Source organism: Motacilla alba, chromosome Z (assembly GCF_015832195.1).
Source record: "Motacilla alba alba isolate MOTALB_02 chromosome Z, Motacilla_alba_V1.0_pri, whole genome shotgun sequence".
NCBI lineage: Eukaryota > Metazoa > Chordata > Aves > Passeriformes > Motacillidae > Motacilla > Motacilla alba.
This window is the reverse complement of record NC_052046.1, coordinates 24,042,543-24,330,805: the sequence shown is the minus strand read 5'-3', so window position 1 is coordinate 24,330,805 and position 288,263 is coordinate 24,042,543. Positions and strand designations below refer to the sequence as shown.

General features: G+C 38.3%; 7 protein-coding genes and 1 long non-coding RNA gene across 37 annotated transcripts; 6 read left to right on the top strand and 2 right to left on the bottom strand.

The window, feature by feature from the left end:
• The first annotated feature begins 36,335 nt into the window (after positions 1–36,335).
• LOC119696108 lies at positions 36,336–38,636 on the top strand. Of its 2 annotated transcripts, none has more exons than XM_038125678.1 (3): positions 36,336–37,173; positions 37,503–37,631; positions 37,765–38,636. In XM_038125678.1, exons 2-3 carry the CDS (start codon positions 37,540–37,542, stop codon positions 38,255–38,257), a joined length of 585 nt encoding a protein of 194 aa, XP_037981606.1. In that variant the 5' UTR covers positions 36,336–37,173; positions 37,503–37,539; the 3' UTR covers positions 38,258–38,636. The 2 variants fall into 2 exon arrangements, with proteins under 2 accessions (XP_037981606.1, XP_037981605.1); XM_038125677.1 differs by having other exon boundaries at positions 37,486–37,631.
• Positions 38,637–39,986: 1,350 nt separating this feature from the next.
• HMGCR (3-hydroxy-3-methylglutaryl-CoA reductase) lies at positions 39,987–59,474 on the top strand. 3 transcript variants are annotated; one of them, XM_038124919.1, is made up of 20 exons: positions 39,987–40,050; positions 43,343–43,538; positions 43,886–43,997; positions 44,548–44,635; positions 44,728–44,812; positions 46,357–46,462; positions 47,394–47,500; positions 47,854–47,970; positions 48,445–48,596; positions 49,449–49,693; positions 49,837–50,009; positions 50,465–50,659; positions 51,740–51,898; positions 52,103–52,260; positions 53,419–53,524; positions 54,472–54,642; positions 56,658–56,798; positions 56,902–57,060; positions 57,366–57,520; positions 57,667–59,474. In XM_038124919.1, exons 2-20 carry the CDS (start codon positions 43,374–43,376, stop codon positions 57,719–57,721), a joined length of 2,649 nt encoding a protein of 882 aa, XP_037980847.1. In that variant the 5' UTR covers positions 39,987–40,050; positions 43,343–43,373; the 3' UTR covers positions 57,722–59,474. The 3 variants fall into 3 exon arrangements, with proteins under 3 accessions (XP_037980847.1, XP_037980848.1, XP_037980846.1); XM_038124920.1 differs by lacking the exon at positions 39,987–40,050 and adding an exon at positions 40,085–40,401; XM_038124918.1 differs by lacking the exon at positions 39,987–40,050 and adding an exon at positions 40,437–40,531.
• An 8,893-nt stretch (positions 59,475–68,367) lies between these two features.
• On the top strand, positions 68,368–69,374 carry MED18 (mediator complex subunit 18). The gene is made up of 2 exons (XM_038124405.1): positions 68,368–68,553; positions 68,691–69,374. Exons 1-2 carry the CDS (start codon positions 68,481–68,483, stop codon positions 69,242–69,244), a joined length of 627 nt encoding a protein of 208 aa, XP_037980333.1. The 5' UTR covers positions 68,368–68,480; the 3' UTR covers positions 69,245–69,374.
• Positions 69,375–72,040: 2,666 nt separating this feature from the next.
• CERT1 (ceramide transporter 1) lies at positions 72,041–154,514 on the bottom strand. 4 transcript variants are annotated; one of them, XR_005255252.1, is made up of 19 exons: positions 154,129–154,514; positions 150,672–150,806; positions 130,548–130,664; positions 103,120–103,227; positions 102,196–102,334; positions 101,147–101,230; positions 95,544–95,701; positions 89,590–89,682; positions 86,776–86,862; positions 85,735–85,827; positions 85,083–85,160; positions 80,816–80,911; positions 80,009–80,141; positions 79,814–79,884; positions 78,379–78,507; positions 77,488–77,617; positions 76,598–76,634; positions 76,100–76,236; positions 72,041–74,975 (listed from the first exon to the last, which is right to left on the bottom strand). XR_005255252.1 is itself a non-coding variant. In XM_038124391.1 (18 exons), the coding sequence occupies exons 1-17, from the start codon at positions 154,222–154,224 to the stop codon at positions 76,109–76,111; spliced, it is 1,875 nt and encodes a 624-aa protein (XP_037980319.1). In that variant the 5' UTR covers positions 154,225–154,514; the 3' UTR covers positions 72,041–74,975; positions 76,100–76,108. The 4 variants fall into 4 exon arrangements, 3 of the variants coding, with proteins under 3 accessions (XP_037980319.1, XP_037980320.1, XP_037980321.1); XM_038124391.1 differs by lacking the exon at positions 76,598–76,634; XM_038124392.1 differs by lacking the exons at positions 76,598–76,634; positions 85,083–85,160.
• Positions 154,515–154,676: 162 nt separating this feature from the next.
• POLK (DNA polymerase kappa) lies at positions 154,677–187,589 on the top strand. Of its 16 annotated transcripts, none has more exons than XM_038124382.1 (17): positions 154,677–154,814; positions 159,442–159,526; positions 160,435–160,595; positions 163,190–163,368; positions 165,767–165,886; positions 171,488–171,640; positions 172,026–172,157; positions 173,831–173,984; positions 175,845–176,060; positions 177,029–177,153; positions 177,319–177,485; positions 179,540–179,572; positions 181,309–181,405; positions 182,706–182,877; positions 183,736–184,668; positions 185,780–185,831; positions 185,966–187,589. In XM_038124382.1, the coding sequence occupies exons 4-17, from the start codon at positions 163,231–163,233 to the stop codon at positions 186,048–186,050; spliced, it is 2,577 nt and encodes an 858-aa protein (XP_037980310.1). In that variant the 5' UTR covers positions 154,677–154,814; positions 159,442–159,526; positions 160,435–160,595; positions 163,190–163,230; the 3' UTR covers positions 186,051–187,589. The 16 variants fall into 16 exon arrangements, with proteins under 16 accessions (XP_037980310.1, XP_037980309.1, XP_037980304.1 ...); XM_038124381.1 differs by having other exon boundaries at positions 160,421–160,595; XM_038124379.1 differs by lacking the exon at positions 160,435–160,595 and adding an exon at positions 155,186–155,320 and having other exon boundaries at positions 154,702–154,814.
• A 151-nt stretch (positions 187,590–187,740) lies between these two features.
• ANKDD1B (ankyrin repeat and death domain containing 1B) lies at positions 187,741–220,799 on the top strand. Of its 3 annotated transcripts, none has more exons than XM_038124397.1 (15): positions 187,741–188,473; positions 196,035–196,138; positions 198,138–198,236; positions 199,946–200,044; positions 200,135–200,239; positions 202,020–202,118; positions 203,671–203,769; positions 205,511–205,609; positions 206,521–206,619; positions 208,159–208,257; positions 212,840–212,938; positions 215,507–215,602; positions 218,278–218,476; positions 219,144–219,275; positions 219,596–220,799. In XM_038124397.1, the coding sequence occupies exons 2-15, from the start codon at positions 196,073–196,075 to the stop codon at positions 219,652–219,654; spliced, it is 1,449 nt and encodes a 482-aa protein (XP_037980325.1). In that variant the 5' UTR covers positions 187,741–188,473; positions 196,035–196,072; the 3' UTR covers positions 219,655–220,799. The 3 variants fall into 3 exon arrangements, with proteins under 3 accessions (XP_037980325.1, XP_037980324.1, XP_037980322.1); XM_038124396.1 differs by having other exon boundaries at positions 187,741–191,389; XM_038124394.1 differs by lacking the exon at positions 187,741–188,473 and adding an exon at positions 191,984–192,430.
• On the bottom strand, positions 208,301–249,476 carry POC5 (POC5 centriolar protein). Of its 7 annotated transcripts, none has more exons than XM_038124399.1 (13): positions 249,358–249,476; positions 244,051–244,150; positions 239,522–239,669; positions 232,050–232,222; positions 231,498–231,674; positions 229,192–229,296; positions 228,305–228,484; positions 227,039–227,201; positions 224,128–224,246; positions 223,224–223,337; positions 222,220–222,396; positions 221,168–221,355; positions 208,301–213,379 (listed from the first exon to the last, which is right to left on the bottom strand). In XM_038124399.1, exons 2-12 carry the CDS (start codon positions 244,141–244,143, stop codon positions 221,206–221,208), a joined length of 1,599 nt encoding a protein of 532 aa, XP_037980327.1. In that variant the 5' UTR covers positions 244,144–244,150; positions 249,358–249,476; the 3' UTR covers positions 208,301–213,379; positions 221,168–221,205. The 7 variants fall into 7 exon arrangements, with proteins under 7 accessions (XP_037980327.1, XP_037980329.1, XP_037980328.1 ...); XM_038124401.1 differs by lacking the exon at positions 208,301–213,379 and adding an exon at positions 213,394–214,563; XM_038124400.1 differs by lacking the exon at positions 208,301–213,379 and adding an exon at positions 219,288–219,421.
• A 12,831-nt stretch (positions 249,477–262,307) lies between these two features.
• On the top strand, positions 262,308–286,704 carry LOC119696125. The gene is made up of 3 exons (XR_005255496.1): positions 262,308–262,387; positions 280,741–280,778; positions 286,599–286,704. It is a non-coding gene; the product is annotated as an uncharacterized LOC119696125 (long non-coding RNA).
• The last annotated feature ends 1,559 nt before the right edge of the window (positions 286,705–288,263 follow it).

Below are 288,263 nucleotides of genomic sequence, written 5' to 3'. Positions count from 1 at the left end.
CCAAAACTAGCACACCTACATGTTTGGTTGTATTTTACTTAATAATCTTCTTGGCTTTTTCAGTTTTGTTAATTTTAGATTTGTTTAGTAGAGTTTCTCAGCTCTCAGCCTTGGAAATCCTTTTTGAAGGTATGTTTTCACAAATATTTAAATAACTGGAGTTAGAACTGCTGTGATACCAACCTCATCTGGTATGAGAGCCAAAATCTAGCCACTTAACTGTCTGAACTAGGTCACCATGCAGCTACACATGCAGTGATCCCCTATGCAGCGTGACAGTATCAGCAATTGTTACTTAGAGTGCTTAAAAATTGCCAAAACATTGTCTGGAGATCTTTCTCCACTTCCACGTGAGAGAAGAACTTTTCTTTCCCATAAGAACTTCTTCATATTGCATCTTTAACCAATTCCTTCTTTTCCAGATGTCATAGTAAAGTATAGATGACATTGCTATCTTTAGCAGCATATATCTATAGCAGCATTTTATACCATAAGTAAAACTGACTTCTGGTATGCACAGCTTTCAGTCTGCATCAAGAAAGAAATACACATAATGCACAACATTTTAAGGACAGATGGACAAAGCTTTTTCTCATTACAGAAAGCTACCACCTGTGGAAAAAATATAATTAAATATAAAATAAAGAATTAAATTGGGTTTTTTTTGTGAAGCTGTATTCCAAGTTTCTAGCACCTCACCAGGGTGTGGGCGAGAATATTTATTGTGCCTAAGGAGTCACTGATTTACCCCACACCAACAGTTTGTGAGTTGGATTTCTGCTAATAGACAAGAGATAATCAATGCACTGTACAAGACAGCTGCACTGTTATGCAGTGAACAGAATCACTTTCAATGTCTATGTTTTCAGGTTATTTATCTTTCTAACTCTGGTATAGGTTCATGTTTATCACAGTAACTTATGTTTAAGAAAGGACTTACCACTGTTCTATTCTTAACATTGAGAAGTTCTGGATAGAGAAGCTTTTCCTTTTTAAAGTACTGAAGCCTTCAATACTGCATCTAGCAGTTTTTAGTGAGGCAAGATAGATGCAAGAAAGAGCCTTAAGATTTAACTATGCACTAAGTTATGTTCTGGCTTCTTTGTTTTTTATTCTCTTCTTTCTAAACAACTTCTTCACCACATTTAGTACTTTGATTCTTCTGCTTCTGCCCTTCAGGTAGTTCTAAAACATGTCCTGAAGAACTCAAAGACCACAACCGGAGATATAATTTTGTAGCAAAGATTTTCTTTCTCTTGAGTAGCTGTTAAATGCAGCAGGTATAGTCTAGTTTGCTTCATTTCATTAATTTTGTATCCCTACTGTTATTCCATTTAATTTTACATTCTCTCTTCTACTAAGAAGCCATCAATAGCAATTTATGTAAGTAACACAGTCATTATCCTGTGACTTGAGACTTTCTTGCCTTCTTTCTTGCCTTCTTCACTTCTCACACCCATTTTATTTTTACCATACGCAGAATCCTGTCTTCACTTGGCCTAACCAATCAGCCAGCTACAAAGTGCTAAAGACTAGAGAGATAAGATTTAGAGAAAAACAACAGTGACAAAAACTCCGTTATTTTATAGAATTAGTTGAAAGAAAAATCAATTGATTCAGTGCATTCAGGTCTAGGGGAGGAAAAGCTAGTCTGAATTTTTTATCAGTTTAGTCTGTGGGCCACTTTCAGATTACTCTTGTTAGAAATCAGTTTCGTTTAGATCTGCCGCTTGCTTAGGTCTTCACAAACAGTTGATCAGAAGTGGTTGTTCCAAAAGAATTTTATGTAAGATACAACGTCTTGTTAGATTTAAATGTCAGTAATCTGCCAATACTTAAGTGCAGGTGGATTTGTCAACTGCAGTGCACAGAAATTGGAATTACAGAAGAAAAAAGAAAAAGTGAGTAGTTTAGATACACAGGTTAAGTTTGACCAACTAAGCATAGAGATTTTTTCATGATTTAATTATAAATTTCTTACATTATTTATGTGATTCCTTAAAAAATATGTCAGTACATCATTTAAATTATTTTCAAGTTAAAAATAACACCTTTGGCTGGTACAAATGTATGCATAAAATTTCTTAACTATATGAATTTAATTAAATTGAACAACAAACTGGTTGCTGGACAAGCATAACTAAGGCTTCACTTAAAACTGCGCATTACAATCAACTGAAGTTTTAACAGATTGCTACCTTGTCTGAACAGAGTATCTGTACACAATTGGACCGCTACAGAAACACTGTATCTCTGCATTGGATGAATATCTTGCTAAAAAGCTGAAACAAGTAATATAAACAGGGGCATTTATATGGTTATAATGAGCCTTTAAAGTCAATATGCATCAGTACAGCTGAGAAGAGCTCATACTTTTCTTTAAAGTACAGTTTTATTTGATCTAAGTTACCACACATTTGTTGGAAGCATTAATTCTCTCCAAAAGCAGCTGCAGGGTGTAGACCTTAGATGTCAAATAAGTGTTACGTCTGTTACTGTTTCCTTCTCAATGTTTAGCTAACAAAAGTATAAACTGAGTGTAAACCACACTTTTCTTTCTCTTCTTAGATATTAACCTGAACAATCAAAATACGTCAGCTTCTACATGTTAGTAGGTTTAATATGTCATAACTCTCTTTTAGAGAGCTGTTATATCATTTCTAGGGCAGACTGCCTTTTTCAGGGTTTGCAACAGTTATATCATCCAAGTCTTGTTCATCTGGCACCTTTCTTGCTTTCGTTGTTTGCTTGGTGGTGTATCATAAACTTCCAGAGATCTCATTCATGATTTGTCTTCCCAAATTCACATGGCTGGCCATCTGGCCTGGTTTGTAAAGCATTGATCAGGTACACTTGGCAGGTAGAATGTTACAGCAAAAGGCATTATATTGGGCAGGTCTGATGGAATATGCACCCTTGTTTAATGAGCTCCAATCATTAAGGCACTTCTTGTGCTGCAGGCCCTCCTCTGTGACCGTGTGTTAGCAGGAACCTGTTTTTCATTTGATAAGCCTTGTTATGCAGCCTTATGCATAAAATGCCAATTCTTTGTAATGCATCACTGTAGCTTTAGTTTTTCTAATTTACTGGAAGTTAAGAATCATAAAGTAGCATAACTATATGCTACTATATATAACATTATATTTACACCTGAAAATTTTATTTGCATGCCTATTTCAGTCACAAGCTTCCCCTGCTCATATTCCAATCTAAGAGAGCTAACACTACAAGTGTTTACAAATGCAGATGTTTGGAGCTTCCTCTGTGCTACAGGAAGGCCACTCTTAGGCATCAGTTCTAGCAAACCAACATGTTTTATATTGTACATTGCTAGTATATTGGTTACATTTGGCCAAAACCTTGAAAACTATGCCCTTTGTACTGGAGTAATGCAATTCTCTAATTGGACCAACTGAAAAAATGCATTACATTAGACTTGGTGCAAGTTGCATAAGACTGGTTTTTTCCCTCTGAGTTGTGGCAGTATAATGGGTAGGTCATGCTAGAAGTTATAGTAATGAGTAGTCTTTTGTTACTTCAGTACTTCTAGGTATAAATAAGTTTATAAAGAGTAACAGTTTTCAGTGTCTGAGTCTCTCTGTGAGAAGAGGTATTAGAGTGTGCAGAATTCAGCTCAAAGCTAAGGCTTGTTACTTAATCCTAATGCTGTTAGGAAAAATAGACTAAAGAATTTGAAGGAATAATATGTGAACAGTTTATTACAGTTACTAAATGGAGGATAAGCAGGAGTGCTGTCTGAAAGAGGAATCATGCTTCTGTACTTAACATGTAACATATAAAATATGAAGGGGTGTTTGGAAAAGACCTATACTATACTGGTGCATACAACAAAAACAATCAATTCTTTGCTAGAGAGAGTGATGGAAAGCAGTGATTTTGAAGCTGAGAAGAGTTGCAAAAATGCAGAATATATTTATTCCTCCAAAGTGTTTGTACTGTCATTCAGAATTTAATCCTCAAAATATTCCTGCAAGACACAATAAATAAGAATTAAAAGGATACAATAGCATTGGAAGAAAAAATGGCTATAAAGTGTTACCTGCATGTACTTTACTGAAGACATAACAGTGTCTCTGTATCTATTTTCTCAAGTTGATTTTTAAACTAATTACATATTTCATTTACTGCTAATGTAAATAAAAGAAGGGCAATGGGACCTCAGATTTCTGAGGTCTTGTCTAAGACAGATCATTCATGTATTAAAATATAGATCTCTGTCTCCAGGTCTTACCAACAAGATTGGATAAAAATTCTTTCTGAAATTATTGATACCAAGCCTTAATTCTTCCAAAAGACTATAGAAGTTAATGATTCCACTTAGAAGTAGAGCTGAGAACTCAGTTTAACAGGAAGAAACACCTTAGAGACAGGGATTTGTTACTTGAGAGCTAAGAGAAGAGAAGCTAAGAAGAGAGCTAAGTCAACCCTAAAACTTAAAGAAATGTAAGAGAAATACCATTGCTTTCAGACTAGCATGTAAGACTCCATTGTCCAATCATACAAGGCAAGGAAGTATAAGAGGGTTTATATAATGTGTTAGAAAATATGAAGCTGTATGTGAGGGCAGGAGCAAAAAAGAGAAAGTTCTATGAGTTCTTGGCAGTTGTGAACTGTAAATTTCTAACGTGTCATAGACTTTCTTAGAAGGTGTAATGAGTAACAAGAAATTCTAATGTGAGTTTTAACATTTTCTTTTTTGTTTCTGCTACAGTCTGTAATTTTAAGTGAGCAGGTTATTTTTGTCCTTATAGCTTGTCTGTCAATGAAACCAAATCCTTTTATCTGACTTTCCTGTTTCTTCTTTGTGACAAATTCCACTACCTGTGGTGGGCTGACTTTGGCTGCCTGCTAGCCACCCACAGAGCTGCTTTCTCATTCCTGAACATCAGCAGGATGGATAGAAATATAGATTAAATTCATGAGTCAAGATAAAGACAGAGAGAAAACCTACTAAGTAATATCACAGGGGAAACAGACCGAACATGGGAGAAATAATTTAATTTATTGCCAATTATAATAGAGCTGGATGGTGAGTGCCACGGTGGTGTTGATGGCAGGAGTGCCACGACCTTCCTGAAGAAGCGCCTTTATAAAGACGTCCCGGGGCACAGGCACAATTCCAGCAGCAGAGTGATTCTCAGCTCTCAGCGGCGGTGCCAGCAATGCTGAGAAAAGAGACTTGAGCATTAATGTGTCAGGTTCCACAGAGTGGAGGCCTTTAGTAGAGCAGGGCCCTTTGTGAAGGGAGCCAGGAACAGCAGCTCATGTTTCACAGTGAAAAACAGGGCTTTATATAGGGAACTGGAAGGGTGGGGAGAAACAAGTAAGGAATGGGATACATGTAACTGGGAAGAATGACAAGGGAAAAACCAATAGGGTACAACTCATTAACATAGAACTGCAAAGGATCATGGGTGGGAGGATTTCCTCACCATATGTGAGTGTGCCTGGTTCAAGGGTTGGCTCTCCAGGGGAGAGCAACCACTGCTTTGCACACGGATTCCTTGGCCCCTGCAGTGAGAAAGAAATACAAAATATCTATACTGCATTCCCTTCATCCTCCTTCTTTTTCTCAGGCTCAACTTCAGTCCTTCAATCCTGACTCCTCTCTCTGAGTGGTGCCAGGACACAGGAAATGATTGCTGGGATCAATACATAGCAGCTCCTCTCTGCCCCTTTTTCCTTATTGTAGCAGGCCCAGGCCCTGCAAACCTGCCTTGGCGTTCGGAGGCTTAAGACGGGTAAAATGCTGAGTCATGATGACTGGACATTAGGAGCCCCTCTCTCCCGCTCTCGAGCCCCTCTCTCCCGCTCTCGGACCCTTGCTTATCTTTCTGTAAGGCTACAGGTCACTTTCCTTTAACCCTTTCCATTGGACAATCCTCGATCCCCTCTTGCCCTATATAAACCCCTGTTTCTGCCTGGCTTATTAGAGTTGCTGTCCCTGAGACCCTTTGAGCCCCTTTGTGGAAGAGCTACAAAGAAGACCAATAAAGACATCTTCTCAGAACCTCACACAGCTTCTCTCCTCTCTTTTCCCATCTACCGAATGGCTGCTGCATGCCCCAGCTGAGCCTAGCAAGTCCAAGAGCTGAAATCACTAATGAGCTGAAAATCACTAAAGCTGAATATCACTAAAGGCTTGCTAAGGCACAGGCTGGAGGCACTGCTAGAGCTCAGGTGGACTAGCTCTTCTCAGAGCTGAGCTATCCGGCTTTAATGTAGCTACCTGGGAACACCCCATAGCCCAGCCAGCGGCATTACCTTATCACACTCTTCCAGTACTCCCAGGTGGGTCCTTTCTGTGGGATACAGTCCTTCCCAAACTGATTCAACATGGATTGTATGTGGGCCACAGTTCTATCAAGATAAACTTATTCCAGCGTGGGCTGTACGGAAATCGCTTGATCAGTGCCTGGAGCACCTTGTCCCCCTGTTCTCTGATGTTGGTTTCACATATTCGTCACTCCTCTCTCTCAGCTGCTGTGCAGCATTTTTTACCATTTCTTAAGTAAGTTTTCTGAAAGGTGCTACCACTTTGACTGCAGGGCTCAGCTGTGCCCTGTGTCCATTGGAGCTGGCTGGAACTATGTGGGACAGGCTCCTCAGGGAGGTTGTCTTTGCAGTCCACTGAAATGATCATAATCTTGTGTTATAGACCCAATGCAGTAAGATACCAAGTCACTTTCACCATAATGAGGTCTCCAGAACTTCCAAATGATTTTGTGTTCTACCTCCATTTGAGCTGCTTAGTTTTCTTGAAAGCTGGTACTCCATAATTCTGGGAGTAAGAAGTTTTTTTCTGGCGGCTGACATTAGCTGGTTATGCATCCTGGCATTCCTGAGCCTCACAGGACGTGTGCAATATTGTGCTGGAATTCAATAGTCCTTCCAAGTACAGGCTGGAAGACAGAATTCAAGACTGGTCTTTGTCCTGTGGAGGGCCATGAATTATGCTTTCACAAAGACATGAGTTATGCAGAGGAGATTTAGCAATTTTCTCTTCCTTTTGATCACTCTGACGAAGCAATTTGCTGAGATGCTTCTGTTTCCTGAGGAAGCCCTTACAAATTGCTAGTTGTGTGGCAAGACTGAGGGATGTGATGACTGGAAGTAAGAACACTGTATTGCATTGCCGGAAGTTGTGTTGCTGTATCCTTGCATTTTTATATGTGTAAAATGCAAAAGGTCTTGTAGCAGCAGAATACAGAAGTTATGGAGCTGACTGCAAATACAAGCTGTGCCTCTCCTACTGTAAGGCTGGACATATGCTTGCTTTTAACATGATATCCAAGATAATGTAAGTGAACTTATGTGTTGGGATACTGGCATATTAGATCCTGGACTTTTTAAATTAAACATGCAGAATAATAGGACCTCTCATTGAACTTTGAGTGGTGTGGCCCTTTAGGTGGAGATAGGAAGTAAAAGCACTGCTGTAACTCAGAGACATTTCATCAACTTAGTAACTTATTATGAAGCAGGAAGATGCAATAATATTGTTTATTAAAGAAAAGCATCACAGGAAATAATACTTGGCAGGACTGTATTTGGCCATTCTGTGTTTCTAAATTGAGAACATTCTGTGATATGTATACCAGACATACTTGGTAAAACAGCAGTATCATATAATTTGAATGTGGGATTGTGAAGTGACTGCTGCAACCTAGAATCTAGGGTTAGTTCTTAGAACTCCAGTGCCACGCCAGGAATGGGGAACTGCCTTGGTATGAGGATTTACCAGAAGCAGAACCTTTAGAACTACTTGCTCTAAGGTGCCAGACACAAGCCAAGACAGAGACCAGGCAGAGGAGAAAGGAGGAGGCTCTCCGTCTTGAGGGTCCACAAGGAATGGTTTGTTCCAAGTAAAGGGAGCCAGACAAAAAGCCCCTAGCTGTGTTGTCCAAGGGGGTGTTATACAGATACAAGTCAGGGAGTGAACACAAACAGCTAACCAATAGGAATCCTCAGGGGAGGAGGGAGGGGATTACATCAAGTATCTGGGGCCAGTTGGGGTTGGAGGGTGGAGAGGATGGGTTGTATGGGCTAATGGAGCTTCCAGGAGTAGGGGAATTCCAAAGGGGTGTTGCAAACAGACATTGGTGTGAGGTTTTAGTGGCAGAGAAGTTTCAGGATTCAAAGGCTGGGTTGCCTTGGCAGTCAGGGAAAGAGCTGGAGCAAGAGGTGGGGAAAGGCATGAGGGACAGCTTTGAGGGAGGGTAAAGCCTAGGGGTAAACCAACGTGGGGAGAACATGAGGACAAACCACTTAACAAGGAATCAATAAACTAAGTTTGAACTGTAAGAGGACTAACTTTAGGAGGCTCTTAGTCATTTAAAGAAACTGACAATTTAAAATTCAGAAAGTGTCCAATCGAGTGTGTCTTGGGTTGGAAATGGGTGTGTAATGCCGCTCGCTGAGTTATGGGGTGTCCCCAGACAGCTGCATTAGAAGCCAGATAGCTCAGCCCTGATAAGGGCTGCCCGTCCATGCTTCAAGCAGCGCCTTCCAGCCTTGGCCTCAGCAAGCTATTAGTGATATTCAGCTTTGTGATTTTCAGCTTGTTAGTGATTTCAGCTCTTGGGCTTGCTAGTCTTGGCTGGGGCAGGCAGCAGGCATTTGGCTAACGTGGGGAAAAAAGAGAGGAGGAGAGACGTATGAAGATTCCACAGAGATGTCTTTATTGGTCTTCTCTTGTAGCTCTTCTGTGAAGGGAATCAGGGACGGCTCTTCCTGATGAACCGGGCAGAAACAGGGGTTTATATAGGGCAAAGGGGGATTGAGAATTGTCCAATGGTAAGGGTTAGAAGAAAGTGACCTATAGCCTTATAGAGAGATAAGCAGGGATCCAAGAGCCGGAGAGAGGGGCTCCTAATGTCCAGTCATCATGACTCAGCATTTTGCCTATCTTAGGCCTCCGAACGCCAGGGGAGGCTTGCAGGGCCTGCACCTGCTACAGGTGTGTGTATTCTCTTCCTATCTGTGGAGCAGTTATCTTCTGTTAATTAGGCAGTTTTCTTTACCTCTTCCACAACCAATCCTCCCTCCAGGGAGATAACTTCTGTTAATGAGCCTTTGAGTCTCACTGCATGATTGATAAAATTACATCATCCCACTGGGAGAAGCTCTGCCCAGAAGGAGAAGCCAAGCATTCCTTACTGGATATAATCAGAGGTTTGGAAGACCACAGGCAGCCTTTTCCACTGGATTCCCAGGGGAAGACCAGCCCCATCTACACCACCACTGGATCTTCAGAGGAAGACTACACCCTTCTGCAGGATCACTGCTTCAACAGAACCCCATCTGTCATTCCAGGAAGACTGCAGCCTCCATTTCAATTGGACTGCTACCACCACCCTGACCCACAGGGTGTCAGGTTGTATTCTGACTCTGTCAGTGTTGTTTTGTATTACTGCATTGTTTTGTTTGGGTTTTTTTAAATTTTCTTTCCTAATAAAGAACTGTTATTCCTGCTCCCATATCTTTACCTGAGAGCACCCTTAATTTCAAAATTATAACAATTCAGAGGGAGGAAGTTTACATTTTCCATTTCAGGGGAGACTCCTGCTTTCCTTAGCAAACATCTGTCTTTTCAAACCAGAAAAAGTGTATCTGGAGAGTCTTAATTTAACTTTTTAGTTTGAAATACATTTCCAGATACATAAATTAGAAATCCTACTGCAAAAATACATCTATGTTTTAGAATACCCATTTAAAAAAGAAAAAAACTCTCAACCCCCAAAACTTCACTATTGATGTAACAGTTGGGTTGGGTTATTTTTTCATTGAAGGCATGGGGAATACAATAATGTGAGCAAATCAATGAACCATACCAGGTGTCTTCATTTCAAATAAATTTCTAGTGGTCAGTTAGTTAGTTCTCCTGATCAGCCCATGGAATCATGATGATTCTCTCTAGTATTGCAAATGTAATAGAAGTGTTCAAGTCAAATTATCACCTCAATTTAGTTGGTCACACAAAATGCTGCTTTCATTTTGTGTTGTTGTTGATTGAAGATACTTTCATTTGCCAGAAGTCCTACCACATCTTTCTATAAACACAGACTTAAAATACAGAGACTCTGCTTTCCCCTCCCTCCTTCTTTTCAATGTCAAAACTTAAAGAAAAAGTAAATTCAATTATTGAATTTGAAATAGACAAAGTTCTGAGTTTTAATTGAAGAAAGAAGAAGTCCTAGATCAGGATTAAATGACAATTTCTGTTTTAAAAGTCCTGGAAATATAAGTCCAATAGTGCTTTAAACTTTAACTTTGCTAAGAATACCAGACAGGAAAATATTTTCATAATTTCAATTATGAAGGGAATGTAGAATAGGAATGAGGGCTATCTTTAGTTTATTTTTATTTCATATTGTTTACCAAACAGTTTGATAAATCATTTAAAATCTATGTTGACATTAGGAAGTACATAGTCAAAGGGAGAAAGCTACTTACTTAGGCTGTATATTATTAAATTTTATTCCGTAGCTCCAAAAATAAGAGAAATGAAAAGACTAGTGAGAAAGGATGCTTCAAGATGTAGAATGCCTTTGGCGTAGAGTGCTTTGGTGCATACTATTTCATACTATGCTATGAAAATATTTCAGATCTGCATTTATGAAAGCGGGAAGATAAATAGTGTCACCATGATATTTTATGAAAATCCTTTTGCCAGGATTTTCTTCTCCTAAGAAGCTGAGGAGCCTCAGGAAAGAAATGTAAACAATAATGCAACAGGTGTATCTGTGCTTGGTCCATGTTAGGTGTTTCTACTTAATAGCCAATCAAAGATGCAGCTGGGTCAGACTCTCTGGTCAGTCACAAGCCTTTGTTAATCATTCCTTTCTATTCCTGTCTCGCCTTCTGATGAATCCTCTCTCTCTATTCTTTTAATATCATTTTGATATAGCATTTTTAATATAACTTATATCATAATATAATAAATCAGCCTTCTGAAAAATGGAGTCGAGATTCTCGTCTCTTCCCTCATCCTGGGACCCCTGCAAATCTCACAACAAAATAGTAATTGTGAATTGCTAGAGACCACAGAGCTGTGTGAGACTGTTCTGGCAATTAAGCAAAATTTTCCTAGAGACAGGAATGGATTATACTTGATAAGTGGACAATAGAGATATACCTTACAAATAATGTGATTGAGGATTTCTCATACTGATTTTTAGAAGAATATCTATTTTAAAACTTTTTCTTTGCTGTCACAATCATGAGGTAAGTCAAACCTGAAAACAGTTTCTTAAAATTCCAAGACATGATTTCTTCTGTTGGAAAATTAAGATATGGTTTTGTAACAAAGAATTGAATCAGTTTGTCGCTAAATAACTATGTCTTAAAGTCATTCTTCTACTAGCTAAGAAATATTTGCTGTTGCACTGCTGTGGTTTGGGGAGTTTTATTTGTTTGTTTGTTTGTATTTTAAACAGTTTTGAAAATCAGCCCTTCAAAAACAACTTTAGAGGCATGTACACCTTGTAAATGAGAGTAACAGTATGTATGTCTCTATCTTTGGTAGAAAAGCCTGGATTGTAATATTAATTGATGTTACTTTCTTTAATACACAGTGATTATTTCATATATTTAAGGGATCTAGGACTCGGAAGTAATTGTATTATCCAAAACTGAAGATTGGGAAAGCTGCTTGCAAATGATGATTTTAATAGTGTTTGTCCTTTGTATTTACAAAGCATATATCTACCAAAAAGGAAACAGCAGATTGTGTAATTCCTTTCTTACAAGAATGTAACCCTGGGAATCAGCCAGCAGAGGAGAAAAGGATACTTAAGGAAGGAAGAGTTAAAAGTAATCAGAAAAGGTAGTAAATCCATTGTTTGGCTCCTCCTCTGTCACTTAAAACATTGGTTTAATTTTTTTTTTTGTCTCTGACCCAGTAGTAGATTTTGCACATGCATTTTTCTTGTGTGAGAACCTAGTAATTAAACTGTTGAATCTAAGTTCTGGTAGAGTTTTCTTGTAAGATTTAACCTTTTTCATTCTGAAATCAGATTTTAACTTCATTTTGGATAAAGAAGGTATTCCCAAAAGGTTAGTTTTTTTCTTCCAAGAAAATTCAATGACTCAAAGTCAGCACATGCAAGGAAAACAGGACGGCTAGTGAATACTGCAGCCTATGGTTAAAGTGTTGAGGTAATATGGTATAAAAAACTGAGCAAACTGAAACTTACAAGACTTCAGCTTTCAGCTGGAGTGTATATTTGTGTAAGAAAGAGATGATCACTTTCATGTCATTGGGGATCATGTTAAAGAATGGAATTGAAAAGAATTGTCAACATTCTGTGACATGTTGAGAAAAGCAGTGCTGTAATTTGAAATCTTAGGAAATTGCCTATTTTATGCTTATGTGTAAGTGCTAAGTAAGTATGTGGTCATGACTTCTTGAAGTTTCATTTCCAAGTTAAGTTGCCTCCATCCGGGGGGATCCATAGCTGTATCATGTCTTTCTTTGTACTATAAATTATATTGAGTTCTAATGCTTGTACTGTCCTGTTGATCATTCTTAAGAAGAAAATGGAATTGTTATGGTGGCCAACATTACTCAACATTAAGAAAATAAAAAAGAAATATGCTGTGCAGTTGTTCCACTTTGGGAAGCTGTTAGTAAATTAAAAATAGTAGCTCTTCACTTAGAGATTCTGGGTTATTGTGTAGCTGTTGTGCAGAAGTGTGTATTCAGTATCTTCTAGTACTTGTGTGTGCCTGAAATCTGAGATGTAGTTGGTGTGAATTCCTTGCATAAGTAAAAATTAGTGATTTTTGAAATTAAATATTCTTTAGTACAGTAAATTTTCTTTTATTAATAGATGTCTCTTTTACTTCTTGAAGTAACTTATTCTTCATTGGAAATTCTACTTGGAAACTAATTTAATGTAAGTAGTTTGTCTGTGTTTTTAAACTTTTTTTTTCCGAATATGTAACTACAACCTTTCACATCAGTTTACAATTGGTAAGCAGTTTTAGTATTGGTAATTTTAATTTGTCTGAAATACTGTTTTTTCATAACACATACTAAAATTCAGGGGAAAAATCCCCCACATTATTAACTATTTTGTAATGAAACAAGCTCTAGAAAACCCTAAGGGGAACTATCAGCATTTGTAAAAACTAGAATTGTGGATGTTCTCCAGTGACAGTCTAACTTTTATTCATTATTAAATTGATCTAGTTCTGTAATGTTGGAACTGTTTATACTAGTAAAGTATCTGCCCTATTTTAGTTTATAATTCTTAATAATAATTTGAGTAGTTTTTGTAATAATTTTTACATCTGTGTTTTAACATTGATGAATTACAGTGTGGGATACTACTGGCATTTGAACTTTAATTCAGACTAAATGGAAAAAAAACATGTTGTAACATGTTCTTGTGTTTGTATTCTGAAACTTGGTGAAATTTGGTACAATTTGCCAGTGTGCGATAGAAGGAGCATCAGTAAGAATTCCAGCTAGACCCAACAAAATTATTCAATTGAATCTTCAGTATAGTTTTCAAATGTTAGTTAGTTTTACATAACTTTGTATTACTTTAATCAGAACTGATAGTCCTGAAGTAGTCATGGCTGAGTGGTAATAGCTCACATGATGATGTTCTACAGAAGGTATTTATTAAACTGCTATGTGGGTCCACTAATTCTAAACCACTGCTCTTGACTTGCCTTTAGATTTTACTGTGTTTGTTGTTTTGGGGTTGTTTTTTTTCCAAGATTGTTAAGGGTAGCGTACATTAACTCAAAAACTTGAAGATTTTATTCCTTTATAGAAGGATGAAGTCTACAGATAATTGAGAAATATTAAAGCAAAATGACTAAACTAAGAATTGAGACCTTCATCTTTCTTCTCTCATTGCTGATCTTTTGATACCTAATATGACAACATGGATAGTAGAAAGGGACAAAGAAATGGCTAGTCAGATCACTAACTAGAAAATTACTTGATTTTAAAAAAATGCCAATACCTTGTCACTGAGGACATAACGATGAGTCAATTTTGGAATAAGTATTTTACTAACCCTATCCTCCAGAGTGTTGTCATGCTCTTTCTTGATTGAATGAACAGCTCTGGCACATTACTGCTTAAGCAGGGTGAATTGATTATAGTAAAGAATGTTAAAATGCATTAGGACTGTACATTAATCAATCATTAGTTATCTATAGAGAATCTCATGCCTAATGTTCTTTACAAGGTCTGAAGTAGAGGAGGGAGTTTCATTATAATGTTTTGAAATATAATTTGTTATGGAAAAAAAGGATTTTGTTAGTAGTAGATATCAATTATTCTAATAGAATGTAAGCTATGTCACTGGTTTTTTTTGCATCCTAAATTTTCAATCAGTGATAGTGAAAGCTGTTAGTTATGGAGAAACATATGATCCAATAGTGGTAACCCAGTGGGAAAATCTTATAAAAAAGGTATTCTTGACAAATTAGAGGATTAGGCAGTCACCACCATTATGAAGTTTAACAAGGACAGATGCTGGATTCTGCTTCTGAGACAGGGCAGTCATGGCTGTGTGTATACACTGTGGAATGAGGTGCTGCACAGCAGTGCCATGGAAAGGGTCATGGGGGTCTTGGTTGATGGCAAGTTGAAGATGAGTCAGCAATGTCTTGGCAGCCCAAATGGCCAACCATAGCCTGCCCCAGCATTGCCAGCCGAGCAACAGAGGGGATTGTCCCACTCTGCTCTGCAGTAGGGCAGCCTCGCCTTGAGCGCTGGGGGTAGTTTTGGGCACTGCAGTATAAGAAAGACATTAAACTAGAGCATCCAGACGAGGGTCATGAGGATGATGAAGGATCTCGAGGGGAAGCCATATATGAGAAGCAGCTAAAGTCACTTGATCTGACTGACAAGACACCTCATCAGAGTCTACAACTTCCTTGTGCGGCAAAGAGGACAAACAGACTGATCTCTTCTCTGTGGTGACCAGACTCGAGTAAATGGCATGAAGTTGGGTCAGGGAAGGTTTTGGTTGGATATCAGGAAAATGTTTTTGACCCACAGGATAGTTGGGCACTGGAGCAGGATCCCCAGGGAAATTGTCACAACACAGAGCCTGAAATAGTTCAAAAAGTGTTTGGACAATGATGTCAGGCCCGTAGTGTGATTCTTGGTGTGTCCTGTGCAGGCCCCGGAGTTAGACTCAATGATCAATGATAGGTCCCTTTCAAGTCAGCACATCATGTGATTCTATGATTCTATTCCCTAAAATCTCTAAAATTAGGAGTCAAAACTTCAACTTAAGATTCTTGACATTCTTATACTGAAGTATAAAGACCTACAAAATTGCTGCTGGTCTTACCAAAACTGAATTTGTTAGTCAACAATTTTATTTTCTTTTTAATAGAATGAAAGATGGGGAAAATTATTTTCTGTATAATTAATTTATTCCTTCCAAGAAAATATGAAGAGGCTACATACTAATTTGACCTAAAAAATAAATACATTTTCTACATCAACCCCCACATTCTTCTTCCTCTTGTATGAAAATTCTGCAAGGTGATCCATGGACTGAATAGGCATGATGATTAAACAAATACATCTTGCTTTTTGTATTAAAAAAAAAAAAAGTTATAGGTTGAGATAAGAACAGTTAGATAATGAATAAGAGAGGGGAAAAAAGAGCAAGTATTGTCATGGCAGTGACTTGCTGTCTCCAAACAGCGCATCAGTGCCTGGCTTGTATCTAAAGGATTGGCTACTTTGGAAAGGCTACACCCCCACATCTGACTGCTGAGCATGTGATTGTATGTCATACGGCATTTGCATTTGTTCAGTTGGGGTCACCTGTCATGGCTGCTTCTCTTCCCAGGCTCTTGCTCACCCCTGGCCTGCTTGCTGTAGGGAGAGGGGGACAAACAGAGAGGGCTGTGCAAGCCCGGTTCAATAACCAAAACATTTTGGTCACAGAGGCAGAGTGCAGCACCATACAGGTTGCTATGAAGAAACATAATTATATCCCAGGCAGAGACAATACAGGTATACAGATGCTAATGCACAACTCTATTACTATGGTGCAAATTATTATTAGGCAGTCTTTATTTGCTTAGCTACTATTTCTTCCTTCTGTACTTAGAGAGCTTTATTAGATCTATAATGGGCTTTCAAGCACAGTTCTGTTATGCAAAGTAAGGTTTGAACCCTCTTAGGGTTAGCTGAGAGAGCTTCCTTAAAAAGTATCTCCAGGTGCATTGTGTTTGCACCCAGACTTCGACAGTGCAGAGGTGGATGGTGAAGGAGACAAGGCTGTCAGGCTTTGCAGAGATATTATGGACAAGGAAACTGTGTCATTAACAGAGACAGCTGTAAGTGCTCTTAAATTCACTAATGCAGTGGAAGGGCAGGAGTGACTGTCATGAGTCATTAGCACAGAGATCTGAAGCTGCAGTGGTCATTAATATGTAGACCCTAGATGTGCATTCACAATCTGACAGTGTCCAGATCTAAAGATCAAAGGGATTTTAGATTCTGAAGCCAATGTTATGTTCTTATCTTCTGGTTTTGTTCAGTTTGGTTTTTTTGATTAGACCTAGATGATGTTTTAAAATAAAAAATGTTACTTTCCCACATTCCTATCATGTGTAGAAATTTCTACTTTTATGTCCAAATTATTTATGTAATTTTTTTAAACAAGCCAATAATCTTATTAAACCTTTGCAGGTATATGTCTATAAGTTCAAAGCACAAATGCAGTGCAATAAAGATATCAAAATATGACTCTGCTGTCCTGCTATATTCGCAAATCTATGAGAGTTACTTTTCCCTCATAAAGGGTAATTATTTCCCCTACTCTCTTGCATGTTTTCCCCCTCTAAAACAGTGAGATTGGATAACAGATAAAACTTGTTTAGGTTAAAAAAAATTGAAATTGACTGGGATAAAAAAGAAAGGAACTCTATTAAGGATCCTCTAAAAGATGTTTTGATGTGGTCAATTAAAATTTCCCTGAAAAACAGCATGACAATTTCCTTCTCAATTACAAACTAAGACATGTTGCTTTCAAGATTAACCAGTGATCAGATGGCATCTTTATTATTATTATTATTATTATTATTATTATTATTATTATTATTATTATTATTATTATTATCTTTTTTTTCCCCAATGTCATAGATTCAGAGAATGGTATGGGTTGGTAGGGGTCTTTTTCCAATTGCATCAGCATTTTTCCCTTATATCCATTTCATACAGTAAATAATCTAAAGAAACAGCAATGTGTGATGGTGTATAAAATAGGGTTGATGTGAGCTGCTATTAGTCAATAAATTTTTGTAAACAGCTAAAACCATATATAAACCAAAAGAGAATAGTAATCTAGATAACAAATGGAAACTAAACTGTTTTGTGTAAATTTTTTTAGAGGCTCATAGAGGATTTGTAGCTAAGAAAATGTACATTTGATTTTCAGTAACTTAAGGTCATAGTATTCAGGAGTTATTAAGGAAGGGGGGGAAAAGAAAAAGAGGAAAAAAAAGGAAACCTGAAAGAAAACTTCAAACTTCGAAGTCCCCAAATACAATTCTTGCATTCTTTGTATGAAGCCTTTTGCCAAATAGAAATCCAGCATTGCAACATCAGTGGAATCAACAAAGATGTATATGAAAAAAATTGTCCTTTCTCACATTATCAAAATGATTGAAAAGATCAGTTTTTTAGCCAAAAACCCATTTAAGCATTCTCCTTGTTATACTCAAAATTAGCACTGTGTTCTCCAGCTGTGATCTTTTGGTTAAGCCATGTTTAGTTGTGTAATTCCCCCAAGTGCTTGCTTAGTGAATGCTGCCTTTGAGTTACTGCACAACATACATGTCATGAACCCAAGTTGCAGTAATGTTGCTGATCCTGTTCCACAGTTCCTTCTCAGCTCTGAGGTCTGGTACAAAATCTTCCTGTTAGAAGGACTGCCAAAATTGACTGGTGGTTTACTCTAGCTCTTTGCTGTCCCTCATATTTCTTGTTCTTCCATATAATCACTACCCCGGTTTTGCCTTGGCAAAACTGAGCCTCAGATATGCCTGTCCCGTAGCAATTATTAGCAATGCACTCTAAAGTTAGCATATCTTCTGGACTATCATCTGTCAGTGAAAACAGAGACACAGAGACAGCCCTGTTCTGAGCATGAATTAGTGTGAGATGATTAGCGGTAAAGTGACTTCCTTACTAGTATAAGAATGCAAAGTCAAAATTTGTTGCTATACCCAAGACTTTTAAGTTCAGCTGCCAAAATTCTGTAAACTTGTACCAGCAGGACCAAGCCTGTATCTTTTGAATTTGCTCCTTTTTCTGCTGCAATGACATATTCAAATTATTGATAATAAAAATAATATTCTGGGAGTAGCACATTTATCTTTTACACAGTAATTGCTAACACAAGGACTAGATAGAAAACTTGGAAACATGATACTTACAACTACACGCATAGAGGGATTTTGGCTCCCTCTAGTGAAAAAAGGCAACAATATTACCGTGGCAGATTGGCTCACCCGTACAGATATGGATGAGAAAAACATTGAAGGATTTTTGACTAATGCACTGCAGGGCCTCAATTCTGCTACACAAGGCAATCAATGCAGGACTTGACTGACATAAAGTGTCAGAATATTAAGCTAAAAGAACTCTCATTCTGCAATTTCCTTAGGAATTTTTTTTATTTATTACTGTACAAGTATATAGAAGGAAAAGCTGCTGTAAGATTGACAGCTGTTAGTGTGAGGGGTTTGGTTTTGGTTTTTTGTTTGTGCTTGTTTTGTTTTTTAAAAATTTTTAACAGCTATTCCTTTTACATTAAAATATTTGTGAATACCCACATTAACAAAAATAATCCAAAGAGATGGACAGTTAGATGGAGTGGCAGAAAGAAGGGAGAATTAAAAAAAAAAAAAAAATCAGATTCACTTCTGCAGTGAAGCGGACTCTGAGTGCCCCATTCTGTTTCTAGCTGCCTTTGACCAACTTTACTTTTCTTTTCTTCTTTTTTTTTTTTTAAGAGAAGGATAGAAAAGCCAAGTAAGAGAAGAAGATGAAGGGATATAGCAAAATAACATGTCTAAAAGAAAACAAAACATTGTGAAAGGAACAAAATAATGGCTATTGTTGAAAATATTAATCTGAAGAAGAGCTTGTCAAATCAATCTCAAGCTCTGTTGGTGTGGTTTAAACTATTTATTTCTCCTAAATGACATAGCACTGCTTAAAGTGATTATAACAAATGGCAGAGGCACAAGAAAGTACCATTAATGTTGTTTGAGCAGAAGGCTATCCTTTTCCATAATTTGTCAAGATATAAAAAAAAAATTCTGGTTTCCTTTATTTTCTTTTTTCCAAGGCAAGGCAGGAAAAGCAAAACTTCACTCCCAAGTTTTCTGCAAAGATCAAGAACAAACAAGCTGTTGGGTTTTCTGTTCTTTTTCATCCAACCTATTCAGAATTTAGTAAATGAAGACTTTAGGCAAGCTTCATTTTTCACAAGAAAGCTTTCTTTTCAAATACAATGATTAGCCATCTCTAATATATTTTTTGTTGTATTATTCAGAAACATAGAGTTTAAAGTAAACAGCAGGAGGGTGAGATGAAGGACTTAAATTATTGCCAGTCTGAATGTTCTTTTAAATTTCCTTCAATTGCATGTCAAGTAAATCCAGTTCCTTAATGTATTTTTACTTGTCCCAAAGGCGTATATCCATTCCAGCAGATAATTATTTGACTGGTAGGAAGGACATGGACATTTTCTTGGTAGGTGCTCTGTTTTTTCTTTAATGGTTGAAGTTATGGGAATTTATTTGTATTATCAAGGTAAATCGTTGTTTAATTTGAACTCCTTTGTAGCATACGTGTATTAGAGTGTAATAAACTACCTTGAATTTGAACACATGAATGTTTAGAGACGGGAGAAAGGAGGAGGAAGAAATGTTGGCCTAAAAGTCCACAAAAACATGTATCAAGGAGAAAAGCCCAGATCTTCCTAATGTGGCACCTTACTTACAGGCTTTTGCAGAACACGTGGAACTGCTTCCTGAAAGGTTTTTGTTTTTTTTTTTCACCTGCACCAAACAAGAGTAAGAGTGCATAAATAAATATGTCTAGGCAGGAATTTTTCTTGGGAGAGAGAAAAAAAATTAAGCCTGGGTTTATCAGAGAACTGATTATCTTGTCTTGGGAAACTGCCTGTGCACAAGAGAAGCTGTCAGTAAGAAGGAGTCCATGGCTGCTGTTTAACTGTAATTTTTTTTTTTTTTTTTTTAAGAAGAAAATTAATTCTTCTACTAGGAACTTGATAAGTGTCGGAACTCAGAATGTCCCACAGACATTCTCGGACGTTCCAGACCCAGGTCAAAAGCATCTGAGACCCTGGCATGCAGCCAGAGACCCCTGTGGCTTTGAATCTGACCCATGGAACAGTTTACCAACTTTGCAGGAAGAACAAGAAGTCACAAAAGTTTAGATATTGTAGTAGAAGTAGTCACGAAGTAAAGGGTAGGATTTCTGAGTGCTGTACAGGGGGGTTTTAAGCCTTGTACGCAGGGGTCCAAGTTTTGTACATGGGGGTCAGGGGTTCTAAGATGGAGGGATTTGGGTGTGCCCTGTCCTCCTTCTTTCTCCTTCCTAGCCTCCATGTCTTTGGTGATGTTGGCACTCACAGATTGGTTTAGAGTAGAAAGTCACCATTCAATATAGACAGTAGGCATTGGGGAAAAGGTATAAACATGTAACACGTAATGTGTGATATAAAAGATGGCACGAGCCCCTGGGAGGGCAGTGTGCCTTTGTCTGACCTGCTGAACGGGCCACAGCAGCTCAGGAGAAGAATCTTTTAGATAACCAACAATAAACTACCTTGAGAACAGACAACAGAAGACTACTGAGTCTTTCTTCGAAGGCACGGGTTGGAGGAGGGACTTTTCCATCTTTTGGGGTCATCCCAATCTGGGGGTGAAACCCCACAGATAAGTGCTTATAAGAATGGTGCAACATGTGGTAAACTCTCAGATGATGATCTGTTCACAACAAGTTGGCCCATTTAAGTAAAGGTGTGAGAGCAGATTTGGGAACTTGACCATGTCTTCTTCAGAGACAGAATCACAGGGCAAGGTTTTCCTGCTATGTGTCTACAAAAGAGTTCCATACAAGTAAATTAATTTTATGGGAAATGGAAAACTTTGAGAAGAATATTAATTTACATTTGCTGCTTAGCAGTGTGCAAATGTTGTTGATTGTAGTTTACAAAAGAAGAAAGTTGAAAACTAAAATCAAGTTGGAGTCTGATCATAAACTTGCAACAAAAGAAGCCTATTCTGACAGGTGAGATTTTCACAATAAATAGTATTCAGGGAAGATGATGAAATCATTGTGTAACATGTTGAAGCTAGGCTGTAAATCATCTAGTAAAAACTACAGTCAATTAAAAAACTACTTAAGCCTCATGTTCTATTGTAATAATTTGTAATTATATTTAAATTTTTAATAAAGCCATTTGCTCAAAATGCCTAATTGTCCGCTAAACATTACAGAAAAGTATTTTTTCTCTGTTGTTTCTAAGCTTTAGTGATGCAGTTGGATCACACTTTGTCCTCAATTAAGGGACTACGACCTTCTTATGGAAGCTAAAAGTAAACTTAGTAAGAGAAAAAGCAAAGGCAATATAGCTCAGGATAAAAAAAAAAAAAAGAAAGTTGTCAATGCAGATAACAAAAAATACAGTACTTGTGCACAGTGTAGATAATGCAGTACTTGTGCACAGTGTAACAATTCCAGATCTCTCTGGAATATTTTTAGTCACTGACCACATATATATATTCTCCATTCATTCAGAATATGAGCTGTATATTCTATTAACATCTGCTGTTTAATAAATAGGGAACAACATTGCAAATATTATTGATGGCAAAGTACGTATTTTGTAATGGCCAAGTAATTACCTGGGCAAAGATAACAACTCTGAATAGTTGTGACACATTTCTGTCCATAGAAATGACAGAACCCATGACTGTGGGCAGCTGATTGTCAGGACTACTCCCAGTGCTTCCCAGCATTTGTCAGCATGTATCTATTGGAAGGTAACATCATCAGGTTTTAGTGGCACTACTAGACTGTGAATTGGGATGGTGACAATGCAGGCAGGCATTTATGCTTTGTGTCTGGCAGAAAACTAGCATAAAGAGCACAAGATGTATTTTAAACCACTGCAGCAGTATTCCCACTTCTAAAATGCTAATAGAACCTGTAAAAAGACATTTATGAAAACTGGTCTGTAGAAGTGGCCTAAGGTGCATCCGTCATCTGAGTGGACAAACTTCTAAGAACATCTTTACAGTGCTGTCATGAATAGACTTTATGTAACACAGCAAGAATAAATTTGTTTAAACTATGATAAATAGCAGAGGGGATAATGTACATTTTGCTGCTGTCTTCTGTCAAATAAATACTAGCCAAATACCTCATCAAATCTTGCTGGGAAGACAGACTGCCAGAAAGGTAGAGAAACTTTGAACCTTTACAAGACCCTTGTACCATGTGTCTTGGTCAATTTGTATGCAGATCCTTTTTCCAGCAGGATTTTTTTGCACCATTAGTGCACATTGAACTTAATCCAGTATAAAAGCAGTGACCATAGGAACTGTTCTCTTTTAATTTGAATGGTGATAAAAATGCATATCAAATAAAAGCATTTTAGAGCAGCAGGAAGATTTTATATGTAGCTAGCAAATCATAAAGAGATGCATATTTACAGGTTTAGTTCCTTTTAAAATTTCCAAGAATTCCAGGCAAAAACCATAGTTTAGTAAACTGCAAATCTAAATCACAATATTTAGAAAGGTGACATGAAAAACAACCAGAGGAAGTAACAAGAAAAGAACACCAAAGGAAGTCAGAAATAAGGCACAACCTCTCCTTTTCTGCTGGTATCTTAGAAGGACCTTAGAGTGTCTTAACAGTCATGTAAGCAGAATACTGTGCCGAGAACAAATGTGGAAAACTGTGGAAAAGTGTGCTATCCAAACATAAAAATTGGGTTTGCTTTCACAACTATTAAAATCTGCAGGTAATGTGTAAGGTAGGGGTATGTTTTGTATACTCAAAACCAATTTTAAAATATTTTCAAATTGAAAACTTCTTATTTGTTTTGAATTACTTGGCTAAATGTGGCGCACATTAAAATACTGCAGACATGTCGTTCATTTTAGAGTTGCCAACTGCAAAGGAGGGAGAATTTTATGTGCTTAAAAAAGTAAAGTATTTTAGAGTGCTCTTGTTACTTGTTTAGAAGATTAGAATATGTGTAAAATATGCTAGCTGGGGACCTAAAATTGATGAAATATTTGCTGTAAGTAGATCAAATTGCATGAGCTTTCAAAAAGAAAAAGTAGTACTCCACGTGCCAATTCTGAAGTAGATTAAAACCCCTTAAGCAGGATATGGAAGAGGGATATGACCTTAAAGGGTTAAGCAGCACTGTGGATAGCAAAAAGCTCATCTCCTTCACACAAATACAGGAGATAAATTACTCTTTTTTCACAAACGTTGCTAATCAGAGCTTTCCTTGAAAAGTTTCCATGATGATCATGACAGTAAAATTCTGAGCAAGCGTGAGCTAAGTACCTTAAGCAATGGGTAGCTCAAGCATGACTTGTATTTTATGTAAAAAAAAGGTGACTTGGCCTGTGTTTATCACATCTACTCCATTAAAAAGCTCACTCTGTCTCAGATTCCTTTTCAGGGATAAGAACTCAAGCTGTGAAACTGCATGAAAATTGTGATTTAAAGAACGATATATTTGAAGAATGGAATAATGGTTAATTTTCTTTTCTTTTCAACTGCTTTGTTTGCCCTTTTTAATTTTTTAAGTCCTTTTTATTATCACCATGGTAGCACTGTTTTGCAAGTGTTCCATTCTAAGCTGTCCATATTGCCAGCTTCTGGACTACCTTCAGAAAACTTTCCACTGCTTTCATCACAAGCAGTAGAGATGACTAAGACTGCAAAAATCTTCTCATCTCCTTCCAGAGCAGGACCATGTCTTTGACCTAGTCTTAACTAGACAAGTCATGCATCAGTCATGAGGGAATCTCACATTCAAGAGCTAAGCAATGATAGCTGTAAATGACAAAAAGTACACTGAAATTCTCTTTGGACTCCAGCAGAGAGCAATGAAGGGCATTGAATTCACCTTCTTGGGAAGTTTTAAAATGCACATTAACTTTAGGACTGGAGCTAAGTTATTGTAACTTTTGTTGAGTATGTCTGTGTAGACAATCTCAGAGTTTCCATCACTGCAGAAGGAGTGTCATTTAACCTACATTATCATCACTAGTTGCTCAGCTGCAGTTACTACAGAGTAATACAGCAACATATTTTACAGGGTGGGCTTTTATGTGTAAATCCTGAGAAACATTTGAGAGAGAGGTATTATGTGGTGGGGAACCCCCAACTCTTAAATATTTCAAAGAATGGGTACATTTCAAAGTAAAAAAAGATCTAAAATCTTTCATTTCTAGATGTATTACCAGCACAAACTGTACCAGAATTTATGACACTTTTGATTATGACAGCATAACGTGGATGCTCTTGCTCTTGAATATGCCTTAAGAAACTAAGCCTTTTCACTAGGAAAAAAAAATTAGCCGAAATATTTGGCTTGATTTCAAAGGTTACGTACTAAAGATCAAACACTTATAATAGTAATTAGTGGACTAAAAGTTAAATCAATACAGCATAACATAGGTCAAAGATGTCTTGTGTGTTAATGTTCTCACATAAGACAGTTAAAACCCTCTATTTTTGTGGGTTGGTTTTATCCCTCTAGACATACCTTACACTTATTCCCACAGTATGAGAACGTTTATGACAGGGTTGGATGACCTCATGCAACCTTCTATGAGTGAAGAAAGAGAAGCCAGAAAAGAAAGGCAAAATTGTTAATTGGATGTGGAAAGACGGAGGCAGACAAAACTAAAAAAGAAAAATAATAATCAAACCCCTCCCTCCCCATTTTCTGTGAAAAGTAAAGGCACAGACAAGAAAGAGCAAGTGCAAAACTCTCACTAGAAAAATGTAATTTATCCAGCTCAAGTATTTTGTGCTACATTTCTTGCTGTTTTCTCATGCCAAACAGTTTAACCACTGAAGGTGTCCCTTTTCTCTTTCTCTACTACAGCTAGAAAGATCACTGTGTCATTGCCGACAAGCTGCTATTCTCAGAGGTGCCCTGGTGGAAGTCCTATATCAACTGATTTGCTCTGTCACTTTAATATGGCATGACTTCAACCACTTACAGTTTCAGCACCTGAAGTTGCCCAGCCCTACAATTCTTTGGCCCTTTGAACGGTTACGCTCTTTGGCAACCACCATTTGTAAGTACATGAAACTATGCAGAATTTGCACTTTGAGATGATACCAAATGAGTCACAACATTTAGGTAGATTAACTAAGGCACGCAAAGCAGAGAGGGAGGAATGAGAGCACAAGAAGAGAATACACAAGAAGAGAGTACAATCTACTTTTTTTCTGCAACAGGCCTAACACCATAGAAATCAAAATTAACACAAATCCTCCTAGAGGTAAGTTTTGCAAAAGACAAATATTTCCTTTGGTGTTCAAAGGCCTGGAATATTTAGATTTGGAGTGTCAACTCGGTTACAAATGCAACTGCAGGAGGGAGCCACTATTCTTATAATTAACCTGTATAACCTTTTGTGGCGATCCATCTTTGTCATGACATCACATTTTATAAAAGAGGCATTGTTGAGAAGCTTCAGTGAAAAAAAATCTTAAATGTACTCTGAATAGAATTAGGATCCAAAGGAGCAAGTATTTCAAGAAAGCCTGAGATACTACCTCTGATGAGATCCCTTCTAAGAGGTTTGCTTAAGGCACCAAATTCTCCATGCAAATACTGGCTGATTAGTCAGAGGAGAAAAACAATCTTTTTAAATGGTCCTTTGGGAAGATAGGGCTTGCAGGGAATTTAGTACTTGCTGGTCTATTGCCTACATTCCAGGAAAGAGTATTAAATACTGAAACGGCCTATGGAAGATGAAGTCTTTATGAGTGTGAAAGTCCAGTGCATGATGGTCTCAGAAAGGAACCCATCAAAGCCCTTGAAATCCCAACACACATGTTGTGAGTTGGCATTGTATGCCAGTTCTTACCAAACCACAGCAAAATGCTGATGACAAAAAGAGGCTATTAGGTCACGCACAGTAGAAGCAGTATGAAAGAGGAAAGCAGCTGAGAGCATCAACCCTCTTAAGTAGTGTCAGTATTCTTATTGACATTAGCAGAAATTTGCAATGAGTCTATGAAAAACCAGGCAAAAGAAAAGGGAGTGAATACTACTCTGGCATAACATTTCCTAAGAAGGAGCTTCAAAATGTAAAGATTGTATCATCCTTTAAACCAAAGGAAGGTATTAAAATGACAGAATAGAAATGGTATCAAATGCTAGAAAGACTCTGGGCAGTGGACTTCTATAGATAGAAGCACCACCGATGGAAAACTGACTAAACTGGCATCAGTGGAGCAGCATTGCACTAAACCCCAGAAATGTCCGCTGCTTCACTGTCTGCCATTCTGTTAATATGCACATAGCAGCTCTGCAACATTCCAACTGATCATCTCCTTGGCAAACTGTGAGTGAGGGGCCATAGTGAGGCAGAGTCACCAGGCAGGTGCAAAGGAGAGTTGCTTTATTGCAAAACCCAGGTTTTTTCAGCAGCCAGGCCTTTTTCATTTACATAGCTTTAAATCATAACAAACATAATTCAAACAACCATCATACACCACTATGTGAACACGCGATGGTTACACAACTTGTTTTGTTACTTCTAATTCAGCTGTGTCACTTTCACATAGTTCTTTTCTACTCAGCCAAAGTAACAGGCCTGAGCCATGGTTTTACAAGGCCTTCCTTTTGTCAGGTTTTACCTATTTGCAAGAACAAACCACTAGTTTCTTCAGTGCCAAGAGTCTAGGTAAATGATCTTATAGATGCAAATCCATGCCCATCAAGTGAAATGTATTGTGGAGAGAAAATCCTGCCTGAGATGTTCAGTCATTCCATTTTCCAGACAGACCAAATAAAAAGAAAAGCAAGCTATAGGACTGTGCACTTGCTATTACAAAACACCTGCTGCCATCTGAAAATGAACAAGCAGAAAATCAGCAAAAATGAGACTTGAGGCAAACACTCCTTTTAAGGGAATAATGATGTGATAAGCATACTACAACTACTCTGATAGAAAAAGGCTCTAAAAGTAAAAGCCAGTGCAGGGCTGCACCTTTCGTGTGCCACACGTAAGCCACAACACACTTACCGGTGCACTCTGTCCTTCTCTTCTCCACTACATCTACCATTGTGTTCTCTGGATTTCAGAGCCTGAAAGTAGGTGCAATTATTTCCACAGATGGATAGGAAGAGGCATAGGGAGCTGTGGCTGTCTTCACATTAATCAAAGGGACAGGACTACGATCAGACTAAGAACAATTTTTTGCTTAGATAACATTAGTCTCAAAGGCCATAAGACTTATAAGACAGCAAACAGTCAGTCACTGTCTAAGATGATCACAAGTTCTTTGTTGCAAGACAGTATACAACTTTCTAATCCAATGGATAGTCACCACAGAGTATGTTTTGCTTTTCTAACCTATCACCTTTACTTCTTTCTACTGCAATGTGGATACTTTAGTCCAATAAGGTCTTATTACATGTATACATATATGTCTCTATTATAACATCTAAACTCAGCTTATTCTATTACAATCACATTACTACATTACTATACTATAAAACCCTTCATCATCTTATCTAATAGTTTCTTACTTACTTAAGGCATATTCTTACTTATAACTATACAAACATAACTTCATGATTTCTGTGTTCAATGTCTGTGTACCTTGCTTTCACATCAAACTAGACTTCTTCTAAAAAATCAAACTGTAAATAAAACCTTCTTGAGTCTGTGAAGATTTCTATCTTTCTGATTCCCACACTTCTTCAAACTCTCTCAGGAAATTCCAACTTAACTGTTTTTCACTATCTTCATAAGCAGGCTTTTTCTGGGTAGATCATACAAACACTGCCTGTCTAAGGAAAAATCTAATGTCCCAGCTATGGAACATGTAGACAGAAGTTTGTGCATCATCAGTGAGATGGGTGCTCACGCACACATGCAGTGAGAACAGGATGGTGTTATGGTTGGGGGTGTGGGTTGGAGACAGAGATGGCACACACTCTAAAGGTCCTTGCGACAAACAGCCTATTTTATTGTTCAGAGCTTAGGGTGCAGTATTCACTGGAGAATACTCAGTGTTTGATGGGGTACTAGAATTCCTATGAGTCAGCATTAGCTGCTTCTCAGGAGACCAATAACCAGGAAATGAAGACCAGCACTTCCCTCAGTGTCAGCCATAATCATGGAGTGAGTGGTTTATGCCTGAAGGGTCCATGTGGTTCAACCTGGCTCTTGTGGGTTGATACTGGCCCAATGTCAGGCACCCTCAAGAGCCACTCACTCACTCCCATCCACAACTGGACAGAGGAGAGAAAATACAACAATGGGTTCCTGGGTGGAGGTAAGGAGCAGGAGAGATCATTCATCAAATACTGTCACAGGCAAACTTATGAAATTGTTTAATAAAATCAGAGCAAGATAATGAGAAATAAAATTAAACCCTTAAAAACACCTTCCCCCCACCCTTCCCTCCTTCCAACTCTACCTCCTATCCTAGCAGTGCAAGGAGACAGGGAATAGGAGTTTATGGTCAGTTCATCACCCATGGCTTCATGGGGTTCTCCACTGACATCTCCAATGTGAGTCAATCTCACAAACAACAGCTCTCTGTGAACTGCTGCTACATGTGGGTCATTCTTCCACAGGGTACAGTCCTTAAAGGACAGGCTACTGCAGAGACACCCCTCTCTCCACAGGTCTCCCACAGGGTCATAGCCTCCTCTTAGGCATCCACTTGCAGGGGCTCCTCTATGGGCTGTGGGTAGATCTCTGTGGATTATCCCTGTGGATTTCCATGGGCTGCAGGGGGACAGCTGTTTCACCATGGTCCTCACCACAGGCTGCAAGTATATGTGAGTTCTGGTGCCAGGCAGACCTCCTCCCCTTCGTTCTCCACTGACCTTGGTGTCTGTGCAATTGTTCTTCTCACATGTTGTTCCTCCACTCTTCTCTGGCTTAAATTACAGTACCACATCTTTTGTTTCCATTTCTTCTTTAATATGTTATCACAGAGGTTTTATCAGCATTTCTAATTGCCCCAGCCTTGGTTGGTGGTGCATTCATCTTTGGAGCCACCAGGGATTGGCTCTGCTGGACATGGAAGAAGCTTCTAGCAGCTTCTTACAGAAGCCACCCCTGTAAGCCATCCCCCTGCTACCAAAACCAGGCCATGCAAAAAACAATGCACTGGCTTTTGATAACTACGCTATACAAGACTGACAGGGAGAAAGCTTCCCACAGAATCCTGTACCTCCACAACTTCCCTGAATGCATTTCTATGTGAAACAATAGGACCTAAGTACACATAGGTTACAATGTAGTCCCACAGTCCTTTCATATAGATTGTAGCTGAAAAGTAGGGAGTACTTGGAAAGTCAGCCTAGAATTCCAAATCACTGGAGGTGGTAATGCAATGGTTGGCTCTCACAATTAAGGGATTAATATTATATATATGTTAAGAGAAGTTTTATTGATGTATAGTTATGTTATTGTGATATGCTGTCCCCATAGTCCTCTTTTCCCTCCCTCTTGTATTGTTGCCACTGGATGCCCTTGGTAGTCGAGGCATTTGGTAGGAGGGCAGGCTTGTTGCTAAGAGATGCGGCATGACAACACCTGACCTCCAATCAAATTGCAAGAAAGCAGTCTCCACCAGTGAACAGCAAAGAAGAGTTGACTGATGGACTTTGGGAGAGGTTAGGGTTACCTGATGCAACACCAGAGTGTAAAAGGTGGAGCAGCTATTTTGTGATTGAGCACATGGTGGTTTAGTTCTATGCTCCCAGTGCTGTTCTTTCTCCTTATTGTCATTTCTTGTATTTTGTTAAAGTTTAATAAACCTTTGAAATTTTGAAAGTGAGAGTCATTTCTCACAAATGGGGGCTCAGTTAAAGATAAACACCTTGTTTCTGTGGCCCTAGAAGATTTTGAAGGGGAGGCATGTGCCCTGTCGAATTCAGTGACTCGATCAACTTCTCTTTGGGTCACCTGTGATTGTCAGGTCAGCACCCCAGGGACAACTAAAGACTGAACAACAAAAAAGAAGAGGGGGAAGGTGAGTACCATCCTCATAATGTTTTGGCCAGATTAATAACCTATAATCCAGCTGCATTAACCCCAGCTCCAGGTGGTAGTGCACAGGACCCATACCTGGTCCATTGGAGCTTAAGGATACTGGATGGTTGGGCTGATAAAGGGTGGGACACAAAGTAAGAGGAAAGCGGGGAGCTGCAAAAAGCAGGACGTGAGTGAAAGAGGGCAGAGAAGCTGTGGGCAGGATGCAGAGTAAGAGAGAAGTGGGAGAACTGTGGACAGTGGGATGCAAAAAAAAGAGGGGTAGAAAAAGCACAGGCAGTGGCAGGAACCGCCAGGTGGCAGGGACCAGAGGTAGTGAGGGGCCACAGGTGGCAAGAAACTGCCACTAAGTGCTGCAGAGACTGGGAGGTGCTGACCATGGTAGCACCCGGCAGGGTTGACCCAGTTGCGTGGGGTTGACGTGGGTAGTGGGCAGTGGGCAGTGGGAACCCGGCATAGTAACTCCCAGTATTTGCTAACTCAACGGGGGTGGCAGGGGTGCTGAATGCAGCTCGCACTGCTGAGGGTCAGGGGCTAGCTCAGTTGTGTGGGGGGAGTCTTGGAAACTGCAGGCAGGAGCCCACATGGGTAGTGGCGAGCAGGAACCCAGCACAGTAACTCACGGCACTTGGCTAACCCAACTGAGGCAGCAGCGGTGCTGAAGGCAGTTTGCATGTGGTGCTGCTGAAGGTCAGGGGCTAGATTGGTTGTGTAGGAGGTCTCAGAAACCATGGCAGTTTCCCTGCAGTATCTGCTGGCATAAAGCCATGTGAGTGTGGGACCACCTGGGTGGCTTTCAGCAGCTGCCCTGCACTGTGCCAGAAAGCACCAGGGCACTGGACCATGCTGGCTTCCCTGTGGTATCTGCCGGCATAAAGCCATGCAATTATGAGACCACATGTGTGGCTTTTGGCAGCTGCCCTGCACTGCACCTAAAGGCACCAGGGCACAGAGCTGTGGCAGCAAGAGGAGCGGTGGAACTGACATGATGCTGCGGGGGTCCCTGGATTGCAGGCAGGTTGTTTATTTTTGTTTTCCAGGAATAAGGTAAGGTGCTTTTTTTTTTTCCTTTCCTTTCTCTCACTCTTTTTTCTTCTTTTATTTTTCTTTCTTTTTCCTTCTAGCTGATTGGGAAGGCGGGCCTTGTTGGGAGGGCCTATTGGGAAGGCAGACCTTGTTGGGAGGGCCTGTAGTTGGCTGCTGAAGATGGGACTAGGAGCAAGTAGGGAATCCCCAAGGGGAGAAGGAAGTGAAGAGCTATCAACAGGTATACCCATAAACAGCCCTCCAGGAAGTAAACTAACCCAGTGGAGATGTGACCTCAACACCAAGAGTGAAAACAAAGTTATGCAGTATTGTGTAATAGACTGGACTGAGAGGGAGATTGAGTCTAACCAGGTGTACTGGCTGTGATGTGAGTTGAAGGAAGAGTGGATGTGTCAAGATATCCATATAAAAATTAAAGAACAACCCCAGTAGAGATCAGGGAGAAGGAAGGGACTTCTCACTGAACAGCCCTTCTAGCTCTAACCTCTCAGTCCTAATTCTCAAAAGAAGGCTACTCTACACCCCACTCTGTCCAAACAAAAAAATCCTGGATTTGAGAAAACACTGGTTTTGGGTATGCTTTGTTTTCCTCCTTCCTCTTGCCACCTCCTACCTCCTTCTCTTTCTCTGTGAACACTAATTTTTTTAATTGTATTGTCTCTATAGGACACGAAATGAATGCCACACACCCTGCTGTTCTCAAGGTGAATAAAAAAGGGGACGTTTATTTTTGACTCCAAAATTTATAGTTTTCCAAAAGCGACGGTGGATTGGAGGGTGACAATGCCACCTCGCCAATGACACTGGACAAACCAACAGTCCATCAAATTTCTCCTCCTCCATAAAGGAATTCAAAACAATGAGTTATTTACAGAAAGTGTGTGAGAAAGTTCGTTCTAAGAATGTAAACATCAGAAGGCTTAGAAAATCTTAAAAATCAGGGTGACATCTCACCCTTTTCTGTTTAAAAAGAAGAAAGAAAATGAACAATGTGAAAAGAGAAAACATGAACAATGTTCAGTGTCCATTTGCGGCGGAATCATCGGAGTGATCGCTTGCATCATCTGCATCTGTGTCATCACTCAATGATTCACCCGCTTGATGACTTTCAGGTTGGTCATGGTTTCCATTTTGCCCATCGGCTGGATTCTGTCTCTGCAGTCGCAGGTCAGGACAAACACACTTCATAAGTACCCCAGTATCTGTGGATACACAAGCATACCTGTGCCCCGAAGTGATAAGTTCATAGGGACCTTCCCACAGTTTGGTGACTAAATTCCGCACCCAAACCTTCGCTCGAGGCTGATGTGCCTCGTCCGCAGCCTGCAACGAGAGATGATGATTCTAAATGACAGGATTATTTGAGTTCTGCGGCACAGTGAGATGACTGATTGTGCACAAAGCTTTTGCCAACCAAATGTGCGGGGTTTCACCCTGCATTCCCCGTTTTTGTTTTTGAAGAACCCGCTTCAGAGTACCATGAGCGTGTTACACAATAGCTTGACCAGTCGGAGAATGAGGTATACCAAACTTGTGCGAGACACCACACAACTGCAGGAACTGCTGTACCTTCTGCGATTCATAAGCAGGACCATTGTCAGTTTTCACAGTAGAAGGTATGCCCTGAACAGCAAAGGCCTGCCTCCACTGGGCAAGGATGTCGCGGGCCTTCTCCCCAGTGTGAGAAGAAGCCCACATCGCTGAGGAGAACGTGTCCACAGTGACATGCACATACTTTAACTGGCCAAACTCAGCAATTGGTCTCCCAAAGCTCCAAGGCGCTAAGGCCTCTGGGGTTAACGCCCTGCAGGCAAAGGCAAAGCAAGCACGTGGCAGTTGTCACATGACTCAACAATGTCACAAGCCTCAGTTGGCGTCAGCTGAAACTGCTTCTGCAGGGTATGTGTGTTTTGGTGGAAAAACCCATGTAATGCCTTGGCCTGCGTGAGTGTATCAGGCTGAGGTGCTACCCACGCTGGGTTAGCCAGCTTATCAGCCCTCACATTACCTTCCACTACAAAGCCTGTCGAAGAGGTGTGACTCCTCACATGCAGAACATAGAACAGATGAACCCAGGCCTGAATGGCACACCACAAGGTCTTCAGTAAATGAAACAAGGCAGGATTACTGACCTCCTTCAAAACCAAATGACCCAACCGCTGCGCAATGTTGGCCACATAGGCAGAATCCGTGACCAAGTGGACAGGTTCCTGGGAAAATTTCTCAAATGCCATGACAGCAGCCCTCAATTCAACCAATTGGGCTGACCCATCTTCATGACCTTCCAGAACCTGCCATTCAGATCCATCCCTCCAAGTAACAATGGCCTTTCTGGTCTTCCTGGAACCATCAGTGAAGATGGTGGGCCCTTGCACAGATTCTTGACTATTTTGGGGCCACAAAGAGATTTGTGTGAACTTTGCCATATGCAGCAGCCTATGCCTGGGCAGATGATAAGTGATCTGCCCTGAAAAGTTTTCCAGAGCACTCTGCAGGGACACACTGTTTGCAAAGCTCCAGTCAAAATCCTCCCGTTGCACCGGGAGTATGACCTCTGCGGGATCCACACCCATCAACTGCAAACACTGTTGCCGGTATTTGATTATCAAGCGAGCCATCAGCTCAAACAATGCAGTTGCCGTCTTCTGCGGCTGATGGGGCAGGAAAACCCACTCCAAGATGTGCAAGGAATTGGACCACTTGTCACTCCATTGGCCAATGATGCCTGTGGGATGCGAATCTGGAGTGGTGATGAACACAGTGACATTGACATCAACAGAGGGATCAATGCGATGAACTTGGCAAGCCAAAACAACCTGCTGAACCACCTCCAGCACCTTATGTGCCTCAGGTGTCAATGTGCAAGGCGACTTTAGATCAGAGTCTCCTTTCAACAAATCATACAGTGGAGACAGCTGCGTGTCGGTCAGTCCCAAATACGGACGTAACCAAGTGATGATACCTACCAATTTCTGAGCATCATTCAGTGTCTTCACTGAATGCACAAATTGCACCTCCTGGTGACGGATGTCCGTTCCAGAATTCTGACCCCCAAATACTTCCAAGGCAGTTGTTGCTGAACCTTTTCTGGAGCCACCTGCAGTCTATGAGCATCCAAGGCATCGAGCAACTGAGGCTATATCCTCAGCAGCTCATCCTGGGTGGACGCAGCCACCAAAATGTTGTCTATATAATGATACAGACGGGTATCAGGAAACTGCTCGCAAACTCCAGACAAGGCACGGGCCACATACCATTGGCATATGGCTGGGGAATTCCGCATGCCCTGGGGAAGAGTCCTCCATTGATATCTCTGTGTGGGCTCAGCGTTGTTAATTGCTGGCACCAAGAAGGCAAATTTCAGCCTGTCGTCAGGATGCAACGGAATCGTAAAGAAGCATTCCTTCAGATCCACAATGAGGACCGGCCAGTCTGTGGGAAGCATGGTACATGATGGCATGCCCGCCTGCAATGTTCTCATGCTTTCCATCACAGCATTGGCCTTTCGGAGGTCTTGCAACAACCTCCATTTCCCAGACTTCTTTTTGATGCAGAAGACAGGAGTGTTCCAGGGACTGGTAGAAGGCTCCAGATGACCCTGGTCCAACTGCTCCTGCACCAGATTCTGAAGGGTGACCAATTTATCTTGAGGGAGGGGCCACTGAGGGTTCACTCAGAGAGGCTTGTCCACCAGCCACAGTACAGGAGGCATAGGACACTCTGTGCCCTTCATTGCAGTGGCCCCCATCAAAAACCCGTCCTGATGCGCACCTCCCAGGCGGACAGAACATCCCTCCTCCAGAGGTTAGCAGGAGTAGAAGTAACATGAGGCCTAATCCAGGCCGTCTGTCCCTCCGGGTTCGCAACCAGCACGGGCCGCTGGATCACGTAGTACTGTGCTGTCCTTCCCAGTCCCACAACAGGCATCTCCACCAGATTCAGGGGCCACTCCGGCGGCCAGGCAGCAAGGGAGACAACTGTGACGTCAGCACTGCTGTCAAGAAGCCTGCGGAGGCGGATCTCCAATGGCATTGCAGCAGGGATGGACAGGGTACCCAGCATCTTGGGACGGTCTTTGGTCAGGACAGCGGTCCAATGAACTTGAGGCGGCCCAGTGGATCCAAAGCCACCCGCACCACGCGACTGGTCAGCCATCCTGTGAACAGAGAACTTAAAAGGCACAAGTTGAGCAATTCATGTCCCTTTCGGGATCATGATTGGGGGGGGTGGTGTGGAGACCATGGCACAAATCTGCCCTGTGAAATCTGCATCAATGAGCCCCAGGTGCACCATGATGCACTGAAGGGTGGCACTAGACCTCCCCATCAGGAGAGCAGTCATGCCTCCACCTGTTGTAGTGTGCTTTCAATTCCCATTTATATTGTTCAGCCCCATTTTGTTATTCAGTGTTCAATGGTTCAGTCCTGGTTTCCCCCTTCCCAGTTGGTCCCTTCCCTGTCTGGGAGCGTTGCCAATTACTTGTCTCCACCCCTGTTTCCTCGGTGATAAGTTTAAGTTGATACATTTTCCCCTCCTCCTGGGCCCTGTCCTTCACCCAAAACCCCTCTCCTTCTTCCAGAAGATTCTCCCTTCCCCGAAGTATGATTGGACAGGGACTCAGAGTCCCTCCCCATCTTGCTTGCCATTGATTGTTTATCGTGTCAATTATCCACAATTCCCCTCCTTGGTTTCCCCTCATTGGTTAATGTAATGTATCCGTGTGTGTGTGTGTGCCACCCCCTTTATATACCCTTGCATTTCGTTTCTCTTTGTCTTCCCCCTGTGGACTCCCCTAGAGACAAATAAAGGCTCTGGACTGCACCACTTGGAGAAGACCCTCTTTTCCTTAATACTTCGTCTCTTTCGCCGCCCCCAACCGCTGATCCTTCCTGACGAAGGCGCTGCCCGGACGTCCCAGACGCATCTGGGTAGTGCCCCCCGCTGCTAGCTGCTGAAGTGCCTCCGGCTAGCTGTTGCCGCCTCCTCCCCACGGCTGGGGGAGTAGAGGATTTTAGGACAGCAGCGCGGCACCCACCCAAGGGACCAAAGGCATCCAGGGGAACCTTGGGTATTTGATAAGATTCTAAAATAACTGTTGCTGCGGTGCAGACATCCACACCTGCTGATCCGCATCACAGACTTCCTTCTCCAGTTTATATGAAATAGGTTGATGGGCGTTATGAGTAACACCCCTTAGGGAAAGCCTAAGGACCCCCTGGCAAAGCTGCAGCACCTGCCGTGTCCTGTCCCGTGGGCCCCACAGGGACAAGAGCAGATGCCTGACTGGGAACCAGCTCAACACCACTTGCCCCTGAGCGCCCTGCGGCATCAGCAGAGCCAGAGGAGCCCCCTCTGCGATCCCCCGGACGCCGCAAAGAGGCAGGCTCACACATTGCCGCGCTGCTGTCCCAAAAACCCCTCTACTCCCCCTCAGGCGCGGGGGAGGAGGCGGCACTGGCTAGCCATAGGCACTTCAGCAGCTAGCAGCGGGGTGCACTACCCAGATGCGTCTGGGACGTCCAGGTAGCGCCTTCGTCAGGAAGGATCAGCGGTTGGGGGCGGCGAAAGAGACGAAGTATTAAGGAAAAGAGGGTCTTCTCCAAGTGGTGCAGTCCAGAGCCTTTATTTGTCTCTAGGGGAGTCCACAGGGGGAAGACAAAGAGAAACGAAATGCAAGGGTATATAAAGGGGGTGGCACACACACATGGATACATTACATTAACCAATGAGGAAAAACTAAGGAGGGGAATTGCTATTGACCGACATGACAAGCAACCAATGGTAAGCAAGATGGGGAGGGACTCTGAGTCCCTGTCCAATCACCCTTCGGGGAAAGGAGAATCTTCTGGAAGAAAGGGTGGGGTTTTGGGTGAAGGACAGGGCCCAGGAGGAGGGGAAAATGTATCAACTTAAACTTATCACCGGGGAAACAGGGGTGGAGACAAGTAATTGGCAACGCTCCCAGACAGGGAAGGAACTAACTGGGAAGGGGGAAACCAGGACTGAACCACCTAGTTTCAAACAACAAAATGGGGCTGAACAATACAAATTAAATTGAAAGCACACTACAACAACACATCTCGTCTGATTTAGCTTTCGCTTCCCACCAGAAATGCCCGGGTTCCTTCGGACGCACGTTCACCGGGAATGAGGGGAGCATCCACAAAGGTGATAAGGAGGGGCCACGGCTACGAGAAGCCACCGGCCTCCCGCCGGCCGTGTCAGCAGTCGCGCGAAAGGTAAACACTTCAGCGCCCTGTCGCGCGGCAGCCCCGGCAGAGGGCGCCGCGGCGGACGCAGGTTCCGGAACGGCTCGCAAGCCCTATGCGGACCGGAACGAGACTGGCACGGGGCTCCCCTCTCCCGACACAGGGGAGGGGCGCGGCGCCGAGAGAGGCACGGCCCGCCGAGCCACGTCATTGCGGGGCGGCACAAGGGAATCCGGCACAGCCCTGAGGAGCGTCTGACCCGGGACGCGAGACGCTCCAGCGGGCACCGCCCCTGCCGAGTGGAGCGGGGCAGGCTGCCCGCCCGGCGGAGCGGGGCCTGCCGGAGCACTGACCGATGCCCCGCCCCCAGCTGCTTCCACCGACTGCGCGTGCCCGCACGGCTGCGCAGGGCCAGCTCCCCCTCTCCCGCCGACGAGCCTGACCTGGAGGCGGGTGAGCCTGCCCCTGCCGCGCTCAGGGGGAACTTCGTGGAAACGCCGCATTTGGGACAAAAAGTTGTCACCGAACCAGACTCAAGCAGAGGTGGAGGCTGGCCCAGAGGCTCCCAAGCGCCGGGAAGGCGCAAAGGGAGAGCGGTACCCCCCCCCCGCCCCGCAGCCTGTGCAGGGCAGGACGGGGTGGGGACGCCCGGCTGACTCCCCGAGCCCCCAGAGGCCCGCGGCGCTCCGCCCCCTGGACTCGGGACCGGCTGGCCGGGAGCTGCCACTCCCGAGATGGATCCGTCTCCCAGCATACCATCCCGGGGCGGGGGGGGGAAGGCCCCATATCGTACAGAAACCCCAAGTCCCCCTTGTCCCCAGACGAGACGGAGAGGTCCCCCTGGGAACTCCGAGGGCTGCACAAACCAGACCCCCGCCAAACCACCTCACACTTTTTCCACAGCACCAGTGTGAGATACAAAGCTGTATTTCGTGTCAGGTACATACAGGCAGCGTGTGTGCTTGTGATTGTGATATGTATGGAAACTGATCATGGGACAATTAAAGGATGAATTCCAAAAAAATAACTGAGGGAGTAAAGCATGGAAGAAGGCCTTTGAACTTATCCTTTGTTTGCAATTAACTTTTATAGCATCTGAATTAAAGCTTTAAGGATGTTGCTATTTGACAGGAACTTTCTGCACATAGCTAAGCATTAAACAGCTTTACAATAATAACCTTTTGAAGTATAATTTTAGAATATTGCTTGTAGTAAGGAGCTTTCAAAATATAAGTTTAGAATCTATATAAAGGAAATATGCTTATCTCAACACCTTAGTGAAACAGTAAAAAGCAGCTTGAGAAAGGAAGATGAACATCAACCCAAGGATAGATAGTTTTGACCAAGGGAAGCTGGACATCACTGTTACGAGATTTATAGTCCTTGCAATTAAAAGGTGGGCCCATATCTGAAGTCTGGACCACACCAGCTGGAAGACCTCTTTTTTATTTTGAAGTCGGACCCCACCATCTGTGAATACTCCTTTCTGGAGTACATCCTGAGAAAAACTAACTCACAATAGCGTATAGAATTGTGACGTAAAAATCGGGAATAGAAACTGCTGAGAAAAGCTTATGTGCACCCCTATAAATATCTGTATGCCCCAACCATCGTTGTGCAGTTGGAGGGAAAACTTCCCCCACTGTACCCAGCACTGTTTTGCTCATACTTTACCACATTAATTAATAAATTGATTGCTGCTTGAATATTGGCCTAGTCAAGCTTCTTATTTATAACAAAGGGACCTCTGGAAACCATCTAAAGGTCACCTAGCACAGATTACACACGAACACGTCCTGGTGGGTCTCTCAGAGCTTCCTATGCTTCATGAACCAGAAACTCAACTTCCTCTCTGGCCGAAAGCCACAAATATATTACTTTGCCTTCCTCCCACCGCTTCCCCAGGGGGTCATGGGCACCCCTGCTTCCCACAAGCAGGAGCTGCGAATGTCCACGCTTTTAATGCCTCGGCAAAGCGCGGTATCACCGAGCGATATCACAGGCGCTCAGGGGAGCTGGCCCCGGCCCCAGCCCGAGCGGGGCGGCGGCGGGGCGCGCCCTGAGCGCCGCCCGGGGCGGGCCCGGGAGGTGGCTGCGGCGCACCCCAAGCCACCCAATCAGGGGGCGCGGGGCGGGGAGCGCGGCGCCCCATTGGCGGGCGGCCCATGGCGCGATGGCGTGTTCGCCGCTCCTGATGGCGCGTGGGGCCGCCCGGCGCTCGCCGGGCTGTTGCCGCGGCCGCTCGGCGGGTGACGCGCGCGGGCGGGGCGTGCCGCGCGCTCGCCATTGGCCGCGCGATCGGGCGATGGCGGCGCCAGCGTGTCCTTGCGCGGCGGGGCGGGGCGGGACGCGGCGCGGGGCTGGCGGGAGGGAGCAGGGCAGGCCGTGCAGTCCGGGGCGCGGCTGGACGGAGCGGGGAGCGCGGCTGGACGGAGCGGGGAGCGCGGCGGTGAGCGGGGACCGGCGACCGGCGGGGCTAAGTGGGGGGGGACACGTGGGGCTGGCAACACGCGTCCGCCGTGCCCGGCGGGCGGGCGCCGCCTCCGGGCCCCGAGTGCCTGTTCGGAAAGGCGGTGTCGCTATAGCCACACGTAGGGAGTGGCGGCCGCTACGCTTCAGCGCCGGCCTGGGTGGCGTGCGGGGGATGCCCGTGTCGCTGACCCGTTACGTCCCTGACGCCGTCGGGCTGCCCGCGTTTGGCGCAGGGGCTGCAGCGATGGGCCTGCGAGGGGCTGGCTCTCCCCTCTTCTAAAAAAAATGCTTCTCTAGCAGTGTCTCTGTGCTGTCGTGTTCGTTCCGGGTGAGCTCCGCACAGGTTTTCCCTCGGCTGTTACTGCCGTTTCATTCCTGTAGGTACTGCTGAGTCAGATAGCAGGAGATGGGAAATTAGTGCTGATCGAATAGATGGTATTGCAGAGGATTGCTCTGAGGTTAGTGAGAGCTGTGTAACAAACCTTAAAAATTTAGGAGGCAAGTCGTACTGTTACGTGGGTGGTAATTGCTCTAAACCATTACATACAACCGGTCTAGTTTGCTTTTTACACTCTGACTAATTTTTGACGGGGTCACATTTGGAGTTTGTTCATATTTTGCTTTCTGTTTTTATTCCCAAAATGGATTGCTTTATTTTCTAGTCTCGTAGAAATTTTTGATTGAAATTTTGATTGAATTTTTGATTGAAAACAAGGCAAACAGGATTTATAAAGCATCCCTATTGAACCACCATTTTGAAACTCAATAGAATTACATAGATGTTAAATTTTAGCTTTATATTTAATGTTATGTCTTGCTAATTCCAAGCTATCAGTGTGTGTGCATAAATATTTTAAACAGAAATATCAGCTGACGTTATGCACTGAACTTTTTTTACCACACTGTAATGCAGAATCAGTGTGTGAAATCATTAATATTTTCTAGAAAAGTCAATTGCATAGTAGAAAGCATCCTGCGCTTTGGGCAGGTTAAATCAATGTAAAAACTTTAAAGAATCCTTTTACCTTAGGACTTAGTATCACTTAGTTAACCCCAAGATAAGTGATGAGGCATCCTGTATTTCAGGATAGCAGCAGTTAATAATACAAGTAAGATACTCTGGATCATTATTTTAATTAATTAATTAATGCATTCCCCCCAATTAATTATGTGAAGCCATTTTACTTTTACCATTTTTGCTTAGAAATGGGAAAAACAATTTCTCAATAAAAGATTATGAAGTATTTCTAGCCATCCTAATTGTTTTTTGATTGTCAGATAGTCATTCCAACTTGTTGAAGTAATTGTATTAGCAGTATTACTAGGTTCAGGACTGGTAGAACTCTATAAAGTCATGTAGTAACTGCTAGTTAGGATTTTCCTGAAATAGAGTAGTCAAAATTATTTGTGTTTTCAGAGGATGTTGTGATGCCTTTTCTATGTTTTGTGTTGTTTCAACATCTTCAGCGCAGGTATTCTTCTGGCTGGGTTTTATTTTAGTATTCCGAATTAAAACATGCCTTCCATTGTGCTGAGGAAAAATGATAATACCAGAGTGGAACAGCTTTGCAATAACATAAATTTACAGAACAGAATGAAGAGTATATGATATAGGGATAAAGAAGGGATAATAATCAGCTTTAAAATGAGTGGGTTAGTTTTTAATTTTATTTTTAAGAAGCATTCAGTCAGGAAATGAAATAATTTTTTCTTAAAGAAGGCAGTCTTCTCAATTATTTTCCCAGTGTGGCTCCATGAGCCACAAACATCCTGCCACACCTTCACTGTGGAAGCATAAAGAAAAATGAATAATTGCTGTTGGTGCTCATGTGATTCAGATTGGTATTGGAAACAAAGTTGATTCTGGTATTTTCAGGAAAATACCTAACAAAAATACCTAAGTGCAGATAGATTTGCCTGTCTGTTATTTTCTCCATTCAATATTGGCTTCATTTTTGATGTCCAAGCAAAAGAAGCAATACAATTTTTTGTCCAGTATTTTGGACAAAATGTATTTTTGTATTTTATGTATTTTTATCCAATACAAAAAAAGTCCTGTGGATGGATTGTTGCATTTAGGACAGCACAAACAGATTTTTTTATCCACTTTGAGGTGATGGTATATATGTAGAGCCCTCAGGCCTCCATGGAAACCTTGCAGTACTAGATTGGTACATGTAAATTGCAGATTGTCCCTGTTAGCCAGTCTATTAAGCATTTTGTACTTTACAGTACACTTTTGTAAGCTGTTGTTTTTGTGCAGTGAGGAAAGTCCAGTTACTAATGTAATTTGAGAATTTTATGGCAGTTTATTTCTATGCCATAAGTCAAGATCTTTGGGAGACTTGCATAAAGAAATAACACTGAGCAGATAGACCAGGATGTGGTCTGAAGGACGTGTTGAACATTCATGTTGTTAGTTATGTGAAAGACAGCTGGTAAATGTTTGTTATCTGTTGGAAGCAGAGGGATGATGAAATGCACCCGTAACCAGAGAATAGTAAAGAGTGGAAGAGAACTGCCACAATACTGTTATATGAGGACTTGCATGCTTTAGATGAAGAAGGAATATTTTTGTATTGTAATTAATTTTTATCACAGAGTAATACTGAACAGAAAGTAGAGAAGACAGTCAGAAACGTAACATTGCAATTCCTGCTGTTGAGTATTACCAGAAATGGTTAATTGATAATGTTTATAGCTCATCAGTATTTTTGACAGGAAGAATGAGTACAGAGAAATAATGGAATTTGCTGAGTGCTTACCTAGATGGTAAAATCAAGAATTTTGGGTCAAGGCAATATCAAAATTGTATGATAGGAAGATTTTGAGAGATCTTGTGAGAGTAGTGAGGCCTTACTGTTAGAATCACAGAATCTTCCGATTTGAAAGGACCCACAAAAGTCGTTGAGTTCAGCTGTTAAATGAATGGCCTATATTGGGCTTGAATCCTCAACCTTGGTATTATTAGCACCATACTCTAATGGATGACCTAATCCCAGTGGCAGAGACTGTGAAGAAACCAGGAAGATGGCTAGTACAACAAAAAAGGTTGAAAAGACAGGAGCAGATCATACTGTATTTTGGAATATTAGAAATAGATGTGTTTTACATGGAAGATTGAAGGAAAGGTAAAGATTAGTTTCTTTGCTCATCTCTGCCTTAAATGGTTTTGCTTTTATTTCCTGAAGGATGTCATGAAGGAAAGTGTAGAGCTGTGTCTTTTTTCACTGAATCTTGTACTTATATGAAGTATTCCTTTGCTGCAGGTTTGCTAAGTATAGAAAAACAGCCTTGAAAATGCTGTCCAGACTCTTCCGAATGCATGGCCTTTTTGTAGCCTCTCATCCATGGGAAGTCATTGTGGGAACAGTGACTCTCACTATCTGCATGATGTCTATGAAGATGTTCACTGGGAATGATAAGATCTGTGGCTGGAATTATGAGTGCCCCAAACTTGAAGAAGTAAGGATTTAAAATAATTTTATAGTGTTTGGTGTTAATCAGTAGATCCACGGTTTTCTATAGAATATGTTCAAGCTGTGATGTATTAGGAGTAAAGTAGCCATGCAGAAGCTTCTTCATGGCCTTCTTTTCTTATTTTGGATATTGAAGCTATATGCGAACAGTGATGCACTAATGACCAAGCATTTTAGTATTTTAGTATTTTTTAGTTTTTAAGGCAAGACTAGCAGTGATACTTACTTTATTCTGGACCTTCACTTTTAATGCAGCTTCACAATGGACTTAACATTTCACAATGGACTTTGCATAGTGTAAAAGCTAACTAAATTGCTTTGTATTTCATACAGGATGTTCTGAGCAGTGATATCATCATCCTGACAATCACACGCTGCATAGCAATTCTTTATATATATTTCCAGTTTCAGAACCTAAGGCAGCTTGGATCAAAATACATTTTAGGTATTGTATCTGATTTTTGTATTTTCTGGATGCGTTTTAATTATAAAGGAAGTGGTTTACCTAAATTGGTAATAAATACTAATCTTTTAACCCTTATGTTCACAATAGCATTATTTAAATTATTTTCCGGATAGCAGAAAAAATGTTTTGCTTGTATCAAAGTACTGGGTTTTTTTTTTTTAGTGAAAGATAGTGTAGGATTATATAAACACTGAAAATGTCATTCTTGAAATAACTGTTTATTATGTGAAATACTTAAAATTGTAGAGCTGTTTAAGCCAGTTTTAATTTTACTTAAAATAAATTAAGATTTATGGCTTTTAATTTTGAGTCTTACTTTGATGCATTACAAATTTTAGATTTTGATATCTATAAAAATAGCGTCTACTTCAGTTTGTATCTCAACTGCTGTTAATGCACTGAGACAGGAATTATCATTCATTGTCATGATTCATTTAAAAGTGGGGGAATTTTGTTGGTCTTTTTTTTTTTTCTTTTCCTCTTTCAGTATATATAAACAAAAAATTTCCTATTCTCTTGGTTTTTTAAGGTATTGCTGGCCTCTTCACAATCTTCTCAAGTTTTGTTTTTAGTACAGTGGTAATTCACTTCTTGGATAAAGAACTGACAGGTTTAAAGTAAGTTATGAATTGTTATTCTGGATTTCATGCTTACATTTTTTTTCCTGTACCATAAACCTTGAATTTTAACATATGCCTCTTTTTTTCAGTGAAGCTTTACCATTCTTCCTGCTTCTGATTGATTTGTCAAGAGCAAGTGCATTAGCCAAATTTGCACTCAGTTCCAACTCACAGGTCAGGAGAGTTATTTTTGAGGATTTTTTGATTGGTTGGTGCTTTTACTTTGGGATTTTTGTTTGTTTGTCTTGCAGTGCAGATTTTGAATTTAATATTCAGAATAGAACATTGTCCCATGGCAGGTGATTAGAACCTAGGTGAGCTTTAAAGTCCATTTCAAGACAAGCCATTTTATAATTGTATGAGTAATCCAAGTGGAGAGATACAGAGGCAAATAATGTCTTGGGGATACATAAATAACAAACGGATCAGATTCTATGCAGATTCTGTGTTTTCTTGTCTTCAAGCCAGATCAGTGTTCAAGTGAAGAGTAATATAGTAAAACTAGTGTGCACAGCCATGTGCATTGTTAATTGTATGTATGAGCATGATTTCATTAAATTGGAACTTTAACCAGCAATGCTTACAGCTCTTCCAAGGAGGCTTGAGTTCCTAGACAAAGTCTTCCTTAAAATGGTTACTGACAGGAAAAAGTTAATTTCTAGGACTCAGGAAAGGTATCTAAAAACACATCCAATCCAATGTTACATTGTTACTACTTAAACCATATTTTTAGGCCAAATGTTAGCAGAACGAATGTAGCATGTGTGCAGACAAGAACACCCATGCTCTAATAGATTTCACACAACACAATAGGAGAGATTGACAGGACATCTTGCTTGTCGTACCTCATAATGTTTGTTTCCTAATAGTCCAAATTCTGAAATAAAAGTATATTTAGTGGGACTACTTTGTGCTTACAAAGCACTGTACGTGGCATTTGCACGTACTAATTGTGACAGAACATAACATGTTATGTTTTAATTTGGTGTGTATTACAATGTACAATTTCTATATATGCAATAAAATGTGTTCTATATTATTTTATAGATAATATAATATAGAACAGATAGATAATATCTAGTACAGAATTTTTTACTAATTTTTAAGACAATATTTTACAAATAGGTTTCTTCTACAGTTTTTTTTCCCTCTGCTGTCCCAAAAATACAATCACCAGGAAAACAGTAGCAAACTCTCTAGAGTTTATCATGCCTGCTTTCTGGAGGAAATCCTTTTTTCCCCAGCAGAAAGCTTTAGTGCCTTTTGTGACCTCTTTTCTGTCAGCTGAGTCTACAGAGTTAAATATAAAATACTAAAGTAATAGTAGTTGGAGTACAGATATGTGATTGTAAGAAATTTTGCAATGCCATGACACAAGTGCCTTGTGTTTCATGTCTTCAGATTTAGAAGTGGTGTTCTTTTGAATTTACTGTAATTAGTGTCTCTGCCCATCAGTGTTGTAGAGGCTTAGAATACTGATGAGGCAAAGGTAGAGAAATTAATCAAAATGAAATAATTTTGTGTCAATAGACTGTGAAAGTATAGTAACTTAGACGAAATAGAATAGATTCTCTGTATGCTTTCTCATAATAGTTCATTTTCAATAAATGTTTTGGAAGGCCTTACCACCATTATACTACTCTGTTTACTAGTCATGTTATGTCTAACTTAATTTGGTTTTTGTCTTCATGTTAATGGACAGAAATTTTTCTTTCTAGGATGAAGTAAGAGAAAATATTTCACGTGGGATGGCAATATTAGGCCCTACGTTTACCCTGGATGCACTTGTGGAGTGTCTTGTAATCGGTGTTGGTACCATGTCAGGTGAGCCATATAGTCTAAGGGTCTAAATATTTCCAGTTTAAAAAGGCTTTTTGAGAGACATTAGGATATGGAGAGTTTCAAATAATATGTGTTACCCGTGAGCATGGAGTGACTTAATCTATTTATTTATCTTAATAAATAATTAGCTTATTTTACTGGTTTCTTGCAAATATGAATAATATATACATGTTAAACCAAAGTTTGAAATACTAGTAATGGCTTTCCTTGAGCATTGTGTAGTAGGAATGAACTTCCATGCAGCTGCTTTCATAAGATTTGGTTTGGGTTTTTTTCAACTACATTGCATACCTTAACAGCATCTTCTTATTTGAAGAGCACTTGCTCGTCAAATAATTTTGGTTCTTTTAGGGTATTGTGTATTAATAAGCTGTTTTCTTCGTAATATCTTAGGGACAAAAGCTCATTTTGGTATGGTGTATAGTTTTTTTAAAGAATTTATACTGTTAGCTCTTTCATCCTTACTAAGGCAATTGTGTAATGCATGTGCTACATGGCTAGCATGGCTTTTTCTGGATACTTGTGAAGAAGTAAGCGGGGTGTATACTGTTACTTCTTGCCTGAACATCCCATATTTGAAAAGGGAGTTCAGTACATAATGTTGGCTAATTTTTTTGCTCAAATAAGTAAGGAATTTCAAGCTTTCATTATAAGTTAAAAATCTTGGTGAACTTCATTTGTATTCATTTAGAGTTACACCTTAAATACTTTTCTGCCAATGCATAAATACATATTGTGCTTAGAATAAGCCAGTGCACAATGAGTAGGTCTTAAGATGCTTGTTTTGAATTAATCTTGATACTTCCTTCTGTAATCTGCAATGTCAGTTTAATGATTTCTTTCTTAGTCCAGCAGCACTTCTTCAACTATAGCTAATTGCATATTCAAAGATAAAAACTGTGTTTTTATTTAGGTGTACGACAGCTTGAAATTATGTGCTGCTTTGGCTGTATGTCTGTTCTTGCCAACTACTTTGTCTTCATGACCTTCTTTCCAGCTTGTGTGTCCTTGGTGTTAGAGGTAAGACTAGCTTCAAGACGACATCAAGTTTAGTATTCAGTGCTATGCTTCTGTGGGCTATACTTTTCATCATGGAGTTGCATGCCAGCAAGTTCATCTTCCTTTCAAAGTAAATGGTGACAGTAACGTGTAAATATCACTGTAAATGAGTCACACTCAGTACTAGTTGTGATCTAAAGCAAACTAAACAGATGATACTGTAATTTATTGTCTGTCCAGGGTTTTTCACAATTGAAAGTCTAACTATAACTTGGTAATTTGTCAATAATCAAATAAAAATTTAATGTGGAATCTTATTTGTTGATTGTTCTAATAGGTACTATATATGACCTATTTTTGCCACTTTATTGCAGCTTTCAAGAGAGAGTCGTGAAGGGCGCCCTATATGGCAGCTTAGTCATTTCGCTCGTGTTCTGGAAGAAGAAGAGAATAAACCAAATCCTGTGACACAGAGGGTCAAAATGATTATGGTTTGTGGCTCTTTTTCAATCTGTGAAAAAAGGTGCAAAAATCAAGCTTTTGTTTCCTATAGACTTGTATTCTGCAGCCCATTAGTTGGACTTACAGTTGTAGTTTTTAATTAACTTCCCCTATATCTACACTTGTCATTTTCCTGCCTATACCATTTCTGTGCCAAGCACTCAGGGCTCTTTCATGTACTCCCTCTTACCCCTGCAGTACCCTCAGCTTCCTTTGCTTATTTCTTGAGTGAGAGAAAAAGTGTCGGTGGGACACATCCAAAGTTACTATACAGCAATGTCACAGTAGGCCAAAAAGGCTATTAATTAGAGGTGTAGAAAATCAGCTTTTGGATTTTAGAGGCATGGGAACCATGGGGGAAAAAAAAAACAAATAAAAATCCAAAGAAAAAGAGGACAATATTTATTCTTAGTAGGTTATATTACATTTGAAAAATTAATACTTGTTTTGTGTTTTTGATACAGTCACTGGGTTTGGTTCTCGTTCATGCCCACAGTCGTTGGATAGCGGAGCCAGCTGCTCAAAACAGTACTGTTGAAAATTCAGTGGGATTGGATGAGAATGCACCAAAGAGAATCGAACCTAATGTTTCACTGTGGCAGTTCTACCTTTCTCGGTGGGTGGCTTCATAGAAGTGTGATTGTGCTATATTTCTGCTGCTGCTAAGCTAGAAGCTTGTTGTCCTAGATCACAAGACTTGCAGACTTACAGGTCTGACCACTGTAGGACTTGGAACCAGAGGTGACATTTCAGAAGAAATGTCAATATTACATTATTTGTCCAAACCCTTGAAGTAGTCAAGAACATGATCAAGAGCTAGCTGTCCTGTATGCATCAAAACATTGTCTTTTCCCACTAGCATCTTTCACAGCGTACTGGGAAATATTTTTAAGACTGTGCTAGAGTAATTACTTACACAGAATTTCTGACTGTTCACACCTAAGTGCAAAAGGTGCAAAACCCATTTTATATTATGGCTTTTCCTTCAGCTCAATTCAAGTTAGTGTCACCTGTCGTTTCATGTTAGTTCTGAGAAGTCAGAACTTCCTGGTATAGGTATGGGGTTTTGGTCCCTTCTTAGCAGTTCATCTTGCATCATAGTAGTCCTAATTGGTAGAGGATGATAAATTAAACTTTGTCTTGTCGTTAAGGGACAGGTGTCAAATCAATTTGATGTAGCTATCAGTGAATCTTCTGTGGTCATTTTTCCTACTGGGGCTGCTTTCTAGCCAGATTTGTTTAACTCTTTCATGACATCTGAAGATTGTCATGTTGATAGTAATATGAAGAATGATTTTTCCACCCTAGCCTAGCATACTTCGATGTCCTGGTAGAAATATCTTCTCACTGGAATTTCTGTAACTATGTGATGATGGAATTATTACCCTTTCTGAAGCAAAAAATGTCAGAATGCTGTTACAAGCAACAAATTGTATATACTCTACATTTATTTTTTGATCATTTTTAGAATGGCCAGTATGGATATTGAGCAAGTAATCACGCTTGGATTAGCCCTTCTCCTTGCTGTCAAGTATATTTTCTTTGAGCAAGCGGAGACTGAATCTACCCTCTCACTGAAGAATCCCATAATGTCTCCTGTGATGGTACAGAAAAAGGTCCCTGAAAATTGTTGCAGGAAGCAGACCGGACTTCTGAAAAACAATCAGAAATCTAACTCAGGAGAAGAAGCTTTCATTCCCAAAGATGAAAGTGGTAAGTAATTTTTATAGTTCTAAAGTCTGGACCCATAAATGAGTGTTTGGAACAAATTGTGCAATCTTCGGTAGCATATTATATTTGGTATCAAAACTTCAGGATTTTGTAAACCAGAGTTCATTTTTATTATCTTTGTGCAGCTGAAGTCATAAAACCTGTATTAGCAGAGTCATCAACCAAGGCTACATTTGTGGTTGGCAATTCCAGCCCTGTGGAAACTTCTTCATATCTGAGTGGAAAAGAGGAAGAGATTGAGTTACCTCAAGAACCACGTTCTATTGAGGAATGTGTTCGTATACTTGGAAATGCACAGGTATGGAAAAATAATTTTTTTATTTAACCTCTATGGCAACATCTGATTTAATAATTGTTAGAGTTCTTTTCCCAGCTTTTAGATAATCCCATTGGTTGTAATATCATCCTTCAGGGAATTACATGGCTTTAATAACATGGGGGGGTGTGGAGGTCATGACTGAAACAAAAGCCTTTAATGAGTTACTTCTCAAGTCAGTTGAGAAGGGTGGGAGGAGGGATCAGCTTCGTCATTCATAACATACCAAGTCTTTGGAGCTTCATCATGTACATGTGTGAGTGGGTGTCTGATCATGAAAGTTTTTGATCATATGTTGGTCTGCTGTAAAACCTGATGTTGGCAGTTGACCCCTTTAGTAACAACAAAAAGTTGTTACTCTTTTTATTTTAGAAACATATAAAAAGATTTCCTCCAGGAAAGTTTCTATTTTCTCTCTCCACCCTTTATATTTACAGGAAGGAGCAAAATTTCTTACTGATGCTGAGGTTATCAGCTTAGTTAATGCTAAGCATATTCCTGCATACAAACTGGAAACACTGATGGAAACCCAGGAGCGAGGTGTATCCATCCGCAGACAGATGTTATCTAAGAAACTTCCTGAACCTTCATCTTTGCAGTATCTTCCTTATAGGAATTATAATTATTCTTTGGTAAGTACAAAGTAGTTAAGCAGAACTCACTGTAAAACTATTTTCTAAACACTTGAAGAAGAAAAACATGAACCTGTTGAAACGAGTCCAGAGGAGGACACTGAGTTGAGCAGGGGGTTGGAATATCTCGCCTGTGAAGACAGGCTAACAGAGTTGGGATTTTTTGTCCTGGAAGAGGAAGCTTTGGGAAGACCTTAAAGCACTTTCCAGTATCTGAAGGGGGCTTACAAGAGAGCTGAAGAGGGACTTATGGACAAGGATGTGTAATGAAAAGACAAGGGGAAACAAAAGGGGAAACAACCTTAAGCTGAAGAAGGGCAGATTTAGAAGTTAGGAAGAAATTCTTCACTGTGAGTGTGGTGAGACACTGGAACAGGTTGCCCAGAGAAGGAGTGGATGGCCCAAACCTGGCAGTGTTTAAGGCCAGGCTGGATGGGGCTCTGAGCAACCTGGTCTAGTGAAAGGTGTCCCTGTTTTTGGCAGGGGCGTTTTAACTAGATGGTCTTTATGGTCTCTTCCAATCCAAACAAGTCTGTGGTTCTATGAAATAAATACATAGTCATGTATGTGAGTTAACAATAAGCATGGTGAAAACTGATGTAGAAGGAAAAAGAAAAGGCAGACCTGAGGCACCACCTTTAATTGCTCTTGATGTTTTTAAACCTAGGGTGGTGCGTGAGTTTTGTAAGTTATCCAAAAAATATTTCCTATCAAAGTATGCAGCTGACTTATCTAAGAAATGCAGAGTTCTACTAATACCGAGCCACAGTTCAACTGAATGATCATTTTACCTTGAGCACAAGTTAAAATTGGAAATTATTTTTAAATAATTTTAAAACTTAAGGTTATTTAAATAACATTTATTATATCTGGATTCAATACATCTGTCTAGTGCTGAACAGCGTTAGCTGTTGATAGCTGTAGCTGTTTACTTTTTGAGGTGGCAATGAGTTGCTTTATGGGTAAATTTGTGGGTGTTTTACAAAGATGCCTTGGTGTAATCATAGGCATTGTATGTAGCATGCTGTACTGTACCACTGGAATGTAACCTGAGTGATTGTTTTGTATGGTTTCTGTAAGGTGATGGGAGCTTGCTGTGAAAACGTGATTGGATATATGCCTATTCCCGTAGGCGTAGCAGGACCACTGGTTTTGGATAAGAAAGAGTTTCAGGTGCCAATGGCAACAACAGAAGGGTGTCTTGTAGCAAGCACAAACAGAGGATGTAGAGCAATATGTGTAAGTATTGTATGACTTAAAAAGCTTAGAAAACTTCCTATATTATAAACATACTTAAATATAATGCATAAAAATATGCATTAAATAAAAATATGCATTATATAAACCTAAACATATTCAGGTTTATATAATGCGTATTTTTGACTTCTTGAAAACTAAAATTTCAGTAATCTTACTTTATCCCCCTTCTGCTTTGGTTTTTAGCTTGGTGGAGGAGCAAGTAGCCGCATTCTGGCAGATGGGATGACTCGAGGACCTGTTGTAAGGTTGCCCACTGCTTGCCAGGCTGCAGAGGTGAAAGTCTGGCTTGAAAGCCCTGAAGGTTTTAAAATAATGAAGGAAGCTTTTGACAGCACAAGTAGGTTAGTACGATGGCTGTTCCAGCTTCATTTCCAGACATAAAACTTCTGTGGATGGTAGAAAGATCTCAGTTGGTTTTTTTTGAGTACTGCAATAGAGGATATTACGTCTGTTTTGGCTGTCCCAATGTTGTGAGTATCTAAGAGGACAGAAGTCACTCTGGCTGTGTGCCAAGGCTACCAATAAACATTTTTCACTGATAATGGTAAACTACTGTGTATTAACAACAAATAGATGTACATTGCATAATAATGAATATAATATTAATTTGCCTAAGCATTTTTTAAAAATCCTATAAACTCATTTTGATTTTGACTAGGCAGAGTAACTGTAACTGTAGTTACTGTGCCAAAAAAAAACCCTCAAAGTTTGGTCTTAAGCCTTTCAGATGATATTATTAATATTAGTAATCTGTGAGGTTTCAGAGAATACAAGGTAAATGAATGCTAGAACTGAAATGCTAAAAAAATGTAAAACAGTGGTAAGAATAAGTCTGTTTCAAGCCCTAGAGTTTTTAGAGAAACTTATGATTACCTTCTTGCTTTAGGAAGATTCAGGGAGAGATTTTACCTGTTGTGTTTCTTAACAAGTGTCAGTCAAAGATACATCTGTATTTTGGCCAGAATCAGCTCATGCTGCTTTTTAAATGCAGTAATTTCTAAAGTTTTGAGTGACTTGTGCAGCTTGCACTGTTGAAGATAGCATGCTATTTGCCTTGCTATAAAACTTACATCAGAATTTCCAAAGGCCTCATTATTACTTTATATCTGGTAGTGAGATGTTTTAAGGAATACAAATGAATTAAATTTATGTTAGCAGTTCAGGATATTTTATTTCTTGAATTTCAGGGATAGAAAACATAAAAAGGCAGTAAACACTTTTACAGTGAATATTTTTATAGTACTTATTCAAGAGAGCACCATCTTGAAACTGGAAGGGTTCAAGAAATGACTGGATGTAGCACTTGTTGATGTGGTCCTTTTGAAAAGATGATTGTCAAAGACTGGACTTGTTGGTTTTACAGCTCTTTTCCAAATTATTTGTAAAGGAATCTGTGATTCTGTATTTAGCAGTGCAATTTGCAAAGATTTACTGTCTTTTTGCCACTTAAAGCTAATATTCCCATGAGGATTGTAAGTAATAGGTTTTTTTTTTTGCAGGTTTGCCCGCCTACAAAAACTTCTCATCAGTTTGGCTGGTCGTAACCTTTATATCCGTTTTCAGTCTGGAACAGGGGATGCAATGGGAATGAATATGATTTCAAAAGTAAGGACCAGTCCCCTTAAGTATTTTTTAAAAATGGGTATTCCTTTTTAAAAATAGCCTAATAACCTGTGACATCTGAAAGACAGAAAGACAAGACACAGTGATCTTTGCACAAAGTAATGAAAACGTTTGATTTTGTCAAGTGTAGACAAAACTAGGAAGAGAATGATGAAAGAAAAAAGTAATTTTTTATTTTATATTTTTAATAATTATTTAAAGAAAGTATTTTTGGTAATAGGAAATGCTAAGCTGGTAGCACTCTTGCTTTGAGCCAAAGTTTTTATCCAGCAATAATTATTCTGTTACTGAATTTATCACTTCCTAGTTAATAAAGAATTAAGAGTGGTGGCAGAGGGGTGTTCTCTAGTTTTGCTTGTTTGTCTTTATACTAACATGGGGAAGAACTTGAGATGTGATCCTTAGATTGCTGGGATGCCTTATGCTGTAGGAAATGAATAATGTTAGACTCAAACTTCATATAGAATAGGCAGTCAGAACCATTATAAAAGTGGATCTGATCATAGACAAGTCCAAATATAGCAGATTTTCTAGTCTGATTTTTATAGTCTGATTTCTGATTTAGTGTAGAGAAGCTCTTTCTACTACATCCAAAATTTATTCATTCCATGCCTGTAATGGAACAGTTACAACAGTTCCTGTTGTATCTTCAGTATGGTAACCAAATGTCATATACCTAGAATGGATCCAGGGAGTCTGTACATACTGGGAAAAATCAATTATTCCCCACTATAATTCCCAAAGTGATTAGAAAAAAGATAGTAATCATTTGGAGTTTTTTCTCTTCTGTTTCTTTTTCTTCATTATATTGTGTTCTTTTCTTCCACTGTAACTGATTATCTGATTGAATACTGTTCCACTGTCCTTGAATAGCTTGTTTTACACCCATAATGATAAACCTAGCCTATTCCCTGTCTCTCTCTAACAAGGGTACTGAAAAAGCACTGGCGAGGCTGAACGAAGAGTTTCCTGACCTTCAAGTTATAGCTATCAGTGGTAACTACTGTACAGACAAAAAACCTGCTGCTATAAACTGGTTAGAAGGAAGAGGAAAGTCTGTTGTCTGTGAAGCAGTCATTCCAGCTAAGGTTGTTAGAGAAGTAAGTGTCTGCTCTCTTGTTTATAAAAATACATTCATTTTGCAAAACTGCTTACTTTACATCCTAAATATGAACTGAAAGTTGTTTTCCAGGTAAGGATAGTTCTTATACGTGTTTTCAGGTACTTCTGTAGGATAAGCCATTTCTCTGAGTTAGTAGATTCTTCCCTTTTCATTGTGGCTAGTGTGAAATAGTGTGTATGTGTTTAATGATGCATATCTAGTTGAAGGCATTGGGATTTTCACGGTTAACCTCTGAATAATTATGCCACATTTTGACAGATGTTTACATGTGGTGTTTTGTCTGTCATTAAACCAGTCTTTTAATGCTTTCACTCATATTTTGTCTCACATGCACCTGGCTTTCTCTTCAGTATTTATGTACTTCCTACTGCAAGGGAAACAGATAATCAGGTGGTTTACTTACTCCAAAGCTGTCTTGGCATCTTGCATGACCAAGGGTATTGCTTTATAAGCAGTGCCAGTTGTATTCTCTGGCCAGCTTGTCCTCCATTACAACAGTGTCTTAGATTCTCTTCCAGCTGAGTTCAGAAGATGGCTTCTGTGTCAGATGAAATCCATTGCCTGTGACTTGGTTGTCAGCACTAGTCATGGGAGACAATATCCAGGGAAGAATTCATTACATTGCAGCACTTGTTTAAGATCTTATAAGTGGGTGATTGCATATTGGATAGGGTTTGGGGTTTTTTTGCTTCCTTTCCCTTAGTGATTTGACCAGTCCCTTCTGGGAAACTATATAAACTTCTTGAACTAGTATTCTGGGCAGTATTCTGCAGTCCAGCTTCGCCTTTTGTGAGAACTACCTTTGTCTTGATTTCATTTGATGATGCCCCAGTTATGTACTGGGAAAGATGCTTAATACTTGTTATCTTCACTCAGCTGCTCAAGATTTTACAGCTCTGCTACAGCCTGTCCACCTTCCTAGCTATTCTCATTTTCAGACTGAAAAGTACTAGTTTCTCTGTGAGAAATGAGTAAACAGACTTCTAGTATTCTTTGAACATCCTTACCTCTGTATCTTTTACAGTTCTACCATGTCTAAAATTCTGGGTACAGAGTTGGATGCAGGATTCTAACAATGTGTGCAGAATGGATTTATACATTGACATAGTTCATGTCTTCTGGGGTAGTTTACTGTTTTTCAAATTGTTGTCACTGGCAATATCTATTGTAACCTCGGGATTTCATTCCAGGGCACTGATAATTTTTAGCTAAATTTGGGAAGGTTTTCCTCAAACCTCAGCCCTGTATGTCACCACATTTACTTATATTGAACTCTTAATACATAAATGTAACGTTTTTGTCAGTGCTGCAGACTTGGTGCAGATGTCTGAAAATACTGTTCCCGCTGTGCAGGAATATCTTAAATTTTGCTCAACAACAGTATCTCTTTTGACCACCTTTGATAATTTTTATATTAAATTCAGTATGAATCTCTTATGAAAGTCAGGAGTTTCAAAAGTGATGAAAGTCAGGAGTTTCAAAATACAGTCACTATAGTATAAATGTGCCACTTAATTTTATGTTACTGTTCATAGTATTTATTTACCTGTGTAGAATGGTGGTTTGTGTTGGAACTTTTCAGTCTGGCTCCATATTTGAATGCAAAACAAATTTGGGAAGAGTTTAGTGTCTGGAACAACTTGACAGGAATGTTACAATCATGTCAAGGTAAATTAATGGGATATTCGAGATGATTTTGCTTGTTCCATTCTGAATATAAGGGAGACTTTGAAATTGAGTACCCAGCTGTGAGCTTTTCTTAAAGGCCTGTGCAAGTCCAAACTCTTTGCACTGACTTCTCCATTGTTACTTGGACATCCTACATTTGAAAGTCTCCTTTGGAACAAAAATAAAAGGTATCCAGGACAATGATTGAGTCAAATTCCATACTGAAGCAAACAAGGGGTGAGGGCCATGAATAACCATAAATAGAGTATTTCTACTCCTGCCTGAGGAAATGGGTAGTAAAAGTGTATCTATCACTTTGTCCAGGTGTTGAAAACAACTACAGAAGATCTAGTTGAAGTTAATATAAACAAAAATTTGGTGGGTTCTGCGATGGCTGGTAGCATAGGTGGCTACAACGCACATGCAGCAAACATTGTGACAGCAATCTACATTGCCTGTGGTCAGGTAGGTTTGTTTTACACCAGTTCACATTTTCTTTAGTTCAGTAATTTTTAATCAAACACTGATTTAAGTGTCTGGATTGTTGTTTCTCCTCCTTGATCTGAAGGATGCTGCGCAGAACGTGGGCAGCTCCAACTGCATCACTTTGATGGAGAGAACTGGTTCCACCAACGAAGACCTTTACATCAGCTGCACGATGCCTTCTATAGAAATCGGGACTGTTGGTGGAGGCACCAACTTGCTCCCACAGCAGGCCTGTTTGCAGGTATAGTTCTCAAAGTTGAAAGCAATTTATCTTCATAAATCAAAGGTCGCTTTTGTGTGGTATGCAAGCAATATTGAGGGAATGGGGTTGCGTGAAACTTGCTGTATTTTATATGAAAATGTTAGAAATGTCTAAAGAATTGTTTTCATATATCCAGTTTCTAAAGCTTAAGACATTTACTAAAGTCTTAATAATATTAATGAGATGCATTGAATATAATTTAGAAATACTTACTTAAATAACAACTATTTATAATAAATTGACTTAGATTTCATAGCATAATACTACCTTGTATTTTTTTCCAGATGTTAGGGGTTCAAGGTGCAAGCCAAGATAACCCTGGTGAAAATGCCCGTCAGCTTGCTAAAATTGTTTGTGCTACAGTGATGGCAGGGGAATTGTCACTAATGGCCGCTCTTGCAGCAGGCCATCTAGTCAAAAGCCACATGATTCACAACAGGTAAAAAATGGAAAAAATTGTATTTATCTGCTGTTTTGATCCTCTTACAAGTACAGGAGAGTCAGTAATGATTATGTGACTAACTGGAACATAGAAGCAGTGTAACATTTTAACTATCTAATGTAGTTACCTTGCTATTTTATTAGGTCAAAGATAAATCTACAGGATCTTCAAGGAACCTGCACTAAAAAGGCAGCTTGAATACTAAAATGGCTTTGAAATGAAGAATTGTTTTAGTAACTGACGAGGTGCACAAGGTAAAAGAACCAAAATCTATGAAGTTTAGAATAAAGACTGCCTTCAACTCAATGATGTCTGTGTAAGAGAAACTAAGAGATCAAGACTTGAGACCAGCTATGCTTGACCTTCTTCAGTGGTTAGAGACTGTGAAAGAAGTCCTGTCAAATGTCTTGAAGATGGTTTTCAAATTCTTACTCTTACATATCATTTTCTGAAGAGTCAGTCTTACGTTTTTACAGGTTGAGATTATTTTGCCTAATAAGGTCCTGGTAACTACTAAACTGAAAAGTAATGTAATGTACTTTGTACATGTAAAGTAACAAAACAAAAGAGGTTGGTATAAACTTGGATTGAATGCACTGGTCCTTGCCATCTTTATTTTCTGGTTAAACAAGCATGTTTTTTAAAGTGATGGCAAGCCTAATCACTTTCTATGAACCCCCAGTTTTAATTTGTTCACATGTAAAACAGCTCTTAGGCTATCGGACAGTTTAATTGAATATTAGTTTAACAGAAATCTCTGTCTATATATAGTACTTAATTTGCTGCTGCTTCAGCTAAGCAGTGTTCATTGTTTAACTCCACAATTTAGGTTATTCTTTTATGTAAAACTTGTGATCTGTAAAGTTCTGAACTGTTAAATATAATCTGTACTGCAGTAGGGAAGAACAGTGTCTTCAACTGTTCTGGTACTTCATAGAAAAAATGAAACGGTTACTTCAAAACAGTTATGTGTCAGACAGGTATTTAAGTAAATGTAGTTTTTCAAACGTTACTTGATAGGAGTGCATTCAAACAAACAAGAGTCAAGAACAGATGTTTACACTTACTTAACCAGAAGTCTCTTTAGGAACATACATACACATTATGTACTTTATGTTGGGGATTTTTATAAGGTGTTTAATGCTTATTCTCCGAGAATAGGTGTTTATCCACCGTTTCAGCTGAGATAAAACTAAGCCAGAAAACCACACTGTTCTTTAAAAAAAGGAGGGGATTTTTTTCTTTTAATTTCCTTTTGAACTTTCTATTGGAGGTGGGGAGTATTTATTTTAAGAAGAAATCTTAGCTTTTTTTTCAATGAAAAGTACTAATTAAGGGGATTCAATGAAATGACATGTTAATTTAAGAAGCAGTTTTTGTAATAAAATACTATACTTGGACCAGTGAAGCAGTCTCAGGTGTTCTTACTGTAATAAAGAAAACCCAGGTTTATTCTGGTTTGATTCACCTTTGGGAATACTGCAAAATGCATAACCCTGCCTAGTAAATCACAGGAGAAAAATTATTAATATGCTTGTTGATTTTTTTTTGGTTTGTTGGTGTAGGCTTTTCTTATTTGACTTTTTGTGGGGGGAATCAGTGGATTGGGCTGGGTTCACTGCAGCATCATTCCTAAAGGGGTGACTAGTAGAGGTGCTCTTCTAACGTACAGATTTGATATACATCATGGTGGCTTGCTTTGTAGTACATTTACACATTAATATCCATTGTAATGAGCTCATAAATGTAATGTGCAAGCATGAAGACATATTACATGCTAGACATGTTATGATGGCATGTAAATAGCAAATACCATGAATGTTTATCTTCCTGTAGTATTGTTGCTAATTGCTACTATTTTTATTTAAGGAAATTTGGAATTACTTTGTTTTTATGTTCATTCAATGATTTTATTTAACACTGGTCTGGCAATAAATGGTGGTTCAGTGTTCATTTTGGTGGATTTAAGTGACATTCTGTCTGGCAGAATTAACTTTTTGTATTATTACTAAATTGTGTACATTTTGGTACAGAACTACTTTTTCAGTTTCAGTAAAACCATGGAAAACACATTGGCTTAATTGTGATATTTTAAGCCTACTTTGACTTAGTGACATATTTGTAGACAGTCTAAATTAAGAGACACTGGCAAGCAGTGCTAAACACAGCCAAGGGCTGTGACACCAGAACTCCCCTTGTTTGCAGAAGCCAGTTGGCACTCATTTATTCTCCTCAAAGCTTAATTAGGCAATTTGCCCAAGGGGGAGAACTACGTCACTGCAGTATTAGAGATACCTTCTGCTGCGGGCCATTTGGCAAAGTCAAACCACTGGTCTAGAAACTAATTTCTAGAATTGCCTTAACTTTGGTGCTATACTTTTACTATGGATAATGGTTTCCCAAATATTTTAAAACCCTAGAAGAAAAAAAAAACCATTTAAAATAGTATGTTTGACTCTGGTACCACCTTGCTTCTCTCTTTACTTCCTTTCTCCTCTGTGTGCTGAATCTGTTTTATCCTGTAACACACCAGTCCCCTTCTGCTGCCTGGTGTGGAAGTTACAACACTGAGAGGCTTGCAAGCACTGCAGCCCCAGCTGCCTCTAACCACACAGTTGTTGCCACTTTGATTTCCCCAGCTGCTGCAAGGCCCTGTCAGTGAACTGAGCATTACTAAACCTGCCTGATGGAGGGAGCAGCTCCAGCAGAGGGATGCACACCAACACCACATGCACCCTGAGCAGAGCTGTGGTACTGGAAGCCTGGTATAGCAGGTGCTGACCTGGGCACATGTGGCTCTGCCAAGCTCCAGCACAGGCATTCCTAGGCAGATACACTGATTCCAGGAAAAGAGCACAGCTGGGAAACCACTTGCTTTCTCAGAGAAGTGTACAAGTACACTGGGTGTGTAAGTGCTCAGACACTGGACAATTTTCATCCTTGACATGAATGTTGCTCACGAGGTGAACACAGCCCTGGGAAAAGCTGTGGTAGAGGGTCTGTCTTAACCCTTCCAGCTGCCTTTTGGGGTGCAGTGAGAGCTCTGGCTACTACAGAGTGTTTTTCAGATATGTGATCCTCTCCATCTCCTTTAGGACATGGCTTACAATTTTCAAGGTCGTATCCTCTTTTTCTCTTTGGCTTTGGTTAGGGAAGGTTTATATTGTACAATGATACCTGCTGAAACAAGATGATAGTTTGGGGTCCTGTCTTGGCAAAGGGCAAGTTTATATTCCTGTCAGGTCCACCTTGTCCTGCACACAGAGTAGTGACACTGGTGGGCATCCACTGACACCCCTAGCACTGACAATTCCCTACCTTGTCCTCCTGCCTGGGGATGACTGCTGGCCCCAGGCTCACCTTGCTGACCAGCCTGTGGAAGTGGGGAGGCCTGCTTCCAAAGTTAATCTCACCTCTGCTCCAAGGCTTTTGCAGTCCATTACACAATGCAAAACTGTGGGGTTTCACCCCTGGATTGGGGTGACCCCAAAAGATGGAAAAGTCTCTGCTCCAACCCGTGCCTTCGAAGAAAGACTCAGTAGTCTTCTGTTGTCTGTTCTCAAGGTAGTTTATTGTTGGTTATCTAAAAGATTCTTTTCCCTGAACTGCTGTGGCCCGTTCAGCACGTCAGACAAAGGCACACTGACCTCCCAGGGGGCTGGTGCCATCTTTTATATCATATATTACGTACTACATGTTTATACTTTTTCCCCAATGCCTACTATCTATATTGAACAGTGACTTTCTACACTAAACCAATCTGTGAGTGCCAACATCACCAAAGACATGGAGGCTAGGAAGGAGAAAGAAAGAGGACAGGGCACACCCAAATCCCTCCATCTTAGACCCCCTGACCCCCATGTACAAAACCTGGACCCCTGCATACAAGGCTTAAAACCCCCCTGTACAGCACTCAAAAATCCTTCCTTTCACTTCGTGACTACTTCTACTACAATACCTAACTTGTGTGTGTGGCTTGTAGTTCTTCATACAGAGTTAGTAATTTGCTCCATGGGCTAAGATTGAAACCCCACGTGTGTCTTTGGCTGCATGCCAGGGTCTCAGAGCCCCCTGCCAGTGGCTCTGGCCATCCAGGGCACCCAGAGGGATGTCCTGGGTTCCCACACAAAACTACTTAGCATCCTATCTTAACCACCAGTTTTACTTCAGTCTGCTCTTAGGGGACTCCAAGAGCTTTAGCCCCAGCTTTCATAGGTTGCTCCCATTCCGTTCCCACTAGGACTCAGCCCTTCTAGGAGAATATGGTGGGTTGACCTTGTTGTTTGCCCCCACTCGAGCTGGACAGAAAAGAGAAATTGTAAAGGCAAAAATGAGAAGACATAGATTGAGGTAGAGACTACTTAGAAGATAAAGTGAAGCTATACATGGAAAGCAAAACTAAGAATTTATTCACAATTCCCTAGCAGCAAGCAGAGCTTTGGCACACTAAGTTACTTGGGAAAACAAATGCCATAACCACAAATGTCCCCACTTTCTCATCTTTTTCCCAGAGCTTTTGGTACTGGGCACAATGCCATCTGGTATGGAATATTGCTGTGGGCAGTTGGGATCAGATGTGACTCCCTTTGTTCCTTCAGAGCCTCCCACTCACCTCTAGCCTACTCACTGGCAGTGAATGCAGAAGAAAAAGAAGGACAAAAATAAAACCTCGATGCTGGCAACCCCTGCTCAGCAACAGCCAAAACACTGCTGTGTAACCAATGTTTTTAGTCACTAATCCAGAATACAGCCTCATACAGGCTGCTATGGAGACAACTAATTTAATCCCACCCACAGCCTGTATAAAAACAGAAAATCTGGATCTTGGCACCAATACCCACAAGTGAGATCCACAACAGCCAAGATCAGATCTTAGAATCACGGAAGGGTTTGGGTTGGAAGGGACTTAAAAGAGCATTAATTTCAACCCCCCCTACTGTTGGCAGGCACACCTTCACTAGACCAGAGAATCACAGAATTGTTTAGGTTGGAAGAGAATTTTAGAATCATTGAGTACAACTCTAAATCTAACATTGCCAAGTCCACAGGCTAGAAGGGCATCATCCTGATGCATGTTCCTTCCTGACATTCTTCCTTCCTGTTGTGTGGCCTGATGGCACACAGTGAAACAGACATGATGCAGTTAGTTCTCTTCCTCTCCCTGGATCCTCCTGGAGGCTTCTCCTGTGGACACAGTGCACCAGACAGAACCTGAGTGTCAACAGGACATGTTTCCTTTCTCTTCCTTGCACTGATTAACCTCCAGTGCATAGCAGGCAGCAGTAGCAGAATGGAAAGAATCACCTCTTCTTTATCCAACACCAGAAACATAAACTCAGGTTGCTCAAAGACCCATCCAACCTGACCTTGAACACTTCCAGTCATGGTCCAGCCATAACTTCCCAGTTCCAGCATCTCAGCACCCTCACAAGAAATTATTTCTTCCTTACCCAGTTTATCCTGCTGGAGAAGAATTCTACAAGGTTCTATACTTTCACAAGCTGGAACACCAGGATGAAAATAACCATGCCATAAAAATGATGCCAATTACCAATCTCTCTGTTGGCAGAGTTTCTGGACTAACAGAATTATACTTTTTGTAGGATAATCTTGGTTTTCCCTCACGAAAACTGAGATGATGTCCAGAGAAGAGCAATGGAGCTGATGGAGGACAACTGGAGCACAACTCCTGTGAGGAGTGGCTGAGGGAGCTGGGGGTGTCTGGTCTGGAAAAAAGGAAGCTCAAGGAAAACGTCATTGCTCTCTACAATTGCCTGGAAGGAGGCTGTAGCCACGTGGGGTTGGTCTTTTCTCCCAGGTAACAAGCACAAGTGGAAGAGGAAACAGTCTGAAGCTGCAGCAGGGGAGGGCTAGACTGGATATCAGGAGGAAGTTCTTCACTGAAAGGGGAGACCAGCATTGGAACAGGCTGCCCTGCTCTGGCAAGTGGTGGTATCAGTGACCCTGGCAGTGTTAAAAAAGGTGTAGATGTGGCAATCAGGGACATGGTTTACTGGTGGACCTAGAAGGGTTAGGTTAGCCATTGGACTTGATAAGGTTTGAAGTCTTTTCCCACCTTAATGATTTTATGATTCTAGGTAGAGAAGCCTACAGGGAAGGAATGAAGTTGAGCTCGGGAAAAGGGGCAAGACAATTTATTCTACTGTTTGTCCTTCTGTCTCCCATTAACTTCCCATTATTTTAAATCAGCAACAAATTGATTTTCCACATGTCAAGAATGTTCTGCGGTGACAAAAACCAGAAAGCAATCTTCCTGTCTTTCTCTTGACCCATGAGCTTTCTCATTCTACTTTTCTCTCTAATCCTGCTGAATAGGTGGTAAGCATTTCACTCTCTGCCAATGCTATCCCACCACAAGTCTAGTTATTTAATTCAAGAAAAAAATCTCCTCTTCCAAAAGGTGAGCAAAGACAGGAATGCAAAGTAATGACTTTATAAACTAATTAAGGTACTTTATACCACTACTGTCCTCTAAACCCCATGAAAATGTCATTGATAAATGGGCCTTTTTGAAAGTTGCAAGTCTGCCAAAGCAGAGCAAGTTGAAATCTCTCAGGTTTCAGGAGCTTTTGCCCTTTTAATTCCTGGGAAAAGAAGTCGAAAGGAGTTTGTGAGCACCTTTAAAATATACTTATGCTGTATGAGATATTAGTCCCATGAGACCCCAAGTGAAATTTAGGTTTGATTTTGTTAAGCACTTGCATCTTAAACAAGGGCTTTAAAGTTAGTTCACAGGCTCAGGAGAGACCTTATCATTCTCTACAACTGCCTGAAAGGAGTTTGTAGAAAGGTAGAGATGGGTCTCCTCTCACAGGCAACAAGTGACAGGACAAGAGGAAATGACCTCAACCTGTACCTGGGGAGATTCAGGCTGGACATTGGGAAGAATTTCTTCACTGAAAGGGTTGTCAAGCACTGGAAGGGGCTGCCTAGGATGGTGGTAGAGTCATCATCAACAGAGGTGTTTAAGGAAAAAATGGATGCAGCACTCACTGTCATGGTCCAATTGACAATGTGATGTTCAGTCACAGGTTGGACTTGATGACTTTTGAGATGTTTTCCAGCTTAAATAATTGTGTGATTCATTGCATTAATTTCAAAAAGCTAACACACAGATTTGTGGGGTGGAAGACTTTTTGCTGTTTATTTACCATGAGTGAATGTAGAGTGCTGTATTCTTCATCTGAAAGAATTTTTGATTGATGTAACAAAATTGGATTTGGACCTCAAGTCTGTGACATGAGTGAGAAAAAATTCTGAGTTTTAGTAACCTTGAATCCAGTTTACGCCTAGCTGATCCTCCCTTCTGCTGTTATTATTTCAATGTGATCACGGCTGGATCACTCATTTCACCTGAGGTTTCCCTGCAGAGCTCTGCTCTGAGCACTTGACATGTGACACAGAGCTGAGATAAAGGCCTGGTCCCACACGGGCAACCCACTTCCCTGACACAGAGAGCTGAGTGAGATGGATTTCCAGGGGAGCTGAACAGAATGTAGGTGGATGGCTGGGAATAACATGTTTACTATTAATTACTATCTTTGCTTCTCTATACCTCCTCCATCTGTCTGACCACCTATTGTTGGTGTCTGCTACATCTTATCTTCAACAGCTGCAGAAAAAGTTTCTTTGGGATACCTCTAAGGTATGTAGGTGTACCCCAGATCTTCCAAGTCCACAGTGACAAGCAGCTCAGCAGCTGCAGGACTATGCTGTCTTTTACTCTGCCAGTGAAGGTTCTTGGAGATGCTCTGGATGTGGGGCCACATTTGATCACCTATTTTTTCTAGACCTACAAGGGGATGGGATGACCACATTTATTTTCCATATTGTACTACTGCATAGTTTGTCAGACTGTGGTGCAAAACTACTCAGAGTAGCTACAGCTATGGAATTTGAAAGAATTTTTACTTTGAGACAGAAAATTGACATTCTTTTAGGTTTTATGAGGCATCTCTAGTAACACTATTATGTACCTCAGCTAGACAGAAAACTGTTATCACCACGGAGTGAAGAGAACATCATAAATTACCCCTCTTGAAATGCTAAAACACTTTTTTACTATTTTTTACTTTTCTTACCTATCTTTCTCAATATTTTTTCGATGCTAACTGTATGATGACCACATTAACTAAAGCTGATCCATATTTAAGAGGAAACCTATTTTTTGCTCCTTGAAGCTTAGGAATGCTTTAAAAACCATTACTCAAACCTTTTGTTGACTATTTTCTTACTTTATTTCAACATGGGCCTCTTGTGTGCAATCTGTGGAATATGTACAATGTGCGTCCACTTTGGCAGGTCCCTGGGTGTGGTTCCCTCCTATGTAAATATACATATTCCCCTCATGGATAGCATTGCACCCCTCAGGTCACCCTGCTTGTCAGTACTCCAAAATACCTCTGGTACATCAGGGGTGATACAAACCATTACTGCTCTGGGAGGGACAATTCTGCCATTTCTCATTTGCAGGTCTTCAGCTTGTACTAGTATTTATATAATTTTTCTGGGGGGTGGCAGGGGATACCACCGCTGTGTAGATACTGATAAAGGAAAGATGGACATTCTGTGTGGCCTTAAGGTTTGTTACACAAAAAACTGCTAAGAGAAAGGTCACATTTATAACTCTGTTTTGGGTATTGACAGGTGCAAATTCAGCTGGTACATACCAGGCATTTTCATCAGTTTTTGAAAACAGAGGCATTTCTGCCTAAAAATGGTGCACACCCTACCACGCCCAGATGAGATTTCTGCCTTTCCAAACCAATGAATCATACACATTGCACCTTTGGTAACAGTTTTTAACCCAAACTGCTGCAGGAGCTGAATCCTGGCCCCCAACACCTCAGAGCATCAACCCCTTTGCTGTTGCTGTAAGAGACAGACTGGAACACTTCTGGTGGAGATTTTAGATAGAATTAATTGCATGTGCCATCTCTCCCTGGGGAGGTGCGTGGGTGCAGCCAGGATGACCCCTGATGGTTGATCCTGCCTGCTGGCCTCCCACTCCCCTCCACTGTGCCCCCTGCGCTGGGGTGATGCCTTAAGGCAGCACTGAATCTGAAAAATATAAAAGTCAAAACCAGAGGTATCAGGGTGACGCTGGCAGTGAGCACTTTGAGATTTGGGCCCCTCAAGATATGAGGTCTCAAGAGTTGAACAAAACTTTGCAATGGTTTTTTTTTCAGTCGTTAATCAGAAGCTGTAGCTGAACAGTTATGATTAAACAATTGCACTGTGAATGTTGCATGCCTGGCTCATCTTTTGTTTTGAGCAAAAGAGAAGAAAATTCCAAGATGAATGGACTCCCTGGATGAGAGCTGCCAGGAGTGAAGTCAGCAAGACTGGGCAGTAAGTGAGGGAAGGTAATTCCAGCAGTGGATGACTGTGTCTACTGTCTCATTGACCACCAAACCCCAACCCAAAGGGAGGGAAGAACCATGCCTGCAGACTAAAAGGGCTCTTCTCTTGGAGAAGCAAGAGATACAGCTAGCAAATAGGGTTTGAGCACTATTTAGGAGAAAAGTTGTACAACTTACAGCCAAACAAATGCTGATGCCTTTGTTAAAAAATATAAATAGTGTAGAGGTTTGATGATCACAGAGCCAGCCTTTTGTGGGTTTCCTCCTGATTTCTGGCTTTGAGCAAACTAGAATAAAAGATAGAAATACAGCATCACAGAATCGTTAGGGTTGGAAGGGACTTTTGGAGATAATCCAGTCCAACACACCTGCTGAAGCAGGATCACCCAGAGCAGGTGACACAGGAACTTATTGTTATAAATAAAAGGCTTGACTAGGCCAATATTCAAGCAGCAATCAATTTATTAATTAATGTGGTAAAGTATGAGCAAAACAGTGCTGGGTACAGTGGGGGAAGTTTTCCCTCCAACTGCACAACGATGGTTGGGGCATACAGATATTTATAGGGGTGCACATAAGCTTTTCTCAGCAGTTTCTATTCCCGATTTTTACGTCACAATTCTATACGCTATTGTGAGTTAGTTTTTCTCAGGATGTACCCCAGAAAGGAGTATTCACAGATGGTGGGGTCCGACTTCCGAAAGAAGAAAGAGGTCTTCCAGCTGGTGCGGTCCAGACTCCAGATGTGGGCCCACCTTTTAATTGCAAGGACTATAAATCTCATAACAGTGATGTCCAGCTTCCCTTGGTCAAAACTATCTATCCTTGGGTTGATGTTCATCTTCCTTTCTCAAGCTGCTTTTTACTGTTTTGCTAAGGTGTTGAGATAAGCATATTTCCTTTATATAGATTCTAAACTTATATTTTGAAAGCTCCTTACTACAAGCAATATTCTAAAATTATACTTCAAAAGGTTATTATTGCAAAGCTGTTTTAGCTACGTGCAGAAAGTTCCTGTCAAATAGCAACATCCTTAAAGCTTTAATTCAGATGCTATAAAAGTTAATTGCAAACAAAGGATAAGTTCAAAGGCCTTCTTCCATGCTTTACTCCCTCAGTTTGGTTTTTTTTTAATTCATCCTTTAATTGTCCCATGATCAGTTTCCACACATATCACAATCACAAGTACACCTGCTGCCTGTATGTACCTGTCGCGAAACACAGCTTTGTATCTCACATTATCCAGGTGGGTTTTGAATGGCTCCAGAGAGGGGCACTCCACAACCTCCCCGGCAGCCTATTCCAGCGCTTTGCCGCCCTCAAGATAAGGAAATTGTCCCCCAGGACAAGCGGAAGTGGAAAAAGCCGTGTTCCGGTCTGTCCTGGGCCCGCGCTCCGCCTCCGAAACCCTCCCAGGGCGCGTGAGGCAGCGGGGGCGGGACGCGCCCAGACCCCGCCCCCAGCGCCGGCCCCACTCGCAGCCCCCCACCGGCCCCGCCGAGCCGCCAGGGGGAGCTGCTGCCGCCTTGCCCGCCGCTGCCGCCGAGGCCGCGGGGCCGGTGGGGGAGCGCACGATGGAGGCGCCGCCGGTGACCATGATGCCCGTCACGGGCGGCACCATCAACATGATGGAGTACCTGCTCCAAGGTAGGTGACCGCGGGACGGAGCAGCGCGGGCAGCCGCGGGTAGCGGCGCGGGGAGCTGGCGCCGCGCACGGGCGGGCGCGCTGCGGAGGGAGTGGGGGCCTGTGGGGGAGGCGATGGTCGTGGCGCTGTCTCCGCAGGGAGCGTGCTGGACCAGAGCCTGGAGAGCCTCCTGCACCGCCTGCGCGGGCTGTGCGACAACATGGAACCCGAGACCTTCCTGGACCACGAGATGGTGTTCCTGCTGAAGGGGCAGCAGGCCAGCCCCTTCGTGCTGCGCGCCCGGCGCTCCATGGACAAGAGCGGGATGCCCTGGCACCTGCGCTATCTTGGACAGCCCGAAATAGGCGACAAGAACCGCCACGCGCTGGTGCGCAACTGCGTGGACATCGCCACGTCCGACAACCTGACGGACTTCCTGGTAGAGATGGGCTTCCGCATGGACCATGAGTTCGTGGCCAAAGGGCACGTGTTCCGCAAGGGTATAATGAAGATCATGGTGTACAAGATCTTCCGCATACTGATGCCAGGAAACACGGAGAGCATTGAGCCGCTCTCCCTCTCCTACTTGGTGGAGCTCAACGTAGTTGCGCCAGCAGGGCAGGACATTGTTTCTGATGACATGAGGAACTTTGCTGAGCAACTGAAGCCTCTAGTACACCTGGAGAAAATTGACCCCAAAAGACTGATGTGATTGAAAATCTGGGCTATTAAGGCACTTGTTTTTGTGTTTCAGAAAAGGATGTTTTTCTAAAAAGCTTTTTGTGGGCAATCAAAACAGGGAGAAGGAATAAACTACTACATATCAGTTTTGGCAGTTGCAATTACTGAGTGGTTTTTTCCTTCACTTGTGAATATGAACAAAAGTGGGCACTTTAAATTAGCAGTGTTAAAAATCAGTAAATGTTAATACCGATAGTTTTCCTTCTCTTGCATGGGAGATAAAAGCCTATTGCCTAATACTCTAAAAATGTCAGACTTACTGGAGTTCATCCCTCTGTGTCCACCCAGATCCCACTACTGTCTTAAGTTCTTTTAGAGCACAATTTGTGTATCCTACCTAGTCATCCAAAATTTTTCTTTTCAGTAATAGATGAATTTAATACCATTTAATGCAGGAGGTGCTGTTTCACACAAGCATAAACACAGAAACTGCTGTGCAAAAGAGCAACTAACTGTACAGCTCTTCATCAAAGCTTATGTGACAGGAACAGGTACTTGTTAGGGAAACTGTTTCTTCTCATGTAACCTAAGTTAGAAGTTAACCTAAGTTAGAAGAAAATCTAGTAATATTAACATTTGCAAGTGGTTTTCACATCTTTTAACAGTATTCCATTATTTTCACTGGAATTGGTTAGGACAGTCTTAGTTAATAAGAAAGTAAATTGCCACGTAGTTTTTATTACTGAATTTCTCACAGCTGACAGCTATATTAAATATTGAAATGTTAAGTGCTTTATATTAAAAAAATTTATTCACAATTTTTCATTAAAAGTGTACTACAAACAAATTAGCAGCTGTTAGTTGAATTACTGATGATTTTGCTTAGCACCTCTCTTGATAGTAGGATGGTTAGTTACCCTAGTAGTGCCGTGATAATTCAGTGTTATTTGAATTAAGTTTGAGAGTTTTCAAATACAGTTCAGTTAAATAAAAGTCGGGAAATATAAAAGAGCTCATTTAAATTTCTCAGGTTCTTTACAGAGGACAACCCACTGTTAAAGTCTTCCAACCTCCATCAGAAACGTTGCCACCCTTCAGCACCCCAAGTGCTTTACAAAACAACTAAAGGCAGGGGCCACTCTCAGAAGTAGCTTTGAAAGGTTTTAAACAGCTGCATTTTCAACTGGATTAGCGCCGCAGGCTCCAGTGTGGGGTGTGGGGTGGTACTTGAACGCCCTCAGGCTGAAGACAGAGCAGTGATTTCCAGTAGGGCAGCACTGAGGCGTCACCAGCGTGACCGCTCATTACCTTGACTACAAGTATTTTCTGGAGGGTACAAACACACCTGCAGTTCTTCTCATACTTGGGCGTGACTTGCCCTCACCAAGACAGCACGCTATCCTGGGCCTCCGAGCTGGAATTCCCTCATATACAGGGCCTGACTTCCTAGAAGCTGCATGTGCCAGGCTGTTCCATGGTTGAGTGGCAGTCTTATCCCAGCAAGTGGGAATTGTTAGGGTTGTTGTCATATTTTGCCACTCTTAGCACAGGTTAAAAAGCACTGGCTACAGACTTGTACAATCTGTGGCTTATCTCCTGGCGCACAAAAATTTAGGAAGTCGTGTGGATGACAACAGGTCTAACTATTGATTGATCCAAATTAATAAATAATAAAAAATAATAAAAAAAGTTTTTATTTTTAAGGAGAATGAGTTTAAACTCTGAAAACTGCAGCAATTCTCAGTCCATGCAGAGAAGGAGCAGGTGTGCAGAGAGAAGAGCTTACTGCATCAATGGCTACAGCTGAGGACACTTCCAGGTTGCTAATGCTCAAAGTGTGTCCCTTTCTTCTAACAAAATGTATTTTTCTCTTCCTATAAACTTAGCTTGTCAGAGGTGGAGGCAGAAGATGATTACTGTTAGTAATACACACCAGTAAATTGCATGTCATAGCCCTAATTATCATTCATAATCCAGAGTTAAATGATACTGTAGTTACACAGAAATGCTCAACCTCTCTTTACTGGAAAGAATAATGTAAGTTTTAAAGTATGCACATAAGTTATGGTACCATGAATGTGAAATGTGACTTTTTTTGTAGGGGGGGGCAAGATTTCTTTTTGCCAGGTAACATAGCTGCATTCTCCAAGGTCAGAGGTTACCTCAAGACTCTATTTTTTGCAATATATTACAAGAGACCTGATACAGCTGAGCTTAAGTTTTGATTCTGTTCAAGTAATGCCTTCTGTTACTTCAAACTGTTCCTCCTCCAGTCCTGCATACCTGTAAGGTTTCTACAATTTTCCTGATTGCTATATAAACAAGTAGAAATCACTGTAACAAATAAAGGTAGGATTGTTATTGATCTATTAGGCACCACCTATTTCTACTATTAAGAAAAGTTGCTCATGGAAGCTTATCTCAGTTACTAAAAATTACTCTTACTTTGGAAAAGCCATAAGTTTATGCTTTGGCACATCTTAGTCCTGAGTTGCTGTTCTTCCCATGGAAGCTCCCAGAATCTTGTTATTCCATACAAATGAAGAGCTGACATACTCGAAGTGCTCTGTATGATGACTACACTCTACCAGGAACACCTTTTAACACCCCTCTGATTGCTTGCACAGAAAGAACTTCTCAATGTATAAACTAATGTGGCATTCAGGTTTTCATCTCGGTGATCTCAGTAACACAAGTAAACTGCTTCCCTGTTAAATGCTTTCCATGCATTAGAATATTGTATATAACTTCATTCATGATTTAAAAGTTGGTTAAAAGGTAAGGTTTCTTCAAACATTGGAAAGTTAAAAACAACAATAAGCCAACATTTTTCTTCATAATTTTTAATACTTTTAAATTTTAAATACTGGTTTTAAATTTATGATTGTAACATGTAAGAGCCAACTTCTTTTAATTTTTAAAATTATCATTAGGATCATAAAGCTATTATAGAACAGTTACAACTCTACACACTCAAGGTACTCAAAAATATGATTCATGTTTTAAGTCTGTAAATGAACAGTGGCAATTCAAATACAGCATTATCTGTACAACTTGACAAAAATACAGGTGGACAATCTGATTAAACAGAATCTGCACAACTTCAGATAAGCCAGCTCAGCCCAATTAAGTAAAAGGTAAGGTTTTTTTCAAAGTGCATCACATTTTTCACAGATGAATTTGTCAAAGATTTTCAGGTTCTCAGACAGAATAACGATGACCATCTCATCTTCATTCCCAGTACAAGTTCTATCAAGTCATGTCCTTCAGATCTAGTTTGGCAACATCCAAATTCTCCAAACAGATGCAGATATCCAGAAAACAGTATCTGATGATTGCTGCATTTTCAGCCTTTTGAACTGGTTCAGCTTACAAAACAACCATTCTAGAGTCAGAAGCTGCTTCTGCAAAGACCACCACAGCTGTGTTAACACTCTTGATCTGTTAAAAGGAGGAAATGAACTCAGAGCGCACACACCTGGCAGTGACTGACAAGAGAGATGGGCTCAAGAGACAGGGTAAAAACCATAAAAGCAACATCCCTTCCAGAAGAAAGGATCTAATGGCTACTCACACAAGGACAATAAGAGAGGCCTACTGCCTTTTGAGATTACTTTTTCAGAGGTGCATTAATAATGATTTCTCAGTCACATAACTCCTTCCATAGTCTTTAAAAAGCCTCTTACAAATCTGATTGGGCAGGGCTAGCTACAGTGAAGGACCAGTGCCTTTATCTAAAAGTAAAACATACTCTTTACAAATAGTATCTGTAGTGTCATTTTATTTACAGAATAAATCGCAAAAGTACATCACATTTAGTGCAAATGCAACTAATGATATAAGTTTATATACTGCTTTGTAAACTTTCCATACCTTTGTAAAATAAAGCTATCCTATTAAATTAATAAACTTGCCCGTGTTCCAACAATTACCAGAAATGGCAAATAAGGAGTTAAACTCTTTATATTTTGGACTTTTTTTTTACGTTCCCATCAGTGGCTATGGTGGAATGTACCACTGCTTGGTTGATTGTAAAAAGATGATGTACATTTTGAGGTATAGGATTTTGTTTTTTAATGTCGATATATTAAATGCTCACTGGTGATATAGTAAAGATGTACAAATTTTCATCTTATTTGCCTTGCTAACATTACCATATAGGCACTTTTCTACATATTCAAATAAACAGAATAACTCTGTAATAAGGCATATTCCATGCATACCATTAGAGAAAGGCAAATAAAAAGGGAAGAGTTATGGAGCTTGAAATCTGCATGCGTGTGTAATCATGTGTTAGGTATGGTTTATCTCTACAGAGAAGATGAACGGAAACATTTTTCAATCATATTTACTCATTTACCAAATCTTCACTAAGTTACTGTATTATATCTCTTTTCAGGCACCTAGCACACTATATCTAATAAATTTGACTTTCAGCTTTCTTTTAAAGAAAATATATCTGCAACTTCTTGCCTCAAGATCCCCAGTTTAGTGAAACACTGTGCAGTCTCTGAAAGAGTTTCCAACTATAGGACATGGATAAAAGACCTCACAGTCAGTACTAGCTCAACACAGTCCTCTCTTAACAATTATCTCCAGAATCAAAGGCAGGCAAACATCTGACATTTAAATTTTCACAGCAGCTAAAGGGAACTTTCCAGTAATAACTACACATTTTTATAGTTCTGATGGGTTTTTGATCAAGAGGCAAAATAATTTTCTACATGAACCTCATAGCACAGCTTTATTGAGATGAGGAAAACACATGCAGGATCTGAAAATAATGTACTCATCCTCAATCTAGACTGGGAATGTTGTTTTATGTAATCCAAATTACTTCAATAAATATTATAGTGTACCTTCTCACTGCTTTGGGAAAGCCCCAGATATCATCCAAGAAAGCAGTCCACAGATAGCATGGACAGATGTCTCCTAGGTTTTAGGCTGTCTCTTGCCCTCTCATACAGAATCTTTCTAGGTATTTCTGGATCATGTTTAATAACAAAAATTATGCAGCACATATTACATAACTAAAAAATACAATAGAAATATAAAGATATCTGGAAAAAATAAAGCTTTTCACACTCTTACTCCTTCAGAACTAAAGATCGTCATAAGAGTAAGACAATAGAAAAGGCAAAGTCATAAGGATATTGACAGCCCTCAGATATTACCTGGCATTTTATGTAACAAGATGATTTATTATAGAAACCAGCAGCAAAGAACTGTGATTATAGAAAGCAAAACAAAACCTGCCAACAAGTTACCTAGGTTTTACTGAAGCCACTCCTTTCAACAACCCCAAAATACCACACAGATTTTTGTGCATATAAAGCACATACAGTATGCTATATGTGCATTTGTCTCTTGTGCTTTTTACACATGCACAAAAACTGGACAAGTATCTTAGGAAGGTTGACAATGAAATTCTACAACTTGTTTAAAATTAACACAGTAGCCCATGTTGGTGATTCAAAGTCGTATGCGCTTTTCTTCTTCTAAAGCAAGCAAATAAAAATAGAGCCATATACATGTTATCAATACATGTATTTATAATTACACACTGATTCAGCAAGAAAGTTAGCAGTAGAGAGCTATTGTTAAATATTCAGCCCCATGGTGTTGCAACACTTCTTCACTTCAGTATACAAAGCCTAGAACCTGGGCCATAAAAAGACTGTAGATCCTTCGTTCCAGCATGGAGTGCTCTGTGCATGGTCACTTCTCCAATGTGGAATGCTCACCCAGTCTTGTTCTGATTGCTGCAGGTAAGCAAAGAAAAGAATACAGCACTGAAAAGTTATACTGCTAGTAAAATGAACATGTTAAACACCTTAAGTATCATCAGGACTGCTATGATAATGTGTTAACTGTTGGCTTGTGACGCCGTGTTTCTAATGCTTTACTTACACTACTTCTCTAACAATTTACATTTAAAATTGTGAATCATTACAGGGATACCTGTCACAGAAGAATGAAACAACTAAGACTTTTGGAGTCTGACACAGTAAACAGAACCCAAAAATAGAAGCAACCTATGTCACACATAGAAAAAGTGAAAGAGACTTATCCTCAGATGTGACTGAATGATGCTGTAACACCAGCGCAACTAAACAGAATTCTGTGGTTTGACATGACAGTTATAGAAAATGAAATATATAGCAGGAGTCGAAACTAGCAAAAATAAGTTAATCCTTATTTAGCACTAAGGGGCTCAGATATCCTCAAAGTGATCAAGAAATCCTCTTCTAAGGTCATATCATCATCTAACTGTTCAAACAACTTTAGATTAGCCAATAACCTATACCATTAAGAATATATCCATTGACTTCAGAAAGCACCTGGAAATCCCTTTTCTTTCCTAGGCTTATCAGAAAGGCTAAAAACTTGAGTTACAGTCTTCTAAATACTCTAGTAATTCATGTTGGTCTGTTAGTAAAGTTCCATTAATAAAAATCCTAGGTCAAAACTATTCTGTCAATATAAAAGAAAACTGAAATGTACTCATAGTCTATGAAATATGCAATTATAAGTAGAATTTAAGTTACAAAAACTTCATGAGGCTCTAGAGTAACTTCAGTATGTATTTTTTCAAAACAAGTGCAAAATGCCTGTGATAGTTAAAAAAACTAGTAATTCGTCCTATTTTACTTCTATATAAATTGGACATGTATGCAAAAACTTGCAAGATGAACCAATAAAAGTCTATGAAAACTAATGCTAGCTAACTTGTGCAGCCTGTACATACAAATTGCATGTTTTAAAGAAGTATACTGCATACTAAAGCAAGCACTGAAGCCATGCTAATCATGTAAGACATTCCTAGACTGCATACTTTCATTTGGCCTTTAAAATGGTGAATCAAGAATTTTAAAAGTATGTATACCTGCTAGTACTAGAATAAAATAGGTTTTCCTGCTGTCTTCTCTTGCACGTATGATGTAAAACGCTTTAAGAACTTTGGATATTCTCGTTTAGCCACTGCCCGTAACACTGATGCTGGTGCCCATCCTCCTGGGTTCACTAGAAGTAAACAGTAAGAAGGAGATTGAAATAAAGCAACTCCACTAAATGCTGATAAAGTAAATTTTAGTTAATTACTCCTGCAGCTCTTCCTGAAGTAACAAGGAAGAATAACTATCAGCAGATTTTTTATGCCCCTAGGCTTGTGTTGTAGCACTTTCTGTTTGTAATACCCAAGCTCAGTTCAGATCTATGATGCCATTATTTAGAAAACATTAAATATGCTGTATGGTGAGTCTTGGAAAAATGCCTGAATAGAAGAGGATATTCTCTATGGGCTTCCAAGAAACAAAGAGAAAGAGACTTGAGTGACTTCTTATTTCAAAGAAAGCAGAGTCAGTCTTAACTTTTCAATACTTACTGCCATTTGTCTGCAGAACTGCCACGTAGGCAACACCCTGCAAATTATTATAAAGCATTTAAACAAAATTTGAATTGATTTTTAATTACATTTTCATTCACAAGGAAAGTATGTTGATGAAAAAGCTATCACTTTCCATATAGTCACAGTTCAGAATTTAGCAGTGAAAATATACTTCTTAAGTAATTGGGAAACTTAAAAAAAAACCAGTAAAAAAGCAGAGTGAGCTACCCTTGAAGTGTTTTGTAGCTCCAGGAGAGAAGACAGTAAGCATGTATCTCCAATACTACAATACATTTCTAAATACTGGGTACAGCAACAGGTACCAATTGGCTTTGACAATTTTTCAGTCAATACCAAGGATTCTATCAACTAAAACAAAAACTAAGAAATGTAGACTAAATTATACAGCAAACATCTTCATACAAAATGTATTTACTCCTTCTTGGCATCAGGGGATAAGAACTGTATCTTTACTATCAGCAGCTTTTCAGCCTAATGAGATGAACTGGGAGAAAAAAAAATTACAGTAGTACATGAAAAAACCCAACATACCATTACTGAACCTAAAAACTATGCCAACTCATTCCAGTTGCAGACATTTCTGTCCACCTTCCTCCACCCCAAGGTTTTATACTTAGGACTGAGCTACACAGCTCTTCCATTTATTCCTCTCAGAGTACCACATAATGAATGATCCCATTCACCAGTTCATGTAGTGCCTTAATTTGAGACCTTTTGAACATGATGAACACAAAGGTGATGCTATATATAGATATAATAGAAAAAGGGAAAAGGCATCAAGCCTTTTTTTCTTTTTTTGTGCCAGTATTCAACTCCCCAAAATTAACATCTATCATGAATATCATACTGAAAAATTTTATACTTACCATTAGCTACATATGTAATCTTGCACAGAATGTTGTCCCTGCTTATTTCCTTGTTGCCCTCTGGTGGGCTTACTAACGTCTGACAAATCATTGCTATATTTATTTTGGCACGGACACAGCGATTGTTCAGCTGCCAAAAATATGAAACATTGTAAGCTTTAAACCAAATTTGTTTCAGCATACTTGAGCATGAACATCTTTTCATCATGAAGTCTAAGACAACCTAGAAGCTGTGTTTCTGAGAATTTACTTTCCAGCACTTATTTGAATGTAACATGAAAGTGAGTAAAATGAAAGATACATGGTGGATAGGGAAAGTATCTAAAATGTCTTAATCTTAGGTTTCTGCTTGCTTAACAAATTATAAGTGGATTACTTCAACTGTTGTGACAAATCAGTAAAGAAACATTTCAAGAATAATGTATCAGCATTTACAAATATCAGTTAAATTTTTCCCTTAAAGGCAGGCTATGGAATAGCAATTGAAGGAAAACAACCATTGCTATTTTCTCAGAGAACCAAGGCAAAACTGTGTAAAATGGAGACTTAACCCTATCTGTAATTATACAAACCTACTCTTATATTTGACAATGCTGAAGAGATACTGATTTGATTACATACAAAATAACCTCACTTCTTTAAAATGTTTTCACATCTCCAGGAATTTTGCTTCCATACTGCTGTAACATCTTAGATCATCCAACTGAGAGATAAGGCAAGAAAGCTTTTGGCTAGGAATGCCTGCATCAAATCATTTTACCACCTGGTTTAAATGAATTGTATTTTTGTAAAAATCCTCTGTTGCCCTCACACTAGCACTGCAAATGCATTATCACCAAAGAGAAAAACTACCTTAAAAGCAGGACTTCACAGAATCAAAATAATACTTACCGGAGCACTGTCATGTTCTACAGAGAAATTGCACACAATCCATGTTTCTGGATCATTTTCACTGAATGCTGGTATCTTTCTGATGGCAGACAAATACAGCACATCCCTTTGAGAGGCTGGCCACACTCTCTGCAGAGAAACACCAGAACATAAGCTTTTCCAGGTTTAACTACTATCCTTAGTTAAAATTAAAAACCAAGCAAGGCAAACCAGGTTAGTTATATTATTAAGTTAAAGTATCTTCAAGTTAGTAATTTGAAATTACTAACTAATAATTCGAATAACTGAAAGAGAACATAGTTGTTGTACATAGGAAACAAAAATTTCAGGTTGGCTACACTTCATATGAAAAAAAGTTAAGGCAAAACTTTAAGGCCTTTGAAATGCAGAACAGTAAACAGCAATGAATTTTTCAGTTAAAAAAATAGGATTAGGTAGTTACGCTTCTGTACCCTGAACCTCAGGTTTGTGTTTTAATTAATACTTGCAAGCTACAACCTGAACTAATAGTTAGGTGTATAGGGATGCATCTACAGTTACTTATGTCTCCAGAGAAGAGCAAGAAGGGATGTATTTGAAAAAAATATTACCTCAAAAAGCTACTACTTCAGTAAGACAGATATAGCAAACTAGTATTATCCAAGAGAAAGTTTTAGAAGTGAAATGTGTGACAAAATAAAATGTACAGAATTTATTTTCCTCACATTCAATAGGAGAAAAAAGTTCTGGCTTTTACCACAACCAATACAGATGACACAACTGTCTTACTCAAAATTATGAGTCTTCTATTAAGAAAGTTTTAATGTAGTTGCACTACTGGTAAAACTGTCAAAGAAAAACCTTTGTTTTAACATTTGAATATACTAATACTTAGAAACATGCAAGACTGAGTACGTAAATTTTATTCCTATAATTTTTTCAGATCTTTACATTTCAGTTGTTGGGTTGTAATTCAAATGAACATTTTAATAAATTGACACCAAAACCATTTTGGGGGAAAAAACAATTAAGGTACAAGAACAAATGCTGTACCAACAATTAAAAACACTTGCATTATGAGGTGGTATGTCAACTAATTGTGGTGAATGCTATCCTGCATTTTTGCAAAGAAACATCAGATCCAGTGGTTTCATCCTTGTAGTCAGTGGTGATTTATTGCTTCTGTTTGCTTTGGATGAATCTGGCCTTGCTAGCAGTGATATAATCATGACATTAAAAGCAGGCCTCACTTGCTGCTACAAGCTTTATCAGACACATGCATAACCAATTATGCTCTCAAGAAAAGTCTGAAGAATTGATGTAAGTTGCAGTTTAATAGAGAACTTTTTCTGGAATATTGTCCAGAACAGTATTTTAAGTTGTTAGGCCAGTAAAGAATATTGGAATACACATGCTTCAGATGTCTCAGTAAGGTATGCAAATGAAGTTTTATTACCTTATGTGTCTGGTAAATGATGATTGCGTTATCAGCTAAATTTTCCACAACATGGAAATTTTCAATTGTTGCTAAAAGGGAAGGGGGGTGGAGGGAAGGAAAAAAAAAATCAGTGAACAGTCACAGACAATAGGACAATGCTATAAATACTATTCTTGCTGATAAACCTTCAAAGCTGAAGAACCAATGCCTTACTTTCCCAGTCATTACGAACATCAACATTCCAGAAGTAGTGGCAAACTTCATGCCCTGTTACCCCTTTAACAGCATGGGTCGCTTTCAAAGGATCTAGAACTATTCCGTTCTCTTCCACTTCTCGTCTGTATACCTACAGTCAAACACAAAGAAAGAAATACAGAATAGAAGCTGTTTAAACTGTTTATGTTTTAATTATTTAAATTTAATCAGTCTAAAAAAAACCCTGAACTAATAAACTACTTACTAGAATCTTATCACATAAATAATTTGCCATGAAAGTGTTCTCTGGTAACATCCATTGAAGACATCCTCATGTGGTAATTCACATTAAAATACCAGTAACTTTAAGGTTTTTACTCCAAAAATGATTAAGCTAGCTTATTTATTACTATCCACATGGATTTTATAATCATGGCCAACACTGTAGCTTGTTACTCGTTATTTTTGTACATAAAATTTACACATAACTTTGATACCTTTAAGTAGGAGAGAGTGAGAAAGGAATTTGTAAAGATGAATCTATTGCAAGAGTTACATAGACTTTTGTATGAATAAATAGATTAAAAGCCACAGTTCTTATGGACGCCAGTCCCAACCTAAACAGTGCTATTCCCAGAGAGAAGTTACAACAGCATAACTTGCTGATTGATAATATTTTCAAAAATCATAGAATGCTTTAGGTTGGAAAAGACCCTTAAGATCATGGAGTCCAGCACTAAACATAACACTGCCAAATGTACACTGGAAGTATCTGTCTTCACAGCGTATCATCTTATATGAATTAACCAAACCTGAAACATTTACCTTCATTTCTCCTTCTTCTACCACTAGCTGCCAATTGGCATCTCCTCCTACATCTTGCAAGGAATATGTCATGTGGTTTTGTACCATCTCTTCCACCTGTAAAGGAAAAAAACAGGCATTTTTAACTCATTCCTTCCATGTTTTTGGGGAGATACTGTACAGCATTGGAAGTCACAAGTTAATACTTCAATTCCTGTGCAGGAGCTAAATTTGAATGAGAGAGTTCTCTGTTAGGTTAGGAACAAACAAATAATGCTGGCCTTCGGAAACAAAAGCCAAAATCTTGATTCAAATTCCAATTTCCTCCTTTGTGGGTACTTCCTAGCCTGCCTTTGTGCCTTTAAACTGTCAAACCTCATCACTTCTACCTAAACAATTCTTTATTTCAGCAGATAGGAACTGAAAGTATCTCTAAATGGAATTGCAATGCACTATAAGATACTCACTGAAGAGCATTTTAAAAGCTCAACAAAGGCAGGGGATTAGGGAAAACTGACAAGCTCTAAAAAACTAATGCATATGAAAGTCATATTGGAAGAGCAGTAAAGAAAACAGTCACAAGCAAAGCATGTCTCCTCTGTTTCAGAGGTATCTTTGCACAGTTGACAGCTAGGAAAAAAACAGAACTGTCTACACTCAAAGGATTATGATGGTACAGAGATTCTATAATTACAAAATGTTCATTTAAAACTTATTTTGCTAGAAGCTATGCCTTTTTTTACAGCCAAATATTTGCTATATTTTTAATCAAGCTATGTGAATATCTCATTTTTTATTCTATACAATATGCATGAAAATGGGTACTAGGACAGGAAGATGATGCTCATTTTAGATCTAATATGTTATTCTGTTTCTTTGGTTCCCCACCCTTTTCCTAATTCCCCAAATAAAAACAGAAGCAAAATCATAGGGTATCCATTGCTGTGTAATGCTTCAAGTACTTGAAACACTTCAATAACTTTTTTCCACCCAGAAGATAGATGACTACTAAAACTTGTCACAGAAAGCAAATCCACACGATTCACAGCATTTTCCTGAACTACTAGAAATACCTTTTTTTTTCCCAAAAGAAAAAGCACTACAACCAAAATTAGTTAAATGACCAACATAAAGATTAATTGAAGAAGTGCACAATCATACAATTAACAGTCTGAACAGGGTGCTTTTGCACATCTTACAAAAATATGAAGCCTAGTTTGCAGTAAAATATGTAAAACATGTTTGAGCAAGTATGAAAACAAGTAGAAAACAAAAGTAATATTAATTAATCTTTTTTATATGATACAGAATGAAAGATGTTATTTACCATTAATTTAAGGCAGCAATTTTGTTTGTACTATGTACTCAACAGGCAATATACTTAAGGACAGAAAGAAAGAAGGTAAATGAATCAAATAAAACTCTAGAATCACAACATGAAAAAATAAAATCCATTGGATGGAAATCCTACTTTGTCTTAGTTTAACAAGCATAGACTTATCTAGACAAGGCAAAGTTATCAATCCAGCTTTTCGGTGCTCTGCTTCTGAGTTTCAGTGAACAAAAAGCACCACAAAACTTATGTTTCAGCTTCTAGACAAGCCATCTCTTGCTACCAGTTACTAGCAGGTTTCCTACAAAAGTTTCTTCCCTTTTTTTTCCAGTGAAACAATGACAGTACAATATAAACTCGGTAAGAATGTGGGCTATTTAAATATTCAATGATTTAGCTGTATGTCACACTGCTTCAAGAAAGGAATCCTTGCTATGCTCTCAACACGTACTTGTCATACTTTCAGGCCCTTACATATTTTCTATCCCACCTCTTAATTTATTAAGGAAAAAGCTACGTTTATACATTTACTTTTGATACTTTTTGCATTATGTGTTAGATGTAAAGGGACAAAGGAAATACCAAGGAAAGACGAGAACAAGGCACCCACAGGAATGCAATCTGAACAGACTTCTGCTTCATCAGGAAATGCAATATTTACACAACCTGCCTGTGCACATTCCCTGTACAAACTGTATTTAGTCTATTCACAGGTCACCATCTGTCAATCTGCACCAATTTCAGAGGCACAGTTGAGATCCAAAGATTCTCTCCCACCTGACAGGCTTACATTTACCTCTGGGTTCCTATTGGCTACAAGAACGATCTCCAAAAATACTTGCAACCTGTATGCCATACAGCCTTGACCTGAACTTTGAGTGGCAAGTTTTTATCTTTAAAGGGTCAAAGAAAACTCAGAACCTATTATAAAGCTGAGACATCTTTAAAAGAAAGTGATCTGAACTCCCACTCAACTGGCAGAGACAACAATGCCTTTCTAGAGACACACTGAAGAAACAGCTTCCATCAGAATACCTTTATACTTCTCAGTCTTAAAAACAGGGTTTTAAGTTGCTACTTGACCTTTTACTGATACCAACATTCCCTTCATTCACATGAAGTCTAGGAAAAAAAATCACATTTATTAAGAACCAAGATATTAGTTTTCCTTCCTAAAGCCAAATTGTCAGCCTGGGAACAGAGGCCAATTATTTATAAATTTTTAATAAAGTCCATAGCAAGCAGAATGAACAGGTGTGCTATTCTCATCATGCTCTCTGTTGTCTTGTCCAGTAGAACTGAAACTCCAGAGCAGGTGGAATGACTTGTTAGTCTGGCAAAAAATTAGTTTTAGGGGAAATACTTCGGAAGGTGGAACTGCATGTGGGGATATTCATACTTTCTGTAGTGAGTCCATTAACCTGAAACTGGATTAGGAGGCACTCCATAGTAACTTTCATGTATATAATCCATGCAGCAGGCAAAAAGAGCAACTTTACTCCAGTCCATTTGATCCTGATACTTAACCACAATTTGCATTATTGTGATAATGATCTGGTCCACCTCAGGTGTGTTTGCAAGTGATCTGTTCTGCAGTCACAGTGATGCTCTACAACTCGGGTTTAACACATGAATACAGAAATGTTATCACAGGCATAAAACAGGTGAAAATAAAGACACCAGAGTATCTTGGAAAACAGGAGTTCCCCTTATGCTGAATTATCTCTGCAACCACAACCTGACAGAGTACTAGTTCCCGTCTTCGCAATCAAACTTGCTTTCTATTACTTATTACTCCCTTACTTTATTATTCCCTCACTTTATTAGCCCTCCTCCCAAAGAAAAAACAACTTAGAAAACTAACTCAGCTACTTGAGTACCAATAGATGAGCCTATCACTGTTGTGCAATAGGACTTGCATACTTTTTCCCTTGCAGTAAGTTCAGATTTCAGAAATAAATTGATTGCAAAAGGTCTTGGAATTTTAGTCCACTAGACAAGTCCTTAAATGCTGGTTCTGCTCATGGAGCTGGTAGTAAGGTCTGCAGGTAACAAAATTCCAGGCTCTGTTAAAAAAAAAAAAATTAAATCCATTCCTGTTAAGAAAAAAAAAAAAAAAAAAGATTGGTCGGAGCTTTTAAAAAACCTCCAAAAGAGCAGATCCCAGAAGGAAGCTCCATATTCACCACCACATATGGGCCACAGATGGAAAGAAATAGTATAGATAACATACCTGAACTACTGTTTTGGAGATTAAAAAGCAAATACTTATCTAATTCTACTCTAAACTACCATCTTCCTAGTAAGTACCTAAAGTAATTTTGTACATTACTGGAATATGTCATTATGGCAACACTGACATACTCAGGATGTCAGACTTAATTTCTGAAGGACAAGTGATAAATGAACACTTCAATATGATCTGTCATACCCACAGTCTTGTTGGTCAACATGTTTAATGGCCTTTTTGTAATCAAACTAGTCATTGAGGTAAAAAATGGTAATAGTGAACCACAAGACTCAATGTATTAATATCATTACAAATTAACACTTCAGGCAAAAATCAAACCTTTGATTTAAAAGCAAGAAAAACTGTTCAATCTGAAGCAAAGACCATCTCCAGCCTCTCTAAAACATGTTATTCTACTTTCATTATAAATAGAGATACAAAATTTTCCAACTATAGACATTTTTATTAAATCTACTGAAGTAAACCAAATAGTTTCAGAAGATTTGGGCCTCTGCACAAGTGGTATGCATGCAAGCTGGATGTAAAGAAAGACAACCATTTAGTACAGGAATAGAGAACTCCTTTGTTTGTCTCAATGTACTAGTTTAAAGCAAGCAGTGATTGACGTAACAAAAAAATCAAAAAACAAAAAAACCCAGGTCCTAGAGAAAAGGATGATACAAAGCAAATATATGCAACCCCCACTTGACACATCAATACAGTACCTGGGCGCTGAATCTGTGAACATCATCAGAGGCACTGACTAGATCAATGGAAGACATGGAGGAAGAGCGACTATAGGGCTACCAGAGACAGACAAAGAAAAAACCAAGTAATCAGAACAAAGGCACAACAGAGCGTTCAGTACCAACTTGCAAGCACAAGATAACGAAGAAAAGGGAAACAAAAGCACCATAAGCAGCAAGCTCAGCAGCAAATGCTGATTTCATGCACCTATTATATATTATGCTCCCAGTGTAGCCCTGACAGGAGCATAGTGTTTCCAGTAACATTCAAAAACAAGTCAACCACTCCTGATACAAACAACTGGATTATTATTTTTTTAAAATAAAATCAATTCAATGAATCTAGGTGAAGGTATCTTGAAAATACTGCAGTTAGCCAATTGGGATTTTTCCTTTTTTTCTGCCTGACAAGCCTGATACAAGTAAAGAAAATAGGTTCTCAAATCAGTATTTTTGACAACAAGACAAAAAGCAGTGCTTTTTCAGTTCCAGCTACTGTTTTTTTGAAAATGAGTAGGCCACTGGAAGTTACTAGAAACACCAAAAAAATCTCACCTACCCATACAAAACATTACATGGAAACAGCACAGACCAGCCCATTATTCTGAGAAGATCAGGATAAATATCTTACCGTTTGCACAAATCGATGAGTCCCCACAGCAGAATATGCATCTCCAGAAGGTAAGGATGTTGGCCAGTGTAATCTAACCTTTTCGCTTTGGGACTGCAACAACATAGGTTTAATTATTATTGGTCAGCTGCTACGGGGTGGACTATGAAACAAAGTGAGTCATGCTCAATCTACATAGTGACTACAGCAACTAATGCTGTCCATGACAGGCATGAAGCTGTCGTCCCATTGGAATTCTCAGTGAGTGGGCCTGAAGACTGAATTAATCTAAACTTCAAGGTGTATTTCTGAGTTAAGGAAAACACACTGGCAGCACTAAAGATCCATGTAGTACTATCATAGTCACTCAAAACCTTTACTTTTTGCAAAGAGATCCCAATATAGGGTAAACTCTGTTGGGTACTACAGGTCCACTAGAAAGTCTTTTAATTCTCAAGTCGTTATTCACTACATTCCTAAGCATAAAGTCTTTTACGACAAAGGATGCACGACTTTGTTATTCCCTCTCATTTTATATGCTGCTATACTTTCTCAAACTCTATTTTCTAGAATGCATCTTATCCCTTTTTGATACTTGTCCCTGAAGTGTAGCAAAAAAATGAGTTAGTGAAGTAGCCAGGAAGAACAATGTTTTTCTTATTCCATATATCACTGAAGTAAAAAGAAACTTCAGACCAATTATTAGATTTTGAAAGACAGCTGAGATTTTGAGAGACAGTAGTATTTGATATTTTTATCTTAACAGGGCAGCAGTCACATATAGATAATTTTCACACAGGACATTTATTTAGCAATTAGAAACTAGAGACATTCAATAAACTTAGCACTTATACTATTATTTTCTAGACAAGCTATGAAGTTACTGTCTCAAAATTAGCATTGAGCAACAATATTTTATTGTAAAAATAGTATGGGGAATTCCCTGATCAGTGTCAGAATAAATTAACTAGAGCTTCATGAGATACACCTCAGAACAGACTGTAAGACAGAGAAGTCTCTCAGGAAGTGCTCATCATTAAGATATGTTTCAAGTCTTAGTACCTGTTCTTCCATTTTATCCTGTCTGTCAAGAGCAGCTTCAACAGCATCAAAGAATTCTTCTTCATTAATCAGACTATTAGGACCCTCCTAGAGCATAAGAAAAAAACTAATTAAAAATTCTGGAGACATAAAAGTTCCACTTCAATTTAACATTAGAAATACATATTTATATTTTATATGTAACTTGATGGAAACAAATTTCTTCTACAGATCTCAAATATTTTCACCAATATTCTTAGATTACAAGTTCTCTGAAAACCTTTACTTGTTAAAGGAAGTGCCTTCCTCTAACAACAATTTAATGATAGTTACATAAAGAAGAAAAAAACCCCAGGGAAGTGAGTAATAATGTCAGTATGCTTTGACTTCAAGTTTAGGACTTAATTAGTAAATGCCTTCTCTTGAAAATGTTTACAGTGTCAGTGAAATACATCTATTAAAATAACTGTGTAGTTAGATTCCTTACAAGTATTTCAGTGCCTTAAGGCACTGATATTCATGTGCGTTCAAAAATACAACAAGGGAAGACATAATTTTGGGGCTCTCTATTGAAAATTCTCAGAAACAACAGTTTAACACTAAACAACAGGTAGAGTTAAGTCAAGGATTGAAAACTCTAGTCTACTAATTTAAATGGTAATTTAATAAATTTAGGTTTACTGCTTTTACTGTATTGTAAAACAACAATCTTTACTGTATTGTAAGTCAAGAAACTTAGTAAACTTAGGTTGTAAATCAATACAACCTAAGTTGTTTTACAATACAGTAGTATTGCAAGGTAAAACAACCCCCAAAACTGTGACAGTGACACGTGGAAGAAGCAGCTGGGTTCATAACCAAGCAGACAAAGTTCAACTTCCTATTTAATTCTTTTACAGTGAATGTCTCAGTGACAACAATTAATCTAACATCAAGTATCGTAAATAGCTGTACAGTACTATTACTATTTCTCAGGCTATGACTTGAAAGTAGAAACGTGTTTCATTAATGTACATGAAAGGGCCAAGCTTATTGTACTACAGGTGCACTAGATTAAATTAGTGTGGATCCCTCATCTGTGGAAGTGTTTAAGGCCAGGCTGGTTGGAGCATTAAGCAACCTGGTCTACTGGGAGTCCCTGCCCATGACATTGGGACTATATGGCAGGGATATTGGAACTATATGATCTTTAATGTCCCTTCCAACCTAAACCATACTACTATTACTCTTCAAAAGTTGGTTTATGCATCTTAGGATAGAACTAAATACCTCACTGAGGAGAATGCTGATGAAATGCAATTTAACAGAAGCAAGGAACTTAAAATCTGAATTTGAAAACATAGTATTTCAAGTGGCAGTGACAAATTAAAAACCAATTAAAGTTAAACGTCATCTAGGGCTGTCTCTGCTGTCAAGAGTTTTCATATTTTTGTAATACTTATCTCTACAGCTGAACAATTAAAAAGGTAAAGTACAATTACATATAAGCAGTATCAAATGTATGAGAAAGTAAGAAAAAACCAACAGAAATATCTGTAAGAAACATACTTCAGACAAAAGCAAAACATCAAAGGTTAAGATATACTTCCACTTAAGAAATTAATGACTGAGATTCTTCATACAGTTTAGGTTTCCAAGGTGAAAAAGTAAGTTTGGCATGAATACACCTGTAAATCATGCTTGCACTGGCTTGTGAAACTTCACTCTCCCTCTTCAAGAAATAACCCAATCTTAAAAGTGTATTGTGCTAGTGTAGCAAGGTTTTGGTAGCCGAAATGGCTACAGGGGTGGTTTCTGTGGGAAGCTGATAGAAGCTTCCCCCAAGTCCAACTGAGACAGTGTGAGCTGGCTCTAGGATGGACCTGCTGTTGCCATTGCCCAAGGCCATGCCCATCAGCGACTATGGTAGCATCTCTGGGATAATGTATTTAACAAAGGGGAGAAAAAAACTGCAGCTAGAGAAGAGTGGAGTGAGAGTATGTGAGAGAAAGAGCTCAGTAGGTACCAGGTCAGTGAAGAAGGAGGGGCAGGAGGTACTCCACATGCTGAGATTTCCTTGAAGTCTCTGGTGCAGACCACAGTGAAGCAGCTGTTCCCCTGAAGCCCATGGAGGGTCCATGGAGGAGCAGAGATCCACCTGTAGCCCACTGAGGAGCCCACACAGGAGCAGGTGGACACCCAAAGAATAATGTGATCCTGCGGGAAGCCCACAAAGGAGCAGGCTTCTGGCAGGACTCATGGCCCCATGGAGAGAAGCTCATGCTGGAGCAAGTTTACAGGCAGGACTGTGAACTCCCTGTTCCTGAAGGATTGCATCCTGTGGGGAAGACTCATGCAGAGCAGTTCATGAAGAACTGCAGTCCATCGGAAGGACTCATGTTGGAAGAGTTCATGGAGAACTGCCTCCTGTGGGGGGAATGCCAACACCGGAGAAGGGTAAGACTGTAAGGAGCGCTCCCTGTGACAAGGAAAGAGTGGCAGAGACAATGTGAGACGAACTGATCCTTTTCTCTCTGCACAGCTGAGGGGCAGAAGGCAGAAAATTTGGAAGTGAAGTTAAATGCAGGAAGAAGAGAGGGGTAGGGGAAGGGTAGTTTTAAGATTTGATTAGTAGTTAAGCGTACTTTCCCAAGTTGAGTCTGTTATGCCTCTGTCAGCAATTGGTGAGTAACCTTTCCCTGTCCATATCTCAACGCAGAAGACTTCCATTATATTCTCTCTCCCCTGTCCATCTGAGGGGAGTAGTAGAGTGGCTTAGTGGGCATCTGGCATCCAGGGTCAACCCACTAGAAAAAGTCATAATGTTATAAAAAATTTCTAAAGTAAAATTCATACCTCATAGTCTGGCCCTCCAAAGTGGGACTTTTTCTTCAGTTCTGTCACAGCATTTTTGTATGCTTCTTCAATTCTTCTCCTTTTTTCTGTCTCCTGTAAAATTACATGACCATTTGATGCAGGAAAACTGAAATGTCAACATGCCAATAAATGGAATGGCCAGGGTAGTCTTTTCTCCAAGCAGCAACTGCAAAGCTGATGAGTTTCTGAATTTATTTGCATGTACACATTATATGTGCCAGTATACATGCATATATAATAGAAAGTTTGGGGAACTAGCCACCTTGAGGATACTTTCTAAGTTATGTGGAAGAAACCAGATCAGCAAGCAAAAACTGGTTTCTAGTTTAAGCATAGTTGTTCATGCTTCATTGGGAGTCATACTTCATATCTGACACTTCAGATAAACTTCCTTGACACAGATATTTGGGCAGGGATAACAAAGGGTAAAAATTAAAACCAGATAAAAAGCTAACATGCTGAATGTAGTGATAAACTAACAAGTTTGGATCTATAATTAGGGCAATGTGAATAATTTTGTGGATTCCATGTAGAGAGTGCAACTTGATATCCTTCTCCCATAACAGGTTGTGACTGTACTAGGTGCCAGTCTATGTAGAAACCTGATGGTTACTATATCATTGTCTATTTTGAATAAAACAATTGTAATGCCAAAATCAGATTATGTCTAATATTGCCTCTACAAATTCCACATACTGCCAGATACTTTCAATGAAAAAGCTATAAATACTTCTGAAATTCTTGCAAAAATCAGCTTTTTTTGCAAGATGTTTCTCTGTTCCCTTTCAAAAATCACTTCAGATGAAAGCAAGTTAAGTCTAACAGGTGAACATCACACACTTCTTGCAGATATGGGTTTAATTATTCAGCAACCCAAATTGAAATTTAAAGATTCAGTGGAAAACCCTAAAGTAATACTGAAAAGCTGAGTTTACTAAGTGGGAATTTGGTGGTAACATTCCCTCAAACACATTTTCCAGTTTCCAGTTAGGCAATACTTTTGATGTAGAACAAGGTAGTATAGTTTTACACACACACCAAAAAAAAAAAAAAAAGAAAAAAAGAAGGAAAATAAGCACTTTGATGGAGACAATATTCTCCTTAACTATGACTGTAGGCTTTTCTGCTAACAGATTTCACAAAATTTTGCATGTTTATCTTTTTTGAAAGGAACTGGAGAGTCCTGAAGATACATAAAGCATGACTTGAGTATAAGTCACTGAGAAAAGTAACAAAAATGTCACCAGACTCGGAATGAAAGACAAAACAGACCCCACCTAAAACACAACTCCTTCTCCCACTCACCCCAAATCCCCACACTTCCTGTAATTCAATCTGCAAATTAGTTACAATTCACATGTGTCAAAATATGACTCTCCAAATTTGCCAGCTTCTCTTGGCAATAATATTAGAAAAGGCAGAAACAAGAACAGAAGAATGCTGCAGAAGTCAAGACAACATGAAAAGCATTATCACAAAGACTTTGTTGCAAATAAAACAGTAGATCAAATACTAATGACAACATCCTTTGTATATACAATATGTATACATTTTAAGTCTGTTTTAAAATACATTTGATGTATTATATGCTGCACTGGAAGCAAAAAGCCAAGCTCAATATCATAAGAGCTAAGTATAAAAGGTGGAAAGAAAAGCTGTAACTACAATAACTTTAGATAATACTACATGCTTCATATCAATTTCATTCTGAATATTTGACTATTTTGGTAGTGAAAGAAAACTAACCATAGAATTAGAAAGGAAATATTTATTTCCTTTTCAGAGAAATTTACTAACAGATTCAAGAAAATCAAAAGTACAAAGATCTACACCATTCTCATCCCACATCTATCTATCATATGGAAAGCAATGTCTTTTGATCAGGCCCATAGTTATAAAAGTTGCTCTTAAAAAGTGATGTTTAAGCACTAAAATGAAAAGATAAAAACTAAACCAAAAGCAGCTCTACCACTGTGGAATAATGGTAGCAGAGGTCTGAATACAGTCAATCGCTGTAATTAAGGGTGTAGGCATCAAAGTGCTGCTCACATGAGTAGCATTTGTGGGAGGAGAGTGGGGCTGCCTTGCGGCAGACACAGGTGGCTCTTGCCAGCTCCAAAACAGACTCACTGCAACACAAAGCTTAGCCCAACCACCAGGCATGTGACACTTCTCTGAGGGGGAAAAAAAAGGGAGTAAGAAACACTCTGTGGAGAAAAGAATTGGAAGAAAAAGTGGAAGAAAAGAATTGGAAGAAAAAGAGAAATCACAGAGGAGATTCCAAGACCAAGAAGATGAGGAGGTGCATCTCCAGGACAGAGAACATATATGTCCAAACTGCAGGAGTATTTCCAAGGGAACCACAGCCCATGAAGAATCCACACTGCAACAGATTTTTTTCCCAGAGGGCTGTCACCAATGGAGGCACTACAGTTAGTTGCACTAGAACTGGGAAAAAAGTATGAGAAGGAAGGAATGGCAAAGATAAAGTTTTGCACGAATTGCAAACACTCCATTTCTTACCCTGCACTGCCTGCTCCTAGCAGGCAGTAAGGTTATGGAACATACTACCTCAAGCAGCATGTACTGGACAATCAGCCCAGCCAGCCAGGGTTTCTGAAAGGCATGTCCTGCCTTACCAGCCTGAGCTTCTACAGGGTGACCTGCTTAATGGATGAGGGAAAGGCTGTGAATGTCGTTTCTCTAGACTTCACTAAAGCCTTTGACACCATTTCCCACAGCATTATCCTGGAGAAACTGGCAGCCCATGGTTTGGCTGAGTAACTTCATTAGCTAAGAAACATCTGTCTGGATGGCAGGGCCCAGACAGTGGTGGTGAATGGAGTTACATCCAGCTAGTGGCCTGTCACCAGTGATGTTGAAAGGGCTCAATATTTGGGCAAGCCGTGGTTCATATCCGTACTGATGACTTGGACAAGGGGATTGAGTGCACCCTCGGTCAATTTGCAGGTGACACCAAGCTGGGTGGGAGTGCTGATCTGCTGGAGGGCAGGAAGGCTCTGCAGAGGGATCTGGACAGGCTAGATCATGGGCTGAGGCCAGTGGTGTGAGGTTCAACAAGGCCAAGTGCTGGGTCCTGCCCTTGGGTCACAACAACCCCAGGCAGCTCCACTGGCTGGGACAGAGTGGCTGGAAAGGACTTGGGGGTGCTGGTGACAGAGGCTGAACATAAGCCAGGGTGTGCCCAGGTGGCCAAGAAGACCAATGGCATCCTGGCCTAGACCAGCAATAGTGGGGCCTATTGGGGCAGGGGTTGTTCCTCTGTACTCAGAATGGGTGAGGCCACACCTGGAATCCTGTGTTCAGTTCTGGAACCTTCAATCCAGGAAGGACATTGAGATGGTGTCCAGAGAAGAGCAATGGAGCTGATGGAGGACAGCTGGAGCACAACTCCTGTGAGGAGTGGCTGAGGGAGCTGGGGGTGTCTGGTCTGGAAAAAAGGAAGCTCAAGGAAAACGTCATTGCTCTCTACAATTGCCTGGAAGGAGGCTGTAGCCACGTGGGGTTGGTCTTTTCTCCCAGGTAACAAGCACAAGTGGAAGAGGAAACAGTCTGAAGCTGCAGCAGGGGAGGGCTAGACTGGATATCAGGAGGAAGTTCTTCACTGAAAGGGGAGACCAGCATTGGAACAGGCTGCCCTGCTCTGGCAAGTGGTGGTATCAGTGACCCTGGCAGTGTTAAAAAAGGTGTAGATGTGGCAATCAGGGACATGGTTTACTGGTGGACCTAGAAGGGTTAGGTTAGCCATTGGACTTGATAAGGTTTGAAGTCTTTTCCCACCTTAATGATTTTATGATTCTAGGTAGAGAAGCCTACAGGGAAGGAATGAAGTTGAGCTCGGGAAAAGGGGCAAGACAATTTATTCTACTGTTTGTCCTTCTGTCTCCCATTAACTTCCCATTATTTTAAATCAGCAACAAATTGATTTTCCACATGTCAAGAATGTTCTGTGGTGACAAAAACCAGAAAGCAATCTTCCTGTCTTTCTCTTGACCCATGAGCTTTCTCATTCTACTTTTCTCTCTAATCCTGCTGAATAGGTGGTAAGCATTTCACTCTCTGCCAATGCTATCCCACCACAAGTCTAGTTATTTAATTCAAGAAAAAAATCTCCTCTTCCAAAAGGTGAGCAAAGACAGGAATGCAAAGTAATGACTTTATAAACTAATTAAGGTACTTTATACCACTACTGTCCTCTAAACCCCATGAAAATGTCATTGATAAATGGGCCTTTTTGAAAGTTGCAAGTCCGCCAAAGCAGAGCAAGTTGAAATCTCTCAGGTTTCAGGAGCTTTTGCCCTTTTAATTCCTGGGAAAAGAAGTCGAAAGGAGTTTGTGAGCACCTTTAAAATATACTTATGCTGTATGAGATATTAGTCCCATGAGACCCCAAGTGAAATTTAGGTTTGATTTTGTTAAGCACTTGCATCTTAAACAAGGGCTTTAAAGCTAATTCACAAGAAAACAAAAAAAGTAACAAATCCCAAACCTCAATAATTTCAAATTATATTTAACCTATTATTCTTTATTAAAATATACTGATCTACAGGCAAAGAAAACCTGCTCTAAGGAAAGTCTCATCAACACAAATGAAGAGTGTTTGTCCAGCACAAGGTAGGCTTTTGCTGTGGCATCTAACAGTAGCCTTCCAATATGTTCAAGAAACTAATAAAGAAACTGAGCCAATCTCCTCACAGTTTACAGGAGAAAGCTGAAAAATAAGCATCAGATACTGGATTAAAAGTTACTCCAACAGGATATAAGGCAAAAATTTTTACTCTAACAACTGCTGAGGAGCAGACTTGCTTAGAAGAGCTGGGCTGTCTACAGCCTTGATAAAGCCCTGAGCAACCTGGTCTGACTCAAACTGTCCTTACTTTAAGATAAAGGTTAGAGCAAGAGAGAGTTCTTGAGGTCTCTATCCAACCTGAACTCCTCTATGATCCTACAACCAGGCTTCAAGTCTTGGACCTACTGTAATTCTTCCAACACTCAGCTGAACCAGTAAAGAATTGCTGACAGAAGTCACAATACAGTGACACAGGGCCAGGCCTTTGACATATGCACAAACAATACAGAAGAGAGGGTCAAGGATTCAAGTATGGATATATTTTGTCTGAACATGTTCATTCTTTGAATAGTGTATCACTAAATAGAGTAAGATTTGATAATGGTATATGCCATATCAAAATGTGGAAGGAGAACAGGACAGCTGCAGTGCACACTAGCCAGCAATGGCAGGAATTCTAGAAATTAAAGCCTGAACTCCAACCTGCCATGCTTCCAACAACAGATCTCAGACAAGAAGACACTGCTCCTTTAGAGCTGTTACACTGGTTGAGTAGGTTCAGATTGAACTATCACTGCCTAGAATAACAGATACTCTAACACAACACAGAAGATTTAACTGGTTAGTATAAAGCATAACGTAATCTCACCAATCTCCTAGAGGACAGTGAAATAACTTTGTCCTGAGGAGACATATAAAGTTAGAACTGGTTGTTCTCCCTAGTGTTGTCACTACCTCTTATCACACTAAAACATTTCAGAGACTTGCACATCATTTTGCATGCACAGATAATTAGGTCTATGTCAGAAGGCTGTAAGCAATACACTTACTACTATGAGATAATTTCAGATTCTTTATAGATATAAAGAAGATAGGACTACTATCTGAATAAGTGCTGTGAAAAAAAGACTATGACGAAAAGACCTACTATATGACCAGTCAGAACGAGGCTCCTAACATTTTATAGGGTTAATAATTTAAGCACATGAAATTAATAAATGCTGTACATAAAAATAAAAACAGTTGTTTGAGTACAAAAGTTAGTAACAGCTTATTTGAAATTTCAATTTCAAGCAAAAGAAACTTTTTTTTTTCAACAAAAGTAAAAGGAAAATGATCTTACCTTATCTAGCCTTTTTTGCCAGCTTTCTTCACGTTTTACCATGAGTTCAATACAATGAGAGAGTGTAGCAAGGATTCCAGCAGTAGTTGCCTTGAAAGTTATAGCTTCTCCTTTAAAGTCTATGCCATTAATTCCTTTGGGTGTCACATGTGGAAACACTAAAAAACATATATGAGCTCACTAATGGCTGCCTTAATCAAACAAGTACTTATATGCATGTGTTATATTTGAATACAACAGACTGGCAACAAAACTAATTTAAAAATAAAATTTTAAAGTGCTAATAATGTCCACAGTTATCCACACGATAATGACAAATACTCAAAAGGTGAAACAGATCCTTGCAGCTTCATCTTGCTACACTGTATTTCCAGCCTGCTTGTAATGCTGCATTACTCTGCACTCTGCAAATCATGTGGGTGGAGGGAGTGGTAACAGTTTGTAACAATAGCAGTTTGACAGCTTGAAATGGGCCTAATTAACGCAGAGCAACCTTAAAACGTATCAGATTCAGCACCGAGAAAGGAACAATTTCAAAATGTCATCAAATCCAAAATATATAATTCAAGGTTCTTTTAAGCATATAATTACAAATTTTAAAACCTAAAAGTAAAAAGGTATAAGATCAAAACATCAAATGTGCTGAATTTTCCAAGTACTGTGAGTTTTACAGTTCTAAGAACTGCTTCATGCTGTCAACTAGGCCATCTGTTGCTAAGGCTATTTAAACAAGTCATTTAAAATGTGTGCAAAAAAAAGTACCTATTATATGTCACACTGGTACGTAGGTTAACATAATAACATATAAAGCACTGCACATGAGTGCCAGAAAATATTACAAAGCAGAAGTAACACTCAACTGACTGAACCCAGCAAGTTAAAGTGACTCCTGCTACTGCCAAAAAGCAAGCTCATGACTTATCACCTGAACTGACATAATTTTTTTCTCCAGTCTGTCAGTTTGTCTGACAGACTGGAGAAAACATATTGACATATGACTGGAGATAACATATGACTTTTGCAGTTTAAAAAGTACCAATTAATTTTTGAATAAGTTTATTTGTCTGCAAGAGCAAAGCAGAACTTTCAAGCAGTTCCATTCTGTAATGGCACAGCACAGTATCTACAATTTGGGAGCAGAAAGCAATCATCACAGGGTCTTCAGCAGTGGTTTACGTCTTTAGAGGTTTTACATGCCCCCCTTTCAGAAGGAATCAAACTTTTTCAAACAAGTAATTACAGACTACACACAACTTCAAATACCTGAAGAAGCAGACATACCAGGGTAGAATACAATTTTTTTTTTAATGTTAATCAGGAACCTTTCCTAAAAGGTAAAAATGATGGGGGCTGGAGGAAAAAAAAAAGAAAAGCAACAGAACAAAAAAACTGTTTCGGCAATTATAATGAGCTCTCCCTTCCCAACAACTGCAGAGGGAACACAGAGGGGACTGACAGTGGCATAAGCTGGCAAGGAGGTGATGCAGTGTCTCCACCGAAAAGAATTAAAATTATACAAGAAATTTGCCCATAATATTTCACAGCTGAAAAAGATGGTTTCACACTAATGTTTCCTCCTGCTGGAGTAGGCTATGTTCACATGCAGGCTTAACAGCACAGCTGTAATGCTTGCAGATGTGATTTTTCTCTCTCACTTAGGAAATATGTAGACATGCTGAAGAAACTGCCACTAGCTGCAACACTATATAAATAATTTCAGAAATCTCTGCAGTAGAATTCAAGGGAAATACAGCAACACAGCTTAATTTTCTGGAAAAGAGAGAACTTTTGTCCCTTTCTAGGTCTCAGCCACATCTCATTAACACTTCCATACAGTTCTAAGCCATTCTTTAATGAGTAGTCTCAGAGTACGTGTGACAGATGCAGAACTGCAGACTTAAAGTCAGTGCCCAAAGTTTTTCAGTCATTACAATTATGGCTAAAAATGAACATCTTGCAGAGGGATGTAAAACCTATTTTTTAAAAGAGATGGTCCCTCAACAGGATCCTTATGATGGATACAAGTATTTTGATTCATTCCTAATCACAGGAAATATCTGTCTTTCAAAAGCATGTTGGGAGATGACCTCAACCTCAAGAACAACAGAGCTTCAGCATTTTACAAGTACTTGTGAGACGATTTTCTATTTGGAGAGACCAAACATATTTCTGATTCCTTTTCTATAAATTTTTTCATGTCAGCTACAAATTGATTTTTTCAAAATTAAATCAGGCATCTGGAGATCTATGTTTAAAGGTAAAGAATAATAGGAAAGGGTTCTTACTGTTGCAACTGCTCTTTGACAACTCTGCCGTCAACTGAAAAAAGCAGGAGAATTTTGTCTCCCACCCTAACTTCAATTTCAACATCTTCCAAGCAGTTCATTTTTCGTTATCCCATCTGCGCTCTATTTCTGACTTGCTTTCTCTTTTGTTTCATACAAGGAATTCTTGATACCATTCTTTGACTTTCAGTAGCTCTTTAGCTTTTCTCTCCTAGACCTCTGTGTCTGTTAGGATAGGTGTTTCTCTTCTTGTTCCCAAGATTCTGCTGGTAACACCTTCCCACTGTTTGATCAAATCTGTTTTCCAGAGAAACAGGAAAGTATTCTAAAGAGAGTAAGTAGAAAGATATTCTTCCATTTTTTCCATTTTATGCTCCCTTAACATATCACGACACTAAAGTAATTCTAAGCGAAAAACAAACATTTCTGTCCACGATCTATTTCTTGATACCTACTGTTGTTATCCTCTGTGGATTGCAACAGGATCAATATGATTAGTTTTCCTCTAAGAGCAACCCCAGTTTTTCAGCAATATTTTGGCAAATATTTTTCCTCCATTCAAAGCACAAAAATCCAGCATAAATCTCTGTTGTGATTTACATCAAATGTCTCTCCTTCAGCCTTTGTACCACTTCCATCTTTATAGTTCCAGTACAAAAGAAATCTTCCCTATTCAAGGTGGTTCCTTAAGTAGGTTACTCCAGCTCTTCCTATTCTTAGAAAATTTAAATCTAAATATGTTCTCTTTTCTGAGGGGATGAATGGGAACACTTAGAGATCAAGACTCTACATTCCTGAATATAACATCCCAATGGGCAAATATGCATCAGCCAGACACCATAGCTTGGTCTTTTATATAAATTATTACAGTTCCAATTACCAGATTTTGTAATTGGAAAGGGGCCAATATATTTAAACAACTTCATAGTTACTCTACCTACCTCTTCACCTAAAGATCCTATAGAATGCAGAAAAGAGAAAGTCTATCCAAATCACCTTCAGAGCAGTACACAAGCACATTAACTTGCTCCTCCCACCCAGAGAACAAATTGCAAAAGTCAATATGAATATGGCCCCTTAAGTCAGTCTTAAATCTAATAATTTGAGCTTTAGATTGGTGCACTTGTAGTTTGAACAGTAGGCTTAAACACTCCATCATATCATAGCAAGCTAAAATAAGAAGTTGAAACAATGCCTCATTTCCTGAACCACTGAGTGGAGAACCATCTCAGAATAAATAGGCAACCACTCGTAAGCTACAGTTAAGAAGACTGTTAAGAGTCCTTCCAGGACGAGATAGAAATTTCAAAGAGAGAGAAATTTCAAAGAAGAGAACCTGACATTTGAGAAACCAAATTTTAACAGCTGCTCTGAGGCTAAGCTTTAAAAAGGGTGAAGTTCAAGATAAATCTTTCACTGCCAGTTCAGTCTGACCTTTTTTTTCTGCCCAATACATGAGCATGGCTGTCTCAACCTGAGACATCTACTTCCCCCACTGTATCACTTTTAATTCCACTTTAAGACAGTCTAATTATTCATTTCTAATCAAGCTTTGCAGCACTCAGCCACTAAATATTTAATTAATTCAGCCATTAGAAATCAGACTGAGGCACAGAAAAACTGAAATGGGGATAAATATTTTCATAAAAATAATTTATGGAAAGTAAATTTAATGGAATACAGGACTCAACTGGAATTAGAAGTTCTGCAAAATGCAAGGGGTTGCAGAATTATTTCCTGTAGTGAGCTATAGTCTGTGAGCTTATACAGGTATCCATAACACATAACATATCCATATCCATAACATAAGTATCAATTTCTCAGCATGTAAGTTCCCAAAAGCTTGATGACCAGCTCCATTAAAAATACAGACTTTCCTAATGACATTCCCCATAGTATATGCATCTATATTGCAGATATGCCAGAACAATGTAGATACGAAAAGATTTTCTACCAGTAAATTAAGCTGAAACTCCTACATGATTGTACAAAAATTGAGTTTGACAAAGACATCTCTTCCAAAATGAATCATGCAGTAAAATTAAACTTTTACTTAGCATTTGTTAAAGAAGGCTTTTTCAGTTTTCTGAAATGTAACTTAACAGTTCTTTTAAAAAAGGTACAGTTTCATACAGACAACAGGGTTTGTAGAACCATACACCTGCTTACACTTACTTCAAAACTTCTGTGTTATGCTACTTAGTCTCTGAAATCAGCATTACCATTAGTACTCAGTAGAAAAATCTACTTATGTGATGAATTCTGGAAGTAACCGGAAAAGCTCCTTCCATTCCATTTCCCTTCCTCTTCCATCACAACAGTTTTGGGTATGCTTCAGAAAAAGCACTTAAATACAAGAAGGAAATATGTAATACATGGGAACAACAGCCAATTAAAAAGAAAACAGAAGACATAGAAAAGGCTTACTTTGCCCTATATTTTCTAGGTTCTTCACGAAAGTATATTTACATTTTTAAAAACATTTCTGGTGAGTACTTTGGGAGATTCCATCACACTTGAAACTGGAGGTGCAACTTCCAAGCTTTGTGAATCAAGTCTAAGAAATACCTTACGACTAACTGAATTGCCAACAAATAGAGCGTGTAAACACTAGAATATTTCAGTCAGAAAACATGAGAAGGTCTAAGAAAAATGCATATACAGTTTAAATGCATACACAACTTCCTCCAGGCCATAACTATCAAATTTCTCAAACAGCAAGACTTGCATGAGTTCTTCACATTTGCTGTATGGGTACAGTGAGTAAAATAACTAGTTCATTTATGATAAAAATAAAAATCAGAATTCTGCTCATTGTAACAATGAAAAAGACAGCAAAAAAGCTCTAGAATTATGATAGATGAGAATCAGTAACAGTGTTGTCTTAACCATTCCACAGCCATGGTACGTGTGAAAACCATATGGGGACATCCTTAAGTGGAAAAGCACTGAACTCCACCAAACTCCTAAAGTGGGTAACACTTGCAATAACCTGTTACAAAATCTCAGTTCCCAATAATTGAATAATGCAGCTGTTTCAACAGAATTTTGTAGCAACAACGACTTTAGACACAGAAAAGGAAATTACAGCTTGACAAACTTGCATTAGTATTTTTGTGAATTAAAAATAACTCAGAGAATCACTAGAAGTTGCTAAAGAATTATAGTGTGATTAAGAACTTCCATTCACACACACTTAAATAGTTATTCTTGCCATTTTCTGCTTAGAAAAGAGCATAATATACCTGTCTTGTACCAGACATATCACCAGACCATTCATTCTAATTTTCATCACTGGAAAAATTGGGACACACTTACGTTTTTCCTTACTGCTGTTACTGTTATGTACAAAATCTCCATCAGGACGTACTGTAGGGAAATCGTCTTCATCATCTTCTACCACTAGATTTGAGAGAGAGTGTATTATGGGAGTGAGAAACGTTTTCTAGTTCTTTGGTGCGCAAGAAAGAATTAAGACCATCTTCAGCACTTAGTGGTTAGCCAGCACTTTTTCCTGTAACAACAGTCATGACCGCTCCCTCCCTCCCATTTGGGTTTGTTTTGTTTTATTTTTTTTGACCCAAGACCACTAACAGTGTAAATGTCAGTTAACAGCAGAATCTAACGCTGATCAGTATTGAAGTTTAGCATTCAATTCTCTGGTGAGAGCAACATACTTTGGCCTTACAAGTGGATAAGCAGGAGCCATGATTCACTACCTATCTAATCTTCTACATTGGAAAGTTTAAAAAAAACTGGAATTGCACTTCTCTGGTGTTTTATTGCTACAGAAGGTTTCACACTGCCAGAACAAACACAGGGACGAATATAAATGCCTCAGTAGAGTGCGCAGATACAGTGACGAGCTGCACTCTGGTATAAGCAATTCAGAAATATGTAGGCATCCACATCATAGTTTAGTATGGTCTCAAGAGTGCATTCAGTGCTCTATTTCCAGCCAATACATTACAGAAGAACTACTTAAGGCAGAACTTTTTAAAAAGTGTATTGTTTCTATCAAAACTAATATCCCATTTGTTTTTCAAAATAAAAGGTAAGAGACAGCAATAAATTAAATTCATGAGAGTTAGCAATTGGTGTTCTATAACAAAACACTTAAAAAGAATATTGCTTTTGTACAGTTGACAGCTACAGATTAACATCAAACAGATTTTAAAGCAAATCTGAATTCCAAAGTAAAAATAACATGTTTATGCATTTATGCAAATAATTGATCCTTTACTAAACTAAATTTAAGATACATATTTTATTTATAACACATTAAATTTCATTGTAACAGTATCAAGAGGTTTCCTTGGTAAAAAGCTACATTCTATGGAGGGAAGAGTTTTCAGCTACAGTGTTACCTTTATCTCTCTGGAGTTCATCTTTGGAAACTGCATCTGCACAAGCATCAAAGTATTTCTGTAAAGTATCAACTTGTCTACACAAGATGTCTCTAAAGGTTTCCATTTCTGCAAGCTTCTCACGTAAGCTATGGCCCTTCTGAAAATACAAATGAAAAAACCCTGAAATTTTTCCACATACTCAACAATAGCTTGATGCAGTATAACTACAATTTAATTTTAAACAAGATATTTCTGCAGCTACAAAGAAGAAACTGAAGCACACTAAGGACATTTTATGATCAGCAATTATGAAATACTGTTAATGTCAGAAGAAACCATATCCGAGTATTACTTACTCATTTTGTCACTGGTCTCCATGTTTTCTCTTGATTACACGTGCAACTTCAGAGCACTCCACAAAACCTTATTAAAAAGTGAAGTTACATGCTACCAGCTTTATACATTATTTGCCTGAAAGCAGTCAGCTCCCATTTAAGATCTTTGTTCCAATCCTTATTGCCTTTTCTTGTGTTCTTCCGTTTCTGCTCTCCCAGAAGTACAGCACACTCAGTTCATATATTAAATATTCACATGCATGACACAAGGAAAGCCATAATTTGTCAGGCAGGGCTATATCACACTCATTAAGCTATAGAATTAGTGTTTGTTTTCATTTGGAGCCCAGGATATTTGGTGAAAAAGTTAATAAACACACTCAGAAGTTTGATTTTTTTGCCACAGAAGATGACACCTCAGTTTAAAAGGGACAACTGCGTGAGAGGCATGAGAGAGCTTCTGTCTGATCTGTATGAGGGACTACTGACATTTAAACTAAATATTTAGTGTTTTTTCTATAATTATGTGAACAAGTCTTCATATGTTACTTCTTTGCCAGCTGCATGTTATTTACACATGAATATTAGGAAAACTTTTTGCACCAACCTTGAATGAAGAGGTGGATGTTGCAGAGTATCCACTTGCTCCAGAGACAAGAGACACCATGGAGCCATGACGTCGCAAACTTGACTCTGATCCATAGCCAGATTCAGTCTAAAAATCAAACCACACAAAAAACTAGAGTGCTGAGGGCTTTTGATAAAACAGAAATATTGAAAACAAGAATAATGCAATTTTCTCTGAAACCCACCCACTTCTTTTTTGCAGTAGAGGTTTAAATAACTCAAACCGTGCCTGCATCTAAGATGTTGATGTAGTATCTGTGAAGTTATTGTAAACTTATTTATTATAGATTAATCAATTCGTAAAATAATTTGTTACCTACAATGAATTATGTGTTCCCAAAAGGACATAGCAATTTATGTCCATAGCATAGGACAAAAATATATATTTAATGATATAAAAAAGGGATAGTGTTTCATTAATTTGGTTTATATAATTCCTAAGAAGTAACTTTCACACAGCCTATTAAAAAAACTTACATTACTCTACAATTAATTGGGGGATTAAACATGGTTCAGTCTCAAGACAATCAATTTCAGTCACTCTGTCCAATCACACAAATAGTACCATTTACTTTTAAAAAACAAAAAAATAGAAATCAAAGAAAATCAGACAGTTACTTCTATCAAGTTTTTTTCCTGTTTCAGGCTTCTTCAGCAAAATTATTTATACTAGACTGAAATTAATATTTCATAAGAAGAAAACTCTACATAAAATAAGGTAAGACCAAAAGTGAGAGGATACAATAATAGTAACTAACTAAACAATGAAAAAAGAAAAACATCTCTTCATTAGAATAGCATTTAGAAGATCAAAAATAGACAAATTTGACAAATTTCCTCTCAAGTCAAACAGAAGTAGATACTGAGGAACTGAAGGAAAAGAAACTCCTCTAAATGTTAATCTAAATTATGCACATGGCAAAGGAGATGAAAAATCCTGATGAGAATGTAAGCAATAAACAGATGGTTCAGAATAATATATGAAATACTGTTAGCAGATGAGTTTGATCAAGTAGCCAGAGACAACAGTAAAGGACTTTTGACAGAAATAAATTCTGCACTAGCACCAAAACTCCAATGGGGCAGGGAAAGGGGAGACAAAACAAATGGTATAGAACAAAGAAAAAGCAATTATAAAATTCCAGTTGTTGTACATTTTATGGAAAAATTTGGAACTGTACAGGCTTTGAGAAGGCAGGAGAGTGTGGGTAAGTTAAAAAGCAAAGAAAAGTAAAGAGTTCTTTGAAGTGTCATTTAAGAATTTGGCCAACGTGGGACAAAGTATGTATGTCCAAGTTACAAGTAAGAATTTGGACTGTGTTTCAAAAGCATTTAATAAGCATAAACCTGAAGAGTCACCCAACACTTTGAAACATTTCTTTTATAATTTCCTTTAAACACAAATATAAAGACTTCACTGTTTAATCAGTATCTTCAATATTTATTTAAGCATATGCCACAAGTCTTAAGATGACCCAATATGTTTTTATTATAGTCAGTTTGATAGTGAAAATTCATTTAATTTTCTCTGTAACTTGTACACACTAGGAAAGATGATAAAACTTCATTTTAATAGGATATGGCCTAAAGAACAGATAAATTTTTAAATGTAGCCAAAATACTCACTTCACTGAGGTTAGAGTATTTTAACTAAGGACAGGAAGTGTTTTCTTATTTTGTCCTTAACGTGAGAAAGACACACCTATACAAGACCTTGCTTTAAGCTCAGGAAATGAAATTTCTGGATTTCTTTACTTGAGATTTAGTCAAAGCCACACCTATATAGTCCTACTTTAGAACTTCCAAGAATATTGTAAACTTGTAAGTAGAAAATCTGATGCCTTATATTCTACATCTGAATTAAATACTTTTCTTCTGATATTATGCATACAGTCAATTCTCAGCTAATTTAGTTCACAAAATAAAAACTGAAGGTGAAAAAAAAAAAACAACCCTTCTTTCTACATCAATATGTAAGCTTTATTTTTTTTAAGGTACCTTTTCAGCAGAATATTTATTTCTCTCATTTATGCTTGTGATTATTATTTCCACTAAATAATTTATCTATGCTACAGAGTCATACATGTAACAGCATACATGATTATGTGGATACAGCTATCAGCTTGCAAAGTCTACCAATAAGAAAGTGCAACATTATTAACTATTTGCTATCGAGAAGCAAATGCAGCAGGCATTAAGAGCAGATTGAACAGCACACAATCAAAAGCATGTACATTTACAGACCATGTTCACAAAACTGTATCAGACAATTATGATCGAATGACTAGTCAAGAGGAAAAAAACCCCAAAATTACATTGAGAATACTTATTTTTCATGAGAACCAGAAAATAAGTACGCATTTCTAGCTGCTGCACAGACAAGCCATTCTGCTCACAGCAGACACATGCAGCCCGATGAACACAAACAAAGAAAGCATGAATCATGCAAAGCCCCACCATTCTACTACCGCAACATCTAAACGAGAGCAGGTCACTGCCGCATTTATGTCTTGCAAAGCAGATCATCGTTAATTAATCACTGCAGAAATAATAATTTACATTGAGAAGAGGAACGCAGACAAAGTTTCTTCTGTTTATACAAATTTTCATTTCCCAAGATAAAAACTGGAAAAGCCGGTAGAGTTCATATGATAGAAATCAACAGTCTCTGCTTGAAAACAAAATTACTTGTAGAAGTCGTATCAATTCATACTATCAAGCACTAATGCCAAATTGCCATGCTCAATAAAAAGATGCAGTTCTTAGAAATTCCATGCATACATCACAGCTTCAAAGCTACATTAAAATCGGCATTTGATAGTAATTGCAACACCTTCAGCTTTCCAAGGCAATGCACGAAATCCAATAATCCTTTTGTTACAACAGACAAGAGGAAAGAGCCACATGATCCAAAGCTTCATGTGATCCTTTAACTAATATCAGCCACAAGGCAGTTCGTCAGAAAAGCTGCTTTCAATAAAAAAAGCTAAGTATTTGCAGAATCATATTGCAGATCTCTGTTACTGCTCGCACTGATCCTCAAGTGGAAAATAATACCCTTGAATAAAGCACAGACTCACAGCAAAGCTCTCCCACTTAAAAAATCAAATAAAGCAAATTATTCTCACATGTCTTCTAGGAATTCTTTTGATTTTGTCTCAATATGCTGTGAAGCACTTAAACATACGTTTGTTCACCAAGGCAGATATATTCAGTTAGCATTATAAATTATTTATTATTTTACATAACACATCCAGCAGGCAGCTCCTCCCTCTAAGGCATACAGCTCACTCAGAAGGTGATGGAACAGATATTAGGACACAGTGACTCTAATCTCATTCTCTACAGTATTTCTGAAAATACACTCAATCCCACTCAAACATCCAAGAGATCAAGCCACAATATCTTATGAAAAAAAACAGAAGATAGGAAAGGTAGTAACACATAAGAGCTGGAAGGTACTATGAAAGGCTTGGTGGAAAATAAGCAGATAAGCTCTTTAAAACAACTGTGTTCCAAAGGCAATTGTTAGACTTGCTGCAAATGCTTCAGAAAGATGGGTTAATGCACAGATGAGCCAAGGCAGGGCTATCCTAAGAAATTATTGCAGACAGTAAGAACACAACAGACACTACACTTTGGGCAGTACAGGATGCATTTCTGAGGACTGCAATTAAAGATATGATTATAATGTGACTGTAGGTCTGATTTTTCAAATGTTCTGAAGCTACTGACAATAGAAATTTAAGGTTGCAAAACTAAGGCAGTAGTTAGCAGGAAGGCAGAAATAAAAATTCTACAATCCAGGTCAAGGCAGCTAGATAGTGATTCCCCACCCACAGCCCTCCCAAGCAGAGTGCAGATGATTATTTAAAAGGAAAGAGCTTCTAAACTGACCTTTTTTTGCAACTGGAAAAATAAGGAAAGACATGTAGACCTAAATTTCCTCCAGCAGAGACATATGTTGCAATTCCATAGTAAACACTCAGGTTATGTGCACAGCAGGAATCCCCAGGAATTCCAAGTTCAAAAACACATATAAAAATAAAACCCAAAAGTAAAAGTGAGCAAAAGTACCAAAACTCAAGGTGACAATAACTGCAACATTTAGTGTACTTAGTAATAAAACTAAAGCAGCTTGTACTCCTGGGTCATGGAACTATGAGCAAGTCTGGGAGAGGCTACATTTATCCCTTCCGTGAATCTGGGCTGTCAGGAAAAGGACAGGTAGGGTCTGTATTGTAATACAAGAATTAATAAATTACATTCAATTAAACACCGGCAAAAAAAGCACTGATATTTTGGCATCAGTTCCCAATGCACTAAAGGAAGTGTTGTTACTTGTTTCCATGCTCTGAAAGCTAATGGGTTTTAAAGAATGAATTAATTCCATTACATACTGTCTGGTGAGCACTCGTGCAACTCTGCCTTTAGAAAAAAGAACAGTTATGATCCCAAGTGAAAGCAGTAGTCACACTGGTATTTTTAGCAGTTATACAAAATTGCATAATAGTTATACTAAATATTATTACATCACCACAATGTACAAAATGCAAAAAGGAGTGTTGCCAGGGTTAAGTGCTAACTAAGGCAGATGAGCCAGGAAGATGAGCAGTAGGAAAAACTGCTGCAGGAGTCCGAGAACTGGCTCTCCCATGGAGCATCCACTAGGTAGGAGGGAAAGCTCGTGCCTTGCAGGGACTGAGCATGTAGGGATAACCCAGCCTGTCTCAACAGGGGGACAGAGCAAGGAGATTAAGGCACATACCATGTTCACAGTTAACAGGCACTTAGGCAATCTTATTTATCTTTCAAAATGGCAGGGAAGGAATGATTGCCTCTTACTCCAATTGTTTGTTTAGTTTTATTTTTTAACAAAAGACAGTTAAGTATTACATTAATATCACCTCTGTAGAACCAGAAAAACGTATCCACCACCAGTATTATGGTGAAGAATCTTGGGCTAAAGACCACAATGGTGTTTCCAAAGAGCATAGTTAAATAGCAGTGGGGGTTTATTCACCTTTGTGAAAAGGTACTTGTTGCAAGCCTGAGCTTGTTTTGGATATGGACTTGAGAGTCCTACACTTTGCTTAATCAGAATTTTCCTAACAAGAAACACTAGGATTCAAAGTACAGATGCAGTCAAGGTTCTTACTTGCACTAAAAGAAATGGACTACAAAAAGCTTTACAGCCACACAGAACATATCTATCAGCAGATAAATAGTCTTAGCTATCTATGCTTCTTATCAAGAAGAAAAAAAACTGCCAAAGCAAATGCTTCTGCAAAACCCACAAAGTCCCTTGTTCAGCTAGTGCAATTAGCAGTAACCTTGGCACTGCTAAATTCAGGAACTGATTGTTTTTTCCCCTCTAATCTTTAAACAGAATAGATATCTCTACCAAATGGCTGGCGTAATGTAATATATAGGAAGAACTGGAGGATAAAAAAGTTGGAATTGTTGAATTCCATAATATATTTGACAAAGAATTTAAGGAAAACTATCTCACATCCTAAGGAAATACATGCAAACACATGCTGTTTAAATTGCCATGTCCTAACAGTAATTTGGGAAAAAGTGGGGGAAAAAAGAGTTTACTTTTAATACATTTCTTGTTTTGTATCTCACACCCTATTAAAATGAACACAATTTTCTTCACTTTCAAAACCTATTACCTACTCTTATTTCCTTCTTGCTGTAGCCCTTGTTAGCTCTCAACATCTACCTACTTCAAAAACAACAGAGGCTCACTGACCTATTACACATTTGAACCAAAAAAGTTTTATGAAATAAGGGACTCCAAGACAGGCAACTTTTCATCATGTTCCTGATACAGGTTCAGATTGCTCAAGTTGTTCAGTGTTGAAGATTCATAGAAACTAGTACTACTACTGAGTCAAAACCATGCTTGTTTAGAAACAAAGCCCAGTCTGGTTTAAAAGCTCTTCATGCAACAGTACTCTGCCAGCTGTAGAAGCTTTACATGTATTTCTAATCATACGTCAATTTGACAACATAAAGATTCGATATATTAACCTCAAACTATCAAGGCAATAATTCTGTCCAAAGGTAATTTTACTTTCAAACAACAGATGAACATATTGGATATAAAGTATCAGAGTTCTGAAGGCATAAGGACATCTGAAGGCATCTAAGGACAAACTCTACCATTCTGCATGACAGGCAGAAAATAATCAGAATCATTAAGGTTGGAAAAGACTTCCCAGAACATTGAGTCTGACCTTTGACCCAACACCACTATGCCAAATAGACCACAACACTAAGTGCCACGTACAGATTTTTACTGTATGCCTCCAGAGGCTCCATTAGTTTCCTGGGCAGCCCATTCCAATACCTGATCACCCTTTCAGCGAAAAAAATCTTCCCAATGTCCAGCCTGCAGAGCCTAAATGCGCTCCAGCAGATCAACACTCCCACCCAACTTGGCGCCTGCAAACTGAGTGAAGGTGCCCTTGATCCTCTCATCCAGATTATCTGTAAGGACACAATACAGAACTGGACCCAATGCTAAGCCCTAGGGAACAGCACTAGTGACTGGCCACCAGCTGGATGTAACACCATCCACTGCCAGTTGCCAGTTACATCCACTGGATGTAACACCATCCACACCATCTCCAGTCTCGACTATCCAGATGGTTTTTTACCCAGTGAACGCTACACCTTGTCCAAGCCACAGGCTGCCAGTTTCTCCAGGATAATGCTATCAGAAATGGTGTCAAAGGCTTTAGTAAAGTCTAGAGAGAAAACCTGTGCAGCCTTTCCCTCATCCACTAAGTAGGTCACTCTGTCATAAAAGGAGATCAGGTTGGTCAGGCAGGACATGCCTTTCACAAATCCATTCTGGCTCGGTCAGATGACCTGGTTCTTGCGTATGTGCTAGTCATCACGCTCAAGATACTCTGTTCCATACCCTTCCCAAGCACTGAGATCACCAAGGTCAGACTGACAAGGCCTTAGCTCCCCAGACCCTGCTTCTGACCCTTCTTGTAGGTGGGCACCACACTTGCAAACCTCCAGTTATCTGGGGTGTCCCTGGTTAAACTAGGATCGATTGTAAGTGATGCAGAGAGGTATTTCATCAGCTCCCTCAGTCCTCTTGGGTGAATCTCATTTGGCCCCACAGACTTGTGAGTAGCTAAGTGTCATGGGAGGTCACTTTCTCCTGAGTTTCAGGAAGTCTATTCCGATCCCCATTCCTGTTTAGCAGCTCAGGGGGCTGCTTGCCCTGAGGATATTTGATCTCTCTGTAAAGACTGAGGCAAAGAAAGTATTAAGTATCCCAACCTTTTCCTTATCTTTGGTGACAGTGCTCCCTATCCACACGCCCATTAAAGGATGGAGATTTTCATTGGCCCTCCTTTTCTTGTTAATGCCTTTGGAAAAACATCTTATCTTATACAGCAGTGACCAGACTGAGTTCTAGCTAAGGTTTCCCCTTTCTGATTTTTTCTCTACATGACTTACCAACATTCTTGTACTCTTCCTGAGGTGCCTGACCCAGCCTACCTAGGATGCAACATTTGCAAGATCTTAAGTCAAATGAAGCTGGTGGAGGGTCTGGAACACAAGTCTGATGAGGAGTGGCTGAGGGAGCTGGGGTAGCTCAGCCTGCAAAAAAATGGAGGCTTATAGGAGACCTTATCACTCTAACCTGAAAGGAAGCTCTAGTGAGATGGGTGTCAATCTCTTTTTCCAAGTAGCAAGTGTCAGGACAAGTAGAAACGGTCTCAAGTTGCAGCAAGAGAGGTTTAGTTTAGACATTATAAATTTTTTTTTCATGGAAAGGGTTGTAAAGCAACCTTGGAATATACTGCTCAGGGGAGTGGTGGAGTCACCATACCTGAAAGTGTTAAAAAAAGTGTGGGTATGGCATTTGATAACATGGTTTATTGGTGAACATGGTGGTGGTGCTGGGTTGCCAACTGAATGTGGAAATATTAAAGGTCTTTTTCAATCTTAGCAGTTCTATGAAACACTTGACACACAATGGCTTACCGAGATCTAAAAAAGTTACATGAAAACATTGTTTTACCAAGAATAAAAGAAGATTATTGGTTTTAAAGAATAAAACCACATGATTCTATAAATCTCATTTTAGTTTATGAGTTAAGAACAAGTCCAACATAATGCTAAAGGGATAAATTATCTGAACACTTCTAATGTTTAGATGTAAGACCTAGTCACAGATACAGAAGGGCAAAGATATGCATATAAAGCAGATGTCACATCAAAAAACTTTATAAGCAAACTCAGATTATGAGTTTATCTAACTTAAAAGCTTGGTATATTTCATGTAAAAGAAGACACATTTGGATGTCTAAAAGGATAAAAATTCAGATAATTTCCAAGACCTTGCTGAATCACCAATTCAAAACATGAGAGTATGTCCTTCTGTCACAAGGTTTCACAATACTCTGTGGTCTAACAGATCAGGACTGGGAAAATTAAGTTGTCATACCCTCATGTTACTTTCGGGTTAGCACCAGTTCATCTGCTTAATCTCCCCAAGTTAGTATCGTCTGTGACCACTAGAGGGAAACAGCGAAAAGGAAACAGACACCGCTGGAGGTTACTAGTGGTCTTTGACCAATAGTAACCCTTACCCTGTTTCTGCTTCAGTCCCTGGGCATAGAAACCTCCTTTTCTTGGTAGACAGTTAAAACCAGAGCAGTTTTACCTTTAGCCTTTATAATTACATTTGAGACACATTGCTTAGAGAGGATAAAGCTTTCCACACAGCAAACAAGTAGCAACAATGACATTTAGTCTGAATGGATGACAGTGAATTAGAAATTGTAACAAAGATTAAAGAAATTATTCTGAAGTCAGACTTCTTAGCCAGTTCAAAACAGTGAACCAACTAAGAACACACTCATTTTCAGTTAAGACTGTCCAAAGACATAGTACCAGATCATTCTGACAAATGTTCTGGCTTAGATTTTCAGAACTTCATTTGACAAGAAGTAGTTAGGCCCAATAAAATTTAGTTTTAAAAAATTGGGCATACGTGTCTCAAGCACCATGTCAAAGTAGAAGTTTTTTCTTTACGTTCAGCTGCTCTGAACACAGCTCATCATTGAAATCACTTTTATAGCCAGGCAAATAGGCACAGGATTTCTTCGTATACAGGTTATACATTAAGTAGGCCCTCACCAGACTAGTTTCCCCTGTATGTATGCTCATTTTGAGAAGCACTAGAAGAAACAAAGTTTTAGTTAAAGCCTACCAAACCCATTTAAAGCCAGGAAGTAATGATACAGACATATTCCATCTGAAAAAATTATTCACTGTATTCATAACACTTAAGTTTATACAGGCTTATTTGGGAGTTTGTAAAACTGTTTTATGAAAAGCAACTTTCGGAAAACTAATCTTTAAAAACTAAAATATTAACTGATATTACATACAATATTAACAAACATATCAGTAAAGATATTAAACTCACTTGCCAATACAAAAACAACCTTCACAGTATTATTGATGCAAAAAGAAACAGACTGCTTTTATTTGCTGAAAGCAAACACCCTCTGTGTAATAGGAAAAACAACTTCAAGCACAGCACAGTCTCTACAATAAGCTGACCTACCCTGCCCTTGAAGGAAAAATCTGGAAACTGTTTGGAAAACAGCTCACAAAAGGGTGCTTCTAGTACATTAGAGGAAAGGAAAGCAAATCAAAGAATCTAGGCCCTAAAATGTTCAGGACTTTGCAGATAAATGCTATCATGAGTTCTACACAGAACTGTAATAGTGTTGGTCTTTATGAGGCTGTGCACTAAGCTTTGGGATGCCATTTTGGTTGTACTTTGCTTTCCAGAGGGGTAAAACGTATATACAAGATAAAGGGTGCCAGAACAGAGCTAATACCAACATAAAAACCTCCCTGTGATAAGCATCAGCTAGAGAATAGTACGATAAAACAAGCAGTTTAGTGCCTATTTTAACTTGCCTTCTATAGTAAGTAAATTACCTTATTTCATGACAGCATATCTGTTTTGTACAAGCTGAGAGCCCTTTCTATAAGAACCTCTGCCTTAATTGCCTACTGAACTATGAAAAACCCAGGCAACTGCAGAAACACATTCAGCATCTACGTAACCAATTATTTTGTAGACTCATATTTTCTACATACTGCTGAAGTCCAACCCCATTGTTGGTTCCCTCACAGAGGTGTACCCCTGAATAATTAATCGTGAGAAAGCTGTGCATGTGTTAAGAGCTGGCAAACTGAAACTGATGCTACTGCCTGCAGAGATCCCAGTGTGCATATGGGTGACATTAAGACTTCAAGAGAATGGTGATATTCTTGCTGTTGACTGCTTTGAACTGCAACACACTAACAGTTGCCTTTATCCCCTTGTGAAATGAGGGGAGGGAAAGTCCCACCTGATAGTATGTAAGGTGTTTCTGTAGCATTCTGCATGGCAATGACAAAATACAAATTCCGTTACCAGATTTTCAAATTCTGACAGATCTTATACTCCAGTTCAGGCATTGAAAAAGCAGCAGCCATAAAAATGTTGACAGTGAAGCTATTGTATGTACATCCAAAAGCACTCCAGACTCAAATCTGCCTCACACTTGAGAACAGTTAAGAAAAACAGCAGATTTGCTGTCTAACAGGGCTCTTCTATCAAGACAGTATCAATCAACAAAGAGGGCAGAGAACCTTTCCAGTCAAGTGTAACACAAGTTTTTCCCCTAAATAGAGCCCCAGGTCCACATATTTCAGACTTTCTTCCCATATGACCAAGTTCAAACCCAAAATGGAGCATGTTTTTTACTCCAGGTTCTGTCTATTCAGGTAGATATCTGAGAGAGACTACATTTGACTAGTACTATCAGCTGAACACTCTCCATCTGCTGAAGACATGTCTAGCCAGCATGATGGCCTCTTTTCAAGAATTAAAACACAAACCAGTCCAGTCACCCTCTGAGGATCAATTAGATATACTTACACAAACGTTAAGTCCTATGTATTGGGTGATTAAAAGAGTACTGAGCAGGCTGGTTCCTTGTTCTTGTTAGCCACGCGGGCTCAGGGCAGGGTTTCCCTGAGGTGAGAGGTGGGGTGATTAATGGAGAGCTCTAGGGAGCGAGGTGAACAGGAGTGGGCAAACAGGGGTGCGGTACAGCAGCTCACTTGGCAGTTCCCGTAGGCATGGTTGCAGGCTTCCTCCTTCTAGTGGGGTTTTTAGTTCGTTGTTTGTTGTGTTTCTGTTGGTGAGTTGGTTTTGGTGTTTTTTTGTTAGTAATGGTTTTTACACAGTCAAAAACTGCAGCTACTACAAGTGAATGTAATCAAACGGAACCCTCCAAAAAGGATGCATCTGTCCAGACTACTTCCTGTGTGGAGTGTTTGAGCTTATCAGTGGTTTCAGGGGGGCATTGCGGAGGAAACCTGCCTGAGGTGTGAACAGGTTAAAAATCTCCTTTTCCCGGTGGCCAAGCTTAGGGAGGGCGCTGAAACACTAAAGAGTATTAGGGAAAGTGAAAGGGAAATAGATTGGTGGAGTTCTGCCTTGCCATCCTTCAGGGAGGCTCACCAGGAGTCAGAGGACTCCCATGCCTCCCGCTGTAAGGCAATAGGAGGACACCTGGTGGATGAAGGGGACTGGAAATGGTTTCCTACTCAGGAAGGTAACAGAAGTTCCTCCCGACCCCTATCACCGAGCCAGGTGCCGCTTCAGAATAGGGATGAGGCCCTGAATCCAGAGGGTCAGCCAGATGATATAGATGAAAATGATCCACCCACTGAGCCTCCCAATTACACTTCATCTGTCAGAGGGATCACCACATCTAACATTAAAAAGAAGGGTAGTCATAGTGGGTGACTCTCTTCTGAGGGGAACAGAGGGCCCCACATATGGACTGGACCCATCCCACAAGGAGGTTTGCTGCCTCCCTGAGCCCCAGGTATGGGATATTACTGAGAGACTTCCTGGGCTGACTCAGTCCTCTGATTATTACCCCCTGCTGATACTCCAGGCTGGCAGTGATGAGATTCAAAAGAGGAGTCAGGACAACTAGAAGAGACTTTAGGGCACGGGGTAACATGGTTGACAGGGCAGAAGCACAGGTAGTGTTCTGCTCAGTTCCTTTGGTGGCAGAAAAAAAATGATGAAAGGAATAGGAGAGCCCACATTGTCAAGAAGCGGCTCAAGGTTTGGTGTCATCACCAGAATTTTGGGTTCTTTGATCATGGACCAACGTTTTCAGCACCTGGGAGTGGATGGGCTGCATCTCTCTGTTAAGGGTAGAAGAATTTCAGCTCATGAACTGGCAGAATCCATTGAGCAGGCTTTAAACTAGGTTTGAAGGGGGAAGGGGATGCAGCTGGGCTCTCTGGAAGCAGGCCCAAGGGTAGTAAGCCTGAGTTAGGGGTGAAATCAGCAGCCCAGCTGAGGTGCATGTGCACTAACGCATGCAGCATGGGTAACAAACAAGAAGAGCTGGAAGCCATGGTGCAACAGCAAAGCTATGATGAAATTGCCATCATGGAAAAGTAGTGGGAAGACTCACGTAGCTGGAGCACTGCACTAGACGGCTACAAGCTCTTCAGGAGAGACGGGAAAGGGAGAAGAAATGGAGGGGTGGCCCTTATACTAAGGAGGCTTTTGATGCCATGGGCATTGAAACTTATGGCGATGAAGTTGAATGCCTCTGGGTAAGAATTAAGGGAAAGGCCAACAAGGCTGATGCCCTACTGGGAGTCTGTTATCATCCACCCAACCAGGAAGAAGAGGTAGACAACTTATTTTATAAAACAGTTGGAGAATGTTTCAGGATCACCAATCCTTGTTCTTGTAGGTGACTTTAACCCACCAGACATCTGCTGGGAACTTAATACAGCAGAAAAGAGGCAGTCCAGGAAGTTTTTAGAGTAAGTGGAGGGCAACTTTTTTGTCGCAGCTGGTGAGTGAGCCCACCAGGGGAAGGACTATGTTAGACTTGTTGTTCGCAAACAGAGATGGGCTGGTGGGAGATGTGGTGGTTGGAGGTCACTTGGGGCATAGTGATCATGAAATTACGGAGTTCTTGATATTTGGTGAAATCAGGAGGAACATCAATAAGACTTTTATACTGGACTTCTGGAGGGCAGACTTCGGCCTGTTTAGGAGACTTATTCAGAGAGTTCCTTGGGAAGCCACCCTTAAAACAAAGGAGAACAGACTGCCCCTGTGTGCTGAAAGATGTGTCGATGAGGCAAACATCCAGCCTGGATGGGCAACCATGTTTTGAAGGAACTTAGGAATAAAAAGAGGATGTATCGTCTTTGGAAGGAGGATCAGGTCTCTCAGGAAGTATTCAAGACAGCTGCTAGGGCATGTAGGAAAAAAACTAGGCAGGCCAAAGCTTTGTTTGAACTTAATTTGGGAACTTCTGTAAAGGATAATAAAAAATGTTTTTATAAATATATTAATGGCAAAAGGAAGGGTAAGACCAACATTTGCTCTCTATTGGATGAGGGAGAGAACTCAGTAACTGCAAATGAGAAGGCAGAAGTGCTTAATGCCTTCTTTGCCTCAGTTTTTAGTGAGAAGATGGCTTGTCCTCAGGACAACTGTCCTCCTGGGTTGGCAGATGGTGTCAGGGAGAAGAATGGTCCCCCCATTATCCAGGAGGAGGCAGTCAGAGAACTGCTGAGCCACTTAGATGTTCATAAATTCACGGGACCAGATGGGATCCATCCCAGGGTGATGAGGGAGCTTGAAGATGAGATTGCAAAGCCACTCTCCATCATTTACCAACAATCCTGGTTGACTGGTGAGGTTCCAGAGGACTTCAAGCTGGGCAATGTGATGACCATGCACAAAAAGGGAGAATAAGGAAGGAGGATCCTGGTAGTTATAGGCCAGTTTGCCTGACCTCAGTACCCAGCAAGGTAAGTGGCCAGGGTATCAGACCCAGCCAGCATGGCTTTAGGAGGGGAAGGTTGTGTTTGACCAACCTGGTCTTTTTTTATGACCAGGTAACCTGCCTGACATATCTGGGAAAGGCTGTGGATGTTAAATATTTGGACTTCAGCAGGGCCTTTGACCCTGTCTCCCACAGCATCCTCCTGGAAAAGCTGGCAGCCCACAGCTTGGACAGGAGCATGCTTTGCTGGATTCAGAACTGGCTGGATGGCCAGGCCCAGAGAGTGGTGGTGAACGGTGCTGCATCCAGCTGGCAGCTGCTCACCAGTGGTGTCCCTCAGGGGTGTGAGCTGGGACCAGTTCTGTTTAATATCTTTATTGACATGGATGAGGGTATTGAGTCTTTCATTAGTAAATTTGCAGATGACCCTAAGAAGGGAGCGTGTGTCAATCTATTGGAAGGTAGGAGGGCTCTGAAGAGAGACCTGGAACTGTTGGATGGATGGGCAGAGTCCAATAAGATGATGTTTAATAAGTCCAAGGGCCGAGTCCTGCATTTTGGCCACAATAACCCCCTGCAATGTTACAGACTGGGGACAGTGTGACTGGACAGTGCCCAGGACGAAAGAGACCTGGGGTACTGATGACAGCCAACTGAACACAAGCCAGCAGTGTGCCCTGGTGGCCAAGAAGGCCAACAGCATCCTGGCCTGTACCAGGAAGAGTGTGGCCAACAGGAGCAGGGAGGTCACCCTTCCCCCGTACTCAGCACTGGTAAGGCCACACCTCGAGTGCTGTGTCCAGTTCTGGCCCCACGCTTGGGAAGAACATTGAGACGCTTGAGCATGTCCAAAGGAGAGTACAAGGCTGGTGAGGGGCTTGGAACACAAGCCCTGTGAGGAATGACTGAGGGAGCTGGGGGTGTTTAGCCTGGAGAAAAGGAGACTCAGAGGTGACCTTATCACTCTCTACAACTCCCTGAAAAGTGGTTGTAGTCAGGTGGGGTTGATCTCTTTCTCCAGGCAGTAATTGACAGAATGAGAGGACACAGTCTTAAGCTGCACCAAGGGAAATAGAGGTTGGATATTAGGAAAATGTCTTTTACGGAAAGAGTGATAAAATAATGGAATGGTCTGCCTGGGGAGGTGGTGGAGTCACCATCCCTGGATGTGTTAAAAAAAGACTGGATGTGGCACTCGGTGTCATGGTTCAGTTGAGATGTTAGGGCATGGGTCAGACTCAATGACCTTGAAGTCTCTTCCACCCTAATGATTCTGTGTGTAATGTTTGATTAGATTATGGGAGATATAGTCTAAGTAACTGTTATCTTTGCCCTTTCTTTGTACTTTGTAAAATTGGCAGATTTACCTAACAGAGTTCCTCAAACCCACTAAATATCACTAAGCACATGAATGATATATTTTCTGCTTAACCTTGCTTAGCATATTTGGAGACAGGTAGAAACAAGAATGGAAATAAGCAGATGCTGCACTTTTTGAATGGCACAAGAATAAACCAAAAACTTGAACGAGACAGAATTTAACGAAACCTTTTATTTACATCAGAAAGTCTGAGAACCAGCAAACTGAGGCAAAAACCTTCACCTTGTTAAAAAATAACTGTTTCAAGACAGAGGAATTCTTTTACTGGAAGAAGACAATACTATAACAAAAGCAAGGAATAGTTAACTGCTATGTAAGAAGCAGTTAACCTTTTTACCATAGAATCAGAATGACTAAGATGCATGATCTCTAGTACCACCTCCTGGTCAGAGCATGTCCAATTTTATTCTCAGGCCTACACCCCACAAGGATGCATTCTTTAGAGAATTATAATATCTATTTTCAAAGCCAAAGCAATTGTTACGAAACTAACTGGAACAAAGAGGGAAGAAAGACTGGGTTGGTCAAAGTGAAACAATCTACTTTGTTTATAATTAATCAAGTGTGTTGAGCTGGAATAGACAAAGCTTTAGTCCAGCTTTAGATAGTACTAACTGTAACTACTTGTTAATTAAACTGCAATTTAACAGCTGCTGTTCGATCACGGGCCCAAGAATGGCAAAAGAGTGCCAAGACAGACAAAGAACTATTGTTTTCAGTCCTGAAAGGGAAGTTTCAACAATTTGGAAGTGAAAACATTTAGATTTGCTGCAGCAAACATGCTTGTGTAGTCAACTGAAACTGCTGATTCACTGGCATTCCCCTAGTCTTCCTTCAGGAAATACAGAGTTTTCAGCAATAAGTGCACTTAGCAAATTCAGCAACATCAAATGACATGCACTATCATATGTATCAGAGTTACTGCTGATACCAGTGCTAAAATAATGGAACATACAAGACATACCAAAGCTTAGTTTCCCTCATTGAAATTTAATTAATATTTAATTAAATTTTAAAGAAAGAACTCTCTGTTATTGACAGCAAAGGAATAATAACTTGAATAACCCATCTAATCATTCCCTGAAAGCACAGATTCTTACAAAATTTCAGTACTACCATCATACCATACATTTGGGCAAGTAACTCCTACCAGCTGAGCATCCTCAAATGTACCTGTTTGCTTAAACAGTAATACACAAATCCTACAGAAAAATGGACACCTTTCTCCATTTAACCCTCCATTCCCCCAGTTTTCTGATGCCTATATTCATACCAAGCAATATGGGATATTTAAACAGTAGCAGTTAAATATTAAACCCTTTCTTTCTCACCTACTATTTAAAATAAGTATGCTCAAGAGCACAACTTTTTTTTCTTCTGCAGTCTATACACAGACAACATTAAAATAACAGCAAATGCATATTTTCATGCTTGATCTGTTTTCAGAGAAAAAAAGGATCTTTTTGCTAACCTAGCTGACCTATAGTGAAAATTATACTGGAAGAATTACCTTAAGAGGTTTTGATAAATGGCAAGGACATTAAACTAAAAGAGCAGATGCTTCAAGCCATGATATGTTTCCAAAGGACTTTTGAGTCATGTTAGGTTCTGGAGTTACTCTCTTTTTCAGGAGTTTCCCTGAATAGTGGTGGTGTGTCGGCCTCTGAAAAGAGCCAAAAACTTACCTCTCTTCAATGTTACTATGTCTCATTGGTACTTGTGCACCCCACCCATGTGGTTGAGTGCTCCTCCCTACAGCAAGGGGATCAACTAACATCTGTTAATATCACCTCATTGAGTTTCACTGTAATGAAAGCTCACTGAAGAAAAGCCACCTCCTAAAAAGGTCTTTGAGAAAGCTAAAAAAGACCACCTTTGGTAGGCTGAGACATACAGAGTAGTCAAGACTTTTCTATTAAGCTGTTGATGCACAGTATTTTCTGAGGTGATGACTAATAATTCTGAGTAACTAGCATACAGTATTGGCAAGTGACAACTTTCAACTGTTTAACCACTCACTGCTTTTACATTGCAGCTTTCTCCTATCTGTTCTTGATACCAAGAGCTTACCCTAATTTGAAGGGACATGTATCACCAAAGTCAAGCTTGACACAGGTCTCTCTCAATGAACAAGACTGTTTTCAGAGAGATCTTGTAAAATATGCTACCACTTTGCCATGGAGAACTCAGACTCCTAGAGATAACTGCATGTCATTCTGCTGGTGACAAACCTTGGCATTCCCCTCACTTCTATTAAATGAAAGTATACACTGTCCAAATTATTTACAAAGTTAATTAATAACATTTCTGAGTTTAATACTGGAATCCCACTTGTTTATAGCAATGAGACTGATTATTTACTGCACAGCCAGCTGTAAGCTGACTCTTATAGAGCTCTGGTCACCTCAAGACCGAGCATTAGTCTTGAGACCAAGTTTACTTTAGCCATGTACATCACTCTTCATTAAATAGCACTGCAAAAATGTTGACAGAAATACTCAACAGCTTAGTGGAGCAGTAGTGTCACAAGCCTTTCACATTATTTGATACTGAGTTAGGACTTTAGCAAGTGTTTTTCTTCACATAGTATTGCACCCAAAAGGCAACACTCTGTTAATCTGCAATTTGAATTGCAATTTTCAGGCATTCATTAGCTATTGCAGAACACCCTGGTTCACCAGCCTAGCTATGCAGTGATCAAAAATTTACTTTAACCTTTCTGTGCATTCGAATCTTGAATCAATTAGTATATTTAGCTAATTTAAGGCAAAGATAGGAGCGAGTCATCTCAAGTAAGTTCACTACCTTTTGGAGGCAGTGGCTTGAGAGGAGAGCTCCAGACCTCTATTAAGACTATGAAGACTACAGTCTACAGTCTGTGAAGACTACCTGTTAACACTCTGAATAGATGGGAGAGAACACTTTTTAATTTGGAACATATAGGTGATCACAGCTTTCATGGACATAAAGATTTAAAATTATCTTAAGTGCATTATATGTACAGCTTCAGATTTAGATAGGTAGCTCCCAACAGAGTAACAGGCAAGCTCAGTTGTGAACTGAGATAGGTTAGATTACTTAGCAATTTCTTTATGTAGACAGTCCCCATATTTTACAAAATACTAGAAGAAGCACAATCACTTAAGGAACGGAACCAAACCCACACAGCACAAGAATTATTACCCAAAGCAGCTGAGCTGGAAAGACTGAAGTTGACAGAAGAGCAACACAAACTTAACACTTATGCACACGTGAGAAAAATGGATTTCAAAGTTTACTTGGTTATAGGAAATACTGAACTGTATACGTACAGGACAGGTAATGATCTGCAAGTAGTTCTAGAGATGAATCAGATTTAGTGATTTGCAAGCTGAATAAGTTAAAAAACTCATGGTGTTGTAAAAGGGTAGCATACAAGATCCACAAAATAGTCCTACATTCTGTACAACACATACAGGATCCTAGTGGGAGTACTAGTTCTATTTTGGTGCTATACTTCTGTCCTAGGTTGACTTCACAGAAAGATGAAGACTGATTTTGGAAGACAGCCGTGCCAGATACCAGAAAGCTGTAAAAGACATCCACGTGAACAACAATTGAGGAATAGGGAACTGTTCTAACAGAAAAAGACAAGAAACATTAAGTGTTTCAAAAATTAATGGAATAATCTCTCTAGATTTACTGTAAGACTACTTAATAAAGGAGAACTCATGAGGATGGCAAGAAATCCCTTTGATGGCAGAAACAGCCTAAAATGATTCCACAAGCCCTTACTGTTACAACACTTCCCAATCTAACTTACAGTGAAACATAGCACCTATTAAGGATGACTTTAGTTCACATTAGGGAAGAATTACAATTAACTTTGTAAGTCTTCCTTCAGGACAGTACTTTATTTCTTTGCTGATCTCTATACCACTCAGATGTCACTGAAGACCAAAAAGAAAAAGACAGTATTCCCAAATGAAAGACGAACATATTTGAAAAGTTAAGACAGGGTGCTCAGACTTGTGACAGCCACATCCTTCTCCTATGTATTTCCCACTCTACCTAAGGTTCTGGTCAAAATCCAAAATAAGTAAGCTTATTACTGCCAAGCTCAGAAGCCTCTGCTTGAACATATTTTGTTATTTAGTTACCAAGGAGCAGTTTTGCAAACACTTCAAATTCAGCTTTGCTGGGAGATGTCAAATGTGAATACACAAGAACCTAGGTTACATATTTAACATCAAAAATGACAGAAACAGCAAAAAAACCCCACATCTATGCTTCCGCATAAGCTTGAGTAGCAATGACTTTTTAGTTTCAAAGTAGTTCAGGGTGCTTTTGTAACACCTCTAAGAGTGTCTGCCACTCATCAGTGACTTGCCTATACATTTCAGTCTTTTAAACAGGTTAACAAGCTTTTAAAACAGCTTTTCACAAGTTAATATAGGTATCCAAATGCTGTCCTCCAGCCTCCTGAGGCAAGCTGCACTACTGCTGCCAGCCAAAGCCTCACAATGCCACAGTGGGAGAGTGGGTCATTAGCTTCTGAAGCAAAATGCATTACCACAAAACAAATAAGAGTGTATGCTATACAATCCATATCAGTATCGAACAGAAATATTTCAAGTTTATTGCATGCTATAGAGTGCCAGACAAAGAAATCCAAGAAAAGAACAAAGAAATCCAAATCCAGTTAATAGGAAACAATAGTTGACATCAAGATTACTTAGGAAACTTGTTCCAACACTTAGAACATGGATACCAAGACAGGCAAAAGGAGGTCTCATAATCACACTCCTACAATCCGCTTTATGAATTTGATAAATAAAACCAAAGTTGAACAACATATATCTACTTCCATATATCCCATACTTTCCTTCATCTGCACTATCCCTTCCATTTATGTCAGTCTTACTTGTGAATGGGTATGGGGGAACTGTGGCCGGAGGAACTTTTATTAGTACGAAATGCCAAAAAATTAAAACATTAGGGAGCCACAGTTCTTTTTAGACATCAGCAGTAACTGCTGAGGAAGCAAATACTTTAAACACCACACATTACTGAAACAGCTGAATTTCAGCAGAGGAAGTAGAGGAAGCAACAGACACTCTTCCTGTTGGTCCCTGCTATATGATGTATCTGACGTTAAGACTACTGGAAAGTTTTTATTTTAAAATAATTAAAAAGACTGTATTTATAATGAACATCCACTCATCAATATTAGAATATTTACTATTGCTAGAAATTGATAGTGACTAGTTGTCAATAACATAGTAAACTGATAAAAGACATTTTTTTAATAAAAGTCACAACATCAAAACAGACTTCTGAAGACTATTTGCAGCATTTCAATATGCACTTGAATACAGTCTACACAAGCATCTCAACTACTTGGTCCAGCAGCTCCTCAATGGTCTGCCAGAAAATGGGAACACTAAATTTAATGTACAAAACTATTTACTGATGGCAGAAATTTCTATTTCTCATTTAGTATCTACTTTAAAAGTTTATTACAATACTATGCTGATTCAAAATATTTCTGTATCATTTCTCTGCATATACTACTCATTTTAAATTATCTTACTGATTTCAGGCCAGACTGACAACAGATTTGGAGTGATTTATTGGCATGTCTTTATTGCCATTATCAGTATATTAAATCTATTCTATGGCAGAGTTAGAGATGTGTAAAAAAGGAGAAAACTACCCTGTCTTCACAGAATGTTACAGCTCTACTTAAAATTGCTGTGGCTTGTGGACAAGTTAAATATGTGCTACCTACTCTGTACTCTCCCTGTTGATAACACAAGCTCATTATTCTATGAATTGAAACTCTGATACTGGTTTTTGGCCCGATTAATGAGTCATACTTTTTTGCTCTGGCATCTACTGCTAGTAAAATATTACTATGAGAAAGTTACCTCTATTTGCATTTTTCAATGTTTTCTTAGAACAGCTAAATAAAAATAATCTCATAGATCAATATTTACATACAGTATTCAAACAAAAGCTTGACTTGAAGTATGGTTAACGTGAAATTTCTTCAGCCATTGTAGGTTGAAGGAACAGGCAGATGCACTTGGATCTCTGTCTGAAGGTGACACATTCCAATTACAGAAGAAAAACTAGGAACTGAGAAACTCTGTGTGCTTATAATCAAGTCTGAAGTGAAATGTAAGGCTCCCTCTGAGTTTAATAAAAGTTACTCATGCATAACCTCTTATACTTAAGTTCATAACAGAAATAACACAAGGATAGAAAGCAATTTTGATTTATAAATACTTCAACATTTACTGCAATATTTTACCTGAAGTCCTTCACCTCAGTCCAGAAGATGATTTGTATTACCAATCGATTTAAGCAATTAGCTCAACCATTCAGAACAAGAACAATTACAGCAGGCAGAGGGGGCATCTGTTAGCTCTGGGCAGGTACTCTGTGGGTTACTTTGTTATTAAGATGCTTCTCAAGTGCAAAATCTTGTGGTGCTCTGGTTTCATTCATTGGGACTTTTGCTTTCGAATGGTTTTGCAGTCATGTTAGATGAGCAAGAGCTCACCTCTACCCCTTGTCCTCTCCGTCTGGCTTTCTGCTTCAACATCACCATTACTGTTACTAGCAACATTTTTCAATGTGTAACAGTACATTCAGTAATTCTTTTAGAACAGTACATTGACAAGGGAAAACACAACAGGCAGATTACCATAACAGTGAAATCAATGATTCCTAACACTTCATAGATAAGGTAATTACTAACTTTTTTTAGGCTACATGGAAAAAATAAACTCCATTTTATGTGGTTAACAACAATTTTCTGAAAATTTCAGGCTGATGATGTTTTCAGGTTTTGAATTTTCTCACAACAATATCATGAAGTGCCCTTATTGACTGCAATCAAAATTATGCTGTTCAAAGTTTGCTCTGCAGTTTTCTAAATTGAGTTATGAACCAAGATCAACAGTCAGAAAATAACCACCTCACAACTAAATATCTCAATTCTAGGTTACTTGTTTGAAAATGTATCAATGTTAAAGAAACAAAATTAATCAAATGCTTTAATAATTACTTAACTTTTTCTAAAATTTTGAATTTATCTGACTGTCAAATCCAGCGTTTTCAGCTTTTCCCACCATTTAAACCATGATCTGGACTTAAACAATGCAAAAATGGTATCTAAAGCATCTTGGTTTGACAACTGGTATTTTAAGAAACAAGTTGTAGTATACAAAGAATTGCACAAAATTAGAATTACTTAAAAGCTAAATTATCTTTGACCCCAGGTTGCCACATACTCTCCCCATTTGGGGAGAAAACGCTAAAAAAAGGAGATATAAGTTTTACTCTTCTTGATGTTTCTGCATAATCCTATTCTAACTAGCTAACTCCTTTCACAGTGTCTAATCAAGAGTGAAAAATAAAGCACTCCTTCAAGGAAAATTTTTACTGAGGAAGATAGGCCACTTTCATTTAAAGGGGACAGGTCCCTTCATCCCCCAAAAAGGGACATATGTCAATTAGGTTCAGAAAATAGCCACCTGATGCCTTTCAAAGTCAAACTTTGAGATTCATGCCTTCTAGTCTAGATATAAACACGTTGTACATCATCACTTCAAAATTAAAAAGAAAACCTACCTATTCCCTACATGCCAATTTGCTGGGTATCTAGGTACTCCTCTGAAAAATTACCTTTTCTGGTCTGAAACAGCAAAATTAGATATTGTAAGAAGTTCAGGAAGACTTATTTCGATCTGACAAACAAAAGATTTTTCAAATAGAAGACCAAAAAAACTATCAATCTATATTGCTGAAGAGCCACAAAGTCAATAATGAAGACATTAAGAGTCTGTGTGCAGAAAATAAAAACTATGATGGAATTAAATGGACAAACCTAAAGTGATGCAAAATTTCTCATAAAGTACTCATTTCTCAATAAATTCTCATCTAGTTCTCAACTCAGGTGGTGGATTAACATTACAAGAAATCATTATCTTGATCTCAGGAGTTCATTTACTCAAAGTAAGTTCACTTATACAGATCTTTCTCACAACAAACAGCAATTTGCTCTCATTTTCTCACAGCACTGAACTAACAACATTTAAGCCAGTTTATCTAATATTAGGTTAGAAATTCCAAATTCTGTTTTGAAACCATGGAAGAGACCTGGAAGAGGCAGTCTTTCAAATTTCTATTAAGAAGATACTTTCCAAACAGATCAGCACCGCGGTGCTCAAGCATCATCAATGTTTTGACACGAGAGAAATGCCTGATCAATACATCTAATGAAACATATAAGTAGAAGAATGGACTCCTGGTTACACGCGAACTACTTCCTCATTTGCCTCACTGATGGATTTACAGTTGGTTTAGATGTATCACTCCTCCAGTTCAGGGCAATGAATAGACATTTTGAGCTATACTTGAAACATTTAATGTAGTAAAGATTCAGGAGCCTCAATGTAAGGAAAAAAAGTACAATTATAAACCCCTCTAAAAATTCTAATGGCTTTTATGCGTGACCATAAGCCATTTTACATTTCTCAACCATCAGCTACTCATGGGTTCTGCTAAGCATTAAGTTTTTCTATGTCTGCTTATACTCATATTTAATATTAAATTAATATTAAATCAGTGTTCTCTTTGTTTGGAGCACAATGAAACACAAAGTTTCTGTCTATTTTTCTCACTCTGAAGATCAACAACCTTGTGACATGCTCCATTAAGTCTCACAAAGACACTTTTGCTAGTGAGTAGCTTAAGCAATCTACCAGAACTACCTGCCCACTCAGTAAGCAAAAAAGAACTTAAAAAAACCCCAAGAAACTACTTTATGTTAAGAAAAATGACTGTTTAGTACAGGAAATAATTTCCTCTCTTGATTTTATTCAAATTATGTGCCATTTGAAGAACCTGTTTCTCAAACAAAAACCTTTTTACCCAGAAGGAGCTTTTGCATGAGGTTTGGTAACCTGATCAAAAAGCTCCTTCAGAAAATGTCAGAGTAAGCTAATAGATCTGAACTTTTCAGCGCAATGAGATACTCTGCCCATCTTCCCCTTTTCTCAGTCAAGTTTTTGGATATAAAACTTCCACGAGCTGAAGTGAATTAAAGGATGAATGTAGAGGTTCCAAATGAAATCCAAGGTTCACTTAAGTGCTGTTCATACACATTTGAATGAAAAATTGGATTGACTTTCAGATTCCATGAAAATACTTTCTTCCAAATCCCATCAAAGTTATATTGGAAAAATGTACTGCTTCTTAAATATTTTCCATACAAACCTATATTCAAAATTACAGGTTATAGCACTAACCCTTCAATGAAAGTATAGAAACAATACATTTCGAGACATATTCTTTAAGAACCACTAATTATTATCAGACTGGCGGCTGGATTTGGACACTTCTGTGTTGTGTTTAATTCTACCAAACACCTATTTATGTAAATACAGCACTTTTTCAAGTGCTAGTCAAGATTTCCAAGGTTTCTGGTCATAAGTTTACTGTTTATTTTTCTAAAATCATTAGAAGCAACAGATGTACCTCTACACCTACATTTATCACACAAAACTCCTACTGTGTTCTGAAGACAACAGAATACTGCACTGGAAAGAAGACGTTAGTAACTCTGATAATGCATTATATACTTTCAACATGAGTTTAAGCTATTATTACAAGACTGCAGTAACTTCTGCTGTTTTCCTTGCTATGTTTTGATCATGATATTCTTGATATTTAGTTGTATAATACAGAAAGGATGTTTTAAAATAAAAATATGCATTGTAAGTATGTATGTAAAATAATGTATTACTTTAACATATTAAATGTTTCGATAGCTTATTTAGAAGTATTTTCTACTCCATTTAAGAATGAAAACAACTGCTATTTGCCTTAAATACTGTTAACACTAGAGAGTAAAAAGGAATATGAAAGAAACTGAAAAATGTCAAATACCCATGCGCAAACTACACATACTGGAAAAGCTGTAAGATTCGGAACAGTCAAGTCCAGTGCTATTACCTTAGGATTGCGAGATGCAAACTCAACTGTTTCTTGTCAGTTTAGCATATACAGAAGGACTTATTACCACTTCCTATTTGTAGATGTACTTCTCTTCTGTTTTTACAACATTCCAGAACACCCTCCTTCTTTAAAAAATAAGCTGAAAAGTAACTTCATTAAAATAATGAAAACCACTTTCTTATCCCTATTTCTATATATAATTCTAAAAACTAGAAAAAAATGACTAGTGTAAATAATCAACCCTTCATTCTTCTTTTTTAAACATCAAGACAGAGATCTAGTAAAATTTATTTATTTAAATAACTACCAAATTCTTGCAAAGAATGAAAGTCTAAACTGCCTAAACCTAATTATGTTAAAAGATTATTTTTTAAAGCTGAAAAACTGTATAATTAATCAGGCTTCTTTATAAAGAGAAATCACTTTTAGACTGCTAGAACTTGTACTCCTCAATATTCATTCATTATCTGAAAAGGAGTTTGAGTAAGACAATTCAAGCTTACCAATAAAAGCTTATCAATAATACCAGATAGACAAAGGAAAATAAACCTCATGACAGGGGTGAATACTAATGCAGGTAAAAAAATCAGTGTCGAAAAACACAAGTTTTTTTTTTAAAAGTAGTACAGAGAAACAATGCCTCATCAACACTTCCACTACCGAACTCTAAACTACTACCATTCAACAATCTTGTGAGTTAGTGATTCCATAAAATTGCAGCTCAGAACTCAGCACCAGTTAAGATGAGTCTTACAAAAGGGAATAGAAAAATAGCATGAAAAAGGTTTGAGGTAGTAATGGGCAGAGTTTAAGACAGGATCCGGGTTTTATCATCACTCATTCCTACAGGGTAGCATTCAATGACATAGACTGCATTTCTGCTTATCCAGCTTCAGGTTAAAGTTCTACATTTCCCCAGCTAAATCATTCATGAAACCTAGTCTAAATTTTAGCCTAGAGCTATCAAGTTTCATGACTACACTAAACCACACCTGAAGACCCCCAAGCCTACTAGTTTTTGAAATGCCAGTTCTGCAGATGTGCAATCCAGTAACTTCTTCAGTGTATCCTCATGAGAAATTTCTCTCAGGTATTGCACTAGGAATAAATTGCAGTGTTGTTTTCTCAAAAACGTGCCACTGTTAACTTTGTATTTTTTCATTAGACTACAGGAAAGAATCCTGGCTTTGCAACTTCATTTCTTATGCTTTAATATTATGTCTGTATCAAAATGAAGGCAAAATGCCAAGCTACAAAGGGAAAAATAGTCCAATTGAAATGATTTTTTTTTAGAGAACCATTATCAAATGGCAGCACTTTAAATTTAAGAACATTTACTGCTTATTGCAAGGAATGGCCAATAAAAGGTGAAATCTCTTAATTACACACAGTACTTATACAGACAACACTTCAAGAAGCTCAAGGTAAAAATTCACACCTACTTGGATACCTATTTCAATTTGTATTCCTGTAATACCTGTGTAACCCAGACTGAGAGGCTGCATTGGGCTAGGTATTGCAATTTAATGCTACACCTTGGGACAGTGCCTATCTTGTACCTGAAAACATAATGGATGTTTTGTGTACCTTCTGCCTGACCTAAAGGGCTTTAAGGTTAGGTATTTTCAAAATGAAATGAATTGAGTTAATTGGAAGATATACAGAACACATCAAAAAAGCTGAACCAAAATGCGGATGAAGAATAGTGCCTTAAAAGACATAGACACAAAGGTCCATGATCAGATACAGTAAAAGTGGTCAAATGATGAAAAAGAGGAGCCCAAAACCAGAATGATAATCTAGCAAATTGACTCTAAGACTAACAAGATAGATGAGAAGCAATTCAATAATCAGGGAGAAGATGGACAAAACATTGAAATCATCACTCAAACATAATAAAAGCTTTTTTTATTTCAAGCTAGAGAGCTCAAGAAAGGCTCACAGTTGTTAGCCCCCAGTAAAGTCTTATCTGTGAAGAACAAGTCAATTCCTTTGAAACATATTTAACATAGAGCTTCAACCTTGAGCTTTTACCTGTCATAAATACCATGAGGGGAAGCTCAAACTCTCTGCAAGCACTATGCTTGATCTAATGAAGGAATGAGAATGGAAATTAGAAAATAGAAAATTACGTACCTTATGTTGTTCTATTGCATCTACCCATTGTTGTCTGTGGTCTGGATCCTGAGCCCGGAGGTACCAAACACTATCATTCACGCTGATATCAAATCTGCATTCATCAAAGTCATGGGGCTATGACAGAAGAGAGTGTATGAGTAGCTAAATTAGCAACATGATCAACATTACCTCACAGATTATTTTGACGCTCAAACACTAATTAGAAAGTCTGTTATTGTCTCAAATTCATCCTAGATTCTAAATTTTGTATTGTGTAGCTGTCTCTAATAATGAACATATACTCTCATAAGGAAAGATGCTGGTCTTCTGAAATAGAAAAGCCTGTGTAATACATTCTTATTAAACAAAATTTTCATAAATACATTCCATACATATTAAGTTCCACATTTTCAAATACTTTAAAACAAATCCTTCAGCAAAATATCTACCATACCGGAAAATATTCCTTCATTTACATTTTAATTTCAAAACAGGACAAGAACTTCATAACACTAGTTACCAGTGTTAATTTTAGATGAAACACATACATCATAGCAAAAAAATACCAGGATAGAACCATAAAAGCAGGCTATATCTAAATGACAAGTCAGAGCTGGAACTTACAAGCTGTAACATGTTCTGCCTCAACTACTTTCTCTATTTCACAGATAATTGGAAGCCACATGCAATCTTTTCACACATCTCCACTCAACTGTATCTAACTTTCAGTTCACATGCCTTAAATACTAGTGAGCTTTTACTAATGCAACAGTGAAGCTGCTAAGGAAAGTACAGGGAAAGAAAACAATGATCTAATCTGCCCTGTACCCTGACATTGCTCCTTAGCAAACATCCAACTGAGCCAAATATTCCCCACACTCTTCATCTCTGAAAGCCATTTTTAAAGACATGTAATACAGATGTAGCTGAACACCTTTTTGAAATCAAATACAAAGAAAAAATACACATGAAAATAATTGCAGGAGGTTAACAGGCTCCAGGATAAAGGCTAGTGACAAAGTCTGAAAGACCCCAAATATTGGTACCAGATGCTGAAGACAAGAGTTAGGAATACCCTTTACAACCCAAAGACCACACTGCCAATACATTCATCTTGCAAATCAAAACACTGTTAATCACTGACTAAACACTCCACAAAAGAAAACCTAGAAGTAGGTCTCATTTGTTGTCATGCACACTATTCTAGTGTTAGTGAGATTTTTTTTCAAAGAATTTGGAAACTAGAAGCTACTTACACATAAACAAACAAATAAACAAACACCTCTCTCTTTTTCTGTTTTTAATATACTAAGGAATAAGAAAAGTATAACAAAAGAATACAAATTACAAATTAAAAAATGAAGTATAAAGATTTTAATAAAAGTACATAAAAAGCAAAGTGTGAGCTTCAAGCTTCATATACTTTGTCAGGCATCTGAGTGTTCAATGTTCAATGTTAAGAAATTTAAACTTCCCACAGGAGAAATTTCCAGTAACCGTAAGAATTGAAAATCAAGTCAAACAACTATAGCTACTAATTACTGAATACCTGACCATCTCAAGTTAATTAAATTCAACCAACTTTCAAAACTGGCTCTATAAACTCCTTTGCCTTCGCTGAACCAGATAAAAGGGTGTAAAAAAGGGACACAAGGTTGTTTGACCCTGGCTGGATGCCAGGTGGTCACCAAAGTCTTACTCACTACCTCCTCAGCCAGATAGGGGAGAGAGAATATGATCAAAGAGTCATGAATTGAGATAAGGACAGGGAGATCACTCACCAGTTACTGCCACAGGCGAAGATTTGACTCACGGAAAATAGTTTAATTTATTACCAGTCAAATCAGAGCAGGATAATAAAAATTTTAAAGGCACCCCACTCCTCCTTACTAGGCTCGACTTCACTACCTGTTCTCCTCTACTTCATCCCTCCAAGCACTGCAGGGCAACAAGGAATGGGAGTTGCAGTCAGTTCAAACATTTTCTATCACTCCTTCCTTATGCTGTTTCCCTGTTCGGTGTAAGAACTTTCTCATGGGACAGAGACCTCTGTGACCTTCTCCAATTCGGGTCCTTCCCAGGGGCTGCAGCTCCTCCTGAACTGCTCCAGTGTGGGTCCTTTCCAAAGAGCACAGTCCTTAAGACACAGCCTGCTCCCATGGGTCTCCCAGGGGACCACAAGTCCTGCCAGCAAACTGCTGCAACATGGGTTCCTCTCTCCATGGGGCCACAGGTCCTGCTAGAAGGCTGCAGCATGGGTTTTCCACACCCCACAGATGCTTGTGGGTGCAGGGAGACAATCTGCTTTACCATGGTCTCCCCTACAGGCTGCAGAGGAATCAATGCTCTAGCAGTTGATCATGTGTTCTCCCTCCTTCCTCACAGATCTCTGTGTCTGCAAAGCTGTCACTCTCAAATATTCTCAGCCCTCTCTCCCAATCCACGGTGCATAGCAGTTTTTACACTTTCTTACATATGTTATCACAGAGTCAATATACCGTCATCTCTCATGAACTCAGTTTTGGCAGGTCCTTCTTGGACCCGGATAGAGCTGAGTCTGTGAGATATGGAGGCAACTTCTGCATCTGCACACAGAAGCCACATCTGCAGCCCCCCATCACCAAAACTTGCCATACAGACCCAACACAGGACAATACAAGTCTTCTAGTCCAGGTCCCTCTTCAAGCTGAACTTTCTATTACTATTATTATTATATATGTAAAAAGTTTATCTGCTTTAGAACAGCAAACTTGCCAAAGCAATCTGTCATGCTTATATGCCTGCTCCCAGCTACTCCACTGACAGGCCCTCATTTAGTCATGCAATGATCTACAACATGCAGAAATACTCCAAAAAATCACCCAAACAGAAAGTCTAGAAAGATCAGCTATCAAGGTTTTTCCTAACATGACAGCATTCCTCAGCTTGATGTCTCATTCTTGAAGTCTTTTGGATAGAGTTACAAGCAATTACATTGTATGTGACTAGAAAGACTTTCCAAAAGTCTTTAAAGCCTGCAGCTTTACTGCTGGCACAGTAGTACCAGCAGTACTTAAAAGCCTGCAGTACTACTGATCCCACACTTTCATATGGTGCACTTCAGTTCACCATCATCCTTGCTTTCCCCTGAATCTCATATCTAACCTAAACATCTTCTAATGCAACTTAAGACTATCACCTCTCTTCTTTTCAAAGACATGTTTCTGTACTTCTCTTCTTTCCAAAACAGCTTCTAATATATTTGAAAATTCATGCCTTGTAGACATGGAAAGATGTTTTCTCTGAGGTCTAGAGAATACTTTGAACACTTTTCTCCACCATTTACTGCGTAAACACTTATACATGTAGCTAAGAGACCAAGTCATCTATATATACATATGTGTGTGTATATATATATATATGTATATACACTATATACACACTATAAATATAATATATACACTATAAATATACACACTATAAATATACACACATATATATAACTGACCAGCCAGTCAAAGGAGGGGATTGTCCTGCTCTGCACTGAGGCACCCTCACCTTGAGCACTATGTAGAGGTTCAGGCATGGAAATATAAGACATAAAGCTACTAGAGAGCATCCAAAGGAAGGTCATGGAGATGGTGAAGGGTCTGGAGGGGAAGCTTTATGAAAGGCTAAGGTCACTCAGTCATTTCAGCCTGGAGGAGACTGAATGGAGAATTCATTGTGGGTCTTCAACATCCTGACAAGAAGCAGTGGGGCAGGCACTGATCTCTTCACTCTCATGACCAGCAATAGGACCTGAGGAGGTGGCATGAAGCTGAGTCAGGGGAGGTTTATTTTGGGTATGGAGAGTTAAGTTTTTCACCCAGAGAGTCGTTGAGCACTGGAAGAGGCTCCCCAGGGAAGTGTCACAACACCACACCTGACAGTTCAAGAAGTGTTTGGATGATGCTCTCGGGCAGACAGTGGGACTCTTGAAGCTCTCCTGCACAGGACCAGCAGTTGGACTCAGTGATCCTGGTGCATCACTCAACTCAGCATATTCTGTCATTCTAACATTCAGGTTTAGGGCTATACTCAGCTCACCATGCAGTTCCATGTTATAAAAAAGTACAGCTGATCAGATGATCCTGTTAGATCAAGTTGCTTAAAGAAAAGAAATAACCACTAACAAGGTTAAATATACTTCAAAAGGAATTTAGGTAGGTGATACATGATTTACTATTTACCTATTTTAACAGTATGTATTATTTGCCTATTTTCCATATTTTTGGCAACTGAAATCATTGTTTATCATCCTTCTCCTCTGAATTTTTTTTTTTTTTTGGAAAACATGCCTCATTGGAAGAACCCTAAATTAACTGAACACAAAAGACAAATAAATCACCTGAATCCTGTGATGTGTTCTTTTCTTAACACAGAACAAATCAGATTGTTGTTGACGAACCTGCTTCTCCACCAGTACAGAGTTCATGTTTCATTTTCACTGATAACTTGGCAGACTTCTGTATGTTACTTTACATTTACGTACTCTGTATGTAATAGGCAGTACCTTACATTTTCCTCCCCTCCCCCCCGCCCCCAAGCTACAGACAAACTTCCTTGGTTCACCTCTGGCTGTAACTGCTTTTATTGTTTTCTGTACCCCCAACTAGCAAAGATCACAAAGTGTTATTCACGACTTCTCAGGTCTGTCCTTTATTCTTCTAACATTCTCATAAGACTAGTTTGATTCCTTTATGCTTCCTGAAGTTTTTCCGTTTCTCTTCACTTTTTTTCCTGTAGACCGCAATGCATTTCATTTAGGTCTCATTTCTTTCTGAGGTTCACTGTTTCTAGCCTAGTGTTGCTTTTCCCTTTTCTACACTCAGAAGCTGTTTTAAAATCGTACTGTTCTTAGCCAGTCACATGACAGGACCTTGGAGGATAAATAGGGATTTGCATCTGTAACAAGCTAAGGACATGTGCTGAGGCCAGGATATGTCCTAACGACCTTTCACAACAAAGATAAGGCAAGAAAGAGCAATGTTATGCAGGGAACAGGAAGCAAGTAGGAGTTCACTATCTATCCTCAGGATTTACAGCACCTTGGAGAACTTCAGCTGCTTCTTCCCAACCTGCAGCAGTCTCCAGCAACTTACATAAATTGAGAGAGCATTGGGGAATAAAAGCCAGACCAAGACACTTTGAATGGGGGGCACCTGAAAACATTTACAGCATTTTCAAAGCTGAGTTTTAAGCACAGATTTAAGTGTCTGTGACAGAGGTAATCTCTATGTGTGCCAAGAGCACTTTTGAGAGCCCACATTAAAAAATGAACAAAACCAACAAAAATCCACCACAGCTAAATCATAATTCCATTTAAGAACATGCTGCAAGAAATTGGCCTCCAGTATCCACAAACACCCTTTCTGTAGGACTCCAAGGCTTTTTTCCAAGGCACCTGCAGAGAATCCTGCAGAAACAAAGGCAATTCCAAGTATTGAAGCATCCTAGATATTTCCAAAACCAATGGACACTAGCTCATAAATTCTGAACATTTCTAAGCAAGAACAGTTTACATGAGAAAACACTCACTTGGCTACAGTTACTGAGGAAGTCAGTAGCCAGCTCAGGTCTCATGAGTCATAGCTGATTTCATTGCCACAAAATCCTTCCTGCTATAGAGCTGTCAAGCCTGAGTTATGCATAAAACAAGCTTCAGAGCAGTATCTTCTTGAAAAATACTGGTTCAGGTGTTTAAGGCAAATCACACAGGAAAGATTAGGTGTTTTTATATACTTTATAAACTTCAAGAGCACTCCATGTAAGAAAAAAAAAAGCCAAAACCAAACCTTGAATGAAAAAGCTTTTGCTTGATCTCTCTCATTACTCCAAGTGGTGTTAATGGCATTTTGTCCTTTCCTTACCAAGGAAAGCCAGGGTGGTTCATAGCAGATACAACTCAAATTTGCATATTACTATCATTAAAGTATGCTTCTGCCACTATTTTCATTGCAGAACTAGAACTTACCTAAGCTGAGATTATTTTAAAATAATTTTGAAAGTTTTTCTTATTAAGAAAATCTCGAGCTGGGAACTAGGACACAAGACAAACAATAGAGGCCTACAGAAAATGAAAACTACAATTCCTTAGTTCACAGATGTGAATGTCACCAGCATAAATACAAAAGAGGGTATCATCTAGCCTAACCTAAAACATGAAACCTGATATTCCCCCTTTGCTTCTCTTAGTGCAACTCAAAGGAAGTTAAGAGAACTTCACTTTTTTTTTTTCTGAGTGGGTTTGAGTATGGTGTCAATCAGAAGTTACTTAACTGAAAATTGAGAAAACAAATTCAAGTTTTGGTAACCAAACTTCAGGTTTTTTCTTTCAAAAACAGCCTACATATATATGCCTTATATCAGAGTACCTAAAACTATTGTAAAAGCAAATACTCAGCTTTTAAGAAACAAAAAAAGAGCCTTATCAAGTAAAACTGACTTAGGTATTTTGCGTATACTTCATTGATGCAAATGCTGTAACTCATGCCTGCAGATTTTTTTTTTTGCATGTAGTGTGTGTATAGAGACAAACCACCTGGCAATTACTTCTCTTCCACTTGCAATATAACTTGGTGCATTCTGCCCTTTGCTTGAATCTGATGACGAAATACTGAAACACCACTCTGCAACTCTGATGTCCATCTGCAAGCATCTTCAGGTTAATAGGCCTGTAAATCTTTTTTAAGATATCAAACTTCACCAGTTTTAACTTAAATACCTCTTATAAAAGTAGACATGAAAAGTTATACCCTGGAAAATGAGATACAAGCCAGATTATAACCATTCATAAACAACTTTTCCAGCTCAAGAGAGCTGAATACACAGCTTTTCCCATGTGAACAGTATCACTGTCCTAGCATGCAAGGTACAATTTATCTACTTGTTAGCTTTTTACAATTCCCATGGCATTCAGGAAAAAGCATCCTTTTTGCACTGTTCTTTTTTGCACTTCCTGAAATTCTCCAGTTACAAAGTACCTGAAGTACCTGAACAAACTACCACTTCTGCCACAAAAAACCCCAAACGTTCAGAGCAGTTACCACCAACCTACAGATTTGTTTATTTGTTTTCACAGATCATTCATTATGTTCTGGACCTCGATGTATTGACTCAAATGCCAAAACCACATCTATCCTCTCAAGTTTTCAACAGGAAATTCAGAATATCACTCCAGGATAATATGGATAGGACAAGAAAGGACAGAGGGGAACAAGCCATGATCAGAATAAAATAAATTGCATCTGTAACATGGTACTACTTTGAAACAGACAGAAGTTCAAAACAGCACCGTATTCATCCATAAGCAAGGAAAATGGAAAACTCACAACAGAAGGCAGCAAACTGGTTAAAGGGAGAGATGTGCATGTGATAATTTAGGATGCAGTGAAAAACACCAGTATCCTGAGTTAAAAAAAGAGAAGGCACAAGATATGATGAGCTACAGAAATAAGATAAAGAGCACCTTAAAAATTAGTTAACCCAATGGAATAGAAAAAGGGAAAACAATGCAATGTAGCAGGTAACAACACTAAATAAAGAAAACTAAAAAATCACTCCATAATTTTCAGTAAGCAGCATGTATCAAAGCAAGAAAAACATTGCAGTTACCTGGAACTGAGGCTAACACTGAAGTACATATTTTGACTATGAGAATAAAGGAAAAAAGAACCTATTTGATACCAGGAAAAAAAAAAGTTACATGAACACATTTTTCATGTACCTATGTTGAGGTGCTAACAAAACCCCAAAAATAAAAAGTTTACTTTAAGATCTGTGCTCTAAAAGCACACATGAAAACTGCATTTCAGCTCCCACGTAGAACCAGTTTGGAACTGGCAAAGGCTGCCATTAGTTAACTAGAAAAAAAAACAAATAAAAAAATTAAGTTTGAAAAAGTGCACATCTTAAAATTATTTTTTGAAAGCACTTAATTCATGAGAGATCCAAACTGTGAAGAAATTGTCCCCTACTTCTAAAATGAAAACATGCTAAATTTTAAAAAAACTTTGAACTGAAAGGAGGCGAAATGAAGTACCACTCACATGATTTTCAAGTTGCATTTTACACAGTGAATATTACTTAAAGTCATCAATGGAAAAATTCTATCAGCTGAATCACAATATGTGTTTTACCAAGTAATATTATGCATGGTTAGGATTTTAACGGACAAGACCAGTCAAAACATTGTCAATCATGCCTTATTAAATACTAAATAGCAGTATTTTACAAGTTAGTGTATTTCTCTCAAGAGTCACTGAAAAGCTCATGGGTCAAGATAAAGACAGAGACCACTTACCTACTGCCAGCACAGTCAAACACATTTGATTTAGGGAAAACTGACTTAATTTATTGCAAAGTAGAGTTGGATGGTGAGAAACAAGAGAAGCACAGGAGGATTGGGAATGAGGACTATGGTCTAACACTTTAATTCTGCCACTCCTTCCTCACGCTTTCACATGCTCCAGCGATGATTGTATCCACCACTGCAATTCTTCTGTCTAAACCTGTTACAGCACGGACTCTTTGGAGGCTGCAGCCTCTGTTAAGACACATCCAGCAGCCACTGCTGGGTTCTAAACAGGCTGCAGTGTGGTCAATCTGGTCTGGTATGATTCTCTGCACAGGTTACACCAAAAATGCCTGCACAATACTCTCCTCTACAGGCTGCAGGGGATCTCACTCTGCAGCTGGAGCATCTCTTCATGCTCAGCCAGCTGTTTCTCACACCTTTTCCTCACTCCTCTCTTTCTTACACACTGCTGAGCAGCATTTTTGCCATTTAACTCTGTTTACCTTGAGATGTCACACAGTGGCTGCGAGGCTCAGCTGTGACTGCCCTGTGCTCTGTCTGCTGAAGCTGACCATGTTCTGTGCAGGACAACCAGGAGTCTCCTCACAGAGGCTACATGGCAGACCCCAGCCCCACAAAGTACACTCAGTGCAAGCATTAAAGCTCATCAAGATCCTTCTGTCACTATGACTCATTCTTGAAGACATTTGCCTTTAGAACTACAAACATTGAAGTAATATATTTTGCAAGGATTTTTTAAATATCAATATCTATTGAGGAGCTAAGTCTCAGGAGGGAACAACTTAAGGAAAGCATTATCCCTCATTATTTATAATACATTTTATTAATAATGTACTGAAGTCCCAAAAGACATTACAAGTTCTAATTTTCTATATTTGCAATATTTGCGCCCTGCTGCCCCCAAGAAAAGCCAAGTAGATCCACAAATCTGGCAAATAAGGGTCTACCAAAAGTCACAACACAAATTTCTGGTTTCCCATTCTTAGTTCTAAAATCCAGTCAAAACCTAATAGAAACACTGGTCTACAATGTCTTGCCTTTCATTGTCATTATTCTTAAGCAATAAGAATCCACTTTCTAGTTACATTGACTGGTTGTATTCTTTTTACATTTATTTGTACTGTAATTTTTTTACAACAGTACAGGAAAACCTTAGTACAAACAAGCAAGTAAATAAGACAGTTCTATGCCTATTGGAAGTGATAAACCTTTAGGGGCAAAATATGGGATATCTAACTTCTTGCTCATTAACACATTAAAAAAGAAAACTTTCTCAAAATGGCATATTTACACATGTAGAAAAAAAAACCTATAAAGAAAATAGGCTTAAAAATATAAAAGCTATTCAATGTTTTTGCATTATTTGCTACTACCCAAATATTCCACTGCAGGTCTTGAGTCAGAGTATTTTCTTCAGGTCTTGAGTCAGGATATTTTGTTCTCAAAATGCCTTTAAACACTAAAATTTCTTCTAAATAAGAAAATTATTATCTTATCTTTTCAAAACCTAGCTAAAGTAGAGGCCAGTGAAAGCAGAAGCATGTAAGCAGAATTTAAAATCAGTTTGTTAGCATAGCATGCAAATTTAAAATTAGCTTGGTTTAATCCATTGCAAAGAAGCTCTCTCATGGGAGAACTGTTCCTTTAAGTCTGGATCAAGTGTACATTGTATGTTACTTTAGCACTGAAACCACACTCAAAATTTGAAATTACAGATCTCAGGTGTAACCTGGTCAATCTGTTTCTCTGCACACCTGCCAAATAGATTCAAATGCAGAAAGTGATCATATAAAAACAGTTTTCATAATTATTTGTGAGGAATTAATCTATCTTACAGGACAGTATCTTACACTACATGACTTTTTAGATTAGTATTTCATCAAATTATTTTTGTGTTAATGAAGTGGAATTAGTAGGTAGTCATGCTGTGTCGGTTTATATGTAAACATGCCCCTGACGCTGCTATTCTTGAGAGCCTACTTAAAAAACACTTAATAGCAAGACCTAGAGTATAACAAATGTGTACTTGAAATGTCAGCTAAAAATTAGTCAAAGACATGGAATGGCACTGTGTTACTAGAAGAAAGAGGGCAAGGCCGAAATAGTTGTAAACCAGTATGTGCTTGCAGCTGTCATGTTAAGTGATCCACTAGTGACTACAGATACATGTAAAAGCTCCGTGGATTAGTAAATTGGTATTAACAGATTTAGAGACACACCAAGAGAAATCAGGATATAACTAATGGGCCTGTCCTGTTTAAACATAGTCTGAAGAACGCAAAACTTGGTCTAACTCATAAAATTTACTTTTAGAGCTAACTATCAGTTATGGAAATGGAAGCATACATGTTATTGCTTTGGTGAGAACCAAGTCTAAGTGAATCCCCTGCAAACAAATTCATATGATACTTCTCAGGTTTCCAATTGGAACAAAATATTTGCATTATCCACCAACATGCATCAGACACAGGAAAAAAACTATAGAAAAACATCAAGCTAGAATTAATTACAAATCACCATGTTAAACTTCTTAGGAACCACATAATATACAGCAATAAACTAGAGTTATTAATCAGGAAGGAAGCCAAGCAATTTTGTATCAACTTCAGAGAATGCAGGAAACACTGTCTGAGCCGCTTCTTTAAGGGTTAATTTTATTGGACAGTCACATATAGGAGCAGGAATCACACTCACACTGCTGCACTCCTAAGAGAAGTGTTTATATATTGATTAATACTGCATTGTGGCACAGGAGACCCAGCACTCTCACATACACTGGTGGCAAGAGAACAATATGGATTTCACAAGTAAACCAGGAGTGAATATCCAGAGAAGGTACTCCACCCTAAGAGAAAAGCCATGCTTCACAGCACTGTGTTGAGCTGACAGTGTAGAACATTCTGGACCTAGACTCATAGTGATGGAGATGGAAACACCTGTTCTAGGAAATCAGGGGCATTCCAGCTAGAATAAAAGCCTGATGTACCTGCAGAAGCACCACACTAAGACTTAATATTAGCTTGGTTTGAATCCAAACATAAGCAACTTAACACAGTACAATTGTATAAGCATTTCTATAAATGCAGTATGAACATTATTAGCAACAGGACTTATGCTAACTATGCAATTCCCAGTCCTGAATTGATCTCATTAACTTGTTATGAAAACTGGCTCTATCAACTAAACCTTGGAACCAGGTATCCCTTGTTATGACACAAAATTTAAGCATGAGATATCAAAGACCTTGAAACTGTCCAGACGAAAAGCCATAGCCCCAGAACCATAAACAATTCCTTAATGGTCAAATACCAGTTAGTGAAATCATGCAACCTCCATAGCTGGGAAGGCTGTTTTTGCTCTTGGTAGCAGTGGCTACTTAAAAGAAAAAACCCAAACAGCTAAGCAACAGGGCAAGGAAGCCACAAGGCTGCAGCCTGGGAAAAGACCACCTCTCCAGCGTCACAGTGCCCCAGTCATATGTTAAAAGATGCTTACAAAGGACCCTAATTTGTATGTGTTTTGGCAAAAGATGTATGCTTCAGTTCTATACCTGTCCTGTCATCCAACCTTCCCCATCCCTCACTGAAGAGTTCTCCAATTAGGTTACCTTCACCTCAGCAACTAGGACCATCAAGAACAAAGATATCAGGCTAGAAATATGATAGTGGCTAGATGGTACAGCATAGTTACAGATAATTGAAAATATAAGTCAGATATAAGTGACTGTTTTGAATACAAGATGACAATGGTTACTGTGTAATAAGTAAATTATAGCAATAATTAAAAATATGTAAGAACTAATTAAAAGGACAAGGCATGTTGCTCATGAATGTCAGTCTAAAAGCTTTCATTCTAAAGTTCAAAATTGACCTGAATTGTCAGTCTAAACTCTGCCATCACAGCTACCTCTAATTCTTTAATATATATTTGCATGTGTATACATATAGATTATATATGCACGCATTTTTAGTTTTGAAAGAGCTGTAAAAGAGAACATAAGAAAGAACAACACTTGTCCTTAAAAGACAGCAACTTAACTAAAGCTTTAAGAATATATTAGACACCAGTTACAGTACAACCTCAGTTAAGTAGCTGGAGACCTGGGGTAGTAAATTCTGTTCCAACTAGTCTTCTTAACTAAGAAATGATGGGCTTCAGTTGAGAGGAAAAACACACCAAACAGATTTAAAAAGTGGTGAAATTGGCCACACTATTAGACTGATTTCACCCTAACTAGAATTCAACATGAACATGGGAAAATAACAGCTAAAGTATATGCCTAAAGGAGGAGGCAAGAAGATTAACCGGGAGAAAAAGAAAACAACACTCAAGCAGTCATCTAAGACAAACTATTTTGACTGTATGAACAGAAAGCACAGTTAAGTTTCAGGAAGCATCTAAAAAGAGATGGCCAGCTGCAGCTGCAAGATGAAAAGTATTCTGACTTTTGACTTCGTATTCTATGAATGCATATCCAAAAGTGAGGTCTAATATTGTACAAAACCTCAACAGAGCTGTTGAAAACGTCATTAACAGCTATCACAAGACACACCACATAATAAACAGCAAGTTGCCTAGGAGGACTGTTGAGCAACAGTACAGCCCTGGAACGGGTGACATATGAACCAAACATATTCCTGAACAAGAAATCAACTATAAATCAATCTTACAAAAATGCACAGAAATTCAGATTGAGCAAGAATAAGGATTGTAAGTAGCACAGAAAAATTTGCTGAGCTATAAAATCATAGCTTTAATACTTAAACCACTGAAATTATTCAAGACTTTGTATACATCTGCAAGAAATACTCCACAGCATGAAACTGCTCCAATACACTGATCCACAGGCAAGTATTATGACCCTGAAGTGTATGTCAAATAATGAACAGTGTTAGAATTTAATTATCTTAATAAAAAAGTCATTTGGGGAACTATATTCTCTCTGATAATAAAGCGACAGAAATACTGTTGGATTATAGCCTTAGTTTCAAGAGTGTGGTAACATATGATTATATTCAAATACTAAAAATTAATTCTTCAGTAATATTAAGTAATGGTAAGATATTTGGTTAATGTACATTGTAGATTTTTTTTTTAAATCTTCATCATTTTAGAACCTGCATCATAGTACAAAGAACAGCCTCCCTGAGCTATCTGGATGTGTATTTTTCCATTTCTGACTTAATTTCTTCAATACACACTACAGAAGAACTTATCGATTTCTCCACCATGCCAAATAATTCTTTTTTGCTTTACCAGGACATTAGCACTTTATAGAAGTTCGATATATGCACACATTTTCATTTCACATCAACCCATCAACGGCTGGTTCAGGTAACTCAGAGGCATACATGAATTTGGACAGAGGATGTGAATGCCAAAACTACTTGTCCAAGAAAATCCTGTATTTCAAGGAACTTCCATATGCCACACCAGCAGCAGCCCAATGTCGTTATCTCCCAGGCATTTACTCCCTTTCCCTTCCTCCCTATCCTGTTGCTCTTTTTGGCATTTTCCTCTCCAGAACAAAATCACCTTAGGCCTTTCACATATGACTAAGTATTCCTAAATACATTCGCCTCTATTTAGAATGTCCATTTCCCATCTACCCAAAATCTCCCACCAGTACTGATTTAACTACTTGATTGAGACACACACCAAAGCCAAACAGTACTAATTGCCACATGACTTAAATAAACCCTGACCTAGTTAGGGCTTGTATTATAAGTCTTAGTTTACTCAGGTAATTTTTTTTTAGTAGCAACAAAGGCTGAGAACACACTTCATCAAATTACAGAAAATTAATTATTCAATTAAATGCCCATCATGTCATGATACACCAGATTGTTTTCCAGCCTCAGACAGTTGGAAACAATATTTATCCAAGCAATTAGCAATTACTACAAATTTACTGCTAGTGTTTCTGCCCAGGGCATAGTCTTATGGCTTACCCTTTTTTAATAAAAACTTTAACAAACTAACACCTAACAGTTCCCATTCAACTTAACTAGCAACAAACTCAAGCAAACCTAACAGTAGATACCAACTGCAATTACAGCATTCTTTTATCATAAGCAGGTATCATGGCAAGATCAAATTTTGATGCAGTAGCTAGAAAAAAAATGTAAATCCAAACTTTATTTCCTCTATACCACTTCTATACACTACCACATCAACTGAGCGCAAAATACTGCTAGATTTCACATTGTATAAAGTGTAAAAGAAACACATCAATGTCAAGATGACTTTTTGAAAGTCTGCTTTGCAAGACATGATTCTTCATGCTACTAAGAACATTTCTCTAGCACTGACATCTCCCTCAATCAAAAATACACATCTTTATTATAAAACTTAGAGATTTGTAGGGTTTGATGTTTCTATGAAAAAAACTCATAGAAAAATTCTGCATGTGTTTTAATTGATAAGCGCATGAAGCATTTTCTGTTAACCTGTCAATCTATTTTTAAAAATGTCAATTTGCACTTCTCACAAGTGCCGAATTATTAACGATGGGCAGTATCACTCTCTAAATAAAACAGAAATACTACTAGAGTGAGGAAAGGTGTCTGTTCAACTAACCATACCTTTAAAAAGTGGAGTAAGATTTTTATTTTTAGTGGTTGATTACTGGATACAAACACGTCAGTCTCTCTTCAGACTATATATAAGGAAATGAGAAATTTAAAATTGACAACTGCCAGTTTAGCTTTTTCATGTACAATGTTCTTGTTCATTTTGTAAACTGAAAGTAACATATGTTTACATGTGTCCTAATTTATAAAATTATATTTATGAAGTTCTTTACACAACAATTTACTACTACTCAGGAAGGAAAAAAAGCTAAGACAATTCACTAAGCTGTCCCTCAGACAGACTTCCATTTTCTATCTTCTTGCTTTTCCTGAGCTCCAGATATTCATAATAGATACTCAACCCCCACACCTTTCACAAGTTCATTCTAAAGCTAAATGGCTGGCTTGCAAGTTTATATTAATATGAAATGTCATTACTGCCTTCGTTAAGCAACTGTACTTCCCAATTGCTGTTTCTGGAAGAAAAAAAGCCCCAACAAACATATTTACTTGAAAGTATCTCCATTATGCCAACTGAATTTATTGCACAGTCCTAGTTCAGGCATTTCCACACAGCTGTCTAATAACTCTTTACAACACAATAAAAAACCAAAGTACTCCAAAAACCCCAAACTACAAACCAACAGCAAGTTTCCATAACGGTTTTGATATGCATATAAACATCATTGCAGTATAACCAAAGCCAAGGAAAATCACTGCATCTGGTTTAAGCAACTAAAACCAAAAGGTTTTTCTACATAAATAATACACATAGGAAAGAAAATGAATATCAATCACTGAATTAAAGCAACATGGCAAATATAGATTCTGTCAGTAGGAAAGCTGAAGTTTTAAGTTGGAACATAAGCCTCTGGAACTCTTCCTGTGTAGACAGTCACCTCTAGGGACAAAAACCACAAAGTTCACACACAGCTGAGTTTAAGCACTCTTAAAATTTTACCAAGCATTACATTTCTCAGAACATTTTTTAATATCCTCCATATACATCCATGCAGAAGAGCTACTCTGACCAGGCAAAACCCCATAGAATTCATCAGATAAACACTTTGTTATTAAGAATTCTATAAAGACATTTGAGAATCTATTAATATAAATTTCTACCATGATCAAATTAATGTTGGTCTTCCTCTTAGATTGCCTGAAGTGGGGGCAGAGCATACCATTTTATTCTTGATTTATCATGCTGTGACTACATGACTTAGTGTAAGTCACTCTGTACAACAGTAGTGATGGCACTGTGAGAACAGAGACAGCAATCAAAGCAAAGACAGCACAAGCTTATGGACCAGGTTGCCTGAAAGTTGGACTTCCAGATGCACAGGGTATTTTCTTTTAATACCACACCCTAGACCTTCCAACTCCAAAACCATGCCCCAGGGATCCACATTTACACAACTGCCATGAACATCCATTCTTAACCTTGTACACAGAATTCCCCACTGGAAGTCTGACTTCAAGAATGAATGAACTACAAAACTTTAAGATAAAGAAGAGTATTCTTAACAAAGACCAACTGGCACTGACTACCATCAACAGCAGTAATTTAGTATGCACAGGCTAGATTAATATAACAAAGCTTAGGTCTGTCCATATATGAACTTTTTATAATAGGCATAATTTCATCTCATCTACCAGCCATCTAACAGAACTTTCATCTTCAGTTTCAGCCTCCAGCCTGTTATAAACCAATTAGAGGTGTTTTGTCTTATGTGGATAAAAGCAAGTCACCTAGCACCATATACTGACTTGCATCATCCTTCTTCAAACTTAATTCATTTGGCCAGTTCATTACTTGATGTAATCCAGTGAGTATACAATAAATATTCACCCGTTGTTCATCTATTCCAGAGAAATCAGCTCTTTTCAGTCCCAGTAGTCTAACCAGATCCTGTATTTTTCATTCAATGAAAGGTTACTGTCACATGGCCATACCTATTCTAGATGTATGACAATATAATTCTGCACTTGAAGCACAAAAAAAAAGCTATGCTAATAAGCATAAATTTAACTAGTATTCTTTCATCAAATAAAGGGAAGAGATGAGTGTCTTACAAAATATTCCTGTAAAATTATCTATCAATCCCTACTCAGTAAAATACAAACGATACAACAAGAGCAGAAGCAACTGTGGGTTTTTGCATACAATATTCATGTCTCATATAATACTACAACTTATAATTAGACTCATCTTCATTGCTGAAAGTACAGTAATACTACTCAGTGACAGTAAACTTCCAAATTTATGCTTATATATAGACAAAATGTGGTCACTTTATAGTAACAGTAGAGTTAACTATGCACAAAAAATCATTACATTCCCCATCAGATTCAAACATGCATCCCTAATCTAAATGCCTAGAAGAAAGCTTTAGGAAAATCCAGCTACCCTTTCCTATAAGAGAACATTACAGTTATCAACACTCCCTCATACTTGAAAAAACTTAACTGAAATACAACAGGTTAAGATAGAAGTAGTTAATGCATCTGACACTGGATCAGCAAGATCAAGGGAAACTGAACTTACAGTATAGTGAAAGATAGTTGAAAAATATTAAATATTAGGATCTCAACTACATCGAATCAGGGCAACTGAATTAAGCCAATAAGAAACCTGACATCCCCTCCTTACCAAATTAATTACCAATCATTCAGTAAATAATAAGTTCCACTGAGAGCAAAGGCAGTTTCCACACATTATCATTTCAACACTTATTTTATCAGCTATTGGTGTTTTCTATGCATTTAAATACATGCTGGAAAGTTATAGCTACTGAAGACATTATGAGGATACAGAAGTAAAGATCAACTATGTGCCTCAGGAAGAATATCCTAAACATTTAACTTTGAGCATAATCAATTTTCGATTGAAAACTTAAATTTTAACTTGAGTTCAAAATACAATATTCAATTTGCTACTAAACAACTATCAATGTTGCAGAAGCAATAGAAGCATCAATGCTAAAACTCTGGCATTAAAGTACAACCTCCGAAAAACAAAGAGAGAATAATTACAAGACAGTTTCGAAAGTATATTTCTATATCCTAGAGACATGAAATGATCCAATAGTATTCCTCAACTTCTAAAATTTCCACGACAATAACTTTGATGGCAGCTAGATATAACTAACTGGAACTTACTAGCTTTCAGGAATACCATCTACCAACTGAACTGTCAAGTATCATTCACAAAGCACGAACCTGAACAAAAATGGAACTAAAATATCCGATAAACCTTTAGAACTGTGGATGCTTTTAATTCTTTCTCCATGTATTCAAGAAGTTCAAGAACTTAAAAACAGATGCATCAATTCAACTCCAAGTTACCACATCTAACAAGTGCCAGAGAGGAAAAGAAAAAAGGTACCTGTAAGAAGTTCCAGTGTTATACATCCCAGTCTGAAGACATGCTTGCCAGCTTACTTCCCTTTGTAAACTGCAATGTACCCAAACATTCCAGCAGCAATAGTGGTACCCCTATAATCTCTCACTCCACCACTGCAGCTGGAATTCAGGCTGCTGAGATGCACTGTACAGCATGCCTGCAGATGCCCTTTGGCTACATCCTTGCCAGCATCTTTCTGTCTCTGCCTGGTTTGCATGCTAAGCTCTTGCCTCTTAAGAGACTTTTGGAAGTTCTGATCATAGGCTCAACAGACTGCCATAGATACACCTTGGTGAGAACCCATCTTGATGAAGTTCTAGAAGTGCAAACAGTTCAAAAAAATAAAACATGTTCCATGAACTGTTTAAATTTTTAGATGACTACAATACTTGCCAGACATGGCAAGTATGTAAAAGTACATGGCAAGTAAATGTAAAAACCTCCTTTTCTTCACAAGCTTTTCTCCAACATACATCCCGGTTGATGTACTCAATTCCAGTCTTTTTTCTTTTTTTTTTAAATCAAGAGGCGTTACATAAAATTCTCTTTGTATGCTGATTATCAGTAAGGAAGAATATTTCTTGTTTGTCATCCTTAATTCAACTTGAAAAAATTCCACATATTTGGTGGAATAAGAACATACATGCTAAGATTTAACACTACTACTTTAGGAATTTGTCAACATGCATGCTAGGATTTAACACTGCTACTTTAGGAATTTGTGTGCTATGTGAAAAGTCCAGCTATTTTTACTCTAAATCATATAACTCGACCAACTGTTTAACAGTATTGCAGAAAGACTACAGCATGCTTTTTGACAACCATTAGTCATAATAGGTATTGTAATTCTCACAGCCGAAAAAGCAGAGTTTTTTCTTTATCTTCCAAGGCATATTAATCATTTTAATTTTTCATGGAGTCATAAACGCTGGGGAAAAACTCTAATGTTATCAAGTCCAACCATCAACCCAGCACCACCACATTCACCATTAAACCATGCCATCCAGTGCCATATCCACACTTTTTTTGACACTTGCAGGGATGGTAACTCCACCGCTACCCTGGGCATCCTGTTTCAATGTTTTACAGCCCCTTCTATGAAGCATTTTTACTGTGTAATCTAAATCTCCCCTGAGACAACCTGAGGGCATTTACTCTCATCTGTCCACTTCCTACCTGGAAGAAGACTGAAATACAACTTGATACAACCTCCTTTCAGATAGTTTCAGAGGGCCATAAGGTCCCCCCACTCAGCCTCCTCTTCTGCAGCCTAAGCAATCCCAGCCCCCTCACCCACTCCTCATAACACTCATGCTCATTTATATATAGGCTCTTTTTCATATCAGTCTATTCAAAACCTTCTTTTAGCATTTGACAAAAACAGCAACACACTAACTTGTTCAGAGAAAGAAGCACAAAGAACATTTACTTTTGGAAACCTACAGAATTGTGTACAGAAAGTCAAGAACCACAGCCAAAGAACCACTACCCTATTTCTAGAGCAAAGACTGTGAAGGATAGTACCTCCTCTGGGAAGTTGGTCGGGGGTCTTAAATTGATCCACAGAAAAATCTTCGCACCCTTCAGAGGCATACAGTCTATCCACCCACAAAACCCTCTAGTGTAAGAAATGAGAAGTTGCTTGCTGGAGCCACAAATTAAGAGATTGTTTTAGCATTAGAAATTCCTTGCCCTGTTCCAGTGTTCCACTGATGCCACTGTCATAAGCAGATGACCTTAAAAATTTGCCATACCCATGTTTGCTTCACCAGACACAAATATACAGCACCTCAAAACATGAATGATGTCAATAATAAAATTGTACTTACTGTAATCTCTGCCTTGCTCAGACAGATAGAGCCTCGGCAGCCATACTCTGTTTCATCTTCAGACTTGTAATAACTGAGTGTGTTGCTTTTCAGAACTACCCATCGATCCTGCCACCCATGAATGTAGTTGGTCCACTGTAAAAAAATTTTCCAGAGATCAGCCAACGGAAAGACAACAATAAAAGAACGATGGATATTTTCTAGGCTTTTGAGCACCTGAAGAAAAAGGTAACTTATTTTTACAAGTTCTTTCTAAAGGGGAACTTTTTTCTCCTCAAAGCTCTTAGAATAATTTTACAAACTCCTAAAACAACCCAGAAGCAGTTGTTTTGAAGGATCAATAGGACAACAGATGTCTGGACTCCAACTGCACTGCCAAGGCCAGCGACAATAAAGGCAATAAACATACTGACACAAATTGAGGAAAACAGGGGAGGGTAAAAAAATCAAACATTAATGGCTAAGGTGAGTTTAGGCACCTGATTTAAAATCTGGAGATAGGTCAAAAGACTTAAGTGGAACACAGAATAATTTATTTAATATAAAATACGATATAAAGATATCTTCATATAAATACAAACATGCCATTATCCTACAGCACAGTAAATAACTACTGCAGTGCCTAAAACTCAATGCTTTATAAATTTAATATTGCCCATAGATACGGCTTTAGCTTTTAATTCTAACTACTTTCACTAAGAAGATACTTGGTTATCAGCAGACATCCAATCATGTTTTTGCTATTCAGATTTTTCTAGGGAATATTTACATACTGAATAAAACCAATATTCCAGGAATAAATTCCGGATTAATTCTAGAGGTATCTAGTAAGAAGTGACCAAAAGTTCTGATTACCATTCTTACATTTGCAACATTTTTTCTGACTGCACTTTGTAGAATCATATGAACTTCATAGAATCATCTGGCACTGATAGAAAATCAGGACTATCCCATAACTCTGACAATACATTGATATTTATTAATCCATCATGGTCATACATTTGATAAAAATAGAAACAAAATAATTGAAACCAATCTTATCGTACAACTGTTTCTTTGATTCTGACAAATGTTCTTTAATGAAAAACTCTGGTTAACATTTAAGTCTATCCATCATTTATTATTTTGTAATCTAAAAAATGAGGGGGAAAAGTCAACTAACAGTCTTGTTCCCACTTCATACTACATACATCAAGTTAACACATACTCCATAATTACATGTTAACTTTAGTCTAAAGAAAAAAATTATAGCTAAGAAATTTTTAACAATTTTCAAATTGTAGGCAAGACCTTGATTTGCTCTTAAAGTATAAAGCCCTTTTTCATCTCTTAATACATCTAATTGCTAAATACAGCATTACTTAAAGAAAGCCTCAAGTGTGCTTAGCTCATGAAATGGTAGCACAAGCAGTCAGAGGTGTGTTATTTCCTGTCTTCCTCTTTTCCTATCTCTTCCCAACTCCTCCCAGGATGTGCAAGACAGAGACCAAAGTTATCTTGGGGAAAAAAAAAAAAAAAAAGCAAAGAAAACGACCTTCTCTGAAAAAGTTAACAGAAACCTATAGAGCAGTGAATCTTGCATCTGCTGTTGCAATCAAAGCTTGCTGTTGCAACCCAAATGTGCCATCCATAAAGTATACTTGGGTAGGCACCAGGTTTTGACAGAGAAAAGACCAGTGTTTTTCTAAGTATCTAGACTCTCATGCTTCCTGAAAGCCTCTTCCACTAAAGCTCTTTCTTTGTATCCACCTTAAAATCATTAGCAGGAAATACAATGGAAAATAGCCTAGAGTTTCGAAACATTTCAAAAGACCAGCAGGACACACTTCTAACTAGTTTCTCTTACCAAATTCCTCCATTACCTTCACAGCTTTTCTCTTTACTGAAGACAAGAACTACTAAAACTACTACTCACACTGCAGCCTACTTCTATGATTTTAGAACTTAATTATACACAGTAAAATATTAAAGTAGATATTTCCTTAGTAGAAAGTTCAGTATGCTACCATTCCATTTAACTTAGTTTACCTTAATAATTACTGAAGTATCAACTAACAAAAGGTAACCTTACCCCTCAATCATATTCATTGAGAAAGGTTTCACCATACTTGACTATTCAGATTAAATTCCAGTTTCTCATGGGAAAGACACTCTCTGCTACACTCAGCATAATCATCCAGAAAAGTAAAAAGTCTGCACATACCTCAACTAGAACGTCTGAAGCTATGGTTCACCTGCTACACCACTGAGAAAGATCAGCTGGACTTTGTATTTAATTTGCTAAAATAAAAATTAGTTACTTTTAAAAGTAATTACAAATTACTTCCCTTCTAACGATGGAAGCATCTTACCCAAGGAAAACTTTGCTGTGGAAAAAAAAGCAAACAAAATAGCAAAAGTGCACCAAACAAAAATCTCTCATTGTAACTGCTCTAACATTATCTCACATCCATCTCTTCCCCCATCCACTATTAGATAAGATCTTACAAATGAGAGCAGAGCTCCTTCTCTTCTCCAAACCATTCCTCTCATCTCCGGGGTCAAAAATATTTCCAGCCTGGAAGGAGTTCACAAAGTCCCTCACAACAGTGTAAACACAGTTATGGCTGTTTTCTACGCATTCAGGGCAGTGTAAGATCTCTGTATCCCGCGCCTCCTACGTTGGCTTGTGCCTAGCCTTATTGCGTAGGACAAGAAAAAAATTCAAAACATGGTATTTTAACCTTACCGATATTTCAACGTTATTCTGAATATACTTTCTGCAATAAAAAAATATCCGTATGAAAACTAAGTAATCCAATATTCTACTCTGAAGTTCTTCTGAAAACAAAATTTTCCAGTATAAACCGACACATGCTCGGAAGCCACCTTATTTTTTCAGCGATAAAAGAGAAAATAACTATGGTTATTTTTAAAAGGGGAAATAAGCCGTATAGCCATTTTCCTTTTCGTCTCCTCCCGTTATCTCTTGCCGCAGGAGTATTTCAATGCCCTGTTTTGATACTTGCACTCAAAGCCGTGCCTGCTCCCGAGGAGACACGACTGGCTTCGGCCGCCTCCGGGAGCTCCCGGGTAGCCGCGACACTCAGGCCCGGCGCCGCTCCAGCCGGAGCCCGAGGCGCGGGGGAGACGCCCTCCCAGCGCGGCTGCCGGAGCCCCAAACCGCGCGGCCGGCGGGCTGGGGGGCGGCGGGGACCTTGATTCTGCTCGGAGAAAGGCTCCCCTCGGCCGCAGGGGGCGGCGGGGCTGAGGGAGGGGGCGCCCGGCGCCACCGCGGCTCTGCCTGGCAGCGGCTCCGCCGTCAGGTGGCGGTGCCCCGGCCGTGCCAGCGCCGCCCGCGGAGCCGCCCGGCTCCCCCGCCACCGGGCCCCTCGGCCCGAGCCCCCGGGGCGGTGAGGCCTGACAGCGAGGAAGATGGGGGGCGGCAGGGCGCAGGAATGGGGTAGAGGCGGCTTACCTTGCTGAGCACCCCGCAGAGCTCAACAGGCAGTCCGAGCTCAGTCTCGGGGTCCTCCTCGGAGCCGGAGGAATTCCAGCTCTGGTTGTCCGACATGGAGACCGGAGCCGCAGCCACCGCCGAGCTGGGAAAGAGCCGGAGCGGCCCCCGCCCACAGCAGCCTTCTTCTGCCCAAGGGACCAGGCTCTACTCGAGCGGGTTCCGCCTCCGAGTGCCGCTCGCCCGTGCTAGCGACCGACCGGCAACCAGACTCGCAGCCCCGGGATCCCCTCGCCGCGGCCCCTCAGACCCCGCCCGCGGCCAGAGCCACAACCCCGGGACAGACAGGGGAGGAGGGGCGAGCGCGCGTCCGCCTGCCGGGCACCCGCTCAGCGCGCTCCCGCCGCCGCCATCTTAGGTGAGGCGGGCACTCATCGACGAGCACCTCGCCCCGCCGCGGCACCCCGCGGGAGTTGTAGTCCTGTCCCACGCGGCCGTGAGTCCGGGCGTCATTGCCCCTCGCTCGTGCCGCAGGACGTGCTGGGAGATGTAGTCTCACTCCGACGGAGCGCGGCCGCCATCTAGCTTTCGTGGTTCCTGTGTCGGCGTCGGCGGATATCGCCTCAGTGCCCTCGGGGGAGGGGAGCTCCACTACCGAGGGCGACGGTGCTGCCCGGGGCGATGTTTGCTCTGTCTTTTGTGCAGAGGTATTCGCTTTATCTTTAGCGAGGCGAAGCGTCTCTCCGGCGCTGCTTGCTTTCAAGGGCGAGGAGATATAGCCTCTCTTCCTCGCCTCAAACCGGCGGGACTCGGAGGACAGTTGAGCGCCAAATTTTTCCCTAAGGTGGAGGCGGCGGGAAGAGGCGGGAGATGGTGCCGGCTCTGGGTGAAACGAGAGGGAAGGGCAAGCCGTTCGGACCAGGTTCTGCCTCCCCGGCGGCGCGCAAAGGCGTGGGGTGGGCAGAGCAGGCAGTTCTGCTTAGGCTGCCGTGCACTACGCGTGTCCTGTCTTCCATTTATTAAACTGCTTTCGTAGTTTTGGGAAAGAGACGGTGATTTTTTTTGTCCTCCGTCTTAGTCTGAGCTACGTATTTTCGTCGATATTTATGGGTGGAGATGTATTTGTATGATGGGAAAAAAAACCCCACCCTGTTGTACCTGTCACTTCACGGTTTGTGAACAGCGAATTTAGTGGTTTGGGAAAAGACTTAAGGTTTGTACTAACTCACTCGTGTCCTTTCTCCTGATTTCTTGGGCGGGGGAAAAGTGTATTAAAGAATGTTGGTTGAGGAAATTTCGGGTTGGGAAGGTAACACTTCTGTTACTGTTGTAAGAGCAATGCTGCACACTTCTGTTTTCTCTGACTTCTTCCTTATGACATATCGTTGTGTAATTTCCCCCGTTAGGCTGTTTAAAACTTTCCATTGAGGATTTTTTTTTTAAAGAACATTGACCCATCTACTTATATGCATTCTCTATATATAGCAGTTAACAGTTAAATAATATTCATACCTGCTCAAAGTCTCAGATATAAAGATATTTACAATGAATGCAGAACTGAGGATAATTCAAAAGGCAGCATCATTGTCCTAAATTATTAGAAATAAAAAGTAGTCATAGACATCTTAATATTTGTGTAATCATTGCAATGTGCAGGAAGAAACTTTTACAGAAGTTGACTGTGAGTGCTACTTTAGACAATTTGCCAAAAAACAATGTTTTTTGATTCACTACATGTTTGGGAAGAAACCAAGTGCATTGTTTTTCTCCTTAGTGTCGGTTTCAATGTATTGTATTTGTCAAGCAGGCTTTGTAAGTATTGATGTATGAGAATAGTTTATAATTCTTCTCTGCAATATGTTTTTGAAGTTAGTTTGCATTACCTGTAAAGCCAGTTGTGTTTTCCCAGTTAAATTCTGAATGAACTTCTTTTCAGGAATAGGAGCTGAAGTGGCATGTCTGAGCAAGTCCTTTTAGCAGTGGCAGTAGCATGTACACAGACATTTCCTGTCACGCTTTTGATCTGAAACTATTCACTTAGTTACAGAGGAACCTTGCTTTTTCTTTTCCCCCTCCAGAACATTGAATCAATCAAGTGTTGCGTACTAAAAATGCATTGGGTAGATATTTTTTCAGGTTGTTCAACAAACATATCCATGCTTCTAGAGAGAGTATATGTTTTGTTTATTAATTGTGGCTAGCATTTTACAAACTTTAAGTGAAAAGACATTGAATGCTTAAAGGTTTGCATTTTCAGCTTTTCATATAATGCATTGGCTGTGCTAGGTAATATATTTTTGTTAACATCTGCCACATGCTCCCAATGTATCTTGTTTTTCAACACAGTGTCACCAGCTTATCTTCTTCCAAAAGCTGTATTGCAATTTTGAATACCTTATGTAAATTATCCTTTCTTTCCAATGTTCTGACCGTTTTTTAGAAGCGTAACATACTGTCGATCACTCTTAATGAGATAAGGCCATACCATTTTCAGCAATCATGGAGTGCAGTGGGAGTAGATTTGTAAAGGAAAGGTTTAAAGCTGAGGACTTGAAGTTCTTCTTACACATGTTTTGAAAGGTATTTTTTTCAGCTATAATTAGATACCTTGGAGGGCACTACATTGACAATTTAGCACGTGGTTTAGCATGTATGCTCTTGGAGAGCTGTCTTCCATTTATGTATTGTTTGAAAAGAATCAGGTTTGCCTGTGCCAAGACCAATCTAGGATGCAAACCAAAGCATAGGAAATGTAGAAAATCATACTGGTATCCAGATGCACTCACTCCTCTTTAGCTCCTTCTATACCTTTTCTACTGTTTGTGATTCATTGCTGTGTTTGTTCTTTCATAGCAACTGTCCCTATACTCAGTCTGTACCCCTTCTGGAGTCCTAGGGATTGCAAGAAGTTTGCAAATTACTGTTTTAAGTGGAAATAGTCCTCACTTTTTTTAGAACAGAAAGAGAGCAGAATAGATAGTGTTCTGTATTAGTGTTGTGTATACTACTTGTAGTACGAAAATCAGGAGTGTTGAGTTTTGCTGCTTGGAATGTCAGTCACAATAAGCACTGTCAAGTGGGTAACTTTATGAATACCTTTAATTTTTTTCTTCTCCCTTTTTATGTATATTTTTTCCACTCCCATATCTTCTATTTTAGGGTGTTCATTTTATGTTTTTAAAACAGAATCTCCATCACTTTCTAGTATGTTCATGCTTACCATTACGTTTGTTCTGAAATTTAAGACTATTTTTCTTAGGAGGATCCTTAAAGGAGCTTTGTTATGCCACAGCGTATTGCCTAATAGCATAGGCTCAGAAATATTAATGATTCAGACACTTTATTCTAATTTGCTCTCTGTGAATCACTGTATTAGGCTTTTATTTCTAAGTACAAAAAAATTAAATAAACCATATATTAATCCGTTGACACTAAATATGTCTGTAGAAGCCAGGTTGCAGATAACTACACTGCCTCTAGTATAGCTTTTACTGATGAGTGTTCAGTTCCTTCATTACTTTCTTTATGGATTAAACTACTAAAGTCCTTGTTTTCAGTAATCTAGAAGTGCAAGGAAAACTTAGTTAAAGACTTGAGATAAATCTTTGAGTTGAAAAGGTCTTTAAAATACTGAATAGAGGCAGAAGAAGATACCATGGTTCTTTACCCTTCAAACAAACTTAGATGTTCTAAAGACTTGAGTATTTTTTTGATGGAGAAACTGAAAGCAGAATTTAGAACAGAATTGCTTTGCATCTTGCCTACAGAAAATTTATAGGGGGTGAGTATTCCACTTGTTTTACTTGTGCCACTCTTCACATTAGCAAAGAATTATTCAGACAGTTAGGTGAATGCCATAAAATATTTTGACATTTATTTTTGAACATTTTCAGAAGCAGTCTCTATTAACTGTTTACTTTAAGTGTGAATTATTTAATGTTTAAAAAGATGGATTTGCCTGTAATTTGTTACATCTTAAAGTCAGTGAGTATACAGAAGACATAATTCTCGGACCTTGTTTTTTCAGGGCTAATTCCAGGTGCTTGTATGGGACCTATGTTTTTGTAAAATGCCGAGTCATCTGCTACTTTAGAAGTACTCTCATTTCAAATGTGTCAGCTTGAGCACTTCTAATTTTCACTTCCATGAATTTGGCCCAGTTTTCTGTTCAGCATTAATTTATCATGTACTCTAGCTTATTACATTTGTAAAGATACTACATCTTTATTGAAAGATTCTTTTTTTCTAAGGAACTTGTTTCTGTTATATTTTGAGAGAGAGAATAGTGAAACAGTAGTTTGAACAGACTAGCTGCAGCTACTAGCTGGGAATCTATGTGGTTAACACCATGTATGTTAAATGCATATGTATTAAATGCTGATTACACTGTTGTGCAGTTCCTTCTGCCAGTTCTTTTCTTGTAAATCACTACAGGATTAGAACTGACAGGAGTCTTCTCAGGGATATTCAGAAGCCAAGCCTCTAGTAAAAATCAAACCCGCTGTGGCTAAGACGAGTTGAGCAGATAGTTAGAAGGACAGTCTGATACGCTTTCTTGAACATGCCTTTAAATAAAGGAATCTCTGAAATATTTTAATTGAGAGAAAATAAGAAGTTTATTTTGGGTTCTTGCTACAGTAAATGTTGTATCAGATTTTTATGCAATGTTATTGGCATATTGGCAAACTTTTATGAGTTTTACTGAAATTAAGAAAAATATTTAATTTAGATGCTTGTTTTAGACATCCTGAGGACAATAAGTAAAAGATTATTTGGGAAAGAGTCTCTAATATTTGTGTTGCTATTTGCAGCATTTATTTCAATTCTTTTTGTATACCGTGGAGACTTACTTAGGATAATTAGGATGTAAAAGACAGTCTTTTATGTCTGTACTATATGTTTTGATTCCTTTGTTGAGTTTTTGAGCTCTGGGCTCAGTAGATAATTGTGTCTCTTAGTAACTTCTTTGCAGCTCACATTGTCCTAAGAATATGTGATAGCAAAGATATCAGAATTGGTTTTATTATGAGGACAGGTACACAACTTGCATCCAATAAACAATAAGTCAGTATGCAAATAAATTATTTCTCAGGATTTTCCATACTGGTGTCATTTTCCGGTCTTAATAGTTCTTCCCATGTTGTTAACATGGTCAACAAAAGCTGAACTGTTAACATATTTTGCAAATGTTAATAATGTACATAATAGCACTACGCCTACTGAACTGAATATTCTTATATACAAATATAAGAATATTATAAATTTATATTTTGCATTATTTTATTACATGGAAACTGTAATATAAAGGCATTTAACTTTTCATACTGTATTCAGAGCTTATGTTGCTGGAATTGGAAGATTTTTAATGAAGACAAGCTGGAAGACTTGCGCAGGATCAAATACAAGCCATTTCCTTTAGGTTGGTTCTGTCAACTGTTAAAAAATGCTATATATGAATGAAGGTAGAGGCACTTGAAAGTAAATTGTTGCTCTAACTTTATTGCTGTTTCAATCTCTTGACACTTTCAAATACAACCAATATATACAACCCTGTCTTACTAGTTTAGTTTAATTTCTGTGCCTGATTCTAGAAGATCTTGATTATGGTTTAATTAGTGATCTTTCCTCACTCATAGGCATGCCAGTTTACTCATGAAACTTTCTACACAGTAATGGTATTTTGTGATTCTTCTCAATGTTTTTGCTTGTTTTTTGGTTTGCTTTACATTAACAGTTGACACTCACTGCAAAGTCTTTACCTTTAGAAGTCCTTCCCTAGCAAATGGAAAGTTATTTCCTTCCACTTACATATGATTTTCCTGCTTCCCCTCATTCCCCAGTCACAGGAATAATAGGGTAGTATATTGCTATAGACTGCCTTCACAGATTCCTCTGGTTTCACACCCTACTTGCTTAGTATGATACTGAGGGAGATGTCATGTTTTGTATTAGAGGAAGCAGCTTTGTCTCACAGCAGCTTCTTGAGGTAACAGCATGGCAAAAGTATGTCCCTCTGTGTTGTCTGTTTCATTAGATTCTAGTCCCTTACCCACTTTTTCCAATTTTTTTTAGCAAAAGAATTGTAACCACAAGTTCAGTGTTTTCGCTAGCCTAATTGAAAACAGTTCCTACGTTTCTATGTTTACATATTGTTCACATTTTGCACAGTTTAAAACTCTGCTGCTTCTCTGTTACATTTAAATATTTTCATTTTTACCTGTGGCAAATGAGCACTGGTTTTATCTGACTGTTCTATATCAGTTGTCTTACTGTAGCTATTGTGATTAATTTCAATATGTTAAATATCTTATAGATTTTTTTTTCCAGACCTGTTAATTTGAAACCAAGATAATGTGCAGGTTCTCTTCAAATTAAGCAGCTGGAAATTGTATCACTTGCTATTCATGTTTTCCTTTCTGTACACCTGTAAGCTCTGGTGGACAATGTCATGTCATCAGATACATATTTTCTTCTTAATTTCTGCTAAGGTATTATTTGATATTTATAACTTTTCTCATCTGAAACTAGCAATATATTTTGTTCCACACAATAAGCTCAAAAGATAAAATACACTAGGTGATCGTCATTTAAGAGACTTAATAAAGACAATTTTTTTCCATCACTGTGATTATCATGGTAATTTTTTTATTGTTAGATACGTAACAATGAGATAGAGAAGACTTTCTTTTGACTAACATAAATTAGTTTTTAAAGCCTCTGCTATAAGTTGAGCCTTTAAGAGTGCTCTGAATGAGGAAGAGGAAAGATCTGTACATGTTAGGGAGAAAAACACTTTCAGGAATAAGGAACAGCTAAAAACATTTTGAGAAATGGAAGCAATCTTGTGTTCATTCCTGTTTCTTGAAGGCAATGATGATAAAAGAAGCGGGGGGAATAGTGGAGGGATATTTACTTTGATGAAAGTATTCCTTGGAAGTGTTGCTTGTTACTTACCAGAAATTGCCAGTAACAATGGAATTACTGGGAGATAATGTATACTTGGGGTGCTTACAAGCATGATGAAATTTGGAATGTTGTTTGGGATGCAGTGCTTTTTGCTTTGGTTGAAGTCTAGCAAACCTGTTCTGATAAATGTGTATGTTAACTGTATGAGATTGTCCTACTGCAGCTGAAAAACTTGTGAAAATGTTCAGCATTGTAGTCTTTTATTTGATAAATATACATAAGAGCTATGAAGCCACTCCTATTCCCAGAAGCTCAAGTGCTACTAAAGGATTAAGAGAAGGGTCCTGATCTCTACATCAACTTATGTTCTTTGTAATACAACACACTGTATATAAACACAGCACTATGTAACTGATCTTGCATTTTTCAGCAGACACCATAAATAGTAATGTGAATTAATAGCATATGATTGAAATTCAGATATTTTTGATGGAAGGTTTTTTGTAAACATGGGTTTCTTTAATATCTTGTCTTCAGCTAGCTAGTATGTTTCAGTAGAAGAACTTCAGGAAAATATGAACATTGCCATCATTATTTTTTAGAAGTTACTAATGTGGTTCTTTAGTAACAAAAATTCACCTCTAAATGCAAAACCACATAATGACCTTCTTGTGTTTGGTTGCTAATGAGGCCTACTTAAGTCCTGGCATAGGAAAGGGGCATTAAAGGAAAAATTACACACTCTTAGATTTGTTTATTTTGTGATTAAACAAAGTGGTGTATTTGCCTAAAAGGGTGGGGCTTCTCCAAATAGCGAGAGTTCCTGTCACAGGGAGCAGTGTAAAGTTTACAGTTGAATGTCCATTCTGCATGGCAGTAAAACTGGAGTGGTTTATGAGTCAGTGACTTGGGGTAGGAAGAAATGGTTTTTGTATGCTTTTTCAGTAATGAATACATGTTAAGTAATTTATGGCCTTATCATACTTGGACTTTTTGGCAGGGTCTCTTGCAGTATTTTGAGGGATAATGGTTTTATTGTGGAGGATTAGTATAGATCAGATATACAGTGAGGGTGGTGAGACACTGGGACAGGTTGCCCAGAGAAGTGGTGGATGCCCCATTGCTGGAAAAATCTGATGGCAAGTTGGACAGGGCTCTCAACAACCTGATGTAGTTGAGGATGTCCCTGCTTATTGCAGGGGGTTGGACTTGGTGACTTTTAAAAGGTCCCTTCCAACTCAAACTATTCTGTGAGTCTGCCTGTTTGAATCTGGCTAGACCACTGGTTCATGGTACAGTAGATGAAATTTGCTTTCTTTATTTTTTTGAGATCAATTTAATAACTAAACAGTTCACCATATAATAAGAGCCTATTGAGAATTTAGCAATTTACTTTCATAAAGAACAAAGGAAGATGTCAGAAGTTCACATACCAGAAGTATCTCCGTGTATAAGAAATTATAGAAGACTGTAGTTGAGTAGTAAAGGTTTGGTAAGTTCCACTAGTTGGATACCATGGCTCTACCTGTTAATGGCAAAAAAAAAAAAAAAAAAGTGCACAAATTTTATCCTTAATTAGGGCTTTATTCAAAACTTTTAATTGAAGCCATCTGTTTTTAAGTTTCGACACAAACAAGGTTGTGAATTTGAGGTAGAAACTACTAGAAAGGATTCTACAGGTTGACTCAAGCAGGCATGATGACCAAGTGACCGGTGGTTTTCTTCAATTTAAAAATATTGCAAATTCTTTTTCTTTTAATGTAATAGTGAGCAGTATTTTGTGTTTAAGGTGGTAATGTTTCATCTGACAGGATAATGTACAAGTACAAATGTCCTGTTCATATGTAAGGTTAAGTGAATGTCCATTCATATAAAAGTATATAGTCCACTTCATATAAAGGTACTAGCCTTTACCTGAGGCTGGTTTATGGTCAATTATTTCTGTAAGGGAGGTTTTAAAGGAAAATGGTTTTAGTTTAATAAGAAAAGAGAGTCTTTACTTCTACAAACACTGATAGAGTTATTGGTAGTTTGATGTGGTGTGTGTGGCAGGACAGCCACTTTGTAGGAATGTAAATCTTCATATATATGATGAATAAAGCTAATGATAAAATATGATAAAATTTAATTATTGTTCAGTTGAAACATAAATATTTGATTGCTTTTTTTTTTTCAGATATTAAGTCCTAAAAGAGGTACTTGTTTTAGAGAAATACAATGGACGACGTGAAAAAAGTTTATAACAACTCTTGCAATGATGGACTTCTACTTAGAATGGGCCTTAATGATAACAAAGCTGGAATGCAGGGTTTGGATAAGGAGAAAATAAATAAAATCATCATGGAAGCTACTAAGGTTGGTTTGATTACTTTTTTCCTGATACTTTATTTGTAGTCCAGTATTTTAAGACTTCTCCCTTCCCCAAGTTTTATCCCTCACTTGTGTATATGGATAGTATCTTCTTGGAAGAAACTTATATGTGGGGAGGAAGAAGAAGGGCCATAGTTTAGTGTACTTTAGAGTATTGTTGTATTCATCCATAAGGACATGGAGGAGGACAACTGAGTATATGCTTAAGTGCTCCCTTTATGTCCAAAGCAGTACATAAATACTACAGCATTTGCCAGAGGTAATTGTGAAGGCTGCTCTTTTCCTCCCCCTTTCCATTTCTTTTGTCCACCCCATCATTAATCAGCCGAACAGACTTACTTCTTTTGGTCACCTTCCTGTAACTGATGAATTTGATGTAATCAAGTATTTATATGATGAAGTTTTTACTCCCTGTCTTTATGACTTTGTCAGTATTCAAGAGAAGTGGCCAGTAGTGTGCAGCTTTATACTAAAGATCCACAGACGCCCTCACGACTCTTCAAATTATTGAAATATTTATCATCCTAGTTGTTATTGGAGAGTTCCAATAGAACAATATAGGGATAACACTTTATCTGAGAAAGTCAGGGTTTTCTTACTTTTCCTTGCACAAGTGTGTATTTTATTTGGTGTCACCATGTCCCAAGATTTTGTGCTTTGATGTTTTCCTCATGCATTCTGTGTTGACTAGTATTGCTCTGTAGTGATCTGCAGTGGTGGGGCAGAGGGAGAAAGGAAAAGAGAGAGAGAAAACATGCTGCAAACAGTTCTTATGTAGCAAGCTTTTTCCTTTTTTTGCTTGCAGTTTCACATTGATGATACTTTATATGCTGTCAAGCTTGTTATTGATAAGTTGTTTCTTCTGTATATTGTATTCACTCTTTCTTGAAAACTGTGCTTTATCATACATACCCCAGATAATTATATTTACATAAAATATTTTGTTATAGCAATTTCTGTTTCATTTCCTGGTATGAAATAGAATGAACTGTAAAATAGGCTTTCAAAGCTGACATACAGGCATCTAACTACTAGAATATATTTCTGTCAAAAAGTGCAAGAGTTTATAATTGCCAGATACACATCAAGAAATCCGAAAAGAAGCACTGATTCTTTTCCTTAAGCTTTTCTATAATCTTTAAAATTACACCCACAGACACTACCTGCAGCGTACTACATGAAGGTTTCTGGCATTTCAACTGGGAAATACTGCAATAAATCGAAAAAAAATAAAAATTACTTATAATCTCAAGAATTGTGCTGCTTTCCACACCTACATTTTAGTACTCATTTCTTTCAGTGAGTCTCAGCAAGTCATATTTGATGGCATGGGGCAGAAAAGATAAAGGGCATATCTGACATTCAAAGAAAACACACCCTAATTTTTTCTAATTAGATATTTCTTCTAATGAAACATGACATATTACAGCTCTGCCATCGTCTTTTTTTATAGTTATTATGAAAGTCGCTATTTTTGCTTTTTATATAAATGCTTGAATCTAACTTGACTGTGGCTGAATTCTTGGTATCAGTGATGGTTTGGTCATCAGACACTTTGACCTAAAGATGTGTTCATTTTTGCAGATTTTACCAAGTAGTTCAACAAAAGCCTTTTCTTGCAAATATTATTTCACTTGTAAGCTAAGACATGTTGCAAGAAAAATATTTTATTTCCTAGTTTTGAATTTTTTATCTTTTCTACTTCATTATATGTCCTTCTTTCTTTGTTCTGAGTCAGGAGGGAAAGTCACATTATGCATTCTGTACATGATTATTGTCTTTTTATTACATTTCCTTGTATTCATACCTTTTTTTGAAGGAACAATTACATATATGAGAGCAACAGGGCTTTTTTATACTCGTTTAGTTTTCATCATCCTCTTCCAAATAGCTTCTGATTCTGCAGTGTCCTTCAAGATTAAATGGCCAACAAAATACTCAACATTACAAGTGAATTTGACTTATACAACATCATTATATTATTTCCATAGTTATTAAGCTGTGTGGAACTCTGAAAAAATGCTAAAATAAATTTTTATTAGAGTTTTGTACTCCATACCTTGGAGGTGTTGCAAAGAATAGTTTGACTTTTATCTATTTTTGCAAAATTTTTATTGTCAAGTGTTAGACTAAATAAGCATACAAAGTTCTCTAAATAACTCCTTAAACTCCTTTGTGCAGGATAAATATATGTGTGTAATTTGAAGAGATGTAAAGAACCAGTGGTCTTTTTTGTGTGTTTTTATATGAAAATCCAAAACATGCATTAGAAACCATCTCTCTGTTTTATGTTTTCTGTATTTAAAGATCAAATGTGGTTGCTTGAAGACAAGGTAAAGACAAAAAGAAAAACATTGTGTTCTTGTGATTATTTTTCTTTCAGGGTTCTAAATTTTATGAAAATGAACTTAAGAAAGATCAACAAGTTAACCAACGAATTGAAAAAATGATGCAGCTGAAAGAGAAAATTACAGCACAACAGCTCTTGAAAGCACAGATGCAGGTACTAATCTTCTAAAGACTTACTGGGGTAAATATTGAATCATAAACATTTTGGTGTGTTTTGGTTTATTGTATTAAATTCTGCCAATAAGCACAATGTTAAACTACCATTTGATGTTAGGCATACAAGGAAAAATGCTAGGTTTTTTTTAGTTATTTTGCTAGTGTCATCTTAATATAAACTTGCTAGAACAATAGTTTGTAAAATTACTTTGAAATGTTCTCTAAATGAGTAAAATGAAACAAATTAATTCCTATGTTTCCAAGTCTGATGAGTTTGAAGTTACATCATTATGATTTATGTAAAGGTTTGTTAAATACTTTGCTGATAAGTATCATATCACTAGAATTTACATATATTTGTGTTCAGTGGCCTGCGATGGAATGAGAAGGATCAGAGTTATCAATAATATGCCGATTTTAAGCTAATTAGTGAAAGTCATCCTGGCACGCAGTCACAAGAAATGCAAGTGTCCTGAGCTAGACAGATGAAGAGGCTATTTTTCTTTTCAAATGCTAATGGTAGATAGTAGTCTCCAAAGTATTACAGTGTATGAAACGTTAAAAGAAAGGTTGCACACCAAACATTACTAGGCACAACAGAATTAAAATTGTTTGTAGGAGCCGAATTCCTTTCCATTTGCATTTGTACTGTGATTCAGTCTTTAAATGGTTGCTTGCTAGTTTTCCTTGACCGGGTTCCTGTTTTATTCACTGCACATAGCGGGTTGTGTTCACTGAGGTGCAAATTATTCAATATTTATTGTCCTTAATGTTCGATGGGCGGCCCCAAGCTTTATTTGTTGAACTCTAGTCTAATCCAGTTTTGAATGCAGAATTACTGATTTTCTAATGGAGTTTTTTATGTTGTACACCACATACTGTGAGTTCTTAATTCTTGCAATAGTCCAGAAAAGTAGACTGATTTTTTTTTGTTTGTAGATGAAGAGCTGAAGCACATAAAGATTAAACACATCCTTTAATTTTCAGTGCCATTGTGAGGATTAGAGGTTGAGCTCTTTTTGGTGTACAATGTTTTTGTTCATTTCAGGTCTACAAATCACTTCCATACTTTAGATGCCAGTGTTTGAAATTTGTTCCAAGAAAAGTTCGCCATTCTGAGTACATCTGAAAAGTTTGTTGTAAGCCTGTATGTCACAATTGTTTTTAGTGAATCTTTAACATGGATTAGTTATGACTCTGCTTGTTCAGGATTTTTTGAGTTAACTAAGGTAGCTTTTAAGTAATATAATTACAGAAAAAGTGCTTCTCTGTCCATCCTACCTTCACCAGAGAACTATTTATTTTACAGAGAATATTCTTTTTTATAAAACGAAATACATGAATAACACAAATTTTATAAATAATGTTATTATATAGTTATGTAATGAGAGAATATGTAGTGCACTTTGTGGAAATCAAAACATTTCAATTGCTTTGTCTACCTTCATGTTGTCTTATTTTGGAAATTGATTCCTTGATATTGCAATATAATTTTATACTCTTTTAATATTTCTTATAAAAACTGGTTTCCATAGAGGAAAAAAGAAACTTAAGATAAATTCTCTTGTATATGTTTTACTGGGACCTGAGTTTCAAATTCCATGCTTGAAATCTTTATGCTGCTTGCTGAAGTAGCAGACATCTTTTATTTCCGATAGATAAATTGTAAAGTCAGCTGTGATACTGCATGAGAAATGTCATTAGAGGAGTATAGTAGGCACACTTTTTTGCTTCCTAATTTGAGATCTTTGCTGCTGTAAAAACATCTTGAAACATTGTATTTTTGTTCTATTCTCTGTATGCACATAAACTCTGATTTGTGATGGTTGTTGCCCTCATTCTCCCCAGCACAAATTCTGAGCATTTTGCTCTCTCCTCTGCTTTCTTTTAATTTGTCATATCCTGAATTTTCCTTTCTTGTTCCACATTCACAGATCACCATCAGTCCTCTTTACAAAACAGTCCCATAGTCCTCATTGAAATTGTCCCAGAGTCCTCATTGAAATTTGTGGACTTGAAGCCAGTCATCTCTCTCTTTATTTGATATTCTTAATACCTTGCCCTTTTCCTGTTTCTTACCTACCAGCTACATCTCCCCAGACCTCCACCTTTTGCTTTGCAAATCTTTGTCTTGTTAGGTTTTCTTAATAATTGCTGTGTGTTGTTTAATCATCTCCATTCAGTTATGGATATAGTCAGTTCTTATTATCATCTTCTCTGTTGTTCTTATCTATTGAGTTTTTAACTCTTCTTTTTAGTACTGCCTTCTGAATAAAGAACCAGTTCTGCTAAAATTTTAAGTGGGAAGTAGTTAGAAAGATATCTGTATATCTACCTCTATGAACACTGCATGTTCTCATCTTCAAATGAAGTCTTCTTTGTATGATGGTTAGAGGCTCAGGTATGGTTTCCTAAGCCGGCAGTTGATTTAAGTCCTGTAAGGTAAAACCAAACAAAAATGTCTCCACATAGTGGACTTTTGGACAAAATCCTGGTTACATGGTGGGAACAGTAATATGAGTGAAATGTAGGTTCTGCAACACAATTCTGTTGTTTTTGCCATTAGAATATGTGGAATTCCTTGAGGTTCAGCAGTAATTTAAAATAAATTAAAAAGTGTGCAGCTGCTACTGGATTTGAAAACTGCTGTACTAATGTTTGCTGTTTTTATTAATCCATGTTTGGTTTATCCTGGATGTTTATTCTGTAAATAGTTACCATTGTCTTGCTTTTGTTGACTTTTCTTTCTTGCTTTGAAAACTTGCATATTCTACTGTGGGATAGGAAAAAAAGAAATTACTCTCCAAATTGTCTAGAAGAGGTTATAAGGAAAATTAAACTTCTAATTATAATTTGTAGTTTTTGGTTGTTTGGTGGTTTAGTTTTGGTTTTTTAAAATCTATCTTAGAAATATGTATTGAAAAGTATCTCTACTTTATAAAAGTTTATTGAAAGCAGCTTTTAAAAACTTGTCAGCCTGGCTTGCATGTAAGGAATTACTCCACAAATTTTAAGGAGAGGTTCATTAGGTGCCAAGAATTCTCTGAGTAGATCTGGTTGTGTTTTGTTTTGGCATATTACTTGTATCAGTTTCTTTCGCTGAAGAGTAATCTTTTTGTATTTCTTATTAGTTTAATGTGATTTTGCTTCATTCTTTAGATGTGTATGTTAGTTAATCAGTAAGTATGATGTTAGCAATATATTTAGGGAGAAAAAGCTAAACAGAAGTTTGTTATAAATGTGATAAACTGAAATGCAGAAGTTATGCTACTGGAGCAGCACTTGATAGTATTAATTAAACAATTTGAATTTGAGAGCAACCTGAAAATTATCTGTAAAGCAGAATTTAAAATAAGGATGCTTTTGATTAATTAAGTGTGACATGAGTCCTTTTGAATTAGTAATATAGTGGAAATAATGTAAATACCCCACGTTTGTTTGTTTGTTTGTTTTTGTTTGTTTCTTTGAATGTCTTCCCCCTTGCGCTTTTGATTTGTCTGAACTAGTTTTCTCAGCCTCAGAGAACATAGTGTGCTCTTCTGAGTAGCCTAGTTAAAGGCTCTGGTCTAGCATTTCATCCCTCATAGCAGCTCGGAAAAAAACAAAGAAAATACTTTGTAAATCATTAATCAGCAATTTAAATAGAACATTCCAAGCTCACTTGCCTTGGTTCAAGTGTTTTGAGCTCAGACAGTTCTTGTGGATGAGGTTTTTATGTTTTTTTATTAAGCAGTTCTGTTGAGGGAAGTAAAAAAGAGAAGAACCATGCAAATTGCATGTAAACATTCCTCTCCAGGACCATAAATGCATTATAGTCAGTCCAGAGACATTTCTGTACTGGTACCCTGATGTCAGGAGAGTGTGTGTGTCCTTGTGCCTGCAAGCAAAGTGAAACTTTGGTTCCTTTTTGCTAATTCCATTTCTTGCTGTGTTATCTTGTGAAGCCTATCAGGACTTCTTACTAGCAGTAGCAGCCTTTTGTTGTGTAGATTGAGGTTGCCTAGCCATCAGTATGGTTAGGCAATCTTATTTTGGTAGCACATTCTTTTGGGTTTTTTCCCTGTATTTTCCCTTATTTCTAGAATGATGTGTGATGCTGTTGCCACCATGGTCATCATAAAAATCCCATGTCAAATATTTCGCAATTTTTCATGACAGCATGGTTCATACCTCATTCATAGGTCAACAGTATTTCAGGAACAAGAACATGACCTGCATGACTTTTGGTAAAAACACCAGCACAATCAGAGTACTTAATAGAGCAGTCTGCCTCAAAACACCATGGAACTGATGAAGCAGTACTGCTCACATAGACATACATCTTTAACATTTGGAGTGAAACACACTTGTGTATAGGCTATTCTGTAAATAACTTGCACTTTTCTTAGCAATCTAGCCTTATATGGTATGGGTTCCTGTGACAGAAGTTGAGGACTTTTATTGAGGGATTGACAGTAGCTTACTTTGTTGTAATTGAACATGGGTGTTTGAGACCTTATTTCTGGCAAGACAAAATAGGTGGATATGTTCTGTGAGCTGCTGGTCTTCTCTTCACCATTCTAGGCCAATTTTTTGAAGTGTGATAGCTTTATTTAGGAATGTTGGAAAGTCTATAATAGCATGTTTTCATTTTTTTAAAAATAGCTTGCATTTCTAAAACTAAGTGCTTTAAATAAAGCGTCATACTCAAGGGTCTTACAAAGTTTATTTAAATCAAATACATCTTTTTTTGTCGTGTTATGTGGAGTTTTGTTGTTTGGTGGGTGGGGTTTTCTGCTGGTTTTGGCTGGGATAGTTAATTTTCTTCACAGCAGCTGGCATGGGGCAGTGTTTTGGTTTTCTGCTGAAAGCAGTGTTGATAATAAAAAGATGCTTAGCTATTGGCGAGCAACACTTGCACAGAACCAAGGCCTTTTCTGCTCCTCTCACCACCCCAGCAATGAGGAGGCTGGAGGTGCACAAGGACTGTGAGGGGACACAGCCAGGACAGCTGACCCCAACTGACCACAGGGATATTGCAGATCATACAGCATCAGGCTCAGCCTACAAAGTGGGGTGTAGATGAATGAAGGATGGACTTTTGCAGCTATGGTATTTGTCTGCCCAAGTAACTCCTACATATGATAAGCTGTTTTTCCTGGAAATGGCTGAACACCTGCCTGCTCATGGGGAGCAGAGAATAAATTCCTTATTTTGGTTTGCTTGCATGCACAGCTTTTGCCTTCTGTGATAAATTGTCTTTATTTCAACACCTGGGCTTTTTCATTTTTATTCTTCAGACTTGTCCACCATGAGGGATTCAGTGCCTGCAGGAGCTCAGTTGCCAGCTGGGGCTAAACCATAACAGCTGTGTTTTTTTTCACTGGGTTTTTTGGGATCTTCTTTTTGCACCAGTTGCTGCAGCAGCATTCTCTCTGAGAGCAAGTTTCCTCCAAAGCTTTGTCGGGGTTTTTTAGTTGGTACTGGTTTGGTGGGGATTTGATTTGTTGAGGTTTTTCTCTCTAACTATATGCAAGATTCATCTGAGTTTTAGGATCATCTACCCTGTTGCACTTCTGCCAGGTTAATAGTATTTCAATTACTGATTTATTCTGTTCAGGTAGACAAACTTGTGATAGAACTGGAACAGAACCGTAACCTTAGCAGTACAATTGTACACATTGACATGGATGCCTTCTATGCAGCTGTGGAAATGAGAGACAATCCAGAGCTGAAGGAAAAACCTATAGCAGTGGGATCAATGAGTATGTTGGTAAGGCTGAATGTTAAACTAATACAGAAATCAATTGCATGAATGTTAAGCCTAATAAACCATAAAACAATAGCAGAAATAAAATGACACTGTTTTATATGAAGTGTGGAAAACCCCAAAATAATAAAAGGAAACAACAATTCTTAGACTTAATGATGTAAGCTGGATTTTTCAGTAAAAAGTGTACTAATTCAAATTTAAAGTATTAAAGCAGATTGAAACGCAGGAGGAGGGGGAGTGAAAATGTGTATAAACTCTTGGCTTTGTCAGTCTTTTCTGTAGGAGATATGTGATTTGAACTTTCATTTTTATTTAGAACTATTTAATTCTAAACTTGAAGGAAAGTTTGATTACTGAACACTAAACTTACTTAATCTCTCTTAAGTCCACCTCAAATTACCATGCTAGGAGATTCGGGGTGCGTGCAGCCATGCCTGGATTTATTGCTAAAAGGCTATGTCCTCATCTAACTATAGTACCACTAAACTTTGAAAAATACGGCAAAGTGAGTAAAGAGGTAAGTCTGAAAGTGGTCTCTAACCAAAAGTGAGTGTACTTGCTTTTAGACTGTGTCATTAACATCAGTTCTAGATAGTATGAAAAGTGATAATTTAAATATTAAATTCTTCAGTAATGCAGCTTTAAACAAAAGTCTGACAAAATATTTGTGCTCTTGGACAAGGAGATGAAAAAGCATTGCACTTACCCAATCTGTCAATTCTACTGAAGTTAGTAGTGTTGCTGATAAAAGTTTTGAAAATCTCTTGAGTTGTGTTGTTCTTAAAAGTTAAAAATCATGGAACATAATCTAATTACTAGGAAGTTGCAAGTAAATAGGAGCCATTGAGATGGTAATTTCATGTAATGTGTAATCATGCTTTTGAATACTAATTACTGGAGAGAAAAACAAAGAGCATTAGTGACTTATAAATGCAGATTGATTTTTTTTTTTTAATTAGGGATTTCGTAGAGCAAGAGAAATATGGAGAAAAGAAATCATATTTTGCTTTAATGGAAGTACTTTTACTTAGTGCCAGAGGAAATAGTTATGATAGATAAAAGCCTGTTAATAAAAAGGATAAGAGGTCTTTTGTACATTTTAAATCAAACTAGTGCATGACACAAGTCTCCTGACTTTAAAAAAATTGTGTCAGGCTTCTTTATTTTTATGAAGCAACAAATATACAAACATAAAATAAGATATTAGTTGATTTTTTTCACTTCTGGAAAAAAAAGAAAAGTAAAAAAGACACATATAAATATGCCATATTTCAGAATATTTTTGAACTTAAGGATCTTGGATTTCATGATGTTTATTTCACAATGCGTATTTCATTTGTTGTTTGATAGGGTAAAGTATTAAAGTATTAGAGATTTGGCTTAGTCTGAATTTTTAGTTATGGTTTTCTTTTGGGATTTGGATTGAAAATATTTAAATTTATTTCATATTGTGTTTTAAAATTCATAGTGAATCCTATCTTCATTCCATTTCAGAAAGATGAATTGCATGTGGACAAATGTAATGTCTAAGAACTTGAGTCAAACTGATAGGAAAAAACATAGAAAAAAACATAACACAGTTAGATTTTCCTCCAGGTTTTAAAAAAAAGAGAGAGGAGAGAAGGTAGAGATTTTATTTTGACCATTTATTTTATTTTGTTTCCTTCTAGAAAAATGGACTTATAACTAAGGTTTTCCCAATAGGTTTTGCCTGTGGCATTAACCACTGCTCTGAAATATTTTCTGTAACTTGAGTTCAATTAGGATTTTTTTGTTGCTGGTGGGTTTCTTTAACCTTTGTATATGTGATGTTGGACACACTGAGCACAGAAAACTGCATCAGTTTATCCGCTTTGCTGAGTTTCCAGATCCTCAGAGTTTTATTCAGATGGTTACTGTAGTGTCAGTGAACCTAGTGGCTGTGCAGTCCTTATACACTTATCTTAGTGCCCTTTGCTGTTAAACACACTGCTCAAAATCTGCTTAGTTCTCACTTACTATTAATATCTCACTACTTGGAGAAGCATTGCTGTAATTTTACAATATCAAGAAATAATTTGTATTGTCAGTATCTTTAGTATTTATTGATCATCTGGAAATTTCAGAGTACATTTGTTCATGTCCTGATTTTGTGTCAAGGTCTGCTCTTACAGCAACACGGCTTTAAACTTTTACTATGTGTTTATCGAGGTTAGAGAAATACTGGCTGAATATGATCCCAATTTTATGCCTATGGGCCTAGATGAAGCCTACCTGAACATAACAGAGCACTTGGAGGAAAGGCTGAACTGGCCTGAAGATAGAAGAAGGTTCTTTTTTAATACAGAAAGCACTAAAGGAACAGGTAAGCAAATGACTCACTTTTCATGAGGTCACCTGACACTGAGACAGAGTGTTTCTTTTAGAGATCTTAGGCAGAGCCATGAAAGCATTAAATTATAGTTAGAATTTAAGCTTTATTTTCCTTAGTAGGATTACTTTATTACAGTAGTACAGAATTTATCATTTGAATGGCACAGGACTTCTACAAGCAGAATCAGTGCAGTGCAATCTGTAAGTAGCAAAATAAAAAATTTATAATACAATAGGACTTGGACCAGGTGAATAGCCCACAGTTTGCTGTATCAATATAACAATCATAATCTAGACTCAAAAATCATGTAAAAGAACATGAGTCCCTCCCTCAATCCTCCGAGGAAGCAGATGAAGGCAGAGGTATCCCTGGCCATTGGGATGTCCCAGGTGTCACTGTCCAGCTCTGGTCCCAGTTCCTCCTCAGGACCTGTCAAAGGTGAGAGTTAGAGAGACGGCTCAGGGGCTGCAGGCAGGCAGGGCTGTGGGGGCTGTGGGCAGTGCTGGGGGGCTGCAGGCAGGCACTGCTGTGGAGGCTGCAGGCAGACGTTGCTCTGGGAGCTGCAGCTTCCTAGGGCTGCAACCAGGTCATCCACAGTGCTGGGCTGGCCAGGTGTTGGGATATGCAGGAGGGTAAGGAGTGGAGTGAATGCAGCAGCAGAGAATGGCTGTTTGTGTTATGGAATGGCATAAGACGTGCTGACCACATTACATGGGGTTGAGAGCAGGAGTTGCCAGTCATAAGCTTCAGATAAACTGCACTCACTGAAAGTGTAGATACTTCAGTCCTTCCATAATTTGTCCCCCCATATATTCTCTAGATCAAATTTAGTTAGTTTACAGATTAACTTTCTCTACTGCTCACCTGTGAATGAAATGTACACTGCTAATGACTTGGACCTGGAGAATTTCTGTTCTTTTAATGTGAATAAAATGTTTGAAAAGTGATGCTAGATTTTCTAAACCATATGGTGTGGTTTAGGTCTGCATTACAATTCAGCTTGATAATTTTGGAAATAAGTAGCAGGAGCACTGCAAGATTTTAGAAATGTTCAAGATATTACTGGATTTCACCAGTATATACCCAGTGTATACCCACTTGGGAATAATAGAAAAGAAGTAGTCATACAAATGGTTGGATGATGCACAAACTGGAATATTTATACTACCTGTATTCAAAATTTCTAACAGTCATTAAGAGGATAATCAAGCATACACTACTACAGAAAAGCATTAATATAATAGAAAGCAACAAACTGGCATAGTCTTTACAAAATCTATGTCATTGATATGTAGTTATGTGTTTCTTCACACTTGCCTGATATCTTTGTTCCTCTGAAACACAAACAAGTGCTCAGAGTGTGAAACTGTAATCATAATGTTTGTAGAGTCAGATAAAGGACTGCTGACATCACTTTTCTATGATGACTGCGGTTGAAAATGAGAAGCTCACAGGCTGAACATTCTAGAACTAGATATTCCAGAGCCCTAATTTTATTTGGAGAATATTGAAAAAAATTCTGTGGAAGAGAGCATCTGACCTCCAATCTGATATAAAACAAAAATAATGATAAAATCTCAGTGGTTTTCCTACAGCAACAGGCCACTAAAACTTTTGCTTTTCTGGAATTTATGTCTAGTCTACTAGCCAATTCCTCCAACCTCAGCCAAGTTTAAATCATAGCAAAAACGAAGCAGTTACATCTCTCCAGTCTTTTAAGAAAAAACAATGCAATTGCTTTCCCTAAATAAAGATAGAAAGAATTAAAACTGCTTATGAACACTGAAGCCACTGAAGAAGGAAATCAGTCTATATGGACGTATTAATTGTTTGTGTTTCTGTCTAACTTAGATAAAGATTGTATGAATATGACTGCCAAATTTAACAAAGATGTAGTCTCTTCTTCACCAGTGCTGTTTGAAGACAACACATCTCTGATAGATGACGAACATGAACAGAGAGGTCTATCAGTGGAAAACTCAGTTGTCTTTGGAACTTCTGCAGAAGAAGTTGTGAAGGAAATTCGCTTTAGGATTGAGCAGAAAACTCAACTGACTGCTAGTGCAGGTATTCAGACACATAGAAATAATAATTAATCTTTGTATTTCCATAATGTCTTCTACTTTCATCTCAAAGGGCATTAATTAAGAATTTACCCTTGCCACAGTCTTCTGCTGCAACAAAAAACATGCTGTCTTTAAAGATCTGCAAAGAATGTGGCTTCCAATTATTTCAAGAGATGTCATGAATATCCAAACCACTACTGTGCAAACAGGGGTCTTAAGCCCCAAAATTAAAAATAATTAGATGGGTAACTGAAAAAATACTGATAATCAATAATAACTAGAGTTATTTCTGCCCTCTTGAATAATACGTTATATCAGTGTGCAGACTTCTAGGGCTGTAGGACAAAGTTATTATCTCTTTTGCTAAACAAATTCCAGAGTTAATTTGTAAAACCAGTTACTTTGCTAGAAAAGAGCCATCCCTCCTAATTCCTCTGATCTCTGTGAAATACATATAAATTTATAAATTACTACATTACAGTAGGCAGCTCACAAAACAATAGAATTTGTTAAATTCTCTCAAAAAAAGTCTTTTTGCTGAAATACAAGGAAGAAAGGTCTCCTTACTTAAGAGTTCATTGTAACTGCCATAGTAAGCATTTTCTTTCTTACCATAATCACCATCATAAAAATGTTGACTTATGTAACTGATGTTATTTTTAAGGACTTGGTATTTAGGCCCTCTTGACTTACTAGTGCTTGTTGTGTTACTTTGACTACCTTAAAATAGGAAGTACAATTTATTTAAGTTATATTTTATGTATTACATGTGTTTATGTTCTTTCATGATGGTCACAAAATTTCTTTGTAGAATTGTATCAAATGTGGTTATGAATAATCATAATTCTTTTCCTTATTTCAGTCTTTGCCAAGTGTAAAGGCTACTCTTTGGCTTATAAATATTGGATACTTGAAATAAAACTTTGTCTTACATTTTTAAAATGATTATTTCTTTTGTTTGTTTTTAAGGAATAGCACCAAATACAATGTTAGCAAAAATGTGCACTGATCATAATAAGCCTAACGGCCAATACAGAATTTCTCCTGAGAGACTAGCAGTGCTAGACTTCTTAAAAGATTTGCCCATTAGAAAGGTAAGAGACACAAGAACATTTAGTATTTATGCTCTAGAAGCAAGATTTTTACTGAAATGATAGAATTTTCTAGGTAATCTTCCATGTTGTGTTTGATTCAAGTTTTCGTAGTAATAGATCTACAAATTGAATGTTTCACTATAATGTTACATACTCTTTTTCTAGGTGCCAGGTATTGGAAAAGTAACAGAGAAGATGTTAAAAGCACTTGGAATTGTGACTTGCTCAGAACTTTACCAGCAGAGGGCACTGCTTTCTCTTCTTTTTTCAGAAGTATCTTGGCATAATTTCTTGTATATTTCCCTTGGTTTGGGCTCAACACATTTGGAAAAGTAAGCCATGGGGGTTTCTTCCTTCTGTGTTAACATTTTTCTGAATGTTTCCTTGTGTATGTTACATGCTAAACATATTATTTAATTGGCAAATATTATGGAAATACACTTGTTTAATATATTTTTTAAATGTCTGATGCCTGTTATTGTTACACTTATGTCTAAGATGCAGCAGCCAAACATGAAAAAACAAAGGTTTGTACAGCCATGTCTAAATATGAAATCCAAAAAATCTCATCAGGGAAGTTGTACATAAGTGTATGGCAAGAAGTCAAGGTTGGATAACCTTATAATTATCAAAATAGCTGAACATAACTGAGATGTGCTAAGAAGTGTTGTACACTCCCTTTTCTTCAAAAATAATGCACATTCATTGGTGTTTATGATTATTGGATTACAATGAAAATCACAAAGGTATTTGATCTTCTCTGGTGGTGAATTGTCAGGGAAGTTTGTGTGTCTGTTATCAGGATTACATATTTGCAATGTCAACATGTCCATTTGGTGGAATAGAACTGAAGAGTATTATATCCTTCTTAATATATGTTCTTTTAAGATTGACTGTTCTTTAACAGCTTTTAGCCTCCTTTTTAGGATGTGAGAAATCAGTCTTAGCAGTGCATATATCTTTTCAACAATATTTGTAATTTCTAATCCTATCCTGGAGACAAACGTGTTGTTTAAAAAGGCCCAAAGCATAGCATTTTACTATTTGTTTAACTAAGAGCCTTAATTAAGTATTGATTCCTTTTTAAAAGATATTCCTTGCCACAGTACTGAAATTCTATTTTAAAGTAGCTTGACAATGATTTGATTTTATTAGAAGTTCCAAAGTGTCTTATGCACTTCTGAAAGACCTTTTCTGTATTATATCTGTAACTTCTCTGACAATAATCTTCCCTTTTTTCCATTTGATGACAAAATAATGTATGCTCTTAGCAGTTTGAAGCCCAGTAATGTGCTGGCACAATTTTTTGTCGTGGTTTTTTTTTTGTGGTTTTTTTTTTGGTTTTTTTTTTGTTTGTTTGTTTGTTTTTTTTTATTCAGAGTATAAATATATTTTTGAAAATATGTGGTAAGACTGACTCGGTGAAGGTGGCTTGATAAATGATAAAACACAGTTTTCAAAATATTTTTTCTGTTAATATATAAACAGACCTTGGATAGTGTTTTAAAAATTGGTGCACTCTTTCTTCTTATTCACCCTAGTAAGGTGTTTTACAGTCTGGGATATCTCCCAGTACATTTTGAAAAAAAAAGGAGCACTTCAAAGGTTAGGGGTTTTGATGTCTAAGAATTTTTTTTTTTTTTGGTCTGCTCTAACTTGATTTCTGTGATTTTAGTGTAGAAAAAGCAAACATTTAATATATTAAAACCTGGATCGTTAGTAAATAGTTCATCTTATTGTGTCTGACTACCTTCTTTTAAGAAAATCTGACAATACCAAATTTGTTATTTCCAATACTTGAAAAACAGAAAAATGACCTGAAATTGCTCTGAGGCATCTCCTTATATGCAGAAGAGTTGTTAAAGTGTACTCAATTAACACTGAGAAGAAAGAAAGCAACAAACAGAAAAAGCTTTAACACATCAACTTTAAGATGAACAATCTTTTAGACTGAAGGCAGAATATTTCCTCAGATCCTCAGATAAAGGAAATATTAAAATATACATGTATGTATGGGATTTTAATAGCCATGCTTCATAGTTATAGCTAAGACAGCATAGGATTTGTAGTTTGTTTTCTTTTTGAATCAGACTCCCTCTGACATAATAGGTGAGTTCTGAGGGATTTTTTTTTTTTGGTTTTTTAAACTTTTTTTAAAAAGACATCTATGTCTGATCTATGTCTTTACTTAATCTACAGTATTTTTAATTCTCCTATTTGCACTTGCCTTAACTTGATGTACAAGATTTGTAGAAAAAGTTAACATCCAGACTTTATAGAAAAGTCTGCTGTTAGTTATTTGAGCATGGTTGGTTGACTCTGAGTTTATTGAAAATACAACATTTCTATATTAAGAACGTATAATAAACTTTTTTTCTCTTTAAAGGGATGGAGAAAGAAAAAGTATGAGCACTGAAAGGTATGTGTCTTTAATACTGAAATAATTACATTAACCATTGGAAACACTAAATACCAAGTAATGTATACTTTTATTAGTCATATAATTTCATTGTGTTTTTATTTAAAAATGCACATATACAACAAGCTCACTAAATCAGATTCAAGCTTGGATTATTTTTTGTCCTTGGCTTCAGAACTCCATAGAGGTACTTTTGTCATTTTGAGTATTCTCCTATCATCCAATTCTGCTAGTGCCTTTAATGCATCAAAGTGATCTTTAAACCATAAGATAAAGTGGAAATATATATGGGCTTGAAATTTTTTTATCTGTTTAGGCTTAATGTCAATATCAGTGTAGTAGTCAGCAGTCACATGTATTTCCTAACTAAAGTTTTTACCAGATTAAAGTTCCTTGAGAAGGAAGTTAATTTTTAAAAAATGAGTTCTGCCAGGAGAATCTGTAAAGCATTGTAATAATTATCCCTATCATCATGTGTTTTCTTAGAAAAGGTGGTAAAAAAATATGCTTAGTCCTGTCATTTTGTGATTTAATAGCTGTGAGCAGCTTAAATAAGCCCAATACGATTTTGGTACCATCACAGCTGAAAAATTTATGGCTTTAGTGTTGTGCTGCCTTGCAATCAGACAGATATTTTGGACATCTTCATAGCATCTTTCTGTATTGCTTTCTTCCTTTCTTTTTTTTCCTCAAAGGGAACAGTTTTAGACCAGAAATATCTACAGGCTTGTGAGATCATAAAACTAGTTTATATGGGGGAAAAGACAACCCTGAAATAGCATTCTCTCTATCCTGTCCCTTTCAAGCCTTGGACTTTTACAACTTCTCAATCACTGCAGTGTTGTCTGAATAGCATGAGTTACTCCTACGATAGCGGTGTGGGACCCACAGTGAAATACTCAGACAATTAGGTTGACAGCAGGCAAACATTCTTAGGGAAATGTGAATCGTAATAGAGGATGTCTTTTCAGTACAATCAGGTGAAACTGACTATAGCTTAGAGATGCAAAATTCACTGTAATTTTATTGACCTTACATTTGTAAATATAAAGCTTGACATGGAACAGTGTATCTGTGAGACCTTTCCAAAGCCTGTGCTGTCTGTAAGTTTTGCTTCCTATTTCTCTTGAAACAACTGAAGGTTGCTTTTCCTGTGATGTTATTACTGAAAAGCAAATGTATAACAAAAGGATAACACTGTAATTTCTGTCTTAAGAAGCTCTAGCTAAGGCAGTTAGCAACATTTTTGGCAGAAAGATAGCTTTTTCCGTCTCTGAGGCTTGGCATAATTATCCTAGTTGGCATCTTTTTCTTAGCATCTGCATTATTTATTTCTGATACTTGGCTCTGATGTTGACTTCCAGCTCCTGGCTTTCTTCTGATGTTATACAGTGTGTACAAATAAGATTAAATACAAATAACTTGGCTGGCTCTATGAATTCACTTACTGTTAGTATTCTGTCTTGCGAATACATAATGACATTAAATTTGATTCATTTTCAAATAGTGCATGAAAAATTGAAACCAAATTATTTAATCATTTGAAGGGCCTTTCAAACATTTTGCAAACAAAATATTCCTATTAATAATAATTGTGCCTTGAAGTAAGAATTTTAACCTATATAACATTCTTCTGATTATAGTATTGTTTAACTGTAGAAAAAATACTTCTAGATTGCAGACACTGAACATACTATAAGATTCATACTGAAAAAGATAATATTTTTTTGTCTTAGAACATTCAGTGAAATAAACACAGCAGAAGACCAGTACAGTTTGTGTCGAGAGCTCTGCAGAGACCTTGCTCAAGAATTACAGAAAGAGGGACTTAAGGTATTTATATTATTCAGGTTACTTGCAAAAAGATGCTTTGCACTCCAACAATTCTATGCAGCTTTAGTATAAATGCTTTCAGCAGCATCATACCATGCAATCTATCTTCAGAAGTCTTCATTCTTTAATTTGCAAATGTTTAGGTGAGTTAGGCAGCATTTTGTTGTTGCACGAGTGGCTATCTAGCAATATGTGTCGGATAAAAAATTGAGTTTTGAAATATGAAAAACTAATCAAGTTGTTTGGCATGTAAACATTTTATGCTAAAAGCAATGTTTGTAAGGGAACAATAGAGCTGATCGTCCATAAGCCATGCTTCGGTCAATTGTGTAATACTAACGTATTTAAAATACTGTTTTCTCCTGTATACATACAGGATCCAGTCAATAGCCAGTTTTTTAGTTAAGGAGCTTGACTTGTGCTGAACTTGCTGACAAGTTATTCACACCATTCAATGGTATCAATAGTAGAAACAGTCCCTTTATTCCTTCTCCCCAGATACCTGTTTTTTACTTGGAAAAAGTAAATATTTTCTTTCAAGGTCTTATGGTAAAGCAAGGGATTACATTTAAGAACTAAAATAATTGTTGTTAATCTTCTTCAGCCATAAAAGATTGTCTCGAAAGATGACAGGTTGAAAGGGAGATGATCAGCTAAGGAGGACGAACGGATAAGCGTCCAAAAGAACCAAAGAGAGTGCTTGTTGTTTACATTTGGATGGACATTATAAATCACACAAATTGTTTGGGAGGTGCTGCCTGGGAAATATCTGTGCTGAACACAAATACTGTGTGTGGTTGTGATAGCACTGTGCAGGAGGAAGTAAGTTTCTATGAATCTGTAATGGGGTATCACTTTTGTGTTCTTCATTGTTAGGATATCTGGCACAGAAAATTTCCATATGAGGAAATATTTTTTTTTTAGATGGGGTAGAAGTTGCGTCTGTAGCCAAAACATGAACTCAATTGAACATGCACTAGTGGCAGGTGAGAACTGCAGTTGAGAACTGCAGTCAAATGACCCAGGCCAGAGAATTCAACTTCAGCAGAAATTTAGGGGCAAGTACAGAATTTAGGGACAAGTACAGAATTTAGGGGCAAGTACAGTATTTAGGGGCAAGTACAGAATCTTGCAGACAAATCCTTGGGAGTGGCCCTTGCTGTGCACAGATAAGCACACAGTTACAATAGGCACACTTGACTATGGCTTAAGAGCCCTTACATAGATGCTACATAATAATTGTTTCTACGCCGTATGTGACATACATTTTAAAACATTTTTTAATTTTATTTTTTTCTAGGGTAAAACTGTTACATTGAAGCTTAAGAATGTGAACTTCAAAGTTAAAACCAGAGCTTCAACTGTGCTGTCTTCTGTTTCTACTGAGGAGGAAATATTTACTGTTGCTAAAGATTTGTTAGGAACAGAAATTGATAGTGTTGCTCCTCACCCTCTACGGATAAGACTTATGGGTAAGATATTTCAAATTCATTCTTCCTTTTCAGAGTTAGGAAATCTGATAGTGTTTTGAAATAACACACCATGCTTTAAAGTAAAACTGGTATTAATGCATTTATGCTTTCTCTATTACCCTGGTAATTTTTGCAAAGTGAAACAGATCTGTGCTGAGTGAGTAAGTGAGTAAAACTCAGGAAGTTTTACTAATGACTGCTGAATGGTGACTTAGTAAGTTTTACTAATTGAGGTTGTACTTGTTTTATGCAACAACAATCACATCATCATAACAGTAGAAACTTGAGTCATAGCAACACTTAGTTCTGCTGCTTTAAACAAGCTTTTAAGTCTTCTTTGCACCACAACCACAGAAGTGCTTACAGATCTGAAAGCGCAGTGTTCTGCAGGAGATGCAAACATTTCTGACAATGGTAAACTCTGTTTTGACCATAAGCCATGTGTTTCAGGTGCTTATGCATTCTGCTTGAAACACTGAGTTGTATATATAATTTACTTGTCTAAGATGTTGGAAAGTGCTGAAGAAAAATATGTTTTGATGGGGGAAGTTCATGCAAAACCTTCAGACTGAATTCTGTGAATTCTGACTCTTGAATTCTGTGTAACTGTATTTATAACTTTATGTTATAATGCAATGAGTTACAACTTCAGAGTACTAAAATTAATAATCTGGTTGGACCAGTGCTTGGGTCTGATAAAATTGTATTCACATTGTGATGCATTTGGAGGTAGTCTAGCATATTTTTAGAGATAAATTTTGCCTTTATTGAGTGAATGTATACTTCAAAAGATACTAATTAGGCGTTAGTGTCAAGCTTTGTTAGAATTGTTATTAAAAGTTTCTTTTTCATCATTAGGTGTACGAGTATCAGGATTTCTAACTGAAGAAGAAAAGAAATACCAACAAAAAAGCATTACAAGTTTCTTAAAACCAGGAAAAGAAATTGATTTCCTTAGTCTTCAGCCAGAGAAGTCCAACCAAGAGTATTTCACAAAAAATTCAGAAGCACCTCATAGAGAGAGTTTTTTTGATCAAAAGCGAGCAGCAAGACAACTAAACAGTAAGCAGCTCTTTCATGATGATAGATCATCAGCAAATTTTGTGGACGAAACAAAGAAAGTCGCTGATTTACCGAATTCTAATGTTTGTGAGATCTTCACCTGTCCTGTGTGCTTTGAGAAGCAAAGCAGCAATAATTTGGAAGAACTTCATAGACACATTGATGAGTGCCTCAATGAAACATGTGTTAAAGATTCTTTGGAAATATCCAAGAATGACAGTTCAAGAGAAAATACATCTAACTTTGTTCCACAATTTAAAAATGAGTGGGTTGATAAATGTCAAAAAAATGAAACAGATCAATTATCAGGAACAGGCCAGTCTGCAAGTGTATCTGACAGCTCTACTGACAATAGCACAGAAAAATTGGCTCAGATAATACCTGATAAATCTCCCAGAGAACAACAGCCTAGCAATCTCAGTGACATTGCTAGAAATGTGTGTGTGAAACAGCGTCTCTTCCCCAAACGAATATCACAAGACAATGAAGACCATTTTGACAAGACCGAAGATACAGAAGGAAGTAGTTCATCCTGTTTCTTTGAAACCAAAGAAGACAGTGTTCTTGTTTGTCCAGTTTGTAATTTGGAACAGAAAACCACTAGTCTTATGTCATTTAACAGACATGTTGATGTCTGCTTAAATAAAGGCCTTATCCAGGAGCTGACAGAAAAACAGGATTTTCCTACTAAGACTTATAATATGGAAAACTCAAACAGAGTTTTCTCTGGTAAGTATATGCATTAGTATATATTTAATTATTCAAATTGTCTGCTTTTGCAATTAATGTACTTTGGCAGTAGTGTACTTTGAACTTTTTGGTACTTAGAAATTTTTTCTTAACAAGCTTATTTAGGTAAGGCCTATATAGGAGTGAACATTTTTATTTTAAAAATGTCAAATTGATTTTCATGACAAACTGGATTTATGAATGTGATGTTAGTGCCCTCCCATTTGCCACAAAGGTGGCACAGGAATTCCTGCTCATTTCTGGAAATTTTATGTTGGTTACACCCAACCATATTCAGAAAGGTGTTTGTGAGGCCACTGAGATTAAAGTGAAGATCAGTGAAAACATCTTCAACATGTATTGTTTCAGATTCAGTTAACAGAGAGGCTCCATTATGTCATGTGCTGGCAAAAATAGAGAGATGAGAACTAGAGCTTAAAGGAAGAAACTTCCAATTCTTTTTTTTTTATAGCTAATAAAATATATCACGTAACTTCATCTGCAACATTCCACAATAGTATCATTCATGTTTTCTGAAGTAGTTTCTCTTTTTGACAAAGAGTTCATCTTCAGCCAGATTAGAGTGCATGTGCAGGTAGTAAAGTAGTCCCTAATCTATTTTGGGAACCTTATAAAAGGAAATTAATATGCTTGTGTGTTAGAATTTTCAGAATACAATTAAGACTTAAAATAAGAATATTTTACTGGAAAATTTTCAAAGTGATGTTGCTATCACATGTGCAAACATGCTTTAATTTAAATGGAAGACTTACTTTAGGTGAAGTTTCTTTTTTGTCCCCTACAGGATAAAAATACTAAAACCATGATTTTTAACTACCACCTTGAAAATCAACTACATTATTCTGAAATATTTCTGAAAACTGTTACAAGGTTCAAAGTAATCCCTTATAATTCAATAACATAAAGGCTTTTTGGTTTTCTCTTTTAAAAATGGTAATATGAACTACAGTATTCAAGTTGCAGATAATAAAATGTTACCTGCTTCTTGAGACAGATGAAATTTTAAAAAAATTCTTCCATGTATGTAATTTCTGAAGCAGTCTTTCTTTATTGAAGTAACTAATTTTGGTTGTTTTCAATTACTTTTAAGGAGGTTTAAGCAAAGGACAGCAACGCACAAATCCATCACAAGGAACAAAAAGGTATGTGTTTTTTGGAAGTTTGAGTATGCAACTTGTTTTAAAATAATGAAGTCTAGAAAAATATTCAGTGTTGTAAAACCTGTGTTGGTATGCATTGTGTATTTTAACACCCCCCCCCCTTTGTTTAACCCTAGGTCTGGACTAACAGCTTCACAGTCAATATCAAAAAAAGCCAAGTCAAGCAATTCCAAACATACAATCAAAATGTTTTTTAAATGATTGTATAGCAACATATGCTATATGAAGCATTTCATAGAGTTTTATGACTGCAAGTTAATTTAGCATTGGCAGTAGGCTGGATTCAGGTGCCTGTCATTTTGGAACCATTCTATATCTGTGTAATAAGAACATGATGTCTGAGATAGAAGAAGAGGTAAAATGAAGGGTTTTTTTCCTTTTTTTTTTCCTTTGGAGAATAATACTTTTTCCCACTTGTTTCCAAGAATCAGGATTTGCTAGCACTTTGATTTTGCTCCCTAGAATACACAGAAATCATTAGCTAGGGTGCTCCACTGTACTTACTGAAGGCCCTCTTCCCACACCGGAGCATCTGTCTTCCCTCCTGTAAAAATAAAATTGAGATTAACTGTGTGATAACAAAGAAGAGTTGAGTTGCTCGATTTCACCTGATGTCTGTCTTCGTAGTGGACACAAAAATGTGTTGGTCTCGCAGTTACACAGGATAAGAACAAGAACTTAGAGTGCCATCAAGCTCTCATTGTTACTGAAAATTACTTCAGTAAGAGTTGGTTGACCAGATCTGAAGAACTCATCGTGGTGAGATATACAATGACTTCACTCATTTCAAAAATGTTTAAAAATCTGTTGATTGAGAGGATTCCTCCAGGATACTCAGACAAATGCTGTTTGATCTTTGGCCTTTTCAAAGGGACTGAAAACTTTTTTACAGTTTGAAATTGTTACCAGTGAGTAGCACTAAATTTACTCTAAATAAAAGGTTTCATGGTGCAATAATAATGAATTATGTGCAAATACAAGATAATGAACTTTCATATTGTTTAGCTATCTTTCTCTTTCAAATTATTTTGTTTTGCTGAATAAAATAATTGTGAGTGCATATATGGAAAAAGGAATGTAAGTGCAAATATTTAAAATGCTCTGTTTAGATTTTTTCTGTACACACCAAATTGTTTAAAGACATTTTATTATAATTAAATATTTATCAGACAAATAATTTATTATAACAGCATATTTCTTAGAAGTTGTACAAGCGGTGCTAAGCCCTGTAGGAAATATAAATTGCTTTTTTAACTGCAAGGTCTTTTAAAGAAGTGGCTGCTATAGAAGCATCTATTTTGGTGTTCAACTGTATTGGGATTTGCTTGCTTTTTAAGCATACCAGTGTATACATGATACGTATTAGATGCCCAAGCTCAGTTCAGAATATGCTTTCCTGTTTCCAGAATCGCTGGAATGATAACACCATCTCTACCTGCTTATCTGTTTGTTTGTCAGATGCCACTGTACCCACAAGTCTGTCATTTGAATTCATGTCAGTTCTCTCTTATTTTCTTTGGACCAAATCAGCTAGACTAGTTCAAACTGTAAAGTGATTCAGTCAACTTTTTCAAACTGGGTCAGTGAGCACTCAGCATCAGCTGTTCTTTTGACAGAACTTTTCTGGTAGGAAAGATATAAAAGCAGCTGAGTACATAAGTAAACTGCTGTTTAGAAAGTGAACACCTATCCCTTTTTTAGTTTGTATTTCCCATTCAATAAAGTGTAGAATCTTAAGTATTAACTTGTCATTGTGTGTATATCTTTAAAATATCTATTTTTACATAAGCATTACATAGCAAAAAGTAAGCTACTCTTAGGTGCTTGAAAAAAATAAGTTAGTTGGCTTAGCCCCAAAAGTTGCCTTGCCATCTGTTTAAAAGGGAACTGTCACAGAGTTATCCTAGTGTCATGTTGTGGATGTGTCAATATGAATGTGAAAATAAAACTCATAGTGCGACTGTAAATTATTTATTACAGTTCCATTGTGCGTTGACCCTGGCTGGATGCCAAATTGCAGCCACCAAAGCTGCTTTTTCACTCACCTCGGCAGCTGGACAGGGGAGAGAAAATATGATGAAGGGCTGAGGGGTTGAGATAGCAAGCAAGAGAGATCACTCCTGAAACACCATCACGATGCTAAGCAGGCTGTAATTAGAGATATTAATTGAATTTATCACTAAAAAAAAAAAATGAGAACAGGATAAGAAGTAAAATTAGGCCTTAAAAACACCTTTCCCACGTTCGTCTCTCCTTCCCAGCGCTACCTCCTTCCCCAGTGGCACACAGAGACAGGGAATGGAGGTTATGGACAGTTCCTTACACATTGTTCCTGCTCACAGAGAGGAATCTTTCCTCCCAACATATGGGGTCCCTCCCATGGGAGACAGTTCTCCATGGACTTCTCCAACATGAGTCCATCCCATGGGCAACAGGTCTCTGAACTGCTGCAGTGTGGGTCCCTCTTCCATGGAGTGCAGTCTTGCAAGGACAGGCTGCTCCAGCGTGGGTCTCCTATGGTGTCACAAGTCCTACCAGGAAACCTGCTGCAGCACGGGCTTCTCTCTCCACAAGTCTGCAGGTGAATGATCTAGGTTAGCAGCAGATGCAACTTCTTGTGTAATGTGAGTACCTCCTTATTTAAGGTATACATGTAAGTACTTAATCTTGAATTCCTCTTTTAGTTGAGTAACAAAGGATAGTGATTCTGTGATCTTAATGTTACTCTCTCTGCCATTTCTGAAGAAAGGAATTTAGACAGTATATACATTCAACATGCTTGGTTCTTACCTTACATTTTATTTTTATATTGGCTCTGCTCATTTCTATATGTATTACTATTGTTATCTTAAGTATTAAAGAATGTGCTCAGATTTCCTGTCAGAGTGAGAGCTCTGTGTAGGCAAGTAATATATGTTGCAGTACTTCCTTGCTCTGCACTTTGTTTTGGATTCTTCAGCTCTGTAAGTTTCTGTGTCAGTCTGTCTGCAGTCTATACGGGGCATCTGAAAGAGTCAAGAGTGTAGAAAGTGGTTAGAGAATGTGCTAAACTTACTACATATAATGTTTAAGCACAGGATACGCTGTGAAATAGTATTGTGTATTAGTAATTAGAACTGTAAATTAGCAGCTGGTGTTTCATGACTGAAAATTATGATTTTACTGTAACTGATATTCTGTATCTATCTAATCTATCCCTTCTTTGATGCCAGCTTTGTAGGCTAACCTAATCATTCCATTGTTGTCTGTTGTCACTCATTTTGAAAAGGAGCATTAACATTGAAAACAGTCTGTATTACTATAAGTAATACAGACTTACCTTTCTTCCTTTTAAGAAATTGCTGGAACATTTGACTCACAGGAAACCTCCAAGATTCAGTTATGGCTAAATCAGTTATGGCTTGTTCTTCTCACAGAGCTTACTTTCCCAGGGTTGGTTTTTTTTTTTTAGCTGAGTTACATTCACCTACTGGAAGTACTGTTGGTGAAATTGTCTTATAAGACTGAAGACTTTTTTACATCACAGCCTCTCTATACCAAAAATGTTTAAAGGAGATAAGAACTGTGAAATCTCTTTATCTATGGTAAGCAGAATCTGAGAAAATAGTTTTTATATCCAAATTTGTTAAATTTACAAATTGAGTATTTTAGATTAATTTTATTATGGACAGATATGGTGTTAGTCATCTTGGAAATTAATATGATTGTGTAATTTAATTTAAGAAAAAATTACAGCAGAGGAACTCCAATGTGTCTACAATTGTGTCAGGCTAAATACTGGTAGTTCTGCTTTCTTGGAACTGCTTTTCCTATATTTATTTTGAAATAGCAATATCAAAGGCTGTCTTTAAAGTAAAATTCAAGGTAGTCACTTTAAAAAAAAAAATTATGCCCTGTTGTGGAAAAACTGTTGTTTATGTTAAAGGAAATACCAAAGACCAAAATCATAATGGACATCAAGATAAGTTGAGAAATAGGTAGGTTAGATGGATGTCAGTATATCAGGTCACAAAACCTGAATGCTTTGGGCATGTGTGTTTTGATTTTGACCGGACTTTGACAAAAGCAAATGCAAACCGTTTTTACCTGAAATTGAAGGGTCTTGTGATTGGATGGATACTGCTACCATGTGCATAGTTATGCACAAAATAATGTCAGAAGCACTTCAGTCTCTCACATCCTAAGGCTGTGTGAAGCATGCTGGAGTGCAGGGATGGTCACCCTCTCCTGTCCAGTGAACGCTGGTCACAATTTTGAGAATAACTCCCAGAAATGGTCTTCAACCCACATACAGAGCTCCATGACTGCCAAGTAGTTAGTAATAAATCCACCTGGCTCCAGGCATCCCATTCAAGCTGTGATACCTCTGTGGGTCTGTACACATGTGCCTATGACATGGCTTTTCAAAAGTTGTCTGGTGCAAGAGGATTTCTTTTTGTCCGATGTGAGCGCTTGAGGGCGCTGATTGCTCCTGGAACATAGGCTAGCCAGTAGGGAAGATGTGAGGGGGATTGGATGGGGAAAGGATGATCCCATTCAGTGCCTAGCAACTGTCAAGAAATTGTTATAAATAAGAAGCTTGACTAAGCCAATATTCAAGCAGCAATCAAAGTATTAATTAATGTGGTAAAGTATGAGCAAAACAGCGCTGGGTACAGTGGGGGAAGTTTTCCCTCCAGCTGCACACCGATGGTTGGGGCGTATAGGGGTACACATAAGCTTTTTTCAGCAGTTTCTATTCCAAATTTTTATGTCACAATCCTCTACACTATTGTGATTTAGTTTTTCTCAGGATGTACCCCAGAAAGGAGTATGCCCAGATGGTGGGGTCCGACTTCCGAAAGAAGAAAGAGGTCTTCCAGCTGGTGCGGTCCAGACTCCAGATGTGGGCCCGCCTTTTAATTGCAAAGACTATAAATCTCGTAACAGTGATGTCCAGCTTTCCTTGGTCAAAACTATCAATCCTTGGGTTGATGTTGTTATGTATGAAATTGCCAATCAAATCAGTAATTTGCAAGAGCCAAATTATGATAAAATAACAAAGTATAAAATTTATTTCGCAATCGAATGGCAAAATCTGGGTCAGCCGCGAATCGGACAGAGTCTAGCCTGGGACTAGGCTCTGGGTGACAGACTTACACAGCTCTGAGCCCCTGCATGCGTCAGAGTGGAGCGGCACACCATAGCCATGCCCGAGTCCAGTTCTTACACTCTTTTTCTTGCCGCAGGCCAGGATGTCCTTTGTCGTTTTCTTAATCAAGCGAGTCCCAAAAGCTTCTCCGGTCCAGGATAATGCTATCAGATGAAAGATGGTCCAGCTCTCGATGTCTTGGGAATAATTCATCGGTTCCTTGTCTTGTGTTAGACAGAACTTGAAAAGCCGCGTTTGCAATACACAAACCCCATGTCTGGGGAGATATACAAGTCAAACAGTCCCTTACTGGAAATCTCTTACATGTTAAGGGATTTCCCAGAAACAGACTACAGGCCTGAATGGATTATCATCGGATGTGTTGTCCCACCCAGTTGTCAGCAGCCAGGTGTGCCTGATGGCTTAATTCTTTTACTTAGTTAAGATGTCCGAAACTCTGTGCTGCTTTTCCCCTTCACATGTAAATGTGGCCATGTTATGTGTGGTATGTGTATTACAACAGGTTTCCCAACCCTTGCAAGCCGTTTTTCCTAGCTTTTTGGGAACTTGCCTGGGCAGTCTCTTGTGATAAAAAATAACCCCTTAATTTTTATAACTACTCCTAACTTGTTTTATTATTTCTCACATTTATAACTATATTATTTTCATCATATCATTTCCTTATGAATTTTGATCTCATTCCTAACAATGTTCATCTTCCTTTCTCAAGCTGCTTTTTACTGTTTTGCTAAGGTGTTGAGATAAGCATATTTCCTTTACATAGATTCTAAACTTATATTTTCAAAGCTCCCTACCTACAAGCAATATTCTAAAATTATACTTCAAAAGGTTATTATTGCAAAGCTGTTTAATGCTTAGCTACGTGCAGAAAGTTCCTGTCCAGCAGCAACATCCTTAAAGCTTTAATTCAGATGCTATAAAGGTTAATTGCAAACAAAGGATAAGTTCAAAGGCCTTTTTCCATGCTTTACTCCCTCAGTTATTTTTTAGAATTCATCCTTTAATTGTCCCATGATCAGTTTCCACACATATCACAATCACAAGTACACACGCTGCCTGTATGTACCTGACACGAAACACAGCTTTGTATCTCACAAAATGCAGTGTATTTAGTGCTTGGTTTCTCTTAGAACAAACTCCTAAAGCTGCTCCACAACTCTGCCCCTTCGCACGGTAATGTCCTGTCACCAGTGGGGTGCTGTGCAGGTGTGCCTGCAGGGGTGTGTTTGGCCTGGCTGCGTGTGCTGGCGTCCCGGGAACCGGTTTGTCGGGGCCAGTGCAGGACACCTCCCTTGGCACACCGGCCTGGGGCCCTTTCCCTTGGCTGAGGAGGAAGAGGAGCCCCGGGCAGCAATGAAGGGCCTGAGCCGCCTGCTCCGCGCCGGAGAGGATGCTGTGCAGGGAGCCGTGGCAGCGAGCCACGAGGGCCGTGAGTCCACAGGGGCTGCCGGCGAGGCCGCCCGGGGGGCAGCGCAGCCACGCGGGCAGCGCTATTCCCGCACTTCGGCCAGCACAGCCACAGGTGCCTTCCCTGGAGGCAGTGTGGCACGCCCCATTAGGGCTGCTGGGACCCGCCCAAACGTGCTTTTTGCCTTGACCGGAGACCAAAATGAGCGGTGGGGGTTGGAAAGGACAGCGATGAACATGAGCTGTTGTACATGTAATGTACAGCATTACATGGGAGCTGGGCTTTGGCATGTGGTGTTCCCAGGGGCAAGTCCTACAAATTGCCCACAGCCATGCTTTAACTTCCCCTTTGAACTGCTCTGAGACGGTTCACTGGTATTAGACACATCCCTGGAGCTGAGCATCTGCCACCAGTTTCACAGCCAATCACCCACTTTTGGGAGGGACTCAGAAATGAGAGGATCTTGCATTTAGAAACACAACCCAGTGATGGGGTCTCCAGCCTTCAACCTGCAAACCAGTCTGTGAAAGAACAGACTGCTCTGGTGTGAAGTGTGTAGTTAGTGAAGACAGCTGATTTGTGGAAACTAAGTGGTAGTTGCCAAACACTGCTCCGCCCCAGCCCCGTGATCACAGCCAGGAGCCATTATCTTGGGCTGTGGTTCTTGCTCCCAGGCTGACAAAGAGGGCAGAAAAAGAAAATAACTAATGAAATATCACCACTGGACTGAATAAGAAGTTTTTTCCCATGACTTCTTTGAAATGGAAAATTACTATTTTAGAAAAAAATCTTAGTGATGTAACAAGATCCCTACATTGCTCTAGTAATTTTATTTCCAATAACAAAGAAAACCCAGAGAAAATTTTAAAATGCTGCCAGATCATTAAATAGATGATTTCATTTTTAGAAACAATGGCGTAAAAGTACTTTTATTGCCATTTGAATCCAAATATTGTTGATTTTTTAAAAATTTTGCCTCCTTGGACCTCTTCAGCCAATTCAGTTTCAGGGGTTGTTTTCCCATGTGTTTTTTAAGATAGTTGTGGACATCACAACAGGAAGTTAAAAGCAGACCAGGGAGATAGGGATATACACATGCAGGGATTTTCACAGTCCTGTAAGTACTGAAACCTCAGCTGCATTTTTTTAATTCATTATACCACCATTATTTGTGGTATTCCTGAAAGAAAAAATGAGGCCTCTAAAGTAAGACATAAATAAGAGGAAAAAAAAGATTGAAGATACCTCACTTTTTGTTTTGAGGTCAGCTAAGCAATTTACTTTTCTGCACTTTTAATTACTTCCTTGTTCTTCCAAGAGATGAAAAATCTTGGGAGGTTCAATATACTGCTGGCAGGGCTCTCTATGAAGGAGACCAACTGTATCAGAAGAGGAAATCAAAGTACTAATTTCAGTTAGCTCAAAAGAAAAACAGAATATAACTATTAAATTGTTACAATATAAATATATATTTATTATATAAGCCAGACTTTTTGTATGATGCCAAAGAAAATACCCCCTAAAAACCTGGCAGTCACACATAGATTTTTTTTTTTTTTTTTGAAAATGGGGTGATTGCTAGTTACAGGAGGAGTGCTGAATCTTGGAGACCCCTGCTTGGATAGAAGGCTTCCATAAAGCTTAGTCTGATAGCTCTGTATTCCTGTAATTTCATACATGAAAAACAATTTTGCAAAAGCAGCAAAAGTTTGGGCAACAAATCAGAGTCATGGTGTGTCTACATTGTCATGGTTCTCAACTCCTGAATCACTAAGTGTGAAGAGAGAGAGATTATGAAGAAATATAATGCACAAAGGAAAATGCACATGGCCAGTTAATTGCTTCTGGACAGGAGAGAAAAGAACACTTCATTTCTTGTTAGAACTGCAAAACTATCCTTGCTGATGCATATACAGTAAAGAAATATAATTTTATCTTGTTTTTGAAGGCAATGCTGAGTAAGGTCTTGGGGTTGTTCCTGATTCTCCTGAGATGCATTTATTTTTGCATCCTCATGTAAGACAGCAGTCAGCAGGAATGAATGTGGCCTTATTGTAATTAATTGCTGCTAATTAGCACTGTATCTTTTTTCCCACATTTGACATAAATTCGCCTTGAACAAGGTATCCTTTGACCACTGGTTTACCTGAGTTTGAAATCAAGTTACTAGAAAGCTCTGTTGGATCCTTCCTAAGATAATGACTATGAAAACTGAGACTGAGGCATTTATGCTTCAAAGATCACTGTTCATAATGATGATTATGCTGTCAGCCATGGTCCTCGTCACAAATGCCAGGAGAGCATTTTTATTTGCAAATGCTTTTTTTCTGGTTTTTTTCTTTTTTTTGTTTTGTTTTGGTTTGGGTTTTTTTGTGTTTTTTTTTTTTTTTTTTGCTTCCTTGTCCTGCATGTTGTAATACAAATAACACATACACTGTGATTCCCAGAGAAGTTTGGAAGGATGATTCTTTTATTTGAGGCACTTAGATACTTTCTTAGGGAACCTGGAAACACCTTTGCAAGTATCCAGTTTAATTTCTGATTAATTTTCTACAGTAAAAATGTGATTGTTCTCCCTGAGATGATAGCCACAGGGAGCATATAAATGCAATTAAGTGAATGCCATCCTGATTTTCCTTAGTGTGCTCTGCAGCCAGAGTGCCTCAGGCTGTGTCCTGATTAGGCATTAATGAACTTGGGCGTAATGTAGTAGGATGAACTTGCCTGAGAGGGCTCTAAGGAATAGATAATTCCTGTAGTTCCTAGCCCAACAGACTGGTGCCTTCTTGATGATATCATTAGACAAGTGGCCTTCAGCCCAAAATAGTCTAGACAGAAGACATCTAACTAACTGTATGTTAAGTGTGACATGCTATTGGATTAAAAGTATGTACTAACATTTTTGCAACTGGTATAACTGCTACACTATTTTCTTTTAAGTGATCAATGAAATGTTACAGTATAAGCATGAAAAAGATTCTGACCTCCAGCTAAAGGAGGTCAGAGACTGGAATTTTACTTTCCAGAGTTACTATCAGACACTGGAATTTTATTTTTCAGAGTTTCAGAGTTTTTCAATATGTCTTGCAACTTCAGCTGACCAAACACATGCTAACTTTTGGATTGAGACATTAAAGGATGGTCTCAGTTTAAAAATGGGTTTTGTTTATTTTGGTTTGTTTTTCCAGTTGTGTCACACTGTTTGGTTACTGCTTTACTTATTTTGTGTTTTGGTGGTGTGTTTTAAAACAGAACAATTTCTCAAAGAATAGGAAATAAATGCTGAAGTTTGTAGCATTCACTGCTATGCCTATGCAGTAATTTGAGATGCAGTTTGGTAGTAAGAGCTTCATAAACAAACTGTTCCTGTGAGCGCCAACTCTGGTAATCTGTGTTGTGAAAAGTCTCCCTTTAGTTGCACTTTAAAGTTGAAAATAGAAATATCAGCCAGATGTCTCTAAAGGAGAAAAACCTAGTCGTTAAATGCTTTGATGATGAGAAGCAAGTGATTCTCATAACATTAAATCACTACAAAGAACAGAAAGTATAAACAGTGTCATCATCCCTTATGTTGGTTATGGCTACTTTTTAATAATATGGGGGTTTTTATCATGTTTTCCCACAGTACTGCCGGATGAGAGAGAATTTCAACATGCTGCTAAAATGAACAATTTGGATACCATGGAAAAGCTGATTAAAAAGAATGTTAACATAAATGCTGTAGATACTGTGAGTATAAGGTACCTGACAGATCACTGATGTGAAGGGTGACTCCTTGGGTTTGCATGGGGAAATGCCAGCATGCCCCCTCAGCTGCAGGAGTGAGGCTGCAGAGGTGCCCTCTAGGATCTGATGAAGAAATAATTCAATATAGCCATCATGGACACTGGGAGTTGTACAGCTTAACTCCCAGCTTTCACAGTAGTCAGTGTATCACATTGGGAACTAAGGACTTCTCAATTGTGCTCTAGTGTTTCCTCAGAGTTCTTTGGTGACTAATCTCAAGTTCTCCATCTTTCTGAGTGGGATGACTTTACCTCACAGTTGCTTTAAGAATGGATTCATGCTGCTAGCATTACAAATTTCTAGAAAGAAGTATTGCTCTTTGCTCCCATGGAACTATGGGGGCATTCTACAACATCCTCTGGCTCCAGCCTGAGCTCAGAGTTCAGATTTACCCTAGACATACAAAAATGCATTTCCTATGCTGACTTCAACACCAGGCCTAAAATCTGAGGATGTATACTTCACAGTAGCTAAATATAGCACTGTGTTCCACATGAGAAGTAGTTCAACAGCAGCCAAGCAGTCATGATATAAATCTAGGAGTTTTGTGTAACAGTGTCCTCTCAATGGCTACATATAAATCATCTTCCCCTGAGTATCCAATGTTATTTTTTCTGGATTCTGGAAAAATTTGCCTCCCATGCCCACATGCATTTTCACTCACTGGGGAATTCAGAAGATATTATAGTGCATTCCTTGATTTGTTTATGAAACAGACAAGGAGACAAACATTTCCTCTGAGCACACTTCTCTTGAATACTGAAAGTTATCAATTGCATTACACTCTAAAAAGTCACTTTCAAATAGTTCTTTCTTCCTTTTTGCTTTCCAGAATTCAGGAAGTTAAACTGAATATATTTTCAGTTCAGTAGTTCGAAACTTTTCTCTGTCATCCTTAAATTAGATCTATAGTATGAGAGAGTTGCTAGCATAGCTGCAGAGGTGTTGTGCTTTGGTTGATTATCCTAGTAGGCATGTAGATTATGCTGGCAAAGCCATTTGTTTTGTTAATGTCGATCATTCCTGCCCCTGTACTCTCAAGCCGAATAAGAAAGGCTATCAAATTATTAACTTTTTGATAGTATTCTTTCTATAGTACAAGAGGCTTTTTTCTGACATAAATACATGTCATAAATCCCACCTTTTTATTCCTTTTGATGCATATGATTGTAAATTTGAATTTATACAAGTCAGGTGATCTTCAGAGAAGCTAAGAAAACAAATCCAAACTGACTTTTAAAATTAATTGATTAAATCTCTCAGAAATCTTTGTATGGAAACTATTAGTCACTAATGTTAAACCCAGTTATGCCCACTTTAACTGAAAGCAAAATGCTCTCTGATAAAATTTGGTTCAATTTAACAAATCCCTTTAAAATATATACCACTAATTAATTTATGGAAGTCTTCTTGAGAAGCACTGAGCCTATTCACTTCTGTAAAATTACTCACTGTTTGCAAGGTAGTAGCTTTCATTTACATAGGTGATGACTCAGTATGGGAAGGTGACTATCACTGAGTGAGGGAGAAATCTTGGTTTGCATTGCAGAGGTTTAGTCACAAGCAAGGAGGATACCAAAAGCAAGTCTAGCTGTGTACATATAGACCTCAGCTATTCAAACTACACCATGCAATAAAATAATAAACAAGGATGCTTCTTGTACTGTATGCTCTTGCCCTATGCAGTGTTTGACTACTTAATCCCATTTTGACATTTCAATGAAAGGACAATACTATGTAGACTAACAAAATCATTCTGTTTTTACAAGAATTCTCTAAGACCAATATCTAAATTCTATCCGAAGAAATAGAAGGAGAAGTGTGAAAGAGTATATATTAACAGGTACATTTGGTAACAATCAGAGAATTCCGAAATCCTGACCACTTGCACAGGGAAAAAACTGTATTACAGACCTGACAAAAAAAGCTTTGCTTATTCCAGCTGAAGCGCACAGCATTCCATTTTGCTGTTGCGGGAGGCCATGTGTCTGTTGTGGACTTTCTTCTTCATCACAAAGCTAGACTTGACGTGGCAGATCAGGTAAGCTGGCTTACTTGTTTTGATTCACATGTATAGGAACTCCTTCAAGTAAAAGCAGATAATTTTCTTGTGCTCCCAATCGTGCAAAAATTAAGAGCTTGCAGAAAAAAACCTCCAGTTTGTCTTAGAACTGCACCTATTTGTATGGAAAAAGCATTTTTAGAGGAAAAAACACATTGCCCAAAGTATTGGATAACTTGAATACCTGAGTGAGCATAAGACACCTCCCTTGACCAGGTCACAATGTTTACCTGATACAGCCAAGGACATTATTTGCCTTGTGTGCTGCAAGAGCACACTGCTGACTCATGTTCAACTTAGTGTGCACCAGGACCCCCATGTCTTCCTCTGCCAAACTGCTTTCCAGGCAGTTGTCCTCAGCCACCTGAGGACATACTGCTGTCTGGAATTATTCCTCCTCCTCCTCAGGAGCAGGAGTTTGCATTTCCACCTGTTGAGTTATGATATGTTCTTGCCAGACCATTTTTCCAGCCTGTCAAGAATTCCCTGGATGGCAGCACACCAATACAATTTATCAGCCATTCATCCCAGTTTAATATCAAGTTTGCTGTGGGTACATTCCACCCATCATTCAGGTCATTAATGCAGATGTTGAATAGCATTCCCAGGGTGGATGCCTAATGTATTGCTTGTGACTGGACTCCAGCTGTTCATAGCTTGGAAGGTTTTTCAGGGCAGACTTTTAGGCTACAGAGACAAATTTTGCTGAAGCATAGATTTATCTTATTGCCTGCATACCAGGTACATATTCCATATTGCCCTCCACTGTTTTCCACTGCAATTTCTGCAAAAATGGGAAAGACTGGTAAAGTGGAGTGAGTCCCATGCAGAGCCTCTAGAATGACTAGAAGTGCAGAACAGGGTATATGAGGAGATGTCCTAATATCCAACCTAAACATCCCCTTACACAGCTCCATGCCATTTTCTCTCGTCCTGCCTGGTCAGTGCCTGCCTCTCCTCTTCCCCTCATGAGGAGGTTGTAACTGCAGTGAAGGCTCCCCTCTGTCTCCTCCAGGCTGAACAGACCAAGTGACCTCATTTGCTTCTCATATGGTTTCCTCTCAAGGTCCTTCACCATCTTTGTGTTCCTCCTTTGGACACTCTCTAATAGCCTTATATGCTTGTATTGTGGCACCCAAAACTGCCCCCAGCACTTGAGATGAGGCCACAGCAGCACAGAGTTGAGCTAGTCCTTTTGTTTTTAAGATGTTCAAAACAGGGTTCGTTTCTTCTTATAAGAGAAAAAGTTTTTAGAGAATTTGAGAGGTGAGAACATTAGAAAGAGGTCTAAATGGAAAATTATGGTGACTCATGGAAGTATAGTCATTGCATATTGTCACTTGAAATGTCATCCACTGCACCCAGGACTATCTATACACATGGTTTCTGGAGAGAGAAAATAATTTCCAGGTAGGACTTAATCCCTCTGTCATAAAATGGGATCAGTCCTCCTCTAGAGATGCCAGACCTTCTGTGAAGATGTCAAACATTTATCTATGTCTTGCTCTATTGCATTTAGCTTTATTTAAGTGAGATTAATCCCACCCACACTGTCAGATGTTCATATTGCTTTTCTAAAAGCCTACAGATTGGAACCCACTAATACACTGAATCAATCAAAAAGATTTAAAGAAATTTAGCTTGAGGTATTTTGGTGGTAATTTCTGCCTTTGTCATTTTATTTGAAGCATGGCCTGACAGTGATTCATCTTGCAGCCTGGACTGGAAATTTGGATATAATGCGAAAATTAGTTAAAGCAGGTGCCGATCAAAAGGCTAAGAATGAGGTTTGTTGATGAAAAATTTTTACCAACCCTAAACATGTTTATGTTGGGAAAAAATCAAACATTCTTACAGACTGACTTACCATTTTTCAGGAAGGAATGAACGTACTGCATTTTGCAGCTCAGAGCAACAGCATTAAAATAGTTGATTATTTCCTCCAAGATCTTCATCTGAATGACTTGAACAAACCTGATGGGGTACAGTGTGTTTCTGTTTATTTTGCTGATGTCATGAGGCTTTTGTTTTGGGGGAAACAATCTTAACTTGGGGAATTTCAATGAATTTTAGTTTATTGACAGTCACATATACTTTTAATTACTGACTTGGATACTGAGAAACAGATAAAAGAAGGAGCCAGACAAGCCCTTTGGGGCAACACCTTTCCTCCCTCTTTGCCCGTTTCAGCTGGGCTGCAGACACCCTCTGCTGTCCTTGCTTTTGCTGCATGTGATGCTCAATCATGGTAAGGCAATGGGAGGCAGAGGAGGTTGGGTTCAGTTCCCAGTCAGCTCCTTTTTTTTTCTGCTTTTTGCTTCTCACTGTTTTCCTCTGCTCCAGAAAGCTTCTTGCATGGGCTGCAGTCACCTGTGGGTGACTGCACTTTCCCCTGTGTCTCCTCCCTTGCATCTTCTTTTGTTTCCTGCTGTATCTCCCCTTGTGCATCCTTCCCACAGCAATGCCCAGCCATTCTTACATTTTGACATTGGTATCATTTGGTTCCATGGTGGGTTAAGTTTTGGCACATCATGGGGCAGTTTGGTCTGCTGTGGAGCCAGCTGGAAATGTCTGTGACCAGCACAGGGCAGCCTCTGACATTTCCCATACAGCTTATCTTCACAGACCCCTGCTCTTACCAAAACATGCTAGTTATGGCCAACATGGCTAAGTTTCATCAATGTAGAACATAGAACTCTGTGCAGCCATCCCACAGAGGTGCACTGACTCTCCAATAGTGCCTAGTCCTCATCAGGTTTTCCATGTTTTTAATTTCCACAGTGTTGGGATCTTGTTTTGAAATACTATGTAGATAAGTCAGATATTTTAGCTTTACATGAGGAAAACTTATTCCTCTGGGATCTGACACCTAAAGAACAAATTTCCTCCTTTTTTTTTTTCTTCAGAGTTCCTTGAATTTTATTGACCCAATGGATGCAAAATTCTGAATTATTTTTACAAATAACAAGTCTGAAAAAACAGAGTTAATTTAACAAAATATACCTTTGAAGGTTTAGGCCCTAGGAAAGGAAAGGTGAGGAAAGACCTTCTCAACCATCTGTTGAGGTTGCATCATAATTCTCTACTAGGTGTATGCATTTTTTTTTCTAGAAATTTCTAAAAGCACTACAAGGCATGATGTGAAGCCGTTTTTCCTAGCTGGTTATGTGCCTTATTGTCTTGAACAGTGGTATGGTTTTGTGTCAAGATAACTTTCTGCAGTTGAATTCGTAAATGGTTTGAAAAGTTTTTGTTAGTTTCAACGCTACCAAAACCCCCTGCAACATAATAGTGCTAAATCAGGCCTTTTGGATGAAACTTCTGAGATATGTCAGTTTTGATCTCTGTTTCCAGAATTTGGATCAAACTCACCCATGGAAATAAATTTTGCAATTTCTTTGCTGCCTGTTTCTGAGCATCCTCAGACTTTTCATGACACAGTTACTTTAATTAATATTTTCATACTGAGAAAAAACAGGATGAAAAGATTTTGAGTGTATTTTCCACTTTTTTACCATTTCTAAACAGCTTTTACATATTTTATTCAAGATATGAAAGATGTATGATCTGTTTGTATGCACTAAGTGTAATTTTAATTACTGCTCTTCTATGTATCTACTATTGTGTTAATCTCCTTAGTCATATGATATATAAATTTTTATGTAGGATCACACATACATATGCATGCCATATACCTAGTAACTAGAAGTAAAGTATTTCTACTTTCTGTAACATTATGTTCTTTCCATAATTGTTTTCTAGAAAGGTAAAAAGCCATTTCTTCTGGCCTCCGAAAAAGGCCATGTTGACATGATAAAAAATTTGATTGCTCTGAAGCTATTTACATCTGAGAAAGATGAGGTAAATGTTTCTTTTCCACAGAAGTACAACTACAAAAGTCCTTATGAAAAATTATTTTGTTTCACTGTGATTATCATACAATCAAATATCTGAGTGTACTGCACAGATATTACAGTGATACAAGGGACCAACAAACATATGATGATTTTTTTAGTGATAAAGGGAAGGCATTGGGATAATTGCCAGGAGACTTTTCCATACACATTCTTAGTTTATGCAAAGCAAGGCTAGCATATGCTCTCTGTTGAGAGAAGTGGGCAAGCCTGGTGATGAAGGTGTCAGCCTTTTCTGGAAGATCATACTTCTCAGTATTTCACTCCATTTGTCTGTGTCTGTGTGTCACTGTGCGACCAATTTTTCAAAGGCGTTCAAAAGCTTCAGGATGAAAATAAACACTTATAAATTCTTTTTTAGCAGTACCTTAAAACTTCAATCTGGTTGAGTTTGCTTTGACACTGTATTTTAAGGCATCTTAGTAATTTTCAAAGTCTGCTCCTATTTTTCCTCGCTTTACTATTTCTGGAATGAGCAAATTAGTATTTCTCTGCATCTGAGGCATTGTAAGGACAAATACATTAAAAATTGTGAATATATCAGATACTGCATTTACAGAACTGCGTAAGTAAGCACTCAGGAAATGATGTTGGATTTTTTGGTTTTCTGGTAATATTTTAAAAGCTGCAGTGCCACCGAGGGCTCTGCTGCGCTAAGCAGTTTATCAGCAGAGGTTGAAAGATAGTGTTGTCCCAGATATCTAGCAGGTTAAAGGTGTCAACAGCACCAGGAGGTAAATGCTGTAAATTAGGTAAGAAGCCAGGACAGAAACTCATCTCCTGGGCCACAAAACCAAATCACACTGTAACCATCAATGGTAAAAAGGATTCCCACATCTTCCCACTCAATGCTGTGAATGAAAAACTGTTCTGGACTCTCATTTTTTCTGAGAGTTAGGATTCTTCTAAAATTTTTAGCCATTTTTATACTATTTTGTATGCTTGCGTTTTCTTTTAGTTCAAAAGCTGCTGCTCTGCTGCCTGAAGTTTTTAGTTGCTTTTTTTTTTTGCTTGGTGGTGTGGTGTTTTTGTTTTGGTTTTGGTTTTGTTTCTGTTTTGTGTTTCTTAATTTCCTGGAAAGAAATTGCACTGACAGTGACAGAGATCAAAGATTGTGGTGTTGATATCAAAGCTATGACAAATTTCTGTGCTCTGACCTGGGCTTTTTTATTCTTTTTTATTCTTAAAACAGTGGTTTTGAGGGCTCGGTGTAGTACCTACTCTTATGGTAACCAGTACCTGAAGTTTTCTTTTGGTTCATTTGTTAGGAGTTAGAATTTCAGATCTTTTTGCCTGTATACACTGAAGTTTTCAGACAACCAACTAGATCAGACTAGATCAATATTAGACTGAATCTTGGCACATGCTGTGTGCAGTTGCCTCCCTCTCCTTGTATGTAAGAAAGACTTGTATGTAAAAGACCAAAGGCATTTTGTTGGTTTTAGTTAATGTCTTTATTCTGGATTTTAAAATATATTATTTGACATTTTAATTTCAAGGAGGGAAACACAGCATTGCATTTAGCAGCCAAAAATGGTCACAGTGAAGTTGTAGAAATTCTGCTTGAACAATGGGAGGAAATAAATGACCTCAATCAGGTAAGTACACTAAACTATTGAAAGAAATTAGAGATTTGAAAAATTTTCTAAAAAATTAAATTTGAAAGGAAGAGATGAAAGGAAGAGATGTGGCACTGAGAAGACTTCTTTAGTTTTGCTGGTTTCCTAGTAATTTTGCATCCTGTTTCCTTGTTCCTTGTCCAATAGATTAACATCCCTAAATTATCCCTCCCTTAGTGCCCTCTATCCCTTGCACACATCCTCCCCTGCATTTGGCAAGCTGTTGCATAACTACTGGCAGAATAAAACAGAGGAAGGCCTTAACCCCCTTGCTTTCTGTCATCCAGCATTTTTAGCCATGTGATCCCATTCCTTTCAACATCTCACTTTAAAGCCTTCTGGTGCTTTTCAGCCTATTCATTGAGCCAGTTTGACTCCCATACCAAGCACATACCATCACAGGCACCTCAGCAGAGGTAATTCTTATCTTGTCCATCTGACCTCAGTTGCACAAAACTGGCTGCAGACGCTGCCTACCCCATTTGCTTTCCTGGTTAAGCGTTGGTGAGCTCAGCCAGCATGTTCATCAGTTGTGTATTAGCTGGGATGGTTGTAGCCCTGAGTTAATGCACTCTTGAGGCTCATTTTAAGGCTTAAAAAAGGAGTGGAGGAAGGAAATGCACACTAACTGCTCCTCTCAGCGTTCTTGCTTTGTAAAGGGTATATGTCTCTTCTGTTTCTTCTGTGGGGCAGCTGGAACAACCTATACAAGGTAATTTCCTTTATTGTGGGCCAAAATGCCCACTGCGGGAACCTGCCATGTGGCTGATCATTTGTTCTGCTGGGCCAGGGGGCAAAATGACTAACTCCTTCCCAAGCCCCTCCTCTTCGTTTGTCAGTGACAGACCAATGAGCTGAGAAGTTCCCTTTTATCCAACTTGTCTGCTATTTTCAGCTGTGCCTGTTGTGAAGCTCAAGAGCCTCTTTGAGATGTGGAGCCCTCGTGTTTCCAAGGCTTGTCTAAGAATGTTGCTTCTTGCACACAGAGCTTGTGCTGCTTGTGCCCCTGTCTTGGCATGGCTAATGGTGTGACCTTCCTGTCCAGCTGGAGATGCTGTGATCTGTGTATGAATAGATCTCTCTTCCCATAGCATGAGCAAAGTACTAAAATGTATTAAGTTTACCAGAATAACATCAGGATTTTAATTAAAGAAAAATTAGGATTTATTGATTCTTTTGTGATTCTTGAAACACCAGAGTAGCTATCATTAAACCTTTGTGTATTTTAGATGTTGAGAAGCAGGAATTAGATAATAGTGTAGCTGATGTATTCCATTTTATAGACTGGCTATGGGGACATGAAGACTCCTTCATTGTGAAAAGATTTGAAATAACTATGAAACAGGATTATTTCTGCTTAAAGTTCTCCTTATAGCTAGCACTTGGGGTTGTGAATTTGTCAGAAATCTATGGCATTGCACTGACAGAAATTGGAATTACTGTATGTACTAGCATACTAGTGGTGTTTCCTGGTGTTGAATGTCAACAATTGCTGCCCACCAAAAAGAGCATGATTAATATTTTTTGGATAGTTTTCTGTATTGTAAACCTCACTATACGTCTGTCCAGATAAACATCATCTGTCACTTAACTGCTGGTGAGTAGCCATGTCATTCAAGAGTTGCATGAGCCTGATGGAGCCTACCAGAAGTGTTTTGTGTCTCAGTGCTGTAGTCACATCTGTTAAATTGGAACACGCATTTTGTCTCTTTTGGTCTAGGATGGAGAAACTCCATTTTACTTGGCTGTTGAGGGAGGTCATGAAAAATGTGCTGAACTCTTACTGGAGGCAGGGAGTGACATCAATGTTTCAACTCAGGTATGTACGCAGTATCTCTCCTAGTGGGGCATACTGGACTATGATAAGGACCTTACTAGCAAAGGATATTTGCTCTGCTTTTTTTTAAATGAAATTGGTTCAAAAAATAGAATGGGGAAGACAGAGAGTGCTAACAGAATAAAACCAATGTAAAAGAAAAATAGCATCAGCTTTATTTGATGGAGTACTGTGGTGGAGCTTTTCATTTCCTGTAGGCCCACTAGTACAACATGTGACTAGAAAATGTGACCAATGAGGATAACTGAAAATCCTCCTTTTTGGCAGTGTATGTGACTGATCTGATGACAAACTTTTTCGCTACATGTGATTCCTGAACTGAAGTCCAACTCATATCTACTGAACGGCCTTAGCTAACCTGGTGCAAGAAGTTTATTATTCCAGCAAAATGAGAACTTGTTTGTTCAAGCAGAACTATTTTTTAAAAATTAATTTTTAAAATTTATTTTCTATAGATTTATTTTTCTATTGATTTATTAACTGTTCTATGGATTCACTGTTTAATGTGACTATACTTGCTTGGTAAGGGTCTAACAGATTAACTAACAGAACTGGAGACATGTTGGCACTGTTGTTGTCCATGGCACAGTATAGATGATGATGCTGATCTGTCTCTTTTTAAAGAGAAGTTGGATGGGGCCATAGGATACAGGTGTTCTTTAGTGTGTTTGTTGTGATGTAGTAAAAATGGGAATTTCCTTTACTGTTGACAAAAACATCATGCCAGCTGCTGATGTGCTTCATTTTGTGTCATTTTGTCAAAAGGTTTTATTGGTGGAGGGGATACTAAGACAAATTTAAATGCAAGATTATCCTATATTTATACCTCTCTTTAATGCTGTTTTTTTAAGCAATAAAAATGTAAGCTTTTCTATCTATCAAATTTCTTTCAGAACAATAGCAGTGCTTTGCAGGTTGCAATTCAGAATGGACACCTATCATTGGTTACTTTTCTTATTGATAAGAATATTGACCTGGTTCCTAAGCCTGAGGTGAGTGTTCATCAGAATAACCCTTCTGCTGCTGCTCAGCCTGTCCTGTCTTTCCGTGGGAATTCAGACAGCTGAGTAAGATTGAGTAGTTCCTTGAATTTTTTCCCAGACACACTATTACTTGGTTTCTGGATGTTGGTTAGCAGCACACACAGACCAATAGAGACAAGATTCTGTTGCCAGCCCAGTGAGTGCCTGAGCAGGCTGGTGCAGTGCAGAGTAGACATGGCCAGGCTACACCAAGGGCCAGGCATATGGAGAAGCAGAGCAAAGTGCCCTGCTTGAACTTAGCAGTTATGCCATAGGCAAAGAGTCAACATGATTTTGAATAAAGATAACTAAAATGTAAATAAACACTTCAGTGCTTTCACCCTCAGCAGGTAAATGCACCCTTAGTGCCTTCAAAATCTGCATGCCAACACTCTTTGTGATTTAAAGAGGTATTCATATTATCCAAATCCTCTCTCAGTTTAGATATTACCAGTATTTGAGATTTTCTATGAGTAGGAAATTATTTTCCACTTTTACAGTACAGGATGAAAATAGAATCTGGGCTTCATGACTTATGATATGATCACTGGCCTCTTGCAGAAAGCTATCAAGAAATAACAACTTATGTTGTGCTTGAAATGATTAAAAGGTCAGGCAGTTGTTGTGCTGCTTGTTCTCCTTAGCTTTCTGTAGCAGAAGCAACTCAAAAAATTGTAACTTACATTTTGCAAATGTTTCCATCATAATGTTGCATAAGAGCTTGCTTTATTTTTCTGTAGCCCAGAAGAAATGGCTGTGTTTTATAAAGACACTGCACTGGTACCTGGCATTATGGACTGGTACTGGGATGGAATTATTCTGGTGCTGGTATGGAATTATTCTTTAGTTGTGTTTCACAAGAAACTGATCCGTCACAGGTTCAGCATACAAAGTGATCTTACCAACCTAGTGTGGATTTTGTCTGGTGTTGAATCTGTGCCCTGGTTATATGAATAAGTAATCACTCAAATAAAACCTCTGTCTTACTGATTGTAATTTGTCATATTGTATAAATATGACAGAAAGTCACTTTAGTATGAAGGGCATTTCCAGCAGCAGCACACGACAAAGGTTTGTTCCTGGAAAATAGATTTCGACATCGGTTTACTGAATACAGAATGAGTCTGTCTCCAGGCCATTCAACAAAGGACAAATCCACTTTTCTGAGGAAGCAGGAACATTACCCTGATCTCTCTATTGTCAGGATAGCAGCACATCTGGGGCAGGAACATTTAAGAGGAATGCCTCGCTGCATTCCTAAGTGGTGGCACCCCATGCACTCAGCATTTCCAGTCTTCTCAGCTGTATTTGTTTACCCACTTCTAGGTAGGAGCAGATTACTGCCTCTGGTATAACTCCACACATCCAGATGTGTTTTCTGCAGTGTTGAGCCTCTGCTAGAGCATGTCACCTTTGCAAGTGGTGGGCTACAATTAGAACCTCTTTCTTGTTTGCCTGAGCTTGTAATAATATTCCCAAATATAACAATTTATTATTTTCCCTCCACAGCAGAAGAATTCCGCTCTTCATTTAGCAGTCCTCAGTAATAATCTACTGGTAGTAAAAAGCCTTTTGGATGCCAGTCATGACATAAACTCCTTAAATCACGTAAGAAAAGCTGTGAATTTATGCAGCTTTATTGGTAAAGGGGAGATTATGTGGGTTTTGCTTGAATTTTTTTTCCTTATGAGCTCAGGGTACAAAAATAGGAAGGAAGAGGCAGTTCCATCCTAATCTTTTTGTGTGTGTACATATGTATTAGTCACTGGTACATGCTGTGCTGATATTGTTTGAGCAAGATAAGGATAGCAAAATGCTGTATACTCAGAAAATGATTGGGTAATGTATTGTTCAAGTGTTATGGTTCATAAATGACAGAAATGTCTAATGGTACTGGCTTCAGAGGGAAGCCAGTTCAGAATGTAATTTGGCTGGAAAGAAGTTTATTTTTCCTTAAAGCAACCCACCACGTGCAGTGTTTTAGATCTGTGACCAAAACAGGGCTGGTAAGACAACTCTGTTAAAGCTGTTGTTGAACAATGCTTGCACAGCATCAAGGCATTCTCTGTTTCATACCCTGTGCCCCCACCTTAATCAACTGGGGTGCTCAGGGGGCTGGGAAGGGGCAGAGCAGAGCTGAACCACACAGCAACACCGAATGACAAGGTCACAGGTCTCTGTGGTGCAATCAGTGAGCAGCTGTTAACTGAAAGGATGCTGGTTTGAGCCCATCCTTGGACAGTTACACCTGTCTTCCTTACCTTAACCAGGACTCTTTCAGCCTGCTTGGTGTCAGTGGTCTTTGGAGGCCTGATTAGTTGTCGGCCAGTTCACTGTAGATCAGATCAGTTCACTGTAGATCATGTCCACCACTGACATGTGCCATACTTATTTTGGTGCTGTCATGCTTGATCCCTTCTTTGCTGTACAAAACCTCCTGTAACTGTTAATGTCCATTTCTGCTTTTGCTATGTTGCATATCACTTTGTGTTGCTTTGCCTGGTAGGGCAATGATAGAAGCACTGGCTTGTGCCTGATCTGGTGGGTTTGGGCCTTACAATGCCACTTGGGTGTACTTGGGTGACCATCTCATGGAGAAAATCAACAATTACACCTTTTCATTTTCCTTCTTGGAGAGGCGCTTTGTTGAGAGAGCAAAGAATAGCATTTGCCCCTTCTTCTGCCCCAGGACACGTCTCTCCCAGTTTCTTGTAACAGTTCCTTGAATTTCCTCACAAAATCACACTCTTCATACTAGTGTGTGTTGTGAGCAGGGTTTAAGATTATTGTGAGTAACAATTAACAGCTAATCAGGAATGCCACACAGGGATTTGCCCAGAGGCAGTCAATTCTCAGGTGGCATCATGTGTGAAAGGAATTGCACATGTGCCTGAGGTTCTTACTGCCTCCGAGGGTTTGGGATTTCATGCCTTTAGCAGGAATGTAGTCCCAAGTAATTAATCTACCATCTTGTTATGAATGAAATTGCCAATTTAATTTTATCAATAATTTGCAAGAGCCAAATTATGATATAAAAACAAAATACAAAATTTATTTCGCGCAAATTGACAGAATTTCGGTAAGCCACGGATCGGACAGAGTCTAGCCCGGGAATAGACTCTGGGTGACGCGCTGAGCAACCCCAAGCACTGGCAGCTTCGGAGTGCGGCGGCACAGCTAGGTCTTCCTCCACGCAGGTTTTTATCCTGTTTTCTTGCCACGGGCTAGGAAGTCCATTGTCCTTTTCATAATTAAACAAGTTCCAAAGGTTTCTCCGGTCTAGTAGAATGCTATCTGATGGAAGGTGGTCCGGTCCTCAATGTCTTCGGGAATAATTCATCGGCTTCTGGTCTAGTGCTAGACAGGACTAAGCTTACAGTCTCATCCCGAGAGAGATATCCTTGTTATCACCCTGAATACCCGATACTCAGTTCTTACTGGAAATCCCTTTTACAAACTGAGAGATTTCCCAGAAGTAATTCAAAATTCTGAATAATGTGTGTTCTTCCTCCCCTCCTGTCGGGAGTATCCAGATGTACTGCCAGTGGCATAATTCCCTGTGTACTTGCAACATTTAAACCGAGGATCCCCGTTGTGTTTCACATGTAAATGTGGTCTATCGGTATGGTATGTGTGTTGGTATCTTGCTGTTTTTACAAACTGCTTTCCTTGGCATTTACCCTGAGAACATGTCCAGACACAATCCCTGTGTTACTTATTTACTTAATATCTATCTTAAATCTATTTCTCTATTCTAATAAATATGAATTTTGATAACAATTCATATTCATATTCAAATTCATAACAATCTGAAGGTGGGCCTTGCCCACCCTGATGAAACACAGGGACTTCCAATGCTGTGTTGGGTCTGGCCCTTGCCTACTGAGCTGCCATCCAGTGCCCTCGAAAAAGAAAAAGGTTTCCTGATCAAGGAGCATGCAAAGGGACACTGAGAAGTTCTGAACCCACCATAAGTGAAAACTCACTTAGTTGAAGGTGTCACACCTTTGCTTAACCAGAGACCCAGCCCTCAAATATAATAATTGTGCCTGAACTCAAGGAGAGATGATGGAAGTAGATGTTGGTTTGGTTAGAAAGAGAAACAGCAGCTCCTGCTGAGGGGAAGAAGAGGGAAGACTCAAAAGAGGCAGCCTGGCCTGTAGCAGGACAGGAGAGGGAAAATACAAGAATGACAACAGAAGCAAAACTACCTGGTGTCCATCTCTGAATGACCTGTTAAGTAGGCAGCAAGTAATCATCTATCAGCAAGGTAAACACATGGCTACCTGACTGCTTCAGCATTAGGAAGGTAGGGAAGCTCAGAGGAGTCTACCTCTAGAGACTAAGGGATTGACAAAGGGATCATAACAGAGGCAGCCACTCACAAGTCTCTGGAGATGGCTCTTACTGAGCATGATTGCCAAGTGTCTCCTCAAAGAAGATACTGCAAACCAGCAAGGCAAGTAAACTACCACAGAAGGTATCCAATATCTGAGGGAGTGGTAGTAGAGTGGACTACAGTGACGTGACAACAACTCAGTCTCCAAAAATCTCAGTGACATCCAGTATCTGTGGTCCATATGGCAGAAGATTGTACAGAGCTCACACACACTGCCTCCTGACCATAACTGACTCCAATGGTCCAACTGTGTACAGACAGGCCTGCCACCTATGGGACGTCAAGAATCTCTCTTCCCCCTTCCTATCAGCCCTACATCTCAGCCATCCATCTCAGTGGAAAGGCTGTCCCAGCAGGCCTGTCGAGTCCCATTCAGGGCACTGTGGCCCACTGCTGGGGAAATGCAGCCTGGTCTCCCTCATGACATGTAGAGGTGCTCCCCACAATACTAACAAGGATGAGTCTTTGAGAAATCTGTGGTTCACCCCTTCCCACTGTTCATTTTATTGCTAGAGATTAATTCATACACCTTTTTGTGGAAGACAGTGGTTGGAGTAAAGTATAATGACAAGACTTTCTGGTCACACAGAACAGAGAATTCTGTAAATTTCTTTAACATTATCTTTTAGAAATATTTTGCACTCTGTCTCTAGCGTGCCAGAGTTGCCTACAGTAGGTACTTACATATCCCTAAATTTCTGCAGGAAAGAAAGGTGTATGAATAAAAAGATCCCTTTTTATGTATGGGAATAAATAAGTAAGGTGAATACATGAGATTGTGTGATCATAGTGTAAATGGTAAAATTAACTGATGAGACTTTTAATTGGAACCCTGAGCCTGGTGTTTCTTAGTGTGCAAATTATAATTAAGATCCTAAGGCCAAAGAAGTTCTCTAACCAGACCTACAGAATGTAAACTTGCAATGTCAGAGAAGCACAGGCGCAAAACATTCATCTTAGAAGGATAATGTGTCCCAAGAAACATACTAAGGAATATTGCCATATATGCAAGGCTTCCACAATTACTTCATTATTTGCTGCTGTGTTTCACCCACAGATGTCTGGATTTTCTTACTCTAATTTCTGTGTAAAAATAAATAAATACATATTTGCATATATGTAGCTCTGTAGAGACTATACAACCCTCCTTTCAGGCTCAAAGATTTACTTGATGGTGAATGCCATTGTAGCTGTATTTCTTGTTAATGGTTTGGCCTTGTTTAATGATTTTGTTTTGGGGTTTATTTTGTATGTGTGTTGTTTGAGGGTCACTGAACCCATTATGGAGCAGGTAGACTTCTGCTGTGTATCATCATTTTGTGGTAGGGCCGAGTAAAAAGTTCAGTTGTGGATGTGGCATAATGAACTGTTGAAAAATGTGGATATCCAGTTGCCTTGGCATGAATTTCAGCAGGCAAAAGGTTACTTGAGAGGATAATATGGGTGTGGGTTGCCAGACACATGAAGCCCTCTGTCCAATGTACATTGCATTAAGAAGGGAGGGAGAGACTGAGCTTGTTAGTTTACAGTACATTAGAGGAGCATAACAGCAACCCTTTCCTGAGACAGCTGGAACTTCTGCCTGGTTTTCCTGCAGAGATCCCATATGCTGTCTTGTCTGCCTGATACAAAACTGGCAGATCACACAGAAGTTAAATAATTTCCCTCTGTTCAGTATTTTCTCACCAAGGTCACCTCTTGTTGTGAATCTATTTTAGATTCAGCTTGTGAGCATGCTATTTCTAGGAGTAAGTTTGACTCAATGCATTTATTTGGTGTCTTCAATTCCAGAGGCAGGAAACCCCTCTACACCTGGCAGCTGATCTTGGCAATGTGGAGATGGTGGAAGTGCTGCTGAAGTCAGGCTGCAATCTCAAGACCATGGATAAGGTAAATTGCATGTAAGGATTTTATTTTTTTGTTCTATAATCTTCCTTACAGAGGTGCATAAAGCACCTGTTACCAGTTTTGTTTGCTAAGTAAAGCTAACTACAAAGGAAGCCTTCTTTTAATATTGCTATAACTGCAGTTTGCAGAGATCAGATGGTTTTGGTGAAGAGCTGTAAAGCTCCCAAGCTCCGTGGTTTGAAGGATAAACACTGCTTCCAGAAACCTTTCATGGAAAATATGGTCTAGGCTTGCAGAGGGGAAAATGAGCCTGTGGCTCCTTGTAACTGTGCATCTGCAGCCGGGCTCAGTATCAGGAGAGATGCAGCTTCACCTGGTATAGTGATGGAGAGTTTGCCCTTTAGAACTCCAGGTCATCTGAGAATCATGGTGACATTCCAGATCCATTCAGATGGATACTTAAACCCTGAGATGATGTTCTGCCTGAAAGATAGAAACAAAAATGGTAATGGCTGGAAGAAGTACCAAAGCTAAGTTGCTGGCTAAGTGCTTTTAAAAGGACAGAGTACCAAACACAGTATTTACATATTTTGCTAAATTACTGCAAGATTGAGTGTTCCCTTTTACACTGTTACAACTTTTCTTGATATTCTGTATGACTGAGTTGAAGGATTTGATGTTTATTATGAGCAAAATCTTGCCCTTTTGTAACTTTAAAAAGTAACTTTCCTGCACAAAACTGTCTTCATGAGAAATGAAGCTTTATGGATTAGAATTGTCTTGTTTTGCCCTAGCCTGAGATGAAGCCCGGGGCTCTGAGTGTGTGTTGCATGGTTAGTATCTTTTGGGATGCTGAGGTAAGATGCTGCATTGTATGCTTTGTAGTTAAGCCTTTCCATTTAGGATCATGCCTACACTTGCCAAAGGGCTGCAATAGGGATCAACCCAGAATGAAATCTTGTCTCCTTTAAACAGCACCTTAGCCACTGGGAATTTTTTTCAACATATTTGTATTCTAAAGGTAGACACAAACAATTACTTATTGCCTATGACCTTAAGCACCTGCAAGTCTTTGGGCAAGGCAGTGCCCTTGTATTACAGCAACACTGATAGAGCTTGTTATGAGAATTTGGCTCTGAGCCAGTACAAGTTCTGGTACAAATCACCTTTCTGCATTCTGTTTTATTTCTTGGAGTAGCTTTTTCCTTTCCTACTTACTGGATGACCCCTGAGACCATGCCACTGCTGGGAACATATGCAAGCACAGTGCCCTTTGAACTGAATTGGTGCTGAGATGCCAAAAACGTTACTGTCCTTGCTGAACAGCAGATAGGAAGAAGAGGAGCCTGCTCTAATTGCCCAGTATTTTTCTGGCCTCCATGCCCTGGTAGCAGTACTCAGTCTCCAGAGAATGCCATGCATCTGCTCCTGTCAGAGGTCAGGAAATGCATGCTGTCTTTGGTTGTGAGTGCAGAGAGCTCCCCATGTGCAGACTGCTGTGCTGCATGTGCATGCAGGATGCCAGCAGTGTCTACACTAGCACAGGGGTACAGAAATACCTCCCTTATCCACTGCCTCTCTCTTTCTCTGTGAAATGCAAAGCACCTCTCCAGAGCTGAATCCAAGGAGTTCTTGTGGTCTCTGGACTCTTCACATATAAAATATGCCTGTAAGATTTAATGAAAAAAAGATTTAATGAAATGTATGTTCATTGGCTTCCAATGTGATGCTCTTCTAAAACCAGGTTAATTAGAATGATCTTGAGCACAGCCAGGAGCTAGGACTCAAAAGGTGTATAGTAGGGAACTTTATACTATCTGGAGAACTGAAATACCTTATAATTTAATTCATTAACCTTCTGATTAAGGGATTGGCTTCTTTTAGATCTAATTTTCTAGAAATGCCTAGCACTTGTTATGTGGAGAATAATCATAATGTTTAAATCCCAGGCAGTTGCACTCAGTGCAGATCTGCTGAAAATAGACAGTTGCAGAGAAATCCGTTTAGAGCCACCGTGATGCCTGTGCATCAAAGTGCTGATAGGAGAGATGGGTTCAGGCAGACTGAGCAAACCTCTGCAGCTGGTGTTGCAGCAATGGCTTTGAATAACTGTGACTCCTTCTATACCCATGAAGCATCAGCCTGCAGTTGTTCTCCTTTCAGCTCTAATGAGAAAGTAATTTTCTTTTTATTCTGTGAGCCACCTTCTCTTACCATCTAAAACAAGGCACAGGTTTGCCCTTTAAGTTGGAGATTTCTAACTTTGCCAGCCTATCCATCTGAAATGCCAGTTTAACCATAGCATGGGAATCGACTGTATTTGTGTTAGCTTGATTGTGGACGCAGTGACTGGAATGGGCAAGCTGGTATGAAGTATGCAGTTCTGAGTGCAGGTTTCTGAAAGCAGCAGTACCTCACCAGCATATTTTACTGGGGAGTTTAGTGTGTGAGAAAACTGACCACCTCTAGGCTGAGGTGATACAGTTTATGAAGAGCATAGGCCTTTGATTGCAGCTACCCAAAAACCATAAAAAAGGGATGCGCTCTGTAAACAGTCCCTGTGTTTTTCTTCTATGACACTTACTTCTGATTCACTGTCTCTGCTTTCAGCATGGGAAAACTGCACTAGCCACAGCATCAAGGAGCCATCATGCCCTCATTGTAGATATGATCATTAAAGCAGAAAGGTATTTTGCCATGAAACAGGTAAGAGTCATCTTTCATTAAACACAAGATAACTAAGGGAAAAGCCAATTCTGATTTTGAGGTGCCTTTTGGGTGAGGTGGTTCCTTTTGGCAGGCAGTAAGACTGGCCTTGATAAACAAAAGCTAGGATTGGGAATGGGAAAGTGTCTAGCCCATCCAGGCTTTATTCCTGACTAGCTGTAAAACTGTAAGCAAATCTTAGCATTTTCCTGCCTTGTGCTCTACATATAAAGGGATGGAGAGATATTCTAAGCCCAATCCAAAATGTGCCATCAATGCCATGGCTGGGATAACATGAATCCATGTTGATTCCTGGATCCTTTGGTACAGTAAAATCTATGGTTGAAAAATAGCAGAGTGGAGATGTCTATGATTCCTTTGTTAGCAAGAGCTCAGCTACTTCAACAGAAGCTCCCCGTTCTGTCCCTTCTGTTTAGTTGATTTAGTTAATTACAAAACTAAATCAATGAGAAGGAAAAGAACTTCACATAACAAATGTGAAGGACATGGCTTAGGTTGTCTGAATTTCTCACCTTCTTTCCCTAGTTGTTACTTAAATGTACACTGCATAGTGATGGGCTTCTCTAAAGGGCTACAAGAAACTGCCATATCAATTTGTGATTTCGTTCTCACTCCTGCTTCCTGCTGAGTTTGCCAAGTGTATAAGCATACTGATCCTGTCCCAGAGCAAGTACAAGGATTAGCTGGTTTTACCACCCCACTCCTGCCCTGAGTGGCCAAATCCATGACACTAATGTTACAGGGCTGGTAAACCACAGATCTAGATTAATTATTGCAAAAAAAGGCCTTCATGAACACTCTGTATTGTGCATTTGATTTGCACCAGTTCAACTGGAATTGTCAGGTACATTATTGTTTCTTCTGGTCTAAAGAGGAATTAGAAGTAGTCTGTTGCCACAGAAGACATGTCAAGTCTGACAGCAGTAAGCCCATAATATTCTCAACCTCTTGACATTGTTCACTGTGTTTTCTGAAGAGAAGAAAAGGTGTTAATCAGATGCTTTTCTGCAGAAGCACCAGAGATATTGGGGAATATGAACGTAAGTGTTCCTGTTGCCATGTCCTGTTGCCTGAAGAAGAGAGTGCAGCCTTTGGAACAGCATTAATCTTGGCTATGGAATATGATGTTAGTGGTGTTACCATACTGGAACTACAGCATTTTGAACCATTACTTTAGGGACTGCCTTTTTGTTACATTCAGCTGACTTGTCATTTGTGACAAGCATTAGTTAGAAAAGGAAATGTCATGTAGCTGAGAAGAAAGGCACATGATACTAAAGTGTGACTGTCATCTCTCTGTTTGCCCTCCTATTTATCACTTCTACACAACCCTTCCCTATCATTGTCTAGGCTGGAGTTTAACTGGGTTTGAGGGCAGCTGTTACTTGTTAAGAGCTTGCTGTTGCCTCAAAACGCACTTAGCAGCAAAGGGAAGCTGTGCTGCTGCAAAGGGTTGTTTTTTTTTTCCTTTGTTCGAGATTTTTTTTTCCTGTGGATTTTTTTTTTTTAAACATCACAAGCAAATTATCTAATCAGAGAGACCCTGAAGCTGTCCTGTAGAATGTCCTAAACTTTACCTTGCATGTGTTAAGAAGCATGAAATAAAGTCTGCATCAGATGAATGGAACCAAAAATACACGACAATGCTTCATTACTGAACTGTGACTTTTTTTCTCTGTAAGTCTCTCATAAGGTTAGGGAATAACCCTGCTGTATTTTTCTGAATTTAATTTGGAATGAAGCACTTTATGCTTAATATTTTTAAAATGTGGCCTACTGCCATTTCCTTTTTTGCTCAGTATTCACTTTGTTTGTCATCCTCTATCAAATTTGTAAAGAAATTTTTTCCCTTTGAAGATTTATTTGAAACAGGACTAGTACATAAACGTAATGAAATACAGAAATAGCTGGAGCTTACCTACCTAGGAATGTTCCTGGGCACAGCTTAGGTAGGACTGAGATCACTGATTGACATGGTTTTTGCCAAGGTGCCCAAACAGGAGGTAACCCCATCACTCCTGTTCCAGGTGAGCCTTGCATACAGTAGGAGCATCACTTTTATTTGGGATGGTAAAATCCATGTAGTTTTGGTTTCTGTCTGATTTTACTCATGCAGGAATGAAACTAGATCCATGCTCAACACACATGTGCACACTGGTGTTTAGGAGTTCCTGTGATAAATCTAATGGCTAGCAGCAAAGGATCTGGAAGTCCTCACTTCAGACAAGTGAAGGTGACAGGGCAGAGGCAGGAAGATGTTGAGCAAGCTGTGCCCATGGTGCCTACCCTCTCCCCAGGGAAAGATTAGTGCTTTGGGGGAAGCAAGAGAAAAGGTTAAGAACTGTGCCTGAAACCCAGCTGTGTTCTAAACACAACATAGACAGAACCAGCAGCACAGCAGTGCTGACAAAACAGTTGCTGTTACTTTGCTTTTGTGTATCAAGTACCAGAGAAAGTGGCTTTTTTTGCAATTAACTTAGTAATACATAGCAATAAACACTGGAACTCTTTGTTTCAGTTCTGTTTCTATGAGCAATACACAGTTCCTTTACAGGCACTGAGTAAATAATCTGTCAGAGCTGCATCTCTACAGGACCTCACTGAGCAAAGGTTCCCAGCTCTGTTACACAATTTATCACTTCTTTCTTTTTCAGACACATCTAGTTCATAGTGGTAACGGGTCAGACTTCAGTGTGTCCTTCAAACAAGATCACAGCACACAGACCAAGCAAATCCGCTCCTCCCTTTGGAATCTAGCATACAATCAGTTAAAACCCCGTGAATGGAAAAAACTGGCTGTGTTCTGGAAGTTCACAGATGAACAAATTAAAGCTATTGAAGAACAGTGGACAGGTAACAATATCTGAATGGCCAGACACAATATATAGGATAAAAAACCCCCACAAAGCAGTGTCGCTTTTTAAACTATGTGAGTATCTCACAGTGAAGGGGTACCAGCCTTGTCCCTGGTTCCTGAGAAGCAGTGCTGTAGCAGCACAGGACACTCTGCTCTCCCTTTTGGCCTGAAGGAATCTTCTTCTTTGGAGATCAAAACTAGAAGCCATGAGCATCATAGAAGATTCTTGGGGGTCCTACTGCAAGTGAGGACCTGGGAAACCTCATGACACAGAGCAATTTTGCTCATGTTCTGTCTGCACAGCTGCCAGGAAAGAGGAGTTTCTAGTTTCAGGCCTCTTAAGTGCTGGGAAGACAGTACTTCTGCAGCACATATTGTATGTGTTGCTACTACTCCATGGTATATTTCCACAGCTTGGGGAAAAATGAAAGGAAAATTTAATTTTAAGATGTATTAGGTGTTTTTTATGTCTTAACAGTAGTGTTAGGATAAAACGAGATTTTTAAAAACACTTTTGTAAGCTTCAGTCTTCATTTTTCTGCTAGATGAGAAATGTAGTAAGAGTAAAGGACTAAGTTTAAAACCTCTTGGAACTTTTAAAGTGCAAAAGCACAAAATACACTGTTTCCAGCATATTGAACAAATATTTTGTGTATTGCATAGGAAAAAAAAGTTACAAGGAACATGGGAACAGAATATTGCTCATCTGGTTACACGGTACATTGGTGGCCCATCAGAATCCTGTTAAACATCTATATGAAGATCTGGTGGAAGCAGGACTTCAGCCTTTAGCTGGTAAGTTGACACAGAGCACATTACAGTGTCCTCTATGAGACTGCAGTGCCATACTGAGGTCCCTGCTGGTGCTGGGAAGCTGTGGCCAGGGCAGGGGTGGAGAACACTTTCTTCTTTTCTGGGACTGCCCTTCCTGAGGGGTGAGGCTGCTTGAGAAAAAGCATTTATGTCAGACTTAAGGTTTCTAAAGGAAGACATGTGCAAACTTTGCTTCTCTCATCTCCTGCACACACAGTTAAATTGTGACTGGCCATCCTTCAGTTAGTCTGACCTAGTGCAAAGCAGAGCACACCAATCAAGTGTTTTCTCTTACTTAACAGAGAAGATCAGAGCTTCAATTAGCATTGGCATGGACTCCAGGAAATGTGTCACTTCATGAGTTCAACAAAACATGGCATATATGATGGAATTACATGCCAGAAGGAAAGTGGCTTTCAAATATCTTTGGGAAACAAAAAACATATTTTGAAGTTGTACAACTTCTTCTGCCCTAGAAGAACTTGCATTGATGAAATGGTTACTTTTTTCTCAAATGCTTTCTACATAGAAATGTAAAAAAATTAAGAATGAATGGCTGACTGCTAAGCAAGATTCACCACTTACAATTTCTACACCTGACCTAACACTGATGAAGTAATTCTGTATTGGAACTGCAAATTAAGCTACTTTGTGTTTGATGTGAAATATAAATAAGAAGTTTTCTACATGAAAAAAATTAAATTTAGTAAGTGAAAGTTATGTGTATAAATCAATTAACACTCAGCAAATAAGTTGTCATCTAGCCTCATTTTGGATTCAGGTTTTTATAAATTCTTGCTAGGATTATGACAAATCTTTCTACTGCAGCATTTGATTTATGTAGTGAAGAAACACAAAAATGTCAACACCACGTGTGGCTGGCTGCAGAATTTTCTATCATAGCATAACACTGTATACATACCCTCAAAAGAGCATTTGATATTTAATACTTCACACATCTAGCAATTATTTACTTATTTCTTGTTTATACATTGAATTAATACTTGGCAGTGTCCTGCTGACTCTGTTTAAGGGTTTCTTATTACTGACTATATTTAATATCTGAAAAATTATGTAAATGTCTATCTTAGTAATTTTCTTTATAACATAGCAATAGTTTTATCATGTAATAGAGGAATTTAACTGCCTTTTTGCATATAGCTAGCATTATTTTGTGCTGAATCCTACTGTTTGTACTAAAAAAGTGATCTGTATCTTAGTCTGAAGTCTTATTCTAAACTGCCCTCATGTTTGCAACCTTCTTTGACTCTGCTGCAGAGCATCCCAATAATACGAAAAACAGACCAGTAAATCATAAGGTTTGGGAATTAGGGATCTAAAGTACAGATGCTTGGAACCCTACAGTATTCATCATGTTCTGCAACATTAGCTTGCAAAATGAAAATGTTTAGGACTTTGATGGACTGTGTACCTCACCTAGCCTAAGTTGGATCCTGGGTGTGGAGGATACTATCCTGCTGTTGTCCATTTAAATACAGAGTTGCAGGATATAATTAAGATGCATGTCAGCTGCACTTACATGCATAAGCAACTACAAGTGTTTGCAAGAAAAAAAAATAATTTTCTCTTGAACATATATGTTAATATCATTGGGATTAAACAAGAGATTCAGACAAAAATCATATTGTATCCTTTATTTAGAAAGTGTGATAAAGATTCCTTAAATAAAAAGTGTTTGTCTTAATAATAGAAGTTGGGAGGTAGAACAACAGTTCAAGTTCTTTTTTCCCCTCCAGGTTTCATTATGAAAGCACTTTTACTTAAAAAAACCTTCCTTTTTTAGAAAAGGGTAAAAACATGATATGTACTTTAAGCCTTACTGCATCAAATCTGAGAAGACTGGGAAGCAGTACCTTGATTAAAAACCCCTGCTGGTGAGAAAGATCATCAGTCAGTCAACAACTTTTATTGACTGAACACTGGTATGAGTTTGGCTCGGAAGCACTCGCCCAGCTTGTCCTGCAGGTCTCGAAGTGGTAGAGCCAGAAGAATGAAGCACAGTTCGAGGATACTTGGCAGCAGTGGCTTGTGATATGGTTTGCTGAAAAGTAATCAGATACATCAAAACACTTAATGACACAAATAATCCACATTATAACAGCTCTAGGGGAGCTGTAGTTTAAAAAGAAAGACCTGCAACCTAGCAAACTGAAATACACTTACCAAGAAGGAAAATATAAATGGTCATTTAACAGAAAGAGTAATTTTTTTTCCTATCTTATCTGTAACCCACTTTTTAGAATACAAAGTGCTAAACTTCCAGTTAACCAAGTATTTTTAGTTTTTATCATCTCAGTCTTATTTCAAGGTTGGTTTGTTTTAGTCTATTACCATATTGTTCACAATTTTCCTCTGTAGTGCTAATTTAATCATGCCAACTTTGTTTTGGAAGTATTTGCTATCAGGCAGTCCCTGAAAGATCTTTGAAAATAAAAGGTTTGTAATTTTACCAAGAATTAATTTTCTGCCCATAAAACTAGCCACCTTAGTGTAATAAACCATATTCATTCTGCTTTTAATCAAGGTAAATTCTCTTCCCTCTCAAATTAACTCAAGACAAATACCTAAGATTTTTATTTGCAGAATTGGTATACAGAATCTATCTCCAGGGCTGTCACAGTTATTACATCTTCAGAAGTCAGTTTTTGTTACAGTAGTTCAGGCGCTTTTCTTGTCACACTAGTCACAAAATCTGAATCCAGAAATTGTTCTGCCTGTGGTTAAACCATGACATCTCCTCACCAGTGCCTTCTACACAAAGACAGTAAGTACTGTTGCTGTTTCCAACAGGCCTCAAGTCTGAGCTTTGTCTAATACCTCTTCAGAGGGTAATTTTTCTTCGAACTATTACCAGATGTGTTTTAATAAAAATACTTTAAGAACATTAATACACAATCTGATTTACCTGAGTGACTGGATGATGCTTCTCAACAATAACTGAACTCATGGGTGGAGCAACTCCCATTACTGCTAAACTCCCAGAAGCTCTGGACTTTTGTCCCATATCAGCTCGGCCTGTGATTCGAGCAGTGATTGTTCTTCCTGCTTTCTGTTGTGCAGATGTTATTACTTTTGGAATGGGCTATAAATAAATTAAATATTAATTAGTAAAAAATTCTAAACATAATATTTACAATGCTAGGTGTTTCTGCTCAGTTTTATCTGCCACATGCCTAAATGGAACATATGATGTTGCAGGTAGTCCAGTTACATTACACAGGACTGAATTTGCTCCACCTGGCTGGAACCACGATTACTCCATTTTCTCTACTTGTGTGATAGTATTTCAAGTAAATCACTTCTGTCCTGAGGGAAGTAAGACTAATTTGACAAAAATCAAGAAGCACGGATAGTTTAGCTTTGCTTGCTGACTGCACGCTTGAGTGACAGCTGTTGGATTTCCATCATTGTGGAAATCCTTTCTAGCAATGACAGAGATAATAAAAAAGCTCCCATGCATACAAAAATGCATCTTTCTCTGACAGCTGATAGCAAACTGTGTCAAATGCAGAAAAGAAAGGAGGGCAGCTTAGCTTGAAGCACAGAAAAGGGAATGAGGGAGAAATTTCAAAGAGCAGGAGAGTGAGACAAAGCACTTTCCATAACAAAAGGTTATCAAGTCAAACACCGATTGTTCCTGTTGCACTGTACCTGAGTGCACTCTTCTTCACTTTGCCACACTGCCCTACCTACAAAAAGAATTTAAAACTGCTTCTAGCGTAAATGAGTTTATGTAACATAAATGAGCATTTTCCAGCTACTATATTCATACTGCTATGTAAACTCTATGGCAGTGACCTCAACTACATACCTGTGTTGCTCTGAGAAATGCACAAATAACAATACCCAAACTGATATTGGTTATGCTTATGTCTTAAAAGAAGAAAAAAATTAACTTCAGCATGTTACCAGTTTTTGCGTTGATGTCACACCAGATCCTGATGTCGTGCTAGTGACGATAACTGGAGAATCAGAATCTAGCCTGGTCTCAGGGGTGCTTGCATGAGCCAGGTGGCAACAAAACTGAAATGAAGCCAGAGTTTATACAGAATGAGTACTAGAAAATTCTATTCTAGAAAATACAATTTTACTCCTTAGATAGCCAGTTTTTTTACTATCTCAATTACCCTTTTAATTGTAATGTCTTTGCAGATTTTATCTCTAGTGTTACGGTTTATTGTCTAATATATAATTACTTGTCTAAAAATCATAGAAATGGTGTGAATAACATTTGTCACTATTAGAATGAAAAGTCAGGAGTGAGGCATGCACATCATCTCTGTTCTAACCCACTCTCCAGCATGATACTGTTTTACAGCAGCAAAATTTTCAGGATGACTCCAGGGCAGGTCCAAAACAACTACGCTACAAGATGATGATCTGGCTAAGCTGGTATGACAGGACAATAAGCTGAGTTCCCTCAATGTCTGTATGGGTTACCCCCCTAAAAAGAAGTCTGAAGTCAAGCCAGCTTTTCATCTTTCCAGAGTATACTAAATTCATATTTATTTAAAAAACCCTCTTAACAGCTTTTTTCCCAGAGAGAACCTTAGAGAGCAAATTATACTTATTGTAGTGACCTTGTCTTCATTTGTAGTGACCTTGTCTTCATTAGATTAATGCATTTTCACTAAAATAAAAAAGGTCTTAATTAAAAGTACAGCAAGCCACAGCAGCTGTGCCCCATTCACAGCACATTCTGAACACACCTGCAGGTTTCCTTTTAGATCTGGACTCTCTTCAAAAAAGCCCCAATCAAGGAATTTCTCTTTTGTCACTAGGAAATACAGTTCTGCTCCAGCTACATGCTTACCATGTTTTCCATCTGAACACCAGCTGCTGGTGGAGGTGGTGGTGAGGGTTGATTATATTGTGAAGGAGGTGGCCTTTCTGCACCAGTGGTAGCATGATCATTTCTCCTGCTTCCTATATCTATTATTGGAAACACAAAGTAATGGGATAAGCACATAATCTAGCTAACCCTAAAGGGTGGGGATATGGGGGAAGATAAGTCACAACAAATATTTTATTATTTCTTTGGGATTTCTATATAATCTAATAAAAAAGAGCAGGCTGTTCTTTATAGAGGTAGGTAGGTAGAGAGATATAAACAAACATTCCGGTATTTTACCCTCTTTTGAGATGCTTATAAATGTTTTTCAAGGCACTTGTTTCTCTATGTCTCAACATCCCTGTGGCACATGTCACCTACTTGTAGTGAAAGAACTGAGGTTCTTCCTACTGCTTGCCAAAACTAAAATCAGTGTGCAAGAGGTGCTCTTATCCTAAGAGACAAAATCCAGTTTGGATAGTAAAACACAAAGGTAATTTGCTCATTCCAGGAACTAGAGTGACACCATGTGGTAGTTGTGTTTGGTTTTTTTAATTAGCTGAAATAAGTAGGAAAAATAAAAGGAAGGTGTTACAAATCTGTGCAATACTTGTAGATGTCAAGAATAAAAGGATACTAGAATGTGCATTTTGTACATATCTATGTGTGTACACACACATTAAGCTTAAGCAGAGACAGGACCAATGCACAGTTATAGATCAGTAAGATCTGATCTATTTTACTGAAGGAAAACAGTATTAGGACTTATGTAAGCAAAAAGTTATGAATTCCTGTGGCGTCAGTGCTCCTTTAAATACATGAAGAGGTTAAAATAATCTTGTATACTACTAACTAAAAAAAGTCAGCAAATTAGGCAGGTAACTTTAACACCATCAACTCTGACACTAAATGTCATGAAGCCATCAAGTTTGTGATACATGCACACTATTCATAAATACACTATAATGATATATGATATGTATTTTACCTGTGTATATTATATGTATATTAAAATAACCAAATAATAAATTTGTAAAGGAGTAAAATTCTGCATTTTCTGTCCAGTGACAGAAAGGTGGCACTGCAGTGTTCATATAAATTTATAATTGCTGACTGATTCTGGCACATGGAAGTTTTGATGTCCACAGATCAAAAGACTAGAAACAAATCACAATAATCTTCTCTGATGTTTACAGTCCTCCAGTGTTCTGATCACTGTTCTACCTGATTAAGAATGCAGATCAATAGTTGTTCAACCATATTAAACAATTATGTAACTAATTTCATTAAAACTACCATCTGGCTGTAAGCAAAACATAGTATGCCTGGGGCAGGGGAGAAGGTGGTACCAGAGATGGTGGAAGCTGATGACCTGCTCGGGACCGAGGACAAGAGAGTCTGAGAAATGTTATGAAGCCTGATTAAAAAACATAATAGTGGACACACAAAGAAATGAGCTACAAGTACCCTAACATCCAGCACAACAAAATCTTTAGGTGTTGTCCTGGTGTAGAGTATCAGTTCCAGCTTCTTAGTAGAAATCAAGAAAAAAATTTGGTCCATGAAAATAAAGGGTTGGTCACAACTATTATAGAGCTCAGTTTTCTTTATTTCCTTACTCATTTTTATACGTCTACAAAACAATGCTTTCATACCAGTCAATTAACCTTCATTATTAGGGAGACCTGGCATCTGTTATGTGTTTTTTGAAAACAACAAACAAATAAAAGATAATCCTTCAAGATAAAATAATTCTTAATAAATAACACAGTGAAAAATAAAGTACTTGGGAAATGCCCTGTAATTTTATTCCCAAACCCAGTATCTTCAAGAAATCATTCATTCTTAACCTTCTACAACTACTGATCCTAAATTGCTACTAGCACACAGCTACACTTTGCTAATGTCATATTAATTTCCTAAGCAACTGCACAAATACCACTTATGTTTAACAGGCTTAGACAGCTGCTCAGGTAAGTATCTGCTTACATTTTCTTCAGGTTTTTATTTCCTCTTTCTATCTACTTTTTTGGTGAAGAATTTCTCTAAAGTAGTTCAGAAACTTCTGTATAAGACTGTTAAATTTAGCAGCTCAATTTACTTGTCTAAGGCTATTAACCACTGCCAGTACAGATAGTTGTTGAGCCACATGTATAGCTGTGGCACTCCTGCTGGCACAACTATTTTCTCTTTAACCTAGGTTGCTGCATCACATGATTATGTTCCCACTGTTACGGACTGTCTCAGTCTGAGAGTGTGATTTAATTATATCTGAATATAGTTAATATATCTGAATAATATAATATAATATAATATAATATAATATATTCATTATATTACATTATTATAAGCAAGTGGAGCACTTCCCTGTGTAGCTGCACAGGTTTTACAGGTATGCTGCTGATAAAAATAGACTGGTGCTTCCTGTTCTGGCATGGAGTTACAACTAAATACAGAACCTGAGAGATTTGCTTGCCCTTTTTACATTCAAAAGCAGGATTAAGAAAGAAGGGAGAGCTGTCTGGGAAAAGCTGATTCATGGCACACTGAGATTCCAGAGTACAAAGGAATTTAAGAAGTTTGCCACCTGTGACTTCCTTTCCTGCCTTTGCTGCAGTTTATCACTCTCCCAGCAATGTGGGATGAAGAGAACATGTTCCTCTTTTCAGCTACACCTGTATAAAGTCCAGCATCAGAATACTTCTCAACATATTCAACAGGACGTTTTAAAGTAATAAAAGTTCAATAAACTCTGTATTGCCAAAAGTTATCAAATAAAAAAAAAAAAAAGAAGAGAAAAGGAACTCCATTAAAACAAACAAACAAAAAATCGCAAACAATTCCAACAAAAATGCATACATGCTACCAGAGGAAACCTGCTAGTCATACTAACCAGGATCTGGCCTACTGTCCTTGCTTTGAAACATGGTCATTGCTTCCAGATTCAAAGCACATACACCACGCATAAAGGCTTTCTTCATGGTGTCTTCATACTGATCTCTTTCAGTATGCAGTCGCAGAACCTCAGATCTTGCCAGTTCCAAAGCAGCAGTTAACTAGGAAACAGAAATGAGGAAACAGGTCTCTCTTCTGAGTGCAAACTACAAACATATTCATCAGTTAACTTTAAAAATAATTTACTATATTTACAAAGACAGAGGTTTTCACTTGAAAATCTCTGCTTCACCAGAGATGAACAGGTCATTGTAGTTTCTTTTTAGTACAGCACAATATTAATAATATAGCATATCAAGGAGAAGACTATTCAAAAGGACTGTCAGACTCTACCTAAGCAGAAATATATCTTGCAAGCTTTTGTCTTTTAGAAGTTGGCATCTGGCACAACCCAGATCTCTGCAGAAATATGGGTTCATTCAACAGAAGATCAAGTCTTCTCTGATGATAATTCAAGTATAAGGGGAAATTTTTATCACCAGTCTCTCTTCTCTAGATACTGTAAAAAACTAAAAATGCTGAGAAAAGATCGGAGCAAGTTGCTACTTATGGTTTCTGTGCTGTTAAGACACAATTGGTAAGCCTGTTCTTAAAATTCTAGGTTTCATTTCTTGCTGAAATACAAACCTCTTGAAAGTGGTATTTTAAAACTGATTACATAGCATGCACCAATGCACAGGTAGACAATTTCACCTTAAGCTCTGAAAATTCTTTAACAAGCTTAATTAGCAAGCTAAAGAAAAATCAAAGTTAATTTCAGCCTTTAACAGAATAGCTATTACAGAAAATAAATATTGTACTCATCATGATCATTCAAAGTAATAATGGTCTTCTATTTGCATTGTCTCCTTCATTAAGACCTCAAAATGCATAGCCCATACTAAAAGAATGCTGTTAGAAAACAAATAGCATTCCCATTAGCAGGCAAACAGAGATTTGCCTAATTTCAGGAAAGTACAATTTATTTCATCTCTGCATGCATGCAGATTGGCAATATTTTATATCAGATGCAGGGAAAAAAAGGCACGTCTAAAAACATTACAGAGGTCTTAGATCCATTCAGATCTTCTTGCATACTTGGGAGCTCTAGCTCTGTTCTACTGGAAAATACTTGTGTTTGTTAGGTTTGCTGAGAAAGACATACTTTGGAGGAACAGGGGTTGGGAGTCAAGGAGCAAAAGAAGGAAAAAAAAATTGATTTTACCTCTGCAATTTTCGCTTCGTAATCATTGGTGATCTGAATACACACATTTTCTGCCCTTAACTGACAGGCTCTCGCTACTTTGTCTTTCCATCTTTCTTCAATAACAGAGCGCCATGTGGCCCACACTTTCTTCATCAAAGTTGTCTGGAAATGTCTATCTGCCATTCTAATTGCATATTCCTTAGGAAATAAATACAACCAAATCAAACAAAAGTTATGGGTTCATAAAAAGTTCAGTACTCTACTGTGGATGACTGTTTTACAGCTTATTACACAGATCATAGTAGAAACCCCTTAAGAGAGTTACAGGTCCTGCAGTGAAGTGTTACACAAGCAGCGTCAGCAGCTCAGTGTTGCCTCTGCACACATGCCATGGCACATTACTGTCATCACCATGAGAAACTGTATTTGTGAACTCCTAGGCTACACACAACAGTGGTCTTACTTTTAATTTAATGACACTCAAACAACAACCTCACATACACAGTGTAAAGAGACATATGAAGCCATTTGTTGGGTATGTGGCACATTCGGATTCACTGCAGGAATTATATAAAACCTGCAGTCACCAAGATCGTAAAACTTACATTTTGAATAAATTTAGACTTCAGGATTTATTAAAAACTATTTTAAAACAACTCTACTATTCTATTCTATTTCAAAATAGAAATAGTCAGCAGACAACTGATTTTTTTCCCATTCCAGAGAGTATTCTGACAGCAACATTCCTTTTAGAACTGATCTTTTCAAACTGATATTTGACATTGTCAAACACATCAAAATAGAAACACCATGATTTCTTCAAACTGTAACAGGAACTGCAGCAGCTCTGACTCTTTTGAGTTCAGAGGTTTAATTTTCACTGCATTTTGATTTTGTGCACATACCTCTTGTTTGGCTTTAACATGCTGAATCCGCCACAGTGTAAACTTTCTCATCAACACTACTCTCTCCTTTTGCTTTTCTAATGCTTGGGTCAAGTTAGTAATTACCTGCAAAAACATTCATTAACACTATTTCAATATCTATGATCACTGTAAGAGCAAAGAGAATGTACTTTATGTCTCAGTTACTTTTCACTTAAAGCATTTGTTTTTAACAGATGCTTTCTACTGAAACTTCCCCTTACTCTAATCAAGTAAGAAACAATAATCAGAGTTCAAATGAGAAGTAAAATTCCTGTGGCTTTGACATTCAGATGGTAGCACTTCCATTGTGTTGTTTTAGGAAAAGTTCAACTGAATTGTTATTTCCTCCTACATTTGGTGGTTTCCGAGCTACTTTCTCACAGTTAATGTTACCATAGCATTACATCAGAAGAACCTCTTATTTCAAGAAGAATTTTAATAAATCAGAAACATTTATATTAGAAGTTTGTTTCAATTGTCTGAACAGAATAAACAAGCTAAGTTTATCATTGCTATAAACCAGAAAAACCTTATTAGAAATTGTTACTCTCTTTAAAAGTTCTCATGAAAGATACTATATAAGCTTATAGCAATTAAAACATTTGAGAGGCAAGATGTCATACTGGACAAAGATGCAACCCAGCAATCTCTGAATTTAATGAGTACACATTACCAGCTGAGGCTCCCCAACTAAAAATTAGGCCAGGTATGATGCAAATTTGGTAGACCAAATCTGAATATTACTCCCTACTTCTGCCTAACTTCTTAAGCTAGACTGTGCCATCAGCCATATATGAGCAATTCTAATGGTCAACAGTGACCTATCTTGGGACTTTGGGGAATAACGCCAAGTTATTTTAACTACTGCATAAACATTATTGAGAACAACATTTTATGATAATATATGCTAGCATATGTTAACATTATGTTACATTTGTTATAAGTAATAGTTATTGAACATACATCAATTAAATGAATGTTAATTAAAATTAAAATAGAAAAATTAAATAGATATATTAATTACTTTTGTTGAAAAAGTATAATAAAAATCAATTTTCAGTGCTGCATACGTACTGCTGCACACTAGAAGTCTTAGCCTAAGTCTATTTTTGTTAATTAGCATATTTTTGCAAATAAAAAGAATTTAAGATTTACAATGTGAAATAAGAACATAACACTTGTAATATTTGTGAGGCTGATCGACCTTGGTTTATGTTCATATCAGGATAGAACAGATTTCATAATTATGGAAAGATATGCAGAAGCATGGAAGCACTGCCACCTTCCATTCAGGTGGTAACAATAGCAATTTTCTATTCAAATGTTTGGTTTTTTTTTTCCTTATAAGCAGAACTATAAAATTGGCTGAAGAAACAATTTCACTGGCAGCAGAAAACAAAATAGAGCTTTCAAAGCATCATTGAGAATTATGGCACATTAAATATGACTGACATACCTTGATATCCAATAGAATTAGATGTTTGAAAGGTATAGTCTGATAACCATGCACAAGGTAATAGTTACATGTTACAAGACTAATCCAGTTATTGTAATGTTACAACATTTTTATTTGCTTAGTCTGTAACATTAGTCTGTTTTCCAAATGAACACAGAACACTATCTTCATTCACATTTTAACTCCTGTAATGTATGTTTTTTGAAAATGTAAGTAGGAATTAGAAACCCAAACTCCATTAAGTGTTCTCAAGTACTAGGTTATATGTTCAGGGTAGCAGTAAGAAGACTCAATTATGTTGTGTGATTGCAAAACTGCCAAGATTTTATATCCACTTTCACAGTTCTAGTTAATTTTCAAGTTGTTTGCACTGTTGCCAGCAGGAAAGTGTAAACCAGAGACTCCAGATGTACATATTCTTAAGAATATGTACAAATGTAGAATTCCTAAGAATTTTAGAGGCTCCTCAACATTTAATACCGAGGAAAACCACTCTAATAATTGAAAATTTAGAGGCTTTTGAAGTATAAGAGCGAATAAACTCACCTACGTCTGTGTGATCTTCATGAAATACATGAGAAACAAGAGTAGACTCTAGATTTAAGAAGCAAACAAGGCAAAGTATAGCACATATGATGTGTTTTCATTGCTAGTAGAGACAACTCTATTAGCAACCATGATTATTTTTCTATTATACAGTCTGAATGTATTATTTACTTCTCTATGTTACTTGCTTTAAAAAATGTTGTTCAAAGAGATGGACCAAAAAATTTAGTGTAGATATTTTTAAACAGAGAGGAACTGTTAAAATATGAAATTGAGTTACTACCTCATCTTTCCTGCTAATAGAGATTTCATAAGTATGAAGTAACTCTTTCAGGTTTTCCAGCTCATTCTGCAGTTGTTTCACTTGTGTGGCATGTTTCTCTTTCTCTTGTCTCATTTGAAGCTTGTGTTGTTGAATCAAATTCAGTTCCCAATTTTTCAGTTCAGTCAGAATATTTGTCTGGAAAGTTAAAGGATGACAGTAATGCAATGAGTTTAAACTATTCCCTCCTCTCTACTATTTTAATCTTAAAACACTTAGCAATTAAGGGGCACCAATATTTGCAGTGATACCTTCATTACAGAGGCTGTGTACAGCTGTATTACTAGACACAATGAACGACTGAATCATGACATTTGAACATCCCTAATGGAGACAGTTATTCCAAAGTTTTTGAAAAAAGCTATTCTGTGCTACATATGCTTATGTGCAATATGCAACAACAACAAAAAAGTACCATTCTCCCAGCAATCACACTGCAACTTCTCCTGCACTGACTCTACAATACAATGATATCTGTGAATGATTTTTAAGGATTCCATACAATAAAAATACCTTAAGATTTCCACTCCAGAGATCAACTATATTTTCTATTTGAGTGACTTTTCCATCTGGGGAAGTTAATTCAGTCACTGTGGTTTTGCTGACTTCTCTTGGACCATGTGTGGAAGAAGATGCTTCTGGAAGAGCAGGTTGTTCCATACCAGCCTGCTTCACTGATGTTGAGACTGAAAATGAAATAAGAGAATAAGAACTGACACCCTGGAAAGGCTGACTAGTCCACATTCTCAATGGAAGTCAGAAGACAGACAATGGTAAAAAGGAAATAAAATATTTATTACACCAGAAACATCCTTTCCCCACATAAGAAAAACCAATCCAATTCTAATGCATGCTTTCTGGACACATATATTTAAACTGACAATCCTATTATGACATTAATAAATTCAGAAGTAGTGCTCTCTTAAAATACAGTATCTTAATATAAGTTAATTTGAAAGAGAATGATCACAGCAAGCACTAAAAAGTACAGCCACAAATAACATCTCTAAGTAAAAGCTTCTTGACAATTAACATCTCAGGCTCACAATATACTAACTTCTGCCTTTTACCTCAATGAGCCTGTAAACACCTGAGGTCTGTGCTGTTCATTTACGAATTCACAAAGTAGCCTGTGGATATATTTTGATGTTAATATGTATCTGCATCCATTTTTCTTAAAGCCTGAAATTTGTTCAGCTGATTAGCACTCAAGCAATTTGAGAAAGGACATAGCTACTATGAATTTATATAATGCCATATACAATAAATCGTCACTTTCAGGAGCTGTGGCTAGGTACCACTGCAATAAAAGTTAATCCCTGCCCAAAACCCAATTTGCATGCATTTGATCTGAAAATAAAGTTAATATTTAAGTAAACGTGGGAAGTAAAATATTGTTTTATATTTAATTATTCCTTACAGAAAATTTGCTTTTTGAGTTGACAACTGAATAAAAGAAAATTAGAAGAGGTATTAGCAGATTCCTGCTAATAACAAGAAAGACAACAACTTCAAAAAAATACTTTCTTTTTTTCATGAACAGAGAAAACCTCCAACATTTTAGCCTTCACTTCTGAAAACAAGTATTGCCTGATGGGTAGTATTTTTTGATTCAGCCTAGAAGAGATAAGTTTATCTGTCACAAAACAGTATCTTCAGTGGACACTAGAAAAGTGTGTTTCTAATGTATTTAAGGCAGAGCCTGATAGTTGATATTCTTTTACAGTTATTTTTACTGTTAGGTCTCCTTTCCTAAGGAAATGAGAAAAGCTATCTGGCTAATACTCTCTGCCACTAAACTACTACACTCATGCTCCAAAACTAAGGGAAATAAAGAAGAACAGTGATGCAGAAGCAGTTACAACTGCTTTTTGATATTTCTCTTAAGATAATACACAACCACACATCATAAAACTAACACCAGTTTCAGCTGAAGGAGAGCCATCTAACACACCATTTCTATAGACTAAACGTCCTACCCTATAGCAAAAGCAAAAGACCGTAAAGAAATTATTCTCCATCACAGAGGATATTAAAATCAGGCTTTAGCTTTTCGTCATTGTTTCTCTTGAAAATGACAGAAGTATTGCTAAAGTAGTGGCAGAATTTGAATACTTGTTGCTTGTAAAAATGTCCAGAATATGTGACATGCCAGACAGATGATCCAGATTACTTGAAATACATCTAATTTCTGTGATGAAGAATCTGGCTGGCATCTGACAATAAAATTATCTGGCACTGTTACCATTGTCAAATATTCACAGTTCTGTCCTTCACCACTTTTCCCCATTGCTGCATGTCACTCCTTCCTTCAGCTGTGACATGAAATGCATGAAGCTTTGTTTTTAAACTTTTACTACTTGGTTAGATTATGAAGATATCCTACACAGCACAGTTTGTAAGATACCTTAAAAAAAAAGTCCAAAACCCAACAGAACAAACTGTAACCAATCAAAATAGCATATTAAAATAGACTGACAACAGCCATAGTCTGAGAATCACAATATTACTAGTTCATCACTCCCTTCCCCTTAATTCTCCCTATGAACAGGTTATCCTAACACAGCTTTCATTTCTCTCATTTACCACAGGATGTATAATATCTTCATTAAATCCACCAAGTGTATCTGTTACATGTTTATAACATCATCTTATGAAATTCATCTTGGCCTTCCAGCATTGCCATAATTTTCTACAGTTGTAGACACATTAATTTAATTCTTATTTCTAATGCTCTCCTTCTGCCACCTCTATTCCTTCCATAGAGTTATATGATGTCATTCAGTTACAGTGCACTAAGTTAAAGGATACTGGAACCATTTGGATATGAGAAGTATAGAAATGCACTTTATTAAATAATCTCCTCACACATTTACTGCAACAAATCTCTAGACACAGGTAATGAAATTAGCTGTTTATCCAGATGTCTGTTACTACCGTTGAGCTTTTCTGTGTTGTTATAGTATCAGAGTTTTTCTGCTTTTATTAAGTAAATAAGGTCTGACACCGTTCTCACACATTAGATGCTATTAGTTGCCCAAGTTGAGCACAGCAATTTGCTAAAATGTTCTAAGAAATTTAATAGATATATACTGAGGACTGGCAGGCTTGAAGAGAAGGATTTTTTCCACTCTTTGGGTATGAGTCATCATTGCACATCTCTGCAACAAATAATTTACTGCTCCAGTCTTAGTAATTTTCAAATTTAATCAACCAAATTGATAACAAGAACAGGAAATGAAGTTTTATGTTTCAAAGTTTAAAAACATTTGGACATTGAACTGAATTGAATAGTACAGCATGTTTATTCCAATTACTTTTCTTATGTGACTGAAAGCTGTTAGGGAATATACCACGTATACTTTAATTTTCTACAACAAATAGAGATTACCAATAATCAGAGTTCTACCACCATAATGGTAGCATCCAGACCAAAGAATACTTCATAACCAGAACACCATTTCAGAAGGCATCACGTGGCATTGGAAACTTGGTCCCAATACCATCACATGGAGAAGGGGAAAATACATTGTAAACTTGAGAAGCTCTGCAGAAGAGCAAACTTTCAGATTGTAACTCCATGCTCAGCACATTCATTCATTTTGTTTTACAGTTATAGAACACTAACATAATTTATGATTTTTTTTATTTTAACACAGTAGCAGCATTAGACCCAAATGTCAAAAAGTCTGATTTTAGTATGAACAAGCAAGCAGTACCGAAAGAATGGAGTTTAACAAAAAAATTAACTGTCCTTCAGAAAAAAAAAAACTGGTAAACAATCCCACCTGATCAGCATTAGAGGTAGAGTATTAAGCTTGAATTTAAGCATTAGAGGTATAGTAATTAACTTGATCTTAACAGTTTTCTCACTCTTCATTCAAAGTCATGTTATTACCATCATGAAAAAAAAGAAGATATTCTGAGGGCATTAACACTGTGGCCAACACTACTTGAATATGTAATCACCATCAAACAATAGTAGTAAATATATAGAAGAGTTCAAGATTTTGATCAGATATTTTCCCAGAAGTTGAAATAACCCTTTTACAACTAGATTTTTTTCCAGCTCTATCTCTAGGAAGTATGACCCATCTCTCTCCCAGACTGAGAAGACACAGTGATATTTTGAACAGCAAACACATATTTTGATTAAGTAGCAAAGCAAAGGAAACTTGTTTATAGCATTTTAATTGACAAAAGCAGGATGAGTCTGTGTAAATATTCTTCTTGTCTCTTGTGTTCCCTGGGAAGTTCAGAAGCACCTTTTTTACTGTCTTTAATCACTTTTTTTCCATTCTGAAAATAACAGACAAATTGTATTTTGCAGTGTGCTGCCTTTTAAAAAGATAATAAATATCTGAGTGGTTCCTTGTAACAAGCAATACAACTCTTTTAATGAGAACTACAATGCAAAATTTTGATCAACATCAAGTATAAGACTATTTCTTTCCCCTGTTCCATGACAATTAACAAAAGCTTGCAAATGACTATTCTAATTTGATAACACCAGGCATATTAAAAAGATAACACTGTTCAAATATTTCAAGAGAAGCAAGCAAGGAATGGAATCTTGTCCTCTCACTTTTGTGGCCATAAAAAGGAACAAACACCTGACAGGCTACATGTTTACAAGAAATTGTTTGACCCTGGCTGGATGCCAAATTGCAGCCACCAAAGCTGCTTTTTCACTCACCTTGGCAGCTAGACAGGGGAGAGAAAATATAATGAAGGGCTCAAGAGTTGAGATAGTGATAGTGATAGGAGAGATCACTCCTGAAACACCATCACGGTGCTAAGCAGGCTGTAATTAGAGATATTAATTGAATTTATCACTAAAAAAAATGAGAGCAGGATAAGAAGTAAAATTAGGCCTTAAAAACACCTTTCCCACATCTGTCTCTCCTTCCCAGCACTACCTCCTCCCCCAGTGGCACAGAGATAGGGAATGGACAGTTCCTCACACATTGTTCCTGCTCACAGAGAGGAATCTTTCCTCCCAACATATGGGGTCCCTCCCATGGGAGACAGTTCTCCATGGACTTCTCCAACATGAGTCCATCCCATGAGCAACAGGTCTCTGAACTGCTGCAGTGCGGGTCCCTCTTCCATGGAGTGCAGTCCTGCAAGGACAGGCTGCTCCAGCGTGGGTCTCCTATGGTGTCACAAGTCCTACCAGGAAACCTGCTGCAGCACGGGCTCCTCTCTCCACAAGTCTGCAGGTCCCTGCTCCAGCATGGGTCTGTCTCCTCCATGGGCTGCAGGTGGATCCCTGCACCCCTGACCTCCATGGGCTGCAGGGGCATCCCAGCTGCAGTGCCTGGAGCAGCCCCTGTCCCTGCTTGTCCAGTGACCTTGGTGTGTACAGAGCTGTTCCTCTCACATATTCTCACTCCGTTCTTCTGTGGTCACAATTACAACTATGCAAAACTTCTTTTTCTTCTCAAATCTCTTATCACATAGGCATTACCACCATTTCAAACTGCCTCAGCCTTGGCCAGCTGCACTCCCATCCTTTGGAGCTTCCAGAAACTGGCTCTGTCAGACATGGAGGAAGCTTCTGGAAGCTTCTCAAAGAAGCCCCCGCTGTAGCACCTCCACTACTGAATTTTGGCCATGCAAACCTAATACAGCCCAGAAAAAAAATTAAAAAGTAAGAGCATAACCTGAAAGAGAGACAGGAGACTCTTTTGGGTGGCTGGCTACAATTTTCTCTTCAGACAAATATGATAGAAAATAGAGCATACAGACATGTATGCTCTCAAAAAAGCACAAGAGTCTAGTACTTTGATTCTGATATTCTTTCTTATGAACAGCAGTATTACACATTGTTATGAATGAGTGTCAAAATTCATATTTATTAGAGTAGAAGAATAGATTCAGAATAGTATAGAATAAGGTAGAAGGAGAGTTACGTTTGGACATGTTCTCAGGGAAATACACTAGAAAAGTCAGTGCAGCAAAGCACCAACGCCTACCACACCACCGATAGACTCTATTTACATGTAAAAACCCAACAGAGACAGTCAGTTTCACAATTGCAGCCCCACAGGGAATGATGTCATTAGCAGCACACCTGGATCCCCTGACTGAAGGGGGGAACACACTACTTAGAATTTTAAAACAGTTCTGGGAAACTTCGGTTTGCAAAAGAGATTTCCAGTAAGAACTGAGTATCGGATGATAAGGATATCTCTCTCGGGATGTGATTGTGTACTGTTAAGATTAATCCTGTCTAGCACAAGACCAAAAGTCGATGAATTATTCCCAAAGACATCGAGGACAGGACCACCTTCCATCAGATACCATTCTACTGGACCGGAGAAACCTTGGGAACTTGTTTGGTTATGAAAAGGACAATAGACTTCCTAGCCCGCGGCAAGAAAAATGGGATAAAAAGACCTACATGGAGAAAGCTGGTGTGCTCGCCGCACTGTGAAGCTGCCAGCGCTTAGAGTTGCTCAGCGCGTCACCCAGGGTCTACTCCCGGGCTAGACTCTGTCCGATCCGTGGCTTACCGAAATTTTGTCAATTTGCGCGAAATAAATTTTGTACTTTGTTTTTATATCATAATCTGGCTCTGGCAAATTATTGATAAAATTAAATTGGCAATCCCACCCATAACACACATCACAAAAAAATCCCTTACAAAACAATATTTTACTCAAACTGGGAGGCAAAACTCTAAGCAGAGAGCACTGAGCACAATACCCAAATTAAAATTTGCTCCATAATATAGTTCCACATAGCTGGGTTTAAAATTTTCTACTGTTTTAAGAACATCAACACTGTTTGAGAAACAGTTCCAGTTGACATTAACTGCTCTACAAATCAAGAGTTTTGAAAGTGTACTTGAATCCTGACAATCTGTGACTTATAATGCAATTGATCAACAATAGAAGAACATCCAGAGGAGCTAAGTACTCTGCTCATGGAGCTCTGAGAAGAATACGGGGAGTGACCACAGCTGTTTTAAAGGAAGCTGAAGTTATCTCAACACAGGAAGGGGCTCTGGATGGCCTTTGTTTCTCACAAAAGGCTGCACCAGTTAAGGGGATCAACAGGTTGTGTTAAGAGGCCTTAGTTAACTGTGAGCTCTGAGCACATTTCTGTGATACCCAGACAAGCATGGCTTGAGCCAGCACACAGTATAAAAAAAAGCAACCAGCAAAATGAACTTTCAACATAGCAATAGACCTGAGCTAGCTTTAACCCACACAAACTGCTGCAGCAACTGGGGACAGCTTGTGTCGTGATAGCTGATATATGGAGACTGGCAACAGGAGTCACAGCTGCACTGTGATCCGCACACTGCACACATTCTGCTTGTGTTGTTACTGTTCACTTAAGTCCTGCTCAGATTTTGGCTAACTCACAGCTCATGCTAAGGCCTAGTGTATCCTAGGAGCGTGCTATGAGGTCAAAATGAGAGCAGCAAGTAGGCAAGATATGATGGACAGAAGGGTCCATTAGTAACATGGATAAATAAAATACCAGGCAATAAATTAAAATTAGAATAACAGGATCAAACTAAAAAAGTAAGAATGACATTCATGTAGTGACATGATTAGTCATTACACAAAGCCCTTTTAAGGTAATCCTCCCTTCCACTGAATCATTGTTTCTATACGCATTTCTCTATCACAGCTGTACCAGCTTGACCAAAACCAGCTATGACACATGAAATGTCAATGAAGCATGCTGTAAGTAAGGGTATCCCTTTTTCTGTTATTACACCAACCACCTTTAAACATCAGCACCACAAAACACAAAGAACTGTCAGCACATCAACACTGTCATCTGAAAGTGATGCCAGAGAGAGAAACCTTCAGGGAATACTCCTTCCTACATTTCTTGTTGCACAAAATGCAAATGTACTACAAATGAGGTACATGTATTTTTCAAACTAAAGCTATTAAAAATATAAGTCATCAAAGTTGAATCATTGTTCTTGCAAGCTCAACTCATAGCCTTGGGCATACTACCTGGAGTATTGAGGTGACTGGCATCATCTGTTAACCTGGAAACTCTTTCAGATGGTCTCCGTTCTGAGGCAGGTTCTGGCAACTTTGAGACACACTGCTCAAACTTTGGAGTCACTACAGAATAACGAAACAGCTCTTCATATTCATCCTGTTGCAAAGTGGTGACAAAGAATTATAAAACTACAATTATATTTTTAAAAATTAGGCATATGTAAAAAGAAGTGTATATTATTTTCTATAATTTTGACAGGTTTCTTTTTTATTATGGCGTAAATGAAGAGCATTTCCCCTAAAGCTGCGAAAGTGAGCTGCTTTCCTACAGTGACTATAATAATTTAACTTTCTCTTGTTTAATATTCACATTCCTTCTGATTACAACTATATGCACTGCAACAGCTGCACAGAAAGACTCTGCAAGATTCCAGCACTGGATACTCTAATAGGCATCTAAAACAAGAACTGGGAAAAAACTCCAGTCCCAGATCATATGAGTTGTTAATCAGCCATTATTATTTCTAATCACTACTACTACTGCTTCAAAGAAAAACATGTATTTTTATAGCCATGACAAAGTACTGAACACAGTCACACTTCACACTCTCCAACATTGCAATTTCTTTGGTGGAAGTTGTAAAGCCAATCATCAAAAGTGATTTGATTATACACAATTTCTTTAGAATGGATATAATAATTCTCACCTTATATTATTTACTTTTAACATTATACAGGTATATGGAATGTGTATATATAATTTAGAAAGAAGCTTTCCTGTTAAGAAGCTATAAACCTATCTAACTGGTATGTGGCATTATGCTACACACCAAAGTAAGCCAATTAATATTTTTTGAAACCTCCTAATGAAACAGATTTTTAGGATGAAGGTATTTAGTGTTCTTTGTGAAACTGCAAACAATCTGTATTATAGCTTAAACATGCAATCTAGTAATTAATTAAACAAGTACCAGTATCAGCAACTTACTAAAACAAATAAAATCTACTAATTAAAGATTAGTAAACCAATGCCCATTGAAAAATACTAAACCAGGTCACTAGCAGTTATTTTTACTTCACTTAGTATTATCACATTAGTTCTGTTATTAGTTCTGTTATATCACATTAGTATCCTAATGAGGTCAAACCTCAGAAACCAAATGTGAATTCAAAAATTAATTTCCTCTTAGACCTGGGAGAAGTTAGAGTGAAAACAATCAATGAAAGGTACCAATTACATGCAATATGTTTTTGAATCTAACAATCAAAAAAGATAATACTTCAAAACTCTTAGTGTAAATTGTATATTTTTGTGTGTTTCAACTAATTAGAGAATTTAAGAAGCTAGGTTTGGTACATTTAATCCGCATTCTAGTTTCCATTTAAATGTCCATTTCCCATCTTCTAATCTATCACGTTCAAAGTAAAAGCCTAAATAAATGTATACAAAGCTACAGAATTACAAATACATGATGTATCTTTTGGACACACAAGTGTGCCACAATCCATGTAAAAGGTATAGTTAGCTGCAAATCAACAAGTTACCAATTTTTCCACAGCCATATCTTTCTAAATGTATACAGCTTAAATTTTGTAAGATATCAAAAGAACAAACAGATATCTTTAGATCTGTTACTCAATCAGGAACTACATGGAACCGTACAAAACTCCCTGCAGCAAAATCTCAGCTGAGTAAAAGAGCCAATATTAGCCTTAACTAATAAAAATTAAATGATTCTGCAGACATTGGATCACACCTCTGTCTTCTTCTAAGAGATCATGTAACCAAATAGCAACTTAAAACTAATTCTTCCCAACTAACAAGTTAGTTCTCAGACAGAGCTGATCCAACTGTTTCCATGATTATCTTAGTCAATTCAAAGGACCTAATAGGTTAGATGTCAGATGCAAGTGGGTGTCTCTCATTGAGTCACCCAATTTATTCATTATCACACAATATGTCCTACTATAAACATGCCTAGCATTCAAAATATGAGTATCAAGTTACGTCATGAAATTTCTTTCATGTTCTAATTCTTTCATTAAAACTCAAAGAATCCAATCTGTACAGGAATACGCATGCTTATGCGCCAACAGAAAGTATCAATAGACAGCATCCAGTGACAAATCTGGAAATAAATGTTTATAAATTACAATATTACAACACTGTTGAAGCTGAAAGGCAAATACTAAAGAAAGCACACTATCCCAGTTGTAATCAGAAACTTAGACACATGAAAAAAAAAAATCCTGGAGACAGCAGTGGGAATACGTATGGAAACACTGAGTGATTAAGTGTATTACTTCAATCTTAAATACTCTGTAACAAGTATGCTGCAACTGGAATGCAATATTGACCAGTACATTTAAAATAAAACCATAATAAAATTAACACTATATCTTTGGTTTATTATCGTGGTTCTGCTTTAAACAGAACTTTCAAGCTGTTTTGTCAACTGCAAACAATTCTGTTCATGTATAAAACTAGAAGAATATAATTCCATGACCTGAAGGTCTGTGGAGTTTTGACTATTTAATGCATTGATTTTGTAGAAGAAAATGTAGTGATGCAATGAACAAATGACACCAAAAAATCAGATGTCTTTTATAATTTTTTTCTATTTTTAAAATTAAAATCTACAGATACTGCAAAAGATTGTAGTCAAGGTTACTAGACAGTATGACAAAAACAGACTGAATGGATAAAGTCTTGCATAACAATTATAAGTAGTGAAAATTCTCTAAGAGCCAGTGGATCTCTTTGTAAGGAAAAATAAGCTGGTCTCTATTTAAAAGCAACACATTATCAAAAAGGCCCAAACAAACAAAACAGAACAGGCCTTCCAAAATTATCTAAATAGAGTACTTCCCTGTCAACATTCCTATTGATCAACTGTGACCTCAGTGTTGTTCTTTTTCAACAATAACAAACTCCTACCAGTGGTAGCTTTAGGCTTGTCTAGTTTGGAGAAAAGGAGACTGAGGGGCCTCGTCGCTCTGTTCAGCTTCCTGAGCAGGAGAAGTGAGATGTTGATCTCATCTCCCTGGGACCCAAGGATGGAATGAATGGGAATTGTTCAAAATTGTGTTGGGAAGAATCAAATTTGACATTAGGAAGCATTTTTTTACTGGGAGGGCAACCAAATACTGGAATGGGCTTCCCTCCCAAGGGAGAGTGTTTGATGCCATGAGCCTGACACTGTTTAAGAGGCATTTGAACAATGCCCTGTAAAACCATGCTTTAACTTCTGCTCAGCCACAAAATGGTCAGGCAGTTTGGCCAATGATTGATGTAGATCACTTCCAACTGGAACTATTCTTCTCTAGACACGTTCTCATTCACAAAACAGTCGCTCATTAGTATAAGTTTATCATTCTCTACCAGGTAGCCTTAGAGCCTCTCTGATAATCAACCAAGTCATAACAGAAAATTCTGGTCCTTCAAAATTTGTAGCATGATGCTTTTATCTTGTTCTCTGACTACAAAAAGCATTGGAAACCCAGATGCATTACTATTCCTAAACAAGGATTATGAAAACTTATCCATGAGATACAAGCACAAATAGAGAAATACATGAACTGCAGAAATGAACTGCCCCATAAAATGTTGTTTAAAAGGTACAAATCAATCCAAATGGTAAAAAAAGAAAGAAGAAAACTCCTTAATTAAACAGTGCTGCTGCTGTATATGGCCATTTCACCACGTGACAAATGTGGAGATGTATTTTACAGGGCAACTACCAAAACATGTTATTGCCAAAACTGTCCTGGTTTGGACTGTATCTTACCAAAGGGAAAAAAACCACACAATCTACTATGCAAAGAGGAATAACCAATTAATAAATTATGAAAATCTGCTGCTTTCAAAAGAATAGTACAAAGACTTTATTCAGTATCATTCCATCCTCTTGAAAGCATGACAAGCACAGAAAAGGCAACCCTCACTATTCTAGTTACAGAACGTCCTAAAGTATTTGATGCAGAAAGTAAAAAAAAAAACCAAAAAACAAAAAAAACCCCAAAAAGCAATAGTTTCCCTTCTGTGATTAACCTGGCCTACTCCAGGATATACTACTCCAATGGAAATAAATCCATTAAAAAAATCAGTTTTTACAAAAACTGAATCATGGGGAAAGCCTAAAATATAGTTTCTCTTCATCTCTCAAAAGACATGGGTTTCTATCCTACCGCGTCAAATTCTGTCTTTTTGATAAGACTTCACACAAATAAAGAATAACACCAGGGGAAAAAAGGTAAGAAAATTACCTGTTTTACTTGCAGCTGATCAAACTCTAAAGTTTAGGTAAGAATTTTTAAATAAATTGCTTGTGAAATGCATAGAAATGCAATCTAAGTGAACATATTTTAGTATCAGTATTTTTTGCAGTCTACTTTGTTTCTTTTCACTAATATTTTTATTATTTTCCTGGGTATGTAAAATATAAAAAAGATGCACTTTTAGTTAGATATCCTCATAGTTATCCTTCACTAAATAAAATGCCATGACAGTAAATCAAATTATATTGCCTCTGTCCTACCTGAGAATCTGAAGAAACAGAACTGTCCTGAATAAAGTCATTTAGGAAAACTGGACTTGTGCTTTTCTCCTCATCAGATGACATTCTGCACATAGTAAATCTATAAAACAGTAGAAGCTGAACTTCAGTTTCAGTATTGAATATACGTAAACATATATTCAACAACATTTCCCCCAGAATCCGCTGTAACAACTGGATCAATGCCCATTCTGTGCTATAAACTGATTGAATAGTCTCATTATATAATGCTAGAAACTGTCTGATAGTCAAAATAGTCAAAATAATAGAAATATTTTCACTAACTTAAAAGAAAACACGGAAAGACCCCAAAACAACGTCAGTTGTTGCAGTTACAGATATACTCCTGTGTCAATCTCTCATTTTTATCACACTGTATTGCCTTTTAGCTTATCAGGCTGTTTCAGTACAAAATTCCTACAGAGCAACATAAGAATATGTAAGCTACACTGTGCCCACCCACAATATTACCTCAACCACAGCCCAAGATAAGATAGTGCCCTGAACACTCCTGTTCAATACCTGGAATCTTACTGGTCAACATCACTCTCCCATCATTTTTTTGAGTTTCAGGCCCAGGAAGATGAACAGATATGGAAGGACAAGTAATATCTTAGGTTCAATAAGTATCAATCATTCCAGCAATTTCTTAGCAAAACAGGGAGGCATTCTTTGAATATTTGGTAAGTAGGCAATGTTGAAGAATTGATAAGAAGACTGAAGACCTTGTGAAAGATATATGTATCTTTTAATCTAATAAAGCCTTGTATAGGTCCTTCAGTGAAGAACTGAAGCTCTTGTGATAAGATTTGACAGAATAAAGGGAAAAGGACTCTAAAGGATATGGCAGGAGAGGGAAAGATGCAAGGAATTACAAAATGAGGGGAAACTGAGTATAAAGCAGGATGAGTTTGTTAATGAATGAATGGCAGTGTGATATAGGTGTCTGATGCACACGAAAGACAATTAGACACATTGACTAAGGAATTGTCAGGAGAGAAGGCATACCACCATAAATAACCAGAGGAATTGACTGACTGTACAATGTAGCAAACAACTTGCAAGGAAAATTTATTTTTAGAGAGATCTTTACAACTGTCAATTATAATAGTCTTGTTTTTTAAACAGATGCATTTTCTGACAGAAATGTAAATCTTAAGTTGCTAGTTGTACTGTCATAAAACTGGCAGGAATATCCTACTTAGCACCATCAATGTTTCTCAAAGTATCAAACCCCCCCCCATAGTTCTCTATATAGGAATACAGGTAGAAATTAATTATCCTTTTGCTCTTTGAGCTGTTCTATGCACTGATTCTTCCTGCACCACAAAAGGTATCTCTGGCATGGATATTTTTACAACTTTCAAAATGGCAAACTCATTTCTGTGCTGATGATGGATGTGCAAAAACAATATAAAGACAGTTTCAAATGCTGAGATTTCCAGGAACTCAAGGTTCAAAAGACATGATTACCATCTTCCTACTTCCTGCTGAGCCCTCATATACCAACCACATTTTTAAGTACAAAAAATGGAGTCTAATGAAGGTTTACTTTGTACTTCTTATTCCTTTATATCTATGCGTAGATGACAGAATAAATACTACCTTTGTCAGCTCCATCTTTTTCATTGCCTCATGGTCTGATAATTTTCTCCTTTCCCCTCTCATATGAATTATTCCTTATATACATCCTGGGTTTTAGCCTCTCTACATAATGAAATAGTTCTATACTAGCACTCTACGTTCATTTAGCTGATAAAGTCTTTCAATATCAAAAAATACTTCTGCAATCCTAAAAAGTCAACTTCATATGCTTTCCCACATGGTTTCTCAAACTAAAGATCCTGACTACTCTAAAAATGCTGGATCTATTCAAAGATGTGCATGCATTAGTGGAAACCATAAGGAAACAACTATCTAGCACTTACAGGAATTATATGTGTATTTGCAGCCAGAAGTTTGAAATATTGTCATACCTTCCTTTCTCAGTACACTTCAAAAGAACTAAACTACTGATTATTCTGACAAATAGTATGGCAAATGGAGTTCAATGTGTATACAGACAAGTCCAATGAAGTCAAAAAGAAAGGTTTTTTTACTGAAAAGTTTGTTCAATAACTTAAGACCACTGTCCCGAGTTCTGTTTTCAGTTCTCTAAGATCATGCCCCTTACATGCAATCAAGTGGATCTAGCTCTCTACTTACCACTGAAACTACTGTCTGGTCTTCAGAAACTCAGAAGGTTCCTTCATCACATGCAACAAAGCAAAGTGACCTCAGTCACTCATACAGCTTCCCCTCAAGGCCCTTCACCATCTTCATAGTCGTCCTCTAGATGCTCTCAAATAGCAGAATGTCTCTCTTACCCTGTGGCACCCAGAACTGCCCCCAGCACTCAAGGTGAGGCCACCCCAGTGCAGAGCAGGACAATCCCCTTCCTGCCCAGCTGGCCATGCTGTCCCTGATGCCCCCAGGACACAGGTGGCTGCCAGGGCACTGCTGACCATGTTCAACTTGCCACTGACCAGGATTCACCAGACCACTTCAGTGGGGCTGTTTTCCAGCCTCTCACTTTCCAGTTTGTTCTTACATCCAAGGTTGCCCTGTCCCAGGTGGATTTTCTGCCTTTGAGGAAATCAACAGCCCTACATAATTTAGTACTGTCAACAAACTTACTTCAACACCTGCATCCAAATCAATTAAGAAGACGTTGAAAAGCACCTGGCCCAAGATGGAGCCCTGTGGAACCCTCCAAGGACAGGTCCCCAGTCTGATGTCACCCTATTCACTGTAACCTCTGTGCCCACCTCATGAGCCAGTTACTCACCCATTACATAATGTTATCCAGCTGTGTGCTGGACATTTTCTCCAGAAGGATACTGTGAGAGACAGTACCAAAAGCTTTACTGAAATCCAAAAAGATCACATCAACTGTTTTTTCTTGATCAAGTAGGTAGGTTGCCTTGTCATAAAAGGGAATTAAGCTTCTCAGGCAGGATCTTCTTCTCATGAACCTATGCTGGCTGTGATGGATGACTGCATCAATGTTGCAGACCGAAGCAAAGAACTCATCTCTGCCTTGTCTACGTCCCGGTTTGTGAGGTGATCATCCTCATCATGTAACAGGCTCATGTTATTTCTGGACTGCCTTCTATTATAAATATATTTTTAAAAACTACTTCTTCTGTCCCCCACAGTACTGGCCAGCTTCAAGTCTAACTGAGCTCTGGCCACATTAATTTCTTTTCTATCGTGGAGAGGTGAATTTCTGTATTTCTCCCACGTAATCTAACTTTGCTTCCACTGGGCATACACTTTCCTTTTTTGCCTTAGCTTCAAAAGAAGATCCCTACTCAGCCAAGCCCGGCTAAGAATAACTTGTCAGCTTTGATCTCAGTGAATAAGCACTAAATACCACAAAATACCGAGTAAGTTCCAAAAAGAGAAATCAAGGGATATTAAGAGACCACCTTTGGGTCAACAAGCTAATTTGCTAAGCTGCAAATCATTATATGGGGAAAGACAAGTGAGAAGAACATCCTCAAGCTTACCAGGTTCTTCTAAACTTACCCAAGCATCTGCCAAAATATATTTCTGACTTCATTAAAGAAAGATTCCTGCTAACAGCAGCAGTTTCTTCCAAATCATAAGCATACAACCGCAGTAGTAACTTGCTACTTTTAAGAAACAGGATGCCACTATAAAGACCTTGGTCTGACTCAGCATCATTGCTCTCCTTCTTAATTTTGAATTAATTAAGCTGTGCTCAGGCTTTTGTAGGTTTGGCTTTGTTTTTAACTAAAGGTGATGTTTTCCAAATAATTTAGTGTTTCATTTGGATCAGAGGACTCAACGCCTAGGAAAGAGAATCATGGGTAAGGTCAAAACAGACCACAGTGGGTCATCTAGTCCAGACCGACCACCTGCTTAAGCAAGGTCATCCTGGAGCACATAGTACGGGATTGCATCCAGGTGGTTTTTGAATATTTCCAATGAGGGAGACTCCACAATCTCTCTGAGCAATCTGTTCCAGTGCACAGTCACCTGCACAATAAAGAAGTTCCCCCTCATGTTCAGGTGGAACTTCCTGTGGAACAGTTTCTGCCCATTGCCTCTTGTCCTACTGCTCAGCACCACTAGGAAGAGCCTGGCTCCATTGCCTTGGCACCCCCCATCAGATAATTATAGACATTGATGAGGTCTCCTCTCAGTTGTCTCTTCTTGAGTCTGAACACACTCAGCTCCCTCAGCCTTTCCTCTTAAAATGCTCCAGTCCCCTCATCACCTTTTTAGTCTCTGCTCCCCCATTCCAGAAGTTCCATGTCTCTTGTGTCCTGAGGAGCCCAGAACTGGACGCAGCACTCCAGGTGTGGCCTCAGTAGGGCTGAGTACAGAGGCAGGATCACCTTCCATGACCTGCTGGCAATGCTCTTCCTAATGCACCCCAGGATACCATTGGCATTCTTGGTCACAAGGACACGCTGCTGGCTCATGGACAGCTTCTTGTCTTCCAGGTCCCACAGGTCCTTCTCCGCAGAGCTGCTCCCCAGCAGGTCAGCCCCAGGTGCCTGAGGCTGTTCTTCCCCAGGTGCAGGACCCATCATTTGCCTTTGCTGACTTTCAGATGGTTCTTCTCTGCCCATCTCTCCAACCTGCCGAGGTCCCTTTGAAGGGCTGCACAGCTCTCCAGAGTGTTGGCCATTCCTCCCAGCTTTGTGTTTTCAGTGAATTTGCTGAGAGGGCATCTGCTCCTTCATCCATTTCATGGATGAACAAGCTAAACAGTTCTGGGCCCAGTACTGAGCCTTGGGGGACACAGCCAGCGTCCCTGGACAGAACTACAGTGTCCCTGATAGAACTACACTTCCTGCCAGTAGAGGCAAGACATATTCGCTCCCTTTAGCTGTACCCCCTCGCAAAGCAGCGCTGCTCCCGCTTTTAACTCCTCACTACAGCAGCTCTGCAGCTGCTCCGACGCCGGCAGCGCCGACACCGCGGCTGCCATGGCAGCCGGGGACAAACAGCGACAATCTGCTGAGCGTCCCACAGAAACCAGGGAGGCACAGGGGTGTTCAGGCAGCCGCGAATACGATAGATTATGAACAGGAGATTCTCCTTTGCTTTTCTTATACAGGGCTTTCAAGGCAACCAGCCCAACCAGTGGGCAGGGAGTGCCCACTGGCACCCTCAGGAAACTCGGGGTGGGGTTGCGGGTGGCAATATGGCCCCTGGGCAGGAGCAGGGGTGCTGTGGGAAGGACGGCGCGGCCCCAGCCCCCCCCCCGCTCACCTGCGGCCCCGGCCGCGATGGCCGCCGGCCCCGACGGTTTCAAACTGCCGGAGCGGAAGAGGAACCACCTCTGCGATAGGCTCAGGGTTCCTTCGCAAGGCACCCTCCGATTGGGCGGCTTGGCGGCGAAACAGCCAATGGAGTCGCCAGGCCGGGGGCGCGCAAGCCGCCAGCCCCGCCCCGCCTGCGGGCGGCTCTTGACGCGCGCTGATTGGCGAGGCTGGCCGGGCGCCGGCGGGGGCGCGCGGCGCGGTCCCGATCCGGGTCGGGCCAAAGGGCGCGGGGAGGTGCCGGGCGCGCGTGCCGCGGGCCCGCTTGGTGCGTGGTGGCCCTGGCGGTGCCGGGAGGGCACCGTGCCAGATTAAGCTGGGGTGGGGGGCCTGGGTTGTACAGCAGCTGCTGACGGGCATTCTGAGCAGAATGAAGATTAAAAAAAAAGAAATAAAAGGGAAACGAAGAGAGGGAATTCCTTGTTGGAGCTCCTTCATTCTTAAGCGCTTCAATCTATGCTAATAATGAAGCTATAAACCGTCGCCGAGCAGGGGTTTTAGATAATTTGTGCAGTAATGCTGCAGAAGGAGGTCTTGGCTTGTAGTTTCCAGCATTTCTCTCCAGGACAGGCTTTCCCTAAAACTTTGTGTGGGCACACAGGCAGGATGGATTCGGGAGCTAAATCCAGCCAGCGCCGTGGCAGGGCTGTGTGTCACACACCCCACCTGAGGCAAATAACTCTCCTTGCTGCCATCTCTGGGCTGTAATAGACAGAAATAGAACAGCGGGTTTTAAAGATTTTAACATCAGACATCAAGGAGTAGAGAGTCCTTCCATCTTCCGGCATTCTTTTAACTTTGAAAGCATTGTAATTGATCTTTCTGTAATGCAAACTGTGACACTGAAGATGATGCAGTATTATTTCAAAATTATTTACAGCACTGAACTCCTGCTACAGCATGGCACTGAGGATATTAGTGCCACAAGCCTTCTGGTCAAGCTCTATAATATGAGATCTTACCTTATATAGCACGAACATTTTGTCTGATAACATGAGAAACATAGGTTGGGCATAAAATATGCAGATAGATACAAAACTATAACTTGTTATTTGCCCTTTATAAATGTTCAAAACAGTACATGTACCTCGTTTCAGAATATTTTGCCCTTGTGAAACAGTTGAGCAAGTAAGGGCCACCAAAAAATTTCACCTTGCTTAGTGGCATTTAAGACCTCCTAAAGTGAGCCTTTTCACACAGTAGAAGCCTACTTCAACATTTGTTGAAGTTCTCATTTAGAATAAGTGGCAATGGAGGGTTGTTTTTAACTGCAGCATCTGATAAGATCAGCATGATTTGATGAGCAAAAATTCCAGCCTGAGGAGTCACCTACTGTGCAGTCATTGTGTTCATTAAGGCCTACAATGACATTAGTTCGTGTTAGTTTCCAGAAAAGCATAATGGAAGGGCTGCATTTGCAGATGGATTTTAGTAAGCATGCAGGAGCTTGTAGTTTCAGAAATACATACTTTTTAAAATCAATTTGGTTGCAAATATCTATGATAGGATCTTAAGTTCCCATTATGGTTATATGTGCAGTAAAAAGGAACTGCATTTTGTAAGGACTGCAGGAGCACTGGACTCAGACCTTGTCCCATTCCCTTTCTTGAGTGCTGAACTGAAGCTGTCATTCAGTTGTAATCACGTATTGGTGACCAATGTCTACACTAAAGCAAAGCCTACCTTGTTCTCCCTTGCCACAAACTGGCTTTTCCAAAAGGTCATAGCTGAGGGAGGATATTGCAATAAACCAGAAAACCAAAGTATTTCTGGACAAAGTGGAGTAGAGTTGTTGTTGTACCCTAACAGCAGTGAATTTGTAGGATTGGATCATCCCTCAATTCTAAAATAAGCTTCATGAGACATAATGCTGTTTGTGACCGGACTGAGTTGCCCTTCATAGCAAAGGCCAGGAGGTGCAGTGGCATTTGGAGCCATGAACCATGGCAAGATGTCTGGTCACAGGATCTCCTCTACGCATATCTGGTGTTTTAGGAGGCTGGACTCAGCTAAGAGTGAGGGAGAATATCTTCCTAAGACCAACTTAAATCACAGAATTCAGACAAGCCCTTCTGAGACTTCTAACTACTAAAGCACAGTCTCCAAATAAATCTACCTTTTTTTTTTTTTTTTTTTTGGGTGTGTTTCACATAAGGTCACAAGAAAACGGAACTGGTGCATGCTAGTGAAAATGAGCACGTTTCCTGTCTCAGACCAAATAATTTAAGTTTATTTATAAAAATGGAGAGATGACATATGCTTCTATCATGCTTTTCATGTTAATTTGTTTTGTATGATGCTGGTGTAAAAAATATGGTGAATCTTTCTTTATAAAATAGTTTTAAAATACATGACTACCAGTGGCACATGAAAGATAGCCTTTAAATATGTGTTTAGCTTTCAGTCTTACATGTTTGGAAAAATGCAGACATTTGAAAATGCAAGGAGTTTGCAATGGGTACTCAAACCAGTCTTTGTGATGCAAACATCTACTGCTACTTTGTAATTAGATGGATAAAAAGCAAAGGAGATCAAATGGTATCAAGCTGATTACTAGTATAAAGGGATAATTGTAGGTAGTTAGAGACCAATGAAATGACAATAATTACCCTATTCCCACACTGGAGATTTTATGGTGTATCTGATTAAACCTTCTGTTGAAACTTTCTGATTTTGAATTGTATTTAAAAAATACCTTCCATCTTTCATGTTGGATTCTGTTGTACAATAAAATGTACAATTTTTTTCACAGAAGGAAGGAGAGTTTTCTGTCCTTTTATGACCACATATGTTTATCTGCTACTCTAGCCAAGCAAATGCTGCAGTAGTGATTGAAGTCAGGAAAAGTATGGTTGTCTGTGTAGACTAAGAATTAGCTTTGAAGCAGGTGCTGTTCTGAGCTTTTGAAGTAAACAGGTAGAAGGGAAGCAGGAGTTTGAACTGATTTAATGGCATTAACACACCTAACATCAGAAAGTCACCTTTTCTTTCCTTGAGACAGTTTTTGAGGAATTCAAAGTAAAAATAAATATCATCCAGTTTATATGAAACAATAATGAATTATTAGTGTTTTCTGTAGTTCTGTAGGTTGCTGAAACACATTTCCAGTGTTTTCTATTTCCCTCCTGTATGTATCATGATAATGTGATGGAAGACCAGATATTTTGTTTTAACTTAATAGTGGATACTGGAGTGGTTATTGTTTGAGTCTACCAGATTATCTATTTGATTGTTTGCTGTGTGAACACAAGATCTGTCTCCTCTCATGTGGAGTGCTAGATGCAGTCCTGGCTTCTAGGTCGGTCTGTGCCTTGTACCGTGTGGTCTCACCATCTCTCTTGTGCTCCATTGCTCCAGGTGTCTCCAAGAGAGCTGTTGAGTGTCTGGAGGCAGAGAGCCAGGCAGAAGGCACTAAGCTACATCTTTTGGGGCTTTACATTCAGAGCACTGTCACATTATGACTACTGCCTTGTGCAGTGGGACCATTGTAACTGGGTGGTCCAAGACCATTCCTTTTCCACCATATGAACTGAAATATTAAAAATATGGTTGACAGATCACTCATTTCAAGCCTTACAATGAATTTTTTGTTCTGACTGCATTAAGAAACATTTTTGAAAATACCACTATTTCATACAGAATTGAAATCCTTATTTTATACAAAAAAATAATGTGTAACCATAGTGAATATGGGCAATGTGGCAGTGATATTGCAGATACTTTGAAAATTACTGATATTTTTTCTTGTGATAATGCTGATAGTAGAAACAAACTTACCTTGTGAATATCAAACACCTCAGTGTTATAGGGCTCTATCTTCTATCTATTTATCCCCCTCTTTTCTTGTAAAAATACTCTTCTGACTATGCTGTCTCTTATATAATGGTTAGTGCATATACAAAGTATATATTGATTTTTAGAAATATATCAAGGGAATTGTAATCAGTATTTAGAGACTGAAAATAGTCTCGAGTCTAGTATTTGCTGTTATCTGAAAATATATTCCCCCCTTTTTTTTTTAACAGGTGTATCACCTTATATCTTGACAGACACAAGACAATGCTGAAGACCCTATAAATATGAAAGGCCCAGTGAGCATGTTCATATGTATTTAAAAGTTCCTTGTTGTGCTGTGTCATTTTTGTTGCAGATGATGTAAAGTTGGTATGTTCTGTTCACCCCTGTTCACTCCTATTATATGGTTCTGCCCTGGTTCTCCCCTCCCCATCAGTTCATGCCAATCCCCTTATCTCCACCCCAATTGTCCTTATTTGTGATAATTCATTACTGTAACCCCTCCCCAGACCCCTATCCATCACTCAGCGGCCCCTCCCATTGTTCCAGAATCTTCTGCTGTTCCCGTCGAGTGATTGGATTAGGAGCCGGGGTCCCGCCCCCAGTCCAAATGCATTTGTTACCCCAACAGTCACTCCTTTGTAGCCCCCCACCCCCCTGTTTCCCGATTGGAGCTGGGTCCAGTTCCACCACTGTTCTCCGCCCCCTTTATAACCGCGTGTAACCAGACACCCCCACCCGCCCCCCCGGCGTCTCTGGCCGGCTAGTCCCCTTGGCGTTTAATAAAACTGGATTTTTGCCCCCGGACGGAGACCCTCTTTTCTTCACTTTGCCGAAGCTGCCTCTAAATATTCCAGCTAGGTGCTCTCTGGACACCGCAGTGCATCCGGAGAGTGCCCCCCGGTGCTGGCTGTGTCGGAGCTAGCCGCCGTCGATCCTGCTCCCCCAGCCGGGAGCAGAGGGACACAGTGCAGCAGTTCCTCCCAGGGCATTTGAGTGTTTTTCACTCAAATAAGTGTTTTGAGATCAGTCATCAGTCTTTTCCCCATCCGTGACAACCTATCATGACAGAATTTATGAAGTGATTTTTCATGAGTAGCAATGATGGTTTTTCTACTATAATTACTTCCTGACATGTTAGATAAGGATTTTCAGTTACAGAGAAAAAATGCTTCTCTTACAGTACCTTAGGTAACTGTACATTCACCTGTTTTTCAAGCTTCTCTCTTTTATCAAGTGTGATACCAAAACAGATCTGTCAATAATTTTGCCAAAAAGCATTTTTGTGTTTTTTCTCCTTTTAAACTGTCGAGAACAGGTGAAATCTCTTCTCATAAGATATTAAAAGATCAACATCTCTAGAGATCTTTCAGTGACTGGGTGCACATGCACAACATATTTGTGATGACATATTCAGCTTCAGGGGCAATAGAACACCACCATGCTCTAGAGTATTGAATGACTGTAAAAGGCAAAACATCAGCTTTCTTCCAAGACTAGCATTAGGACTTCCCACTGAAATATGTTATTGAAAATCATATATGAAGAATGAATGCTGGACTTAATTGTTCCTTAATTGTTCCGTAATTGTTCCTCGCAGCAGCATACAGGATTTTACAGAAAGCTAGAAATGTATTTCTTGTAGGAGTTGGCAGCAATTAAACTGTTCTTGTTGAAAATAAGTAAAAGGTTTTCCAAGCTTGCTTGTATTAATGATCTGTTCCTAAGGAAAATGCAATCTTTATAAATAATAATTGTGATGTTTATTGCTATCTTTAAGAAATCTGCACACTGTTCTTGCTTTTACCACTTTTAAGAGGTTCTTTACACCAAGAAATACTAGGCAGGTTTTTTGGATGATGTTTCCATCATATAATACAGACACTTTTGGCAAATAAAGCGCAGGAAACATTTGAAATGGTTAATGTGCAGCTGACAGTCAGCCTTCCTCCAAGAGCTGTCCATTTGCTTGAGAGATGGTATAGCAGTCAAAGTGTTTTAGCATCTCTTCAGCATCTTACGACAGGATCAACACGTTGGCTGTTGAGAGCTGTAAACGTGTATATTTGCATTCTGGTTTGGATGTTTTCAGCTCCTTTGCCTGCAGCGGTCACTTCCTCTCTCCCCATTCTTCGGCAAGGTCTGCAGTCCCTGTGCTTGCCTGCTCCGCTTCACCGCGGGCTGAAGGACACTCTCCTGGAGCAATTTTTTCCCGAGACGTGAGTCAGCAGCTAGGTAGCTGACGGCATTGCCGGCATGGGCCACGCAGAGATGTGCCCTTGCAGTGACGCAGCCTTTGCTCACGCAGGAGTCACCAAGAATTTTTACATCACCTCTACACCAGGTGGCAGCATATCGTGCTGCTCTGCTCGTGATCTGGTTTGAAAGGCAAAACCGCTCATAGTATGCAGCATTCTGTAGAATTCAGTCATTACAGATCTGATCTGCTAGCCCCCCCCCCCCCCCCTTTTAAAAAAAAAAAAGTGTTATTACATTTATGTCTTATTACATTAATGTTGACAAATACTGGTTAAATGACATTAACTATAAGGAAGAATTCAATGAGATGGTCCAAATGGTGTAAGAGTATGCACTAGAGGTACCTTTTAAGTTTTAGAGAGTGCTGTTGGCATTCATTTTAAGATGCAAAAAGGTATGTCTTGCAACAGTTTTTTCTTTTAAATTTTCTGGAACCTAATTACTAAAAAATTCTCTCCACTAATAAAGATTCATAGTACTTGAAGGACTAGCACCTTCAATATAGACTGTAATAAAAACTTTGGTTTCTATTAAAAGGCCTTTCAAATAACATTCAGTCAGATATCTGTGACATTCAGGCTGAAATGTTTCTTGTGGTATTTATACTGCCAACTTAAAGCCTTTTTATTGCAGACATCTTCTGGGCTATTCATTGTGGATTCCCCTTATAGTTGCTTAACGGACATCAGAGGTGGCCTCATCTGGGAAGTCTTCTAGTCTTTCGTACTCCTACCAGAGAAACAAGTGCCTGCAGGATTCAGTTGATCTCATACATTTCTAAAAGGTCAGATGAATCATACCACAAAAGTGCTTATTACTCTGTTGTGACTCTAGAGTCTAGAAAGCTAGTTCAGATGTCTACATTTTAGACATTTGCATTTGCTGAGATGATTCCAATCTTTTGAATGTAATTGTACTTCTGATGGAACAACAGGTTCTCAAAGGATTTGATTATTAAGCCACATTTTTTTTTTCAGTTTGGCATCCAGACTCTACAAGCCTGGCTTGGACATTGATCTGAGTTATTCTATCCATTTTTTTGGAGTAAGGAGACACAACTCCCTATACATCAGGTGAGAAATAAGTCTGGTAGTGCCTGTTCCATTTCATTTCACTGTATTAACATTATGAAAACATAGTAAATACAATATAAGGGAAGAGATTTTGTTAAAGTCTTCAATGTCTAATTCTTTAAGATTTGTAAAACAAATGTAAAAAGCAAAACATAAGTCTTTAAATAAAAGTTTATGAAAAATTTAACATGCAGATAAATAAACTGACAAATGAAACTTTTATGTAAGACAGTATTATGAAAGAGAACAGGAAGATAGAGTGCATATGAAACAAATGATACAGACAAAACCAAATCCTTGAGCGTGAACTGAAATTAGGGGCTAAAAGTGCTTATGGAAATGTTTGCAGCCTTAAATGAAAGAAGAAGGAGAGGAAGGGATATGAAGGTGTGTGTGCGTGTGTAGATAAGTGACAGCATTTTGGGCAGAATGTCAAAAGCTTTGACATTGGAGTGAAGCCTAACAGAACCAGTGACAGTGAAATGTAAGTGAGTATGGGACTACTTTAGAATGAGCTGATTAGGCAGCAAAGTCAGAGGCTACTGTTTTGGAAATCCCACAAGAAAAACTATATTTTACTTACTAATTTTTGGAATTCATTAACTAATGAATTTACTAATAATGAAACCACACAAAATAGTTTTCTTATTTCAAGGTGACTAGCAATGCTAGCACTCAGAACATCTTTGATTGTCTTTACAAGACGATATTGAGACAGTGATTGAAGGTTGAGGTGGCAAATGTAACTGAATACAGTGTTATCTAAAATGTATTATTATGTACATAAAACCATCCCTGTCTCTGCCCATACCATGTTGTATTTTGACCTGTCCGTCTTTACCTGGGAACAAGGTCTTTGGTTGCAATAAGAGCATGGGTTTGGTTCTTAATGATTGTTATCCCTTCCTCTTAAAAATGCTATAATTAAACTGGAAAAAAAAAATCAAAGAAAGCTAAAACGGATGATCTAAATCATGATTTTACAATAGAAGTACTGATTAGGGAAACCAGAGTTCTTTACCCTGGAGAAAAGATAGCTCAATGGAAATGTTAAAGAGGGCTAAAGAACTCCAGATGGTATGAAGGTTGTGCATTAAGGATTTCTTCTTTAGTCTCAATTCCAGTAAAGAACTGGAGTTGAGTGTCAGTTGAAGCTAACAGAAGCTTCATTCAAAGCAAGCAAGAAAGCTTGGTTCTTCATCTCGTTTTAGCATCTATAATATCTTTTTCAAGAAACTTCACAAATTCACTCTACACATTTTATGGGCCTTCAGAATAGTGGTTAATTTAGAGAAGGAATATCCACCAATACCTGTTGAATAAAAAAAGACATTATCCCTGGCTAAGGAATTCCAAATGTTGCAAATTTTTGGAGGTTAGATTATTTGGTGAAGTCTCATTATGTGCTGTATTGTTCCCTTTTTACTTTGGGTGATCTTTTGGAGAATGGTCACTAGGTTTGGTGAATCAGTAGCCTTTGCCCTGACCTAGAATCACTCTTATGTTAGAAACAAAGCCGATTTTAAATAATAATCAATTTATGCGGTAGTGTTAGACTAGAATTACAACAAAAGTGTGTAATTTATATTGAGATATTTTTCAGGTAGATATATGAAATCTATCAGATTGCATTTAAGGTAGAGTGATTCCTTCTTATTCTATGTGTGAAGTACAATTTTCTGAATTGTAGTTTCAGGAGTGTGCTTTAAAAGATTGAAAATTTTAGAATGCATCTGTCCTGTAGCAAAACTAATCAAGATTATAAATAGGAGAATAATGGGTGAAGGGGCATATTATCTTTAACTCTTCAACTCTAATGTTTTCTTCCTCAATAGCATCTGTCTTGCTTCTCTTTTTGGCTTAGTTTGCTAGATTTTGTTTAGTTTCCTATCTCCCACTTCCTTCAGTGAGCAATAAGTGTATTTGTGCCAAAACCAAGAACACTGACTTCCTTCTTTAGACTGTTACCATTGTGTTTCTTTTATAGGAGAGCCAAATCTGTGCCAAGTATGTGGTAAGTGCCGCAGTAATTCACATTTTCCTGCTTCCCTCCTTCATGAATGCATGTTACACTTTCCAGCATGTGATGTGAATGCAGATGGATCTTTGTAACTGGAGGAAGAAAACAAAGGAACACAACTGTTTGCTTGTGTTGTGGCTGTGTATGTGAGACATGAGGGGAGAAGGTACCCTTTCAATGTAGTTTTCATTTTAACAGAATTATTGAATGTGGGATCATAAAAGTAGTTAGCATTACCTGTCCAACAGTCTTGTATCTGTTTGGATGCAGAAAGTCAGACCTATTTAAATGAAACTGGTGTTAAAATGAAGACAAAGGGCTTATATTCAATTATATATACAAGTGCTTATATTCAATTATATATACCTTTTAATATGAAGACAATAATTTAGAAGAGCTTTAAAGGTATTAAATTTTTTTACCATCAAGCTCTTACTCACTAAAGTCTATGTGGGAATTTCTTTTTGCAGACCTTGGAAACATACCACCCATCTGTAGGCAGGTATTACAGCTCTCACAGCTTTCCTTTCCATTACATAATAATACAATACTCAAAATTCAGCTGAAAAAGACTTTTCAGTGGACAACCTGCAAAAATAAAATACTGAGACAATTTTTAAAAAGTGTTCAGAGTCGTTAGCGACTTAAAGATTGTAGTAAGAAGCAGACCTTTAAAGAATGCCTGAAGTGGATGAGCTACTGTGTTGAAATACAGAAACTGGGAAACCGGAATTACTTCCAGTAATGTATCTGACCCACAGAGTACTGGTGTGTGTTAGTGCTGGTCTCCTTTTGGATTATAAATTGACTTTGATGGATTGTGGTTAGGAGCAGGAATAAAAACAGAGAAGATACAGCAAAGGTCAAGAAAACCTTAGAAATGGTTCACTCTGGACAAAGGCAGAAGCCAATGCAAATGCAACCAAACAAATTCTCTCTCACAACAACAACAAAAAAGTATGTTCTTTATGCTAATTTTGAAGACATTAATTTAGAAGACATTTGGGATAAGATTTTGCTTGCATAAATTTAATTATTTAGCTCAGACTTATATCTGAGCTAGAAGCCAAAATATGTGATTCATTTTGTCCTAAAGCAGAAATCTTAAACCTGTTAGAGGATGCAGGTGACATCTAAACCTAAATGAGAAGTATTCCAATATTTGTTGAGGTAAAGATGCCCTTACTGTGCTGTGATGCAGGAAGATGAATGTGGAGAAAAGAAGTTTCTTTTTCAGATTCAAGTTCAAAGACACAATATTCATGTTTTCATGGAGTGTTACATTGGGAGATAGATCAATATTGTTTCGTTAGCTTAACAGAAAGGTAGTTATGTGTATTGAATCTTCTAAGAAGGAGACAGCCTGAAAAGGAATATAAAAGGAACATGGGAATTTGTGAGGAGGAGAGGTATTGGACTGGAAACAGCAGTAGTCAGAATGACATTTGACACGGTGAGAAACTGCTCTGCTGGAATTGAAACCCCTATCTAAGGGAGAAACATCCTCCGTGTTAGATGGCATGAGGTGTTTGCATCCAGCCAGTAAACTGTCAGTTCAGGCTGCAACAACACGTACCCACACTTGCAATGTGCATATATGAAGTCATGGGGTTCTTTCACACTAGAGTCAGCAGGTTGTAATGAGCTGAACAGATCCATGGAAAGCTAGGCCACCCACAGCTCTAGCAGGAGATGTGTAAGGAGGACAAGCACACCCGCATTAGGTGTGTGCACTTTTAACTACTCAGAGGTCCTGTGAGAAAGATGTGCACATGTAACTGTGTTTTTCTGTCTGTCATTAGAGCATTTTGGGTGGGTTGTTGCAGGAGGTAGTTTTTGTTTGTGTATATTATAAGCATTTCATATGCATCTAATATTGTGGTTTATTAGCATTTTGCTTGCATCTAATATTGTGGTTTATTTGTATTGCTGATTGTTAAATATAGAGATCACTGATTGATGGTTAATTACATGATGTTAGTAAGTTGCTTCAATTCTGATTTTCCCTCTGATAATGTATAATGTTTAGCAAAATGTCTCTGAGCTGGGTATACTGTTACTGTAGTAAACACAGCTGTGAAATACAGCATCACAGAAAGGAGAAGACTAGGGTTTTGTTTAGCTGTTGAGAAATAGCAAAATTAATAGCTGAGTGATAAGTGAGTTTGGATATATGGCAGATCTTGCCAGTCTCTGAAATGCCTATCAATGAAACTTCTAAAATTTTTTCTGTAGATACAATGAAAAGATAAGTAAGAGTCAGTTTTGTATCAGTTAACAGTAGTTCTTGAGGGTTACAGGGGAATCCTTCTAAAACTGGGAGCTGGATTAAGCAACATAATTCAGGAAGGACGAGTCATAGTCCCTTATTATGACTAGCGTGAAAAGGGAAGTAAAATTAGCATTGCTGATGGAAATTACTGATGCACCAAGAACATTTCCTGTGAGACATTATTGAAAGTGCTCCATTTTAGTTTTATGGTGAACAGATTCTTCAAAAAACATAGTCTCAATTAGAACCCTGGAAATAAAAGAGGTATTTGAGTAATAACTAGAATCAATTTTTCTCCAGTTAGATGACATAGTTAAGATATGTTTCAGTATAGCAAGTTCATAGGCTTTAGATTTTAAAATGTTATTACAATTTTAATTGACTCAAAGATTTAAACTTCCCCATTTAGATCACTATGTGCTAATAGATTTTGTTCCTGAAGACCTTTGTTAAAAAACTGTGAAGTTACATTTACAGTAAGCGGAGACTGTGATCTGTGTTGACTTTTAACATACTTTAAGGAAATAAGACATTGTTTTAGCTATAGTTGTGAAGCATGGTTGTGCAATCTGTACATTTAATTTTAGTTAAGACACTATTTGCAAGACTGCATCTTATTTTTCTTCTTCATGTTGCCTCATGCTACAGTTTTATCATTTCAGTTTTACTTCTTCAAAGATACTGATATGTCTTGGAAAGAATTTTTTTTTTTTTACTTTTAAAAGGAACAATTGAAATGCAATATGAAGTAAATTATATAAAGACTCTAACTAGCTGGTGGCCTTGGTAACCCTTAAGAAAACTCAGTGATATACAAAATGTAGTTTTTCCTTCTTTTTTTCCCCCGATTTCTCAGATGTAGCATTGCATCAGTGCAGAACAGTTAAGTGTTATCATCACTTACATTATATGGCAAGAATATATGACAGCTAAGATACTGTTAGAGTCCTTTTTGAATTTCTGTATACTGAATGCATCACACTGTCAGCTCTGTAGCTCATTTTATTCCTAGTATTGAAAGGACAATTTTAAATAATAAAGTGCTTGTATGTTATTTTGTATTTAATCAGAGATGGAGGTTAAGGTCAGCCCCTCAGTGATACAGACTCTACAATTTACATCACAACTATGTCTGTTTAGATAGGTATAGTTTTATTTTTTTATATACAGAAAATCATGATTTCCAGAGATACTCCTGCCTATCCTTCTAATAATTGATAAAAGGAAGGATCTAATGTTCCTCACTGAGAAAATGATTAACGAGCTCTGGTTGCTCCTTGACCTTGTAATATGTTTGCAAAGTGCTTTGAAACCTTGCTTTGAAACTGGTATGTGCAACCAAGTATCCCTATTTGTTAAAGAATCTCTATTCCTGACAAGGAATCAGATCCAACATACTTTTTCATCTGTTGTCTTTTTATTTTCTCCTTCTACATTCAGATCATGACCACCATTCAATGAGACCAGCAGCTAAACAGAATGAGAAATGGTAAATTTGAAAGGACAGCTTAGGGAAGCCAAGCAAATAACTGACACTGCTCATGGCTGGGAAGCCTACAAGGTGAATGGATTCCTAATTAGTGTCTTTAGAGAGACATTAACTCTTCTATTCTTTTTTAACCTATTCTATTTTTGTAAAATCGTATATATACAGGGCTATAATTTGTTTGATTGAGTAGTTGATTTATTGCTATAATAATCTTCCAAAAGCTACATTTTTCTGTTTTTACTAATATCTGGTGGTATCTTACCTTAACAGAGCAGTGCTTATGAAGATAATTTCATATTTAGGAAAGCCTTCTGTAGTGCCAGACCATCTCCAGAATATTCTGATACAGTTTCTTCCAGTAGACAATACTAATGTGGTGGTTATACTTTTTAGGCTAATTATATTTTTTTTCCTAGAAGTTACATTAATTTTAGAATTCATATGGGGTGACAACTGTATTTATCCTTTTTTCTGATCTCACTTATGCTTCCATTATACAATGTTTATTATTAGGAACTCTTCAAATTTGGTCATGGGTATTTCAGTTATGTTGTGCTGCAGACTTAGCACTTTTACAGCATGTCATGCTCCTCCCCTGTCTGCATAGCTGAATAGGACTGCAAGGTCTCCTTGTATTTCAGAATGTACACAAAAATACAGACCTTCTGAGTGTTTGTGTAGTTTGCTTTGTGTTGTCTCCCTTCCCAAATTAGCTTATGAGTAAGCTCCTGAAAGTGTAGTACTGAATAATGTTCAGATGTTTTAGCTTTTATTTTCTTTGATAGCCTGTGTAATTATTTATCTGTTTACCAGTTCATTTCACATAATCTTGCATGCCAACACACATAAGTTTTTGTGAAGATTTGTGGTATAGTATTTCTCTATGTAATTTTGGGATATATTTAGAGAAAGGTGGCTTTTCTTGGAAATGTATGTAGTATTTCAAAACAAATTCTTCCAGCAAACTTGTACCACATTTTGAAAACGGAGAGAAGTAAATGAAAAAAAAAGAAGTGATAGTGCCCACATGGAAGGATTCAGTGGAACAAATACAGGCCTGGTCAAGAGGAAGTTTTGAGTAAGCTTTGTATTCCTACAACTGATTGGTCTTAATCATCATTTGATATTCAAATAGTATTAAATAATGAAGTGGCTAAATATCATTCATCAGTACTGTTCCTGGGGTTTAAGAGTATAAGAAATGGAAATGTAGAGAGTTGCAATCTCACTGTTTTCAAATCAGGTGCTAATTTTGCATGTTTTCATTTGTATGTGGTGACTATAAGACAAACAAGAGTTTGATAGAAAGGATCTCCACTGAGGGTAGATTTCATCTTGGTTTTCCTACTCAGTACTCAGGTTCTTTCAAAAGCAGTAGGAGCTACAAGTGCTTATTGTATGTAGAGCTGAACAGAACATGTGAACTTGCTTGTCAGTTAGTATCATTGAATATTTGGAAATGTTTACTAGCCACAACCCATCCCTTTCCTTCAGTCACCTAGTATAAGCACTCTAGATAAAGTCTTGTGTGAAGGGATCGTAGCTTTCAGAGCTTGTCCAGTAAGATTCTTAAGGATCCCGATGCTTATCATCAGAAGTAAGGTTAGCTAGCCCAAGTTCAGCCTGGTCATTTCCTTAGTTCCTGTTGGCTTCTCTGACAGTGAGCCAGAGCTCTGCTGATATGAATACCTGCAGTGAGGCATCTGGCTGTGACAATGTATAACTATGACTATGACAAGACTCAGACTTGGGATTCTTTTTTATTCTGCATTGATGTAATTGCTGGGTACTTTTAAATTGTTTCAGTCTAACACTTTAACAAAAGAATGATGAAAAAAGATGCTTTGGTCTTAACTTTTTTTTTAATGAAATATTTTTAGTCAAAAGAAGATTTTATAATTTTCTTATAACAGTAAATGAAAAATGTATTTCAGCTATTTGGGCTTCCAAAGAAATGCACATTTCTTATGTGAAGACATTTTGCTGAAGAGATTTTTTGGTAGAAAATGTGTGTTTTCTAACAGGAACATCTGCAAATTAAAAAGTAGGAAGGAGGGAAAAATGTGCTGTGAAATCCATCCATTTTAAAAACTGTATAAATGGTAATTAAAAAAATATATAGTATATCCTGCAATGTCATGAGTAGATGCAAACTTCTTAATCATTGCTACAGGTGGTTTTCACATGATACAAAATATGAGGAGGGAGAGAGACAAAGTTGTCATGAGTCCTTACTACTTTTTTCTTTATTTCCCCATTAATCTTTCCAGCTCCTTCCTTGAGCTTGTTTCTCTAGTGTGACTGTTTGCAATTAATTTTTATTTTTTCCTGACAGTGCTTCTGTGATATGTGCTATGTTCACTGATATAGGGTTTACTCTATAGTACCATTACATTTGAATGTTTATTAAATATTATTATAACGTTCATGCCTAATCTTATGTGTCTTCCCTTCTTGGACACTGCAGGGAATTTTTTTTTTCCTAGAGGTTGGATTTTAGAATACACAGTACTTCTCATGAGCCACACAGGATCTTCACTGGATCTGGCTTGTTATTAATGTTTTCAACAGCTGCCCAAATAATGTTTGCCATCAAATGAACAATGTCAGTTGCTACCTCTACCTTCATTATAAGAACCCCATAGCTAAATTAAGATAATTTCTAAACTAGTAGATTAAAACCTCTCCCAAGCACTGGACTAACTGGCACATGTGATACTGTGCACAGACTTCAGCAAACTCTCTTATCCTCCCAAAGATGATTGAGTACAAGCTGCCTTTTAAGAGTAGTTCCTGAAACAATCTGCCTACCAAATTTTGTTCAAGGACCTGTTTGGAAGAGGAACAGGAGAAAGATCTTTTAGGGAGTATTTTAGGAGTTTACACAGACAAGTATATTCTAGTGTTCAGGGGGATTTCTGGTTGCTGTTAAGACATAATCTTCAGCAGATTCCAAAAATCACAATACTTGGAAGAAATAAAAGGATAACAAACAATTTCCCTTGGTCATACATCGTGTGACCATGTACTGGAAATTAGAAGGAAAATATATCAGTATGAAAATTTTGAATATTCTTTATGTTCTTTAACCTTAAATATATATTGAGATGAGGGCTGATTCTTAGCAGGAAAACCTGAACTAATCTCACAAAAGGGCGAGGCTTCATGCTACTTTACAAAGTACAGTTTTATAGCCACTATATATATGTGAGAATGAACCATAATGGTAGTACTTTCTCTCTGTAAAGCTTAAATACAGATAACAAGTTAAATGTTCTTTACAAGGGGAAACGCATAGAAGGCAAAGGATGCATGGAACTCGAGTTCAATCCATATAACTCCCAAATGTTCTTTCAAGGTATAACTTGCAGACATTTCCACAGCACTAGCTTCCTCTTGCCCTTGAGACCATGACAGGACCAGATTCTTCTTCAGTTCTCTATTTTGCACATACTCATCTCCAGAGACCAAAAAGCTCCAGCTCCAATAAAGGTGAATTGTGGTCTGTGTCCACAAGGAAGCAGAGAGAAGTATATTCCTATTTTATGTGTTGTTGTTTTAGACTACAAAATAAGATGACCATGCCGACAAACTGCATATTTGCCTCTCAAACTGATGAGTGAAATCACTTGCAAGCATGACAAGCTGAAAGGACTTTCCACTATTCCGAAAAGCACAGCTAAAGGGATACCTTCTGACCTAGCAGCTAAAATATAACAGCAGCAGGTGTATAATATATAGCAGCAGGTATAATATATTAGATGAAAAACTGGAGTTATCTAAAATTTTGGAGGTCTGTATATGTATGATGGAAATTGAGTTAGAGGTTTTTCAAATCTGTGATACTGTTAAGCTCAGTAGTTTATTCCTAACTTGATGAAAGTATTTCAAGATCTGATTATCTAAAGTTTGAAGTTTTTTTTTCACAGTGGATTTGAGAGAAGCCTTAAGAGCAAATATAAATAGATACCTAGCACTGTGGTGCTTTAAATCTCTGTCAACATTTCTGCTGTGATCAGGAGACAGTGCAACATTTCCTTGGGCACAAGCTTGGAAGCATAACCCTGAGTACTTTAAGCATATTTTAGCATATAATGAAATTAGGAAATGGAATTTACATGGCTTCCTGTTACAGTGCCTTTATTTGATAATTACCACTACAATAAAGTAAGTAAGTCTATTTTTTTTGGGGGACTTGTGATTTTTCATCACCTTGAAGGAATGTTTTATCCTTGGTTGACAGCATATTTTGGACAGTTCATAACTGCATGTTAATGAAAAACAGGAACATTTTATTTTTAGGAAAGGGACTCTGTTCTTATAATCACTTGATATTTGTATATGGAAAATTTTAGATATGTTGAAATATATGTGGTTTCTCACAGTTTTTCTGTATCTGGAAAATTTCCTCTAGGCCCAAATTTTTCCTTAAGGAAACTGCATTTCACCTTCCAAGGAAACTTCTGGTTTAAGACTCAAATAGATACTGAAAGGTTCTTGTCTTCAAGATCTCAATGAGCACCATGGCAATTTGTATTTGATGTTACTCCCAGCATGAAAAATTTATCAAATCATCCCCTTAGTGGTTGAAATTTCCTAATTTACAACAATTAGTGTATACATTTCTCTAAGTATCCCTTAATTTAATCTTAAGTGAAACACTGGGCTGATAGCTCTAGACTGCACCTTTTGCATGAAAGGCAGTTGTAGAGAATGTGAAGTTTTGGTTCAAACAGTGAAATAAGATTTTCTTCTCAAGACTTTTTTAAGATCCAGTTATTAAAATTAGTAGAGGAATGTCTCTGCCTGAATTAACGTGCAAATGAAACCCATATGCCAAGGTCAATATGGATTTTTATTTAACAGTAAGTGTGAGGGAGAGAGCTAGAGATAGGAAAAAACAGGAGAAGGCTGAGGGTTTGGGAAGAAAAAGGCAGATTCAAATAGGCAGATTCAGTAATCCCACTTCGTGGATCCTGTTGGCCCTCTTCTTATGGTCTTCTCAATGGTGACGGTTCCAGTCTTGATCTGTCAAGGGTGGGGGAACCCCATGAAACAAAGAATCCACTGAGTGTATATTTGCTTATGTTCAGGTGGGTATGCCCAGGTACTTTCCCTAGCTCAGGGTATTTTACACTGGGTGATGTAATACTTTGGATCACAGGACACTTGGAAGCCTTTGATGGTTTATAACACCTCCTAAGACATTACATCTGCCTCTGACATCAGAGAAGTTGTATTAATTATAGCCCATCAGCAGGGGTGAATACTATCAGGCTGCATGTGAGGTGCTTGTCCAGACGGGATTTTTCACAGTGAGCCTCTGATGATGGGTATGCATGCCCTCTGCACTTGAGAGATTGAACATTGATTGAGTCATTAACCATTAACAGACCAGTGTCTCACAGGCTTATAAAGATGATGTTAAAAATCTTTTATGAACTGTGGCTTTCTGAATTATACTTTTTCATAATTTTAAGTATGTGCATTTTCAAACACATTCTTCAGTCATTAACTTCACTGCACTTTGGAATTGACTCTACTTAGTGACAGTATCTTTAGTCCATGCTTAATATTTATTTTTCCAAGTGTAGTTCTTCAAATTTTAACACTCTTACTGTTGGTCTACTTACTAAAGTACAAATAAATATTTTTCCCATTATTGTAGATAATGGCACAGTGTTTCTCTCAATATAAACTGTACTTAATCTGTTAAATAAACCAAATTTTTTAAATGAACAAGCAGTTATAGTCTGATGTAATGACACATGGAATTAAGATGTGGATGACAATATTTTTGCAGAAATCTGAAATATCTGTACCCCAGAGTATGGGAATACTCCTCAATATTTGTGGTGTGTTGACCATGGCTGGATGTCAGGCACTCACCAGAGCTTCTCAATCATTCCCTTTTGAGGGGAGACAAAATATCACAAAGGTTCATGTGTTAAGATAAGGACTGGGATAGATCATTCACTGAATATGGTTAAGGGCAAAACAGACTTGAATTGGGGATATTAAATTAATGTATTGCTAATCAAAATCATATCAGGATAATAAGAACTAAAACAAATCTTAAAAACACCTTTTCCCCCCACCCCATGCCTCCCTTCCCAGCTCTACCTCCTTCCCCCCAGTGGCACAGGAAGACAGGCAATAGGGGTTAGAGTCAGTTCATCACATGTTGTTTATGCCTCTGGTCAGGGAGAGGAGTCCTTCCCATGCTCCAGTGTGGGGTTGCTCCCACGGGAGACAGTTCTCCACTAAGTTTTCCAGTGAGAGTCCATCCCATGGGCAGCAGTTCTCCATGAACTGCTCCAGCATGAGTCCATTTCCATGGGATGCAGTCTTTCAGGTGCAGCCTGCTCCAACATAGAAAAACCTATGGGTCACAAGTCCTACCAGGAAACCTGCTACAGCGTGGGCTCCTCTTTCATGAATTCACAAGTCCCTGCCAGGAGCCAGCTCCAGCATAGGCTTCCCACAGATTCACAGCCTCCTCTCAGACATCCACATGTTCTGATGAGGGATTCCTCCCAGGGCTGCAGTTGTATCTCTACTCCATCATGGATCTCCAAGGGCTGCAGGGGCACAGCTGCTTCACCATGGTCTGCACCACGGGCTGCAGGGGAATCCTGAGTCTGCTGCTTGGATCATCTTGTCCCCATCCTTCTCCACTGACCTGGGTGTGTGCACAGTTGTTCCTCTCACATATTCCCAGTCCACTCTTCTTTGGCTGCAATTACATCTGCACAATAACTTATTTCCTTTTTAAATGTGTTATCACAGGTTATTATCTCTGATTGGCCTACCTTTGGCTCTATTCTGGAGCCAGCTGGTACTGGCTCTGTTGAACATGGGAGAGGCTTCTGGCAGCTTCTCACAGGAGCCACCCCTGTATTCCCTGAAAGTAGTTTTTAAGTTTTGCATCTGTCCAGCTCTTTTTTTTTTTTTTTTATGCCTATCTGCATGGTAGATAATATTTCCATCTTCCCTGGTTACTTGCATATCTTTCTAAGATTCAAACAGAAGTTCTCTACTCAACTCAGCGGGTGAAGTTCACTGAGGAAGTTCAGTGAACTGCCTTAAGCAACAGATCTGATGATAATAGTCCCCTTCAGTCATGAAACCTCTCTTTTATTTAGCACAGAATAAATACCAACTTGTTTTCTCTTGGTATTAGTTATTGTGAAATTCATGGCCTGGTCACACAGAAGTGTTGATTTGACAGGGTATAAGGATCAAAAATTCTTATAATAAATATAATAATAACAAGGATCACTTAGATTTAAATTTATTGGTTCATTTAAAATGAAAAATGTACCAGTAAAGAACTTTTTTTTCTCTGTGTGTGTGTGTCTAGCCTCTTTTCTCAGAACAATTTCAGCATTGTCCTCAAAGCCATGCTCAGAGGGAATGCAGGAATGAGACTACAAATACTAGTTCAGTTTTGAATGCCCAAGGGGATCTGTGTGTTCAGACAGTCCAATGGATTAATGCACTGCTGGTCCAGGCCTGCATTTCCTCCCTGCTGCTAATTCTCTCCCTAAGTGAGCTTCTGAGAGCCTCCCTGGAAGCAGGCTAATGTGATGCAGGCTGCGGGGTGCTCTCATTCGAGGTCTGCAAGGAAAGGCCAAAACATATCTGCACTTCCCAAACCACTCTCTAAAGCTGGTTCTTGGATATTCCAAAGATTGCCTGACAGAAAGGCGAAAGACAAGAAAAAGAACAAATGAAGTTAACATAGCTGTATACTAACTACAGTTCCTTCCAATATCCTCTTTCTTTTGTTTTCCATAGGGAGAAAATGTCTTGGAGGTTAGTAATACAGCCTCTGAATGGGCCCTCTGAGTGGGGCCTCTGAGACATTATCAATCGATCCGAGATGGTCCCAGAGCTCTTTTGTCTTATCTTGTAAGGAAGAACAGAATAGTAGCTAGATAGGAAACCAAAACCAGTAGGCAGTCCTCTCTGATAGAAAAGAAAGTTGCTAAAGACAGTATAAAAGAAAAGCAGTTGCTGACTGCTGAGATAATTTATCCTGTATATTCAGTATTTCCACCTTTGAAGGTAAAAAAGTGCTGATGTTTAAATTGCTAAAATTAAATAAATATTGGTGTAAAATTGGCAAAGAAGCATGTTCCTGGCTTCCTTTTATCCTGTAGAGAAAGCTGAAATCCCGTTAGGAAGCCCTTCCTGCAATTATAGCCCTAGGGATTTAAAAGTAGTCACGTTGTTAATGGCCAAAGGTAATGAACTGAAAAGACAAATAAATGTTTTTGAGGAAATCTCTGCGGCTGTGACACCCCTGAGACACTACGTCAGGAAACACAATCCTCTTTTGAAAAGTTAAGGAGTTCTGCAGTACTTTAAGGTCTTTTAAACAAATGCAGTTGACCATAAAATGGTGCAGTACAGAACACCTCAAGGATTTTTGATTGCGTGCAGTGATTTTAAATATTGGACTTCTTCCTAAAAGGGAAGGAACTGGACTTGGTGACTTTACTAAGGATAATTGCTCTTCACAGTGGATTGCTAAAATTTGATCTAAAAATCTATTTGTCTAAAAATACATGAAAACAAGAGACATTATGCAAATAATGGAAGGCTTCTACATAAATGTAGGAGGAAGCAGACTGAAAAGCCATTGATCGTACAAGCATCAATATATGAAGGAAAAATCTAGGCAAACCAAACCTATTTACCAGAAAGTAAATAATGGAGGATAAGGGAGTGGAAAAAAAAGGAAGCATGATATGGAAGTGCAGTAATTTTATTGTTGTTTATATTCTTTAGAAGAGATTTTAATTTTCTTTTCTACTGAGAGTACTCTATGCTGGTTGTATTTTAGGGTTTGTTCCCTCAATATATGGTTTGTTTCCTTTTGTTTTTATGAAGAAAGAGAGTATGACTTTCTGTATTGAAAAAGCTGTCACAAATCTGGTGCCCAAGAGGTGGTAGTGGGGCTCTGACCAGTATGTGATGAAGAGTGAGAGAGCAGCACTCAGCTGGAGGACTCAGTAGAAGCTTTGACTAGACTAAGGCATACCTTCTGAGTGTGTATCTTACATGGGATTTAACATCACCATTCTAGAAAATGAATCTGACCCAGTTTGGGGAACATGTTGAAAGTTACACAGCTCTGATTACTGGTTAGAGGCAAGTTCTGGTGTAACACTGTCTGTAAGTTGTGCACTTCCACAGAGAAGATTCATGTGAGGTCAGATTCACTGGCAGAGGTACGGGTCTGCCGATGCTCATCTATGCTGTACCCCGACTACACACACATGGCTAAGGATGGAAGTTATTAGGTGTCTCATAACATGTGTGTCACTTTCCTGTGAAGACCTGGCAGCTGGGCTTTGTTAAATAACTAGCAATCTCCCTGTTCCCTTTGAGGACTTGGGTAGACAGCTCAGTTGGCCCTCTAAAAACATTCAGCATTCTGTTAGCTTTGAGTCTGACTGTGTGAAAGTACTGTATGAATAAGCATTCTCCACTTTGCACGATCTTGAGTCCACAATTCATCATGCTGAGGTATTGGATAGTTAGAAGAAGGCATTTTGGGCCTCCTAAGTGATTTGCACCTCTTTCACAGGTGCTTTCACAGCGCTGCTCTGGCTTGTGGGGACAGAATCATGGTATGTCAGTGAACTTCTTAATGTCTTGGTGTCTTTTGTTATATCAGTATCTGTTTATGAGGGATTAGGGCTTGATTTCTTCAACAAAGGGCTTTGATTAATATTTGGGCAACTCATTATAAACCCAGTCATACATCCACAAGTTTGTCCTATTTAGGCATGCAATATATAATGTGAAATGCAATTAATTGTGGGGCAGTAATGATTAAGTAGCATAGGCTTTCTTCCAAATTGTATGCTGCTCTTTATTATTTCTGGAACTGCAGTTCTCTTTCCTCAGTCTGATTCATTCTGAGTCATACAAGACACATTCTCATTGAAATGGGGTGCACAGCAGCAAGTGCTGTCATGCTAGTTCTGCACCATTAGGTAATTGTTTCAGTCTTTTCTAGTGGAGATGTCTGTAGCACAGGCAGTACAAAAAGATGAGGACAATGTGGGTGTCTGGTGGGAGGATTCAAAGTTAGAAGAAAATTACCTATTAGAAAAACTTCAGCTTGAGCTTTCTTATTACAAACTTGACAGTATTTCAATTTTAAAATATTTGTACATTGTACTTAGAAGTATGGAAATGATTGTTCATGTGCAGAACTAATCCTTTTTAGTACAGTGAAAAAAGACCATGAAGATTCATCTATTTGGGCAAGATTTGGGGCCCAGTTTTAAAACTGAATCAGTTCTTAAGACAGACATTATTAAAATGTCATTTGAAAATGTGTCTCAGAAACCAGAAAGTGGGATGTTTGGTGATTTTTATTAGTTAACTGATCAGTTTTACTAGTAACAACACAGCAATATCTATGCATTGTTTTAGTAATAATTTTAATAAGGCATATTCTGATTTACAGACAGTATTTCCTTCTTGTGTAAAAGGTAGAATTTGAAGCAGATAGCACTATAGTTAATATCTTTTAAATTTATTTTCTCATCTACTGTCTAAAATTCATAAACTGTTTACTCAGAAACAGGCAGCCTCCACTGCTTGGAGAGATATCAGATTAAAGAAAAACAGACACCTAGGATAGCACATCAGAAGTGACACAAAGGCAGGTATTTATGCAGGGATGAGGTGCTTCCCTCCCCCATGCTGTGAACAAGTCAAGAAGAATCATTACAAATAGGTGAAAAAACCCATCACCCCTCATCTTGTGAGAAGAAAAAAATGTCTGGGTAGGTGATTTGGAATAAGAAGTATAGGGAGACAGAATGGCTGAGATAAAATATGCTTTAATTTTAAGACAATCGTTAAAGTACAGTTGATTTGATTTGGTAATAACAGAGGATTATGTTAGAAACATGAACAGAACTGCTGAACAACATGAACTACTGTATTAGTGCAAAATAGCCAAACATAACACAATTTACTAATGAAAATATTTAAAATAAAAGTAAATATAATTATTGATTTTCCTTTCTTGAAAGTAAAGTACTATCTAGAGATAAAATGTTTTAATCTGTTGTTTTACATGTAATTTACCTCTTAGTTTTTAAAATCCCTTTTTTTTTTTTTTTGAGGTACCTTCTCTGGCTGTGAATTTATGAGAGTGTCCTTTTTAACTGTGTAGCTTTCAGTAAAATCCATTATCAGTTCTTTGTTTGAATTCAGTTCACATCATCTTCTCATAGGCTATAAAAAGACTCAATCTGTTCCAGAACAGTAATCACAGTCCATTAAACTCTGTTCCCTGTGGTCTTTGTTCGCAGTTACATATGATACTGTAATTGTGTGTGTGCGCACGTGTGTGTGTGTGTGTGTGTGTATGAAAGAGAGAGAGAAAGAAAGAGAAAGATGTTCAAGTGCCTTGCAAAACTGACACAAAAATTTACCAGTCTAGGCAAAACATATGCTTGTCTTTCCTTTAGAATTATGATAATTTCTCTGAAAAATTAGCAAGTGTTTCACTTGCCCAGTCAAAAAAATATAAAAGCACCCTCAGCTCTCCCATCCAAACAAACCCCACCCTGGAGGAGTAGATTTTCATAAAACTGTATCTGAAAAAAAAACTCCTGTATTAATTCTTTACTGTTCTTGATCACCAACCTAATCCACATGCCGTGAAGAGAAGACAAAAAATAAGAGTCTTTCATGTTGACTTCAGAGATAATGGAGTTCATGATCTAAAAGGTTGTCTCTGTAGATTGAAAGCTTGATATTTTTCTGCCAGATCAAACCTGTATTGGTCTACTCTAACTCCATTGAGTTTTACAAGGGAGGTAATAAATCTGGTGTAAGATCATAAGCTTATTGACAGATTCAAGTTAAACACAAAATACAGTAATAAAGGATGCTAGATTAAAGTTGCAGCCCTATGTGGTTTTCAATGTGTTTTCAGTATAGAGGAATGAAGTACCTCAAAAATTAATGTCATCTGAGCAAACTGATCACAGCAGTTTAGAGCTGCAGAAGATTTCCAGTATTTTTCCATGTGTACTGTGGAGAGCTTTGAAGAAGCTCTTTATTTAGCTATGTAAGATAAATCTGTTCAAATGATGCATACTGAAAAAATGAGTTTCAAGGAAGGTTGATCTGATTAGCACTTTAGCCCCAGCTCATTCCTGTATTTGACTTGAAATGAACAAGTTAGGTTTGATTTCAATAGGCTGTTCACATACAATTCAAATCTTTAGATGTTTTGCTGTAATGATACCAATATGTTCTGCAGTTAATAGCCTCAAGCTTTACAGTCTCAGCCATACGAGTAGGTCCAATACATGCAAAGTATGGCTTGAGGTCTTTGGTCTTTCCTGCAGGCTGCTTTTTCCTCAATCTGCTGGACACTAAATCCATGCAATGTTGTTACAAGCAGCCATAATTTTTTCTCAAATTCAAGAGAAAATGTTGGTGTTTTGATGGAAAAATAATTGCAGCAAATTTCAAGGGAGACCTCTGATGATGAATAGCAAAATACTGGTCAAGAGAACTCCCTGGGTGTTCTTTTCCTGCCTTATTCTGCTGGGATTCATGGAAATGGAATGGGTATCTTATAAGGCAGCTAGGAATGCCTGGAATTAATGCTGTAGTCCTTTTTGAGGAGTATTGGCTATTACAGAACAGAAAGGAGCTTCTGAAAATAATGTTTTGTGAGTTGCCATAGGTGTTTCTCTTTTTATAAAAACAAGCATAATCGAAAATATTGTGTTTATGTCTTCTTTTTTTCCCTAAATAAATGATTTCTAAAAAAAATTGAATATCTGCCAGCAATCTATTATTCCTGAGGAACCATACAGAAACATGCAGTGTATATGCATGGAGAGAAGACAGAAATTTGCTGAAGAAATAAATTTCCATTGATGGTATTCAATTCTTTATTCTATTACAAAAAAGAAAATCTTATTTTATAAAAATATTTAGACAATCTCCTTTAAAATGTAAGCTTTGATTGCAAGGCATTTGTTTTGCAGCATTATTTGACTGTGAAATAGACATAGTAATTATTTGGCCTGTTCTTCCTATTTTGTATAACAAATTTGTTTAATTGAAAATTGGATAGCAATTTGAAACCAGCGATACTTGGTGTGTTTTTGGGTGAAACAGAAAAGATCTAGAAAGAAAACAAATGTATGTTATACAGTGGACATTTGGACTCTGTTCTGTTCATTTATTGGCTCTGAGGTAGTACTTAATGAATGCCAAGGGACATAATAGTTTATGTATTAGAAAATATCATTCAGATAGCTGTGAATAGAGAATTGAATGAATAATTAATAGGGAATTAAACATAGTAATTGTATTGGTTTTGCATGGGCTGGTTTTTGGTAGTGGGGGGTCCACAAGGATGGCTCCTGTGAAAAGCTGCCGTAAGCTTCCACCACATCTGGCAGAACCAATCCCTGATGGCTCTGAGGATGGACATGCTGCTGGCCAAGGCTGACCCAATGAGAGAGGCTGATAACGCCTCTGTGATCATATATTTAAGAAGAAAATCAAAATAAAGTCACATAGATTTTGCTTCTAGTCAGAGAAGAGCATGAGGTGAGAATGTGTGTGGGAAACAACATGGAGACTTCAAGGTCAGTGGAGATAGAGGGGAGGAGGTGCTCCAGGTGCCAGAGCTGAGATTCCTCTGCAGGCCATGGTGCAGACCATGGTGAGGCAGCTGTGCCCCTGCAGCCCTTGGGGATCCTCAGGGATGCAGAGATCCACCTGCAGCCTGTGGGGGAGGTGCCCATGCTGGAGCCTGGAGGAGGCTGTGGTCCAGTGGGAGACTTCATGGAGAGAGGGGCCCTGCTTCCAGGCTGGAGCAGCCTGTCCTTGGAGCACTGCACCCCATGGAAGAGTGACCATGCCCCAGCAGTTTTGGGAGGACTGTCCGCCCGTGGGAGGGACTCAGGTTGCAGTAGTTTAGGAGGACTGCCGCTCATGAGAGTGGACCCACTCTGGAGAAGTTCACAGAGATCTGTGTCCTGTGGGAGGGACCCCACAGCCCCACAGGGGAGGGACTCCTCTCCCTGAGCAGCAGAAGAAAACCTTGAGTGATAGACTGACTAAAATCCTCACGCCCTGTCTTCCTGTGCTGTCAGAGGGAAGGAGGGAGGGGCGGGGGGAAAAGGTGTTTTGAGGGCTTATTTTACTTCTCATTATCCTCCCCTGATTCAGTTAGTAATAAATTAACTTTGCAGCCTTAAGTGGAACCTGTTTTGCCCTTGAAATGTTTTCTCCTGGTCCTTATCTCAACATGTGAGCCTTTAGTTAATTTTTTTTTGTTCTTGTCTGCCCAGCTGTGGCAGGGGAGGGTGAGCGAGCGACTCTTGTGGGTGGCTGGCATTGGTCCAGAGTCAACCTATGACAGTCATGGACCAAAATATCAGCTGAAAGTACTTCCATAAACCATATGAGCATGGTCTCAGTCTACTAGGAAAGTAAAAATTTTTTTTTTTGTTAGATTTTCCTGTTTTTTGACCAGGACTGGGGTAATTTTTTTCTAATTGTTCACATTAGCCATGAGGGGGCAGAACTTGGAGCTCTGTAGACATGTATAGGTTGTTGTTCTGTACCATCCAGATCACTGTTGAGACTGTCCGAGACTACAGAGAGAGTTGAAAGGCTTGAACAAACCAGAGAGGAAATGTCTTATGCCCTGCTAGTACAGACCAGAGTGCTATAAGGATCAAGTTCTCCCCTGATCAATAGATAAGGTGCACACTGTGGTTTTACCTGTGTGGCCATGAAGGGGATATGATGAAGTGGGATGGAGAACCCATCTGTACCCCAGCAGCACAGGTAATTGAGCTGGGGGGAAAAACAACCACCACAGGAAATTCTTCAAGGATACAAGCTGATCCAGTGTCCAGTGGGCAAGTTCTCAGACAGAATAGAAGGGCTAATGTTACTTCTGATCCTCTTGAAAGGACCTCCAATTCATATTTACAAGATACGAGTAACAAGTACTTGAAGCAGAACTAGAGGATCCCTGCCTCCAGCCAGGTGGAGGAAAGTGGCAATTTGATCTATCGGACTATGTGGATCTGATGGCGCAACGTACCCTGATGCCATGAAGCTATGTAGGAGCAGAATCCATCTGTATTTCTGAGGCGGCAGGGGGATCCCAACAGCTGACTGTACAGGAAGCTGAAGTGAGCCTGACCAGTGGCAAAACCATGTCATTTTGACTGACCCAAAATTCTTGTGCATCCTTGGCATAGATTGCTTCAGCAGAGGGTATTTACAAGACCCAAAAGGACATTTTTCAGCTTTTGCAAATAACCACATAGAGCCATTTAATATCAGTAAATACAGGAGATATAGAACAGTTGTTGTCAAGAAATTCCTGCATACTCATATACAATTACATTTTGCTGCATAAATACTGAACAAGGTAGTCAGCCTTCCTGTTTGTATTCTGAGCACCTGGCTGAAAGGTGACTGTGTGATCCTTACTCTTTCTGTCTCTACTATCAGGACACCCAATACTTCCTTACATTGTGATCTGCCTGAGGAAGTGCTGTGCCATTCCAAGTTGAATCCAGTTACAGCAAGCACTATGAATCTGCTATTAACAGCTGGACTATAGTGTGGTACTAAGGGACATGAGCTTTCCAGCCATACACTTTTGACATCCAGACTGTAAAATGCTGCTTCATGTTCTCCAACCTTGTGGGAACAGCCATAAGAGAAATTAAGCCAGAGTTACAGTAAGAAAAGATTTCCCTTAAAATATGAAATCTCAAAATAGTTACTACTTAAGTATTCAGGGTAGTCTTTATTTCTCTAGTGGACTAATACCTGAGGTCAGATCCATAAAATGTGTAAGAAGCAGCAGTTTTGTTTCTATTTGTAATGAATCACCACTATTTCTGACTTGGAGAAACATGATTTGGGAAAAATTGCAAATAAAACATTAATTTAGGCCTCCAGTCTTTCCTTTCTTTTTGTCTCTATCCCCTTCCTCAGTTCTCACTCATTTTTGGTTGAAAATCTAAAGAAGGGACCAGAGTGCTAAAAGGTTTTCTCCAGCAGTGTGTGTATGCTTATGTGTGTTATGAAAGCCTGTGCTGATTGCAGCAGCAGGAGCCAGCTTCAGGGAACAAAAGCTGTTTTCTTTCCCTGCCATTTGTTGTTCAGGAATTAATCTTGCATGTGTGCATGTACATTCACACACACATATATATACAGTTTGAAACATAATGGAGGCTGGAAGAATCTTCTTCATAAATGTGTTCCCCATAATTTTGTGTGAGGTAATCCTCCATCTTTTTTTTGCTCCTGAAACTTCTATTTTAATAATCTGCTGATTTTATGTTTCTGGAAATCTGTGAAATGTTGGGGTTTTTTTACCTAGAATGTAATTTATTCTAATGCAGCAAATCATAAATTCTTCTCAGAGAGAAGGAGCTGTATATATTCTTCTTTTCCTTTTTGGTGAAGTTTTCTGCTTGATGGCCCAGAATGAAAAGGTGGAGATAGAAGTGCCATGAGTCAGCTCTTCAGTTATCAAGGGAAAACTTGAGGGAAACATCAAAATCAGATTTAGAGAGGTGAATAATGTCACATGGCAGTGTGAAAATCAAATGACAGTTTCAAATGTGACTGTTTCAAAGGCTATATATTAAAAATTACAGGCATGTCAATTTTGCCAATAAAACTACAGCCATATATGCATTTTAACAACTTTTAAATTTTTTGCTTCTTCATTTAGTATATTGGAGGAGAACTTTGTGCTAGTAGAAATTATTTAATATTTATGGATGTTAAGATAATGAACTGATTGTTAATTTCATAGGCATTCAAGTTCAACATTTTTCTTTGTTTGAAGTCTTGTTCCATACTTGGGGTGGAAGACTATGTTTGCAGCTGATACTAGAGAAGATTAACAAGGAATTCTTCATTTATAGTTACAAGATCTGTTAAAATACAAAAGTGATGGGCAAGAATTGAAAAAATATAGCCAGTAATACCTGGAAGAGGTGTTCATCCAAATTCTGGGCAGGATAATAGTATACTGGTTTAGTTTTTCCTTCTTAATACTGACATACATGAACCTTTTATGGACCTCTTAGTCAGCATTTCAACTTCCACAAAGGCAGCTGAAAGAGATTTTTAAAAGCCCTGAACTGTAATAGAAAGTACTTCCTACAGATTTCTTTTCTTACCGAAACTCTGACATTTCTGATGTGGAGATAGAGGTGAGAAGGAAAAAAAAAAAGTAATAGGTACACCAAGAGATTCTTTTTGCTTTAAATGACAGATAAAATGGTATGGTGAAATAACAGTATTCAAGGTCCTGCTGCTTTCAGCTCTTCTTGGGGTATTACTGGTGTTTGAAATCCATCCATAAACTGATTTTGACTGTGTGAAACTCAGTCCTGTAATGCAGTTTTTTTCTTTCTCTGATATAAGGGACATGTAAACTAATGAATATTAACATGGCTGTGTGTGACCAGTCTTCCATCTGATGAGAATTTGAATGCACTAATGAAAAAAATTGAAAGGAGAGCATACAGAGGTTCTGGACCTGTAAAAGTACATTTCTGTGTGGTCTATCTCTAACCTCTGCCTCCCTTGTTATCACTTGTCCTAGTAGGAAATTTTCAAAAATTATCATAATGCAAATTATTTGTATCACTAACTTTAGAAAGAACTTGAACAAATTCTTATGTCATGCTTTAATTTAAATACAAGATTTAATTTAAATATATGAAATCTTACTGATTATTTTTGACTCTATCCTGAAGAGTTTTTTCAAGTCTGTATTTTTCCACTGTAGTTTAGGTTTAGAAATGCCCACTCAAAACTTTTTGGTGTTGTACCTGTAATACAGTTTTGCCATGAAAATGGTGGAAGATTGAAACTAAATTAGGATTCAACAGTTTCTGGTACATTTAATGAAAGAAAAAGGTGAGAGCTGGGCTGCAGATCAAAGTGGGAGTTCTGGAGAGTCAAGCCGCAAGAGAAAGAAAGATTCAAAAGTGATATTTAGGCTACTGGAAAGGATAATTTTCCTTCCTGTCTTTCCCCTATTGGCAGTTGGTGATTGATCTCTCAATGGTCATAGCAATATTAAATATTTTTTAGGGCTCTGATCAACTATGATAATTTTACTGCCTCTTCTTAACTTGTCAACTTGAAGTTTTGTTTATGACTAGTATGAGCCCTGCATGTATGTCTAGCACCTTATTTTGTTCTTTTAGGTTGTTTAGTACACATGTTTTGAATAGGCTTTTACCACAATTTTACCAAATCATTTGTTGCGGCTTGTGAAGTATATAAACGGGTGTGTAAAAACTGTCTCTTATTTAAAAAGTGTCATCACCTGTTCAGCTAATGGTTTTGAAACTGTCTTTCAGAGACCTTATTCTGCCCCAAGACCTCCTGTATAAAAAAGGTAAAAAATACATTGTCCAAAACCATCCATGTAATGATGCACCTATGGCAAAACCAGTGTGTATTGTGAAAGTCTTTGCTATTGTCATCCAGTTCTCTGCTGCTATCTGATTCTGCTTCTGTCCTTTTAAAACATGTCTCTCTTTCACGGTACAGACGTCTCTTCTCCAATTCCCAGTATTCTTCTTTTTGTGTTCTGTCAAGGTGCACTAGTATTAGACTGGTAATATCTGTTAATATAAATTAATTTTCGGAAATACTTTATGTTCATAGTGTAGCTTTGGTAGAATCAGGCCCAAAATTTGGTGTTTGGATTGATAATTCTTTGGTGTGTCCAGAATTTAAAAACCGGGCTCTTCTTTTGCTTTTTTGCTGTTTTCTGAATTTTTATGAGCCATTTTTCACTCATGTTGGATTGACTTCATTAGTCAGGGTATGGCTAAAATAAAAACTGGTTTACACAGACTCAAAATTTGAAATATTCAGAATAATAGTGTTTTCCATGGAAATTTGATTAATACACTATCTTACTGACAAGAACAAAAATAACTACTGCAAAGTTAAATTCTTTTTTTTCCCTTGGGGAAATTCTGACTGCCTTGCAGAGTAACATGAAAAAGACCATCACATATATTCTTTCTTTTTGGGTTAGAAAATGTATTATAACTATCCTCCTTGTACTGAAAAATGACATAAGATTCCTCTAGCAGAGAAGAAAATTACATTACATGACATACTCTATTTTAACAGGTCCACATTTTTTTTTTGTCTAGATTTCTTCTCCTGACATTTTTTGACCATTACATATTGAGTCTGAGTAGAATTTGGGCTGCCTTTCTCCCTCACAGCTGTTCCTTATCTAAGTTCAATAATAAAAAAAAATATTATGTTTAGGATTTAATTTTTCTGGATCACAATGAAAATTTGGGCAAAGCTGCTAAATGGTTGCAATCCTGCAGAAAAAAAAAAACAACAAACCAAAACAACCCCACACCAGAATCTGTTGGCAAATCTACTAGCAAAACAAACCCCAATATGGCCTATAAAATGTTGTAAAGTTTTTCAGGCCTCCTAGTAGTAAGTATTTCTTCTGCCTGTGACATATCCCTCTGCACAATGCCTAGATTTTTACAAGCAGTATCACGGATTGTATTTTGCTTTTCTTTCTACCAAGCAAAGGTGTTGTTTGTTTAGTTGCCAAGTTACTTGTGTTGGTTTTAAGTGTGTTTATATAGTCTATAGAGGTAAAACAAACTAACCTGATTCAGGCTGAGGCTCAGGCCTTCAGGGAGACACAAACTGGGAAGATGCATTTCAAAATTCCGAGTGATACAATTCACTCAAAGGAAAGAGTGCAGCAAACCAAATTTATCCTTCCTATGACATAAATGAAGTTCCACCACAAAAGAATTTGAACTAGCTTGTCACAAAAGTTACAAGACTCCCTCCTACCCCCTCTCATTTCAGAAATGTTCATATGTATTGAGAACTATGAAATGCCATAGCAAATAAGCTATTAATTTAGCCCATGTCGATAATGGAGATTTTAAGGTAAAGCAGTAATGATATACTACTCTTCTCCATCATGCTATTCGAGTTATTATATGTTCATTAAACATCCAGAGGAAGGTTAGATTTCATAAAAACCAGTTGGATTCCTTCAACATTTATCATTTTTGTAGTATTCTTTGGAGAGAAATGTTCTTAAATTGCGCATTTAAAGATGACACTGTGTTCTGTCCCTGTCATTCTGGCATTGTGACCAGTGACTGAATCTTCTGTTTCCATGTAATGGCAGAGGTCCCAATTTTCTGCTCACAAGATAGTAAATGGTCCAGTTCTGTTTCCAGCCAGCCCTTGCATGTAGGCCTCCTTTCAGCACAAGGGAATGAAGCAGCAGGAACCTGACAAGTGATGTGTGCCTGACTATTGCCCCAACATGGATTAAGACTGCAAAACTCTACGTGTAGATAAGCATCACTCAGGAATGCATGTTTTGCACATTTGGTGTGGTCTACTTTTGCATTATTCCTAGTCCATCCAACAAACTGGGTATTTCAAGGTTTTTTTACATAGTTCCATATTTTATTATTCATTGTTTTGAAAGTAGTATTCTTTTTCGTGCTATTGAGCAAATGAATAATATCCAATGATTAAACTGGCTGGAAAAATGTTTTGTACTTTAAAAGATGGCAGACCTTACACCTAATTTCTGTGAACAAAGGAGTGTATTCCTTCCAAAGAGGTCCTTTGCAGCCTTGTCCCTATGTATTATGTTGCATTCTAGATTTTAATTGTGTGACATTAATAAACCATTAGAAGGGAAGAGGCACAGCTGATAATCAGAGTTTCTTATTAAATGATTAATGTGACTCTAGTAGAGAAAGTGTATACTGACCACTTGTAATGAATGCTTTTGTCTTCCTATGAATCCCTTCTTTACTTTCTAGTCCTGCAAGTTATTTGAAAAAGTCTTGTATCACTCTGGAAGATCTTGTCTGGGCCTAGTTTCATGCTTCTACTTCTAATGGTATATTAAACTTGGCTGGAGTCTGGCTTGGATGGGGAAGGAACCGAAGGCCACCTTCAGCGTTTTTAGACAAGAAGCAGATCCCAGACCTGATTATTTATCCACTTCCCTATGAAGTGGAACAAAACGAGTTCATATTAGAGAAGAAATCAGGAAATGTTTGTTGGTAACAGTCTTGTAAAAAAAAAAAGTCTTCACTCCCTTAGTTTGCATGATTGTGAGAGATTCAGCATTTTCACTCAGAAAATAGGATTTGCTAAATGTAACTGCCACTCTATTTTACTTAACTTTCTATGAGGGTTTTCCTCAGGTATTGAAGATAGTCAACTTCTTTCAGATTTTGGAGAGTTCGCTGTTCTATTGGGTTTTATACTAGGACACCATTTGCAGTACTAAAAGATGTATGTAGATTTTTGTAGCACATCTAATCGTTAGATTGCCCTTCACTCTTTTAAAGCATTGCCATGATACTAAAAAAAAAAATTTAGCTGCCATATTAAAACATTGTTTATTTGTGCTTATTATTTATACAGAATCTGTGAAGCTATAAGGGTTTAAGCATACAATCTATTCCTTTCTCCTCATGTGTGAGGTCCCTCATTCTTAGATTAATCTAGTCATACAGTCCACTTTTGAATTCTACTTCTTCAGGGTTCCAAGATTTGCAAGACAAGCTGGAGAAAGAGAATGAGGGACAAATTGATTCTATGAATCTTCTAGTCTGCATTATGTTGGAGAAATCCCAAGCTCCATCTGGGACTATTAGCCTTCAGGAGTCTATTGATAAAATGGATTCCCTGCAAGTCAAGTGAAATAAACTCTAAGTTGGAGACCTAATACTCTGAAAGGGCTTAATGCTCAATTTGTCTTCAGCTGTAGATCCACAGTGGTAAGACAAGCTAAATGTTAAACTCTAGTAATGCATTTTTTCCCTACAAATGGGCTGACAACATAAGACTGACTGCAACAGCTGCTATTGATGCACTCTGCTACCTCATCTCTAATTAGAAAAAAATACTTTCTCAGCACCAGTAAATCTGTGATAACTTAAAAAATAATAATGAAAACAGATAATGAAGACATTTCCTGCTGTTTGCTCTTGCTCTGGCCTTTTTTTTCCCCTAAAGCTCTTTGTACACCTTCTGAATTTTTCCACTATTTAAAGAAATAGTGAAAAAAGTTATTCTGCAGGTCATTTCATAGCAACAGCTGTTACCCAGATGTTTTCTGTTGGGGATACATATCTGCCTCACTCTGTAAATCTAAGACATTTTATTTTATGCAGTTTGTTTCTAAAAGAACTCAGACCAGTTTTAAAGATATTTTGATACTTAAGAGAACGTCTTTCTGTTATAGTTGAATTGACAACTTATGGGTGATAGAAGAACAACAAACACCGTAGACATGTGTTTATCATAATGGAACTTTTTATATTTTATCTGACCTAACTGAGAACATTCTTCTTGAATACTCCTAGTCATAACCCTAACTAGCAAAAAATTGCAAATGTCTAGGTTAAAGGCAACACTTGTCATACTCTCTCTGTTTTAAGTATCTCTGATGAGGAGCATCATTTTGGCTTCTTCAGAGTAGCCAGGATTATCTGTACAATCAGTTAATGAAACTGAACATGAATTGTGCTGATGAGGCATTCCAGGGCATGGACTGTGTTCCATTTTGTGTAATACACATATCATGTCTATTTAATGCCTAAATTAAGGAGCTGACCATGAAGCAGTGCCACTTAAATGAAAGAATGAAAACAGTTTTGCACTACATGAAAGATTTTAAAATAGGTTTATTTTCTTTTAAAATTTCTGAAGTGGACTTGATCTAAAAATTGTACAAAAAAAGTGGATAAGATTTTTTTGTGCATGAGGAACTGGTGGTTTCTTTATCGTGTTAATCCATTTCTAGTCTTCTGCTGAACAGTTACTGACTCTCCTTTATCATTTATTTGCATTCTTTGAACATGCAGCCTCTGTTGTTTCCATCGCCTTTCCTTTGTATTCTTCCCTCCCTAGGATCTAGCCCTATTCTTTGCAAGAAAAAGCACAGTGTCATTCATTTGTTGTCATTCACTTTCTGTGATTTCTCAATGGCTCAAGCAAAAATTTGAGACATATCTGGTTTTGATGACAAGGGTGATTAAAACTACTGTAGTTGTTCACTTTCATGATTTATGATGATTCAGTGAAAAACTTGCAATTAAACCAGGTATTTATCAGATCTACATTTAGGGATTAATCTTCTGTAGACTACTTTTATATTTTTAGTATGTTAAATGAAGCATGTTGTAAATGTCACTGTATGTGTAAATGATGAATTCTGCTAGTTTGAGAAAAACATTATCACTAGTAAATAGGTAAAATGAAATAATTTGCTATTAGCAATTAATTCAGAAGCCCCACAAAAAGTAATGGTCCCTTATACAGTTGAACTTCCTCTCTCCCCAAATCCTCCTAGTTTGATCTGTCAGCCTTGGAAGATTTATTTAATATTCCCAACATTCATGCCAAGTAGATTTTAGTTGCTTTCAGGTTATATTATTTGGAACAAAGTGTGGGTCCAAGAAGATGCCTTTTCCCTATGCCTGACCTAAGAAGCTGATCAGCATTTTGTGGAGTCCTGGAAAACAGCTATTATTTCCACCTGGAAATAAAAAAGATTTTCTGTGCAACAGTATTTTCTGTAGGAGCAAATGTTCTGTTCCTCCTCTAAACAGGTCCCATACTGCTGGCCTTTCTCTAACCCCTTGAACAGTGATGTTTGCCTAATCTTAATTCTGTGTGGGATCTGTAGATTGCAGTACAAAAGATGGTAAATACCTCTGTTCCTATTGTTGAAGAGGGGTAAGATTTGTTTTCTGTCTAGACAAACTTTCATGAATGCAGTAATAAGAATCAAAAAAATCACTTGATGATTATCTTCAAGTCCGACTCTAAAGTAAATGACCCATATGGGTATTGAAGTAAATAAGCGCTAAAAGATTTTTTCCTACAGTCAGTGGAGGAAAAAGAGAATGAAAACCAAGAATGAAGTCCATGCTCTAAAGATAAAGTGATCTTATTTCATTATCTTGCTAATTATTTAATCATGGGATTTTTGTGGGTTTTCTCTAATACAGAAGAGGGTGTGTGACTTCTTTTCCTTCAACTACTAACTAATAAGCTATTTTTGTATTTCTTATTTATTTTTGGTCTAGACAAGAAGAATCTATTTGGGAAAAGAGAGGAGAAATACAATATAACAAAATGAAATGTTTTTACAAAATTTAAAATTCTGTTTCAGAATGTCTGTTTGCTGCTGACAGTGAGAAACATGCTGCCTGAGAACATGTCATCATTGCAGCAGAGGAATCCGTTCTTTTTATCCCAGCTACACTGATAAAATTGCAGCAACACCAGCTTTCAGGATTTTTCTTTTTTATTTTTTCCAACTTGATTTTGAAAGGTAATGTCCCTTATTCTCATGGTTCTTTTATGCATAAAGATTATGAAGAAATTTAAGAAATTGTTATAGAAGTTAATGGTGGAATTCTTACTGACTTCATTTAGGCTTCAATTCTGTCAGGTATTCAGGAAAGTGCTATATTTTCATTTATTAAAAGCTAGAAAAGGTCATCATAGGTCCTGGTCCTCTGTTTTACTGTGTGTGTGCTGAAGGTTGCATGCATGCAGAGCTTCAATGAAGTTAACAGTGTTTCATGCTGTCACAACAATCTGCCCACCATCTATAATTGTAGGATCAGGACAATGACTTGTAAACTAAAACACTGATGGGCTAAACTGCTAATTCTACCTTTGAACCTCTGGGGGAACTGAGTCTTGTCTTTACCCAGACAGCTATGCAAGAGATTTTTGTCCAACCTATCTGGTAATAATACTCTAGAGGTAATTTGCTGTATTTTTGGAAGCATTCACTCTGCACTCTGCATTCACTATTATGTGACTGCCCTGAGACATCCAAATATTTTAACCTTAGTGCAGTTATTTAGTTATTTGACCTAATCAATGTATGTAGGATATAATTGCTTTCTCTCCTGTAGGAGGTAGCACAGGAAAGAAATGGCATAATTCAGCATTTCTCTCTTCTGTAGCGACAGCCTGTCATTTCCTGTACTGTGCTAGGGATTATGAATAGACAATGTATGTAGGCTGAACATAGTTGCTTGGTAACTGTCTTCTTCCTTTTCTTAAATGCAATGGCCTCTCTTCAGAAAAAAAGTCAATTTGTTTAATTTCTTTTGATTTTGAAGCTATAAATTTGCCTTCAACTCCTCTATCTCAATAAATAGAGGGGGAGGTTATTTGAAACTTTGAACTATTAATTTGCTTGGACTTTCTACAACAAGCCATCTAATAAATGTTAATGTGGTCATCTTCATAATCAGACTTTTTTCACTCAAGTAGAGCTTATATATAGCATAGATTAAACTTTGGAATTGTTATACACTAGATCATTTTTATGGTACAGGATTGAAATGTTTGCAAGTTTGACAGTCTTCTATTCAAAATCAAGTTTGTTCACCATTAACTAATGGATATTACTATGAATGCACAGACAGATTTGCACCTTACTGTAAAGTTTAAGGGAAAACACCAGGTTTAAAAATTTGCAAGTAAAGCCTGAAAACTGTGAGAAATAATTGCTTAACTTCATATGTTAAAAGCTGTAGGAAGTTAAATGACCTAAGATGAAGCACTTCCATAGTACAGAAGGGAGCATGGTCCCAAGTGGCATTGCTCACACCATTACGACCAACTGCGAGTAACGCAGGCTAACTGGAGCTGTGAGAAATGCTCCTTAGGTGCCTCCCAGGATGAAAATCAGAAGACCAGCCATCTCAAGTATATGTGTACTGATGCACACAGCCTGGGGAGCAGATACAAGGAACTGGAGCTCTGCAACTTGTCAGAAAGCAATTATACCTTAGGAATAACTGAACCATGGTGG

What these genes read in the sequence shown, in the direction of transcription:
- LOC119696108 (XM_038125677.1), top strand. Translation starts at nt 37,063, where the DNA reads ATGCAAGGGTATATAAAGGGGGTGGCACACACACATGGATACATTACA. An exon ending in GACATGACAAGCAACCAATG is followed by an intron (nt 37,174 to 37,485) that starts GTAAGCAAGATG and finishes CGTCTGATTTAG; the next exon opens with CTTTCGCTTCCCACCAGAAA. An exon ending in TGTCAGCAGTCGCGCGAAAG is followed by an intron (nt 37,632 to 37,764) that starts GTAAACACTTCA and finishes CTCCCGACACAG; the next exon opens with GGGAGGGGCGCGGCGCCGAG.
- HMGCR (XM_038124918.1), top strand. Translation starts at nt 40,506, where the DNA reads ATGGTATTGCAGAGGATTGCTCTGAG. An exon ending in CAGCTAAGGTTGTTAGAGAA is followed by an intron (nt 54,643 to 56,657) that starts GTAAGTGTCTGC and finishes CACTTTGTCCAG; the next exon opens with GTGTTGAAAACAACTACAGA. An exon ending in CACAGCAGGCCTGTTTGCAG is followed by an intron (nt 57,061 to 57,365) that starts GTATAGTTCTCA and finishes ATTTTTTTCCAG; the next exon opens with ATGTTAGGGGTTCAAGGTGC.
- MED18 (XM_038124405.1), top strand. Translation starts at nt 68,481, where the DNA reads ATGGAGGCGCCGCCGGTGACCATGATGCCCGTCACGGGCGGCACCATC. An exon ending in GATGGAGTACCTGCTCCAAG is followed by an intron (nt 68,554 to 68,690) that starts GTAGGTGACCGC and finishes CTGTCTCCGCAG; the next exon opens with GGAGCGTGCTGGACCAGAGC.
- CERT1 (XM_038124391.1), bottom strand. Translation starts at nt 154,224, where the DNA reads ATGTCGGACAACCAGAGCTGGAATTCCTCCGGCTCCGAGGAGGACCCC. An exon ending in TAGAAGAAGGAGAAATGAAG is followed by an intron (nt 80,142 to 80,815) that starts GTAAATGTTTCA and finishes GTTTGACTGTAG; the next exon opens with GTATACAGACGAGAAGTGGA. An exon ending in TAGAACATGACAGTGCTCCG is followed by an intron (nt 77,618 to 78,378) that starts GTAAGTATTATT and finishes TATTTTTGGCAG; the next exon opens with CTGAACAATCGCTGTGTCCG.
- POLK (XM_038124376.1), top strand. Translation starts at nt 163,231, where the DNA reads ATGGACGACGTGAAAAAAGTTTATAACAACTCTTGCAATGATGGACTT. An exon ending in AGAAAGCACTAAAGGAACAG is followed by an intron (nt 173,985 to 175,844) that starts GTAAGCAAATGA and finishes TGTCTAACTTAG; the next exon opens with ATAAAGATTGTATGAATATG. An exon ending in TACAGAAAGAGGGACTTAAG is followed by an intron (nt 181,406 to 182,705) that starts GTATTTATATTA and finishes ATTTTTTTCTAG; the next exon opens with GGTAAAACTGTTACATTGAA.
- ANKDD1B (XM_038124394.1), top strand. Translation starts at nt 192,178, where the DNA reads ATGTCCTGTCACCAGTGGGGTGCTGTGCAGGTGTGCCTGCAGGGGTGT. An exon ending in ACCTGGTTCCTAAGCCTGAG is followed by an intron (nt 206,620 to 208,158) that starts GTGAGTGTTCAT and finishes TTCCCTCCACAG; the next exon opens with CAGAAGAATTCCGCTCTTCA. An exon ending in AGGACTTCAGCCTTTAGCTG is followed by an intron (nt 219,276 to 219,595) that starts GTAAGTTGACAC and finishes CTTACTTAACAG; the next exon opens with AGAAGATCAGAGCTTCAATT.
- POC5 (XM_038124399.1), bottom strand. Translation starts at nt 244,143, where the DNA reads ATGTGCAGAATGTCATCTGATGAGGAGAAAAGCACAAGTCCAGTTTTC. An exon ending in CAGTCACCTCAATACTCCAG is followed by an intron (nt 232,223 to 239,521) that starts GTAGTATGCCCA and finishes TTTCATTTTCAG; the next exon opens with TCTCAACATCAGTGAAGCAG. An exon ending in TGACATCAACGCAAAAACTG is followed by an intron (nt 222,397 to 223,223) that starts GTAACATGCTGA and finishes ATTTATTTATAG; the next exon opens with CCCATTCCAAAAGTAATAAC.